At 40.5% G+C, this 288,358-nt stretch overlaps 11 protein-coding genes, 1 long non-coding RNA gene and 1 pseudogene across 20 annotated transcripts; 5 read left to right on the top strand and 8 right to left on the bottom strand.

The window, feature by feature from the left end:
• Positions 1 to 11,548: 11,548 nt before the first annotated feature.
• Positions 11,549 to 31,320, bottom strand: gpr139 (G protein-coupled receptor 139; the record flags this gene model as incomplete). Its single annotated transcript, XM_080904685.1, has 2 exons — positions 30,926 to 31,320; positions 11,549 to 12,561 (listed from the first exon to the last, which is right to left on the bottom strand). The coding sequence occupies exons 1-2, from the start codon at positions 31,068 to 31,070 to the stop codon at positions 11,549 to 11,551; spliced, it is 1,158 nt and encodes a 385-aa protein (XP_080760811.1). The 5' UTR covers positions 31,071 to 31,320.
• A 9,720-nt stretch (positions 31,321 to 41,040) lies between these two features.
• Positions 41,041 to 47,534, top strand: proza (protein Z, vitamin K-dependent plasma glycoprotein a). Its single transcript, XM_080904683.1, has 9 exons — positions 41,041 to 41,184; positions 42,350 to 42,484; positions 42,783 to 42,922; positions 43,042 to 43,066; positions 43,149 to 43,262; positions 43,356 to 43,487; positions 44,943 to 45,058; positions 45,169 to 45,286; positions 46,577 to 47,534. The coding sequence occupies exons 2-9, from the start codon at positions 42,406 to 42,408 to the stop codon at positions 47,107 to 47,109; spliced, it is 1,257 nt and encodes a 418-aa protein (XP_080760809.1). The 5' UTR covers positions 41,041 to 41,184; positions 42,350 to 42,405; the 3' UTR covers positions 47,110 to 47,534.
• A 13,380-nt stretch (positions 47,535 to 60,914) lies between these two features.
• gprc5ba (G protein-coupled receptor, class C, group 5, member Ba) lies at positions 60,915 to 78,111 on the top strand. The gene is made up of 4 exons (XM_080904957.1): positions 60,915 to 61,767; positions 70,231 to 71,250; positions 71,469 to 71,590; positions 74,676 to 78,111. The coding sequence occupies exons 2-4, from the start codon at positions 70,233 to 70,235 to the stop codon at positions 74,718 to 74,720; spliced, it is 1,185 nt and encodes a 394-aa protein (XP_080761083.1). The 5' UTR covers positions 60,915 to 61,767; positions 70,231 to 70,232; the 3' UTR covers positions 74,721 to 78,111.
• On the bottom strand, positions 76,996 to 96,180 carry iqck (IQ motif containing K). The gene is made up of 9 exons (XM_080904958.1): positions 96,076 to 96,180; positions 95,920 to 96,002; positions 95,461 to 95,605; positions 95,262 to 95,359; positions 94,742 to 94,794; positions 94,524 to 94,601; positions 93,813 to 93,897; positions 87,125 to 87,236; positions 76,996 to 81,602 (listed from the first exon to the last, which is right to left on the bottom strand). The coding sequence occupies exons 1-9, from the start codon at positions 96,083 to 96,085 to the stop codon at positions 81,325 to 81,327; spliced, it is 942 nt and encodes a 313-aa protein (XP_080761084.1). The 5' UTR covers positions 96,086 to 96,180; the 3' UTR covers positions 76,996 to 81,324.
• Positions 96,181 to 97,710: 1,530 nt separating this feature from the next.
• sun1b (Sad1 and UNC84 domain containing 1b) lies at positions 97,711 to 126,485 on the bottom strand. Of its 3 annotated transcripts, none has more exons than XM_080904498.1 (23): positions 123,092 to 123,360; positions 120,656 to 120,753; positions 109,850 to 110,056; positions 108,832 to 109,076; positions 107,421 to 107,693; positions 107,156 to 107,290; positions 106,592 to 106,720; positions 105,849 to 105,932; positions 105,059 to 105,169; positions 104,791 to 104,910; positions 104,595 to 104,688; positions 103,809 to 103,867; positions 103,138 to 103,328; positions 102,727 to 103,002; positions 102,538 to 102,630; positions 102,081 to 102,172; positions 101,833 to 101,977; positions 101,406 to 101,720; positions 101,174 to 101,258; positions 100,015 to 100,130; positions 99,742 to 99,909; positions 99,556 to 99,648; positions 97,711 to 99,446 (listed from the first exon to the last, which is right to left on the bottom strand). In XM_080904498.1, the coding sequence occupies exons 2-23, from the start codon at positions 120,730 to 120,732 to the stop codon at positions 99,330 to 99,332; spliced, it is 3,225 nt and encodes a 1,074-aa protein (XP_080760624.1). In that variant the 5' UTR covers positions 120,733 to 120,753; positions 123,092 to 123,360; the 3' UTR covers positions 97,711 to 99,329. The 3 variants fall into 3 exon arrangements, with proteins under 3 accessions (XP_080760624.1, XP_080760623.1, XP_080760625.1); XM_080904497.1 differs by lacking the exon at positions 123,092 to 123,360 and adding an exon at positions 121,157 to 121,314; XM_080904499.1 differs by lacking the exons at positions 120,656 to 120,753; positions 123,092 to 123,360 and adding an exon at positions 126,327 to 126,485.
• Positions 126,486 to 127,138: 653 nt separating this feature from the next.
• On the bottom strand, positions 127,139 to 134,898 carry LOC308412186. The gene is made up of 2 exons (XR_013974533.1): positions 134,217 to 134,898; positions 127,139 to 131,683 (listed from the first exon to the last, which is right to left on the bottom strand). It is a non-coding gene; the product is annotated as an uncharacterized lncRNA (long non-coding RNA).
• A 1,110-nt stretch (positions 134,899 to 136,008) lies between these two features.
• Positions 136,009 to 137,229, top strand: LOC308410850 (uncharacterized protein). Its single transcript, XM_080904500.1, has 5 exons — positions 136,009 to 136,281; positions 136,384 to 136,419; positions 136,581 to 136,730; positions 136,801 to 136,919; positions 137,015 to 137,229. The coding sequence occupies exons 1-5, from the start codon at positions 136,212 to 136,214 to the stop codon at positions 137,135 to 137,137; spliced, it is 498 nt and encodes a 165-aa protein (XP_080760626.1). The 5' UTR covers positions 136,009 to 136,211; the 3' UTR covers positions 137,138 to 137,229.
• A 2,142-nt stretch (positions 137,230 to 139,371) lies between these two features.
• Positions 139,372 to 150,316, top strand: ccp110 (centriolar coiled-coil protein 110). The gene is made up of 14 exons (XM_080904932.1): positions 139,372 to 139,651; positions 140,368 to 140,578; positions 141,191 to 141,319; positions 143,687 to 144,848; positions 145,014 to 145,135; positions 145,437 to 145,614; positions 147,207 to 147,316; positions 147,704 to 147,820; positions 147,956 to 148,057; positions 148,137 to 148,253; positions 148,596 to 148,669; positions 148,752 to 148,817; positions 148,937 to 148,996; positions 149,139 to 150,316. The coding sequence occupies exons 2-14, from the start codon at positions 140,414 to 140,416 to the stop codon at positions 149,212 to 149,214; spliced, it is 2,478 nt and encodes an 825-aa protein (XP_080761058.1). The 5' UTR covers positions 139,372 to 139,651; positions 140,368 to 140,413; the 3' UTR covers positions 149,215 to 150,316.
• Positions 150,317 to 155,265: 4,949 nt separating this feature from the next.
• Positions 155,266 to 177,365, bottom strand: LOC308411151 (nuclear GTPase SLIP-GC-like). 2 transcript variants are annotated; one of them, XM_080904918.1, is made up of 23 exons: positions 177,263 to 177,365; positions 176,261 to 176,291; positions 172,685 to 173,199; positions 171,924 to 172,118; positions 167,409 to 167,501; positions 166,242 to 166,266; positions 166,002 to 166,085; positions 164,873 to 164,960; positions 164,381 to 164,594; positions 164,057 to 164,284; positions 162,928 to 163,128; positions 162,678 to 162,850; positions 161,985 to 162,039; positions 161,809 to 161,896; positions 161,598 to 161,719; positions 159,535 to 159,711; positions 159,289 to 159,443; positions 159,053 to 159,170; positions 158,814 to 158,922; positions 157,280 to 157,410; positions 157,078 to 157,159; positions 156,908 to 156,990; positions 155,266 to 156,443 (listed from the first exon to the last, which is right to left on the bottom strand). In XM_080904918.1, the coding sequence occupies exons 3-22, from the start codon at positions 173,150 to 173,152 to the stop codon at positions 156,917 to 156,919; spliced, it is 2,880 nt and encodes a 959-aa protein (XP_080761044.1). In that variant the 5' UTR covers positions 173,153 to 173,199; positions 176,261 to 176,291; positions 177,263 to 177,365; the 3' UTR covers positions 155,266 to 156,443; positions 156,908 to 156,916. The 2 variants fall into 2 exon arrangements, with proteins under 2 accessions (XP_080761044.1, XP_080761045.1); XM_080904919.1 differs by lacking the exons at positions 155,266 to 156,443; positions 156,908 to 156,990; positions 157,078 to 157,159; positions 157,280 to 157,410; positions 167,409 to 167,501 and having other exon boundaries at positions 157,439 to 158,922.
• A 7,645-nt stretch (positions 177,366 to 185,010) lies between these two features.
• On the top strand, positions 185,011 to 193,157 carry LOC308411178 (histone H1-like). The gene has a single exon (XM_080904962.1). The coding sequence runs from the start codon at positions 188,004 to 188,006 to the stop codon at positions 188,382 to 188,384; it is 381 nt and encodes a 126-aa protein (XP_080761088.1). The 5' UTR covers positions 185,011 to 188,003; the 3' UTR covers positions 188,385 to 193,157.
• A 12,479-nt stretch (positions 193,158 to 205,636) lies between these two features.
• On the bottom strand, positions 205,637 to 229,598 carry LOC308411168 (nuclear GTPase SLIP-GC-like). 5 transcript variants are annotated; one of them, XM_080904947.1, is made up of 20 exons: positions 229,459 to 229,598; positions 229,299 to 229,343; positions 227,931 to 227,955; positions 227,629 to 227,715; positions 226,403 to 226,487; positions 222,714 to 222,933; positions 222,313 to 222,570; positions 220,413 to 220,619; positions 220,130 to 220,305; positions 219,334 to 219,418; positions 219,167 to 219,254; positions 218,903 to 219,024; positions 218,444 to 218,617; positions 218,203 to 218,351; positions 217,598 to 217,648; positions 214,759 to 214,858; positions 214,506 to 214,614; positions 208,266 to 208,396; positions 208,044 to 208,125; positions 205,637 to 207,914 (listed from the first exon to the last, which is right to left on the bottom strand). In XM_080904947.1, the coding sequence occupies exons 1-20, from the start codon at positions 229,459 to 229,461 to the stop codon at positions 207,850 to 207,852; spliced, it is 2,262 nt and encodes a 753-aa protein (XP_080761073.1). In that variant the 5' UTR covers positions 229,462 to 229,598; the 3' UTR covers positions 205,637 to 207,849. The 5 variants fall into 5 exon arrangements, 4 of the variants coding, with proteins under 4 accessions (XP_080761073.1, XP_080761074.1, XP_080761072.1 ...); XM_080904946.1 differs by having other exon boundaries at positions 205,640 to 207,914; positions 226,403 to 226,490; XM_080904949.1 differs by lacking the exons at positions 205,637 to 207,914; positions 208,044 to 208,125; positions 208,266 to 208,396 and adding an exon at positions 214,197 to 214,258 and having other exon boundaries at positions 226,403 to 226,490.
• A 13,117-nt stretch (positions 229,599 to 242,715) lies between these two features.
• LOC308411339 (nuclear GTPase SLIP-GC-like) lies at positions 242,716 to 286,437 on the bottom strand (annotated as a pseudogene). The gene is made up of 26 exons: positions 286,369 to 286,437; positions 286,059 to 286,253; positions 282,594 to 282,800; positions 282,331 to 282,497; positions 279,870 to 279,921; positions 278,234 to 278,321; positions 277,960 to 278,081; positions 273,416 to 273,524; positions 273,180 to 273,310; positions 256,100 to 256,153; positions 249,660 to 249,902; positions 249,410 to 249,497; positions 248,321 to 248,534; positions 247,972 to 248,220; positions 247,246 to 247,446; positions 246,996 to 247,168; positions 245,614 to 245,668; positions 245,437 to 245,524; positions 245,230 to 245,351; positions 243,965 to 244,141; positions 243,719 to 243,873; positions 243,502 to 243,609; positions 243,298 to 243,407; positions 243,102 to 243,243; positions 242,884 to 242,965; positions 242,716 to 242,780 (listed from the first exon to the last, which is right to left on the bottom strand). The product of its transcript is annotated as a nuclear GTPase SLIP-GC-like (transcript).
• On the bottom strand, positions 271,566 to 288,097 carry LOC308411171 (nuclear GTPase SLIP-GC-like). Its single transcript, XM_080904954.1, has 19 exons — positions 288,057 to 288,097; positions 287,908 to 287,937; positions 287,613 to 287,637; positions 287,411 to 287,482; positions 287,021 to 287,114; positions 286,369 to 286,585; positions 286,059 to 286,253; positions 282,594 to 282,800; positions 282,331 to 282,497; positions 278,401 to 278,470; positions 278,234 to 278,321; positions 277,960 to 278,081; positions 274,219 to 274,395; positions 273,977 to 274,128; positions 273,717 to 273,834; positions 273,416 to 273,524; positions 273,180 to 273,310; positions 272,601 to 272,682; positions 271,566 to 272,516 (listed from the first exon to the last, which is right to left on the bottom strand). The coding sequence occupies exons 5-19, from the start codon at positions 287,074 to 287,076 to the stop codon at positions 272,434 to 272,436; spliced, it is 1,974 nt and encodes a 657-aa protein (XP_080761080.1). The 5' UTR covers positions 287,077 to 287,114; positions 287,411 to 287,482; positions 287,613 to 287,637; positions 287,908 to 287,937; positions 288,057 to 288,097; the 3' UTR covers positions 271,566 to 272,433.
• Between the last annotated feature and the right edge of the window lie 261 nt (positions 288,098 to 288,358).

Below are 288,358 nucleotides of genomic sequence, written 5' to 3'. Positions count from 1 at the left end.
ATGCATCATGGGAATCCCCCGGCAGCCTAAGTCTATTGCAGCATAACTAAGGGAGGATTCAGGGTCACCTGGTCCAGCCCTAACTATATGCTTTAGCAAAAAGGAAAGTTTTAAGCCTAATCTTAAAAGTAGAGATAGTGTCTGTCTCCCGAATCCAAACTGGAAGCTGGTCCCACAGAAGAGGGGCCTGAAAACTGAAGGCTCTGCCTCCCATTCTACTTTTAAATACTCTAGGAACAACAAGTAGGCCTGCAGAGCGAGAGCGAAGTGCTCTAATAGGGTGATATGGTACTACAAGGTCATTAAGATAAGATGGGGCCTGATTATTTAAGGCACATTATTTATTTATGTGAGGAGCAGGATTTTGAATTCAATTCTGGATTTAACAGGAAGCCAATGAAGGGAAACCAAAATAGGAGAAATATGCTCTCTCTTTCTAGTCTCTGTCAGTACTCTTGCTGCAGCATTTTGGATTAGCTGAAGACTTTTCGGCGAGTTTTTAGGACATTCTGATAATAATGAATTACAGTAGTCCAGCCTGGAAGTAATGAATGCATGAACTAGTTTTTCAGCGTCACTCTGAGACAGGATATTTCTAATTTTAGAGATGTTGCGCAAATGGAAGAACGCGGTCTTACATATTTGTTTAATATGTGCGTTGAAGGACATGTCCTGGTCAAAAATGACTCCAAGGTTCCTCACAGTGTTACTGGAGGCCAAGGTAATGCCATCCAGAGTAAGAATCTGGTTAGATACCATTTTTCTAAGCTTTTCAGGGCCGAGTACAATAACCTCAGTTTTATCTGAATTAAGAAGCAGAAAGTTAGCGGCCATCCAGGTCTTTATGTCTTTAAGACATTCCTGCAGTTTAACTAATTGGTGTGTGTTATCTGGCTTCATGGACAGATAGAGCTGGGTGTCATCTTCATAGCAGTGAAAATGTATGCTATGTCTTCTAATGATGCTGCCTAAGGGAAGCATGTATAATGTAAACAGAATTGGTCCTAGCACTGAACCCTGTGGAACTCCATAATTAACCTCAGTGTGTGAAGAGGACTCTCCATTTACATGCACAAACTGGAGTCTATTAGATAGATATGATTCAAACCACTGCAGCACAGTACCTGTAATACCTACAGCATGTTCTAATCGCTCTAATAGGATATTATGGTCGACAGTACCGAATGCTGCACTGAGGTCTAGCAGGACAAGCACAGAGATGAGTCCACTGTCAGAGGCCATAAGAAGATCATTTGTAACCTTCACTAAAGCTGTTTCTGTGCTGTGATGAGCTCTGAAACCTGACTGAAACTCTTCAAATAAACCATTCCTCTGCAGATGATCTGTTAGCTGTTTGACAACTACTCTTTCAAGGATTTTTGATATGAAAGGAAGGTTGGAGATTGGCCTATAATTAGCTAAGACTGCTGGGTCTAGAGATTGGCTTTTTGAGTAAAGGTTTAACTACAGCCAGCTTGAAGGCCTGTGGTACATAGCCGATCATTAGAGATAGGTTGATCATATTTAAGATCGAAGAATTAATTAATGGCAGGACTTCTTTGAGCAGTTTTGTAGGAATGGGGTCTAAAAGACACGTTGATGGTTTGGAGGAAGTAATTATTGAAGTTAACTCAGAAAGATCAATTGGACAAAAAGAGTCTAACTTAACATCGATGGTACTAAGAGTAGCTGTAGATAATGTTACATCTGTGGGATGATTGCTGGTAATTTTTTCTCTAATGATAAAAATTTTATTTGTGAAGAAGTTCATGACGTCATTACTAGTTAACGTTAAAGGGATTGTTGGCTCAAAAGAGCTCTGACTTTTTGTCAGCCTGGCTACAGAGCTGAAGAGAAACCTGGGGTTGTTCTTATTTTCTTCAATCAGTGATGAATAGTAAGATGTTCTGGCTTTGCGGAGGGCTTTCTTATAAAGCAGCAAACTATTTCTCCAGGCTAAATGATGATCCTCTAAATTTGTGACACGCCATTTCCTCTCCAGATTACGAGTCATCTGCTTTAGGGTACGTGTTTAAAAATTATACCACGGAGTCAATGTGTGCACAAATACAAGCTTCAAATAAATAGGGACAAGATGTCGTTCATTTCTAATGATTGTTGCTTACAGCGTTCACAAAATGCGATTTGATGCACTGGACATGATTTTAATTCATTATCAAGGAAAATGAGAAAGAGCAAAAATAGCAACTTCATAATTATTTGTCATTCAATGGATATTAGCCTCATATTAATGTATTCTTTTTTAATATTATTGTTGTTGTTAATACCAAGGATACAACTGAATGCCCACGTGAGCACACGCAGCCACAATCGGCAGCATCCGACAGGCTCATCCATCTTTATTACTGCAGCAACAGCCTGCTCACACTTGCCATGTGAATACACAGACTCTGTGTTTTTTCCTCGTCCTTCCATGTTTCCCTCCTTATTTCCTCATTTTTGAAGCATAAGCTTCACATGGGTAAGAGTGGACAGCACATTTATCAAAAAGACAGACTTTATCTTAGTGTGCAGATGAAAAGCGCAGTCCCCTCAGATCGTAAAATTCAATCCCGTGTGGATTTATTGAGAGACCACTCGCAGGTTGTTTCCATGAAACAAACGCGCCGTTTCTTTTGTGCAGCTGCTTTTAATGTGACTGTTATGCAGGGAATGTGAAATGTGAGCATTATTTTTCTAATTGGCTTTTTGTGAGCTCTGTGAATTGATGATTGGTAGACTGTGAATATGAGCAAGTCAGAGATTGGTTTACTGCCTGTGGATCGAACCAGGGGGAGTTTGGAAGATGACACAATTGTGTTGCTTTGTCTTCAGTCAGAGGTGATTATGGTCTGATAAAATAACATCTTCTCCTGCTCCGTTTCTCACTTATACTGACGCTGACAGGAACAAAGTGTTGGATGACTCAGGGCAGCTGTCAGAAGACTTTAATTGGGCACGCACACACTCACACTCACTCACACAGCATCATCATCACTCCAGAGGGCATGACACTGACTCACAATCACTGTCTAGAGGTTTACACCCTTAGAATGTACTGATTTACATTATGAGGACTGGCTTTCCATTCCATCAATAACATATATCTGCACACGCACACACACACACACACACACACACACACAAATCCCTCCTCTCGCTGTATGAGCTTGTGAGCAACCCCCTGGACTGCTTCCGATGAGCTTCTGCTTTGTTAGTGCAGTGTAAGTAGCAACATGATAACATCTACCCAGCTCTGCAGTATTTTCTAAATGCTTTAAACCACACTGATTGTAGTTCCCATAATTTTAATGGTACACAGCTGGATTTGAAACTCTAGATTTATGCACCGTTGCACAAACCGGGAAGAAATGCTGTCCTGAATCAGTGTTACACGCTGGCTCTACCACCACAGTAAGTGATAAATGGGCTAAAATAAGCAGTGCAAAGTGTTTCATATGGAAATGGGAAAAATGTGAACCGCTGTTTTAAACGTCAGTAACTTCTGTTCATCTGTTGCAGCAGAAATCGAGACTCATCAGCCCAGACAACTTTTTTGTAGCCTCAGTTTCTTCAGCACCATGGACCTCATCTGCTTCAAGGTTTGACATGTTGTGTGACCACCTCTGCCATCAACAAGGCATTTTCACCTCTGCCTCCGGCCATTCTTTGTAAGCCCTAGAGATGGTTCTGTGGGAAAATCCCATTAGAGCAGCAATTTCTGGTACTCAGTGCAGCCCACCTGGTACCAACCAATTGAACAGCTGTACCTAATAAAGTAATAAGTAAGTAATAAACCAATGGGTGTACATTCTAGCAACTATTTAAAAAGAATAGCTCTACTTAAAAGGTACTTATTTTGCTTTCCTTATTTCCTCATATATTCTCTTACACTGGCCTCAGCAACCCAGTAGGCAACAAAATGGCCAAAATCTGAAATATTAACCTCAAAATTTGTATTACTAGTTGCTGTGCAGTAAGTCAGACTCTAGAGTGCTCTAAAGGCTTCAGACAGTTTTTATAGTCTGGATCTTTATGATGCCTATTAGTTTAAAACATTTCCCTAGTTTTGCATGTTCAGCTAGAACGACTAAAAAGTCTATTAGAAAGTCAGCGTTAGTCATATTAGAAATTTTGTTCTGATAAATCACTAAAAAGACTAAAAACACATATCCAGAAGAAGTATTTTATTAACACAGTTTCTTAACTGTATTTATTTTGAGTATCTTAATTTAGAGTTTTAATTTGAATAGTAATGATAGTAATGGATCCTTTTTGGGTTTCAGCTTAAAATTAGTAAAAAATAACATGATTATGTGATTACCTAAAAAAATAATAATGGGCATTTATCAATAAAAAAAACATCTGATCTTTCAAGACTTCTACAGTTTCTGCATTAGTGCAGTTAAGCCTTTTGTGTTTCTGTTATGGATGTACATCTGTGTAGTAACATCCTTGGTGTTAACTAATGTATGATTTTATTAGTAGACAAAAAAAAAGACACACTTCACCTTCAGCTCTGTGTCTCAACACTTAGACATACTGCTCTTTATTTATTTAATCAAAAATATGTGCCAATACTTTTCTGCATACTTTCTCACAGCACAGTAATACATAGTCCTTATACAGTCAATACATTCATTAAGAGGAGGAAAAAAGTGGATTTATGCAAGCCTATAATCACTCCAATACAATCAAAAAACACTGATTTGAAATACTGCCACGGAGGAGGGTAAAAGACTGCTCGAAAAAGTCATTGTGTAGAAAATCGCTATCAGAAAAATACCAACAAAAAATGCCAGAAGCGTCATGAGTACATTAATACATCATTAGAATAGTGTGCTGCATTTAATGACTGAGTATAAATACATATTCGATCTTATACATTACAAGTCCTATGGCACAAACACTTTTAAAGCTCCTTTCTGTCTAATATAAACTTTATTTACACACACATTTGTGCACACACAATTGTGCAAACACACACGCGCGCACACGCACACACACACACGCTGCAGAGCTGAGCAGGTAGAGAGAGACAGAGAGGAAATGGAGCAGAGAAAGATGCGTGAAAGAGAAAATACAATTTTCCCCTCTGATTGATTTATGTTTAGTTATCTTTTTAATATCTGGCTGCAGAAAATATAGATCCCGGGCACTTTCTTTTTTCTCCCCCTCATAATAGGGAATATTTCTTGGCACTGACCACCCTCACACACCAACACCTTCTCCCAGCAGCCTCACGTGGGGGAATATGGGACACCTGCATGTGACGCCCCCCCCCCCCCCCCCAACAAACACACACACACATCCATCCCTCCGTTTTGATTTCGCAGCATGTCTGCCTCTCTCCCTGGAGGCCGTGACAATGAGCTGCTGGTTGTCGCATAAAATGTCACATTAACATTGGCGAAACACTGAATGGGGTTAACACGCCAAATGAATGTCATGGCAACACTGATCTGGGTTGAGCTCCGTACACTGATGCTGAGGCAAATTTTTTGAAATTGCACTTTCCTAGTGATCGCATGTTGGCCATTAGGCAACGCTGATTAGAACCGAGGCACATATTTCATGGCGTTTACATTCGATCAAGTCTGACATCCTGCTGCTGAGCGTGGCTTTCAGTATCCACTGGTTTCGGCTCAAGGCCCCTAAATTTCCTGGTGAAAAAGATGGAGCGATACGCTGTGCACGAGGCATAAAAGGCTCCAAGGTAATCAGTTAACAATTAATGAGGACACCTGAGAAATTAACTTTGAGCAAGTCCTTTTGCAAGCAAAGAGGGATGAGTAGGAGGAGTAAAGGAGGTGAGGAGCAGATGGCTACTCGCTCATTTGTTTGTTTTTCTGTTTGTTTGCATTCAGGGGGAAAAAAATCAATTTGTGTGGGAAAAAAAGAAATTGGAAACGAGAATGGACGGGCAATGTACCGAGAAGGCGGGAGGGTTGGAAGTTGGGAAATTGGGTTTACTCTGGTAAAAGAAATCTTTGATGGCAAAAGAAATTGGAAAGACTTGTATTGTATAAGCCCATAGCTGGAATTTGTACAACTGCAGCACTTGAAAATGTTTTAGCACAAAAGAAATGGAGGTTTTGGACACAGTTTTATCTCTCTGTGAGGAGTTCAGCCAGTTCACTGGTGGAATGAGGATTTCTTAATAAATGAGTTGGACTAAACTCATTATCTCTCATTTCCTCATCACCTATAGACACTCCAGGGCCCTATGATAGTTCAGAAATTTGATTTGGTTTATCTGTGACATCATCAATTCTTGTGAAAACATACCCTCCCTTTCATGTAAAATGTAACCAAATGCATACCAAAGCCCAGTTTGGTGCCACCTGGGGTAAGTGGGCCCAGCAGATGTGCAAGTTAATATTCGTCAGCTATAAATGGGTGGATATGCTCATTTTAACATAATATGTACTGTTATATTGTGTTGGAAATGTGTAAGCTTATTTGACTATCAAAAAACAAACGTTACATTACTTCAAAGTCTATTTGCCAGAATGATGGTAAGTTTTATTTGATGGGAAAATATCTTCTTATGCCACTTTTATTGTCTCACCAAAGAAAGTTCAAGACTGATTTAATCATAAATGCACTATAAATGCATATTTTTTAAAATAATTTTCAGAATGGGCATAGGAAAATTATATAAAAAACATTTATATATTTTTTTAATGTTTACAAGTGCACTCCAACACCAGCTATAACACAACATTTAAAAACTATTTAATTCCCAACTCATTGCATAGTAATACTTGGCCATCATCACTTTTTTTTAGTATCATTTCCAACATGCATGGAACAGCTAAGGAATACCGTGTTGTATTAATGAAGATGGTAAATAGACTGGTTCACATGTGGCACTCTTATACTTCACAAGTAGAGTAGCTCTTCTTTTTTTCTATGTCTAAGTGCTTTTGTCTAACATTCACACTAAGATGAACACATCAGGGACGACTTGGAGTGCAAAGATACATTGGCATGCAGACTGGAGCATGGCTTGCCCCACTAAACTTCTTGATTAGTAAATGACCTGCTCTGAATCTTGAGTTACCCAGATGAAAGAGTCTGTGTTAAGATTTACAATGGGTGGTAGGTGGCATAATTTAGTTAGGTGGTCCATAAGGCCTCAGTGACACCTAGAGATCCTCTGGCAACCTTTGGCTGCTAGGGAAAAACATGCGTTCCCTGAATGGTTGGTAAGCGGTTGCTGGCCTTTGCAAGGTGAAATCGGTTATCAAAAGGATGATGCACCAAACACCTCTTTGTGATTCCTTTGGTCAATAGCAGGTTGCTGCAGCTGTCTGAAGTTTGCATGGAAGATGCAAACACTTGCTAACTACTAGCCGAACTTTAGTGAAACTTGGAAAAAATGCAACTCAAACTGAATTTCACCACTGCTGGGATAGCAGCAGTTAGCCAGCAGTTGGTGTCATCCATAGCTAGCTAACTACAGGCAACTGTAGGGTGACCAACTGTCCTCTTTTCCACGGACATGTACCCTTTTCATGTTCTGTCCGGGGCGTCCGGGGGGATTTTCGAGATGGATGAAAATGCCTGGGTTTTCCTATTGGCCTACAGAGGACGCATATGTGTGACGTCATCCCCGAGCTGCTGCTTTGTGAGTGATTGGTCTGGGCTTACAGATGGGACAGATGATGTTTAAAAGATGTCAAAGCGCAAATGCATCCTTTCAGACGAACTGCTAAAAAAGAAATTTCCCTCATCCCGGTACTGGTAATTTTTCTTATACAGATGAGGCATCATTACTGTAGCATTATTTAATTCCAGAGGTTTTTAAGTTATTTTTTTTGCACTTGTTGGCTTCTAAAAGCCATAACACAGAGAAGGCATCGTTTAAATATGTTAAATATGTTTCTTTAAGCAAACAGTATTATTAAAGTTCTTCATGACTGGGCCAAGTGTCCTCTTTTTTGGAAATCAAAATATGGTCACCCTAAGCAATTGAAACAATCTGTTAGCGACCAAAGCAATCTTATATACCTCTCTGTGACCAGTTTCACCTAGCGACTGCCAGCAACCACTGGTTAACTATGGAATACACATTTTTCCCTAGTAACTCACTGACTCATCCCTAGGGCTGTCTGACAGGGGTTTAGCTATTGATTTCACAGACTTTTTTCTGGCGACTAGTAGTTGCTGGGGGGAGGGGGTCACAGATTAGTCTCAAACTCTTCTTCTGCATCATTCAAAATACCAGCAGAGCAAATTTGCCTGCTGTCTCTCTGTGTCAGTTTCAGTCATTTAGGAGCCTATTGACGATCATAAGACATCCCAGCACGTATGCAAATCATGACACCTAGGAGTCTGGGCAAAACATTTGTATGTAATGAGTTGGGAATGAAAACAGGCTGTTTAAACATTTGCCTTATTTATGTCAATTATCAGGGTACAAAGAAGAAGGGAAAATGATCTGCAATACATATATATATATATATATATATATATATATATATATATATATATATATATATATATATATATATATATACACATATATAACATATATATATTAGGGGTGCAACGATACTCGTATCAATATTGAACCGTTCGATACAGTGCTTTCGGTTCGGTAAGCATATGTATTGAACAATACAAAATTTTTAATTTATTTTATCAACTTTTCTTCTGACGATGCTGTCTGTGTTGAGAGCTCACTGGATCTGCGTTCGACTACTCCGCCTAGGCTGCACTGTCAAGCGCAGATCCACTGAGCGCAGCGCAAGCTAGCAAGACAGAAGCTAAGCTCGTTGCAACATGGCAAATTGAACCTCCCCCATCCTCATTCAGATCTGGCCTTTGGAACTATTTTGGTCTTCATGTGACGTATGACCCTGAAGGTAAGCTCGTCATGGACAAAAGTAAAACAGTATGTCGGATGTGCCAAGCAATGCTCAATTACATTGGTGGGAACTAGTGCGTTAGCGCAGTTTGCTCGTTAACGTGTTGACGCCGTCCAGCCCCACGCAAGGGGCGATCCGCGGTAGCTCGTTAACGGAGATTTGCCGTGTTGTGGCGTTAATGTCAATGTCAGCTTGCGTGCTTGTTGTTTTTGTCTGCTTCCACTTGTCTTTGCACTAGGGTGATGTTGGTGTAAATGTGCAGTCATATTTGTTGTGTTCCCACTAGTGCTGTAAGCGTTAATCTGAAATGACATTAACGCCATAACGCGCCAAATCTCCGTTAATGAGTTACCGTGGATCGCCCCGTGCGTGGGGCTGGACGGCGTCAACACGTTAACGAGCAAACTGCGCTGACGCACTAGTTCCCACCAATGTAATTGAGCATTGCTTAGCACATCCGACATACTGTTTTACTTTTGTCCATGGCGCTTACCATCAGGGTCATGCTTCACATGAAAACCAAGATAGTTCCAAACGCCAGATCTGAATGAGGGCAGGGGAGGTTCAATTTCGGGTAGCGTTGAGGCAGCTGCCATGTTGCAACGAGCTTAGCTTCTGTCTTGCGCTGCGCTCAGTGGATCTGCACTCGACAGTGCAGCCTAGGCGGAGTAGTCGAACGCAGATTCACTGAGCGCTCAACACAGACAGCATCATCAGAAGAAAAGTTGATAAAATAAATAAAAAATTTTGTATTGTTCGATACATATGCATACCGAACCGAAAGCACTGTATCGAACGGTTCAATATCGATACGAGTATTGTTGCACTCCTAATATATATATATATATATATATATATATATATATATATATATATATATATATATATATATATATATATATATATATATACACTTAATCACTGTGTTTTAGGATTGTTAGTCAGTTTTTGCTCTCATGGCTTCTAAAGTGCAAGCAAAGAAACGACATGCAGGCAGTCATGCCCTCAAGTGTCTCAGACAGTGTCGAACAAGAGTTTGGAGGGCACGACTTTATCAGCTATGACAGACACACCTCACATTCATCAGATTTAAAGCCTTACAGAAAGAAAGACGTGAGGTGTGTCATCCCAGGTATTAACAGAAATCTGCCCTTTGGCACAGCTCCATTCTCACTAGATTGATGAACACTTCTAATGCCCCAAGGTGTCTGCAGAATGGATGTGCATTGATCTCAGTGCACTCTGTCTGTGGGCAATACAGTACAGGGTTTGTGTGTGTGTGTGTATATGTGTGTGTGTTCTCATTTATGGTTTGTTACCAGGCAATACTGAGACAGAGTTGATGTACGTGACTATATTTCTGTATAAAATGTTACAGAAGTGCCATTGCCCAGCAGCAGAAAGAGCAGAGCAGAGCTGTGTCACCTTGGGCTTGAGACCAAATTCACTGATGCATCATGGGAGCAAAAAAACAAAAAAACTTTGGACGGAGGGCAAAACCCCCCCAAACAAACAAATGGAGCAGCTTTTTCTGTCCTCTCTATCTTTCTCTCTTTCTCAGTCTCTTACAAAGATAAAGGGTTAAAGAGATGTTCAGCTACATTCATTATATTCTTCCGGTTAATGGCTAACAGTAAGTCACCAAGGACCATTAATAGTTAAAGAGGACTATCTACTTACAGCAGAAATTTCCTCATCCTAATACTGGAGAAGGGATTACTACATAAAATGACACCTTGGCACCACACCAACTCCAAGTCATATTTTTTTTAATCTTTTTTTTTGTTTTTTTTGCAAAGCTACAATAACAGTCATATCTACCATCACATAAATAGTTTACCAACAATAAGCAGAGTGCCTATTCAGCCTACAGCAGTCTGCAAGCTTGGACGTTGGATGACTCGATCTTCCACAGCGAGTGTCGACTTGGAGGTGACCTGCACTGCTAGGGTGAACTCAGCACACGCAAGGAAAAGTCTGGGAGGGCTGCTCGTTTTATGAAAGCCCTACTTAACATGCCGTGGAGACTCTTCTGCGTGTTAAACTGGAAATGACAGCGCTGTTTTACATTGCTTGAGAAAGAGCGTGAGGATCATGTGGCAGTGGGCACACTGTCAGTGGCTCTGCCTGAGTGAATCACCCCTTGAGGTGAGATGTTTAGTGCCCACACTCTTACTGAAACTTTGCCTTTTGGAAATGACTCCCAGCAGCAAAAGACACAGCTGTTCGAAGCTCTTCATCGGCAGCGTGCAGCACGGCCCGCAGTAACTTTGACGCCCCACAGAGGACTTGTTTTTATAGTTTTGTCAGTTTATATGTTACAAATGGTGGCTCATACTGAGTGCTAGATGGTCGTGATGTCTTTTTATCAGTCTACAGCCATCAGTTACTTACAGTAGATTTATTTTTTTGCATGAAGGAAACCATCAACACCTATTCAGTGCTGGTCGCTGCTTTGTGAATACTTTTTTGAACATCAGAAGCCTTGCTGGTTGTTTTTCCACCTTGCTTTGCTCAAAGGTAGTTGAACCATTTGCTCAATAGGTGTTTTGACATTTTCAAGCCTTAAAAGATACAGGCAAAGCTGGTCACCATCGAGACAAGCCTGAATACACCCGCTGCCCCACCCCTCCAGTGATTGAGGGTAGGGGAAGCAACTCGTGGCTAAGAGCTCAAGAGGAAATGCAGATGGGCTTCCCATTTTTGTCATACTGGTACACCAGCATCTTGATGCAGTGGGAGTTGGCTGGTGAGATCCAGGGACTGCTTGTGATGGAGAAGTTGTGGCTGGCGTAGAATGGCGGCGGCTGCTTCCGGCAGTGGACCAAGGCTCGCAGCACATTGGCCGCCATGCTCCGGAAACGCTTGCTGATGAAGCAGTAGAGGAAGAAGTTGATCCCGGTGTTGAGCAGTGCTAGCATGTTTGCCAGATCCGTGAGTACATGGAGCAGACGGCTGGCAGTTTGTGATGCCGGGGGAGACGAGTAGAAGTGGTAGAGGATCACGAGGGTGCGCGGTGCCCACAGAACAGCAAAAATGGAGGTGATGGCGAGGAGGATGGCGGTGGTCTTGCCGGTTGAATAACCACGCAGACGGAAACAGCTACGGCGTCTGCGCAGCTTACGCACAATGATGGCATTAAGGGAAAAGAAGACCGTGCAGGGTAGGAGGTACACGGTGGCACAGTGGGCCCACACAAGGACGTGCTGGGCCACCGTTCTTTTGTCGCCCTCTTCTCCTCCTCCTTCTCCTTCTCTTCCGCCCCCTCCTCGATCACTACTACCCAGTCCAGGAAGGCTGTGCCAAAACTCAGGCCACCAGTAGTAGGGAGCTGCAGAGACCAAGCATCCAACGTAGACGGCGAATATCACTCTGCGTGTGCGGGCTGGGTAGGAGACCGTGTGGTAGCGCAGAGGGTGACAAACAGCGATGTAACGATCAATGGTAAGAGGCACGGTGATCCAGATGGAGGTGTGGATGGAGGAAAACTCCAGCACCTGAACTGCGTTATTTAATGACGGAGGCAGCGGCGCTGCCAAAATAAAATCCTCCAATATAAAGTCAACAAAAACAATGAGGAACAGAACGAGGATGTCGGCGGCTGCCAGAGCCAGGAGATAATTGTAGGAGGACTTCTGACGACGCAGCACCAGCTGGGACAGGATTACCACAGTCAGGATGTTAGCTAGGAGGAGGTGGGAGGGGGATGCGGACAGGTGATTGAAAGAAGATAGAGGAAATAGGGAAATGATGAGGAAGGAAAAAGTATGATGAGATCGGGAAAAGGTATGGGCATGGATTAGGGCAGGGAGAAAACAGAGAAATTGAGTGTTAGTGAGCAGATAATTGAAAGCGCTAGCAATAAACAAGACAGCAACAGAGAGGGAGTTGATAGTGATATGTCGGTCGCGAATGAAATGGCTCTTAGAGCCAGATCTTTGACGTGAACAACGCGAGACCTGGCTCCTTATCGCGAGCCGTGGTTTTTTTTTTTCTTTCTCGCACCCTCTCTCGCACTTTTTTCCGCTTTGTGCTTTGCACTGGGAAGAGGGGGGAGGGGCGATAGTTACACTCGCAGTAGCACAGGAACAGAGCGGGAGGGAGAGACAGAGAAAGAGAGCCAGGGACAACATCACATTAGAATGGTATAGTAATCATCCACAACTATTTTCAGTTGCAGATGATAAAGGATTCAGAAAGTTTATTCATGCAGGTCCATATGACAGAGATTATGCATGTTCTTTTTGTTTTCATATTTTAATTTATTTAATTGTGTTGTGGTTTGCAGTGTTTTGTGTGGTTTCACTTTAAATTGGTTTAAAAGGAAAAAGCTGAAAATTTAAATAGTTAAAAGTTGAAATGTGAATAATTGGGTTTGTATTATATGATTTATTTATTACATTTTATGTGGAGTGAATAAATAAAAGTATATTTACGGTGACCCCTAGAGACAAAGCACGTACAAACTTCAAAACACGTAAAAACTCCAAAACACGTACAAAAGACAACAGAAGTGCTCCAGGATGCTAGGCGCAGTGTTGAGCTTTTGTTACCTAGTGGTTACCTAGTGAATATATATGAGTGCTTGTGTATAAATACACAAACAATACACATATGCTTTCAGTTGTGTAATTTAAGTGATCTAGGTAGCTCTGTTTTGGAAGTTCAGTTAAAGCTAGAAATGTGTTTTGGAGTTTGTACGTGCTTTGTCTCTAGGGGCCACCGCATATATTTACATATAAACATATATAAATAAAACCACTTTTCGGAGCCGAAAGAGCCGGCTCTTTTTAGTGAGCCGAGCCGAAAGAGTCGGTTCTCTAAAAAGAGCTGGAAATCCCATCACTAGGAGTTGATAGCAATAGAGATACTGCAGACAGGTAGGTGCTAACACAAGCTCAACACAAAAAGCAGACACCAAAATTAGGAGGCTAGAAAATTTAAACTGAGCAAAAAAGAAAGCACATCAACAGCACCACCTAAAAGCAGGTGTAAAAGCATGCCGAGTGAACTCTGTGCCCTGTGACATTTTCTTGCAGTTTCAGTCCACAGTATACAAAAATATTCAATTCTGTCATTATTCCCAGACAGTGTTTTCCATGTTCAAACAGCTCCTATTCTGTAAACCTTCTCTAGTTTATTGATCCCCTTCATCTACACCTGCTGTGTGATTCCAGCAGCACCTGCCTGTGCCTTTGGCCAAATTGTTATCTGCAATAAAGAGCGAACCCACAACAAAAACAGGAGGGCAGCGTGCAGCATCGCAGCCTTGGCAATTTGCTGAGTTCACTACTATGTGCCATCCTGCTGCCGGCAATTTCGGTCCTAAAACAAAGCACAAGGGCACCCCATCTCTCCATTTGCCTCTGTTTTCGATTTTTATTCCATGTGCCCAGCAAGCTCCATAATAACTTCTCATCCAGCCTGCCAAGTTTCTCTCCCAGCTGATTTATTACGCATTTGTTTTACAGGTAAATACCCAAGATGGAGTGCAAAAAGGCCTGAATGTGATTTAGCTCACGACTGCATTTAGTCTGACTGCTGTGCATCTGAGAGGCACCAGCACAGCTTTCTGGCTCTCACGTGGACCTGCACATCCCATTTCTCCAATCAGTGCAAATTGCACATTGCTCCCAAGATAGTCCCATCACGTCAGCAAGGTTTATAGGCCTCACTCAAACCCTTCCCAAACTTCGAGGGCACAGCACACAAAATGCATGCTTGGCTTACTCTGTAATATGAATGGAAGTAAAGACTGAGACAAAGACTAAAATCAGTGAAATGAATCATCAGCATTGCTGGTACATTTTAAAATTGAAAAATTTCATCACTGCGAGTGCGAGGAAGGAGGGTACTTAATTTGACAGTTCAGTACACATCGTTTAATTGATTAACTGCTCATTCCTGTTTGTCTAATAAAATCTAATTGGGGACCTATGCTTCCACTTATTTTTTGTTACTTCTGTGAGGTGGCCTCCATGTGCTGGTGTAGCGGGTGCAGTGCCTAGCCTCAAAGGTATTGATCAAAGCTGAATTCAAATGAGACCTTCTGGGATGCTACGTGTCTGTAGATCTGACATGGTCCCTGGGTCTTGGAGGAGTATTCTTGGATCCTTTTGTTTTGAGCATAATTCATACTCAGATTTTATCCTGTGTTACTTTTGAAAATTAGGCTTTCTGTGTTGTTTATATCTGTATTTTATGTCTTACTAACAAAAAACCTGCCCTACGGATGGTTTTTGCCAAGTCTGTGGAACTTTTTCACGTCATTTATATATGAAAAGACATGTTGTTCTTGAATGAATAATCTTTGCAAGCTATATCTTCACTGTATAAGAAAAAGCAATTACAATTACAGGCCCTATTAGCATTACTGTTTGATAAACATTTACAGATATGAATGAGAACACATGATACTTGACTAAAAATTGCTTAGCAAATTGTACAACATGCATGTAATGTAGATGTAATGGCACAGCTCATTTTGAGATCAGCTACTACACGTAATCATACGTCTATAATTAATCTCTTCATCCTGGTATTCTATGGCAAATGCCAATGGGGCTCCATGGCAGTGAGTACAGGGCCCTCAGCCCACTCATGTAGTCGGTTTCTGATTGCTTGGTTAGCCTACTGGTGTGGTGGGAGACATAGCAAACCTGGCAACGGAATTTATTGATGTGCCGTCCTGGTGGAGTTGGACTACCTGCATAAGCTCTGTAGGGACCAGGTATCGCCTCATGCAACCAGCAGTGACACTAACCCTAGCCAAATGCAAAACTATTGAAAGAACAGTCAGAAAAGATGACAAGGGAGAAAAAATGGGAGCAGCCTCCGCTTATTTGTGTTTTTTCATTCCTGTTGTTTCATTGTTGCCCCTCTACTGCACCCGTTGGTAATTTAATTAGCACCAACGCATCTGAAACGAATCCACTCTGCTAGTTGACTGACTAGGCAGATATTACAGAAGGTTAACAGAATTGATGCTATACTGTGATTTAAGTGTCCCTTAATTTTTTTGTGCAGTGTATTTCACCATCAACACAGCCTATTATGACACTGATCAATAGTGCCACAGATTAGATACAGGACTGGGAGGAGATCCCCCTAAGACCCAACCCAGCATCACCTCAGAGACATGCCCAGATGTTGTGCATATAGATAGATGGGTGGCTAATCCAACCCTCAAAGGGATGAGGATTATGACTTTCACTGTTACGCCTACACAATGTATGTCAGTAAAAAGTTTTAGCTTGAATACTTTGTTCATCACGATACAATGTGAGCTTTAGGTTTTCTCTTGCTTTTTCTTTTAGGCATCAAATAGTGTAATTTTTTGTGATCTGTAGACTTACTTCAACAAATCTGACTTAAACTCAATGCAAAACAAATTTGTGATATTCTTGAGGTCTTCTCAACCGGCTCAATGCATTTCTCTTGAAATATTTACTGTTTATTTCTACACATTTTTCAGTATTAGTTTGCTAACAGTTATCTTCTGCTTGCTTAATTGGTGCATTGCTACCTGTGGTTGTTGTTGTTTTTAAATACACCAGTGCCACCAACTACACACTAGAAGAATAGATTGCAAGCATCAGTAGGGCTGCTTATCAACTAAATGGGTTTCTAAGTGAAAAATGGACTTTCTCCTAAAAACTGTGCTGCATAATGCTCAGGATACCTTTAATGGACTCTGGCTATCAACTTTCATAACCAAGGTTATCTATCTTCCTGAAACGCTGATGCTGACATTTTGAAAATAAACGTTATTTTTCCCTGAAAGCGATGATCCGTGAATTCTGTTTGCTACCACTTTATTTGAAGGTGTGTCACCCTGAGCCATGGGATGAGTCTTTTTTGATGTTTATGGTCGATGTCAGTGAATGTTTTTAGGTCATTTATGTTATTTTAAACTAATACCAAAATGGTTTGAGACATCAATGTTATGATAACATGACATTACCAAAGATTAGGTTACTGTACAACCGGGGTTTCATGCCTTGTTCAACCTGCACCGCTGTAGCTGAGGTCAAAGAAAACATTCAAGGCACTTCAAGTAAAGTCTTACCTTCTGTTCTGATAATATTCAGTGAAGGCAGCCATTTATTTAATGCATTTGAACCTTTTTTTGTCCTCACAGGAACGTAAGTGCAGTGTGAAATTCAGAGACACGTTTTGAGTCACTTGTTTCCAGTTTATCCAGAGATTTCTATTTCATGCTCTATTAGTTCAATAACCTAACTAACGATAAAATACACACAACATTGCATGTGTGCTTTGCTGTTGCTGCATAACCCTCTTTAAGTCAAACCTGCCGGAGACACGTAAACATTACACTTTACACAACAGCTTCACAGACATCAAAGCACTCAGTGGCAGTCACAGTCCACACAGTGTGTCTGTGTGTGTGTATGTTCTGTGATCCTTGTGCCTCCCTCTGCAGTAAAAGATCTGGGATTGGATTAAATATGGCAGCTTGAAGTCTGGTACATCACACTTCACAGCCTCTGCCACTGTCAACTGATTAGAAATTACAAAGCCAGCTCTGGATAACGACTAAAGTTGTGCGGAGGATGTGCAGCAGACGACACAAACGCACATAGAAATGCATGTGCGGCTCCACAAATGTGCATAAAAAACACACAGATCGTTAGGGAAGCACCAATTCATTAACGATCTATCAATAACCACAAATGAGACGTCAAAGCTGCTCACAACACCCGACAACTTAACAAATATCAGTCACATCACAATTGCACAGCTCACTATCCTCTCCATAGCTGAGTTGCTTTCGTCTTAAATCTTGTCTGACTGTGTCATCGATTCTTTGAGTTTAAAGCTGCTTGTTGTTGTTTTTGATTTTAATTTTGGTAGATTACAGATTACACAACTCAAATCAAACAGTAAGAGATGTGGTACTTAATCGTTTGTGCTATGAGGTGTATATTAACCCCAAATGAGAGACAGTATAGCGATTTTGTGTCATGTGAAGGTGTTTTAATCTTTTCCCTTTGATTTGACAAAACTTTAATAACAAAAAAACCCTTGATTTTCTTTTTATTTGACTGTTGGCAGTTGATTTGGGTAACAGGGGTCAAGTTTGGTTGGTTGCTCCCAGTTACTGAGCACAGTGTCGTTGCTGTTTGCAGGACATTAAGTCAAAGTCAGCGCATTGATTTTTAGACCAAAAAAACATTTGGATCTTGGTAATCGGCTAACTGAGTTACTGTCTGAAGGAAAAATGTCATGTCCTTCTTCTGGCTTCTTAAACGTATGGCTTTGCTATATTTTTTTTGTCATTCATAGCATTTTGAATATATGTGGGTTGGGATTATTGATCAGATAAATTTTACTTTAGGTTAACAAGCCAACAATGCTCAGGGTCTAGGAGATGTCACTGGGGTCATACTGACATAAAAGTATACTTAGTGACACCATGATTTTATTTATATGTAGGCTAATTGCTTTTTGTTTTGCTTCCTTACTCAGTGTATCATTGTCTTTTGTACTTGTCTAGTCACATGACTCTTAAGTACTTTTACTTTATTATTACGGTCATCACATCATCTTTTTTCCAACTCAGAAATGGCTTTATTTGGATGAGAGGACATTAGTAATCTGCATCCATAACTGTATGAGGACTCAAAATTTCACTCACTGGGCTGTACTATACAGCAAGCTATACCTCAACTGACAACAGCTAACGGCTTAAGATGACCGCATTGGTAGCACTGTTAACCATCGCTGTGAGTCCATCGCCATTACAGTGGTTCTGAGGGCTTGCCAGACAGTATTTTCCTTAGTGATAAGCCTCATGACTCAGACAAAACCTCCATATCTGAGCTGATATAGGAATTGAAAACATGGGAATTGGAAGCAAAGAAATCATTGAGTTGTTTTCAAAGTTTTCACCAGAAATTAATTATTTTTCAAGCTATATAATCTGGTAATTTCTGAGCTTTTGCGCTAATACAGTATAATAATGGATTGGATTTATATAGCGCTTTTCAAGGCACCCAAAGCGCTTTACAATACCACTATTCATTCACTCTCACATTCATACACTGGTGGAGGCAGCTACAGTTGTAGCCACAGCTGCCCTGGGGCAGACTGACAGAAGGGAGGCTGCCATATCGCGCCATCGGCCCCTCTGGCCAACACCAGTAGGCAAGTAGGGTAAAGTGTCTTGCCCAGGGACACAACGACCAGGACAGAGAGCCCAGGGATCGAACCGGCGACCTTCCGGTTACAGATGCGATTCCCAACCCCCTGAGCCACGGTCGCCCAGGGGGCAGAAAAAATCCACTCCTGTCTTCAACCTACCACTACTGCAAGGTTACAAAAATTGAGAGTTGCATGACCCTGAAAAAACAACACTGAAGTCTGGCTTGTGCTCTTGTGCTGCCATTCGTGAAGGTGACAACAGTGTGAATAATGAACTCTTTAGTCACAGACCCTGAATTTCTACGAACATTATTGCTAAGGATTGTCTTATTGCATTGGAGTCACACTGGGTTAAATATGTACACTTGGGTTTTAAGGGGTATTTATTATTTTCTTCTTTTTTTTGGGTTGTATGGAAGCCCCAAACGCAATTTCATTGTTCTTGACAATGACAATAAATAAATAAATACTAAATACTAAATACTGTCACTCCAAACAGCCACACCTGTAGTAATGTATAATGTTAATCCTGCAATTTAACCAGACAGCAGCTGGTGAGTGTTTTTAATCAGTGTGTTCCATGCAAACTATGGGGAACATCAGGAATCTGCTACCGAGCAAAGCAATCACAAGGATGTTTTCATGAAGCAGTCAAGGAATGCACGATTTTTCCTTAGCGACTGGTGGTTGCCAGGGAGTCACTGACCAATCTGTAGACCTGTGTAACTGGGGCTTAAGCAATCCATTTCCTGGGTACTGTCATCAGTCACTGGGAAATGATTGGTCTTTTTTTCCCACTTGATGCTATCAGACCTAGGGGAAATGTGGACCAGCAGCAAGTGGCACACAGGCTAGAGAGCACTGCGTAGCCAATTATAAAAAACTGGATTAATAGAGAGGACACCAAAGTTAGCGTCTTGCTCATTTATTTCTGGGCTACCATTCATTCACTCAACCTATACACACAGTACAAGTCACATTAAACCAAGCATTCTTCAAATAGTTACAGAATGCAAACTTTAAAAAGCAAAAAACGCAATAATTCAAAATAATTTTACTTATTCAAATACTCATAACTTAAAAAAAACACAAAACCCGGCTGAAGGATAACTTACAGCATAACTCAAATAGCTCATTTAATGTTCACACAACATTCCCACAACATTCGCGCCATATACGCTATTACTCTTGAACGTATTGTTACCAGAGCGTAAATACAACATGGCGGCAGACGACTGCGAATGCCATGCTCATCAAATCACAGGCTTTCCCCTTAACTCATGTACTCCCTACTGTCTGGTTAACACTAGAACAAACTCTACAACACATTTTCTGAATTTGCAGATTGCTTCTATCACAACGCACACCTGTATGACTGGGGCCTTATCTACCTGACCATATACCGTCACCATGATTGTCATGCAATCAAATAAATGAATGAGATAGCATGATGTGGTTAGCGATCATGTGTCTGTAAAACCTCTATAGACACCAAAACAGTTTTTTTCTTTTACTGTGAAACCTTGGAGTCATTTTTGACCAGGACATGTCCTTCAACGCACATATTAAACAAATATGTAAGACTGCTTTCTTCCATTTGTGCAACATCTCTAAAATTAGAAATATCCTGTCTCAGAGTGACGCTGAAAAACTAGTTCATGCATTCATTACTTCCAGGCTGGACTACTGTAATTCATTATTATCAGAATGTCCTAAAAACTCGCTGAAAAGTCTTCAGCTAATCCAAAATGCTGCAGCAAGAGTCCTGACAGGGACTAGAAAGAGACAGCATATTTCTCCTGTTTTGGCTTCCCTTCATTGGCTTCCTGTTAAATCCAGAATTGAATTCAAAATCCTGCTCCTCACATACAAGGTCTTAAATAATCAGGCCCCATCTTATCTTAATGACCTTGTAGTACCATATCACCCTATTAGAGCACTTCGCTCTCCCACTGCAGGCCTACTTGTTGTTCCTAGAGTATTTAAAAGTAGAATGGGAGGGAGAGCCTTCAGTTTTCAGGCCCCTCTTCTGTGGAACCAGCTTCCAGTTTGGATTCGGGAGACAGACACTATCTCTACTTTCAAGATTAGGCTTAAAACTTTCCTTTTTGCTAAAGCATATAGTTAGGGCTGGACCAGGTGACCTTGAATCCTCCCTTAGTTATGCTGCAATAGACGTAGGCTGCCGGGGATTCCCATGATCAATCAATCAATCAAAGCTTTATTCGTCACATGCAGGTTGCCCTGCAGTGAAATGGGACCCCCCCCCCCCCGACCTTACACATATAGCACAAACATTACATGGGGATACAGGTCGGAGATTGGTAGAATCAGAGAAAAAAAACATTGAAATGTACACTACAGTGGGGAAAGTACAAGAGGAAAAAAAGAGACCCCTACTCATGCTGTGCTTCCATGGTAGGACAGCATGAGAACAGGAAACACAAAAAACTCCTCTGCACAAAGAGCACATAAATGTCCACAGCACAACATTATGAAGACATGACAAGCTACAGGGGTGGGTGGGGGGTGAGGAGTAATCCGAAGCGAACACAGCATTGATGCTGGTTGTACTGATGCATTGAGTTTTTCCTTTCCAGTCACCTTTCTCACTCACTATGTGTTAATAGACCTCTCTGCATTGAATCATATCTGTTATTAACCTCTGTCTCTCTTCCACAGCATGTCTTTTATCCTGTTTTCCTTCTCTCACCCCAACCGGTCGCAGGAGATGGCCCCGCCCCTCCCTGAGCCTGGTTCTGCCGGAGGTTTCTTCCTGTTAAAAGGGAGTTTTTCCTTCCCACTGTCGCCAAAGTGCTTGCTCATAGGGGGTCATATGATTGTTGGGTTTTTCTCTGTATCTACTGTACTATATAAAGCGCCTTGAGGCGACTTTTGTTGTGATTTGGCGCTATATAAATAAAATTGAATTGAAATTGAATTGAAATATAAATACTCTATTTTCACTTCGGTGAAGCTGGACATTTTGATTGGTGTTTATGGGGACTGGTTCGCTCTTAGAGCCTCAAGCGGTGATTTAAGGAACTGCAGTTTTTGGTACGTGCAGCTTTCTTCATTTTTCAACACTATAGCCTCTTTTCTACTACTCGACTTGACTTGATGGGTATTTTAGGGTATTATACAGGTATTTTGGTAAACATAGCTTCTATTCTACGTGTTTGGGGAACATGAACAGCATTTTGGATCACTGAAAACTAAGTTTTTGAAAGAATTCCAGCCATGGTAATAATTTACATGCGTTTATATGTGAACAGGGAAAACCGAGATTTTGTTCTGCAACGTCTAAAGTGTCACACTGTGTGCCATACTATTGTTTGCGGCTTTCGATTGGCCGATATTTCTTCACAGTTTGGGTTCTATGTTTCTGTTGACAGCACCAGAGATATTGTAAATAAATTTTAAAAATCCCTATTTGAAAAATATATGCTCCTTTCACATTATTTTTTTTTAAACTAATTTGGGATTTTCTTTTATTATTGTAGGGTCTCACAAAATAAAGCACCTTAAGGCAACTGTTGTGATTTGGCCCTATATAAATGGACAGTGTTGGGGGAGTAACAGAATATATGTATTTAAAAAACTAAATATGAGTAACTGTATCCATCACAGTTACTGTTTAAATAGGTGATAATTAGAATACAGTTACTTTGTTGAAATAAATGGATTACACGGCGGTCTTTTCCTGTTTCATATGTCTCTCTCTAATTTTGGTAATTCCACGCTGGTGGAAACCCAAACAAAACACACAATAAGAGGCTTTAATGTAAGCGTCCTGTTGGTGGCGTCAGTTACACAATAGACCTGAAGCCACCACAACAGAGCCAGCAGTGCACGGGCAGGAATGCATTTCTTACTTGGAAATTCTGACACCACTTCACATTTAAAGAAGAAAAGGATGGGCGAAATCTGACTGTGCAATGCAAACTCTGTTGCCGCAACTAAGCTGCTCTCAGCATCAAAAGACTCCACCTCCAACCTAAAGAAGCATCTGCTTGTAAGTTCTTTAAAAAAAAACAAAAAAAACTAACGTTAGCCTACTGCAACTAACTTGTTTTAGTTGTGGTAGCTACCTGGGTTATGTGCCACTTCAGTATCTCGATGTACTATTGCTGTGTGATTTATTACTATTACTGAAGGCTACTCGCCACCAACCTAACATTGTTAGCTGGTGCTAGCTGGGGTTAGTTCATAGACAGCAGACTGTTAGACTTGATGGATAGCATTAACAACGTGCTAGCTGCAGATAATCATGTGCACTTCTGAAAGCAGACAGAAAGAAAACATATTACTGATACAGAATTAGTTTTCTATACGAGATCACTGCAAAAAGTGCAGCCTTACCGAATGTCCACCCTACTCTTACTCATTTTATATTGAGATTTAAAAATCTAGTTGGTATTGGTATGGCGAGTAAGCTTCAGTCATAGTAATAAATCACACAGCAATTGTACATTCATGTAGTTGTAAAAAGCGTGACAATATATTAAGTAATCCAAAGTATTCAGAATACTTTGCTCACATTAAGTAACTTAACAGAATACGTTACAAGTATTCTGTACTCTGTAGTGGAATAGATTTTAAAAGTAACCTTCCCAACACTGTAAATAGATTTGAGTAGAATAGTGGGGTTAGTTTAAGTGTGAATATGAGTGTCATTGGTTGTCTGTCTGTGATAAGGAAAAGCAGAAGAGGATGGATGAATTAGTTTGTCTTATCACTGCATTTTTATGGGAAAAGTTTATTGCTAACTTTGTGCTGTCTTCCAGATGGAGATCCATTACAAATCAAACACATAATAGACGTCACCTTCAATCCATTGCCTCACGTTCTCTATTGTACCTCTGCCCATCCGTTTTCCTCTCTGTGTACATACTGCTGAACAGAGGGGGAGTGACATAAAATGGAAACAGTGAGGTGTTGACTGTCACAGGCTGGGTATTATTCTGTTTGGGCTCCCCAGCGAGGCAGGGCACTCTACAAACAAACAAAGGGGATCTGTTGAGAGCTTGACATTTCCATTTAGCCTGAGCCACCCTGCACTGGGTTGCCTATTCATTTCAATTGACTCCTGCTCTTTCCGTCGTCTCTGGAGCGGGGGTAGATCTGCTCGGCATTCAGGTGGTATGGGGTGGCACATGCGGGGCTCGTCTCAGCAGGAACAGGGGAAGCCGAGGTGCAGAGAGGTACACCGTGCGCGCACAGAAAGGCACATGCGACAGAAAAACATTCATCATCCTTTCCTTTTTTTTTCTTTGTGGGAGAAAAAAATAAGCATCTCCATCCAAGAGGAAATTAGAATAACCTGTTGGACGGATAATCGGCTGTTCTGTGTCTGTCTACTTTTGATTGTGTGTGTTTGCACGGGTGATTACTTTGGTGATCTGTGTGCCTTTATGCATGTCTCAGCTCCCCCCGCTGTGCCCCTAATATAACGAGGGACAGGGCCATTGACGTTATTTAGCGGGAAAAGGGAAGGCAGAGTGTGCTCCCTGAGGTGTGTAACGAGGCTGACTCATCCCACCACTAAAGGGACGTGTTCAGCCGGGCTGTCGACAAATGACACAGCACAGTTTAACCCCTCACAACAGCAAGTATAACATAGAGACAGAGAGACTGACACGTTCTTATACAACTGTCATCAAGTTTTCTCACGGGCCCCATGTAAAGCAGAAACAATATTGTAAAACGGAAATTATGATCTAAAAAAAGAGAAGCATTGCATCATTGCAATTAGGGAATTTTTCTCCCCTTTATAATCTTGGAGGAAATCGAGGTCAAGCTTTAATGGCTTTTCCGGAGGCTAATAAGAATAGGGTGAAGTGTGATCTGAGGAAGGTGGCAGGTGAGTGAGCAGGGACAGAGACAGACAGACAGAGAGGTATCGAGGACGGGCGGCAGGAGGAAAGGAAGCGAGGTGAGAGACGGAGAGTGGGTGAATATCAAAAGCTTGCTTCAAAGGTCACAGCACTTTGTTCCTGATGACCAGCATTTCCCTTTTGTCTATCTCTAAGTGTCAGACTGGACATGAAGGGTGGCGATTCCTTAATTTCTCCAAACCAAAAAACAGGGGTGCGTCCCCACTACAAAGCAGTGAAAAGCAAACAGGGAAGATAAAAAATGATGGTTTTCTTTTTTACAAAGCATTCATTTGCATTCAGTATGGGATTTAAATGCAGTGACAGTCAACCTGATTCCTGATGTGTGAGGTGAGTGCTAACAGAGGATTTCAGAAGAAGCCCAAAGGAGAAATAAATTCAATAACATAAAGCTAACAATGAGAAAAATCAGAGAAGGGGAGACGGAGATGTGTACGGAAACTGAATATTTAAGTTTAATGGGCATATTAAGAGAAAATAAGCCCTCTCCCTATGTGCTGCTAATGGTATTGATGTGACTGCAGTGCTTTGCTGCCTGTTCACCTTAACAGCCATTCATTTTACAGACAGGCCACAGTGAGTCAAGGTTTGGGCACGACTGTCCTCACATCAAGGCTAAGGCTGCCGCCGGTGATAAGGTGCAGGTATTGTGCACTGAATGAAAAAGACCTGCTATTAATTTTTTAAGGATTAGTCAACTAAATCAGCAATTGTAATGTTCACCTAAGGAAAATGTAGCACGTGTAATTGAGTGTGATGTGTGAAAAGAAAGAAAAGGAGCACATTTGATAATAGATGTGAGGAGGGAAGAAGGGGAAACAGATAGAAGATCAGGAATGTTAATCATTAAAAGTCATCTAATTAGCCATAGATTTATATGTTACTGCTGTCCAAAGAATCCAAACGACTTACACATACCGAGTTTGCTGTATTCTCTGCAGCCGTGACAGCATTTTGCTGCCTACTGGTCAAATAAAGTCAGTTCTGTCACAGCACATCTCTGATTTATTGCCTCAAGCAACACCTCCCTCCTCTCTAGCCTCCTCTGTTCTCCCGTGCCATCTCTGGCCCATCTCTCCCATAACAAGCTCTCACTCTCCCCCTATCTTTCTCTGCTTTCGTAAATCAGTACTTGAAATCTGCTCATGCTTCAGGATATACCCTCACATCCATTTCCTTTGCATGCCCCACCTATTTTAAAAAAACATCTTTAGAGTGATTGGATTTTTATCAACAAGTTACCAACCCACTACAGACGTCCCGCTGCTGGTGCATATTGACAGATCAATAGCTCAAACTGAAAATCGATGGGGGTCCGTCTCTTCATTATCCTAAACAGCGGCTGACACTGGCCCCTTACACTGCAACATGGAGGCAGGGGTTGTTAGTGCTGAACCTTCCCAACCTTTCCCCCCCTGCGTGGATGCAAGAGTGTGAGTGGGAGGAGACACCTGAACACAGTCACACTTGTGAGGAGCTTTGAGGAGCGGCGAGGTACCATGCAGAAATGTGAGCACACATATGTTTGTGCACAGGGAGTCAGGGAGGAATCCCATGGGAGCTTTACAGCAAGCGACTGAAAACAACACATGTGATTCTCTTTTCCCACAATGTTGAAAGTAAAGCATCAAAAAGAGCATCATTTTCTGGTCTCCCACTGAAACGGCTGAAGTGCTTTTTCTTTTTACTGAGATAACAGTCTCAGTCTTCCCAAGGTCAAAAATGTGCTACATTCTTTGACAGTGTGCAGACTTGGAGTTGAATTGCTCTACCAGAACATTTATTCAGCTACTGAACATCACAACCATTTTAAGATGCTTTACTCAAGCGTGCAAAGGAGACCTGCTGTGCTAATTTCCAACTCTATATTTTTAAGTGGCATGGTGCAAGTCGCAATTCAGAATAATCTTTACATGTCTTGTGCAGACACTTTGTTCTTATCCTGACTTTCTTCTAATTCCTTCTTACTGTAGGATTCATGCTTCAGCAGGAAATCTATGGCATAGCTCCATGGTGACTGCAAACCTCTCTGAAACCTTATGCTGTAACCTATGGCATAACCTTATGACCACCTCCTGTGCATTTACTTTTTCACTGCAGTTTTTTAAAATGTATCCGTTAGAGAATAACAATCACCATCTCCATATAAGGAATAATAATCTAATATAATGAGCATAAGGGCTCAAAAATGTCAGCACATACCTGGAGAGAGATTTCTGTCAAAACCCAAGACGAAAAAAAAAAAAGCCTCAGTAATTTATTTGCTTCTGTCGGCGATGACCACACAGTAATAAATACATAATGCACCAGAACAAACATAAATGCTGGCAACGATATAAGATAAGATAAGATAAGATAAGATAAGATAGAACTTTATTAATCCCTCGGGTGGGTTCCTCTGGGAAATTCAACTTCCAAAAAAAGCACAGCAACGACCAAAATTACAGTTACAGAACTGTTATATATATATATATATACACACACACACACACACACACACACACACATATATATAAATACAGAGACAAATATCGGCCACTTGTTAAAAGTTGGTGCTGGTATTGGATTGATACTTTGGTTTTGTTTTCTAATTTCAGTATTCAGCCCGATGAACTTAAATAAAAATATATTGTAAATGAAAATGGGGGGGGGGGGGGATATGATTTTTGCGTCATGTCTCTTACTTTTATAGCTTAAAGCACATTTAAATAACAGAAGTTGGCCTAGAGTGCTTTATAGACAGGCACGTTTATATTCTGACACTCCCAAAAAATAGATTCAAAATACATGAAAAGCTGTGTTTTGTTGTGTTAACTATACACTGTATAAAGTAAAGATCATAGTGATTTAGTGTTTTTTTTAAACGTGTGTTCAATTTGCAAACTGCAAATAATGATTCATCTCATAAGTCGGGACACACTGATCTGCCTGATCTGCTATTACGGATACTGATATCAGTAATGGTATCAGCAATACTGTCCCTGTTTTTACTTGGTATCTGCTCGATACCAAAACTTGCACAGCACTAAGACTTACATAGGTTACATCGTAGGCTCTGCACCGATTCGCCGGAGAAGTCTAAATCAGGCCTTATTGGCTACCAAAATATTTGAAAACCAAGAACACTTACTGTTACATAGATACGCAGATGCTGTGCTGTGTTGTAGACTGTCTTGTATGGAGTATAATGGGCCGATGTGTAGAATAGCTTTATCTCAACGGGGACAGTGTATCATGAGTTCACTGGATTGTGCGTTACTCCATTATTCAAGCCCAAACACTGTGCTTGTTTTGGTAAAATTATCTTTTATGACTAATTAAATGAAGTTTTAATTGTTAATTATTGGAGGCAATAGAGTTTAATTTAATCTCCTTAGCGGCTTTGTGCCCTGCTGCATTATCTCGGGGCGCAGACATTTCATTAACGCGTTTTGCGTGTTTAATTCAGATGCAGAAGTCTTCAGGCTACGCAAAATGGCTTCTGTTTGCAGAAAGGGCTGATGAATCACCAGGGGAAGTAGGATTTAAAATGTGTAGGTACAGGTCAGTAAACAGCTCCATAAACAACAAATTGTGTTTGAGATATGTTGGACTGTGTTGGCCCAGACATTAGGGGGACCCTCTCTCGAGGACCCGCTTGTCACACAGCATTGTTCATTAGCTGATGGCTTCCCACTCCACAATTTTTGTCTCACCGGCGAACGCTCTGAGACATGCTGTACTTCACCTCTATAATTCCATCATGTCAAAGGAAGAGCCAGAGAAACGATGCCTTCATTGTACTGCTTGCTATGCCACCACACGTCTGCTCTGTCTCAAGCAGTGTGCTGTAGTGAGTGGAGAACGAAAGAGAGCGGGTTAGCGATTAATTAAAAATGTGGCAATTCGTTTCAGCTCTGTCGTCTGTAGCACCCCGAGTCGGGGCTCAGAGGTGCTACTTCAGCCAGCTCGGCTGTTATTAATCTCTCCCTCTCTATTAGTGCTCTGATCTTTCTCTCCTAACTCCACTTTTCTTCTTCTTCTGGGTGTCCGCATCTTCCATTTTTTTGACTCGCTCCCAATTCATCTGCTTTTTGTTCTGCATTTCCAATTCATCATCTCACTATAGGTCACAGTAATCTTTCCCGGCCGCTCCACTTGCGTAATCCCTTTTCTTATCGCCTTCTTCCCGCCTTGCTGTGACCCCTGTCTGCCCGCCGCACTGCAGGTCAAAGTCTGTCTGCACGGATGCGATGCTGCCTCGCTAAAACCTCATTTCAGTTAACTAATGAATCACTGGCTGACGATCAAATTAACAGCCTCCTTTCCTTCCTATGTGTCTAACATGTGTGGTTCTGCGGGTCACGCTGCTACTACTCACACATGCTGCGCTCATGAAACATTCATGATTCAGCTTGAGTGGAACGAGCTGTGTCATAATGATTGAATAAGTCGAACCTGCTGCCGCAAAGTATCAGCCCGCTGCACTCAACTCAGCCATTAATTCAGACGACTATTGTAGGATTGCCTTACACTCTCAGGTTATTGTTACTCAGTGATTAAACAACCAGCTTCAATCCAATTTGTAAAGACGACTCAGCAGCAGAATCAAATACAATTTCGGCAGAAAACGACAGCTAAGTAAATTGCTTGCTCTGCCATCCAGGGGAAACAATTAAGCGAGGTTTGATCAGAAAGAACGACTTTTACTTTTACAAGACAGCAAATCTCTGGAGCGACTGCAGTCTTGGCACGCGAGAGCTTTTCACTTTGCAATGCAGATCTGTTTTGAACCAGCACAGCTTAGCTTGTTGATAACATCTCACTCCCTTTATCAAGGAAAGAGGTTCGGCGATAAAGAAGATGTGTTAATCGCGAGGATTAGCATGAATAAGGCATCAGAAGTCAGTGCTGCTGTTCACCAAAGTGAGTCCACGTCATGTCAGAACTCCCAATAAATCAGATCATAAAATTGAGGTTAATTAGTGTAACCTCCAAATTATGTTTTACACTCTTTAATCCCAGATTGAGTTCAGTTTTTGGGTAAAAGCAGACAGTCCACTGGGTCTTCACCTAATCTCTTATTAGGCTTCAGCACTTTTCCTCTTTCATCTGACCTCCAGGTTTTCTGTCTGTGTCTCAGGCTGTCTCTGTTACACACACACACACCTCACTTTGCCTCCCTGTGTGAGACTAGGTCAGTGCTCATAGATCACGCATTGGGATGGAGACAGTAAATGGGTCTGACAGTGTCTGTGAATGGACTAATCATTCAATGGTATAGACACGACAAGGCAGTGTCATTAATTCAGGTCATAGAGAAGAGACATGTAACACACACATACACACTCATCCCAGAGGTTAACCCATGAGTCCCACAATTTGTCATGCAAACATACATATGCCAGCTCCAGATTAATAAAAAAGATGTCATCTCTTAGTTTAATAATAATGATAATAATGGATTGGATTTATATAGCGCTTTTCAAGGCACCCAAAGCGCTTTACAATACCACTATTCATTCATTCTCGCATTCACACACTGGTGGAGGCAAGCTACGGTTGTAGCCACAGCTGCCCTGGGGCAGACTGACAGAAGCGAGGCTGCCATATCATAGTTTGAGATCAAATGTCTGGGAAATATTGGAAGAGAGTAATTTCACTTATCAGTATGTCGCTCCCTATTATCCCTGAATCTTTTCAAGTAAGAGGCAAAAGCATAAGAAACTCCAAATGGACACAAGCACAGACACATACATGCTTAGTGCATGTGCACCCACAAGTGTTGGCCACAAGGTCAGGCTGATGAATCAACAGTATGTGTGCATGAAGTGACACTCGGGAGCAGCTGTGCACGACACACTCACTTAGTCCTGCAGGTAAGTGCACAACAAATCAAGATGCAACACTGCACGCCACCAAAGCCAGACTGTCATCAAAAAACGTGAGCAAATTAACACAGAATAAGGCATGCAGGTGAAAGAATACACTCATGTGCACGTCTCTTACCTGGTAGGCCAAGACAGAGCAGGACACTATAATAGATGACGGGTAGTGGTCCGAGAGGGCATCCCTGGGCAGCTTCAGAGGGATTCTGCCCTGTGCTCCAGGTGCTCCCGTTTGGGGGAAAAACAGGGAAGTGGCTGTGCTCCATGGCCTCTTCCTGGTCCTCTTCCTCAGCTGAGCTCAGTGTCAAGAAGCGTGCTGGCCACGAGATCGAACCGCCTGGAAGCCGGTTTTGGGGAGAGGGTGCTCTGTCCTTGGGTGCCAATCAGCATGGGTGTGTGTACGTGTGCGTTTGGCAAGACCGCAAGGTTGAGTGAGTGAGTGAGAAGGAGGGAGGAATGGGAAGAGATGGAGGAGAGCGAGATAGGCAGCAGACGGGGGAGATGCGAGGGATGATATGTGTTAGTAGGTGACGGAAAAAGGAAGGTGGCGAGAGGAGCTGAGAGGGAGGCGTGAAGAGGTGAGTGTGAAGGTAGAAGTGGAGAGGGGAGGATGCTGCCTGAGTGTGTGAGCGAGGGGAATGAGAGCGAGTCGGGAGCGCAGCGGGGAGGAGGAGAGAGGGAGGGCAAAGAAGAGGGAAAGAGAAAGGGCAGAAAGAGAGGGAGGGAGAGACGGAGACTGAGAGTGGAGGCAGCAAGCGGGACGAGGATGAGGGGAGGATGCTTAAGGAGAGAAATAGGGGTTTGAGGGCAGAGAACATAAAGAGATCATAAAACTGATGGGGAGCCAGATGTGATAGACTAGAAAAGATAAATGGGGGGTTAAGTCAACTGTGGAAAAGGACATAGTGCATTTGCCCTTGTCATTGTGTTTGTTTTCTGTCAGTGTGTCTCTTCATTGCTTGGTGGCTTTCTGATTGCATATCGAGTTAGTGGACAGATCACAAGCTGGGTCCATTAGTCTTTAAAATGTCTTTACATCCACAAGCCAATTTGCACATCCTGGATGTCACACAGAGTATAATTACATATGACCAGACTTGTGTGTGCATGTAGGTGTGTGTGTGTGGTGGGAAATGGGGGTTGGGATTGGCTGCACAGTCTAATTCTAATGCAGTGTGAACAGTTTGAATCTCCAGCTAAAAGGTGCTAATGAACTCTAGGCTGACACTTAAAAACTCAAGTATTCCACCTTAAGACAGATTCCAATTTCTGGTTCATCAGTTGGTGTGACAGCAGGTCTGCAGCTGCCTGTTATTTTCATTTTCTATTAATCTGTCAGTTATTACAAATGATCCTCTGGTTGTTTGGTGTGTAAAATGATGTGTTTATTCCTCAGACTTCTCAGATATAGTAGACTGTTTTCTCCATCCCACTGATTGCGATGTAGCTGAAACTCTTTGCTACAATATTACAGATAAGTGTTGGACCATTTAATAAATTGCTCTTGAGTTTCAGAAAGAGAGCAGTAAAGAGTAATTTCATGTAAGCTGTTCTAGGCTTAAAAAAAAGAAAAGAAACCACTGTAACGACCTGTAACTATTTTTCAAATGTTGCCAAGCATGGCAGAATCACGAAAGAGGAGCCTTTGAAATGCTGAGATTAAAAAGACACGGGGATTGTTGTGCTCTGTTTTTGACACATCAAATTTGTCAGAGTTGAGAATTTCAGGAGGTTAAAAAGCTGGGTTGTTAGTTTACCCTCTGATCTGCCACGCTGAAAAGGCAGAAGTAATTTTCTAAGTTATTATCAATAGTTGTTGGAGTTTTTCTAATTGCACCAGTACAAAAAGATTTGTTTAAAATTTTTAAAGCGTCTCTCATTTCCATTCAGTCCGCATTCTGCCGTTCTGCAACCGTTATTGACTTACGTTTTATTCAGGTGGAAATTTTAAACAATAGCCTCGATCTTAGGAACGCTAAAGTTCTTCGTTTAATAAAAGAAAAGAAAAAAAGACTCACAATGACCCATAATCATTCTAATGGAACAGAAAGGAGAAAACAAACAGCTCTTTAGATTCAGTGAACAATATCAGCAAATATATATTTAATTTTTTCTTCTATCAACACTTGTTAACAGAAAGCCCAGTGACTAATTTTTTCACTTTAATTTTTAACATGTACTCTACTTAGGTACGAGTTTGAGGCCATTTACGGTACATTTCTATGATAGATTTATTTGCAGATCAAGATTTTCATACAAAATTCACTCATTAGTTGTGTCTTGCTAGTAGCAGCTTTGACCCTACTTTGCCTTTAGGACTGCTTTAAGTCTTCATAACATAGATTCAGCGAGGTGCTGGAATCATTCCTCAGCGATTTTAGCCCATGTTCACATGATAGGATCACACAGTTGCTACAGTTTTGTCAGGACCACATCCACCACATCCCAAAAGGTGCTTTGTTGGACTGAGATCCGGTGACTGTGGAGCTCATTTGAATATAGTGGACTCATTATTTTGTTCAAGAAATGTGAAATTTGAGATCATTGGGGCTTATTACATGGTATGCTCTGTTGGTGGGAGTAGCCATGAGAAGATGGGTGCAGCGACCGTGTGGCGACCGTGGCTCAGGGGGTTGGGAATCGCATCTGTAACCGGAAGGTCGCCGGTTCGATCCCTGGGCTCTCTGTCCTGGTCGTTGTGTCCCTGGGCAAGACACTTTACCCTACTTGCCTACTGGTGTTGGCCAGAGGGGCCGATGGCGCGATATGGCAGCCTCGCTTCTGTCAGTCTGCCCCAGGGCATCTGTGGCTACAACTGTAGCTTGCCTCCACCAGTGTATGAATGTGAGAGTGAATGAATAGTGGTATTGTAAAGTGCTTTGGGTGCCTTGAAAAGCGCTATATAAATCCAATCCATTATTAGTGTGGCCATAAAGGGAGGGACATGGTCAGCAGCAATACTCAGGTAGGCTGTGGGGTTTAAATGATTCCCAGTTGGTACTAAGAGGCCCAAAGTGCACCAAGAAAACATCCCCAACACCATTGCACCACCAGCAAAATGAACTGTTGATACACAGCAGGATGGGTCCATGATTTCATGTCGTTTCTGCCGCGTACAGCAGGAATGAAGACTCATCAGACCAGACTCATCAGACCAGGCAACATTTTCTAATCTTCAGTCGTCCAGTTTTGTTTAGCTGACAGGAGTGACACCCTTTGTGGTCATCTGCTGCTGTAGCTGATCAGCCACATCAGAGATGCTCTTCTGCACACCTTAGTTAGAATGAGTTTAGTTTGAGCCACTGTTGGGTTCATTGAACAGTATAATCATTCTCCTCTGACCTGTGACATAAACTAAGCATTTTTTACCCTGAGAACTGTGGCTCACCAGATATGTTCTCTTTCGCTGACTATTCTCTGTAAACCCTAGAGATGGCTGTGTGGGGAAAATCCCAGTAGATCAGCAGTTTCTGTCTGGCAACAACAAGCGTGCTACATTCAAAGTCATTTAAATCACCTTTTTCCACCTTTGTGATGCTCACTTTGAACTTCAGCAGAACATGATTGAGAGAATATGATTAGCTTTCCAGTGAAGCAGCCTAACACTTTATTCCAATATCACAACAAAGTTCTCCTCCAAAATGAGAATGTATTTGAATTAACACCTCTGTAAAGCAGCTTGAACAAAAACTAAACATTCTAACTTTTATTAGACTGGGTTGTGACTCCTTATGAATAAGGGAAGAGCTGAGAGAAGTCGCTCTTTTATTAGTTTTACCCAGATGTTCCTAATAAACTGCCAACTGAGTGCAAGCAGAAGATTTACAATTACACCCGAGGGTCTTTTTTCCCCTCAGATCTCACCACCCACTGCTATATCTATCATTTCTGTGTCATTTGCCACGTTATTTCTCAGTGCATGAACCATACAAAACGTGAGCTATGAGATGGTGTCAGTGTAGCGATTACATAGCATACAGATGCATACGTATTATGATTACACTACAGGCTTTTTTAGGCTTTCAAGAGAAGCTACACGTGCAGAAAGCAGGCATCAAAAAGGTTTTGGCATGATTACAGTGAAACATCATGTCCATTTAGGGAGCTGTCAGTTGTGCCTCTGCTCTTTCTGCCCATCTTCAGCTCAATCTGGGCCTACGCTGCCTCTTTCTCAGTTCTGAAGCCAGAGAGCCGCATCCTGCTCATCTCTGCTGTCTGAGCACCATACTTTAGATCATTTATAAAGTAGGACATGCGTCTGCGATAAGAAGGTGAGGGCAGATTAGATTACACAGTCTCACACAAAGAAAGAGAAGAAGAGAGAGATTTTTGTGGCAGAAAATGAACCACTTGTCGAAGGGAAGGAATCACAGCATCATCTTTATACCGGCTAGGAGCTTCATTTATGGCATTATGAGCATTTTCTACTATTAGATTATTCTGTTATTATATGTTACCTTATATATGTAATCAAAGTAGTTGAATTAGAATACTGCTGTAGATCACATTATACCCTTTAATATAGAGTGTGTGAGCTGTATGTAGTTTAGTTCTCATTATACTTTTGAGTTAACAGAACATATTCACATATTAGTTCATTAGATAAATGTGCATCACTCTGTATCCTTGATCTGCTGGGAATGTGTTACACTGTTTTCTTGACATGCTTAAGTGTTGAATCATGAAGAGAAGGTTGTAAGCAGGAGACTCTGTGTCTAAAGACAGGGGAGATAGATAGACCACATTCCACACCCCCACCTTACAGAAAGCAGAGAAACAACTGCCGAGGTCATAACTTAGGCGCTGTAACAGAGAAAAAATGTGATGTTTTGGCTTTTACGACTAGCTGGGGGCCACTAGAGACTATAAAAAGCTGAGCAACCCGTCACCATTTTGAGACATGTGTCTGACCCTCTGGTAGCATCTCTCCCGTCCGGACGTTGTAATGCTCTTATTGTTGAATTGTATGGAAATAAATGATTGTTGATTGAGCATTTATACACCGAGTATTGTCCCTCCTTCAGCCCAAAGATTCAAAGAATTGGGAGAATTCAACACTACCCAGATGGGCACTAGTGTAAAGGAAAGCAAGAATTGAGCGCTAAAGTGTCCAGTAATGGCTCACCCGTATTTGCTAAAAGCCACTTGAAAAGTGGAACAAAGGTGAGCGAGAGTAGAAGAGAAAAGAAAGGAATAATCATGTGCTTTTAATTATTTTCTGCAACACGTGAACAAATGAGCTGCAAGGGATGCAGGGAGGGGAGCTCCACGATTGAGTGTTAAATAAAATATAGCCAGATGACGTGAATTAATCACAGAGAGATGTGGGGGGAAACGGAAGATATCCTTCAAGAGTAGGTAGCATAGCTGTGAAAAACCCCCACAGGGTTAGAGCTGGCCTGCTTTCCAGTACTTAATACAACATCATCATTGGTCCTTGTCACGCAAACTCGATTACATGTAATCTTGTGGTGCTTTGATCCAGGCGGGATTGTGTTGTGCATGTGGGTTGTTGTTTGCAGTTAGATTTAATATAGGACATCAGATACTGTCCTGTGTACGTGTGAGGGTATTTTTTGATGTGTAATGCAGTGATATTTTTCAAAACCAAACCAGGACAGACGACGGCTGTTATACACGTTAGTTATGGAACGCGGTTGAACTTCAGCCCGACCCCATTATGCCCTGCGGTGACGCACGTGGATGAGTTCAGTGGTAGGATAGGTTTGTGCAGGTCGTTACAGGGCACGTGTGTTATTAACTCATTACATCATCATTACACGCAGTGTTTCAGGACCCCATGCTGCCAGGTCATCACCGAAACGAGCACCGGATGCACAAAAGAAAAAAAACAAACGCAGGTTGTTGCTAAAGAAATGGTTGGTGATTTGTGTTCAGTGCAAACGCCACAGAAATAAAAATACTAATTCAAGTGCTGTGCTGATGTTAACAGCTATCTTATTTGTTTTATTCTTTGCAACAAGCCTAAATTTTCAGAAAAGGTGCCAATGATCCGGCTCAGAGGCTTAAAGAGTGTCTACTGGTTTATAAATGGTGTGAGGCCAGGCCAGTTCAGGTGTGCCTTTTGGTTTTCTGTTAACAATACATGAAATACCAGATACTTAAATGTGCAACTGCAAAGAAAGTATCGTGCAGTATTATTGGCATTTGATTGCTTTTTCTGTGGAGCATCTGTCATCTGTTGTGAGAAGCTGGCTAATGTTAAGTACAGTGCCAAACAAGCTAAGAAAACATCCCTACAGAGACAGTTTTGTCCTACTTCAAAAGAGCACCAGCTCTGAACCAGAAGCTCTAAGACTGTGTGTCTCATAGTGATATGCTGACATACACTATATGGTGCATAAATGGTGAATAAGACCAATCATTCATCCATGGGAACAAGCTTCCATACCATTGCAAATATTTAAGGAAGAATATGTAATTTGTTGTGCTCATCTCAGGTTGCATTTACCTAATTTTAAGATCTAGATATTTTTCATTATGTCCTGATATGTAAACACTTAGAAATGACAGAGGGTGTACTTTCATTTTACCATGACTGTACATTATAGAGACAAAAGTATTGGGCCACGCCATTTAATATTGGAATTCAGGTGTTTTCAGTCCCGTTATGTGTGTAAAATCATGCACCTAGCCGTGCAGTCTGCCTTTATAAACGTGTGTGAAAGAAGGGGTCGGTCTAAGACCTCACTGAATTTGAAGGTGATACTGAAATGAGATGCTACCATTTCCTCAAGTCAGTTTGTTTAATTTCTTCCCTGCAGGTATTCCACCATCGGTGGTAAGTGGTATTATTGCAAAGTGGAAATGTTTAAGAGTCCCAGCAACTCCGCCACAAAGTGCCTGATCACATAAAGTTACAGAGCGGGGTCGTGCAGTTCGTATACGTCACCAGCCATCAACTGAGAGCTCCAAACCTCCTCTGACATTAACAAAATCTGAGCATGGGGAGCTACATGGCATTAGTTCCTATGGCTGAGCAGCTCCTGTAGCTGTAATGTGTAGGTGTCCCAATGCTTTTTTCTGAATATCACCCATCTACAGCTGTTTGTATAATACGTATGTATAAATGACATGAAAAATAATAATTTGCCATCTTGGGCTAAATGGAAATATTCAAGGCTACATGCAGACTTTGTGAGGCTAAACTTTAACTTATCCAGTGCTAAATCTGCATGCTATTGTACCCGATGCTTATTAGCAGGCACTGCTTAAAGTTAAAATCTGACATGTATGGTTGGACAGACTGAAAGAAAAGTCTGAGGATCGATAAATTCAGAAGCATCCTTTCTCTGGTCTAACGAACTGACGAGGGAGGAGAGCCAGGTTTTAGTGTTACTTTTTTAATATTGTAAACAACCATGCTTTGTAACCAGGTTTGAACAGCAGGTGTAAACATGTCTGGGGAAGCCTATTTAGAATAATATGTTAAGTCATTTGAGTCTGGATCAAAGTGGTGGAACAGCAGGCAAATCGACATGTTGCTAGCACAGCTTTAAAGCAAAGAAGGGAAGCCAGAAAGCGAGAGAGGGAGAGACTCCAGACAGGGAGTCCGGTGGACTTAACAACCAGGCTGTTAAATTCATCACAAAGTTGTCAAGTATCAGGTGACATTAATTATAGATGCCTTGTGCGATGAGCCGTTTGTTTAGTGTGCCTGTAAAATTGGGCCATAGATGTGAAGAGGAGTGGGTCAGCGAGGTTACACGTGAGCGCTGTGCCACCCTTTCTTTCCTGCTACCCTCCAATTTAGAGTCAGCACTCAAAAATAATAAGAGGAGTGGGAAAGAATTGGGAGCAAGAGCGAAAGAGAGTGGGAGGGTGAGAGACAACACAAGAGTGGGGATGCTGAATAAAACATAACAGAAGGAAAGAGATGGATGGATGACTGAGCAAGTTTTCCTCTACTCCTCTTTCTAAGCCAGCGCATACAGCACTGAGCACACCTGCATGCTCGCACGTAACACACCAGTAACACATCTGGTGTACGCTGCACATCCCATGTGCGCTCATACAGTGTGTATACTATGCATGCGTGTCTTTAGCAATTTCACCGGACACCGGACACCAGACACGCCAGGGAAATTATCAGAATCATTTGCACATCTAGCTGCAGCTCGGCACGCCCGAGCAGGCTCTGCGTTCGCTCTCGCCACCCCTGGGTGAGTCTCCCTGGTCTAAGTGGTCCAGCTTCTGCCCCTGCCCAGCACCAGGGACCAGCTGGTCTGACCAGGCTCTTATAATACTTCTGTTATTAGACTTGGGAAATGGAGACATTTAACACTGCTGCAGCTGAGACTAAAGCCCCACGGCCCTGTCTGTAAATTACACTGCTCTCACAAACAATTGCATTGAAATAAGGCCACTGAGGAAGGATTTTGGCTCTGTAAAATGTAGCCTTGATGACCTAGTTTCAGCAACTACCACCACTGCCTGTGTGCGTGAGTGTGTTTGATCATCTTCACCAACTATCGCTAATCACAAAGTTTACCATTAAATATGCAACAGCTCTAAACGCAGGCTCATAACTCTTCGTGAATTAAAGGAATGCCTTTCAAGTCATTCTGCCGTTGTAATTTGCTGCAGCGATGAAGCATAAAAGATTGGGTTTAATTGTGTGCTTTACCTAAAAAAATATTCTCAGCCTCTTTGAAATCGGCTCCTCAACAGTTTCTGTCTGATCCTCCTGATCAGACCCTTCTGTAGCGCCCCAATCTCGACCAGGGCTGTTTGATGTTGTCTGAGCTGATGTGTGTTTGTTTGCAGTTGGACTTCTCCTATTGATCACAGCAGATTGGACCCAGTTATGTTTGCTCAAGTGTGCAGACATTAGAGGACCTCCTCATTCTGATCACACCGCTGAGAGAAATATGGGCCGTAACAGCAGTAATGATGGGAAAACTCTCCCTTTTGTTTTTAGTCAGTATCAAAGGGATTCTGCAATAGCTCTCAGGTTTCCTTTATACTTTCCGTTTAGCATGGATATAAGCTGACAGCAGTTCAATCAAAGAAACATCACAGAACAAAGACTTACATATCTACAAATTCCTATAAATAATTCAGTAACACATATGTTTTAATTAGTTCTATGTATTAGAAATACTAAACTCCTCTAATCTATCACTTTGGTTTGAAGCAAGTGATTTACTTTTTTGCTTCACATCCTGCTGAGGAGTCAATCAGGAAAAGGCGTGCACAAGGCATCCTTTTCAGACGTCTGAAACACCTCAACTTGCTGCTTTCAATATGGAGGAGCAGCGGCTGTACCCCGAGTCCCTCTCGATCAGCTGACCTCCTCCTATCTCTAAGGGAGAACCCAGCCACCCTTCAAAGGAAACTCATCTTGGCCACATATATCCACAACCTCATTCTATCGGTCACTACCCAGAGCTCGTGTCTATAGAAGAGGGTCATAGGAATGTAGCTTGACTACAACAGATCTGCCCCAATCCACCTGTCAATCTTACCCCTCACACTCACTTATTAAATAATATTCCCAAAATATCAGCCAAGCACAAAAAAGAAAGAGCAAATCTGTCTTGTTATTTAGCTTCTGGTATCAGTCACTCAAAAACCAAACAAAAAAAGAAAAACATCCATTGTGTGGTTCTTTTGATTGACAGATGGCCCTGCTAGGCTTCAGCTCCACTACTTTGAGTCATTCAAAATGGACCTCATCAGAGTGTGTATGTGTGCTGCTGTTGGTGTCTTCTCAAGCATTTCTATTGGATCCTTTGATTACTATCATTGCCTGATGTCAGGTGGAGACTGTCTAAGACACAGACGCTCCACTTCACTTTTGCAGTTCTTTGTTGTCTTAACTTCACCACTCGACGTTGCTGTTTAGGTAGTCGAGGCCCAAAGATTATGTCACTCATAATATCTTGATGGCAGTGAAATGTGTCTGAAATAAAGCCTTTAAAGAAAAATTCTTGGTATTTCTTATATTCTGTTCAGTATCTCATTTATTAACAGGCTTTTAAGTTCATCGGCACTATTCACTCTCACTTTGTCTTTCTTCTCCTTTATTTTTTTTTTATTTTTTTTAACTTCAGGCCTGTATTGTCATCTTAGTCGCCTGTGCTTCTGGTGTAGTTTTTGATGGTTTTATTCTTCAACTTCATTGCTATCTATCCGCACACCCAGGCTCTGTCTTGTCTCACAGCACCCTCTGGTGGTTGTTTTCAGTCATCGGACTCGGTACAAGCTGTAAACAGTGAGGGAGTCAGGGAAGGAGTGGGCAGGCGTGGATGTAATCAGGACTCGTTATTTTGGATCGACAGGCCCGATCCGTCTGCGAGGCCGCTGCGTGTCTCAGAACAACCGAGGCGAAGGAGCTCCTCCATTCAGTCCGGGGCGGTAAGTACGGAGCAGCACTGCTGCTGTGGTTGTTGTTAATGTTCGTAGAATTTCTCCTTCAGGCCTGCTGAGACACCCCGCCATGAAAACAGTGACTCTGCTACAGTGTAGCATCATGTAGGTGCCCAGCATCCTGTTTACTAAAAGGCGTAGATGCTGCTTTATATCGGTATTTGTTGCAATACCAACCATGTACCTCTAGAAAGAAGCATAAAAAGCCAAGACTGTACTAATAGAGCCATTAACGTGCTACCGAAAGCATATTGTTGTTTATGTTGGGCAGAGGCAGATGTTTGTTTATAAGTGCATTTTATGGGTTGGGCCCACGTTTGTCTCCAGAGCTGCTTTTTCTTCGTGTCATAGATTCAACATGTTGACATGATAGCATCACGCATTTGCTGCACATTTGTCAAATGCACATACATGATGTCGCCTCTTCCACCACATCCCAAAGGTGCTCTATTGGATTGAGATTATTGTGGAGGCCATCAGAGTACAGTGAGTACGTACTCATTGTCATGTTCAAGAAACCAGTTTGAGGTGATCAGAGCTTCGTGACGTGGTTTGTTATCCTGCTGGAAGCAGCCATCAGTAGATGGGCACCCCGTGCCATCTACACCGTGGACATAAAGGGATGAGAAGCAACAATACTTAAGTAGACTGTGGTGTTTAAATGATGCTGGGTTTGTACTTGTGGGCCCAAGGTATGCCTATAAAATATTTCTAACACCATGGCACGACCAGCAGTAGCTGTAAGCTTTGATACAAAGCAGGAGGGATCCATGCTTTCATGTTGTTTCTGGCAAATTCTCACACAACCGTCTAAATGTCGCAGAAGAATCCAGACTCAACATCTCTAACCAGTTTCTCTAGCAGGTTGGTAGTGCTGTTGTATGCTCGCTTCAGAGAGCTCCCCAAATGAAGTGCTTAACTTTATAAAGAACCAGTGAGCCAGCTGCGGCCACTACTGCGCAATAACTGAGTGAACTACAGCTTCATAACACCCAGGCAGCGATTTTCATTCTTTCTAACTGACTGCGGCCTTCTAAAACATTAAACAGTGCCTACTTCTTTCTCTTCTGCATGTCCTTCTACTGCTTAATGTCTTTTCCCAGAAATCCTCATGCATCAAAAACTCTGCTTGTCTCTGTGTCTTTCTGTACAGCGGTCCCTGCATCACTGACACATTGCCTCAGAGCTGGGATACACTTCAGTGACACCATGCACTTCGTGACCACACCTGCTGCGGTGCTGTGTCTGCTGGCTGGGGCATCGGTGGCCATTCACGCCCCTGAGACAGGTAAGGAGGGCAGCATGGAGCCAGGGGACTCCACAGGGCTCAACAGCGGTCAGTTGTAATAAAAAGCAAAGATTTAAAGGTCAGGTTTGTGAGAGCAGACAGCAAATAACATGTCAGAGGGATTCAGTGCTAAGAAAGTCAGGTCAGTCGTTTTATGGAGCAGACGTCTTGGTGCTGGGTCAGTGAGATGCTGCTTATTTGGCTTATATTAAGTTAATGGTTAATGATCTGTTTAGTACTTCTAAGCTATATTGAGTCTTTGATGCTATGATATCTGAGACCTTATGTGTCCCCTCAGTTTTTTTGGACAAGGAGCAGGCAACCTCCTTAATCTCCCGTCAGAAGAGAAATACACCTTCCACTCTGGAGCAGGCTTGCATGGAGAAGGTGTGCAGCTATGAGGAGGCCAGAAAGTTCTTCCAAGACACATACCGCACGGTGAGCCCACTGTTAATCCCCTCCTCATTTCCTCAAACCTCCTTTGCGCCTCTGTTTGTAAAGAGAAAGCCACTGTGCAGCTCCAGATGTTTACTTGTGCCGTGTTATTTCTTCTCCAGGATATCTTCTGGTCAGTCTACGTTGGTAAGTGCATTATTAAAAGGATTGTCCATTACTGCCTATGCATTAGCACTGCATTACAGCTTATTAACTTCTCCGTGTTCAGATGGAGATCAGTGCGCAGAGAAGCCCTGCAAGAATGGAGCCATGTGTTCAGACAGCGTTGGAGGCTTTGATTGTGTCTGTAAGTCGGGTTTCACTGGAGCCCTCTGCGAGAAAGGTGAGAAGGAGACGGCAGGATTTCGCACGTGAACATCATTTTTGATTTGCTTTTCAAGTTCTGCAAGCTTTCCACTTTGTTTTCACAATGCAGACGAGACTCTGTGCACTCTGGAAAAGGACCAGGGCTGCTCTCAGTTCTGTAAACCAGGCTACATATCCTACGAATGCTCCTGCGCCCGTGGGTGGAAGCTCAACACAGACAAGAAACAGTGTGTGCCTCAAGGTACGTCTGTCATGTATTGAAATTACTTTTTTCTGCATGTTCTTTGTTCGAGTTTGAAAAAAAAAATCCGTGTTTTATGCCTGTGTCTATTATTTACTGAATAACATGGCAGATTACTAGTTGCCAGTGATTGTGGGTGGTGGAAAACCTTTGGCAGTACATCAAAACAATACATAAAGGTTATCCATCCATCTTCTGCCACTTATGTGGGTCTGCAATAAAAGCAGTCTAAGCATAAATGCACAGACCCACTCAGTGAGCCACCTCCTCCAGCTCTTCAAAGATCACTAAGGCCAGCTGAGATATATATAATAAATAATCTCTCCATCGTGTTCCTCTTTGTAGGAAATAACAGAAATACTTCACCTAGGAAGCACCACAGTAGATATACTAAGGACTCCTCGATGTGGAGTGGTAGTGGCTCCACTCTGTGGCCCTCCTGAATGACAGAGCTCCTCTTGCTGTCTCTAAGGGAGAACCCAGCCACCCTGCCGAGGAATCTCTTTTCCATTCTTTGCATCCAAAATCTCATTCTTTCTGTGACTACAAAGATTTTGTGGCCGTGTGTGAGGGCGAGAATGTAAATCAATCAACACTTAACTGTGACACTTGGCTCTCTCTTCAGATATACTCATTTTACTTTCACTGCTGAAACTGCACCAATGCATCTGTCAGTCTCCCCGCTCCACCCTTATGAACAAGACCCTGACATATTTGAACTCCCTCTCTCAGGTACCAGTTTTTCCCTGACCTGAAGTGGGAATCGTGGCCTCAGACTAGGAGGTGCTATCTGTCATTTTTGCTGCTTCACACTTGGCTGCTAACTGCCCCAGTGCGAGATGCATGTCACCTACTAATGAAGCCAGAAGAGAGGTGATGCTGAGGCCACCAAAGGGCAAGTGGTGGAGGCCACCCTCCACCACTTGGCTGTGTTTAGAAATTCTGTGACCATTTTTACACTGCATAAAAATGAGGTCACACCAGGGTACCGCAGTCGATTTAGCATCTCTGCTCAGTGAAAATATGCCAGCTTCACACAGCCTCCAACCAACCAGCATTGTTGCCTCAAAGCAAAATTGCTGTTATTAGGTACTATGGAGGACCCCTACACCTCCATAGTGCCTCATGAAGAGCTGAATTTATTACAGCACAAGGGTTTGAAGTGAAAATGGCGTTTAGAGCAGGAAAAAACAGTTTTCTCTTAGAGGGCATAGACAAGAGACCCATCTGCCCATGTTTGTTTACTTTTTCAGTCATTTTTCTAACATTGTATCGCTTACATGATGCTGTCAAAGATATAATCAAGACACCCATCCAGCCAGCTCAGATGAAAAGAGGATTTCTGATATTTCCCCACAGACTGCTTTTGACTACAAAAACTATTGCTAGATATGCCCGTCGTACTTCAAAAATAATGTAGTCAAAGAAATAATCATAATCATCTCCTTCTGTCAGTCGAGTACCCCTGCGGTAAGGCGGTCCGTCTACAACAGTTGCAAGGCAAATTGTCCAGAATCAGCACCAGCAACCCTGAAGGAATTGCCTGTTTGTCATCAGAATGTCCGTGGCAGGTAGGAGGACACTTGTTAACATAAAGACACAATGATTTCAGTGTGTGGGTGTGCGTTTCTCAAAGGTATGAAAAAGAGATGCAGGGTCTTAACTGTCGTGCTGTTTGCAGGCTGTTCTGGTGAGTTCAGAGTCTGCAGGTTTCTGTAGCGGAGTCATACTGAAGGAGAACTTTGTCCTGACTACAGCTCAGTGTGCCAAAAAATACTCATCCTTCCAGGTGGTTGTTGGTGAGTAAACAAAGATTATACAAACACTGCAAGTAGGTAGTGATTGATATGTATTGTACATTTTATAATACACAATTAGTTTTCCATTGCCCCCCAAAAATGTAATCTAAAATAATAATAAAAAATGTACATAATATGTATACAAAATGTTTAAGTATAGATTCAAAAGGGGGGTGTTTGCATTTGTAATGATTTCCATCCTGTATGAAGGAAATCCATAACATATCCTCCTGAGAACCAGCCAATTAGTTTATGTCCTCTGTAATGGACATTTGTTTTCTGTCTTTATATCTTCAGACTCATTTAAGCTATCCTACTAAATCCTGATGTGTTAAATAGAGGACATCTTGGGCTTTCCATTGATATCTAATGTGTTTGGGTGACCTCTTTCAGCTCCAAAGAGGAAGGACATCACAAAAAAATTAAATCCAACGATTAATTTTCCCCTCGGTTCTCAGGAGGATAAATAATAACAGTACCATAGATGTTACTGTGTGTGGAGGGACCTATCCAAGCTTTCCTTTCAGATTCAGAACAAATTTGTCTCTTTTTTGGTTTATGTTACATGTCCACCTGTGATGATATATTATAATTTTTTAATGGCATGAAAACACATACATGTCAGCACATTGTATAGAAGCCAGCATGTGCCTTAAAATATAAATATTTAAGTGAAAAGTCTTTTCAGTCAGCAGACGCAGCACAGTTTAGGTTTATAACTGAAGAAAGCACAAGACTTCTGGAAACAGACTAATAAGATAAAGGTGGAGATAACTGGCCAGAATGCACAGCATTGTGTTTGGTGAAAACCAAACACAGCATATCAGCACAAACACTCACAGTAAAAACTGTAAAAACTGTTTTATTATCAAAGACCGACATTTATTTAGCTCACATTGTCTGCTCAGAACAAATAGCATTTACCTAAATAAACACAAATCCACAAATTGAAAAATTCTACCATTTTATAATCGTTGTTAAATAAAATTACAGAATAAATCGATCAAAAAAAGAAGTTTCCAAAATTGTCATTTTATAAATCATGAATATTACATCAGCAAATTAGCGTTTATTTAAATATGGTTTCTTTTGCTGTTTTAAAATGTAATAAAATAATTATAATCTAATAATTATACTAATAATAATAATAATAATCAAGCTATTAATATAATTATTGCAACAGCTCTGCACTGAACTCGAGCACAGAAGTGCAGTAAATCTTGTGCTGCATGCCGGTTTTTCGATTTTTAGAACTTTTAACATCATCGCCCTTCCTTATCTCCTGCACAGGTAAAGACAGCAGCAGTAATACTGACCAACAGACGCTGTATGTTAAAGTGATTCATGTCCACCCGCGCTATGTGGAAGGTCGCCCTGAAAACGACCTGGCTGTGATTGAGCTCCGCGACCGCATCATCTTTAAAAGACACATGATTGCTGCCTGTCTGCCAGAACGAGACTTTGCTGAGAGCGTTTTGATGGCAGGTGACTACACAACGGTGGTCACTGGCTGGAAGGAACCACAGCAGGGGTCTGCTTTCCAGGGCTCGCTCACTCTTAACACCCTGGTGTACAACAAGCTTCCCATGTGTCTGGAAACTCACGGAAACTTGATGACCAACAAGATGGGCTGCACTGCACCTCGTGAGAACGCCGGCTGCACCATGAGCTCCGGCAGCCCCCTGCTCACCCTGTACAGGGACGTGTTCTTCCTCACTGGTGTGGTGAGTCAGCCAACAGGGGCCGACTGCAGCAAAGGATACATCTTCCAGAAGGTGTCGCGCCACCTCGGCTGGCTGCGGCAAAGAATAGGTTCACGTTAGGAGCGGTAGTCAGAGAGCACACTGAGGTTATTGATCATGGAATAGGATAATACAGGTTAATAAATAATAAAACAGGGAAACTGAATATTTTCCTCCTTCTAACTTAGTCTCTTCTTTATCCTTGTCCTTGTGTATTTAAAAAATTTTAATAACTAACATAACATATATGCTGTCATCTCCGTTCCTCTTTGGTGTGTCTCGTTTATCCACAAGGTGGCTCTCTGGTTACATAAAGACAGAAGCTTTCATTACATGTATCCTACAACTACAGCAGAAACGGTGAGAGATGTGTGAATTATTCAGCATGTGTTTTGTGATGTGGACGTACCGTTTTAATAACCTCTGAGCGCTGTACTCGTTGACATGCACCTTATAAGACTATTACTCATCACTGTTGTATGAATGTAATAAAGTGTAACACCACACCTACTGTCAGCGTTGTCATTGTGGTTATAAGAGGTTATAATTATTTCAGAACTTTACATATAAAGCTTGAGATGTGTCATAGTTTGTGGGAGATCATCAAACACAAGAACGTGGGCATTACTATTAATGTCAAATGAATATACACGACTGTGCAAAAGTCTTGGGCTGATCCCTGTTTCTTTATTATTCTTCAGCACAGTCTGAACTCTCTTAGGCTGTTTCTTCTAATTTCTTTAAAGAGTGTTCAGGAATAGGTCTCCAGGTTTCTTGAAGAACATTCAAAGCTCTTCTTTGGATGTTTGATTCCTTTTGTTCCTCTATCTGTCAAGAAGATAGCAGTAATGTTGAGGTCCAGGTTCTGTGGAAGCCAATCCATGACTGATAGTGTTTCAGTGTATGTTTTTTCCATCCAGTTATGCTTTTTACAGCATTGGCAGTGTATTTGGGGTCATTGTCATGTTTAAAAAGGAAATTGTTCCCAATCAGATACTTTCCAGATGGATGCATGATCGTACTTTTCTGTGTTCATACCGGTAATTCCATCAATTTTGACAAAATCTCCAACAAATGCAGTTCCAAACTATGACAAAGTCTCCGATGTTTTACAGATGGCTGTAGATACTCACTGTTCTATCTCTGTCCTGACTTTCTCTGTACAAATTGACCAAAAATGTCTAATTTGGATTAATCACACCATAAGACTTGTTGCCACTCATTTACAGTCCAGTTCTCCCCACTTCCCTTTCCTAAGTATCGCTGCTGGAGAGCCATCCTTGCATTGAGACCAACTGAAGGGTCAGATCCATCTCTCAGGTCCTGTTCATGCTTGGACAACTCCTAGGTCAGTGTTAAGAAACACTCCTCTGAAAATTATCAGGTACAACAAGTGTACTGAAAATCTGTAAAAAAGCAGCCAACGTCCAAAGAAAAACTTTGGAAGACCTTCAGAAAGCCTGGAGGATTGTTGCTCTGGCTCCTTGGGAGTAAAATATAAAGAAATGACGGGTGGCTCAAGACTTTTGCCCATTACTCTGTAATACATCAACAACAGCAAAGAATCTAAAATTACGAACTAATACTTAAAATATAATTCTGCCACACCAACCACATTTCCACCACGTTTCATATTGAAGCTCTGTGATGCTGTGCTTTGAACACATCTTTAAATCGGCATGCTAACACGGTAACAGCATGCTGTTTATCATGTAGAACCAAGACTGACATGTTAATTCAGCATATTAGCATAGTATTTGCTCATTAGCACTACCCACTCTGGCTGATGGGGGTATCATTAGTTTTGTGGCCATTTGGTTAGAAGCCAAAGTGTCATCAGGGTCATCGTCTTCATGGTCTGATGAAGAGCAGGTGTGCAAGTGGCTTCTTGCGGTATGCGAGCTTTCAGCCCAACACCTTTTTTGTTTTTTAAACATTAAAGTTGGCAATACAGAAACGCTCAAAATAACAACCACTGCAGCCTGAATTACTTTACTTTGATCAGTGATCAGCACACTATCTCAGAAAACTACTTGACTACATTTATGACGTCAGATCAAGACTTTTAGTTTCGTTATGACGGATGATTTACACATTCGCTCGACAACCAAAAGGTCTCTGGATCGAATCCAGCTGGAGATGCAAATCTCTGTTGGGGTTACATCATGAAGGGGATCTGGTGTAAAAACTCATGTTGACCTAGGAGACAAGAGGAGAGCTGAAAGTATCTCATTCTTATAAAGAGGAATCATTACCTGTCTGTGTTTGTAGCAGGGGAAAACAAGGCGCACATGTGGTCAGGTTGCTTGTCCATCACAGGCTGACAGACAACCACAGAGCTGTGTGTATGGTTGTCTGTCAGCCTGTGATGGACTAGCATTGCTGGCTGGTGGACCACAGCCCGTTCAGAATCAGCTTGCCTTTGGACTTTAGTTAGGAAGCCAAAGTCCCTGGAGAGAAACCAAGCATGGGAAGGGCACAAAAACATGCATGCTCTGCAAACAACATACAAACAACCAGATTAGCTATTTAATGCACTACTGTGCCATCCTCAGGGCAGAAGCTCCTCGGGAAGGGAGGAGTGAAGTGCAACATATTATACTGCTAAAACAGCTCCCAGTCCACACACAGAGTCACCATCTTCCACCATCCGCCATCTGCAAATAAATAAAAAATGCACAAGTCACATTAACTGTATGAAAAACAACCTGACAAGCAAAACCAAAATCAAAAGCTCAGAAAGTAGTGAGATTTCAAGACGTGATCTTCCCACAAAATAGCAGGATGTTTAGAAAATTAATTTCTCTAAAGTAAAATATTTAATGGGATCGTGAGGCAAAATTAAAAGTATGTTTGAGAACAAGTACAAAGTCTTGAAGCTGACAGACTTGAGGGAATCAGGGCAGTTATTTTATACGTAAACTAATTTACAGGCATGTTGGTTTGTGTTTAAATATGACGCTCTGTGGTGTGAGTTAAAGCGTTAAATTTGCAGTTTGCATAATTTACATACCACAGTAGCGGACTATTGACAATCTGACAATCTAAATGTCTAATATACCCCTTTCCCCCCACTTAGACAATATTAGCTTACCCTCGCTGTCACATACCCCTGTGTTGTCTGGCAACATTTTCCCACAGAGCCTCTCCCTCTACAGTCTTCTCACAGCCTCCCTGGTGAACAAGGCCAGGCCCATGTCACAGAGGCAGAGAAAAGGAGAGGCAGAAGAATGGCCAAGAGAGAGGGTAGGAGACGCCACATAACAACAAAAACCTGGCCTGCCACTTTTGATTGGAAGCTTGAAAAGGACAGCTCGGAAAGCTGGGGCCCACGTTGGCTGTTGCTATGGCACTCACCTAGGAGATGGCTCCTTGCTCCCAAAAATGGCAGCGCTCCTTTTGCTGGGCCGTCCAGCGGAGATTCATGTGAGCAGAGCTCCTTCCTTCCTGAGTCTGGTCCCGCTCTCTCGTTCTGACAGTTCCGTTTATGTGATCGAGCTCACAGAGCCGTTCAAAAACACACACCGAGCAAGGTGTAGGCTAAGGAGTGCAGCTCTCCTCTGAGCTGCAGAACTGTGAAATGTATCAGTTACATATCAAACAGTCACTGCATCTTACCCCGAGAATAAAACCTCAAATCTGAGCAAATGGGGAGACGAGGACGTGATGGGAATGCTGAGAGGGAGGAAGATGTTTGAGAAGTAAAGTGCTGAGGTGCAGAAATGGAGAAGGACGCAAAGATGAAGAGATTTGCTGTGTTGATACAGAAGAGATGACTGCTATTGTGCTGATGGATTGATGGACTTAAAGTATATTAGATATGAATGAAACATTAACAGGGTTGTTATTACTTAGGGAAGCTTTTACTCTACACAAATCAAATGTTACTTTTATTGGACAGGTTTGCTGTGCACTGTTATTCAGACTACACTGTGTCAGTGGTGTGTGTTTGCATCTGGCCAGGGTACTAAATCAGTAACACCCCCAAACCCAAAGAGCATTTGCATGCTGTGACCCCAAATCCTTGCTAGTGTGTGCAAGAACATGCATGTAAGTATGCATAACACATGGATGCCTTTCTTGGGGATGGGGGGTCGACATCAAATGACAGACTTTAGGAAGGATTATCTGTCTGTGTGGTGTCTGATCCACACATGGGGGGTTAGCATTATGTCTGCACACTGAAAGCAGATTGACTGTGTTAAAATCTGATGGGCTTTGCATGCAATCTGTAAAGGCATCCCTGTGATCTCGTCCAATAATCCCCCACCCCAAAATCCATGTCCCCAATCTTTTCTCACTTCAGGACTTCACACATATGGAGAACTCTCCAGTCAGATTGGGTGAAAAAAAGGAAAAGAAAAACAAAAGCTTTCCCCCTCCACCCAACCCCGCCCCTAACCTACCCCTATGCAAACTCATCCGCACGCCAAACACAGTAGCTTCTACTTCATTGGGTAATTGTGCAGAAGAGTGGAGGTAACGTGAGACCTCGAGAGGTTACAGCAAGGGCTGAAAGAAGTGTTTGAAAGAGAAAATATGAGACAGGCTGTAGACTTTTATATAACTCTGCAGCAGTCTCCCTGATATCAGCTCAGCTGTTTGTGTACAGCCACGCTAGTGCTTCTGTGAGGCTGTTTGTGCTAAATACATCAGCGTGTTCACAGTGACTATAATGAGGGTATAATGCTTACTATGTTTACCATCATGCTCGCATGCTAACATATGCTGAACAGAAGAAATGCTACAATTATATAGTTACTAGGGGTGCAACAATACTCGTATCGATATTGAACTGTTCGATACAGTGCTTTCGGTTCAGTACGCATATGTATCGAACAACACAAAATTTGTAATTTATTTTATCAACTTTCCTTCTGACGATGCTGTCTGTGTGGAGCGCTCAGTGAATCTGCGTTCGACTACTCCGCCTAGGCTGCACTGTCGAGCGCAGATCCACTGAGCGTTCAACACAGACAGCATCGTCAGAAGGAAGAGCGCAGGGCAAGCTAGCAAGACAGAAGTTAAGCTCTCCTTGCAACATGGCAAATTGAACCTCCCCCACCCTCATTCAGATCTGGCGTTTGGAATTATTTTGGTTTTCATGTGACATATGACCCTGAAGGTAAGCGCGTCATGGACTAAAGTAAAACAGTATGTTGGAAGTGCCACGCAATGCTCAATTACATGGGTGGGAACTAGTGTGTTAGCGCAGTTAGCTCATAAACGTGTTGGCTGTCTAGCCCCACGCAGGGGTAGCTCGTTAACGGAGATTTGCCGTGTTGTGGCGTTAACGTCATTTCAACGAGATTAACGCTGACAGCACTAGTGGGAACACAACCAATATGACTGCACATTTACGCCGACATCATCCTAGTGCAAAGACAAGAACAACAAGCATGCATACTACAAACTTTACCCGAGTCATTTAGACAGCCGTTAGCACATGATTCTCCTTATGGGAACCTGATATGTTTAATATTGTGGCGAGCTCAGACAAGGAGGAGACGGAGGTGTTGTTTGGTCTTGCTTCCCGTGAGCTAGCCAGGGAGCACAGCCGTTTATTGACATCTGCAGAAAAACACTGCCGCTAGCTAACTGCTCAGCGCAACCGCACAGCAACAACAACACACAGAACGCCCTCTGACCCCGGAAGGACACACCGTCGCAGCGAGAAGGCGTCACCCGTCACTATGGCAACATAAACAAAACATAACTGTACAAACAGAACCCCGAACAGCCCTGACCCGCTACATAGCCCCCACCTAAGGGGTCAGTCGTCCCCGACGACCCCATTACCCCACACAAAGTCCTGCAAATGTCCAGGTGCCTTCTTTTGGCGCACCGGCCGGTCACGACCGGCGGGGGAAAAGTCACTCGGGTCAGAACATGGGGTGCCACCATCATCCCACTTCTGACACCAATGTGGCGAGCTCAGACAACGAGGAGATGGAGGTGTCGTTTGGTCTTGCTTCCCGTAAGCTAGCCAGGGAGCACAGCCGTTTATTGACATCTGCAGAAGAACACTGCCGCTAGCTAACTGCTCAGCGCGGCAACCGCACAGCAACAACAACAACAACACACAGGGCGCCCTCTGACCCCGGAAGGACACACCGTCGCAGCGAGAGGGCGTCACCCGTCACTATGGCAACATAAACAAAACATAACTGTACAAACAGAACCCCGAACAGCCCTGGCCCGCTACAATATGCTGCTGAGAATATAGCCCAGAAGAAGCGTATAGTATAGCTTTTATTTTGGAAAGAGCCATTTCTCTGTAATAAACTCTCTTTTCCAAAGATGAGTGATTCCTCAATCAGATGCAGGTGTTACCGCGCCAGATCCGCGGCCCCGAACCGTAGTAAGGAAACCTCTGGCAGTTACTTGAAGGTTCCGTAACTGACTCGTAGCCGGCAACAGCTTACTATACAGGTCAACTCCGCAAGCAAAAAGATCGAAGGAGGCGTAGGAAACTGCTTCACCGAACTTTATTTCTTCTCTAAGGCACGAACACCGCGTACAGTGGGCTGAAACAGTTTACTCACAGCGAGCATCGCCGACACAACTCTGGCTGTCGAGGGAGTTATTATATTCCTTTTATTTATTTTCTTTTCGTCTCTTCTGTAGCTAACCGTTACTTTTTCCCCTTCTCCGCTCTCTCTCTTCACACACACACCAGGCAGTCCCGCTACACACATCCCGAATACATTTTCCATCAGGTTTCATCCTTAAAGGGCCATGCCTGTAACACAGGGCTTGCAAAATCGCTAGCCCGACGTCCCGGGGCTAGCGATTTTTCCAGTCGGGCTACCAAAATCTATCTCTGCCCTGCCCGTCGGGCTATTGTAGGAAGTAAAAATATATGTCAATGCTTTTGCATTCTTTCGGAAATGTAGCTGGGTAATTATGTCATTGCATCGGTGAGCCACTGTCAATATGTGACATATTGAAATCGCGTTTGAATTTGCGCTTGATTTTTGCTTTCACTTTGCAAATGTCCAGGTGCCTTCTTTTGGCGCACCGGCCGGTCACGACCGGCGGGGGAAAAGTCACTCGGGTCAGAACATGGGGTGCCACCATCATCCCACTTCTGACACCAATGTGGCGAGCTCAGACAACGAGGAGATGGAGGTGTCGTTTGGTCTTGCTTCCCGTGAGCTAGCCAGGGAGCACAGCCGTTTATTGACATCTGCAGAAGAACACTGCCGCTAGCTAACTGCTCAGCGTGGCAACAGCACAGCAACAACAACAACAACACACAGGGCGCCCTCTGACCCCGGAAGGACACACTGTCGCAGCGAGAGGGCGTCACTCGTCACTATGGCAACATAAACAAAACATAACTGTACAAACAGAACCCCGAACAGCCCTGACCCGCTACATAGCCCCCCACCTAAGGGGTCAGTCGTCCCCGACGACCCCATTGCCCCACACAAAGTCCTGCAAATGTCCAGGTGCCTTCTTTTGGCGCACCGGCCGGTCACGACCCGCGGGGGAAAAGTCACTCGGGTCAGAACATGGGGTGCCACCATCATCCCACTTCTGACACCAATGTGGCGAGTTCAGACAAGGAGGAGACGGAGGTGTCGTTTGGTCTTGCTTCCCGTGAGCTAGCCAGGGAGCACAGCCGTTTATTGACATCTGCAGAAGAACACTGCCGCTAGCTAACTGCTCAGCGCGGCAACAGCACAGCAACAACAACAACAACACACAGAACGCCCTCTGACCCCGGAAGGACACACCGTCGCAGCGAGAGGGCGTCACCCGTCACTATGGCAACATAAACAAAACATAACTGTACAAACAGAACCCCGAACAGCCCTGACCCGCTACAATATGCTGCTGAGAATATAGCCCAGAAGAAGCGTATAGTATAGCTTTTATGGGAAAGTGCCAAAAACTGAAATTCCTGCAATGGCCACACGAGGCTGGATCCAAAACTAAAGAATCATGTTAAAAATGGTCATATTTACAACAGAAATTAACATATCCAGGCACCCATCCATTTTTGTTAACTTCTTATCCAATCCATGTTAATCAGTTTAACTTCAGTGGCACACTAAATGATTTTGGTCACTAGAACTAATTATCCCAGTCACAACATTTGAATTATGGTTACATTTTAACATTTTGGAGCTGCTACAAGTTTATCTAGGCTTGTAGATATGCCTAGTTAAGGATGTGATTGCCTTGATTGACAAGTGGGTGTGATTTTATTTTGTTGACTATATTCGGTTGCACTAAAAACATTCAAGAGGTCTGCTGTTCAGCTTTTTCCAGTAAGTGTTTTATTTTTTTTATATTTTTTGTTCTTTTTTTCCCAGCTGTCTGAAGGCTTCAACATAGAGTAATGCCATAATGACAATATCCATCGTTTATATACAGTCTCTAGATAAACTGTAAACTACCATAAACTAAATAGAAACACTAAGAGTCAATTAACAAACTTTTCCGTTCTTATCATTTTGCTAACATTGTCAGATATGTGGGATAAACATGGAGCACAGCTGGGGAGGATGGCAGCATTGCAAGTTTTGTATTGTTTTCATTGTTTTCAGACTGCATGGGTCAACATGCCAAACAAGCACACTCATTTATAGAATACCTCATTCAGCAGCCATTTCCATTGTACCACATATCACACACATACATTACAATATGAATTATTTTTAACATATAAGAGGTAAAAATGTTCAATTCTGTAAACTACTCACAACATCAGACCACCATCCTTTAGTCCCTGTGTGCAGCAAATTCATTGACAGCACTGATCAAAGTCCTGGCAGTTTTCTCCTCCTGCTATATTCTCTCCTTCCTCTTTTGAGCACTACTTTATTTTTTTCTACTTTTTTACTACTCTGTGTTATTTCTGATAATAAAAGATCATCAACTTTAGGACACACCTACAAAAAACCAAACAAATTAAGACAAGATCTTAATGAATTTGACAGCACCGGCAACGTTTCTATATTTGCTTTTCTTTTGTCTACTCCCGTGGGCTTCCTGTAGTTGCAGGTCTTCTGAAACCAGACCCAGTCCTTGAAACAGGCTTTAAAAACAATATGTCACTTTCAGCATGTGGGCGCAGTGACTGTGGATGATAGAGGAGGAAAGGTAAATCCTGGAGCTGCCTTTATTCCCCTGACCTCACCCTGACCTTGCAAAGGTTAAACCATAAAGCCACTGAGAAACCCGAGGAGCTGAAAGAAAGATCTCCAAAGCTCACTGGGTGAAAACGAGCACACAAAAGTCCCTGTTGTGGTCTTCAGATAAGAAGAGGTGTGTGTGTGTCTTTGTTCAGAGTATCCTGATATACTGTATTGTTTTAAGATGACATGACTAGTTGACATATAGATGATCTTTGCCATTAATCCTCTTTCTTCGGGGCAAGGTTACCTCAGAAGGCCATGACCTCTCAGGTTTAAGGAGGGTTTATGTCAATGTGGTGGACAGATAGGTCTGGATTATGTGCAGAATGTACAACCTTTGGTGATGTAGTTTGCAATTTGCTTAAAGTTAAGGCTATGATGAGAGCAGTATTTAAAAAATAAATAAATAAAGGAGGGGCTGAGATATCTTAATATTTATTCCAAAGTATTGGTTGAATATGAGTGATGTAATCCAACTGTTAAAAACCTGTCTTTACAAGGTGCAAAAACCACCCTTCTACAGCAGGCATTCTGTTGAACGTACACATTACAGGAACACTTTTTAATCAGAGTATAGCATCAAGCCAGCTAATCTTCTGGGATATTGATCTGGTTAGTTAAGAAGCAGAGGGGGTTGTTAATCAGTTTCAGCTGCTTTGGGGTTAATGAAATTAGCAACAGGTGCACTAGAGGAGCAACAATGACACGACGCCCAAATCAAGAATGGTTTTACAGGTGGAGGCCACTGATATTTTCTCACTGCTCGTGCTTTCTGGCTGTTTCTTCACTAGTATTGCATTTGGAGGTTGTACAGATAGTCCAACTCTTCCACCATGCTGCATTGATTAAGTGCCATTGTCAGAAGGTTTGCTGTGTTTCCCGGCACAGTCTCGAGAGCGTGGAGCTAGGAAACATTGTGTTGCCTGTAACATCAGTTTTGTGGTTGGTCGGTGATGGTCTGGGAGGCTTATTCATGTCATGATGCACAGACTGCAACAGGCATACTGCAACAGGCATTTGAAGGATGAAGTCCTTGGACCCGGTGTGCAGTGGGTCCTGGGTTCCTCGTGGTGCATAATAACACCCGGTCTCATGCTGCAATAAAAGTTTGGCAAAACAGACTAGCCTGCCTCATCCAGCAAGGTTTTTTTTCCTACTAAGGTCCGATCTGTTTTCAGGGTGTTCCTTTAATGTTTTTGAGTATATTTTTTGTTAGAAGCATTCAAGGCCAACTCCAAGGATTGGGTGTAGTTATACAGATAAACCAGAGGAGCAAAACTGTAACAAAACGACACAATATAGATCAACTTCAACATTTCACCTTCTGTTTAGAAGTTATTGAATAAAACCTCATAGATATTTGTAAATATACACAATGTAAGAGTTCAGCCAAGGTTTTTTCCTCACCAGACACCCCGCCTAGCACACTTCACATCCTTTGTCCCTGTTTGATATTTTTCAGCCAGTTTAAAATAGGAAGTGAGGCTGGAAACAAAGTGTTCTTTAAAATTAGACTCTTCTCGCTAATTTTGGACACCTGCATCCTGCCATAGTTAATACATCCTGTGTGGTCATGGACTCTCATTCGGACGCTCGTCACTGGAAACAGATGCAACACATGTTCTGTATGTCAGCCACCCTGCTGTCACTGTGAGGCTTATTGTGTGCAACCCAGCGGGGCCTTGACAAGGCAAAGCAATCTCTGACCAGCATGCAGGCACTGTAACATACTGTATATGCGATATAATGAGCAAACCAATAGAAATTATGACCGACACAAGGAGGATTATAACTCAGAGTCAGAGCCAAAGTTAGTCTAACTGCCTGTCAGTAATGTTATATCAGAGCACGATTGAGACTCACACTGATCCAGAGTTGCCTTGTCACCCTCTATGAATACTTAAGCAGGAATTTTCCACTGGGTGCTTTCATCTGAGCCTCACTGTAGATGTAACTGCACCTATTCTGTTACAGTCTTTGCTTAATTTATTCAGCAAGTTGTAGATCGAGACTGCGTTTGAAAAAGAGCGACTATAAAGCCTGCACAACATAACGTCAAGACAAATTACTCAGACAAAGCACTCACTGTACAACATCAATCACAAACTCAAAGAGATTCAAGGACCTACATACATAACGCAAAAGAATTAACCTAAACTCTTATAATTAGGTGCTATGGTTATCACCTCAACTGAAAAAAAGATGATAAATAAGTAAATCAGCAACATATAAACCACAACAATTTGAGTTTATTACATATAACAAATATAATAAATAGACCAAAATCAGGAAATTTAGTTTTTGGTTTGAATTTGTTTGAAATGTTGTGTCACATTTGACCTCTGACCTCTCCTTCAAGGTCAACAGTTGGATCTGAAGGGGAAAGTGACAATAATGCTATATAGAGCTATTTAAAACTATGTTTCTTACTGCTATTGTTTGTATTGTGAATATATGAGTATACAGGGAACGATATATGGGGATTCTAAATATCACGTTACTTATGACCTCTGACCTCTTCTTCAAGGTCAAATTAGGTCAAACTTTCATAAAATGCATTTTATCTTTAAAATTTGTCAGGGATTCTAAATATTGTGTCATAGTGTGCATCCGTATCATGTGACATTTGACCTCTGACTTCACTTTTACATTTCATATCTGCCTTTCCTTCAAACTGACCCCAAAATGTGTTATATCTTTAAAAAAGTATTGTCAACAGAAACTACTACTTAGGACTTACTAATATTATATAAAAAGCTCAAGTTATTCATGTATTCATGTTCTTATTTATCTACTTATCATACAAATCAATTCCTATTATCTGTTACCCTTTCAGCTGCAACGCCCTAACGCAATCAGCTATCATCTAATGATAATCTTAGTGCACACAACAGGAGGTGCCTCCCTACGCTCCTTATAGCCTTCCTGTTGCTCCCAAAGACTCTCAGCAGTTCCCAGATTATCTTACAGTACTCTAATGAAACTATGTTTAATTTTAGAGTGACAGACAGGTTTATCCCTTGGACTTTTTAGCCTACCACAATTAACGAATTCCTTGGGATCTCCGGTTTTGGCTTGGCAACAAGTTGCCAGAAGATTAGTCACGTACATAATTAGTCCCTGTGAGAATAAATCTAAATAGCTGCCGTTTGTGTTGAATAAATAAAAGACTTCTAGCGTGTTAACTACTTAATTTCGGAGTTGATGATAAGTTGATTTCATTCCACATATTTCTGAGGCTGACACGACAGAGGTATCAGTCTTCTCAGCACTCTCTTTTGTGTTTATGAACTCTGCGGCTCAAAATGGTGGCCTAATTACCCATCCCAGCTCCACACTCAGGAATTACATGGTAATAAACCTCTTAATTGGACTATTACTCTAACCAGATAAGGTATTCACATCGGGATGTTCTTTAAAATCCATTTCTTGTGATTAACTAGGTGTGATTATATAACGATTTCCCTGCCTGTTCGCAGTTGTCCATAAAAACGATGAGAATAAAGATGAAATTGATGTTGTCTGCGGATAAGTGAGAGGGCCGTTAATCTTCTCAGTCCTTCTGTTTTGAGCTGTGACCCCCTTCCTCTTCCTCCACCCCCTCTTCCCATGCTGTCACTCTCCCAGCCTGCACCTGTCAGATTAGTCTCATATCCTCAGCTGCTACTCCATGTGATACGCCTCCTTACTGCCCAGAGCCTGCATGTCATTTTACTTTGCATGTATTTATGAGTCGGAGTGCATGTGAAAGGAAAAGCGGGGAAAAGGGGGAGAGAGACCAGATAGAGGCCAGTCCCATGGAAAATGTATAAAATGTGAGTGTTGCTGGTTGTTGCTTCCCAGTTTCTTCCTCGTGGTGCAGCAGGATTTGGCTTAGTACCATTAACATGCAGAAGCCAAAATTTAGATGAACACCGCCCCCCAAATTGCTGGATTACCTGCAATCTAATAAAACTAAACCTTTCTCTGTGAACGGATATTTTGCACCAGCTCCACACTGCAAGCATTACCGTCACCTGGTCAGACGTGTTAGGCTGCTTTTGGGGGTAGAATGTTTGTAAAATGGAAATCCTTCCCCATGACTCGCATCTTGCAACACTAATAAAACAGGGAATCCAAGACGAGGATGAGATGGTAGGAGCCAGTGGGGGTGTTCCACCAGTCCAAGCCTCCCTGGAAGATGGACTGGAGCAGCTGAGACAACAAGCATGTGATGTGAGCGAGAAATAATAATCACCACAATTTGTTACCGTCAAGATCCCCAAGATAACAAAAGGAATCCCGGAAAGTGGATCGTGTAACTGTAAAAATAAGAGTCACAAAAAAACGGTCCACGAGAACAGAAGTCGGAGAGATTTAAAAGTAGTTATTATATAGGGCTTTTCTACTCTACAAGGAGCACTCGGAGCACTTCGTAAAGCATGCCTCATTTTTACATTTCAATCTGCTTTGATGAATAAATTGAAGAGCAACTTAGGGTTCAAATATCTTTCCCTAGGATACTTTATGGCATGCAATCCCCCAACCTCCCAATTGGTAGATAACCCGGGATACCTAACGAGCTATAGCCATCAACCTAAATGCCATTTCATTCGTCATCCACGTTATTAAGCGTGTTTATTACTACTATTTATTACCTCTATTGGAATAGAGGACATTAGCTTGAGAACTTTATTCTGAAAGGCACAGTCGGAAACGCATTGGATAAGTTGACGTTGCATTGGTGTGTTTTCTGTGAGCTCGGAACAGTGCCGCACCAGCTGGATGTGACAGAGTTGCATGTAGAGGGTCCAATCTGTGCTCACAGGCTGAAACAGTGACAGAGATCTTAGGTGGAGTGGAGTGTGCGCGTGCACGCGCTCGAGTCTCGTCGTGCAGCGAGCTAATAAAGCGTGCACGTGTCAGTGATCAATTAATCTGTCACGGTTACAGTGAACGAGGACAGAGACGGCGGGGACTGTGGCGGCTGTGGAGAGCTGTCACTTTCTCTGTGCGCGTAGAAGGATTATCATTACGCACGTTATGCGGAGCGCAGCTTCGGTGATGCGCTGAGTCGGGAGAGGTGCAGCGGGGAGCAGCGAGAGTCAGCCCGGACATTCAGCGGCATAATCAGCGCAGTAACTGGAAGAGGGGGGATCCGTGTTGTTATGGGCATCGCAGGATTCCGACCGGCCGTCTGTTTTATTTATTCCGGTGAACACTCCGACGTTGGTGCCGAATCAAAGTCAAATATGCGCACTGCTGAACAAAGGATTTAAAGGGAAAACGATAAAGAATCTCTTAAATATTTCAACCCTTAAACCCGGTTTGTCTCATCCTCTCTCTTGTTTTTGGACTTCCATTCATGCACATTCTGCCGCTGAGGAAAACAGACACGGGCTGAATAACCGGGTACCTCTGGTGTGGAACCAGGAGCAGGAGGAATCCTCTGGTCTTATCTCATAAGGGTCCATGTGGATGGAGAGAGAATACGCAAACCCAGCGAGCGGAGCTCATTACGAAATGTGACATTTTTATTGTGTTTCCCATCAAACCTGACAACTGTGCACCCGTCTTCATCCTCGAACATCTTTAATTTACGTCGTTCAAGGTACGTGCTGCTCACCATGTCGCCTACAGATACTGATTTTTTAAGGGGAAAGGGGGGGCAGGGGGAGTTATCCTTGTGGAAATGTGTACGCACGACATTTACTGAGGGCTGTTTGGCCGAATACCCTACAGGGAATCACTGTTTATTTGAATGCACCTGCGTCTGTACTGTATTAAGGCCGATTTTTTTTAAAGGGGGGTTTATCAGCTGAGAAGGAAGTTGCATCACTGACAGCCGTAGAAAAAAAGGCGATGCACCAAATGCAGGTGTGGGGAGCAGAGGGCAAACATGGGTTGAGCATTTTTGCAGAAATGTATATTCATGCACGATGCTCAGCTCATACTGTCTCGAGCTTAAGGCAAATTAGGTAAAAACTAAAGAAAATGACTGAAGCAGTTCGACTGGTGAGACATTTGAGGTTTTTTTCTCACGAGGATAGAAACGCTGCTCTCTTTTAGTGGCAGCGACTCCATTTTCATCCCACAACACACTGGGATATTTTGGGAGTGTCAATCACTCCGCCGTGCTTTAGTTCGGAGGTTAGATGTCATTCTTTTATTTTTGGAATCACACACACATTCCCCCCACCCCCAGGATAACAATGGCCTTACTTCTGGTCCCTCAAACAAACACACTCTTCTGGAAGCCCCCGGGGATCCTCCCATGTGGTCGTATTGTTAAGAGAGAGGGGGATGCTGAAAAAAGGAAAAGAAGAAAAGGGCATTCTCTGAATTTGTGTTTGCATTAAGCTGCTTCTTTGGCCAGCTAAAACACAGGGGTGTCCCTTTTAGTAGACTTGAACCTCTCATGCTGGCCTTGCAGACAGGACACAGTGCCCTGGATGTCTAACTTGACAAGAAATCACACTTAAATGACCTCTTGAGCCCAATTAGAAAAAGGATCTTTGCATGGAAACTGATGCCAGTTTATGGATTACCCTCCTTATTGATCAGTAGATAGATGATACGCGAGCTCTGAGCGCAGGATTGTGTACCGAGTAAGCTCACTGGCCTGTTTTGGAGTGCTTTGTTTTCTATCATTAATCAATATTCAGCAGGCTGAAGCTGTTTATTGTCAGACTGTGAATTCATGAGTTACTTAGCATCCTCTTGGGGAAAAATAAAGCTACAGTTTGTCCTCTGGGAGGACGCCATATGTGCCGTGTTCAGATGATTGTAAACGTGTATGTGTGTTTGTGTGTGTAGCTTCATGTACACATGAAGCAGCTGACTGTATAAAATGGGGTATTTTTGTCACTTACATGGGAACTCCTTGCTTCTCCTTTTATATGTGTATTTGTGATCATGCACCTCCCACCCTTTCCAACATACACACACACACACACACCCACACACGCTCCAGGCAAGAGCCTCGCTCCAATTCTTCCTCCGCATATCCGGCTGTTCCTTCTTCCTCTTGCCTCTCTGATCACTATCACGCTCTCTAACCAAATCTGATCTCCCTGGGCCCCTGTGACCACCCCCACCCTCCAACCCCAGCCTCCTTCATCTCCACCCCGGGTCCCATCAAGTTATCTATAATGGATGCAGCTCATTCGTGTCACACGGAAGCAGAACACGTGACACCAGATGTCCGTGGCTCTAGTTTCAGGGTACACTTTGGGGTTTGGCATGCCTTCACATCTGACCCGTCACCTCACGCTTGTTGTTATTGTCGGAGGGAGAGAGACAAGATAGTCAAGGGAGGGGAGTGAGGGTTGAGAATAAACACTGGCGCTCTTAATTGCCAAGTCAATTAGCATATGGTCTCGCTGCGAGTCCAGTCACATGGTAATGAGGCCTAATTAGGGTGGCCAGGGATGTCTGAAGAGTCTTGGGAGAATACTTACACTGTCAGATTCTTCAGTATGGCACCCAAGAGCTTGGTGTGGCAAATGTATCACGTCTTTTCAGGCTCTTCTTTCAGGTTTTTTTTTATTCCTAAACCTGTTTATATATGTTGTCTTTGAGGGTTTTTTTTCCCTTAACTTTGCCTTTCCAACTTCTTCCCACTGTTTTAGCACCCACATGTACATCACAGTGCAATAACACATCACTTCCCTCATTTTTCTCTTTAAATTTCCATTGTTTTGTCTGTTGCTACCAGCTGGATTATGATCGAGCTCACAAATGTCACAAGACTGTTGACAAACGCAGTCAGATCAGATGATGGAATTCACTTTTGGCTATTTTATGTGAAGTAGGAGGTTGGATGCTTTCCAGCAAATCCATTCCCTCGCATTTGTTTATGATAAACCTTCATCAAAAAAATGGCGTCATGAATGGGTAACAGTTGACCGGCTACGACAAAAATCTTGTCGGAATACTGAAGAAAGCGTGCTGTACTTGCAGGATCAAAGCTGCTGTAGATGTCTCCAATCCATGCACAGGAAACTCTAGGATGTCTGCTGCTGTGTCGCTGGGATCTCAGGTCTGTTTATTTCAGCAGCCTTGCAGGAAGTACAAAACTTGGAAGTATAGAAATATATATTCGTGCATGAGACTCAGCATATAAATTGGCCACATATTGGCGGTTTTCATCATTGAATGTCTGTGACTCTGATTAAATGCACTGGTAGAGAGGTTGTCTCTGGTCATCTTGTCAAAGTGTTCTCAAGAGAGAAAGAAGACTCGTCGCTATAGGAAATAAAACCAAGTCCAGCCAAGCCAAGTTTAATTTAAAACCCTCTCAGATCCTCTAAAACTGGTTGATGAAAACTGGAAGGAAGAAGATGTTCGAGCCAGCCCTCTCACTCAGAACGTCTTCATCTGTAGACCATGTACAGTCTTAATATACTTTTACACTACAGCACTAGGTCCTTAGAAAGAATAGAATAAAACTAACTCTTATATTAACTGGTTATAATGTACTTCATTTAATAACTGAAAAAGTTACAGGAATAAACACCTGTTATTCAAATGGTCAGTATTTTAAGTAATTTATAGATTTTTGTCAATGCACTATCCTGACTTTATTTGTTTTTTTGGTTTTTTTTGCTTGTCAGCTAGTTATTATGTAGCAAAGATTTTTATATAAACAACATTATCATTATTTTTAAAAAAGGCCCTGAAAGGATCTAATTGCAACCTTCATAATATTCTATAAGGATGAATCAGTGGAGAGGGACAAACACGAGTTGCTCTTTCAGACCAGGCTTTCATTCCTGAAGCCACTGCAGGCCTGGGTTCATATTATATATATAACCCCAGCTAATAATGTAAACGTATGCAGTGTTATAAGAAAAGGTGGATAATGCTGGCGTCATTGAGCGGTGTCACCAGCAAGCAGATGGCAGGACAAGACGTGCAGTTGACCCGCTCACCTCAACAGCTGGATCCATGCGTTTCCAGATGTATACCTATGCATTTAAGCCCTCGTACAGACACAGATTCATCCCCATTCAGATTCAAATTCTCGGCATAAGACTCAAAAAATGACAATTACTGCGGGTTGTCAAATCGTAATAATCCTCCCAATTATCACAAGGGTAATTAGAAAGCATCTGCTCGTGAGCTACGTCTGATAATTGTTGGAGCTTGTAATTGTACAGGACAGCTTGTTTCTACCCCCCACCCCCCCAACCCCTATCCCCCTCCCACCCCCATCCCTGCCTATCCAGCCTGGGGCAGATCTGAATGACTGCAGTGCTGCACATTTGCACTCTCATGCTTGTATTCCTGTTGCGTTTTAACAGCAGCGCTGTAAGGAATTGCATGCTGCATTCTTTCCACAATCAGTGTTGTGTCACAATGTGTTGCCTTCTCACACACACACACACACACACACACACACACACACACACACACACACACACACACACACACACACACACACACACACACACACACACCCATAGTAAATGCCACCAAGCTGGATGTTGCGTGAACATAATGCCAGTATGTTTATGCGAAAGCAACACATGTAACACTGCTAGATGGGAAATGAAGGGGACTAAGATGGACCTCTGGTTGCCAGCAGGCTTCTTGGCACTGAGGAAGATGAAGCCTGAGAAACAGCAGCCATGCAGCAGAACTGGCAGGAGCTGGATCCTTCCCTCAGTTACATAAGATACACAGTGAAAATAAAAGGAAAGGAAAGCAGGGGGGATGAGGAGGTGGAGTAGGAAGGCGCGAGGGGGCACAAGCAGAAAAGGGGAAATGATGCCAAAATGGAAGCAAGACGGTGCATTAGGGATTAGACACTGGGTAGCAAAAGAGGGGGACTAGTCGAGGTGTACGAGGCGCATCTTTCACAGCACGTCTTTTTTTTTTTTCTTTTTTTTTTTACTATTTAATTTGTAAAAATGTGTATACACACACACACACACACACACACACACACACACACACACACACACACACACACGTAGGAAAATATTTAGTATACACATCCAGAAATGCATACACTATTATATATTGTACATATATTTATTAGTTTCAGGTTGGCCATTCTTGTATTTTGCTCGTTTGTGTTGTTGTCTTTGCACATCTCTGTTGCTTGTGGGGCTCGCACACAAGAATTTCACTCGCATGTGCTGTGCCAGTGTGCCTGCACATGTGATGTGACAATAAAAGTGATTTGATTTGATTTGATTTTGATTTGACGTCTTCAAATACAGCAAGTCGAGGCCGCTCTGGCTGCTCTGGAGGAGCGGTGGCATTGAAAATCCAACAGAATAGAGGATTTTTTTTTTAATGGAGGGGAGGGCAGAGATGGCTGCGTGATGAGTGACAGAGAGAGAAACACGTCTAGAGAGCGAGGGGAGGGCGAGACGGCGGCTACATCCTCTGTGCTGCACAAACCAAAAGGCCAGACAGTTTCGCTTCTAAAACCACTCGTGTAAAGCTGAAGTAAAAAAGAGGTGTCTGTAGGTGTGCGGCATATTCTGCGTAGCATTTTGCACATGCACGTCTCGCTGCTTGTGCATGTGTGCAGCCATTCTCTCTGCGCATCCTTCAGCTTTGCAGCTTACCGGTCTGCCAAGCCACTCAAAAAGCAGCCAGAGCAACCATCTGTGTGAGAGGGGGGTGACGAGATGGCGAGCGAGTCAAAAAGTCACGAGTGTGCAGGCCACAAGCTCCAGTCCCTCCGTGTCCTGTTGTGATGTGCACTTGTCTCGAGTGCAAAGCGTTAATGTCCCAGTAATTACAACGTGACAAAGGATGTGTGGAAGAAAGACAAAAAGAAGGAGGAGGAGCAGGCTGCTTGGCTTTTTGAGGATGAGCGAGTGAGGTTTTAATTCCTTGGCTGCTCTCCCTTGTTCTTGTAGTTTAGTGACGGAGCATAAAAAGCGGGATGATGTTAGGAGGAAACATGAGTGTTTTTGTGCGTTGAGGCGTGCATGATAATGTCAGGTGTTTTTGTATGCACAAAAAGATCCAGCTCTGGATTTTTATGTGTGTGTGTTTTGGTGAGTCATTCCTCTGTAAGCACTGATTGATGTTAATATAGACCAATAATAACCAGCGGCTAAGAGCTGCTGCAGCAAGGAAGGAAGGATGGGATGAGACAACAGGAAATAACAAGCAGGAAATGAGGGAGCAAAGAATTTTATTAATGAGGAGGCATGAAGAAGAATTTTGGAGAGTGTAAATCTCTGAAGGATACATGAAAGGGCTCGAAACACATGAATATGCACAACGCACATATATATATATGCACACATCTTTCACTGTTATGCCCTCAGGGGAGGGGGGGGGGGGGGGGGGGGGTGAGAAATAAATAATGCTATTTCGCAAACTTGTAAACAACTGCTCTCTTAAAAAATCCATCTTAAATGTATATGAGGAAAGAAACATCAAAAGCTTGTAAATAAATGGATGGTCCAACTATGCAGGCAGGGCGAGAAGGAAGGTCTGGAGAAGAATTATAAAGCAGTACATATTGTGTTTTTCAGTTTCTTATAGAAGATTAATAATCCTTTTTTTTTTTTTTTTTACATCTTTATGACCTTTTTTGTGGCAAAATAGGTTTGAACATGGGTGTTATTGGTCTTTTTTAAATGATGTGTAAGCAATCTTAGCTACAGTTTATAATATAATTCAAAGATGTAGAGAATCTGGAGAAATCTCTTTCTACAAAGGACAAGACAGAAAACTAAAACAGTGGTGACCTTTAGGGCCTCAGCCTGTACTTCATTAAACTTAAACTGCAGTACTAAAAATCACTGCATGGGCAGTAAATATATTTTCTATGTGATGTAAAACTGTACCATTAGAAAAAAAGACCTTGACTAGTGGGTGCTGGTACAACTCACCAAGCAAACCGCATGCCATAGGGCTACTGCTCTTTTTCTCTCTGTCTCAGCTTTAGAGACAGAGTGTCTGTCTGTCCCCCCACCCCCATCAAGACCTTGATTAACCACTGGCTCCTCACTGAAGAGAGACCACTTGGTTTGTTATCAGCACACAGTTCAAAAGTCAGCATCCTTGATGGTATGGAGGTACATTAGTGCACATGTCACGGGTGACCTGCACACCTAAGAAGACACTGTTAAGACTAAGTGACATATGACGTCCACCCATCCATGTCCAAACACATTCTGCGTGTGTTAGAACAACACGGCTGCATAGGAGAAAAAAGAGCGCAGGCAGTTAGCCTGACCCATCCTACAGTCCAGATCTGTAATGCACTGAATTAATTTGGAGCAACACAAGAACTGTTAAGTCTCAGATGATTTATTTGTATTAATACAGCATTTAAATTATTTCAAATCTGCTTGTTTTTATTGAGATTTTAGAGCACGTCCAATGTTGCGCTCTAAGCTGTGACAAACATGTGAGCAGTCAATTTGAGCTTATCTACACATCCAGCCATTATGAAGCAACTTAATCATTAGTTTAGAGTCAACCTGCTATATTTAAATCTACTGTTGAGTGTCCTTTTGTCAAAGGAGAGTTAGAATGAGCTCTTGTTAGAAGCTAAAAGTAAATGGCACCGGTAAAGTGGCAGACAGACATCTGAACAATGAGCTGAAAGTCAATATAGAGCAGCAGAGAGCTGCAGGACTCCATGGGAATATGAGCGATGGTTTTTATTTAATGCAATGTTGTTAAAAAATATTGATTGTAGCTGGTTTCCTCTTTACTGTCATACCTTACAGGAAAGTCAGAAATGTCACAAAGACAGTACAGCCCAAAGTGGGGCTACACTGCTACTTATTGACTAGACTTCCTCGTATTTTCCAAATGTCTTGAGTCTATTTCTCTCTTCTTCCAGTCTGCTCTATTTAATAACTGGTGTGTTTAAACCTAGTACTCTCCTCTATCGCCCCAACCATATGACTCATCCCAACTTACTTGATATAGAGAGACAGAGGACATGAAGCTGGAAATATCCAGTGTTCACTATGTGGTATGCAAACACTGTCTATTCGTGGACACAGCGAGACGTTCGTGGCGGACTCGCACTGTGACTAAAGTTCTCTGAAATAAACAATCCAACGTGCAGCTGTAAGCATGGAGAGGATAGAAAAGAGCAGTGTGCATGAGCCAGCCTGGAAAGAATGCCCGAAAGCTTAGTGACAGCAGCCTGGCAGGAAGATATGTTTGTGCGCGCGGTGTTGTGGCGCCTTTAAATACAGATCAACCTCCCATAAAACACACAGCTTTGTCAGGTGAAACGACAGCGCTGATCATCCCAGCAAAGCCCACAATGAAATGAAAGATTGTGTATTTTTATGTGTGTTTGTGTGGCTGACAACTGTGATGAATAAAGGAAAAGGGAGACTGAGACGGCATTGATTTTGCAGAGTGCTTATGTGGGTTTTTTTGTTTTTTGTTTTTCCCCTCACTGGGACACTTTTCTCAAAAGTACACAAATGTTTGTACTTGTGCTCGAGGTTCTGTTGCTGTTGTCTACAATAGATTGTCGCTAGGTGCCCTTAGATGCCTGATAGTGAGCCAAATTGAGTGTACAGTAGTTCCTTTCTCTGTTTCTCTTGTTTTTTTTCATAAAAATATGCATGATGCTGCAGCTCCCCTGTCTGCACTCCAAAGGCTAGTGTGCTGGATAAGACTAGACAAATCACACCCCAAAAACTCTGTTGTTGTGTAGGTAGGTTGTGTAGGGCTCTTTTGTATTTTTCATTGCATGGGAGGGTTGCTGTTTTTATTTGAAGCCATTTACCTCAGAAATGAACCCTTTAAAAAACTTCTAAAAAGGTTCAAAAAAGGTCTGGCTAAAGGCTATTATTGGTGAAACAGGACGTGTGTGTGTTAGAAAGGCTTCAGTCATTCACCCTGCACGAACTACTGTCTTTTGTTCCCTCTCTAAAACACAGCAGTGGCCGATTGTCTTTATTGTCACACAAAGGAATGATTGCTGTGGGAGTGACTGCTCAGCTCTACAGCTTTGCAAATGTTATTGACCAGAATGACTTACTGACTTTCTCTCCCCTACTTTTCTCCACTCTCCCTCATTGCCCCTTACCTCTGCATCATCTCGCTATCTGTCTTCTCTCAGAGATGGCGTTCCCACCAGTTCTCCTCCTGCTGCTGCTGACTGTTGCTCACTGTGCCAACAGCGAGCCAGAGCCGCTCCCTAGAGGCTGTGGCTGGGGCCTTGTGCGTCCGTACACCCTCCTCTGTGACCTGGACTCCATATGGGGGGTGGCCGTTGAATCTGTGGCTGCCGGTGGGGTGCTGGCTGCCATCTTGCTCGCCCTAGTCCTGCTGTGCCGTTTACGCCACATCAGTGAGGGCGAGAAGCGCAGCAGCGTGGGACCTATCCTCCTTCTGCTTCTCGGTATCCTTGGCTTGTTCGGCCTGAGCTTTGCTTACCTGATTGAGCGGGATGAGTCACTGTGTCTTCTTCGCAGGGCCCTATGGGGTCTCCTTTTTGCTGTTTGCTTCTCCTGCTTGCTGGTTCAGGGCGTCCGCCTGCGCAGGCTTGGCAGGGAGCGTCGCAGCCCTGGTGGCTGTGCCTTAACCGGCCTGGCACTGGGTTTGAGTGCCGTACAGGGCATCATTGCTGCAGAGTGGCTGCTTCTGACCGTGCTGAGGGAAGGAAAAGCTGCCTGTCAGTATCTTCCTCTGGACTTCGCACTGGCATGCAGCTACGTGCTAGCCCTCCTACTAGCTGCGCTGACCGCAGCCTCCCTGGCCCTGTGTGGCAAGACACGTCAGTGGCGCTGCAGTGCCATCTGGCTGCTGGTCACCTGCCTGATGTCACTGCTGCTGTGGGTGGCCTGGGTGGGCTTCTATCTGTATGGAAACAACTGGCTCGGCAGGTCTCCAGAGTGGGATGACCCAGCGCTGGCTATTGCTTTGGTTGCTCAGGGCTGGCTGCTGCTGATCTTCCATGCCATTCCCGAATCTCACGTCTGCCTGAGACCCCCACCCCAACCCACTGCCCCGGATTATTTCGACACATCCCAGAACTCAACGCGGATGAGGGAGACGAGCTTCGACGATGACACCCCTCTATCTCACAGGCAGTTTGTGGAGAACCAGGGCTATGGATATAATGACGAGAACACTGCAGGTACAGCACAATCTGATACTTTTGAGCAAACAGGCGTAATTTAGCTTTGTAGGAGGAATGTAGGCCAAAGTGACTAATGCAACTCTTGGACACATTTGTATGCTTGGCTAGTAATAACTGCAGGAGGACATTTCTGCAAGTGTTTCTTTGGTTCCTCCAGACAGTAAGCCGAGTGGTGAGTCAGGGTGAGTAATCTCTGTCCGTCTCTTCCACGCCAGGCTTGAGGAGCGGTGGCGGTGCCGGGCAGCACAGCAGCAACACCGGTGCCAGGCCAAGCGCTCCTTTCCGCAGCAACGTCTACCAGCCCACCGAGATGACCATGATCCTGAACGGGGGAGCGGTGAGTACATCCTCCCAGTCACAGGTACACGCCGCTTACACGCCGCTCTCTCATTCGACCACGCCGACAAGACTGCATGCACATTTGTGCGTTCTGGACCATACGTCATTGCACAAGAATGAGGGAGAGGTGTGAGAGTGTGTGCGTGCGTACTCAGTTTGTGTTTGGAAACTCTCAAGCGACTGTGTTTGTTCCACGTGCATGGACGGATTTGTCACAAATGGTCACTCATCTGACATTGATCTGTGTAAGGGTGATTGTGAGGAAGCTTCTGCTTCTTATTCTGCTGTCTGTGTAAAAATATAATACCAATTGTCCCCTTAATGATGCCACCGTCAGGTGACCCAGCAAGATTCATTGTGCAGGATGAATGGTCACCATGGCTGGTGCAGGTAAACTGCTTTCCAGCCACTGTGCTATGAATTAAGCAAACCCAACAACACCTAGCATATTACAGAAGTCTAAAAAGCTGAAACGACACTCTGCTGACAGAGATAATTTGTAGTCACTATTCCTAGAAATTGCAGCTGGGCGTGCTGATCGAGCTGACAAAGGGAACGGAGAGGCGTCTCCTTAAGCTGCTTTGCATAAAATATCACTAGTCTGCATGAACGGTGTTGTTGTGCACCCCCATTAAAGGCAGGCAGCGTTTATTTGTACAGCCGGCTCAGGGCGCTCTGAAGGAACCGATTTGCAGAAAGCATGAAATAAAGAACCTTTAACAGCAGTTTTAAAGGATACTAAAACAAATACGAGCACAAAGAATTAAATAGAAAACTGCAGGATTGTATTGCAAGGTTGATAATGGTCTAAGTACAGTTTGACATTTTAGGAGACTGGCACATTCCCCATCTTACAGCAAGTAAAACAGGAAAATCAATACCCCTCCATTCTTTACAGTAAATATCAATCATCTGCCAGGCTGAAAGTGGAAACATGGAAACATTTAGCCTTTTTTAATACATTAAATCAGTCTTTGTACTAAATTAATAAGCTCCTGCTTAAACCCACATATTTACACTTAACATAAGTGTAACTTTAGCTAAAGTGCAAGCTAAGTTGCATTGGCTAAATGTGAAGGTGGCCTGTGCTGGAGGTAAAGCTTTATTTCTAATTCTCTCTGTGTGATGAGTCATGTTCGCCCATTTGTCACTGCAGCACTATTTTTGTATAAAGCCTCACTTTCAGATCCACTCCACTTTCTGTTAAGTTACTCCAATGATAAAAACACAGCACTTTCCAAAACCCTTTATTCCTAAATAAGAGTTTTATTGTGAACCATCTGAAGGAGTAGGCAACCATATGTGACGACATCTGGCTGGTATTAATGGATGACAAACCGAAATGGATCAGAATCAACAAATTAAACACGACAAAAAGCAACAATATGATTGTACCGTTGGATTTTTTTTTTTTTTTTTTAATTGGAATGCACATTTTATGACAGGCACTTTGTTTTTTTCCCGGAGGCTGGTCATTATTGGAGACCAGGCTATTAACTGACCACAGTGCATTTGGGGAAATATAATAGCTGCTATAATTGGATTCGTGTGGCTTTAAAATTTAATAGCAATACAATAATATGAGCCATTATTTTCCATCAATAAAAACATTATACTTTTTGACGGATAAATATTGCATTTGTTCCCTTACGGCAGAGAGCAGTATCATTTACTGCAGTATCTTTGTTAACACTTTCCACAATGATGTCCCCTGTTTCCTTAATGACTAGTTCTGACACCTCAGGATAGATCACTAAAGATGTGGTTTCACAACCATTAGAACAGTTTCTGGGGGGGTTTAAGGGTAGCTGCACAAGCTAACTTCTTCTGATGCGCACCTACTCATTTTGTTCTACAAGCAGGCCTGAAAGATGTTCATAAAAGAGCTTCAAAGGTTACTCCTAGTAGGTTTTCAAAGGGTGAAGAGTTAAATAGCATTTTTATAGGGAATATTAATTATGCATTTACAAGAAAAAGAAATGCAGTTTTTAGCTTTTCTGGAGCCCTGAATACAGCCTGCAGGTTTTCCACTCAGGTTTCAGGGTACAGCTAGTCTCTGGCTACGTCCACACTAATGCGTTTTCGTTTGAAAATGCATAGTTTTCTCTCCGTTTTGGCCTCCCGTCCACACTGAGACGGCGTTTTCCCAAAGGAAAAACGCAGCGTTTTCCCCAAGGAAAAACGCAGCGTTTTCCCCAAGGAAAAACACAGTGTTTTCCCCAAGGAAAAACGCAGCGTTTTCAAAACCCTCTCAAAAATGCATACATTTCAAAATGGAGCTGTCCTGTTGCAGTGTGGACACTCAAAAACGATGAGCGGAGTGCATTATACAGCAGTTGTTTTGTTTGCTCTCAATTTTGACAGCCCTAAAACAGATTAATATCGGTCTGTACATGCTCCAAATAGCTTTTCTTCAAATTCTTTAATTCTCACTCGCTTGGCAACTTTGTACTTTTGTGTTACTCGCAGCAACAACTCCACCTCATTGTTAGTCCATTTAAAAAACTCGGTGCTTTTCCTCGACATTTTGCCGCGACGTTTCAACGAGCCCGAAAGTAAATAAACGGCAGACAGAAACGAGGCAGGCCGAATCTTCTTGCGTTTCATGCATGTGCAGTACTGGAACGTTAGAGTTTTCTGCCGTTTCAATGTGGACGCACAACTCTGTGAAAACGACTGAAAACGCTAGTGTGGACGCGGAGCGTTTTCAGACGAAAACGCCGTTTTCAAATCTATCCGGGCTAGTGTGGACGTAGTCTCTGTGTCACCTGAGAGGTCAATAACAGGGCAAAAAAGCCAAAGTAGCTTCAATTCTGTGAATGGCATAAGATATTTGCAATTTACCTGGATTGTGGCAGCTCGATAGCCTGAAGAGAGAATTCATATAGACTGGTTTTAGTGTGTAAATACATCTGCAATGGCAAAAACATAGCCATTTTGTTTTAAAACACAGAGAGGTGTCCACATAAAGTGTGAATGGAACGTATGCAGACCCTGTAACCATGTGAATTAACATGCATGTCTAAAAATGAGATGCTTTCTCGACTGCTGACGGTTAACAAACATAACTTTTTCACCTACAGGTGCCCTCTGCCCCTCCTACCTACACGGGGAGGCAGCTGTGGTGAGCGAGAGGTTTGGAAAGAGGCTGTGTGATTTAAAAAGGAAAAAAAAAGGACGAGATGAAGAGGGTGAGGAGGGAGAATGAGGGGGGTCCAGGACGAAGGGCCCACCTCCCTGTCTGGCTGGACTGGACTAAAAGCACGGATGCCTACATCGACCTTTCACTCTGTGTACAGACTTTAACACTGACTGTGTGCCAATCAACTACTGTTTGAGTGTGTGTGAGATTCAGAGAGAGCAGGATATGGAGGACAGAGCTGAAGGTTTTCTAGAAGAGTGGAAATATGAAAGAAAGTAGCAAAAAAAGAAAAGAAAAAGACTGATCTGAAAATGCCGACATGCAGTATTCCTTTTTAGGTATCATTATCTCCTGTGACACTACAACATTGTAGGCATCCCTGAAAACTGTGAAATAGATTGCTTTTTCCTGCTCACTCTCTCTTTCTGTCAGGCAGGATGTCTTTTCTGCAGCTCCACACAATGAAGGCGTTCGAGTGGAAACATTTGGCTCTGTCCTCCATCCCTCCACACCGTAGGTGTAGACAGAGCACATGGGCAAACTGTACAAGTTGAGCAGAGCCCTCCTAAAATAACCCTGCCTCTGTAGGTGTGAATGTACAGCATATAAGAGGAAAGTGTGTGTGTGTATGTGTGTGGTCCCTATAACACTCCAGCAAACCTTTCCTCTCCAGACTGTTACCCCCCACCCGACAACTCTCAACACCCCAGACCTGTCTCCTCCCTCTCTCTCACCTCTGTTAGGGTTAGGGTTGCGATCAGAACCATCTGTGAATAAAACACATAACTCTTCTCACCTTCCGCCATCCTCCCACCTGCATGGACACTTTGCAAACACAAACTCTGAAGCCTGAACTGTGACTGGAAAGGAAGTTTCCCCAATGACCACAGCTGCACCTGAACAGCGCTGCCCACAAACCGCTTTTAGATGTACGATAAAGCAGAGCGGATTATGATTGGACAAAGGGAACGTCAGTCATGACCGGGCGAGGGGGGGGGGAGAGGCGCCGCTTAATGAATCGAGGTCAGACAGCTGTACGCACCCACATCTCCAGAGCCACTGGCGTTTTGAAGCAGCCAGGAGAAACTGTCACTTTATATCAGCAAGAAACGGAGCGAGGAAATGAAATGGTCTCCCGTTCTCGGTTCCTGTATTTGTGTTTGTGTGTGCGTACGTGAGTGTTGTGATTTCACGAGTGTCGACAGGGGAGAAAAAAAAAAATCTAAGTCCAGGTACATTTCTGGTGCTAAATATTCCTCGACCCTCCAGTGAGGCACGGAACTACAAAAACAACACTTATATTGATACAGTAGTCAAGCTGTGAGTGACAAGACTATATTTAGAGCTGTGGCTGGTGTTTGGAGATATCCTAGAGCCTCAGAAAGATCAGATTAACAGTGCAAGGTAGAAAGAGGGGGATCAAATGGAAAAGGAGGAGGAGGAGGGTGGCGGTGAGTAGGAATGAGATAGCACGAGACGGCCCCAAAGGGAAGTCTGTGTGACAGTGAAATCTCTGAGACTTCCTTCACTCAGCCTCCAATCTGTATGAGAAAATGGCTCCCACGTCTGTACGTTTGTATCCATGTTCCTCTTCTCTATGTCGTTGTCTTCATTTCTGTTTTCTTTTTTTCTGGTGGAGCGTCTCTTCCTCCTCCTCCTCCTTCCTCTCCTCCTCCAGACTCTTTCTGTGGACAGCTATAGCTCAAGTCTCTGTGCCAAGAAGGACTCTTGTTTCACTGGAGTCTCTGTTTCACGCCCTTTCCCTTCATCATGGCACCAGCTCTCTCTTTCACCCGAGGAGCTGTGTACATAGTAGTGCTGTAAAGCTTTGCTTGCTTGTTTACCTTTTTTTCCCTTTTTTTTAAACTGTAGGCTGAGTTTAGATATCAGTGATTCATTGGAGAACTGACTGACCACTGCAAACTGATTTTATCTTCTTTTTTTAACTGGTTTGCTTTGTGTTTATACATTTGCCTGTTTGTTACATTATGCTTGTATTTTTTAAACTATAGCATTTTGGAAATGTTTCGCCAACACTAGATGTGCTTTTATTTTATTTTATTTCATTTTGAATTTTTTTGTTTGTTTGTTTGATTAAGGAAAAAATGTGAGTTGTCAATTATCAGGATTTATGTTGGTTGTACCTCCCACACTTTGCTGTTACGGGGATGCAAACGTGATTATGTTCAAATTTTCAAAAAGACAACAATGCCTATTGATAATTTTGCCACTTCATGCAGTAAATCATGACTTAGTCTGTGATATATTAGGGATAGCTATAAAAAAAAAAGAAAATGCAAAGCAGGCAGGGCTCAAGCCCACCAATAGTCAGTGCGCTGGCCCCTGATCTTACTAAGAAAAGACAAGGGGTCAATCCTTGACTACTGCTGTATGTTTATGTCTTACACACTGGCTATTCTAAAATAGGACTGCTACTTGCAGGCCAGCTTCATGCCCAAAGACAGCTTGTCCTGTTATACCAGGCTCTGTTTGGGCAGGCCTGGTCTGAAACAGGCTACAAGCCTCATATCCATGCAAGAAGAACTGTCCTCAGGGTTTTAGATGGTCAGCAGCAAAGAAACAAAGCTCCTGAGTATCAGCACTCAGAGCTGAGGGGGAGGGAGGTTTCAATTCTTGTGATGTTTTCACTCTATGTGGAGTACATAAAAAAAAAAAGAATAACATGATGTGACTTTGTAGACTTTGCACTCGTCAACTACCTATCTGTGCATGCTTATCACCATTTCTACATATATGACCTTTCTCAGACCTACTTTTGAATACTAACTATTTATGTAAAAGGTCATGTGGCAACAATCATACTTTCAGTGTATATCAGATGACACACTTAATGTCTGTGCGAGCTGGTTCTTGAGAAACAAAGGGAAATGGTCCAAAGCAGTATGATTCCCCAAAAGGAACAAAATGCCATCATCACTGGACCTAATAATAACTTCCTCTGTTAGTTTATAGAGTTGAGGGTAAAAAAAAAGTACAAAAAAAAGGAGAATCGTCCGACTGATATTGTCTGTGTTTAAAATCAAATAGACTGTGGTGAGATTTTGCACACAACTTCTATGTTAAGTTTGTCGTCCCTGGGTAGCCCATTTGAAAACCCTTACTCCCTGGGGTTGACATGTCCTTGCCTGTACTCTCCTGATTTGTCTTGCCTTCAGACTGCTCCAGTGGGGCAGCTGACAGGGGTAATATTGGTTTTCACAGCTATGACTGTGCAGTGACGCAGCATGCCTATGTATAGAACTTGATTCCCCTGGTTAGAAAAAGACAAAAAAAAAAAACCCAACAGTTAACTCTCTTGTTTCTGTAACCAATTCAGGACAAAAAAAGTTAAATAAAGGTGTCATATTTGTAGTTAACTTTTAATTGGATGTTGTGTTTTTTTCCTGATGACACATGGTAACAATAACAGCCAGGTATTATGGAAGAATAAAAAACTGCATGTGCTTTTCCCATTTTTGTCAAACCTTCGCAACGTTTCTGTCCATACAGATAAACCATTGAGTCATTGAATGTTTTTGCTTCTCATTCTGTAACCTAAAGCAGTTGGTTAGCCTAGCTTAGCTTAGCACAAACATGCGCAAAAAGGATGAAACCATTAGCCTGAACAAAAACGTATTCATGTGAAGTAATTTAATGAGATGCAACATGTTCAATTGTAAGCTTTAAGCATGTTTTTTGTTACCTTTGAACATGGACAGGCTAGCATAAAGAATTAGCATAGTCTTTATGCTAATTAAGCTAATAGGCATACAGATTCCATCTTTAACAGATAAACTACCCAATCAGACTCTTGACAAAAAATGTTCACTAATATCTGTAGCAAATTCTTGAATCACCCCTTGAATTCTTTACATTTTGCTTCCAGGAAGCTACTTTCTTGTAATATTTTAAAATTGTCTTGAGCAATAATTCTCCAAGTTCTTCTTTGGACACTGGTTGCTTTTTCACTCATTTAGTCCAGTCCTTGTACCTAACCATTTTCAGAGGAATTTTTTTGTTGTTGTTTGTTTTTGTTTGTTAAGCTACTTAACTCAACCTACAAGTAATTAAGCATTACAAAAGGCACCTAACTCAAAGGATGAACCAGAGGTTTGTCTATACATAACAGACAACTTCACAAAGAATTCTTTTACAATTTCTTTAGGCATCTTTAGGCACTTTGTTACTATTGCAAAAACACATAATTAGTTTAAATTTCTTTACTTGAATCTAGAAAAAAATTGCAAAGACAACACAGTTTGACTGGCATAAAATATTATTTCTCAACCAACAAGATGACTTACAAAGAGCTGTTAGCTGAACATTTGGCATATCCCAGTAGTTTGCAGTGTGTCCTCAAAAAAATGAGAAAACTGGAGTGGATAGGAAAAAATCCAGCAAATACCTCCCATGTGAGCAATGCATCTGACCCTTGATCCATCTACCATTCACCAAAGCCTCATCAGAAAAATAAAGTTCCATCAGATTTTGAGCTACAATGCAATGCTATGTGGAAAGCATCTGATTGGCAGCAGCTACATTTTTTAGCATGACAATGATCCCAAACACAATGCCAGTGCAGTAAAACCATACAAATAGAAAAGCATTGTGGAACACAGTCCGTCATGGATTAGCCTCTCCAGAACAACTTTGTTGAAGCAGTGTGGGGTCATCTTCACATCTTCAATGTGTTGAAGAATAAAGGGGGTTTTATAAAACACTGACTTTCATGCTCACCCCTATCCTGCACAGATTTCAATAAAATCATATAATCTACTTCCCATTTTCCCAGCAAAATATAAAGAAATGAGGGATGGCTCAAGTCTTTTGCACAGTATTGCATTTTCATAAATGCCTACTTTGTCCTTTGATGATAAAGATGGAAATATGAGTCTGTAGTTTAACTTTGGGCTACATGTTCTGGGTATTTGTCTGTCTGACATAGGCTTCTTTAATACATTCAGTGCATTCATAAGATCTTTTTGTTTTTACATTTTAAATGTGTAAACAAAGTTTTAACTAACACATCAGCCTGGAATCACAACCCAGAACCAGTTGTTATTTGTCTATGCTCTGACAGCTTGATGCCGACACTACCTTCTGCTGCTGTGTGATCGGGTTTCAGTTGGGTACAGTTCTGCCAGACTTCATGGAGCTGGCTCCTCTATCAGATGTCCCCAGAATTAAATGGGCCGTTTTATCTCCTCACCCAGTGGCAGCTGTCTTCCAGGCATCCACATACCTGCAAAGGGAGATACATGACCCTCCCCATGACTCACTCTGAGGTGGTATGCTTCACTTGGTCAAGAAGCAGTTCATCATGAAACAGAAGATCAACCATCAGTACCCTCTCAGGTACGCTGGGTTTGTGGCGAGATGGAAAAATGCCAGGAGTGCACTTTATTCTTTCACTTTAATTGACACCCATAGTCAAGAGAAAACAGCTATAACCCGGACAGTCTTACAGGAAGAAGAACTGTAGAGTCACTTGAGCAGCAGTCTTTTAATTTTTGCAAATCAAATTTCATGATTTCTGAGGCTGATTCAAGATAAATATTTGAATGCCAACAGCTAGTAAAAACAAACAGCTGAAGGTGGCAGACTCAATGGGGATGATGCAAAATGTGCGCCTATTCGACACATTAGGCAGAAGACCAAAACAGCAGTAGGAAAATACTCCTACTAAGTAAGAATAAACAAAAGTTAAATACACCTCATACATCTATTTTTATGGCGTTATTTCATGTTGTGCGTGTAATGAGTAGCCAAGCCATCCCATGTTTCTGTGGCAGAAATGTTAAGTGACTTACTGATTAACAGGGTTTTATTTTTTAATCTCCTCAGCTGTGTTATTATATAACTATACATATATATGCACATATTCTCATATGTATTGTTATACAGGGCAAATTTACTTTAACCCTTTAATGTAATAAAAATCTAAGCATAATATTAGAGATTATTGTTTTTTTGTCAGATAGTTGCCAAATACAAACCAGTGATCTAAGTGATGTTTTTCCAATTCTCTTTTATTCTCAGCTGTCTGACATGTCATTTCCTTTCCTGATAAACAGGATATAAAGCGGTGTGCCGTGTGCCGAGCCACCTTTGACTCTGGCCTCAATTTCTGGCTTGAATGGAAATGCTATGACCTCTTTTGTGGAGTGATGTCTATTGCTAAGGAAAGAGGAAAGGACAGATCAAGGAAATATGGTTATCTTCCACTGAGCTGTCATCCAGAGGTGCGGAGAGAGAAATTATGACGCCCGTTACAAGAGGTTTCACTCCTGACAGTATAATATGTGAACCGTGCTATATGGTGTTCATTGGCTGGGTGAGACTCGTGAAGGGAAGTGATCCATCAAAAAGGCAATGAAAGCAATAAACTAATTAGACACGGATCTCAGACCATAAATCCTGGCCTGGCCATATCAAATTGGTTACAGGCATCTTTTTTATTCTTTTCTTTTTTTTCCTTAAACAGGGCTTGTTTGACTGATCACTTTAGGTCAATTTGACATCAGCCTAACAGAGTTTAATAGTGTTTAAACAGCAGAAAAAAAGCTTTTACACAAGGCTAATGATTCCAGTTACCAAGTCCCACCAGGGTAGCTCAGGTTGTGAGTTCCTAGTAACGATGGAGACCCTGCGATTAGTTTGTTGGACACAGACAGGAAATTAGTCAGACATGTAGAGGCTACTTCTTCCTTGACGTGCAGGCTGGGTCTGAGCCACTCACCAGGCTGTGGGCTCATATGGGTGGTGGGTGTGTGGACCGCGGTGCTCTGGGGAGTGGGGGAAACCACCTGGATGGACACATTGTTTCCAGGCTGGGGGCTTTCTGGAAGATCTGTCATAGCCGAACCCACTGGAGACAAACAAGAGATGTTCGGATATGTTTTCCAGGCAAAAAAGATCCTTACAATCTTTTAGGAATTTGACAGATTAGCTCATTTAAATAACAGGTTAAAAAATCTTGAATGTGTTAGCCTTTAAAGAATTTAGCAGAATTATCTGTTCCTTGCATAAAGGTTTTAATGATATCAAGCGAGTTCTTTTCAAGTGCAGTTTTTTAAGCAGAATAACTTGAAAAATTATGAACAGAACACGACTGAGACAAGTGCTGACACTTTCTCACTTTCACAGCTACAACGCTACTCTGGTTGCCTCTGCTGCTGCTATTGTTGTTATCAGTCAGTAAAGAGTGACAGCTTTGACACTGTTAAAGTAAGCATATCTATGAAAAACAAAAGCCGGTATCACTTTATAACAAATAATGCTATGAAGCATTATTAACGTATTAGTAAGGTATGTGTAGTTGCTTAATTTATCATTTATATAGCATTACTACTCTTCAGTATGCCATTTATAAATATAGATATATCATTATGACTAAAATTAGGATAATTACTAGCAGTGATAGCTGTACACAGTGTAAGAGTAACAGATGGATAAACACATCTGTATTTATAAATGTCAAACTAAGGAGGACTAATGATATATAAATGATGAATTAAGCACTCGCTAATACCTTACTAATGCCTAATAGTATGACATTATTATCAAGTGCTACCCAAGAGGCTGTCATGGAGTGCAAATTACGGTATCGTTTGCCCCTCACTCCAACCGGTCATGGCAGATGGCCACCCCTCCCTGAGCCTGGTTCTTCCTGTTAAAAGGGAGTTTTTCCTTCCCACTGTCACCAAAGAGCCTGCACATAGAGGATCATATGATTGTTGGGGTTTTCTCTGTAGTATTATTGTAGGGTCTACCTTACAATATAAAGTGCTTTGAGGTGCTTTGAGGTGACACTGTGATTCGGTGCTGTATAAATAAAATGGAATTGAATTGAACTGTTTTATTTACAAGCTAATTATTGAAAAAGTGTGATGGAATTGCGGTTTTGGAAAAAAAATAACTTTTTTTTTTTTTTTAAGATTTCAAAATGCATCCGTACATATAGAGAATCCAAATATGCAGTGATGGAGCCCTTCAGTATTTTTTTTGTTTTATCATCTGAGAATCATTTCCCTGATTCAGATCCCATGACTTATCTTTTAAAAAGCTGTAGTTTGGCATGGCGGGTGAAGAAAACCAAACCAAACAAAACAAAACAAGGGAGAAGGCCAAAACAATTAACAGATTTCTGTTGCTACTTCATTTCATGTTGATCTATTCAAAACAATGTCACCAACCACGTGATGTCACAAGCTGTTTTAACAGGGCTTAAACTGACGGTAAACAAGCACCAGTCAAGGACAGTCGAGGTGATTCATGAACTGCTGAGAGCTGCACCTGTCTAGTGCGATGTGACCTTTTGACATATCAGTGTGTGCATGTTCTTTGCTCTTTGCCTCATTGTTTTTCTCTCCATCTCTGACTAATTCTGATTTCAGACTATGAAGCGGCAGAGGAGGTATTGTACGCCGGCTTTCTCGGGTCAAATGAGATGAGCACAGCTGTTGTGGGACTTAAAGAATGAGCGTACAGTTGGAAGGGGAGCTTCCCTAAATTATTTCTCGCTCTCTTTTTAACTCTGCAAGTGCACCAAACATGGGTCATTTATGTGTCACAGTGCAGGAAGGCGACTTCTATAACATCCAAAAAACAAAAACAGAAGAAGCCGGCAAACAAACTGCAACTTCTGTCACTTTCTGTCTTTTTTGTTCTCTCCTATTTTCATCCATTGTAGACTCAGTTGAAAAGGTTGGAAAATGGTTTCCATGCAGGCCGACAGTCTGGACAGACGCTCATGCACTCTCTTACGCATGCACACCCATCCCCAGGCCCCCAGCTAGAATGTCAGGTCAGCAGTAGCAGCAGCAGCGGCGGCGGTTAGCAGTGGCAGTGTGGCATGGCTGTCACACGCCCGTGGAAGAATGTTCGTCGGCCGCAGAGAGCGCCTTTGTTGTGTGGAATGCGTCTGTGGAAACAACCTGTGCTCATGATGCCACTGTTCTTTGTTTCTGAGCGACAAAAACTGAAACACTACCATGACTAGCGTTATTAGAGGGTGTGTGTGTTTATCATGACACACCGCCACACCCCCGTCAGATGGGCTGAAGCACGCCTCAGTGTATGAATGCTCCTGTATCTGGGTTAAATGCGAAGAGCAGAATAGATTAAATATAGATGTAATTGCTTCTTGAGGGTTTCTTTTTTTAAAACTATTTTCATATATTATTATCATATATTATTATTTTACAAAGCTTACATCTGGCGGTTATTTTTATCCTCCCATCTATAAAAAGTTCACCACAAAGTGCAGTAAATTATCAGGCAATTACACAGATTAGAGCACCAAACAGAGTAAAATGTAGAGATTGTAATTATTTATGGATTCATTCAAGAAGACAATTCCCAGTATTGCTCCAAACAGTGTGATGTTGACACACATCCATCCCTATTTATTTGTGGGTAGAAGATGAGTGTTGCCTCGTTGAATATATCAGTTCCCTAAGGGGGAGACAATACGACAACATTACTGTTGAGCTGTCTGCTGTAAGCACGGTGTAATCGGATTTCTTTCCTTCTGTGTCATTAGTCCTATTGTGCATGTAGGAGTTGCACCTTCTGTATCCTTATTATCGAAATGTTTGAAATCATTTACGTGGACCCGCTGGAAAAGTAGACAGCTGCAACAATGCAAAGTAGAGAGAAGCTTCTTTTAGTCATCTTTTGTTCTTTGCCATGTGTTTTGATTTTTCTGTCCACTTGCTAACTTGTTGTGATGCACCATGATGGTACAGCGTTCCAGTAGGCGCGTGGAAAAATAAATACAATGTCCCTAAAAAAAGACCAAGAATCTACCCCCGCTAGCTGCACAAAGACAGACAACTATTCGCACACATTCAATCTGGAAGTGCCAATTAACCTAACTGCACTAAGTGTGTATGTCTTTGAGTGTGGGAATAAGCTAGAGTACCCAGAGATAACCCACAAAGACACAGGCAGAACATGCAACTCTGCATGCAACACCCCAACCAGATTGCAGATTCAAACCAAGAACCTTTTTGCTGTGAGGCTAGAATTCTGATCATTGTGCCACCATTGCTGCTCTGCTGTTTGATGCATATTCAAAAAAATGTGACTTGATTTGCATTTTTAGTAACTTCTGGAATCAGCAGGGGCAGGATGCACCTAAAGGTGTTTTTAGCTATGCTCACATTCTGAAGAAGATGAAGCGAGGACAGCAAAAGCTACACATGGATGATGGTGCATTTAGTGGTCTGCCCCCAGTTGTTTGTAAGAAAGGTCTGGGTCTGCACTGCAGGCAGGCCGTGTTTCTTCTACTACAGTGCTGGCACAGTGCTGTTATAGAGGCAGTATGTGGTTTGGCATTGTTTTGCTGAAATATGCAATGGGAGAATGTGTTGCTCTAAAACCTGTATATACCGTTTAGTATTGATGGTGCCTTTCCAAATGTGCCAGCTGTCAATTCCATACACACTGATGGGACCCCCATGCCATCAGAGATGCAGGTTTTTGAACTTAGCACTGGTCTTAAGCCGGGTGGTCCCTCTCATCTTTAGTTCACGGGATGCGCCATGTTCCAAAATAAATGTCCAATTTCAGTTTGTCTGACCACAGAGCAGTTTTCCATTTTTTCTCAGTCCATTTTAAATGAGCTTTGGTCCAAAGATGACAGCAGCATTGTTGGGTCATGTTCATATGTGGCTTCCTTTTTTTGATGATGGAGCTTTAATGTTTCTTTCATGTCCATCAAAGAATCATGCCTGTTTTTAATGCCTGGGTGACCTGAAGATCACAGGCATCCAATGCTGGTTTTCAGCCTTGTCCCTTGTACACGGAGATTTCTCTTGATTGAAGTCTTTACAATTTTACATTTAGGAACATTATTCTAAAATTGGTCCACAATTTGTAGAAACAGTTTTTGGTAAACCTCTGCCCAACTTTACTTCTGAGAACCTCTGCCTCTCTAATATGTTCTTTTTAGACCCACTCCTGTTACTGACCTGCTGCCAATTAACCTAATTAGTTGCAAAATGTTCCTCCAGCTGTTTTTGTTTAGCACAGCTTCCTTTTCCAGTCTTTTTTCCCCAACATCGCCAATTTTTTAAGATGTGTTGCTGTCATGAAATTCAAAATGAGCTAAGATTTACTTAAAATGGTACATGTTATACCTCATAGGAATGTTAGTAGGTTACTCTGCAACCATCCTGACATTTCAGTCTATGTCCTGTCAAAAAAAATACAGCATTAAAATTTGAAATAAACACTCGACCATATCATCTATTTAAAATGACTTTTTGATAAAGGAGTTGTTGTTTGAGTCCACTGTATACTCAGTTTGTTTTGGTATCAAATTGGGTATCTGTATTGGTATTGTGGCATCCTCATTGGTGACTATATCAGTGAATTTAGCTCAGTATGCTAATTTGTACAAAGCACAAAGATGATAAGAATTTCATTATACTAGCCAAAGGTATCAAGGGTATGGTGATGTTAGAAGAAAAAAGTTGGAGGTTCTCCAAAGTTCTTTGGCTTCTTATGAAGCCCCCACAGAAAATCCTGTTTGTGTGCTTTTTTTTTTTCTCTATTCTTTATTAGTACAAATAAATTTCTTTTGCTGAACTTTGCAACAGTCGTGTTTTTTTCCCTGCAAGCCTACTTGGATTTAAGAAAGTGCATGTACAGTGTACCACTCTGTTCTTATGCAAGCTTCCAAAGACAACGTGTAGTCATCATCCTTTAACTCTAATGCTTGTCAGTCACAGTGGACATGGGTCTGCATTCTCAGCTGCTCTTCCCTGTCCTTCATATGTGCACAGTGCACACATAGACACACACACTCGCCACAGGCAAAGACGTACACATCACTTTACCCTCGTCTCAGACTTCATCCCCTTCCCCTCTACACTCTGTTACTCCGCTCTTTCCACACATGAATCCCCCCCCCCCATCATCTGCCGTCGCTGTCACACAAGCGTAGCCTGAGCCCTGAAGACATTTTCTTTCTCTTTTTCATTTGCAATCTTCTCTCTCAATTACTTACTTTCTCCCCATGTCTGCTTCTCTTTCTCCGTCACTGCCCTCATTCTCTCTGTGTGTCACCGCTCCCAGAATCCTCGTCTTTCAGCTTTAAAAATCAAAGCCCTGTTGGCGTGAATATCTCTGCAGCCGTTTATATGTGTGAAACTCTATTTGTGCACAGGCTGACACACCGCACTGTATGCGTATTTATTTTTGTAAATCTGAATATTGTATGGACTGATTTCTATGCAGTCTAGTACCTTTGTATGAATATCAGCAGCTTTTGTCAGGCACTGAAGAGAATTTGATAGTAGTAGATATAATGCTACTAGCAAGCCTGAGGGCTGGCATTCAGTGATATCATGTGAGTGTGTGTGTAAGCGTATGTGGGCTTACCTCGTCTCTCTTGTTTCGCCCAGAACTGCTTGACAGTTTTGCCAATGTCACGGGTCTCTCTCAGTTTTTTCTGCCACTGGCGCATCTCCTGAACATCTGGCTGTGCCCTGATCTATAACAATCACAGGACACGTGCAAAGGGCGCACATGCATAAATTCACATGAGCAAACATCATCAATAACTTAATTGAGCCACAAGCTAATCAGTGTTAGTAAGCTGTTAGGACTGTTTAAAGAAGGTTATTTAGAAAGTCTGTTACAGTATATGCTTTAGTTACTAACATTAAGAACATTTCCAGGGAGGGTTAAGTAAATAAATGTTCTTTTTAAATGATTATTTCATTTATTATTGGAAAAAAATATCCAAACCTACCTGAATTTTTGTGAAAAAGTCACTCCTTAAACTAGTTGTGCCACACTTGGCAGCAAGAACTACAGTCACACTTTTGCGATAACTGGCAAAGAGTCTTTTTCACTGTGGAGGAATTTTGGCCCACTTTTCTTTACGGAATTGTTTTAATTCAGCCAAATTGGAGGGTTTTTATGAACGGCCTGTTTAAAGTCATGCCAAAGCATCTCAATCAGATTCAACTCTGGACGTTGACTAGGCCACTCCGGACATTCTACTTCAGGATTTTCTGGTACAGAGCAGAATTCATGGCTCCATCAATTGTGCCAAAACCTGCTTATGTAAGCCATTTGGTCAGATCTCCATGCAAATATGTGGTCCAGTAATACTGATTGCACTGTGGTTGAAACACATACTGCAACTTACACATCTTGCCTACACCATGCTGCAAAAATAAATGAAAACAATAAGCCAAGCAAGTGATAAAATCCTATTTCCTATTTTAAATTTAATTAATTAATTAATTTTAATGCATTTTAAAATGTTAGGCCTTACTATGAGATTAATGAAGAGCTTCTAAGGATTCACAGGAACCCTGATTCAGCCTAATCCAGGCTGTATGAATTATGCTTCTGTTCTTGGATGAAACTACTGCAGCTGTTGTGTTTGGTTTTGTGTGTGTGTGTGTGTGTGTGTGTGTATGTGGGCTGCAGGACTTCCTGAAAGATTACTGAGCAAGTTTGATGTTGCAAATGTGAATAAAATATCTGTAAAGGGCTTCACCTCCTGTTCATATTTATCCCTCCTCCTTCTATTCTTCTCCCACTAACTAGTCCTCCTACTCCTCCTTTTTCTTTCCTCTATGCTCTTTGTACTCAACTATCTCTGACAGGCTTCTTTCTTCCCTGGGTGGTAGATCTCTCCTCAGATACTGTCTTTCATACTAACACATTACTCTCCCTTGATTCCCCAACACATCAGTATTTCTTCCCTCTCCATCCACCTCTCTTCACTCTGAATTCTCTCCCACCTCTCTTCTCACCAGTCTCCTTTCACTCTGCTCCATTCAACCCCAACTTTCTCCTAAGTGCCTGGTTATGTGGCAACAAAAGTGTTGCTATTGTACAAAAGTGGGTCTGTTATATAAGCCTGGTGATAGGTTTAGGAATGGGTAAAACTAGAGCGCTCCAATAGTTCATTCACGGGGTGTCACAGTGCTGCAGCAGCCTCTCTGCTGATGGGAGCAAACCATAGAAATGGAAATGAGGGGTGAGGGTCAGAGGGAGGAGGGGTGGTTAAGTCTGTTGTGTTTGCTCACCATCGCTTGTGTGCTTTATTTGTGTCTGTGTGCCATTTCTTCTCTGTCACTCTTCACTGATGTCCTCCATAAATCTTGTATTCTCCCTTTCTGCTTCTGATGCTGTCAGCTTCTCCGAAATGATGGAAATGGAGCAAAAATCAAAGTCAGTTCTTGGAAAGCTGACTTTATGAATACACTAGCTTTCTGCAGGATGCTGACAGCTTGTGTATGACAGCAGGAGACAAAGGGCTGAGTTGTATGTGTGTGTGTGTGTGTGTGTGCGCCTGAGTTTTCTGAAGCCTGTCTGTGTGCATCAGCACAGCTGATTTGCAGGGCTAAGTTATTTTGACCCTGGGCACGAAGCCTGGTTAAGAATGTTGACGTTTTACTTGTACTGCGTGTTAGAATATATGCATCTCAACTTCATCGTTTTTCACAGTTATTTATACTCATTTGAATTCTTAGTGAAACTTCGCTAACGCATTATCTTCTTGATATAATCATACGTGCTGATGCACTGCTCACGTGGCAGAGCCTGGTTTTGTGTGCATGTGACTCAGTCCTCTCATGCTGTATGTTTGCATGAAGGCTGGGATTAGAGTGATTAGAAAAATTACCGAGACACTGCAAGGGCCACTGTTATCACACACCACATTATCCACAATTGCATACAACATTATGGTGTGCACGCACACGTTGCAGTCTCGTAACTCAGCCTTTCAAGCTGCATTCCTTTCCAGTGTAAAGCTGACTGTGAGACTGAGCTCCTCACCCGGGGAAGTGGCTGCACGACCAAGTGCAGAAAGACACAGCCACAGTCTGCTTTATTTTCCCTTCACACTCCACCCATCCATCATCTTTGTGTTCACCACAGCTTCCTTCAAGGCTTAACCAGCCCAGTGACCTGTGGCCTGTATTCATGCCCCTGTAGACTGAGTCACAATAAGCAGTTGCACTGCCACCCTACTGTCCTAAAGGTAAAAAAATACTTACATTTAAATAAGAACTAAGACAAATGTAGGCACAGATAAATGCACAAGTGAAAATATGAGACATCAGCCCATTTACAGGAGGGTAAGCAAGGACCAAGCCTGAGACATATCTTCTGCATGAGTGTCACTGCACGTGGTACATCAAATTGACTTAACAGCGAACCACATTTAAAACCATTCATCTATTGCTGCCCTTGGACCATTGAACTGGAATCATAGACCTACTTCTACTGTTGACTATGCAGTACTCTGGGGAGGGGCAAGTGTGTGTGTGTGTGTGTGTTGTGTTGTGTTGTGTTGTGTTGTGTTGTGTGTGTGTGTGTGTGTGTGTGTGTGTGTGTGTGTGTGTGTGTGTGTGTGTGTGTGTGTGTGTGTGTGTGTGTGTGTGTGTACATATATGTGTGTGTTTCTTTCAACCAGCTCTATTCGTTTATGTCAGGAGGAATACAACTCAGCAAGTGCCCCATTTCTTAATATCTGAAGCTGCAGTACAAGAAGGAAGGAAAGGTCTATTAAAAGGCCTATGAGAAAGAAAGCCGATGAAACCCAAGATTTTTGCTATTCTGTTGAATTAATTCTACTTATGTGGTGCCAATTTACAACAACAGTCACCTCAAAGCACTTTGTATAAAAATGTCAAGACCCAAGAGAGAAATAGAGAGAAAACACTTTTGAAAAGTAGCACTCCATTTTCACAAGCAGAGACCTCAGGCAGAACCAGGCTCAGGAAGTGGCAGCCATCGACCACGACCAGCTGCCGGCTGGGGATAGAGGTGACAGATAGGAGAGGAAAAGTAGAGTAGGAAAAACGACACATTCTGGAAGCAGACAAAAATTAATGCATGAGGAATGTAAAAAAAGGGAGTATCAGTGAGAAAAAAGATGTATGAGCCTTTTAAAAAAGTTTTTAAGATGACATCATCAAACATTGTTGAAACATGCACAAGAAAGAACGTTTTTCACTGTTTGGTTGCAAAGTTGTATAAAGCCTACTATATGTCATATACGTGGTACAGTGTATACACTGCATAATGACACCAACGCTGTCTTGGACTGGACAAAGCTAGAAGTATTCTGGCTGGTTGCAGCTAGCTAACTAACTGCCTTACATCACCCTTCACTAGAAAACATCAAGTTTACTTTTTACATTTTAGCCATTCTAAGTGTCACAAAACCAGGTGCACATTGGGTAACAGGATAGGGCTGGCAATTAGTTAGCCAATGAATGCCGAATTTCACGGTCAGCTCTGGCCAATGCTTATCACATCTGGTTTCAAAACAACAAAATCATGACAATGAAAACACTTCGAAGTTTCAAAATAGGACAGGTGATGTCACGGTGGCTACATCCTTGTTTTATACTGTGTGTGGTTGTATCATACTTTTCATCTACCAAACTCTCCAGTGGAAATCAACTGATGGTATTTGTTTCAAGTTTTCACTACAGAAAAAGGACCCTCCCCCTCCCCCCAAAAAACTGACTTAGGTTTGATTTTTTTTTTTCCAGTCAGATAAAAGGTGCGCTGCAGCTGAGATAAGGCCAGCCACATAAATAAATCTGCAACTGGAGCCAGTGGAAATGGCAGTGATGATGATAAAGGGCAAAGCTACCAGACCACAACCCACTAATATTGACAGTCTAATTGCAATGGGAATTTATTACACTACAGCCACACTACTCTAGCTCAGCTGAATAATCCTGAGAAGTCTTAGTGATCAGAGGAGACTGTGTATGTGTCCATGCTTGCACATCAGTGTGCATTAGAGTAGCAGGCATGGATGAATGGATTATAGTTAGGTTAAGGTACACGGTGTAAAGAAGATTATATAATATGTTTAGACCTAGGAGCTCTTAACAGTTATACGTGAGTGAAACAAAAGACAAACGCACTGTCTGGGTCATGAGTTTGCATCTGTGTCTATGTGTGTTTGTGTGTGCGTCTGTGTGCGCTCCAGCACTGCTCTGCTTCAGCCCTCAGCGTTTTGATGAAAGAGATTAATAATGGAGGGATAAAATTCCACTCTGCAAAAATACTCTCATGCCCCTTCCTAGTCTTCAGTCTGTCTGTCTGTCTTTCTTACCAGAACACTCACGCACACACGCACACACACACACACCCTCTGCAGTCAGCGCTGCGTCAAGCTGGTTATATAACAGCCGAGGGTGTAAGTGTGAGGGGGGGAATGGGGTGCGTGTGGAGGCAGATGGGGGTGAAGTGAACAGAGTGCACTGATCTTATACTGACTATATATTACAGGAAAATCCCACAATCCTATTATGCTCTAATAAACTATCCTCAAGCACATAAAATCAGACAGAGAGGCAGATTTGAGTGAAACATTCCTTGGAATTCTTTACTTAGAAATTAGATTTGTGAGCTACGACATCTTGATTGCACGCTGGTGTAAGAATAATTCTGTAATAGCTATGTTTAATGATCCCAGTAGAAGTTTAACAAGGCACTGATGCTTTACAGTTCACTCAGTTTGTGCTGACGTGCTCGTCCCTCCTCTGCTGCCCACTCCGCTGTTAACTGCCGTTTTTCTCAAGTCAAGGTGAGAGCAGTCGAAACACACTACAGTGCCTGTCAGGACCAAACAAAAATTCTGCTCCACTCCATGTAGCCTAAATAAGTCATGATCCTAGAGGCGTCTTCCAAGAGGCCAACGCTCAGCTGCAGACCCTGATTGTGCTGCATCTCTCTCCCTTTTCCCACCCCCTAGAAGAACTGCATCTTCCTACTCTGACACCACTTTGCAACATCAGCTCGCCTCTTTCCTCCCGTTTGCCATCCATGCGAAAGTGTTCCAAACATAGACCAACCATCATCCTTCCTCATAATCCTCCCATTCCCTCACTCTGTCTCTACCCACTCTCTCTCTCTCTTTCCCTGAATCCCTTGGGGTGTTCAGCTGCAGTCCTATCAGTGGCCCTGCTGAACCTCTTATTTCAGGGTAAACATACAGCAAGGAGTGACAGACAGCTGGCTCACTGCTGCCACCACATGTGGGCAGAGATCAATTATATTTTGTTGTTCATGGAGAAAATAAAAAAGGCAAATAAGAGGGAGTGCTGCCCTCTGCTGGTGCCCCAGCAGTTCACGACACACATTCGATCCATCTTTTTTTATGCCCGCATCCACACTTTTATCTTCAGGCCCACATGTGCAAGAACATTTTCAAATCATTCAAATGTAATGCAATTGTCCACGTCGGTGCAGCTGGCATCTTTTCCTCTCAGTGGTTTGTGCAGCCACACTAAGGCTGAATCCTCCCACAAGCACTTCGGATAAGAAACGCACAAAAGAAGAGGTTCTGTCAAGACAAACAAAACATGACCCTTGCTTATCCTTACACCACAGGAGCTGGCGTTTATCTGTGTGTGTGTGCGTGCGTGCGTGTGTGTGAGGGAGAAAGAGTGACAGAGAGAGATGCTGCTGTTTGCCTCTGGAAGTGTCTGTGCATATCTATTTATATCACAGCACAGAGTGCTTCAGACCACAACACCCACACAGGAGGGATTTAAAGCCTGGCATCACTGATGACATAATCAAGCTGCTGAATGAAACTGCAGCCCCTGTGGAAGAGGGGGCTCTTTAAGGGGATGGGATTATACAACAAGACTGACAACAACAAGACTGTTGGCCGATGCACGCTTAGCGGGAGCCTATTGTAGCCTAACAGACACGCACACACACAGGGTCGCTGTGCTCTTGTGGGATGATTGCCGGACTCCTACACACTTTCTTCTTCAAAATGTTATCTTATGTCCACACTGTGAATTCTTTGATGAGTTTGTGAAGTTGGTCAAGGAGGCAAAGCTAAAGTTGTGTGTCAGTGAAATGTAAAATGCATCCAAGACTATGCAATGCAACCTCTTCATTCCATAAAACGTCCCTCAGTTCTTAAAGTTTAGGTTTCCTGTTTATTTTTTCACACTTTTTGGTGCTTTTCAGACCTGTCATTCTGCAAACCCCAGCCCTTTTTATAAATGTTGGGACAGAAAGCCTGTAAAAAGCACTCAGCTTCCAGTCATGTCCAACATACCTTGTATCCTCTCCAGAAAGCCTGGATGAGCAGAGCAGCCTCGCACTCAGTGAGCCGCAGAAACAGAGGAGTGGGCGGCCTGGGACTGGAGGATGGAAGGAAATGGAAAAGAAAGAGTGATGAGACAAGAAAGGAGAGCGTACATGGAGTTTGTGTGTGTGTGTGTCATAGCTTATAGTTGCTTTGTGCTATAAACCATAGATGTCAAACATATTTTACATCGTGGGCCCATTACATCCCACTTTGATTTTAAAGTGGGCCAAACCAGTGAAACGTGGTGTTGTAAGATTGGCCATGGGGGAGCTCTTTATCATGCTGCAAAACGTTGGAAGATAGAATTAAAAGTCCTAAATTTATGCTCACCTTCACATTTTCTAGAATTGCCCATTGGGCCAGATTGAAGTCTTTGGAGGGCTGATTCTGGCCCTCGGGCCTTATGTTGGACACCTCTGCTACAGACACTGGATTAAAAACTGTACACTGTATGTTTTTGTACAATAACTTCAGTACATGTTGTGAAAATTTCACGTTATTTTACAAATACTAAAGCTAAGAATATTCCCTTGAAATGTTTATTCTATTTTAGTCAGTTTTGCAACTCCTAGCATTTTTATTTTATTCTCGTTTACTAAAATGTTTTTTCACACCCAGTTTTAGTTTTGTCTTTGTTAGCTATAATAACCATGGTGTGCAAACTGAAGAGATACTCACTGCATCCCAAGCCAGTCCTTGACAAAGGGGATGTCATGAAAGCTCACTGGTTCCTGTCCACTCCTGCGAGGGTTATGGCTGAGGAAGGATGAAAAACGTGAAACGTGCAGTGTTTCACATACACAGCACTTTCAATGTGACATCAGAGAGAATCTATGTGGTGAGGTGAGGGTAGTACTACAGAGTGCAGAGTGAGGTGTGTGTAGGAGGACTCTTACTTGTAGAGCCACTCAGTCAGAAAGTCACATGGGTTAAACGCTGTTATTTTCCTCTGAAATAAAAAAGAGACTGCCCTACATTCAGCATCTCCCTTGACTATAAAGCAGCAAAATGTACAAGCGTTAAAACAACAAAGCTCCCATTTTGGTGTCTGTAAGCACTGAATTGTTTTTTAGATCCCTCTACTGGCTAATTATTCCTGTACAGCATTTAAATTGATCAGACTACCGCCCAATGTCAGGTTCATGGCACAGATGCACTAAACTAATTACTCTTAAATATTAAAATATTATTGTTGTTATCCGTGAACTTTCAAATTTACCATTTTCCTAAAGAAAAGCAGAAAAAAACCAATAAAATTAATTATTAGCTTTTGATTAAGATGTCAAATTATGGTTATTTACTTCCTGAACAGAAAAAAAAATATTTTAGTGGTTGATTTTTATCCTTGATTAATTTCTGATTTCTCAGAGGTCCAATTGTAGGATTACAATTGATTTTTATTAAAGACACTTAGACCTTAAAGCAGCCATTTTTCTGGGCTTCTCTTAGCAAAGCCTCCAGTCCAGGTACCAACACTGGAAACACTTTCTTCTCCAAGAAACGCGTGACAGGATCTGACACAAGCACAACATTTTAAAGACAGAATTATAATGATGGCAAATATGTATTAATACTTACAGTTTCACATTACAGGGAGAGCAGCTATGTATCTTACTTTCAGGGACTTGGGGAAAAGGTGTAGTTTCAGCAGTTGGGGGGCGATTCTGCCGTGAAGGATGAGGTCCTTCTAATGCAGAGTATCCAGGGAGAGCACAGCAAACATCGGGCTCAAAGTCTCTGAGAAGATCATCCATAAGTACCTAACCAAAGCAATCATTCAACTTTCATGAACAATTTAGACTTCAAAAATAGTTTAAAAAAATTTATTTATTTTATAGTTTTCTGTTATAAACCATATAAAAATGGAGGAGCTATTTTGCACTTCAAGCAATATTTATAAATCCCCATCAGTTAGGTTCACATTTTCACATGTATGTGTTAGGGTTTTGCGCATGACGGAGAATGCATTTGAATACCCAGCTGGCCCAGTTATCTCAAACGAGGCTGACACAGGATCCAGATTAAATCCCACAGATTTGTATTTGCACACATCACGTCGTCTGTGTGTACTTACGCTGTGCCGGGAGAGCTGGGTGCTCACAGAGCTGGCCTCTGTCCACGCAGGGCTGGGACCGCTGTGCTGTTCGGCCTCAAACTCTACAAAGACACAGTGAACACGTGAACCTTTGTTTTTCTGTTTCACCACAGGGACAAACAGATCAGGCCGTACCTTCACACATTTTCTGCAAAAATTATTTCTTAGTACAGATGATCTCTGCCATTATCTATGTTAACTCAAGCGGTTGCCATGGAGTCACCGGTAGGTGTGCTCACGTGACTTCCGGTGTAAACAAGTCCGACACAGCGAAAATATACTGAAACGATGCAATGCATAGAAAATAAACCGAGTCGGGGAGGGGGGTTGGCCCTAAAATGCTACTGCTGCTTTTGTGGTTCTCATATCTTTGTTTTAAACTTTCAGCTGTTGCAAAATTAGGAAAATGACTTCTAGTTTCCATGTAACCACTGGAGGGCAGCAGATAACTGCATACATGTATCGATCATATAACTCTTAGATTAATGATAGGAGTTAAGGAGAAATAATCCTATAAAGGCGTATTTACCTAACAATACTGCGAGACTCAGAAAGAAATAGTTCAGCAAAGACACACTGAATAATGGCAGTCACTAAAGAGTATGCCGTGTTTTTTTAGTTTGTTTCCTAACAATAATAAAGGAGTCAACGTGCGTAAAAAAAAAGAAGAAGACTGTTTTTGAATAATAAAGTACTATGCAAGTTTTGAGAGACCACTCATTTCTATAAATCTTGCTTCCAAGGAGACAGGCTTTCTTGTACAGGTTATCAGAAAGTCTTTCAAAGCTTTTCTTTAGACACTGGCTGCTTTTTCACTAAACACAGACCTATGATTCATTCACAACCCTAACTCCAGGGATGAACCAGAGCTGTGCCTACAGTTGATTCTAAAAAAATGCCAAAGATAACACAGCTTAGCATTTTTGCACCAGCAAGGTGACTCCCAAAGAGCAACTGGCCAAAACTTTCTATCTGTAAAATACAGATAGTATTTGGGGTCAGTTTCAGCCAATGATGTTGAAGATCTTGTCAAAACTGATGGAATTATGAATGCAGAAAAGTACAATCCGATTTTGATCTACAATGCAATACCATCTGGAAAAAACTTGGCAGCAGCTTCATTTTTCAGCATGACAATGATCCAGAACACACTGCCAATGCAGTACAAGCGTACTTGGATGGACAAAAAAACCCCAAAAAAAACAAAGACACACAATGAAACACTATCAGTCATGGATTGGCCTCCCCAGAGCCCAGAGGTCAACATTATTGAAGCAGTGTGGGATCATGTCAATAGATAACAGAACAAAAGGCAGCCAACATCCAAAGAAAAGCTTTGAATGTCCTTAAAGAAGCCTGGAGAATTATTCCTGAAGACTGATTAAACAAAATTACAAGAAACCTTGGCTCAGAGAGATCAGGTGGTCATACCAAATATTGACGTTCAAGCTCATTAGAACTGTGCAAACTCCGTTTTTGCCTCATACTCTATTTTTGCATTTCATGCATTTCTAATTTTCCTCTTAAAATATGAAGAGATGAGCAGTAAAGACTTTTGTACGTGATTATATATGCCTCAAAAGTATTAAGGTAAAACACATGCATATTATTTTTGGTTAACTCAGAATTACTCAGGCCTGTTGATCCTCAGATTTTTGCTTGTAGATGCTCCTGCTAAATGATGATGTAAAAGATCAAACAAACAACAACATATTCACTTAACCGTTTCCGCTGTGAATATAAACGAGGAAAAGTTAGAGCTCATCATAGTAATTTTTAGCCATGATGTATTTATTTCTTCAAAATTAAAGTCTTTATTGGAATATAATCCAAAGCAGTTAAGTCATCTCATGACTGAACAAAAATAGCCATTTATCTTTAAAAAAACAAAACAAACAAACAAACAAAAGAACTAAGATGGTTCCAAAATGCACTGAACAGCTTTTAACAAAATATACATTGCAGGAAGTCTTACCTTGCAGCCACTAATTGACTTGTTAATAAATAAGATTGTGAACAAAAGTCTTTTTTTTTTTCCTTTTTACACATAACAATTTAGACTTTCCTGTATTTTGAACCAAAATTGATGAGAGAACCCTTAATTTTAAAGAAATTGTGAAGACCCGTGCCACAAACATTTGTCTAACAAGTTCTTGCAGAGCACCCTCTAAAATGAACACCCCCAAAAATCAAATCAAAGAAGTAAAACACCACGAGTAACAGAAGAAATAATAGTAGTACAATTATAATGACAGGATGTTGGTTTTTTATAAAGCAACACTGATAAAAGGAGATATTATAAAGGATCAGCTATCAACAATAAAATATACAGATTACATTCCTTCAGGGTTTTCAGAATAGTGGGAGCTCATGTGAGGAGGACGATTAACTGAGCTAGAGGGAGACAGTGAACCTCTTCTTGATAGAAGCAGAACAGAAAAAGCGAAATTATTGACAGGAGTAGTTCAACATTGGTAATTTCATGGTGTAAAAACTACGAGTCTCTACATAATGAGACGTATAGTGAGTATCCTCCTAATACTTTAGTCACATAGAGCTCAGGTCAGTGGTTTTATAATGTTGCTGTGTAGTTAAAGGAAACTTGCATCAAAGCCGCCGCTTCAGAAAACATTCAGCGCTTATCCATAGGCAGCATGTTCAGTTCCAAAATAAAAGTCTTAGTTATGGCTATATGGAAGCATGAAGCCAAGATTAGAATGTAGTGGATATAACGCGTCGAGTGCAGACCTGCAGACTGCCCAAAACAGTTCTGTAGGAGTCACTGTGGAGACATGACAACAAATTGAAGTGACATGCCTGGATATCATCTCAGGCAAAGGTGCAGTGGTCTTCATCCTGAAAATAGTACTCTGATGTGAAACATTAAAAAATAAAAGTTAAACAGAGATAAGAAGAAAAATCAGACAGATACAGTGTGTGAAGAATTGGTGGAGATGAGTCTGTAACCCCGCCCCCCTCCTTATGTCAAGCATCCACCTTCTTGTCGAAGGTGTTGAGGAGGGACTGGTGGGTTTGTTGGCTCCCGCGAGCCTTGGTGCCCTCAGGGGTGGGGGCTGATTCAGTGCAAGAGGCCTTGAAAAGGGTAGCAGTGGGACTTAGCTTCTTCTGTGGTTCAAATTCTCCCAATCTTTAACAGTCTTCATCCAAACTTTCCTGTGATTCTTTCAAAATTACGCAAAAAACTACGTTCATGACTCGGTCTGAGCACAATGCTTTAAACAATCCACATCTTCTTTGCTTTTCATACAAAAACATCCACAAACTTCCTGCAGAGTCCCTTCAGTTTTACGGGTTTAAGTCAGTGAGAGCTATGTACAGATGGGGTGGTGCATCATATATAAGTGAGTATGGTTGTGGTGGTGGTTGGTTCAGTGAGGTCTAGGTTCTCCGTGGACTCTGAAGCGGTACAGGCAGGTGTATTCGGGGTGACCCCAGTTGGACAACACCCTCACTTCGATTATCTGGAACGTCTTGTCATTCTCCTCCTGAGGGGAAAAAAAGTGGAAGATTTCAGGAACTGCTGACAAACATTGAGGTGATTATTATTACTATTTTTACATTTCTAATCATGTTAAGAAGTGCCTCTAAAGTTACCATAACCGGGAAGATCTGCAGTGACTCCCCATCGTCCTGGTATGTGTAGTGTCCCAGCAGCTTTCCCTCTTCTTGGTACTCATCATCTAGACCCTGAACACAAACAAGCAGCCTGTGATCACCTGGGATGTTTGCTTTAGAGTAGAAGGTGTCTCATTACATGGTTTTCGTTGGTGTGTTTCTTACAAAGACGGTGAAGTTGCGTGGGGCGCTGGTGATGTTTCCAGTTGGGGAGAGGGTCTTGGGGATGTGCTCCACAGCAAAGGATGTGGGCAGGATCCTCAGGGACAGCCGGATCACCAGATAGCCCTGAGAGCCTTTAAACGCCCAGCAGTTTCCAGGATACACATCAGGCTAGTGGAGGAGTGAGAGAGACTGGCTTTTAGATCAGCAGATTCTATCTATTTACTGGTTATATTTGGTGCAACGCAACTTTATTCAGCTCATGGCGAGGCTCACCTGAATGACAACACGTGGAGACTGGGAGAAGTACCAGAGTGGCAGGCCAAACAGACTCATGAGGGCCGTCTTGGTTTCATAGGTCTCAGAGCAGCGGGTACTGAGGATGCTGCCACCTTAACACACACACACACACACAGACACACAATCAGAAATTATACTAAACCGGAAGTTTTCGTTCTCAAGTCCACAAAAAAAATCATTAATATTAAAATACACCATACACAGTGCTGTGAAAAACCTAAACCTTTCCAAACCTTGCTGTCAGTTCCTAACAGTTTTCAGACAGCGTGGAGCTTATTGCAATGAAAATTTTACTTTTAAAAAAATGTCTTGCTACTTTGCTTTAAGGCAAACTAGTGGTAGCGGTAACAATTATTTCAGACATGTCTGAGCTCATTTATGGAACTGATCCCAACCTAATATACTGGCATGTTGCAATCCTGGGTAAAAAAAACAAAACGAGATGCCAGTCATGCACATTAAGGAGGCAATGTGTGGCGAGACAACAGGATGAATTTATTGCAGCAATCACCAGCAAACTGTGATGCTCTCTGCAAACTAGTTGCCCGGGGGAACTCTCCAACCACTGATGTTACGTGAACTTTAAATCTTTGCACAGTGTGTGAGCCCTATAGTTAAAGTTGAGGACTGCGACTCAGTCTTGGCGATACCGCTTTTAACAGTTAGAACATCAACACAACACCAGGACTGCTTTTACTGATCGCCATTACTTCTATGCAACTAGAGCATTACAATTAAATATTGTGCATTTTTCTTCTATGAAAGTGTTACAATGTTTCAGTGCACACACACGCTGAAGTCACCGGCCCATATAGGTCAACACTCTGCTTAGTGGCACATTTCACAATGGAGATTTTGGCATTAATACCCTGGTGTCCTTGAGCTTGCTAATGCCTGCACTCGTATTGCATAAGAGACGTGTAGCAATTGAATTTAATGTGATTTATGCAGCATTCAGATTTTACAGTGTACTTTACCTTGCAACCTAAAGTTTTTATAAGAGTAGTCATGTACCAAACATCAGTTTGTTGATACATTACTGCACAGACGTGAGTTATGTAATAACCAGCCTGATAAGCCGCACTGGCTTAGCTACTGACTTGTGTAAAGGATGGAAAGATTTCCTCCTCCTTACCTCCAGACTCCAGGGCATAGTCCACCTGGCCTGTCCGATCCTGGGAGTAGAGCTTCAGAGCATTCTGCACAATCAGCTTCACTTGCTAATAAGAAGCAGAGATAAAAATGACATGTGAGCCTAAAAAAACAAAACAAAAAAAACATTGCAAAGTAACAGTCTTCAAGACTGAGCTCAACTAGGATTATGTAAATGCAACTGATGATGCTGATGGTAAGTGTGCACACATTACCTCTTCTGTCAGTCCCTCGGCAGCAGAAGCGTGCCGGACAGTTCCGGTTACTGTCTGAACAATGCTCTTGGCTTTGGACTCAGCCTCAACCACCGTCTGGGTCCTGCTGACCTCCAGCTGCTGGGATATGTTTCTCAGGATGCTAAGCTCCAGTGAGGCCAGAGAAGCCTGCAGGTCAGGCGTGCTCACGTAGCGCTGGGACAGCCAGTGGATCAGAGACTCGGGCACCTTGCCCTGCTCCTCTCCGGAAGCACCAACACCAAAGAACAGAGCCTGCAACTCCTTACGCAGCTGAGAGGACACCTGGGCTGATATCTGGGAGCGGGACGGGGACAATTTTAAAAACTCATACAAGAGGATTCACAGAACAAGCAGGCTAAGCTATTATTGTCTTACAAAGCCAAACAAAAGTCAATATTTGACTTACAGTGTCTTGCAGCGTGTCCAGCTGCTCACACCTGCCCTTGCATCCTGCAACGCCCTGCAGGTCCTGTCTGATTTTACTCAGCTCTACCTCAAGTCTCTGTACTTCTGTTAGCAGAGCGTCATGGTCCTCCTGCTTCACGCCCACACTGATCGGGAGACAGAAACTCAAAATGTAAACAGCACAAACAACAAAATAAAGGGAAAAAAGTGGACTGTAAGGTTTATTTATTCTCCTTTTTTTTCTTGTACCTCACAGGAGCCGTGTCTGCAGCTGAAGTGACAGCTTCTTTCTCTCTTTTCTTCTTCTCATGTTCATACTGCTGCTGCTTCTGCTGCACCTCCTGCCGCACACATATAAAACAGTTATGGAAGCAGTGAAGAAAATATAAAAACAGGAGGATTCGGTTAGCATATTTAAAAAACTGCAAGTGACAAGATACATACTGGATACTATTTTTTCAAGGAGGACATGTGATTTTGTCCTGTTGGCTTTCACAGTGAGAAAGTGCAAGTTTAAATATTTCACGTTGCACCACTGTTCCCTTTATACAGACTTAACACCAGGGCTGCATTCTTACCAGCTTGGCTGTCTAACCCATTTTTCCAACACTATACAAATATTATAGTATTTTAACTGTTTGGCACTTAGTGTTTAATGCTCTTTTATAAGTTCTCAGTGGCAAAGCAGCAAACCTGCAGTACATACCTCAGTCTTGGCAGACAGAGCTTTGAGCAGTAACTCTAAATCAGCCAGTCGTGCTGCCTGACTCTCTTGCTGTTGTTTTTGCAGCTCTGCACCCTGCAAAAAAATAAAATGAAAAAATGTAACTCTTGTAACTCTGTTCTTGAGCTTTCAGCACTAACTTGCGTTTTTGGCACTGTGTCATCCACCTACCTGCGCTCTCTGTGTGTTCTCCTGCTCCAGCTCTCCTCGCAGCACACCGATTCTCTGGTCCAGCAAGGAGGCCACCCACAGTCCTAGGCTGTCCCTGTCAGTCTGCGTATGGAGCTGCTCCCTCAGGGTGCTGTAGAGACCCAAAATGTTATCATGGCGCTGCTCCTGCTTCTGGTTACCCTGCTGGACTCGCTCCCAAAGCAGGGCTAGCTGACGCTCGACGCGTTCAAGACGCTCCATGTCCACACTGGAGACTGCCACAGGGGGAAGGACTGGCTGAGGAGGGAAATAAATCAATGAACATCAATCAGTGATTATAATCATGTTGTAGTGACATGTGTATATATATATATATATATATATATATATATATATATATATATATATATATTTATATTCATTCTCCCTTACCGATACTTGTGAGACTGGGGTGGCTGGGGTCTGCTCCATGGGAGCCTCTGGTGCAGGGCCAGGTACAGAAGCAGGAACTGGTACCAAGTTTGACAAGAAGGTGAAGGGTGACGCAGGACGCCACTCTGTTAGGTTTATGGCTGGCAGGTAGGCAAACAGGGCAGCAGTGGACGGACCCCACAACCACAAAGCTGCACACAAATCACAGATAACACTGTTAAATCTTATTCAACACACTGATATGAGCCTAAACCCTACAGAGTCAACATATCAACATTGTGGATACAAAATAGTCCAAATTGTGGGTCATGTGTATAATACAAGGCATGAGATATTTGAATATTCACATTTATAAGTGAAGCTGCAAGACTACAGTGTCTAAATATTTCCTTCCCTCATTTACAGAAGCAGCAGTAAGCAAGCCCATCGTGATGACAATGTAAGGGCTAAGCCATGTACACTAAGGAGTATTTCAGCAAGTACCGTTATGTGAGTAGAGTTTGTGTGAGCAGAGCTCAACCACAGCACAGCCCTGAAAAGGCTGACCTGAATCTGCTACTTGATTTGTCCCACACTCTGGGGATGCGTGCTGGTTATAACATCTACCGCCACACGATCACTTTTTCTATATGTGCTCGCTAAATAGGTTAGATATTTGATAAGGCACTCACCAAGGAGAAGCAAAAGGGGCAAAAGCAACAACAGGAGCTTCCAGAGTTTGGGAAGGCATCTGAAACACAGAACATACATACATCAGAGCAACGCACAACTGACAGGAGGACATGTGGCATGAATGCAAAATCCCCAGGTAATAACTCAATATGTTCTCACAGCTCAGGAAATGTGGCTTTATGAGAACTGCAAATGTCTTACTCAGTGCAGTCACTACTGCTTGAAGATTATGAGCTGTGGTCACTCGATGGGAGTGAAAATAACAACATAATAACCTAACTTGGCTTTAGAGAGTTCATAGAGTTTGTTAACAGAACTTCCAGCACTTTCAATTAGATATGCAACGTGTATCTGCACTGCTGAGGAAAGCCTAGGATAAAGCTGTCACATACTTAATTGCTAGTGGAGGTCAGACCTGATCGTACTCACTATAATGATTCTCAGTTGAGCCTGACAGCTCTTTGTTTGACCAAACTGTGTACACAGCAGTTACAGGGCATCATTAGCATTTATCTGGTGTCTTGTTTCTGGCTGCATGATGAAAGTCCAGTGTTCACTCTCTTTTAACACCGTGTTTGGCGTCTACTACCTCCTGATGAAAATAAGTTCACCTTTAGCAGCTAAAATGCAGAAATCCATCCCATTATATTATTGCACAGTTTTATCTTAGAAAAATCAAATGTAGATATTTTAGTATTTTGAAAGCTGTTCAACAGATTAAATGTTAAACTCTGTTCTATTCCTTGCGAGATTCTGAAAGACAGCTGAGGAAGGACGACTCTTACCGGGTTAGAAAGAAGACGTTGAGCAGAGACATGAGAGACACCAGCTGGTACCATCCTGTTGCAAGAAACCACAGAAGTCCTTTGCCTGCCTTCACTGTTGAGAAAGAAAAATACAAAACACACAGAATGAGAGGGCAAGAAAGAAGTAGAGAATGAACATTTCTAAAAAGATGAAATAAAAACAAGAGCTACTGACCTGGAGCCGCCAGGAGCATCCAGAACAGTGAGAGCACCCTTTGTGCTGCCGTCCCTACACCTGAACCTAAAGCTTTGCCTGCTCTCATCACACAGTAACCTGGCTGGAGGAGGCAGTGACCTGCAAAACAGGGTAAAAGAGGGAAATGTTTAATTCACTAAACTCAGCTAAAGCAATAAACTGATCGAGCTGCAACTGAATGATCAAAACATACATGTTCCTGTAAATGTATACGGTGTGATCAACAATAAGAGAAGTGCTGGTTAACCTGCATAAACTAGGACGCTCCACAGTGCCCCCGCCAGTCGGCGGGACCTAGACGACTGTTTGAGGAGGACGGTGTGTGTCTCAGAGACCTGCTTCCCTTTACAGTCATCACCTGTGTAAGCCCAAATGATGGACAGCAGGCACGCAGAATGAACAGAAAAAAAGCATGTGTGAATGAAATCATACAAAAAAAAAAAAAGAAACGCAGTCGGGCAAATTATCAAAGCAAAGCAAATTAAAATAAAGAAAATGAAAAACAAATTATATTATAATTTTTTAAAAAGCCATGAGCATGCATATTCTATATAACTCTGCAATGCATGAGATGCTGCACCATGCAAAGCTGCGTTTCCTGACATAAAGGTCGTCTCTAATTATTTAAGAATTTATTCAGACTCAGAAGAACAACTGAAAATGGTATTTGTCATATTTGTTTCTTTTATTCTTAATTTTAAAGACCATTGTGAAATCCAGCAGCTACTTCACCTATTACTAGTCTAAAACAAGATGCTTTTCAACCATTAATTTGCTTTATTTCTTGGACCATGGTCAGTCGTGTGACGTTTTTGTGTAAACTGATGGCTCGACATTAGTCTGAGGCACACATTTAAGACAAAGAAACATCTGCAGGTCACGTCGGTCAACGGGCTTCAGACCAGCTAAATCAGTTCACACAACCTTTGCTCGCTGATCTAGACACAGGTCACGCATATCATTAACTCTGTCAATCATGCTACGTGTGAGAAAATGAGCACATGCATGTGTGTGAGTGTGTGTGAGTGCCTGCTTACACAGGGAGCCATTGAGATTAAGATGTGACGCATCTTCAGTAACCAGATCCTTCACATTCATGCTTCCACAGTAGCTCGAGTGAGCTGCAATATACACACAGGGCATGTATTAGCAATATTATCAGTTGTGTGAGAAAGTTATGATGAAAAGGAAGGCGGAGTGTGAGGATGGCAAAATGCACGCCACTAATGTGACGATGAGGAGTCCTCGTGAAGGAAATGAAGAGCAGTAGATAGAAGAGTGAGGAGAAAACACATGTAGTGAAAAGGTCACAGTTGATAAAGTTCTGCAGCTGTGAAAAAAAACAGCTTAAATCAGCAGCAGAGTTGGAAATAAATTTTTTTTGCTAATTAAAACTTTTGATTGCACATTGATAAAGTGGCTGGAGTCAAAGAGCCTTGTTAGTTCTGCTTGACCAGCCACATACTCGACACTTGACAATCAGGCGATGGTTGTTTTGATTTTAATTTTGTGTTTAGTTTACTTCCTCCTTCAGAAACAGAAGCCAAAAGTGTGAAAGTGAAGGTTGAGACATAAACACATGAGGAAGAGATTCTTGAACGTCAAAAAAAATCTCCATTTGAGGCGCCTTTCTCCTTAAACAAACAAAACAGTAAGAGCTGAAGAAGGAAGGAAGTGATAAAAAAGAAATTATAACAGGAAAGTTTATTAACACAAGAGCAGGTGAAGATGTCAGGAGCTGCGACCTTTAACCTTTGCCCTTAGTAGTAACAGTGGGTACCTTGTCCTTCATATCCATTAGCCCCGTGGCCCATCATCCTGTGGAGAGTGGTCTGCTTTAATAGCCACAGTTGGGATAAACTTGAGGACGTCGCTTGTCTCACCGAGTCCGAAAACGATGTCAAGGCACCTGGTGACACACCGGTCCGCATTCTTAGTGTTAGTCAAAAATGCACACACTCAACAAAAAGCTACAGATAAATATTGGTGATAAGACGAGGAAGAAGTGACATTAATGATAGAGGAGTTTCCCCAAAGATGCACTTGGATAAAAACAAAACAGGAAGCTATGGAAAGAGTCCAGCAAGAGGAAAAGGTAATAAGGTTACACATGAAACACAAAGAGAGTGAGACAGAGTGATGGTGACAGGGCTGGTGAGGTAGAAATCACGAGGTTTCAAATTAGCTGCACACATCTCTAAAAGCTCCTGGAGTCAGTTCTCTCTCAAGATCACCAAGAGTCTCACTCTGAGCGGCTCAGGAAGTTGGGACAAACGATGAGAGAGGAAAATGTGGAAATGACGGGAAAAGAATGAAGAACAAAAGAATGTCTCTTTTTGTGTACCTTTTCCTGTTTGGCTCTTGGCCCTTGAACCCAGCCAGACCACACTGTTGAAGAGCACAGTGACTAAGGACACTATGGGGGCCAAGGCTTGTTTGCTGTAGCGTATACACGTGTTAGACATGGAAGCCAGGACACCTGTAGAGAAACACCACTACTGATTACATTCTCATCATTTCACAACTTAGTGAAAACATGCATTTAACCTCCCAGCTCAGTTATCCAAGAAATAAAAACAATGGCTGTATTTAAGTATGACATTTCTCACCCGTCTTGTTCCTTCGACTCCTGTCTCTGCTGTAAATACTGGTGAAAGGTGATGATGTTGACGAGAGGGCATCGGTGGAAGGTTCGGCAGCTTGAAATGTTGACGACGATGATGACGATAATAATGACGATGCGGACTGTGTGACAAAGGAGTCCGTCTTCTGAGAGTGTACAGAGCAGTCTCTGCAAATGTAGCCATTGGAGAGCGCGGCGTGGGACTTTGACGTACTGGCATCGCCGTTGACACTTGATAAACTGTGGCTGGGAGTCTGCCCTGCAGGAGGAGAGCGTGTTCACATGTTTATGAATCATTCATTAAAAAACACAAAGGAAACCATTAAACCACAAGCTACATATTCTTTTTCTGGTGTTAAAGTAGTTGACTGCACACAGCAACATTAAAAACCTACTGTAGCAGAATAAGGATTAAGATCTTTTACTCTCTCTTGCAAGATTGCATAAATCTGCAGTAAGTGTGCTGGAGTACACTGCTGTTAAGATACATTTTTTGGTCCTCTTAAAATAAAAACAGGTCTCTCCAGATTACAGGCTTTTGGGCCCCTCAGACTCAGTGATAGTCAACAGTGAATATCTGAAGCTTCCGCGAGCATTAATGATAATGTCTGAAAGTGATTTTACGTCAGATGTCTGAGTGGAAATGATCAGTCAGAGAGAAAGTTAGAAGCAACAGAATGTCTCCTGTTATTCTCTCGCACAGTAAGCGGCCTCCATCTGGATGCTTTAGCTCGCTGAACGATAGAAAGGAAGTTAGAAATGTGCCTCACTCTGTGAGAGACGTTTTTATAGAAAAATGAAATTTGAAACGATACCATCCACAGATCTGTGTGCAGCTGCTTTTGAGGGAGTTTCAGGGGATCTCAGGTGCCCACGTGGAGCATGTAAACATGTTCACATTCAAAAATAAAACTGATACTCAAATGTCTGAATTAAGTAAAAAAATTAATAAAACAAACAAACAAAAAACCCTGCAATTACCCAAACATAAATATTTGTTTTATATATTCTCATTTGTGTTGTAATAACATATCTTTTACTTGACTGAACATTTTGCTTTACCATTACTCCGCCTCATTTTCTCAACCAACTCAGCAGTTTCACTTCATCCTGTCGTATCTCCACTCCTGAGCAATTATTCTGGGTATGCAAGATTATCTAATATAGGGTCAACAAAGAGCAGTTACCCAAGATAAGCCTTAAATTCTTTTTGATAGAGTCTTTAGGAACTAAAAAAAAAAAAAACATCTGTCATTTTATTTTTTCAGAGAGGAAGTTCAGTTGTATATTCTGCCCTGTGGAATCAAATTAAAATGCTTAATTAAAGGAGATTTTTCAGAAGTATTCTCTTTCGCGATTGAGTCTTTATTGTTATGTAGCTATTTATTCCAACTTACCCCAGTGTCCATCCACATAAGTTGTTGTTGTGGTAGTGACAGTGCGTTGCCTCAGATGTGGCTGCTCCACGATGGCTGTGATCTGAGCAGCATCAGACGCTGTGCTGCTTTGCTGCAAGCTGCTGCTGCTGTTAATGGGGGTACTAGCAGCTGAGAAGGCGAGGGTTTTCCTTGGTGTGGCGGCCTGGCTCAGGGATAAAGACAGGGAGTTGGAACTGGACTGTTGCTTTCTGCTCCGCAGCGTCCTGTGTTAGCAGAGAGGGGAAACAGAGCTGTGAGTTTGGTAATTGCGTGGGAATAAAGAAAACCCGCAACTGAGCTGTGGTTTCTTTTTACAGACATGCAGTCAAAAAGTGCTGCAGAACAACTACTATAAATACCCAGCAATAATCACAAGAGACATACAATAGAAAATTAAAACACAGCAAACAGCAATACAAAACTGCATTAGAAAACAAATTAAATACAGATAATAAAAATTACATGATAAGAAAAGTCCACAGAATCAGCTTAATGTAGATGGAGTGGCAGACTATTCTGAAGCTAAGCCATGAGACACAAATCAGTCTGTGTTGGTATTCAGAATGACCAAACGTAAATAAACAACATAAATAAAGCCACGATCGCCACGCTCAAGAGTTGTGTGTTCGTCTTGTAATCGGAAGGTTGCCGGTTCGAGCCCCAGCTCGGACAGTCTCGGTCGTTGTGTCCTTGGACAAGACACTTCACCTACCGCCTACTGGTGTTGGCCAGAGGGGCAGATGGCACGATATGGCAGCCTCGCCTCTGTCAGTCTGCCCTCAGGGCAGCTGTGGCTACAACTGTAGCTGCCTTCACCAGTGTGTGAATGTGAGAGTGAATGAATAGTGGTATTGTAAAGTGCTTTGAGGGGTCCCGAAAAGCGCTATATAAATGCAATCCATTATTATCATTATTATTATTATTAAAATTCTTCTTTTACTCTTTGGTAAGTTAAATGTTAGAGTCAAAGAGGAAAAGTGCCCATTGCTGGTCTCACCGTGTCTCTCTCCTGGTGCTGGTGTAGCTGCTGCTGCTGCTGCTGCTGCTGTGGTGGTTCTGGGAGTAATCAGCCAGGTTCTCGTTTCCATAGTGACTGGCACTGGTCTGGAGACGCAGGCTCCGTCGTGACATCCTGGGCGACTCGTACACAGGAGCTATCTGGTGCTCTTTCTCAAACTCTAACGCTGCTGTTGAATAGCTGGAGCTGAGAGTGAGAGCGGACAGAGAAAAGCAGGAAGAACAGAAAGAGCGGGAATGTTAGAAAATTGGGAAGGAAAACAAAACTGTTCTGTGAAAGAAGGCACTGCATGACAGTTAATTACAAAGAGGGCGTTTCTTTTATCCACTGCATGGGAATCCTTTTGGAGACAAACAAGCCTCGAGAGTGCCTTTATGCTTCAAATCAATACTGAATGGGGATATCCTGCCTTTTTACTCATGTCTGTCCCTCAGTTAGTCAACTTAGAGACACTTTTTAAAAAAACAAAAAACAAACCCAGTCCTTTTTACAGAGCTGTGATGCTTTTGTTCCCTGCAACTGGCAGAGCTCCTGACAGGAAGTGACTCACTCACCACGGAGAGAGAAATATAAGAACAGGCACAGAGTGTCTCTGAAAGTAAAATTAGACAAACAAACCCAGTAAACATCCAAAGTATGCGAGAAGGCTAAACACGAGACTCTTACTCCCCTCCCTGTAAAACCAACTGAAAGTCAGAACACACTATGAATGTTGTTTGCCGTGCTTCGCTGTGACTCACGGGGCCACACCCACCTGGAAGAGTAGGCACTAAGCCAGGACAACATTCAAACAACGGCAGACTACACTGGAACACTATGGAACTTGCTAATGCCTCTGGGCTGGTGCGAAAAGAAAATACCTTAAAGTACAACTGTTCCATCTTTCTCTGTAATAGTAGAGGCACTAATGCTTTACAAGCACCACAAACATGACTGTAGGGTCTGAATGACTCATCAAGGAACTCGATTATAACAAAACCCTCAGTGCAAAGTTTTTGCTACATCTAAAGAAGCGCTGGTGTACTGGACTGGACTCATTTCAAGGCTTTAATAACAATATTTTTAAAATTTGCATTAACATAAAATATTTGTTTAGGCATTTAAGAAAATGTTTCCTTCTAAAAAAATCAAATTTTAATATGACACACATATGAAATGAAAGGTTTTTTTTGACAGAATGTACAGTATTCAAAAGGCGTCTCTTTTAAATATTTATTATTGCTGATTAATGAGACAAAAGCATTTTATTCCTCCTTTAATTGATGAAATAATCAATTAAATATTTGATTACAGCACGATCTGTAAAGTCTGTCCACAAGTGGGGAGGGTGGAGCTCTGGACTGAGCCTCTCAATGGAGGACGGGGAATAAACTTCCTGTTACACTTCAACAAGGAAACTCTGTAAATGTGTAAACACGAGTTTTATGGCCTGTCCATATCTCTTGCAGAGCACACGCGGCATATGATTTCAGAGGAGACTGACCAAGCCAGCAGTATGTGCATGCATTTGTGCACGTTTATATCTTATGCAGGTTGCTCTGTGTCCCTCCCTCGGTCTCTAAAACCCAGAGGATTACACACTCCCACTGAGAGCCAATTAAGTGCTTTTGTCCTCACTCTGCCTCTCGCCTGCTGATCCAACTGGCCCTTCTTTGAACACATGACCACCGGGGCAGTATCCTGCTGATCTGAAATTAACCTATCTTCTAATGCAAAGCATATACACAGGATTGGTAGCAAGGAGAGGTTTCTGTAAAACACCAAAAAGTAAAAAAAATGTTACAAATCTTTCAAAGCAAAATAGGTTTTAAAATGCTATAATGAGCACTGTCATTAGTGCACTAATTAGTAGGAGGCAAGAGTAAAATTTGAGTAAAATCCAAACTAGAATCAAAAGTTGGAAACATTTTTGTCTCAAATCATTGTCCACTTATGCCTACAGCACTGATATCCCTGAATAAGCATCTGTGCTGTGAAAATGACCAAACAACAGACCCAACAGAGCTTCAGTAGAGACTATAAGGACTCTGCTGGACACTGTCTAAACAAAGGCCTGAGAAAATAGTGCGTACCGTAACACAGGCAGGCTAAATATCAAAATAACAATCAGTTTTCCATCACACCTGCACCTCTTTTTATCTTATTCAAATTTTAAATTTAAATATTGGGAAACAGCTGCGTGGCAGTCGAGCATTTGCCTTTCCAAATCAACTGCGAGTCCCAAACTCTGACAATTCTCTTTTTTAAAGTGATCCAAAAATGACCGAAAGGAGTTAATCCAGTGATTCCGGTTCACAGCGAGAATGTCTGAATGCCACACTTCAACAGCTGCAACATGGAGTGGATAAAATGTAATAACTGTTGCTTCCAGGTTACATTCTTATCAAAACACAACTTCATTCCTATTTATACAAGAACTCACGCACACACAGAAGTGTGTTTTTCATACCAAAGCATAATGATTCAGGTTTGATTAGTAACGTTTCTGTGGGGTGTGGAAGCAAGTGTTACAGGGCAGATCAGGGTGTGTGCACGAGGAAACTGTCTGCATAGCCTACAGCCAGGTAGAAGCTTCCTAATAACCTTCTGTTCTACCTGGAAACCCCATGTGGGCATATTTTAACAGAACAAACACCATTTGGGTTTTTATAAAAACAAAGCTTTTACCTCCAAACAGAGCTGGTTACCACCCCCTCCTTTAGCAAATTTAAAAAAAGTTTAAAAACAAGCGATTCGTTTCATCGGGTATCCAAATTCATTAATGTGCCGCTCTCTCCCAGGCGGCTTCCACGGCCCACATCGGTGACAAAAATAGAGATGGACACAGCAAAGAAGACAAAGATGAAGAGCCATGCAGTACATTACAGAGAGAAGACACTTCCATCCTGACATTCAGCTTCCTGGAATCTCTCCTTACATAAGACTAAAGCTTTATCTTCCCACACTCAGTGGGCGCAGCCAAACTTTCTTACAGCGCACAACTGCACATCCAATCTGATCAGACTGGAATCTACATTTAACCAGCTTAAGTTTGCCTTGTTGTTACTTTGGACATTTGTTATGCAGTCGAGCCGTTTATATTTGTTATAGATTACTAAAGCTCAGCCTTCAATCAAGTAAAAATCACAAAATATATATTTTATGTCATGACATTCATTCATCCGGGTGTAAATGTAGCTGGGTGAGTCTGTTTACTATGCATGATCAGTGCAAGGAACTTACAGCTCATACAGGAAGCATTCGTCCATGGGACGAAAGACAGGTCTCCACTGATCCCACTTAATAAAATAATCAACTGAAACAGAAAACCAATTGTTTTTTTAGGGTTTTTCTTTTCTTTTATGACAGTGCAGAAATCGCAGAAGCTGCCAAAATAACTCAGGAAATTGTCACTTCTGGTTTCATCTTCATCTATCCAGTGATATATGATCCCGCCACACCAACAGAAAAAAAGTTACTCCTGTGACATCACCACAGGTGAGTCTACACCCCCAGTGCTAGAATTTGTTTCCCATCTCTAAATAGCCTCCCACATGAAGCCTGCTTTGCGTAGTGTATGCAAAAGTATGAAATCTCATCATACAAAATACAAAAGGAGACACTTTGTTGACACCAAGCAAATAAAATGAGCATATCCATTTAGTTATTATAAAAATAATAATTCCGAATACTGGAATGAATACATAAAGTCATTTTTGTGATCAAGCATCATGCATTCACATACAGCAAGTAAATGTCTGTAAGTAAATGTGGCCATCTTCACTACTAAAGAAGTTATGAGGGCTCAGAAATGCTGGCAGCAAATAAAAAATGACATAAATAAAACCCCAAAACGTATAAACCCATTAAAAGCCCCATGTCACTTGGCTCATGTGAACCCAGCCCAATTTTTACTCTTTAAGTGTGTGTGTGTGTGTGTGTGGGGGGGGGGGGGGAGATATGTGCATTCACATCATTTATGTTAATGAGAGTGTGGGGAGTGAGTTGGAGGGTGGGGTGGGCTGCTTTTAACTATGTAAGGCACTTTGTGCTACATTTTTTGTATGAAAAGTGCTTTATAAATAAAGATTGATTGATGTTCTCCAAGGGCCTTTAATCTGGAAAATATTGATACCATCAAAGTCAAATTTTGCATGGTTTCATTAAAAACACTAAAAACTTATTGCACAAAAAAGAAAAAAAAAAAAAAAGATCAGCTGGGAGGCACTAATTAGTTTTTTCCCTTCGTTTTTCATTAACCTTGTTTAAAGTCCAGCAATGAATGATTTAGCCCACCTTGTTTAAGGGACATATGTGAACAGATGTAAGCTAAGGGCTAAAAGTTGTATTATACTGTAACGTTTGTCTAGTTCCTTTATCACTTTTTAACTTCTTTATAGTTTTTTTGAGCCTTTATAGGAACGGTTAGCTTGTAAGACATTAAAACTAGGGCTGGGCCATATTATACCGTTCACGGTAATACCGGTATAATGTTAGGCAACGATAGGAAAATGAAATATCGCGATAGAATGGGAGTAAAACGCGCATGCGCAGTGCCTTTGTTTTCATACGCACATGGCCGATTGTTGAGTGAAACAGATGAACCAGAATTGGTTTGTAAAAATGGTGCAACTTCCGTGATGTGGAACTGGTTTGGTGTTTGTCCGTCAGATACACAACAAAGCACATTTTTTTGCAGAACATGCAAGCGGCCGTTGTCATTGTCATATTTGTCGGACTAAGATGCTCTTAAATCTGGGAGTAATCTGGGTCCTAAACTCCGTATTCTTCAGGTCAAACAACACTGCAGCATCACTTAGAGTTAAAACCTGTCTAAATTCTTTCATCTTTAATAAAACGATCAGCATTGCTGCTTTACCAGGTGTAACTATAAAGTTTAACTTCCAGGCATCCATGAAAACAAAAGTTATTACATTTAACGGAGTTAGAAGTTAGCAGGAAGCTAGCGGAAGTTAGCTCGCTAGTTTCGCTAGTTACCCAAGCATGATATTGCATGTTCTGACTGAGAGATTTCTGAAAAAAATCAAACGTACAGCTCTGCTATCACTTCCAACATAAATGAAGACAGGAAACTAAACAGCAGTGACGTTTGTAGGGTTACTGAAGTTGGGCTAGCTGGTATATAATGATGTGCTACGTGATCGCTAGCGATACAGCTATGTTAGCATAACATAAACAGTGAAGCTGGAGGACGAACACTAACACTTTTCCACTTATAAAAGTTAACGTGAAGGTTCTTCATGGTTAGAGACAAATGCAATCGCATGGCAGGATGCTGTAAACGGACCAAACTTCAGTCAGGAGAACAACTGAGATAATCCATCCACAATACGAGGTTAGTCATTAATATACTGCAACAACATGGGAATAGAACAGCTGCCAGAGAATTCAACATTAATGAATCAATGGTACAGAAGTGGAGGAAGCAAGAAGAATGAGTTTAATAAAGTTTGATTTATCTGACTGCTTTGTTTCGCTTAATGTGCCTTATAATCCCGTGCACCTTATGGTCCGAAAAATGCGTACTGCACACTGCAGTTTAATGTTGCAAAGCACCTATTTTTAACTTCAGTGGATATTATATATGGTTATGCTCAGGATATGTCAGCCCATTTCTACTGGAAATGCCTTTTGGTTAAACTTTCAGCAAGGAATTTGCATTTGCACTGTTACATTTTTATAAAGCTTTAATGTACATAAAAACCAGCTTCTTGTTTAAGTGAAAATAAATGGAAGGTTGTCTTTTTGCGCTAGTAATGTTGTGGAGTTGTATTTTGTCTCGCATCAATTATATCGTCGGTTATATCGTTACCGCAAATTTTCAAATATATATCGTGATAAATATTTTTGGCCATATCGCCCTGCTCTAATTAAAACTATAAAAATGTAACAGTTGTAGTTTTTTAAAAGTAAAAGAAAAATGTCATTTTTACCAATGGCATTCAGACCTCAAAGATATCTCAGTTTCATCTGCAGGAGAAAATGTGAACACAGCATAAAAGAGATCAAAGCAATTGTGATAAGTGCAGAAAAAAAAAAAAACAGTTAAACACAGCAGGAAGTCAGCTGAAGTCTGCTGCAATATGTCCAGTTAGTAAGAACCCTGCCCCATGATGGCTACCATTTGCACCCTCTGTCTAACACACACACACACACACACACACACACACACACACACACACACACACACACACACACACACACACACACACACACACACACACACACACACACACACACACAAATCTTCAACAGAGGTTATAAAAACCATTTGGGTTGTAAATCTCAGTGTGGAAACCACAGTTGTGGCTGCAATGCTTTGTCAAAAGCTTGCCAGGAGGTTTATACACCAACACACACGCACAATAATAAGAGGGGCATGCTGACCTGATTTAAACTTTCAGAAAAATGAAAAGTCCTAGTTAAAGTCGTCCAAACAAATATTTTGTTAGTTGCCCAGTGCACACCTGAATGTCTTAAGTACTGTCCTACCACGTAAAAGAACCATTTACATAGAACATCACTTTCGAAAGGAAAAAGGTGGATTCAGACATCAGATTTTCTAATTGAATTTGTCCAATTTCCATCCGCAATCTCATAAATCAAAATTTCTTTGGCTGGCACTTTAATCTAATCACAGCTAAACATTACATCTCTTGTAAACAACACAAAATGTGTTATATGGGAATGCTGCAAGCCCAAGAAAATTGAACCTACTGCAAGTTCTACTACTGAATGTTCATGGGTTATTAGATTGGTGCCAACAGCAAACTATTTTAGAGACTTGGGATGCAGTTATTTGGCTGACGCTCGTTTCTATTTCGTTTCCATTATTCAAATCTCCTCCCTGTGATATTACAGGATTGTGTTGATTGTGTTTAAATTGTATTCCTCTCAGTTTTTTCAGTTGGAAATTCAGTTGTGCGAGCCTTCGAAAGGCTGTGGGGAGAATATGAAATCAGAGCACAATTGTAGCCCCCTCTGTCTTCCTGTTTTGTTCAACTGAGCCCTTTAAGTGCCAAGGCCTATAGTTACCAGAATCCAGGATCTGAGAGTCTTCAAATTTCCATCCAAATATGTTTGGGTGGGTTGGATTTGGCACTGAGATTAGGATCATTTGAGCCCACCCACAGACAGTACCTCCCTCTGCCCTGCTGTGTGGTGTCCTTTTCCTATCCGTGCTATAACACCACAGTGTGCCAATTTATGTTGCTGTTGCTGCCACAGAGACCGTCCTAAACAAATCTCTGGCTGGAGAGAGACTCATCAGAAGCAGAAGCTAGATATTTACCACGTCCACAGACAGATGCTGTGATGCAAAAACACAATACAGGCCAGAAACAGAAGTGCTTCTTTTATGCAGAATCATATTCATCACGCACTTAAGATTTAAGGTTCAAATTTCTACTTTTATTCGTTTAAAGAAACAGAAATGTTTGGATAACACTCACAAGAAAAGAGGAAAGCTAACTCTTAAACTCTTAAAAATCCAGCTGCTGTCATTTACTTGGCACTTGTGCAGCAGTGCATGTAGTTAAAAAAAAAAACAAAAAAAACAGACCACATGTCAAAACAACTGCAGCAGCACGGTGAGCAACAACTGTCCAGCTTACTCTCAGTGCACTCAGCCCCACCCTATTCATGTTGTATTCCTGAACCTGGTCTTGCAGAGCATGACTAGCAGGCACAAATCTGATGAGAAAATGTGCTTTGTATGTTCTTGCAGATTTATGTTTGCATCAATTTGCTTAACCAAATTAATAATAATAAAAAAAATCTGTTTAAATCTGTATTTAAAAAAATGTTTCCATGGCTAGAAGGCTGAGTTTCTATCTGTTATTGTCACATTTATTTATTTATTTTTCATCGCTTATGTGTAGCTAATGTTTGCAGATAGCACTATATAGTATCAGAGTACTCAATCAAGCCTGCTGCTTACGGTTTACACACTTCAACCATCACTTGATGGAGAAAAAGCCCCCAAACAGAAGCCCCAGCCCTACTGACCTACTTCCACTTCTATAAAATATGGAGGGTCTCTAAGAGTCAACACTTACAAACACACCTGCTTTCAGTGCATTTTTCTGGAGGTGGTGCAACTAAATTCTCAGTCACAGCCTGTAAAGTGCAATTGTTCTTGTTTGCCATTTATCAAGTCAAAAGGCTGAAAAATGTGCAAAAAAAATCTATGATGTTAAACCTTCAAGCTTAGAATATGCAGTTATCTGAAAAGGCTTCAGAAATAACAAAGAGGACTGAGTCTACATCACTATTCCTGGGCTAGTCACATAAATATCACCCAACTCTAAACAATATTTCAAGAGAAGACATAACACAAAGTCTGTGGTGTTTTGTACTTCAGCCTTGTTCACACATGCAAAAGCTGTTTTTTTTTAAGCTTACCTTTACCTTTTTCCCTCTTCTCAACAGTTTTAGGACACTGAATATGGACCTTTTAAAAAGTCCTTCAGCTGTGGTTTTGGTTTGCTGTGTCACTCCTAACAGCATGCTCTAAGCTTCAATTGTATTTTTGCATTTTTATATGGATGGAGGGTTTTTCTGTTTGTTTTTTGAACAAATGTTTGTTTACATTTTTTAATATTGATGACAGCAGGAAAACCCTGGTTAAACTCTCCAGGAAGTTGATTCTGATCATCTAAAACAGTGTCAAAAAGAATGGAACCAATTTTCTGAGGTATCATAATCAGGATTACGGAGCATGAATCAAAGTATCCTGATTTAGAACATAAAAGAAAAGACTATTGAGAAGTCTCTTTTTACTGGACTGAGGCTCACTCTACATTGTAGCAGCTGTGTAGGCACTGGGGAATTCCCCAACTTAAACCTTGTCTGGTGATAAATTAGATTTGCACGAGCATTTCTCTCATTGGGAGCACATACAGTATTACTCAGACTGCTGGGTCCATGTTGTAACAGTCTCTTCCTGGTAAGAGGGAAGCCCCTTCCTCTAGCACTATCAACTGCTACAAAACTTGTCTCTGCTCTTTTGAGTTTTGACAACAGATGGGCCAACGGTTTCTGTCACCTGACCCTGTCCCTCTCTGTGCTATTCTCTTGCATTCACTGTAGACCATGCACACTCAAACACACACACACACACACACATTGAACACATGAGGGGCTATTTGCAAGCGCCAACATTTAGTGCCTCTGAGCTGCAGTAGACACAGGCTAATAAAAACAACAGATCAGTCAACTAGCTAGTCAAGCAGCATAAACTGTTAGCCTAATCCTGAGATCACGGGCACGGCTTTGACTGGGAGGTTCATTAATAGCTCCCCAGCTGACTGCATTCAAAGGAACATGATTAGCGTGTTTGAGCCCTTCAAGTCTACCTTGCAGACTTGGGTGAGGAGTCAAACAAGCTTTTGTACATTCTTCTTATTTGGCCTCAGTCTAGAGACTGTGACTCATGAGACTTATTACTAGGAAAGGATTTCACACAACTTGAAAACACACCCTGTGTGCCACAATCCCGACCTGAAATCTGAAGAATGTTAATATTTTGTCATTTTCATTATAATACAGCATCAGAGATTACTTGCTACTCTAAAAGCTTAACGTAAAAAACATCTAGTCAGCCAACTACCACTGTCCATAAATACCAATCCCACCTGCTGACACATCAAATACATAATGAAAACAACACAACTTAGTGTGACACACATTTACTGAAGCTGCTGTTGACTTTGTCTTGCTGGCTGGGAAAGAGCACATGGATCTGCTTAGTGCACTTCTCACCATGTGATTTGCATTTCTGCAAGAGAAGCTGTAAACCAAATGAGGGGTCTTTGTTCGAACTTGACTTTTTACAAGACTCTCTCATACTCTCATATTCAATTGAGAAGCTCCTAAAAGTCATGCAATCACTCTCCCATTGCCTAAAGCGAGGAAAGGCACAATGAAGTTACAATTTCTTGCTCTGCAAATGCTCCTCTGTTCTGAAAGCAATGAGTCGTAGATTCCTCCACATACCTTACTGATGTAATGTCAACCACGCCCAAGCCAGGATGACTGACAAGAAACAAGGTGTGGAAGAGGACCACGATGGGAGAGGCTGGTGTTACATGCATGCACACGTATGGACAGCATCCTCTCCGACAATAAATTCAAAACACCACGACTTCTTCTCTTTTCTTCTAAAAATCATTGAAAAGTTTTAAACTGCCACGCTGATTTTGCAATATAGCGAAAAGTGCGTACAGACAAGACAATATATTTCTGCGCAAGGCTTCTCAACTGCTCACCAAGCACGAAATGCACAACTGAACTGTGAGGCTGACTCATCAAAACCACAACCAGATGATATTTTTACAGCCACAGATTTACTAAAACCTCAAGTTCAAGCACAGAAATGTACTGAGGAGCAAATACACTTAACAATCTCATGCTGTTCTTATAAATGAAGGCATTTCTATTTTAAATGAAAAGCAAATCATGTGCATATTCTCAACTTTCAAACAGCTGAGGGACAGATGGATATTTTCAGTAAGGAAATAAAATCGGATAAAATGCAAGTCATAACCAAGTAGACAGAAAAATTATTACATGAGAATTAGAGTTTGACTTCAAGCATATTCTGTTCATGGACTAGAGCAAACAGAAGAGAGAGTATTTGGACAACTCTGATTAAAATGCACCAGTAGGATCTCAGCAGCCACAAATGACATGCAAGGTGTGAATGAAATGCTGTGGGCCTGAATGTTTGATGCTGCAGCAAGAGTACCGCAGCGAGTCTACGGCAGCGCAGCGCTGAAGTCTCACCTGAGAGAGTAAGTATAGCCGGTGTTCTCTGGAGCACACTGTGGTGGCGTGTATGTGTGCAGCTGGGAAAAATCCATGTTCAGACTTCTTTGTTTAGACTGCAAGAGTTAGGATTCAAGGCAAAGGACTATTTTAGCCAAGGACAACAAGAACAGACCAACTTCACAGACACACACAACAAAATGCAAAACGCTTTGTTCAGTTTGTCTCTGGCAGAAATGATGAGCTCGAGTTGCGCCACAGCTTAACTGCATTTCGAGTACAGATTCAGAACTGCATCTACATTTTATAAAATAACACAGCACTAGCAAATTTCCTGCCTCTTCCCAAATCAATTCAAGCTCCATTCACTGGGCTGTTCTCCAAGAAAACACAACCGCCAGTAAGTGCTGTGCTGCACAGCCATGTGCGGGCAAGACCCTAATGAGAGCTGCTGGACATTCCTTTTCCTCTGAAAAACAATACTACTGTGTTTCTGCCTGTGGTTGAGAGTTGGCCAACCTCTTCCTCCATGCTGGCTCACGCTGGTAGATGACAGAAGCTACGGACACCAGTGAAGCTGTAGCGAATGACTCGTCTCTTCTCCTCCGGACACAAAGAAAACAAGCAGCTGATCGAAAAGGCTGGTAGAGACAGGCCAAAGAATGACGATCCTCTTCCCCTTTGTAATAGGAGGACTCCTCACCAGCACAGCTACAGCTACAGTGAGCACTTGAGTAAGCTGAGTATTATGAAACCCAGTAAAACACAAAGGGGTGGGGCTGATTTATAAGGCAATGGGCGGGAAGTCTAAAGCCAAACGGCTGGTCTTCTTAGTGAAACCTGCATTGTGTGAACTGCTGAACAAATACTTCGTTCCACATGCTCACAGTTGAAAGTTTCTCAGGTTAACCAAGGTAAGATTAATGCATTCCAACACAGCAGTTCTGCAAATATTCCTACTTTGGTGAACAGTTTGAAGAGTTGTGTATTGTTGCGAGCATGTCAATATTAAAGTGGACCCAATGTGTCCGTAGCTTAGATTTGCATTATCATGCAGAATTCAAATACTGGGCTGTGATGAAAAGCTGCAGTCCATCCACGGCCTGAAACAAGCCATCTTAGCTCCATTTTTAAGCCTGCTTTCCGTCAATGGCCTCACACTTGCATACGAAAGGTATGACTGGCAAGTGGGTGGGACTGCTGAGTGTCCCTGATTGCTGTAGTAGGAATATGCACTCTAAATGATATCATACAGAGCCAAGGGTAGAAAAAGCTGCCTGCAACAGAGCATTTAAGCAAGCTGAAGAGTGAGATTTTGGCTCAAATGGATCACTTCCACGACCTCACCACATAAAGCTACATGCAGAGTATAAGGTGCCTCAGACAGCTTTAAATGAGATAACTGATGCAATAACAGTGTCCGATTGGAGGTTTCTGGCCACAACAGAGCAACTATTCTAGATGGCATTCTGTGCATGTGGCAGTCTGACTCAAACTTCTGTTCAACAACTCAAAGACAGAGCAGCAGAATAAAACAGATGGCCATTACTGAAAACCCAGCACCAAACTCTCAACACCATAATCTTAATCATGATTTCAAATCCACATCCAAGTCTCCAAGCCGAAAAGCGGGATAAAAGGAAACAAATTCCCAAAAGCCAAGGGGACTACTTAAATTCAGCCAGGATTAGTTTTGGGTTGTTGTTTTTTTTCTTTCTTTCCTTTTTTGCAACATGTCAGCACTGCGCTGAATCATGACGCAGGCGCTGAATGTGGACACTCCGAAATTAAATAATAATCTCCCCTACGGTGCATTAATCCACCAAGAGACAAGCTGAACAGTAACAAGAGAAACAAACACATGCAACACAGTGACACCTTTACACCTTTCCCACAGTACTATCGCACATCTCCCTTTTTATTTTTTTGCTGCCTCCTTTACGCAAACTGTGTGCGACGAACAGCGCAAACAGCTGAGTCCTGTGACTGCTCCAGCTACTGTCAAAACACAGTAATACACTAACACTGTTTACAGCACATGTGTACTCCTGTTCTAACTGTATTGCGCTCAGGCCCGATGACATATCAGCCCCGTTACATTCGTGCTAAATTTAGAAGCTGGATGTATTTAGACAGCGCCGTCACTGACTTACAGGCTTGTGCAACGACGCGCTAATCACACTGCTCATCGTGCAGGTCAACTTGAGATTTATCTGTAAAAACAACACGCATTTACTGATCACTACTAACCACTGAGAACGCGTCTAACGTTTGATACTGTCGCAGATGTAATAAAACGACCGTAGAAAATCAGGCCTAAAATTGCGCACACTGTCAAAACTGTTGGCAAAGGAGCGCAGCGAAGATCCGAATTTAAAAAAAATAATGCAAACACACTGTCACTAAAAACAGTTTCTACATTAATATGATTTTCAAAGCAGCTGGTCAACTTGCCCGCGTTGTTAGGCTCCATTTATGCTGTTATTCTTTAAGAGCGTAATCCAAATGAGTAAGATCCACACAGTACTATCAGGGAACATGCGCAAACTTCTGCCAGCATCCCGACGCGCGGAACCCCCAAAAGGCTTATTTATGACTGCGGATCCACAAATCCTTCAACGCTATTTTCTCACAGAAATACGCCAAAGTTTACAAGTGGCGAGAGACTGCTGTGCTAGTGCACAACAAGCAGATTTCCAAAATGGCTTCCCGGGCGTAACAAAGCCAGAAGGATCGCTGCTGAGCTGATCCTCCCACTCCCAGACCATCCATTGTCGGCCAGAGCGCACACTTTAAATCTATTGGAGGAAAAGCGGCGTTGCAACGGCATCTGCTGAGCCACTGCTCGGTGTTCCGTGCACTGACGGAGATCACGCTTTTGTTTCAACTAGAAATCCCTGCATGACACCTGCCGCTTAAAGGAAGCTCGATCCATTCATGACAGCGCTGCTGAGGCTCTCTTTATAATAATTTTGTAATATGAAATATTAAATAAGAAAAATAAGACTCGCTCATTTTCACTGACCTCCATATAAATTATTGTTTAACATTTTATTCCACCACTTGTATTTTTTGCTCCATGTGAAAGGTGAAAGAGTGGAGATGAGCAGGTGACAAGGGGGGGGGGGGGGGGGGGGGGGAATAGCCAATCCTGACGAGGCTGGTGAAGGAAGTGAGAAAATGCGGATCTTAACGATTATATTTAAAAGCACCAGACTTTTGAGAAGCCCCGTCTTTTTTTATGCACCATTAACAAACTTGTGAAGGGAAAGGGAAACGCTGGCACTTGCTGCTGTGCTGTTACTACAAACCCTCTAAAGCAGGATTACACCAAAGTTATTAAGGTGTTTTTGTGCATTCAGTCATGTTGAAACAGCACAATGACTAATGCCAACACAAAAAAGTGTTAGTCTGGAAATGATTAAGTGCATAAAGTCACTGCTTATAACAGCCTGCATGTCTGCACGGGTTTTCTATTCAGGATATTTCACCCTGACTAAAAGAAAGAGTCGGTATGGTTGCATATCTGGAGCTGAATTTATCTAATCTATCTATCATTTACACAAACCAATACTATCAAGTGAAGGTCCACTGGTAGCTTGCCTCATAGGCGTAATAAAGACAGTGTGGAAATGCATGACACTTGTAGATGTATGGAAGAAAATAAACTCGTTAAAATACTCATAACTAAACAAAATAACCCAACCACCAGCTTGTAAAGCAAATCCCACACTTTCTACATGCAAAAATCAAAGATCAGCCATTTTTATTACTTTATTGAGCCTCGTGAAGCTCAGTGCTTCACAAGTCTCATGCAGTAAAGAGTTAAAGTGAAAGGGTGTGGCTCATTTTAGGCACAAGAATAAGAGAAGTGAGAATATGGCAAGAAAACCTACAAACAAGTTGTAGGTTTTCAGAGACATAAGCTTCATCACTACCAATACAGTCACTCACACTGCCAAATCAAACAATCCACTTTACAATCAAATCCGGATCATGAGTAATTACACTGCTAAGAACCTTGTTACCGTTTAATGCAGCATGCGGCAAAGAGAGGAAATAAAACACAGCCCAATTCACAGCAAAATGGAAAGGTTACTGTAAGGGGGATTCCTACAAAGAGTCAGGTTTGCACGATATATACTGTAGGTTCTCAATTTGTATAAGACAAATATCCCCAACCCAACCCCCCTTCAAAAAAATGAACAGGTGCATATATATATATATATATATATATATATATATATATATATATATATATATATATATATATATATACATACATACATACATACATACATACATACATACATACATACATACACACACACACACACACACACACACACATACATACATACACACACACACACACCAACCATTATAATTATTATATAACCGTATATATATAATATATAACCCTATTCCTCTGTGGGGCAACCTGCATATGGCCAATAAAGCATTCATTCATTCATTCATTCATTCATAATGTTTGTTAAATAAGTTTTACTCTTCTCAGAGTTGTTCAGAGCCATACTGAGGATTTTGTGTTTCAACATGCCCTAGAATTATTATGTTCCTGTATGAAGCCACCGAAGTTTCCAATCATGTCCAACAGGAGTCTGGGTTAGATAAGAGAAACAGTAGACATAAAGCTAAATACTATACTGTGCAAAAAGAGGGGATTTTGCACCATAATCACTTTTACCTTTGATTTTTTAAAACTAAAACCTACCTGTATAATGCATGTTTTGGAAGCTAGTGGCACTTATCATTCAACATCATAGTCTTATCTCTGCAGACGATAAGCTGAAAGAGAAAGCTCCCACAGAGGCATATCAGACACCTAAAATCTCTATCCCATTCTGAACAGGCGTGCTTTAGAGAGGCACCATCTGCTGGACAGTCTGCTGCACAGCAACAGTGTATTCACCTTATGGGAGCTTTCGATACGATCTAATTGTAAGTTTTAGCGTCAAGGGCGACAAAAGGTGGGCTCAAGAACTAAGGAGCAAGCCCACTCACTTCCGGTTTCATCATTAAATATTAATGATTAGTTACTATGTCTCGTGCAAGTGCGTTTGAGATCAGGAAATAGAAAACAAAACTTGTAGAAAATGTGAGTGTGGAGGACCCATGAGCAAGTCAGAAGTGGTTGTCGTAAAATAAAAGGGGTTTGACAAAAAAAGAAAAAAAAAAAAGAAAACAAAGTCCGAGTGTGTGGCCACTTCCTACGAAAACGGAAGTGTACACTTGTCAAGTCTCTCGCTTCTTCACGTGGACCTTTTTGCTCTGCTAAAGGTTTGTGGAAGTGTTGGTTTAACTACGCCTGCGTGGAAAGCTCCTGATAATATGCAGTTGGTCTGTGTTCAGTTCACGGACCAACTGCCCATAATCACCATTGTGGAAAGAAAAGAAGTAGTTAGCCTCGCTTGTCCTGATGTGAGCCTCTATAATAGTCAGTCGTGCCCACAGGCGTCATTTACAGTGCATACATTATTTGTATTATTATTTTTCTTTTACGACTAAATATTTCCCACCAGTAAAATTCTCCACAACGCAAAACACCAGATGGATGCAACACGGAAGCAAGTTTAATACTAGAGATCATCTGTGTAGCTTCCCATGAGAGCTGAGAACAGCACGCCTAAAAGCAGCACACATCATTAGCAGGGCAGAGTGTACTCACATGCTGAGAGTGACTGCGGGTTACTGACGGTAAACTCGTGGATGGTCTATTCATGCAGCCGGCTTACAGCTTTCACAGTTGTACCTTCACATTCCCGAAAAGAGGACCCAGCTCTAACGTTCGCCTTTCCCGCACACGGTCACTTTTTCCGTTGCAGCACGCGCATCACCACCGTCACTCCATATATGGTAAAAATGACCATATACGGGAGCCAGCTCGACCGCCCATTCAATGGGCGGTTGAAAATAGCGTCACTTAGTGGCCACGTGCGTGGATAAGAAAGTTAAAGCTGTAACATTTGCCCTGTTTAGTTTAAAGGAATTCGCTTGTCAAGCAACTTACTGAGTAACTTATTAACAAAATCGGTGCTTAATACTAACTTTTTCAAGGTGAAGTGTTAGTGATACAATTGCTTATTTAATCTAAACTGTACAACAGATAACATAAAAAAGGGGACACATTTTGGTCCATTAATTTTTATATTTACTTTTAAATACTGATGAACATTAATCCACAATCTCTCTCTGTGGTCTTCCTCGTTTCTAGCTCCATAGTCAACATCCTTTGTCCTGAATATATCAGATATATCAGTATATATCATATCTGATATATGCTGATCAGATATATCACATATAGTATCTATCTATCTATCTATCTATCTATCTATCTATCTATCTATCTATCTATCTATCTATCTATCTATCTATCTATCTATCTATCTATCTATCTATCTATCTATCTATCTATCTATTGTTGAAATCTCCCAATTCTTTGAATCTTTGGGCTGAAGGAAGGACAATACTCGGTGTATAAATGCTCAATCAACAATCATTTATTTCCATACAATTCAACAATAAGAGCATTACAACGTCCGGACGGGAGAGATGCTACCAGAGGGTCAGGCACATGTCTCAAAATGGTGACGGGTTGCTCAGCTTTTTATAGTCTCTAGTGGCCCCCAGCTAGTCGTAAAAGCCAAAACATCACATTTTTTCTCTGTTACAGCGCCTAAGTTATGACCTCGGCAGTTGTTTCTCTGCTTTCTGTAAGGTGGGGGTGTGGAATGTGGTCTGTCTATCTCCCCTGTCTTTAGACACAGAGTCTCCTGCTTACAACCTTCTCTTCATGATTCAACAATTAAGCATGTCAAGAAAACAGTGTAACACATTCCCAGCAGATCAAGGATACAGAGTGATGCACATTTATCTAATGAACTAATATGTGAATATGTTCTGTTAACTCAAAAGTATAATGAGAACTAAACTACATACAGATCACACACTCTATTTTAAAGGGTATAATATGATCTACAGCAGTATTCTAATTCAACTACTTTGATTACATATATAAGGTAACATATAATAACAGAATAATATCACAATACCCTCTTTTGATCTCTCATTAAAGAGATCACTAATAACAAGCACTTCAGCGTTGCAAGGTCCAGGTTTTCTTGATCCTGAGGCCCTCTGTCCCCTTTTAACGGGTGGACCATATGGGGGATGACCTCTGTGTTCACGCAGTTCAGATGCAAGCAAAGTTAGATTTACAACCATAACAGCAGTTACAGATGACACTCCCATCACTCCCCATTTTCCCACAGCTTTATTTTGGTGCTCCAGTTTTCCACTCCCATTTTAATGCCCCCTTATACCTTTCAAATGTACTTAGACTAGAACCTCTGTCTAAGGAGCTTTTAACCTTTATTTTTATTGCTGCAGCTACCAGTGTCTTCCAGTTGGGTGATTCTCAGCTTCTTTCTTCGACCTCCGGGGTTAGACCACCCTTTAGTCATTGCACAGTTCTGGGGATTATTCTGCCCTGATTTCAAACAAAGATCTGTGTATTTTGGGTTCACCGGCGTGTCCCCCTTTTTGCCAAGAGCCTCTCGAACCTCGTTGGTCTGGTGTTCCTGGTTTTCGCCAACCCCTTCATGGTTATTGCTGTGTCTGTGGGATCCATCTTCTCCAGGAGCCCAAACGTCATGACACTTGACCCCAGTTGCTGTCTCGGCTGTCCCTACATCTGTCTCTGCTGTGAAGGGTCCTCACATCTCCGTGTCCCCGTCTGGTGTCTCTTCCTTTCTCTGCAAGAGACAGAAAACCAAAACACCTCTCTCCCTAGCCTTGATAATCTAATATTGTTATCCATTGTTCTTCTAATGATTCAAATTTGGTTTAAAATATTATGTTCAGGACTTATTCTAATCATAATCTATGTGTGTGTAAAAGAAATAAAAATTAGTGAACCCTTTCTAAGTCTAACACATTATACGCTTAAGTTTTACCATAGCTAATTTATTAAACACAAAAATAAACTCATAGAAATTTTCATATCACCATTGTTTGATGTTCAAACTCAACTCCCCCTTTTTGACACACTCCCATGTGTCAATTCATTGGAGCTAGACAATTAAAAGAGAAGGTTAGTGACATCATATCTCAGAAAGTATCAGAAATTCTTCTCTCGAGTACCGTTGCTCCAGCCTTGTCATCACTGAGGATCGTCAATCCCGGACATTTCCCTTCTCCATATTTAATAAAGTCTGTCATCCTTCCATGCCCTGGTAACTGGTCCATCCAGAGCTGTAACATTTTGAAATGTACATACAACAAGCCAAACCACACCTTGGTCACACCAACCCGTTTCTGCCCCGAAGATGTCCAATGCCATCCTAGTATGGACTGTCAAAAGTGGCTTTAACGCTGACTATCCTGACAATCCATTTTATAACGTTTCCTGGTCAGATTTGCCAATCTCTGCACCAGGGTCGTAATAGTTTTGCAATTTTCATCAGTTTTTATTTTTATTTAGCTTCGACTTCAGATTTTCAATTTTATATCAGTTTTAATTAGTTTTAACCAATTCTTTTTGTAATGGTACATTTTAATTTGAATTTATCCAAACTAAACACAATATTTTCTTTATTTACTTTGCTCTTGTTCTTTTGCAGTACCACATCCTATCAAATGTCCCTGTCGATTATATTCTACATTTAATAACTTACTATTTCAAGTGAGAACCTAAATCATGTGGACCAATGTTTATTATTGCATATCTCTATTCTGAATGTGGCCAGTCATTCATAGGTATTGTTCAATTTTGGCGATTTTCCTCTATAAAATTTAATTGACTTTTTACAGTGGCCTGCTGTGGTTAATAGTAACATATTCCAGTCATGAGTGGTATCAAAAGTCTTCTCCACTGTAGCATTTGGCATTCCCAATAATATAACATGATACCTTAATCAAAACACAGTTAATATAGCACAGTTTTCTTGATGCAAACATCAGTAACTCAAAATCAGCAACCACAGTGTTAAGTCTGCAGTTCATACTTATGTGAAGCTAGAGTCTCCTCCTCCAGTCTCTCTTATCCTCCTGCTCCTGAAAAAACAAAACAAAACAAAGCGAAGCATCCACCCTTCTCTTGTCGGCTGGGTGAATTGTTTATGCATTGTTTATTGGCATTTACTAATCCTAAAGTGGGTGCAGTCATTGTCTCAGTATCAAGTCAGTCAAAACTTTTAGTTGTCAGTCCATCACAGTCCATTCACATGCATACCTCCATACACATTCATACCAGATGTTGCTGATAATGGAGTCTCCCGCGCAACCTATTCGAGCCTCCATCACCAGCAAGATGACGTCATCATTTTAAAGGAAAACAATTCCTTGTTGTTTTTTGGGCCGGATTGACTCGGTGCAATCCTTTTAGATCAGTGTTCCCTATAAGTGAATTTCTCCCAAGCCAATTACAATCATGGAGAAGCACACTTTGCAACTGTTTACAGTAATAATATTTTATAGCACTTTAAATTTCAATCTTTCAGGCCTTGTTTAAAGAGCTGATTGTTAAATCATGAACTCACAAAATATCAACATATCACCACCGGTGGATCACACCTCTCAGATGTTTTTTCTCCAGTGCACTGTAACAAAAACGAAAACAGACATAACCAACAAAATACTACTAAAATAACACAAACTAGGGCCCGTTGCAGACATGTCCAAGCATAAAACTATCCCTCTCTCGCTTACGAGAAAGAACACAAGCCAAAGCTCACTGATAAAATCAAGCTAGCGCTAAACAAAACCAAACAATCAACCAGAAATTCACAGGAACATTTTGCTTCCTGCCGGGACAATATTGTGTGGGAATGAGAACCTCAGGTGCCGTAACACCTTTTGTTCCTCCTTGAATTAAAACTCAATCACAGAAAATGCCGTACTCCGACCTAAAACTTACACTATTAATTCATCATTTTCACTCTGTGCCACTGTTCCTCATCAGGGCTGTGTGAAGCACAGCAAAGAATTCAGTCAAGGCCTTGAGCCATAAACAGACATCACGCACAGACATTGTTTTCATAACCAAACTTTTTTAGACCTTATTCCTAAAATCTACATAAATGCCCTCTGGGTGACATATAACACATTCTAAGTATTTAATGGTAATCAATGGCTCCTCATAAAAATTATGCATTGGGATGTTTGTGTGCAGCATTTTGCATATCAGCATAAGCAAAGCATTCTTCATTGCATCAGCGTGTATGTGTGTGTGCGTGTGGATCACTCTTCATTGCACAAGCGTGTGCATGTGTATGTGTGTGCATCACTTCTCAGTGAATCAACATTCCCGTGTGTGTGTGTGTGTGTGTGTGTGTGTGTGTGTGTGTGTTTCTCTTCATTCTGAGTCAGTGCATGTAGATGTGTGTGTTTGTGTGGGTGTTTGTGTTCATCACTTTCCTGTTCTGGTGTTCTGGGTAAACCACGGCCTGAAGCATGCCCTGGGGTCCTGCCCCCCCCTCCTTTTTCAGTTTGTTTGCGACCATTGCTGCTGCTGCTGCTACTCAAAATTCAGTCCGTCCTGGTTCTGACCCCAATTGGGGCGGTCCTTTCTCCAGTGTCGATGTTCACCGCAGGTAAAACCTGCATCTTCTTCTGTGTTTTTGTCCATTCTGAGGTGCCTTCTGTCCTCAGTTACTCCTCTTGTCTCGGTCACGCCCTTTTTCGCCACCCGATCATCCGTGTTGGTCCATCACTGTCCTGCACAGTGTGAATGCAAAGTTATCAAGGTCAGCATTCTTTCGCTCGGCCTTACTTGTCATTCGGGCTTGGCGGGCATCTCGTCACAGCTCTGTCAGCTGACGCAGTCTGGGAATTTTCCCCCGTGTAGTGAAACGGGCCTTAGGTTTAGTGCTCTCCGTCTCGGCTGCATGAGATCACATTCCTGCAGGTCTGTTGACATTCTCAGGTCGTTGTTGTGGGTCCAGCTGTTGCAGCATTTGGTCAGTGTCACGTATGGGGGAGAGCAGGAGTCCAGTCAGCCTCGGCTTTCAGGGCCGGCAAAGCAGCCTGTAATTAAATATGTATAGAAAAAACAAAAACAAAACAAAACAAAAACAAACAAAAAACAAAAAACAAAAACAAACGAACAGGAAAATGATGTTGTGTTGGCTGTGTTATTCAGAGGGGAGACAATGGGGCCAGGCCCTGTGTCAGCCTTCTCTCCCCCTTTTTTTGTTTTTTGTCTCCCGATATAATCAACTCCTAACCCACCAAGTTGACAGGACAACACCGGTATATGTTAAAATTCTTAAGATCATGTTTAAAAGCCCAAAAAGGAACTTTCTTTCATTCAGTAATCACTTTTATTAATCAATCAACAGAAAACATGTCACAATTTGACTCTTTTTACCACTAAATTTGTTGCGTCTTGCCTGGTTGGTTAGACCAGTGTTCCTTTTTTTTTTTTTTCTTTTTTAGTTAAATTGTTGTCCTGCAACCCAGAGGGTTTCTTTGTCAGTAATGTATAGACTTCATCATTTAAGTATGTTAATTTTTCTTTAACCTTGCTGGAAAATCTTCACGTGTTCATGAGTGTAAGCTGTTTCTTCATTGCGTGTATGTGCATTTGTATAAAAGCAGGTTAATTTTATCTTTTCTCAAACTAGGCGTTACCTTAAAAGGAGCCTTTCTCTCAGATTTCTCTGCTTGTGTGTGTTTTTGTTTCACCTTTTTGTTGTGATGCTCCGGACGCCTTCCCAACCTCCACAAGTCCGTTGGCCCCAATTTTATGTGTTAAAACTTCTCTTAATTTCTCCTCTAATTCTCTCCTCGCTGCTGTCTTTTTCACAGCTGCTGATTCGTGCTGGGTGTGGTTCCCATTACCTATAATTTTGCTTCGGCCGCTGTGCTTGTGGGGGCAGTTGGTCCAGGTCCGCAGCTTCCTGTATTAACACACTAAGAGATTTATTTTAATTTCATTTTCATCACTTTTAAACCGATAAGCAGGCAACACGCCTACCTTGACAGCGTAAACTGTACGCCAGTCTCCCAACACATTCCTCTCTGTACTCCTCCATAATTCTCCACTGCACACCTCTTACTATCTCTCCTTTTTATTTTTATTACACCACAGAGTAATACACCCAATTATGCCCGTCCATCTCTATGTGGCTCCAAATTCCCTCTTTATTTTAATTTCACACTCGTCAGGGGACAGGCACACAACAATTTCAACCACTGAAACGAGGAATTCAACCTTTTTATTTCATTACTAATCTAGACTCAACGTTTGTTCGCAAAATGTGTCTTGTTCTAGTCCGGAAATAAATGTGAACCCGTGATTACACGGCCGTTCCAGTGTTATTTCCGTAGCTATGCGGGGGCCCTCACCTCCCCAAGTCACCACCTCAGCACCCGGACGACGCCGGTCCTGGCCACGCGTCCACGGACAGGAGGGTCGCTACTCCATAGGCAAATGTTCCACAGGTACACTAGGCATCAACCTTTGATCCTAAAATGTGTATTTGCTCTAATGTCCTCCTAATCAAACACATCAACCGTCACTGTCACTGTGTTCACGCTTCACACTCCACACAAAAAACACACTCAGAGCGCGCCTCACTCACACTCTCACTCAGTGCGCGCTTTACCCACAAGACAGCACCCAGAGCGCGCCTCGCAGCTTCACACACACTCTCTCACCCAGAGCGCGCTTTGACACTCACACACAACACTTTTCCTCAGCGGGAATTTTACACAGAAACCTCTGAGCTCAACTATTAGATCTTCTTAAAGCACACTGCACCATAGACCAAAATACCCCTTTCTCTGCGATTATGACCGCCACCACGGGGCAAAGTCGCATCATAAAAGTGATGCTTGCATCCCCGAAGTTATACCTGACATCATAAACCAGGTGTTGCTATTTACTTAAATTTTTACTTTGTATTATGGCCGCAGCCCTTTATACTCGACTGACGCCACAAACCACCGTCAAAACCTCTATCCAATGTACTAAAACTAGCACCAACCACTACTGCACTTCACGGCCGCACCACCGGAACACGCCGTATCATAAACCAAACCTACGGACGTGTTTCGCTCTCGCGTTGCCAGCGTCCAACTGCACCGTGAAGCCAGCATCTGCTTGTCCTTAAATCAACTTCTATTTCATAGCTGGCAAAAGCCAGGACGTCACTGACACCATAAACAAAATAAACAAACCTCGACTTCAATGTACTGAACTAATGGCCGCGTCTTCAGAATAAATTCTAATGTATTATTGCTACAGAAGCCAGTATTAGACAAAATTAAATGTGGAAGGTAAAGTGGCTGCAACTAGTCCAACGTAGTATGTTATTAGTATCTCGGTAGAAGCAGATTACTGCAACTAGACCAACGTAGTATGTTATTAGTATCTCGGTAGAAGCAGTTTATTTAACACACTGGAATTCAGCCTCAACTTATGTTGTTAGTATCTTGCGCCAAAAACCAGACACCGACAAATTTACTGTGAAAATACATGTGACTCAGCGAACAGATTAATTTGGAAAGCCCAATATGCACATTTGGTATTTATAATACAACAGGCTGTGCTTACCTTTTTATTTTTGGACCGGTCCTCTGTTCACCTCGCCTCACGATCTCACCAAAGGTCAAATCTACACCTCCTCAGCACACCAAAGATCCGGGTCACACGGCACCAAGTTGTTGAAAACACGCAGTTCTTTGAATCTTTGGGCTGAAGGAGGGACAATACTCGGTGTATAAATGCTCAATCAACAATCATTTATTTCCATACAATTCAACAATAAGAGCATTACAACGTCCGGACGGGAGAGATGCTACCAGAGGGTCAGACACATGTCTCAAAATGGTGACGGGTTGCTCAGCTTTTTATAGTCTCTAGTGGCCCCCAGCTAGTCGTAAAAGCCAAAACATCACATTTTTTCTCTGTTACAGCGCCTAAGTTATGACCTCGGCAGTTGTTTCTCTGCTTTCTGTAAGGTGGGGGTGTGGAATGTGGTCTATCTATCTCCCCTGTCTTTAGACACAGAGTCTCCTGCTTACAACCTTCTCTTCATGATTCAACAATTAAGCATGTCAAGAAAACAGTGTAACACATTCCCAGCAGATCAAGGATACAGAGTGATGCACATTTATCTAATGAACTAATATGTGAATATGTTCTGTTAACTCAAAAGTATAATGAGAACTAAACTACATACAGATCACACACTCTATTTTAAAGGGTATAATATGATCTACAGCAGTATTCTAATTCAACTTATTAACAAAATCGGTGCTTAATACTAACTTTTTCAAGGTGAAGTGTTAGTGATACAATTGCTTATTTAATCTAAACTGTACAACAGATAACATAAAAAAGGGGACACATTTTGGTCCATTAATTTTTATATTTACTTTTAAATACTGATGAACATTAATCCACAATCTCTCTCTGTGGTCTTCCTCGTTTCTAGCTCCATAGTCAACATCCTTTGTCCTGAATATATCAGATATATCAGTATATATCATATCTGATATATGCTGATCAGATATATCACATATAGTATCTATCTATCTATCTATCTATCTATCTATCTATCTATCTATCTATCTATCTATCTATCTATCTATCTATCTATCTATCTATCTATCTATCTATCTATCTATCTATCTATCTATCTATCTATCTATCTATCTATCTATCTATGTGTGTGTGTGTGTGTAGATAGATAGCTAGATAGATATAGATATATCAGTGTGCAGTAGCTTTTAATCAGACTGTGCAGTGCTCTATGCTCTGTCTTACTATTAACATTCAACCATTGTACTATGCAGTATTCCATCTTGCTGCATACACACACACACACACACACACACACACACACACACACACACACACACACACACACACACACACACACACACACACACATATATATTGTAAAGTGTACATTTGTCTCCACTGAGGTATAGTATTACTCATATAGGTTATTTTTTTTATTCCTGCTCTATTCATTTTGCTGCTGTAATAACAGGAATTTCCCAACCATGGGACAAATTCGCTTATCTTATCTTCATTTCTAATCCTGTCTCTGGGTGCAAAGACTTATAATTAGCATTGTCTATCAGTGTTGAAACAAATTTTTTAATAGAGTTTAATTTACTCTTTTTGTTGTAAAAAAAAAACAACCCATGAATGATGATGAAAACATGAATAGCAAATGATCAATGAACAAATGCACCCACCCCACACCTGTTATTAAAAGTACTGTACCTCTTAATTCATCTTTTGACATTTAATATTGCATGCATTTATCAAGCCTATGCTAAACTGTGTTCTTCACAGACCCCTATCCAGAGCAGAGTGAAGACTCCGGGCAATATTTTTAGAAAAGGAAAACCTGAAAAACAAGACACCTGTCACTTGTGGAATGGTGGTGATGTGATCCCATTGTCTCTAAGATCACGTGACAACATTTTATGAAAGGGAAGACAGCTGGGTGCAGTTGACTTCTTCTTGTCTGTTTCGTAGTGTGCAGATAGCTGCTACAGTGTTCACAGTTTACATGTTTGGTGTACAGTCACCATGAAAATTGCTATTTTTGTGCTGTTTGTGTGCCTTCTTCTTCCTGTGCAGCCTGAAGAGATAGATCACTGTAAGTAAACACTACAGTCACCTTGGTTTCCTCAGTCATCAGATAATATGTAGTTCGGTTTCTGCTGAAGAGTGCCTCTGTTAACTGTTCTATTATTAACAGACACCTACTGTGAGACTTGTTTAACAGTGGCACAAGGTATGTTGGACAATAAATCATTATGGCTAAGAGCTTTTTTATTAATGGTTTCTGATAACCCAGTAGCACAATCTAACAAATGGGATAGCCAGGAATACAAATAGAAAACAAAAGACAAAAGAAAAGGGGAAAGCAAGTCACAGTCTATAAATACCTTACAGAGCTTGAGAAATCCATCAAGGAAGCCCCAGTTAAGAGCAGAAACACAGTTGTTAAACGCCTCATCAGTGGGGCGTTGTGTGAGAAACCTCTGCCTCACAGTCACCATGTCTCTAAGGACAAACTGACATCAGCCTGCAGACACTTGTTAGGTAAGGTAACATCAGATATGTCAAGTAATTTATCTTGTATTCAAGAACTTATTCTGGATTTGCCATTCAGAGTCTCACCGTGGCCAGTTCTATGAAGCTCTGGTGAACAAAGAGCCGAAGAATCTGGATATAGCTCTGTGTTATGAGCACTCCAACTCATGTGTGGGGGTTAAACGCCAGACTTTTGAGGTAAGCTGTCAGTGAGCGAGTAGCCAGTTGTGAAACGTGAACTTCGTGTTTTTCAAGTACACAAATTTGCTCTTAACATTTTGCTTTTGTGGCAGGATTCTAAAGGCGCTTTTACTGAAAGTGACATTGATGCTTTACTTCGGGACAACAAGGAAAATGTTCGCATTGCTCAGCCGATACATTCAGGTTCCCCTGTGCACACAGGAGATGAACTCTGAGAATTTCAGCATCATTTACTGTTTACTACTGTAAATTCTGGACATCAGTAAAATAAATAAATCACTAAAAAAACATAAACCAATAATTTTGTCTTTAAATTATACCTTATGCTGTGTTGAGTTGTCACTTTTCTAAAGAATTTATTCAGCCTCAGATAAGGAGTGTATATTCATTAATGAACAAATTATATAAAATTGATAAAGGGGAAGTTTATATTTCAAGCCTTGGGAAGCCCTCACTTTTCTCTGACAGAAATAGGAACTTCCAAAGTGCATCTGAAGTGATTTAGCCTGTTTTCCTATGTCTTTATTAAGATAATACGAGGTCTGTTGCCTGCTGGAAAATGAATCTATTCTTTGCCATTTGCAGTCACCTGTTTACAATAGGAATTCTAAAACATTTTTAAGGTGCTCCCACTTGTCTTCATTCTTTTCTTCTTTATTATTCTTCGGGATGTTACTAACCATTAAAACAACAACAATTTCTAATGCACTTCTTTCAGAAAATTCATAGAAAAATGCAAAACTCCAAAAAATAAAAAATAAAAGTGGGACACAAAGGAAGACATAAGGATGTATTATTGCACTATAAGCAATTTCATCACAAGTGTGCAGATTCAATATCTTCTTCAGAAAAGTAGTTTGCCTTTTGGACACCAAAAATCCAGGCCAGGCAAATACAACCACAACAATTAAGACTCCACAGTTACAGAAATTCAAGGTATTAACAATAAGTAATAGTAAAAACAAACCACAGCTGTGTGCAAATCACACCCATATAATATCAGCTGTGTTACCTTGGGATGGTTGTAACTAAGGTGGCTCAGGTAAACTACTAACCGGAAGGTTGGTGGTTCGATCCCAGTCTGCTCCATGCCAAATATCCTTGGGCAAATACTAACATCATGGTGCTCTCTGATGCATCTATTGGAGGTGTGAATGTCTGATATGAAGCACTTAGGAACAGCATAGAAAAAAGTGCTTGTGTGAATGTACAAGTTGCTCAGATAGAGTAAAAAAGCGCTATAAGAACCAGTCCATTTCCAAGGTATAAAAGTCCTCTGGGCACACGATACATACAAAAGTGGTACCCTGTACTTCTGTCATGATGTTAGCAAGGTGTCTTCACGATGAAGAAGGTGTGACACATTGCTAAGGATACATCACCCCTTATTCACCACTCAGGACTCCCAAAGGTGAATCGTACTGTGTTGTAGCTGACCTCAAATCTTTCTGTCCATGTTTGTAATCCTACTCAGTTTGTTCTTGTTAACTACAGACAGTGAAAAATACCATGCAATAAAACAAGAAGTTAGAATGCTCTCTGCAAAAAAACAAACAAAAAAGAAAAAGAAAAAAAGAACCAGCGTATGTCTGTCTCAAACTCCTCTTGAAGTATAATCATTGTAATCTAGCTTTTGAATCCTGCCAGTTTTTCTTCAGTCACTGTCCCTAAGTACTTGTATTCTTTTACGTCCTCAGTACAGTCACCGCTAACTGCCATCTGTTGATCAAGGACTCAACTCATCTGATGATTTTGCTGTTTACCTTTTGCTATGACAACCTATGCACTGACCTTTGCAGTCTTACAGTTTTTAATGCATGTGTAACATCGATAAACATGTTTCATTTTATGTGGTTTGGAGGACAGTGTATTCTGTGTAATACACACAACAGAGCATCTTCTTTGCTCCCACCCCCTTTATATGTGCATAATTGGTTGTAAAATGTGAGAAATTTGTTGTACACATTACTAGAAGGCGCACCTGTTTTGTCACTTCATATTTAGTGGTTGTCTTGCAGAAGAGGACGATTAAAATAGGACTTAAATTACATAAATTCATTAATTCATAAAGTTTCAGACTACAAAACGCTGCACAATGTACAGTAAGGAGAGTGGTACATAAATTACATTATTTTCCCCCAAGATCATCCAGTTTTTTTTAATACTTGGCACATTAAATAATTCATCTAATCACTCATAACAATAAATAAATAAATTACATACATTATAAAATTTTAAACTGAGATTTGTTTAACACAGTAGAGAATAGCTGCAAGCAGATCATATTAATGATATTTATGTAGACTCATTTGCCAAGAACTCGTTATCCTCTTGAGCACTATTAACTCGAGGCTATGAGCAGATAACAACATAGTAAAACAAAGAGCGTGTGATAAAGTAGCCCTGCTAGGATATAGCCTAATTCTATTGCATTCACTGAGAAATGAAGGGGAAAAGAGGGCAGGTGGCATTGAGCTTATTGGAACGAGAGCCTTTGACTTGCTCGGGGGATCAGATTGGAACGTGGCCCGCGTGCTGTTGCTAGGAGGCGCTGTTGGAGCCCGGAAGAGTTGAGCATGGTGATGAAGACGATCGAACCGAGATTGAGGAGAGAGACGTGAGTCTCACCGATAAAGCCTCCAGTTTGTGTTTCCCTGCGACATCTGTCCGTGTCTGACAGTCCCTGCTGGAAGACAGGAGGGCGATATTAGTGTTTCTCCACTGAGTAGGTAAGAATAAGCGCCGGGTATCCGCTGTCATTCTGAAGAGGGTATCTGCACTAAGACGTCTTTTTTAGCTTCCAAAGACAGCAAAACTGGATAATGCTTAAATATTAACATAAAAGCTGCCGAAGTTAAGCTTTCTCTGTAATACCAGATACACAAAGAAAACGATCCCCACCTCTGCTCTGCCGGATGGAAGAACAAGCGTGGATTGGCTAGTGTAATTAGGCGTCTGAAGACCAGCAGCAGCATCATTAGGACCTGCTGGTTGAATTCAAACCTATCCAATAGATTAGATATGCTGCATAGAGCCAGTAACACTCACGCTTATTTCAAAGGCACATTGTTTTAATTGAATCCACACAGGAGCTGTCTGCTTACGCAAACGCCCTACCTGTCTGTGAGTAGTCTGCAGACTACTGTCATTTGCTGACAGACATTTCAGAAATAGAAACAGTATTGATCAGACACACGAGTCCCTTTTGCATTTCCACAAAACATGGAAATGGAAGACAGGCACCAGCAATGTATGACAGAAAGCAAAGGAATGGCAGGAATGTGATGAGTGTGATAAAATCACAGAGGACAGACAGACTGGCTATTGTTGTAGGTGATTTGTCACATTTACCCACATGGTTTCGGCTCGTCGGTCAAACCCCAGTGTAGTGCAGCCTCACACGGACCCTCCCTTTTAATCTCTCGCTCTCCATTTAATTTAACAGCTCGGCCACGAGGCTACATGGTGTGTGTGTCCTACTCAGAGTGTGGATGTGCGGGTGTCCAGAGATGGAAAGCTATGAGGAGTTCTGTCTGCGGAGTCTGGCATTATTGCAGGAGGAGGGGAAATTCAAGAAGACTACATGCGAGCCATCATGTTCCCTGAAGGCTCGCTCTGTCATCCACTTCTATGGAAGAGCTGCGCTTTCACCTCTGGTAAGGAAGAGATAGACAGGCTTGGAAGCCCATGCTAAATGGATTACACAAGATGTAGATGCATGTGAGAGTTCACAGTTTAAACTGAATGAAACATCTGTTTGTGAGCAAATCTGATGAATGAATATATGAACTGCTTTATGACAACAGAGCTTCTCACAGCAGACTTTTTGGCTTGCCATAAAACTGTAAAATGCATTCCATTTAGGTAAACTTACTCGTGCATCCATTTCATTTACTGCTAAGACAAGCCAAAGCCTCTGCTGTGGGAACAGCCTGTTAGGTCAGCAGCTGGCAAAGGGAAACAGTGCGAACGTGGAACATCAGGGCTGTTTGATGTTTGTTAGAAAAATCCATTCGCTTGTGATTGCTGACTAAATAAGTTTGCAGGAAGAGTCCAGCATCAGTCTCTCTTCCATCCAGAAGAAGATACACAAAATATACTGGAAGAAGGCTGAATTCTTCCAGTATATTTCTCATCTGTAATAACATTTTTAGGTACAAAGTGAAAAACTGTGCCTCTTTCAGCTGAATAAACATGCGTATTTTTGAAAATTAAATGCTGAAAAACAAACAACAAAAGCCGCAACCGAATGTATTTTCATTTTCCAGCTGAATGCAGAGCAGTGGAACGAGATGTGTGGCTACAGACAGAAGGCGGTCCAACTGGAAGTGGACAGACAGAACCAGCAGAGGAACAAGCTTTTGGCCAGGATTCAGGGCATACTGGATCAGGCTCAGGTCAGTTGCACACTATGGTCACAGGTCTGGGTGTCATCTGGTCGGGTGAGAGGCCTATTTAGGATAAGATCAAAACATGCTTTGTGAGTACAAACCCAATTCCACACTTTGTCAAATGTAAATGAAGTTCTACCATTTTAAGCAAAAAAGGAGATTATTTAGATTTTGATGGCAGTAACAAGTCTCAAAAACTGTGAGAGGGCCATGTTTACCACTCTGTAATGTTGTATTATACGCAGCATGCATATTGTCATATTTTCCGGAAACATAAAGTGCCATTCCATCTATACGCAGATGGCTGCCAGCTCTACTTACCTTTTAGTCATTCTGATAGTCTCCCAACTCGACCTCTGCTTGACTGCCTTACTGATGTCAAAGCATGGATGGCAAAAAACATTTTAAATTTTAATGATCTGAAGACAGAAGCAATTTTATTTGGCCCAAATCGTTCTTCTCATACTCCAGATGTTGATCTTGTAGCTTTGACTTCCCAACTAAAGAGTTCGATCACAAAACTCAGAGTTAAAATTGATTCTGCACTTACCTTTGATGACCATGTAAACGGGGTGGTAAAATCAGCATTTCATCACCTCAGACGTTTATCAAAGGTTAACCCCTTTCTTTCCCAGCGTGACTTGGAAGGTGTTATTCATGCCTTTATTACCTCACGTTTAGATTATTGTAATTCTCTTTTAATAGGGGTTGGGCAGGGCACTTTGTCACACCTGCAATTAGTGCAAAATGCTGCGGCACGATTTTTAACTGGCAGAAGAAAATTTGATCACATCACTCCGATTTTGGCCTCTTTACACTGGCTTCCAATTGAATTCAGGATCCGTTTTAAAGTCCATTTATTGGTTTTTAAATCTCTAAATGGTCTGGCACCTGTTTATTTGTCTGACTTGTTGAAGCCCCACGTCCCCACTCGTTCCCTTCGGTCAGCTGAGCAGTCGCTGCTTTCGGTCCCAAAGTCACGGCTGAAACTTAGAGGAGGCCGAGCGTTCTCTGTTGCTGCGCCGATGCTTTGGAATAACCTTCCTCTCCATATTAGACAGGCTACATCAGTGCCAGTTTTTAAGTCTTTATTAAAAACCTATTTTTATTCCCTGGCTTTTAACTCTGTGGGTAACTGATATTCTTTTTATTTTTTTTATTGCTATGTCTGGTTTTATTACTATGTGCATATTAGTATTGTACAGCACTTTGGTCTACCAGGTGTGTTTTTAAAGTGCTATATAAATAAATAAATGATGATGATGATGATGATGATTGTCTTGCTAAAATATGCAAGAAATATGCAAGACCTTCCCCCAAAATACATAGATAGGAGTGTGTGTTGCTGTAAGAACTGCATACACCATCAGAGATGCAGGCTTTTGAACTGAGTGCTGATAACAAGCCAGATGGTCTCTTGCCTCTTTAGTCCAGGTGTGGCGTCCATGTTTTCCAAGAAGAATTTCAATATGTCTGACCACAGAATTGTTTTCCACTTTGCCTCAGTCTATTTTAAATGATCGTATCCATATAAAGCTTCTTCTTTGCATACAAGAACTTCAACCTGCTTTTCTGGAAACCTTCCTCTAAACCTTTTAATGTTATTAGTTGTGGTCCCATGTCCCACCTTGTTTTTAGGTGTGGTGCTGCTATCAAATTCAAATTTAGCTAATATTTTTGATTAAATAGTAAATATATTTGATATGTTTTCCATGTTCTGTTGGCAATGACATATATGAAAATCATTGCATTCTGTTGTATTTATCTTTTACCATCATTCCAACTTTCATGGAATTGGGGTTGTATAATGTTATGTAGGCACTCTGAAAAAGTGCTGGACTCTCGTGCTAATATTATTATGCTGACATCGCGTCCTGCTTTTACTGAATGTAAATAGTTTTGGGGCTTTTGACCTATAGTATATATTAAATAGGTTTGTGTGCCAGTCCCATAATGGAGCACATAAAGTGAATTACAGTCTGTCCTGTTGTCTCTGGTGACATACTCAGAGTTGAATACAGGTTATCTGGCCTAACATTTTCCCCAGTGTGCCGTGCTATTTTTTACCTGATGACGTGTTTTCATAACAGCTCAAGATTCAAAGCAGTATTGTTCATTTACTCAGTGTCAGATTTGCTCTACTTTCGTAATTCCCAGTCTTTGAACAAATGTGATCTAAAGATTTTGTCTGTTATCGTTCACAATGGAACAACCAAAACTCAAGCATGTAATCACATTTTCATTAAAAAACTAACATCAACAAATAAGCTAATTATTTACAGACCATAATTATCACTTGATTTGCCTGTATGCTGAGCTTACATGCGTTTTAATGAAATTCTTTGGTGAAATACTGCTTTTTATGTTTCACAGGTGCTTAAAGTACCAGATGAAGAGGTTGACAAGTTGCCAGTTTCTAAATCTGCAACAGTCAACGGCTACACTCTGGTCACTGACTCACCTGGGCTCCCCAAAGATGCTGCATTTGGGGTTCAGACAAATAGTCATCGTGCTGCTCCATGCTCTGAGATTCCTGTGCTTAATGATTATAAGGCAGTGGAGGAAGTGAAGGTGGATGCCCAAGAGAAGAGTGAGGAGGAGGAAGAAGAGGATGAGGAAGAGGACATTAGTTTGGACAGCCTTCTTAAGAGATCAAGGGAGTATGTGAAGAAAGAGCAGAGTCAGCAGGGATCAAAAGCTGTCCGCGCAATGACCCAGTCTCCCCCACCTGAGACTGACTCTGTCAGTGAAGAGAAGAGCTGCAGCCCTGTGACGGACACAGGCATTCAGTTTGGATTCAGTCTGCACCACAGCCCTGTCGGCCCGCCTCAAATCCAGCATCAAGTGCTGCGTGACCCTAGTCCTCAAAAGTCCATCTGCCTCTCACCTAGTCTACCAGAACCATTTTCTTGTCTCCCCAATCCAGAGACCAGCATAAGTCCTCGTCCACAGAGACGCAAACCACGCCCAGTTTCCACAGGCAACATCCATTTTTCATTTCCCATCGGCCCAGCAGACCTTATCGCTCGAAGCCCAGGACGGTCAGAGGAAGCCATTGGTGTGGCAGACTGGGGAGATGCTTCAATGTCTCCATCTCACTGGAGCTCAGTGGGAATAGAGGGCGTCAGCCAGAGTGGCATTCGTCGATCCAGCCACTGTGGAACCAGTCCAGTGAAGGAGAACTGTAACCCTGTCAGTGCCTCGGTGCCCAGCTCAATGGGTGATCACCTGGCTGCAGGTTTTCGCCGGCGCTGCCACACTATGGACAGCCAGCTGCATACCTACCATTCTGGAGCGGAGCGCATAGACCGCAGCCAGGAACGCCTCCCTCGCTTCATGGCAGGAGTTACACTGTTTGCTCCCAGTCGGCGCACACCTTCAGCCCCTTTAAACCAGTCGTATGATGTAGAGAATCCTTCACTGCCTATGCTGAGGCCCTGTGTGACTCCTGCAGACGAATCTCCGGGGCCAAACAATGGCAGGAAAACACCGACTGTCCTCAGACATGCAGCTGAAGCACAGGCCCGCAAGACAGGTGAGTGCCTTTGATGTAAGCTATTTATTTTTTTTATGTTTACAACTGTGTAACTCCCACTGAGATTTCTGATTCCCACATTTATATATTTTATGTTAAGTGAGTAAAACTTTGACATGGTAAAAGACAACTGATTTATTTGTATGCATTTGTGCTTATTAACAGATGAGACCCAGTGGCGAGCGCAGGCTCTGGAGGACATGCAAAGACGTCTTGAGAAGGAGCATGCTTTGCAGATGTCTCTGCTCCTCGCTGAGCAGGAGAAAGAGCAACAGCGCCTCCACCTGGTCAGCACGTGGAATTTAACATGACCATTTTATATAGAAGTAGATCAGAAAAAAAGTGTTCTTTTTTTAAATGACCATGAAAAGCTACACCAAAACCTAATGTTTAACTACAATGCCAAACTTTATTTTCTTTATTTTCTTTTGCTTTCTTTGTGTGTGTGTGTGTGTGTGTGTGTGTGTGTGTGTGTGTGTGTGTGTGTGTGTGTGTGTGTGTGTACATCTGAGTTTTATATGCCTTTTTAAAAAGATTATGAGCAGAGCATTAGTGAAATACAAATAATGTTGTGTGCGGTGTGTTTAGGAGCTTGAGGAGACAGAGAGAAGGCTGAAGGAGCAGGGGTCTGTACGTCCTCTAAGTGCAGATGCTTGTGGCTGGAATCGTAGGTCTGTGAACGACTGCCATCCTATCATGAGCCCCTCGTGCCCGGGACTAAGTCCTGTCCACACACCATCAGAACGATCACCTGGACACAGTATAGGTATCGTTTTAATAAACTTCTGTGCTCAGGATTGTAAAAAGTGTTTACAAAAGACACATGAATGTCATGGTTCATTTTTACCCACCCCTTGCTGAAACAAAATGTTTAGATTATAATTGTTAAAAGTTATCTGCATTAAGCTAAGGTTAGCTCAAATTCAGTACATTGACATATTAGATGAAGTAAATTAGGAGAATATTTAAACTGATGAAGTGCATAGAGGCACTTGACATGTTAGAAAAACCTAATATGAGCCATTGTTGAGATATAGAGCACACCTATACAAACAACTAATATGCTGAACCCTGTATGCAACAGCTAAAATTATAAGATGGAGAAGCTGAATTAAATATGAAAGTCACTGTGCAAGTCTTTGCCACTGTGTGCAGCAAAGCACGCAACCACTGTGTGAGGTCACTTCTGAGCTGATGAGCAGGCTACACATGATCAGAGCAGGAGCTGGCTGAGAACGCATCAGAGGGAGGCAAACAGAGCTATGATAACTCGAGCATGTAGCTATCTGAGAGTTCAGTTTCTTCCTCACACCTCAGATGCGCAGCAGTTTTCTTGCATCTAGATTCATGTGTGTAGAGCGTTCATAGCATCAGCATCATGTTTTTGCTTATTTGTTTTGTTGGGTTGAAAAATAACTAAATAAACTTGTGATCATACTTATGGATCACCATGGAGCATACCATTGGCCATGTGAGTTATTTATGCAGAGGAAAAAAGTGAGTGTGAATGTGCCTGACGTCGCTCCAACTATGAGAGGTGATTCTGCAGGTCACCAGCTATCGTAGTGGGGAAAAAAAAGAAAAAAAGAAACAAAATTTACATTGTTGATGAAAAATAATAATAGGAAAACAGTTTTGTGTTTCTCAGCCAAGAACAACTACAATCTCATTTTCTGTTTTTAAGAAAGGAGAGTTTAAAAAACAGAGAGAGAGAGATGTGTGTTGTTTAGGCAGTAATGAGAATAATGAAAATGTCTTAGTTTTGTCACTTTTAGGTGAAAAGCAGACCTGGATCAATTTTCCACATGCAGCGGTCGGAAGAAAATTATAGGTTAACATCACTGGAAGTGATCAGGCCAAGTTTCTGGCTGAATTGTTTACAGCGTCATGTGTCCCTCAACCTAACAGTTACTATCATAGGCTACCAGAAAAAGGGTGGTGAAATGACCTTTTAAATGAACCAGAACTGTCCCTTAATTATATACAAGACAGTAAGAGACATAATGTTTTTATTAATATAAGGATGGTGTTTTCCTCACTAAACTGGAAGTGCATTTTGTTGTTAGAGCTTTTGTTTTTCATACAAACAGCATTTCACACATCAGCACAAATATAGCTTAGAGGTGATATCAACTTATGAAGTCAGGGAGTAGAGAAACAGATCAGATACACTGACTACTCGCTGAAGAACAACAGTGATTACTTTTTAATGTTTTCGGTCATTGTTATTGTCTGTTATTTGCTTTCTAAATTCTGTGTCCTATAATATCAGAAAAAAATAAAATGCTAGTGTTTGTTGATGAGATATGCTGCTCGTTTCAGCTGCGTCTTTAAAATATCTACTGTTTCTTTCTCCAGGTTTGCCCAGTCCTGTCCCTTCTAGTGCATCCTCTCCATGTCTTCAGCCTCCTCTTTATCTGTGGGGTTCCACGTGGGGGGCTAACAAACCTCGGGCCAGGCAAAGTCTGGTGTGTAAACACTGCAAAACAGGAATAGCATTGGCAGCCAAATCCAAACTTCAGCACACTGGCTGAGCTCATTACACCTTTAAGTACATGTAGTATATATACTGTAAAGTGTATATAATAAGTGTATATAAATCTGATTTATATTGTAAGTACCATTGTTTCTTTTACTCTGTTACATCCATAACGCTCTGAACTGTTGTAAGTCTTCAAAGCAAAGACCAAATAGAAGCTAAAAGTCTTCTTGGTATGCAGTCTTGCAGCAACCTTTTATTGTAATTGAGTCTATTTTTTGTCCATTAAATCAGAAAACGTGTATGTATGTGAAGACTGATATCATTTATCTTAATATCTCACATTTTCTCCATGTTCTTCATTACTTTCTCCCAGGTTCTGACAGCTGATCAGCAGAAAGCATTTTGCAGAATTGGTGCTATCACTCGCGGCTTCCTCACACGCAGACTGCTTAAAACGGAGAAAGTCAAACACCTCCGCCAAACCATCATGGTGAGTTCCATTTCATACCTTCATACACAATAAAAGAGTTACAGGAGTGTAAGGAAGTTTCATTTTAGATTATGACGTTAGTGACTGAGTGTGTCTAACTGTGCACTCTCTCTGTATTTATATGTGTGCCTTAAGGATACGCAGGAGTTCATCCGTTCATTTCAAACTGAAGCTCTACAGAAGAGAAGCGCCTACACAGCACAAGATCTCGCCCTGCAGGAGAGAGTTAGAGCCCAGGTATGACTGTGTACTAAACCTCTATAGCCAGCAGAGGGCCATCTTTATTCATGTTTCTCCTTGTTTGTTGTTCCCTCAGTTACGTGCAGCCCTGTATGACATCCATGACATCTTCTATGAAATGCCTTTGGAGGATCGCTTAGCATTACTGCAGCAGGACAGAGAGCTCCGTGTGGAGAGGAAGCTACGAGACATGGTAACATGAACACAGTCAAGTAAATAATCAAGTATCCAGATTTAATCAAGAGAAGGTGATCGTTATTGTCACTGAAAATATCCCTCTGTCCTTCTAGAGCCTATAAACTAAGCTTTAGTTTGTTCAAACACTGGAGAAAGTTTTATGAAGCCATGCATTCTGTGTCTGGAAAGGTTCATCCAGACACTCGTGGCTTATCTTGTTGTTATTAATGCATTGTTTGTAATATAGCACCTTCTCACAAAAGCAATTGTAAGAAATTGGTTTGTGACTGTCTTTGACTTTTTCAGTATTCTGAGTTGTTTTTTTTTAATAAACTATAAACTACATTCACTCCAACAGGAGAAAGCCAAGTGCCCCAAAGAGAGAGTGGCTCTTTCTGCTGCCACACAGAGGTCTCTGGACAGGAAAAAGAAGTAAGACAAGAAATGAAAACACGTGTTTTACGTTCATGCTGTTGAGATCCAGTGATCAGTGGTGTATCTGGTGCTTCTTTAGGGTTGGTGAATCTCCAGCACAGACTAGGAAGATGCAGCAGAAGCCAAAAAGCCCCACTACCAACAGGTGTGAGACACAGCTGTGGGATTTTATTACTTTTTAATTCATTTTGTGTTTCCCTCGATGTAATTTCTAGATTTTTGTCCCCAGACGTTGTTTAGATAAATTCATTATTCCTTTCCTAGAGTCTTGAAGCCAAGCCAAGGACAAAATGCCTCTGTCCCAGGACAGCTTAACCGTCAGGGGTGAGTCTGTACTGGTACAGATTGTAAAACACTTTTTATAAAACACCAATTGCCTGAATCGCATATTCATGAAAACAGCAGTCTTCAGACACACCCTGCTTTTGACGTATTTAAAGTCACCACAGTGACTTTTTTCTCTTAGGAGCTGGTACAGAAAGACCCCAGAGGAGAGGGTGAAGCGCACAGAGAACCTGAAGAAGCAACACTCGCTGGGCTAATTCATGACACAACATGCCCCGACCTGTGAACTTGAATATTTAGTATTTTAATACAAACCTTGTACCACTGAACTTTAGTCAGCGCTGCTAACCACATGATTGTCCTTCAGTTAGCTTTGGAAATTCACATGAATGTATTCACACACAAAAACAGCTGATTGTTATGATGAAGAAAAGAATAAGTAGCTGTAGTTAAATGTAAGCCACAAGAAACTCAATTGAAAACACGTAAAAACATTTCTGTGCCTGAGTACTCTGCCTTTGTTGTCTGTCATGTTTTAGCATGCATATATTTAATATCAAGTGCTTATAGCTGTAAGTTGCACACAGACAGTCACATAATGTAGTTGTTCTGAAAATACAATATTTTAATGTATATGATTTATTCCTTCAAGGGCTTTAATTACCAGTTCGTGCATTGTTTTGTTCTTTATGCTGAGTGTACTATAAAATGTATAGTACTCCAAGTCTGAGTCGTATCAGGGTGTTTTAGTATTTGGTTTAAATGCCTAATGAAACGGAAAAAAGATAAATATCTGTGTTTACACTCTGGCATGCTGTTACATTAATGTAGCTTCACACGACCACAGATGCACAGCCGGCATTCAGTGTGGACTTTGTTTCAGAAATGACTGAAGAAAAATAAATTTACAAGACCAAGAAACAATATAAGACATTTTAATGAAATAGTATTTCTGAAATATAGTGTGAACTGATGCGTTTACTGCAGCACCATGCTGACTTCATATTTGTGCACTTGTAGCATTCAGCATTGATGTTTTTCTCCCACATTGCTGTGTGTGTCTTTTAAAGGATGATTTATTTCATTTAAAATGTCAGATTGTCTTTTTTCTTCAATGTCCAGAATAAAATCTGAAATTATTTAAATTTTCATGGAATTTAATTCATGATACAGTTAAATTATAACCTAGCTAAACTAAGCTAACTATAACTTAGCCATAAGTTTTTGACATGAGCTTCTTTTCTGTTGTTTGCTTTACCGATGTTTCATGACCCAGTAAATACGTTCAGCATGGTTTCAAACAAGGATCCTACTTAGATATTTAATTCTGGCCCATGATAAGGTAATAAAGCCAAATATTAACAGTGGTCATGTTTATTTTTCATAAATCTCTAAAAATAATTTACTGTATTTACACATCCTTTTTTTGATGAAATTGACTATATTTTAATCTACTCTGAATACCACCACAAATCCAGAGTGAAGAAGGAGACCAAACAGATTTTTCTAGGCATATTTACAGCAATAAGACTTTAATTATAATAATTTTTATGTTGCAGGATACAAACATTCTTGAGCAAATCGATTTGTATTATATTCAACAGACTTGCACACATTCCAACATTAAACAGAATAAGTCTCATCATTCATTACACAATAAAATGAGGTAATATGAAGCTTTGTGATCCATTTTCTCTGTAATAGTAATCTGTGTCAGGATGCAGCTAAACCATATTCATCTAGTTGGCCTGGATTTTTAGCCTGCATGCAAAAAATGTTTTTATGTCACAATAACATGAATTTCATTTCGAAAAGAGGCACAACTGCTATATATTATAAATACATGGTGAATACAAAGTTAAAAAAGGCAAGCTTGTGGCTGTTTACAAATAATTGCATAATCTACAGTACGTGTCTCCTCTATATGCAAAAAATACGTAATAGTAATGAGTGATATAATCCTACATTGTGATATAATCCTACATTGTGATATAATCCTACATTGTGATATAATCCTACATTGCGCTGACTACATTATCTCCACACTGTCACACCAAAAGAAAACGTAAGCCACAGATCTCGCACACATTTGAACAAAATGGCTCCAAACTGCTTTAAAAAAGTTAAATATGCGTAATTTTTCTAAGATTGTGCAAGAAATTTTGTTTTTCATTTCATCTACTGTCGACAACATAAATAAAGGTTTTTAGTTTCCTGTAGTTAAAACAGCCATTTGCCATGACAGACAGCGACATAGCTGTGCTGGAACTAGAATACCTCTCATATGAGTTTGGTAAAGACACCAGCCGACCATCCACATATATGCATTTACACCTAACATCTTTCAAGAAGAAGGCTTTGAGTCAGTTTTCACTTCCACAAAGATATTCTGTGATGCACTGTCAGGAATCATCTAGCTGCCCTCTGCATCATCCATCCATCCGTCCGTCCGTCCATCTTTTTTCACTTATGCGGGGCCAGGTCGTGGGGTCAGCAGCCCAAGCAGAGAAGACCAGACCTCCCTCTCCCCAGCCACCTCCTCCAGCTTGTCTGTGGTAAGACCAAGGCGTACCCAGGCTAGCCAAGAGATACAATCTCTCCAGCGTGTCCTGGATCTGTCCCGGGGCCTCCTCCTGGTGGGACATGCTCAGAACACACCTCACCCAGACTTGCACACATCCTTGTAAGATGCCCGAACCACATCATCTGGCTCCTTTCGAGGTGAAGGAGCAGCGGCTCCACTCTGAGCCCCTCCTGGAAGGGAGAGGCCAGCCACCCTTCGGAGGAAGCTTATTTCCGCCTCTGGTATCCACAGTTTTGTTCTTCAGTCATAAGCCACAGCTTGTGACCATAGGTGAGGGTAGCGACATGGATCGACCGTTTGAGAGAAATTGAGAACTTCGCTTTTACACTTAGGAATAAAATTATTAAATAAAGTTGTCATGGTGATTGTTATGTACACATTGCAATTCTGCTCATTAATTAGTTGGCACTCTGTGTAATGAGGGCTGTTGGGAAATCAGTTTTACCCCAGTTCTTTTTATTCCTCGAGCATCCAGAGATGGCACCGGACTCAGTAGTCATTTTCACAAAATCTTTATTCATCTTTATTCATCTTCATTTAAGCATGCACTTCTAGAAGGGAAGACGAGGCCGGTGTCCCTCTCCAAAATCTTCACTCCTTTGTCTGTGAAACACAGTTTTATAGAAGCGACCCCATCATAAACCCCCCCCACGGTGGGCCGCAAACTCTGTGTCTGTGTGCACGAGCACATGAATGCCTACATGTGCGCGTTCCCTAGTGTCTATGTGAGTGCTCGTGTGTGACTGTGTGCACATGAGTGATTGTGCGTGACAGTTAAAACACTGTGGGTGTAGGTAACTCCCTAGAAGTCATAAAACCCCTCTCACTTCCAGACCACAGGTATCCAGTTACAATGTTGAGACCCCCCCATACATCCTCTGGGGAATTTCCACTCAGCATTAACTCTTCTCTGTTTTACTGTCACAGCTCAAGTGGGGGAGGGGTACAATCTACTCCTAAGTTCACGACACAATCAGCCTTTACTATATTGAGGGCAGTGTCAGTGTCTCTACAACAGTTCTACATTCTATGATAACACATTTCTAAACTCTAAATCAGCTAAATATTCTACAGGGTCAAAAGCATCAATTCAGTGCTAAGCTTGAATTGAATTATTGAGACTGACATAATGAGCTGTAGAGGGATTTGCAAACATGCAAAAATTCTGGGCCAAGCGAGTCTGAACAGAATGTCCGGACTTAGATAATAATAAGAATCAATAGGCAGCGAATTGCCAGCTAATATTAATACAGCAAGGCTAGAGAGCGAGGTGTTTTTCTTTCTCTATTTTGTTTCTAGGAAAAGGAGCAGATGCAGACAAGGTCAGATGTGGATAGAGTGGGGGAGAAGATCCACTCGGGAGACAGCAGAACCGGACACGTTGTTTCCCAGAAGAAGTAGTCATAATAACACTTGTTTTTGTTGTGGTATAAAATTGTAATACCTGCTTACAGGCTCATCATTTTTGTGAAGCAGACCTCTGGTTCACATTGAGGTCTAGCATGCTGAAACTTCAAGTGCTGAAATGAATTTAATCTTTTAAAAGACCGTTTCTCTTTCTTTAAGGAAGCAGAGGAGAAAGACTAACTCCAATACACTCAGCTCTCTCTTCACCAAGATGGATTGGTACAGCTTCTGCATCACTGCAGCCGCAGCACCAATCCGTCTGTCAGTCTCCCGCTCCCCTCTCCTATCACTCGCAAACAAGATACTTAAATTCCTCCACTTGGGCCAAGAACTTGTCCCTGATCTGGAGTGGGCACTCCACCCTTTTCCAGCTGAGGACCATGGCCTCAGATTTGGAGGTGCTGCTTCTTATTCCCACCACTTCACAGTCAGCTGCAAACTGTTCCAGTGTGAGCTGGAGGCCATCACTTGATGAAGCCAACAGAACCACATCATCTGCGAAAAGCAGAGATGAGGTGCTGAGACCATCCAAGTGAAAGTCTTCCATCACTTGGCTACGACTAGAAATTCTGTCCATAAAAATTCCGAACAGAATCGGTGACAAAGGGCAGCCCTCGTGGAGTCCCTCATCCACCGGAAACAAGTCTGACTTATTCCTGGCTATGTGCACCAAGCTCTTGCAACAGTTCTACAGTATAAAGATTGAATGGCCCGTAGCAATGGGCCAGACACCCCATACTCCCGAAGCACCTCCCACAGGACACTCTGAGGGACATAGTCGAATGCCTTCTCCAGGTCCACAAAACACATGTAGACTGGTTGGGCAAACTCCCATGGATCCTCCTCAAATATCATTAGTTGGATAATTCTGTTAATTTATGTTGATTTGAAGAAATGTTAAAAATAGGTTTCCAGCAACATTGTGTGATGAAATTGTGCAAAGAGTATCTCAGTTATCATAGTTTTTGAAGGAAAGATTTAAAAATTATTTGAAATGACAGTTGTTGTGTCATCTTTGGAGTTGCTTTACACAACAAGTAAACTGGAGTTTATTTTGTTGATGATGTAGTCATCATCTGCCTTAGATTGGCCTCTCGCCCAATGGTAGCTGCTATAGGTTTCTGAAACCCTTGATAAAGATAAGCGTCAGAGGATGGACATAGTTATCATTAACTGATTAGGCCTGTGGTAAAAAGGCTGCTTCTCTGATAGACGACAGAAGAACTCGTGATGAAGTGAAAAGCCTACTTACTCTAAAGTGAGAGGCCATTCCTGTCTGAAAGGTTTACAAGATAAATCTTAAGGGTCAAGAGATGATTAGTTTTTCTTAACTGGCTTGGCACATTTGTCCAAATATTTTTAGCTCCCTCAACTGTTCATCAATGCAGTAAAACACCATGTTTAACCACAAAAAGACTCCAACTTAAATAAGCAATGTTTTCATGTCAAATAATAAGTAATTGTCACAAAAACAAGAGGCTAATCTAAGACTATGTAAAACATCATAAATAAAATATAATAAGGACAAAAATAAAATACTGATATACAGAAAATGTCCTTAGTTTTAGATTGTAGAGTAATTTTTGTGTAGTGTTTAAAACTACAGTAGTGTGAAAACGTATTTGTCCCCGACCTGATTTTCTCTTTTTTTTCTTGTATGTTTGTCACATTTTAATGTTTCAAATCCTCAAACGGGGGATTTAGGAAGGAACGCTGGTTTGAATGGGGAGTCGAGGAGGGCATTTACGTGAAAAGGCAAAGATCATCTCTGAATCGAGGAGGGGGTATAAGGGTACATCTTTCGCCATCTAACAATGCTGTGATTGTAGACATTCCCAAAGTCTGTGATTGGTACTCAAGGCAACTAATCAATGGTCATGACAATTTGCATATTAATGATCAAGAAACTGACCTCGCAGTCCATTGTTTATTCAGTGGGCTAGTTTCAGTCCTTGTGCAATGTGCTGTTTATAAGGTTGGAGAAACCTGCAGTCAGCTGAGACTGAAGAAGTCACTTGGATAAGGATGTTTCTCCCTCTGACGCTACGTCCAGATGAACAGAATCAACCTTTTGGGACCTTCATTTAGAAACTCCATTTTGTCTTTACTAGTATTATTTTTGTTTGATTTTTAAATTTGTTTGCTGTTCTGAAACACTGAAGTATGACAAACACAAAAATAGGAAATCAGGAAAGGAGTAAACACTTTTTCACACCACTGTATGTTTGTCACGCAATGCAATCAATTTTTTGGTGATTTTAGGGTAAAAAGATCTGGGTTAAAAACAAATTTCCTATCTAATGATTACAATAAATATTTGCTTGCACGTAAGATTTATTGAACAGTATACAATATCAAATACATGCATTCTTTTAGAATCAGTACAGATGAAGCAAGAAAACTAAATGATATACTAGCTGCATCACAGTGTGCTGGATTAATTAACATTTAAATGCTCTATGCAACAATCTCAGTTTGGTTCATCTTTTTCTTCAACAACTGTATGGTCACTTAAAATTATGAGATATAAATATCTTTGTATCACCAGTGTAATAAAGGAAGCACCTTAGTACCTTTTTGTAATGACATTACTAAGGTTACAGGAAACATGACAGTAAATGCTAAACGTGAATGAACTGTTACAGGAAGAAATAAAGTATGGTGGGTGGAAGAAACACGAGAGAATTACTGAAGACAAAAATCAAAACAGGAATTTAACAATATGCACAGAAGTAATTAAAATTTTAAACATTTAACGTAACAAAAAATAACAAAGAAACAACCTGAACCTAAACTCAAACTGTAATATATTCACCAATAATTCCAAACCCAGAAAAAGCTAAATGGCAGGGAGATGACAGAAGTAGCTGATGATTTCCTGCAGCTTTACTTACACCCATTTCTCACTATTTGTCATGTACACATATTGTATAACTGCAACAAACAAGTATTTGTCATTAGAACTGTGATGTAAAATTGGTACCTTTTCAGTGCTGGATGAGGCTCAATGTTTAACTGATAAGCACTTACATTAAAATAAATGTTCCCATCCCAATGAACCAACAGTATACACGTCAACTTAAAACATTAAATTATGATATTTAAAACAAGCAAAAAAATCAAAATGCTTTTGGAAACCGTAATCTCAGACTCTTACAATTAAAATCATAAATCTCAGGTTTGAATGGAGAATGCATTACATGTCTTCACGCTCTGCTATAAGTGATTAAAAACTACAACAAATTTTTAAAAAGAAAGAAATCAAAACATGATTTAGACACTCGTGATTAACACCTTAATATTAGCAGTTTTAATTGATATCTATAATATTCAAGATGCTTTTTGTATAAAATTCATTAAAAAGTCAAAAGTACACATAAACACAACATTAAAAGAGAGCAAAACAAATATTACTGTGATAATATGTAAAGACCTCGTGTCTCTAATCAGTGTTTCCTCAGGGATGTCCTGTGGGTTATCAGGCCTCAGCTGTTTCTGTAGAGCAAATTAAAAATGGGTGCTGGATGGATCAGTTAAATTTAAATAAAAACCAGTGCTGTCACCGTTAATCTCGTTAACGTGAACCGATCCATGTTAACACGTCAAAACTGGCAAATCCCCGTTAACGAGTTAACGAAGATTAGTCCCTGTGAGGGGTTAGAAGTTCACGCTAATGCCGTCATCACGACTAACACGATTAATAATTAACTCATCTGGAGAACACTCTGACTCAAAATCCTCTGAATGTTTCTGTCAACGCATTTCAGGCAGTTTGTCCGAAGTTTGTCTATTCTGCACTACAGATGGGTTGAGTGCATTAAAAATGTTTATCGTGTTAACTTTGATGACGTGTATTAACATGATTAATGCTAACAGCACTAAAAACATTGTTCAAAATAATCAGAAAAATAGTTCATGATCACAGCCTTTTAAACAATTTGTGACATTTTAAGATTTACCCAGTGTGGTTACTTTTTTTCATCTTGATCACGATTAAGTTCATCACAGTGTTTCTTCACCATCTCAAGATCTTCCAAAACATCTAAAAACAAAGTATTTGTTTTTATTAAATATTTATTGTTAGTGTTTGTATTGTGAGGATTCCTAACACTTTATATATTCTGTTTACCTGGCAGTGAGCAGGCCTCAGTCTTGAGTGAGTGTTCAATGGAATCCTCCATGGTTTCCTCCAGTGTCCTCAGGACAGTTTCCTAATTTATCATCAAAACATTTGTTACTTTTTAAATAGGCAACTATTGAATCCAAGAATAACTGGACAAGAGATAAATTATTGGTTTGATATGTTTCAAGACTGCTTGGAAAAAAAAAACCTTCAAATCGTTCAACTGCTCCAACATGGCATTTTTTGCCTTTTCAAACATGTCCATCTTTGACTCCACATGTCTCTCAATAGTGTCCCTCATCCTCTTCTGGGTGCCTGGTCCTTCAAATGCTGCTGCTTCTACAAGGAGACAATCATTTTCATGCACAGTTGAATAGAAATACCGAATTTTTCTAACCATAAGACGCATCGGATCATAAGGCGCATTAAGCAAAACAAAACAGTAAGATAAGTCAAACTTTACTCAACTCATTCTTCTTGCTTCCTCCACTTCCGTATGTGAAATGTGAAAATGAAAATTACCTGAAGCGCCTCAATGCTATGCTTTATATTAACCAAAATGTCATATAACTGTATAGTGTAGTATTAAGTGGACACGGCCCTGATAATAAAGGCATTAGACTACGTGTCCTTCAGTGGTAGAATGTTGGAGACTCTCGCTCACAGTTGTCTGTAGAAGTAGATAACAGGGAATCATCTCTCAGTGGAAATGTACTAGAATACTGTGGTTTAGACTAGAGTGAGACAGACTGTAATAAAACTGTTAAGCACACACTGCCATTTGGAGATTCACTGCAGTGTCATGTAGGACGCATCTCCCTTCTGGAAGTAATAAAAGTGTAAAATGGTCTACTAAACAGTGTGTTGTCTTCCATTAGATGTGGATGTGTTGGTTTATTTCATTGGATATTTTTGAGTTTATATTAGTTTAGCTGCTGCTGTAATATATTCAGTCTCATGGCAATTTATTTGTTACTACAGACTGCTGGCAACACTGAGCATCTAGGTGGCAATAAAACGGCCGGCGGTGACAATCCAGCAAAGTGGAAGTGTCTTGTCCTCCTTCCTGTATCCTGACCGATACACCATCTTGTTAGCTGCTAAACCTAAAAGAACTAGCCCTCACCTAACACTTCTCAACATTCAGTAACCCTACAAAAGTCACTGCTGTTTAGTTTTCTCTCTTCATTTATGTCTGAAGTGATAGCAGAGCTATACGTTTTGATTTTTTGAGAAATCTCTCAGTCAGAACATGGTATATCATATTTAGGTGGAAACTAGTGAGCTAACGTCCTGCTAGCTTCTAACCCAGTTAAATTTAATAAATTTTGTTTTCATGGATGTCTGGATGTTAAACTTAATTGTTACATCTGGAAAAGCAGCGACAGTGACCATTTTATTAAAGATGAAAGAATTCAGACAGCTTTTAATTCTCAGTGATGCTGCACTGTTTGACTTTGGAACCTGAAGCGGCGTTTGGGCCCAGATTACTCTGTGAGGCTCCTGACTGCGGTAGCCGCAATGTTCAGACAATCCATCAAGCGGTGCGGCTTCGTAGCTTACCAAAGTCGTACTAAAACATTTTTTGACAGATTTTTGAATGCCGTGTACCACATGAAACGGTTGGAGGCCAGTAAGCACAACCAGAATTCATACATAAGGCGCACCGGATTTTTGAGAAATTAAAGGATTTTAAGTGTGCCTTATAGTGCAAAAAATAAGGTAATTCACCTCTTTCTTACCTTTGTAGCATCCTTTCATGTTACTCCTGATTGTCTCTGTCAGACTGTTGTAGATCAATTTCTTTTGTGTGAGGATGATTTTGTTGAGCTTTGTCTTCATTTTGTTTTCCTTAGAAACATGAAATACAGATTAACATTATTTAAAACAGCATTAAGGTAAAATAACACAAGTTCAGTGTTTGAATGACTTTCTAATAATAGCTAAGCTAACAGGTTCATGGATAGGGAAGTTCTTTTACCTCGGTCTGGAGAAATGTCAGTTGCAGTTCGACATTTTTGTACTTTTCAATCAGTGAATCAGTGTTGAGTGAAAATGCATCAATGGCCCCATTGAAATTTCCACATTTTAGGTCGTTTCTGAATGGGGCAAAGATGTGGTTTATAATAGCAGTATTAGCAAGTTTATGATATAGTGCAATTTGGATACATGTATTGTTGTACATATTGGTGCTGTTCAGAATTAGATTATTCTCACGGGAAGGTCTTTCTGAATTTTTCATCAATGCTTTCAGTCAAACAAGACGCTAATATCATGTTGAGGTCTTTTCGCTTCCCTTTTTTTGGTTTCTGGATGCCAACATTCTTAACTGCAGACTTTAGTGTCCCGTGAAAACCCTTGTTGTTTTTTTTCTGAAACAAAACAGAATTTTACATTTTTTTTTTAAACACATGGTCACAAAGTATCCTTAGGTCTTGTTCCAGTTGTAATTAAAACACATACACTGGGGTATAAGAAGGACCTCAGTTTTCTTTCACACAAATTTTGGGATCTTTCAACTCCGTCCCGTAGGTGTTGTTCAAAAGCTTTTGTAATGTCTTCAATTGCTTTTTTGACTCGATTAAGTTGGATGCTCAAGTTTCCCTCAAGGACTGCACACACATCGTTTTTTTGTTCAACCTGAAAAAAAAGAAAGATCATTATTTAAAGCAGTAAAACATCACATAATGGCTCTCGACTCACTTTTGAGGCGGTCTTGACAAACCCAAGTTTTTAACATGAATCTCATGCATAAGTTCAGTCAGATAGGTCTGTCATCATTTGTCTGCCTCTGTGTATTCGTTATGTCACTTCCATTTTCCCACACTATTGACCTCATTACTCTAGTCCAATCATTTTTTTGCCTTCTGCAGGCCAATCAGTCTCTGTTTTCTGTGCTTTTATATGCTCTCTGTCATTCTGCCTTACAGACTCTCATCCATGCAACTCGCCTCCTCCTCATCTTCACCTCACCCTTCACTCAGAGCTAGGGCTGGGTATCGTCACTCATTTCTAGAATCGATTCGATTCCGATTCACAAGGTCCCGAATCGATTCAATCCACAATTCGATTCAATTCGATTTGATTCAATTTGAATCGGGAAATTTTGCCTCAGACATAATTCAGATCATGCATCAGTACATTTCTATATTTTTGTATCTATAAAAAGAAATGTGACACTTGTGAGACATAATCAAAGGTGTGAGCGTCACAGCAGATGCCTTTGTGTCAAAGTAGTTGAGGATAAAACACAGAAAAACATGAAGGTGATTTTCCTGGCCCTGGATCTTATAAAAATATTCTGCAGTAGATCAAAAACGAAACAAAACCATTAATAACCATATGAACATTACGTGATGCTGCTGACATAAAGCAGAGATTTATTAGAGACACAGCTGAGCATTTTGCAATTTTGCATAATTTTAAAAAGTTTAAATTTGTTCAGTATTGAACGGCAGAAATGAGGCTTTCTTTCCAGAAGTTAGTAAAAGGAAAAAACAGCAGCCGACAGCGCTGTAAACAACGGTAGATTTGTGTGTAACAAGCAAGCGAATAATGCAGAAAAAAGATTTTTAGATGGGAAACTGATCTTGAAGTACAGACAGAGAGAGAGAGAGAGAGAGAGAGAGAGAGCTGTGCATGTAGTGTGATTTTATCGAGGTGGCAGCAAAACAATAAGAGGGAATTCATGACGATGTTTATGTGAAGTGTAGTTTGCTGCTTCTTTTGCTGCTGGTTCGGTCAATATTGTTTGGAGAGAGATAAAAGCTGCAGCTTCAGAATCAGGACAAAAAGGGTGTAAACACAAAGCGCGGACCCGCCGACGGATCAGAATCAGCGAGCTGTCGGCTTTCAGCCCCGACTGTGTCCGGGCCGTCGGGTGAGAAAGGCGACATCTCACTGATTCTGATCCGTCGGAGGCTCCGCGCTTTGTGTTTACGTCTTTGTGTAGAATCCGTGTTCCTGCTCTCATTTACTGTTTTAGCTGTTTGGTGGTTGTTGAAATTTTGTGAGGTTTAACCTGAGATTCTGGCATTTCGGGCAAAATAAATTTATATTAAAAAATCGATTCAGGATTTTAATGAATCGATATCACGTTATCCAAGCGAGAATCAATTTTAATCGATAAATCGATAATCAAAACCCACCCCTACTCAGAGCCCCATCCAAACTACCATCTTCACTACCCCAACAATCTAGACTCTCGGGGTCCTGTCCTAACTCCCATCATTTCTGTGCTCTCATTGGTTCACTGGAGTCTCATTGGTAAATAACTATTTAATTAAATTCTGTATCTCAATAAATAATATTCAGTTCTTCCAAATAATCTCTCCTCTTTCAATCACTAATAATAAATTACCACATATAGATTTATGATGTCCAGTATCCCACATTTTCAGTGAAGGTCAGCATGCCTTACAATATGTTAGTAAACTTTAGTGAACATTTTATGAACATTTTTATTTTATGCATTTTCTTATGACCTTTAAGAAGATTATGAATGAGGCTTTATTGCCTGATCTTACCACTTCTCTGCTTTTGGCTCCTTGAATCAAAGACAGAATCCCATGAGCTCCAGACACATAGTTTGAAGTCTCTGAACAAGCGTCATTTAGATTTTTCAAAATTTCCTTGAGTTTCAGTATTTCTGTTAGAAATTGAAAAAGAAATATAAATCTGAGCAATACATTTTCTGTTACACAAAAACATACCATCACTGGTAGTGACTTCACCTACCATTGACATCTGGATTTACATTCTCCCCTTTGAGGAACTCTTTGGAGCTCACTGTGAAGACTTGGAAACTATCCTCACTGAAGTGATTCTGAGAACATTTTTGTTAGTCAGTTTTTATTTTTGGACCGTTTAAGAAAATAATTGTTTTAGATTTTGCTGTCAGATTGTAAATTTACCGTAATCGTTTTCCGCTTTTTGAATGCATTCATCACTGCTTTCTTGACTTTGTTTCTTTTAGAAAGGAAATAAAAATTGGATGTAAAAGTAATTTATTGTTAGTATTGTAATGGAAAATTTCAATTATTCTTATTTAAGGTTCAAGCATTTGTGTGCATACTTAGTTGTGGCACTGTAATGAAAACTTCCACTGAGCAGTCTAAAACTAGATGAACTTATTTCAGCCTCAGTAGTTGAAAAAATAACTCCTTTTGCTGGTGGTCATAATGCCAAGAGCATGAAACAGGATACGCATTGTTCAGTTAGGTTTCAGAGCGAGCTGCGTCATGTGCTGTATGATCACTTTCGGACTTCCTCACTTTTTTGGGGAATAAATAAAGGTGAGAGCTGCACTTCTGTTTCAGAGACTGCATGACGGCGCCTGACTGCGTGTGCTCTCTCTCATGCGCATGATAATAACAAATGTTCATTACAGCCGAATGTGTCTGTGGACTTTGTTAATTAAATTTCTACAACAGCATTTATCTATTTAGAAACTTATTAAAACACATATACATAGATTTTTTTTAAATGTATAACTTTTAATAATGACTTTTAAACAACAAAGCAACAAAAAAGTGAAGTGTATGGTCACCATGTGTATCTGTGCCAAACTTTCTTTGTAATTTGATTTTTTTGTATATTTGACTTACATATCATCTGGTTTTTCATGATCTGACTTGGTGCAGATAAATTGAATTTGCTGACACTCGCCACCATTTCCCAGCAGGCTGCTGGCACCTTCCAGGATGTCCCAGGCTTCGCTTTCTGATGCTGCTCGAGTCATTTCAGTCACAATCCACACTGTAGAACAACTGGCAATAAACTGAAAAGGAAATGAATGCATGTAAATTATAAATAACTAATGCTTTGAAGAAACATGACATGACTTCTGTGAATTACCTCTTTCCACATTTGATCTCTGCTTCTGTTAGAGTCACCGTTTCCAGGAAGGTCCATGAGTGTGACATGATCAAGAAAATCATTGTCTGGCACTTTGACAGTCACACACTTCACAAGTGGCCAGTACCACCTCTTTACTTCTTCTGTCTCATTTGACTCACTTCTTGTATATCTCACAAATTCTTCAGACAACCCTTCAGCCTGCAAAAAACAACAACAAGATAAATATAAGCCAATTGAATGTATGTGCCCATAACAAAGATTTTAATGATTGCATGAAAAAGAAGATGGGAAATTAAAATAAGACATCCTATCTCAAAAATCTGAAATGAAAACCAGGAAAATAAATCCAAAGTAATTCGATTTTTTTATTTAAAAAAGAAAGAAAGAAAGAAAGAAAGAAAGAAAGAAAGAAAGAAAGAAAGAAAGAAAGAAAGAAAGAAAATAAACCTTTTTTATATTTTACTGTGGATCACAGTAAGTGGCCTGGTTCTTATATAGTGATTTCTTCTACTGCATGTAAACATTTGAAGCACTTTATAAAACTTGCCTCATTACCCCAAGCACTTTTTCTGGGTATGTTATTTCTAGCTAACATTTACACACATTCATTCTCTGATGGATGCATCGAAGATCAGCTTTACAAATGTGAAACTCTTCAACACCTCCACAAAGAAAACTGCAAGCTCCATGGTAACAGGATAATCAGACAGCAACAGGATAGTAAACCATAAAATTTTAACCACCACAATTTCACTTGTTTTTTTGTTTCTTGTTTGATGGATGTCAAACATTTTGGAAATGAGGCACATCGACATATCGCCGACATATATCTGCTCAGCAATAAACTGCAGCAACATCTGCTTCACCAGTGCTTTGTCTCTGTCTGCACTCTCCATTAGGGTGGCATTACATAGCATGGACTTCTCCCTGCTGCAAAGGTGCAGCATCAGGGTAGCTTAACGCTGCTTGGGTAACTATTGACTGCTCATTATGTGATGTTCATAAGCCACACACTGCTATGTATCTCACCCAAACTCTGGTCTAATATATGCTTTAAACTGCAAGTATTCCTTTGTTCTAGAAGAAGAACCAGATTTTATTTTGGTCTGTATTACTGCACACTTACTGAGTCACTTTCCAAAATTTTTATCTTGGACATTTGAAACTCTGGAATATCTCTGAAATATTTGTTGTCCATGAGGCTGTGAGTTGATTTTTCTTTCCACTCTTCTCCATACAGCGCTGATAACTTTCCATCAGGGTCAAGACAATCACCATTACCACCATCATCATCATCATCATCATCATCTTCTTCAAGAGCCAGTTTTAGGGACTGCACCTCATTTTCCCAATCCTACAAAAGATTATATCTTAATTTTAGTAAAGCAGTTTTTGTATCTACATTGTAACACATTACTTCAAAAATCACCATATTCATATTTCATTCTACCTTTTTTGTAATGAACTCGATGTGTGCCTCATACTTTGATCCATTGGTAGCCTCCACCTTTATCATTACTGAGGTACATGCACTGACACTTGCAGAAGGCAACAGGCCCTCCTTATTTATGATGGCATTGATTAAAGCGCTCTTTCCAGCCCCAGTTTTACCAAAGACACCAACCAGGTGTCTCCTTTCTGTCTCCAAATCTTTGATTTGATCCCTGTTGAACGAGTTTAAATATGGATTAACTGACCCATTCTCAGAAATATCAAACTGAAAATGTAGTAAAATCAGAAAAAAATAGTTTTTTAAAATGTGTTGAAAAAATTCAACTGACTACTGGAACAAACTACACAGCTCCATGTTGAGCTCTGACCGAGTTTAAATCTTTAGTATGTTTATTATACCAAATACCAGCAAAATGTTACAGACTGTCCCAACTTCCTGGGAAATGGTTGGAAGAACATCCAACAAAAATAGAAAATCTTTATTACTCACTTTAGGAAAGCGCTGAGCTTGTCACGGCCATGTAGTCTTTCACTGACACGTCTCATTATGTCTTTGACATCAGACAGTATTTTTGTTTCTGTCAGAGAAACAGAAAAAAACCCTAATAAGTAGGAACCTGGAACCAGTGTAATGCAAATATGGTCCACTGATGTGCAAATGTAACCCATGGTTATTTTATTGCCAATTGTATTCTATTTTTATTCTAATTTTAAGTGTTACTGTTTTGTTAAGTGTTGAGTTTTCCCATTTTCCCATGAATGCACCATAGCGCTGTGCGTGGTGACTTTCTTTCACTGCATCCGCCTGCATGGAGCTAGATGCGCAAAGCTGTGTGGAGATTCAGTCCTGCAACGTGTTGCGCTACAGAATTAATGTTTTCTTTGAAGAATATCCTGGCTGTTTTTTTTAAGTAGTAGAAATCTGCTGCAAGGACCGAGCGGTGCCATCTAAGGACTGGATGCCACTAGAGGTGCCTAGAAAGGACGTTCTCAATCTGAAGGCCACCTGTTTCCTTGGAGGGTGGTAGGATACAACGATTTGTAATTTTGTTTAAGAATTAACGTTTTTTAATGAGCTCTCAGGACACCTTATGTTGCTACTTTTTTCCTTTTTGGGTCAGATCTGATTCCACTTAACACAAAACCTGATGCACCAAAAAGCAAAACAGTGACTAAAGACAATTCAAATAACTTGAACGCTTACCACATACTGAATACAAAGTGCACTGAACTGAAATGGACAGCATGCCTGACACATTTATGGACACTTGAAGTGATATGTTGTACATTGTTGAAGATTACATGTTTGAAATTATTTAAAGGTTTGTTCATGTCTATGTTTTGGACCATTTAAATGTTGAATACACTCAAGTCACTTTTTTCCTTAAGTTGTTGTCAGTGTCTCATTCTGAGTGGAAGGTTTTTCCCTCTTTAAGTTGAGTTACCACTGCCAGTCTCCTTACGATCCTAACTGAACCCAACAAGAGGAGATTCTGAAATATTGTTTTTTCCTTGACCTTGGATGACAGATTACTGTGGATTTGACTGATTTTGACTACTCAGTTAAAAATGGTGACACAAAGCAGGAATAAGTGTGAGGATTTCATATATGTGTGTACCTGACTGTGATCCTGCTGCACAGTTGTCTTGTCGTTTAGGAGATGGTTGACATTCGTCGAACTCAAGTTCTGACTTTCTTTTTCCTTTTTGGATTTAAACAAAATAATACAATTTAAAAAGAAAATCTGAATATTGAAACTTCTGATTATGGTGTATTTTAGATGTTGCAAAAATAATACTGTGAAAATAAATAAATAAATTAGATGTATTAAAATGAGAGTGAGATACATTTTTCTCACCTTTTTCACTTATGGATGGCAAATCCTGTGGAAGCATATAAATATTCAACTTTCACATGAAGTTAAATTATTATAAATTGTACATGTATGCATAATTGAATTTATAGAAGAAATCATTGCTCCTGTACAGAAACAATTTGTTCTTTAACAAACTGTCAAAAACTTTCACATGCACTTTTTAAAATGTACACACTTATATGTACATATATTCTCAGCTAGCACAGTGATTAAAAAAAAAAGGAAAACTTTTGCATTCTTGCCTCTCAGTAAACATGATCCCATGAGTCAATGTTTCTGCCTAATTCAGCACCAGTGACACAGACCTAGAGACCAGTTGGTGACCACCCCATCCCTGGCAACCACCAGCTGTTAGGGTAAAATGTGTATTCCAACATCAGGCAACTACATCAGTTGTTTAGTGGTTTTTAATAATTATGGTGGATGGTGGATCAAACTGCTAAATCAGAATGAATTTTCATGACCTGTAAGTGTTTGGGGGATTTTCTTTTCTTTGGATTATTAATTAAAACCAAGGACAGAAAACATATAATGAGAAGTCTGTATCACATCTACTTGTAGTTTAAATATAGTAACTGCACAGTATCCCTTTTACAGTTAACACAAAGGGGTTATGATATATTCGGGATATTTGTTTCAATCACAATAAATGTTATTATGACACTTGAAAGCAGCAGCACTTAGATAGACGGCCAGGTTGCCTCTTTGATGATTCTAGGAGTAACAAAGAAACAGAAACCAGTATCCCAAAAAGTTAATTCTGTTCATCTGGACTGTTTTCAGTGGGAGAAACGTTTCATCGCTCATCCAAGTGACTTCTTCAGTCTCAGCTAACTGCAGGTTTCCCCAACCTTATAAACATTTGCACTTTATATAGTTGGGAAAACTTGGGATTTACTTACCTAGATGATTGAGCATGTATCAAGACAGAAACTAATATCAGTCTCATTATGCTCCTATTTATCAATATCAAAACAAACTTTGGCATCTATATTTTGGTTTGATCCGCCCACCACCAGGGCCATGCAGATCTGTTTAAAGGGGCGGGTGCTCAAAGTTAAAAACAGGCACATAGAACCAGGCTGAACAACAACACACATTCTTTAAGAATCTAATACAGAATCGCATCATACTATATCACTGTTTTACCTGATGGGGTACAATGTTGCTGTTGAGGAGTTTCTGCTGATCCTGCTCCTGATAGTGCAGGAGGAACGGGCTGTGTTGAGCTGCGACTGGAGACTGTAAAAAGTCCATAGGAGAGATGGTAGCTGATTAAACAAATGCTATGAGATAATAATAAAAAGATTGGTGAAAGTGCCATGTCAGCAACCATAAGGCAACAAAACTGTGAGAAACAAACTAGGCTCTGCCTATGAATCACTCTTTGCCTCTCTTCTTCCTCCCATCTCCTCATCTCATTTATCACTCTCCACTTGCTGTCCATCTGAGGCACAATTTACTATTGCAATAAACTATTATTTAATTATCCACACTTAAAAACTCATCCATCTATTCTATAATAAAACAATAAGAGAAAAATGTTATAGAACCAAAACATTGCAGGTGTGTTTATCATTGTTTTATGCTGGAATACCTCTGCAATGCAACAACTGGTACATGTGTTCTTGTGACCTGTGCTGTTTTTTTTTTTATTCCAGCCAGAGAGGGATCCACTGCATTTAGCCTCAAAAAGCTCCCTTTGTCACTGTTTCCTTACAGGGCATGTCTGGACAATGTCATATCATGAGTAAAAATGATAAAAAAAAATCTATATACATAAAATATGCACACATACATACAGGTACACAGGCACATACAGTGATATTTTATACCGTCTCCAGAATACTGCATATATCCTACTATGGCCACATGTTTGCATCATGGTCCTGATCAAGAATCCTTATTGTTTATTCCTAGCGCTCTAATAATAAAGTAATTAAAATAAAATAAAAAAAGTAATAAATATATAATAAAGTATTTATGATGATTCAGTTTGTTTGACTATCTACTCTGTGCAGGCAGAAAGCCTATTAAATGCTTAAACTGTAGAGATACAATAATGTTGCTGCTGTAAAATCAGCATTTTGTCATATTTGAAATATAAATCTAATATATTCCGTTTAATATCTTTTCTTTAAAACAGTGTTTTTCCATAATACTGTAATTATAATGAACCATAATTATGTGGACATGTATATTAGATAGTTTTTAGTGAAATATAAGCCCTCCAGAAAGGCAGGAAAACGCCCTGTAACTTACTTTAATACAAAACACGTTCCCTAAAACGGTGGACAGAGCTACAGACCCATGACAGCGTTACCCAGTTAGCTGGTGGCTAAAACCAGCACTGCTTGTGCAGTTAATAAAAGGACAGGTAATGTTTGTCCCGCTGTTACACACACAGCACGCTCATTTGTTTCAATTCGTCAGTTGTCACAAGACAGTTTACCAACGTGTATAAAATAAGCTAATACTGCTGTGTACTGTAGACTAAAGAGTACGCTGTACACCTACTTACTGGCTTTTGTTGCATCAGTCTCCTACAGCTCTGCACCGCTCAGACGGCAAAAAATGCTCGTGCTCTTTGCGAGTTCGTTCCCGGTTCGTAACCAGCGCGCTCTGCCATCAAGGGCGATCATTGGTTAATGGTAGTCATGTGACTGATGGAAACCACATCCTGTTACTTAGCAAAACTATGATTAATAGTTAAATATTATTGTTGAGGGGAACAGACAGGACTCCACACGCACACAAAAATAAACAAAAAACAGTAATAAAAATAAAAAATAAATAAAAATTATACTCAAGAAAAGGGCACTTGGGGAATCCATCAGGAAAGGGGCAGGTGCTCAAGCCCCCCCCCCCCCCCCCCCCTCGCACGTGCCTGCCCACCACTAATACACACATCTAACCTTCACCAACTCCTCCAACAATGAGTAGTCTGCGTGCAACCCCAATTCCCTATCGTACAATCAGTGGCGTGTCCAGCGGGGTGGCCTGGGGGGGCACAGCCCCCCCCCCCCCCCCCCCCCCCCCCAACCAGACTGGCCACCCCAGGTGCCACCCCAAAGGCAAAACAATAAAATTCAATCAAATATCAAATGTCCGATTATGTTTTCACGGTGAAGCTCAGATATCCGAGTGTAAGTGAATGCAGCATCGGCTTCTGTGCTATGCCTGTTAGCAAAGGTAGGAGAGCCAAGCACGAAAGACGGCACTGCAGGAAACAATTTTTCGGTGAAAGAAAATGAGGACAGAATAAATGTCCCGGTAAGTAATATTAAGTTTGTTGGGTTTAGTAAACTTCGGTGAAATTAGAATACCAAGGAAAAAATAACACTTAAAGAATTATTGCAGCCGTGGAATATTTCAGACAGTAGGCTACTGAGGGCAGCTAACATAAGAGTTATGAGTTATAAGATGTAATCTAAGTCGTAACATTGCTGTATGGAGCTGCAGATTTGGTTGCAGGTTAACATAGCTGGACTGGCCATCGGGCATACCGGGCATATGCCCGGTGACTTATTTTTTATTTTTGTAATGGCATGAACAATGAGAGGTGGTGGATTGGCCAGATGCAGGTCGATGTGTAAAAATAACTCAGTTGTTTGGTGGTGGCTATGGCGGAGCTTCCACAGAGGCCAGCAGGTGGATGAGGGAAGGGGAGGCAGGAGGAGAGCCCCGAGGCAGCCGCTGGTCTGAGTGTCAGGTGAACTGAACTTCAGGTAAGAAGTTATGACCTGCAGTCTATCTGGGTCAGATATAAACCAAGTTTAGGTGGAGTTTATTTTCGTTGTGCTGACTTTTTACCCTCAGTTGCAATAACTTGTACTGCGTTCTAGCCAGCTTGACGGAGTTTTTATACAGCTGGGTGGGTGCTATGATGTTACTGATAGTGAACTTTATTTTATTCATAAGATTAGTTAGTAGAGTTGCCAATGGCTCCTTAAAGCTTTAAAGCTTCCTTTAGCTAGAATGGAAAAAGACACAAAGCTGGATTTATTCTGTCTTTATGCTGCACAGCTGCCTCTTCTTCTCTCGTTCTCTCCCCTCCCTCTCCTGTTGCTACTTCAATCATGAAACTGATCAATGATCAGCTTTTCTCTCTTGTTTGTTTATTGCCCACTTTGCGCCAGAAAGAGGAAACCAGCAGATGTCGCGCTAAACAACAGCAGCACGTTTGATCAGCTGTTGTTAGAATTTATTTAATATTAATTTCTAGTATCAGCTGATGTTTGCTGGAGCCACAGCTGTAAAGCTGCTGGTCATGATGTCGGTTTGGATATGTGGTGAGAGGGAAACATGAAGATGAAACCAGGAGATGTCCTTACTGAATCATCAGAGCTGAACAGGTGATGGAGAAACAGGTTTACCTTTTAGGTGACATTAATGAGTTGAAGGGAAGTTATGAACTGTTTCTGAGAGACAAATAACCCCAGGATCCTTTTTTAGGTAGCTGACAGCTGGTAACTGTGCAGGGGCGGATCTAGCAAAGTGTTGCCAGGGGGGCATGTAGGGCATTAACAGGGAAAGGGGGGCACAAAGAAATACTTTTCTTTCTTATTCTCATTTAAAATATCTAGCTTTTATTAAATAATTATCTAAATTTTACAACCAAAGTTTTAATCTGACGTAAAATGTATAGAAATCATACATATATCAACAAGACAGTGTACATATGGAAAAGATATATATAAATCTTATAAAGTTTGTATCTGTCTTGTGTGAAACTTGTATGAAAAGCATACAAGAGTAAAAACAGATATAAGATCCCTTGAAAGATTATATAATGAATCTTGTATGTTTTGGATACTAAAACAATATATGAAAGTAATGAGAAAGTGGCCACTTTCATGAGTAAATCATGTAAGTTTTTACTATTTCTTTTCCATATGGGACTGTCACAACAGCATTTGTTTTCATTCAAAGTCTTTATGGCTTTAATACCTGGTGGGCCGGTCTCTAGTCAAAATGCCCAATTTTCTGTCCCAGTCCAGCCCTGCAGGTTAATACTGGCAGTGTCACCATGCCAGCTGATTGTATTTTATCATCAGCCAGTGTTGCTCTTTATCAATATTACCAAAGTTTACCATAAGGCAGCAGAGAAAGTATTTACTTGCTTTCAGGTTTTATTCAAATGTTAATCTTTTCAGTTGTTTCTCCACTTTTTTCCTGTTTCAAAATCAAACACCAGTTTGTGAGAAGATTATCTTCTTTTTTTAACAGGCAGATAAAGTTTTACATTGGAATTGGCTAATTTGTCAATTGTTTGTTACAAATGTTCGTATTTTAATATTCAAAAATGTTTTTGCCCAAAACATATGTGCACTACATGTCAGTAAAAACACTATGCAAATATTGCTGTCCTTGAATGCTGAGTAAACACTGACAAAGCACTGATTGTATCTCTTGTACTTTATCAACGCAGTATCTAAAAACTTTGCACCGTAGTGGTTAAAATCTCATTGTAATAAGAGTTAAAAGCACATTCGGTTATTAGGTTTATAGGGTTATTGAATTATGGTTAATGGTTGGTAGAATTTTTTTAAACATTATCTGCCAATTACATCTGCCACCCTTCTCCAAATCTGTGCCCCTACCTGGCCCCCCCAACAAAGATTTTCTAGACACGCCACTGCGTACAATCCCTTGGCACCTTACCAGAACGCTGTACAGCCCTCCTCGACCAAAGTTGGGTGTAGACATCCCAGTAACACTGTACACCTGCTGCACCTCCATGGCGTCCTCCTGGCATTCCTGTTGAAAATGTCCCAGGTCCCCACACTGCTCACGCACCTGTCCCTGTGTCTGTGCAGCCACCAATGAGCCAGGTACAGCGCCTGTCGCTGCCAGGACCTGGGGATAGAAAGCAGAGAGGAAATGGTTGTTGGAGCGTAGCCAGTGGTCCTCGATGGTCAGTGTCACTGGCACAGGCACGGAAAGTTTGCTCCTTGGGGCCAGTAGGGTACCAAAAAGTGATCATCTGCCAAAAAGGGGTTTCCAGCATTTGCCAAAAAATTTACTGCAGGAATTTAAGCTGTTATAAATTACTTGTTGACTTAAAATCTGTCAAAAAATATCGCTCATGACGAATATCAAGTAACTTAGAGAACATTTCTATCAAATCAGGGTAAAACGTAACTGACAATAACAATGTTTTTTTCAAGAGAGAGCTAGCCAAGAGGGCATCAGAAATAACAAATATAACATCACAGTTCTATAATCAAAAAGAACTGGATTGATGACAATATGGGTACAAATATGCATAAAGTCATAAAGATACTTGGAAGACAGATCATTTCTTTATTTTATATACAACCCCTTCATAAACCCTGTTGACTAAAGTGCATTTACTAACATAAGTAAAGATATTAGACTTAAAAAACCAAAACATCAAAAATCACTCTTTTGCAGATGCTCACCTCCCCTGGCTGCGATCTTCTGGGGTTTTCCGTCCGCGCCGCCAGGTGTTCTTCAGCCAGCCTCACTGCCGCCTCCAGATTGGGTGGCTTGCGACACTTGACCCAGTCCGCCATTTCCCTTGGGAGCCCCTCCACAAACTGCTCCAGAACGACAGCCTCCAGCAGCTGCACCTCCCCTTGTGTCGGGCCAGGATGCAGCCACCTCCCCGCGTCGTACAGGAGCTGCTGGGCAAAAGCCGAAGGCCCTTCTTGTGGTCCCATGCGGCAACCACGGAAGCGGCGACGATGGTCTTCTGGAGAGAGTTCCAGGTGGAGCGGATTCGCAGCGGCCCCAGACTGAGGCAAAAGGTTTAGTAGCATCTGCGTCTGCCGCTGGTGCAGTACTGCCTGCTGCTGCTGCAAGTCTGCCATGTCGGCCAACATGTGAGCCAGTGCCTGAGCTGGCTGTAGATTCTGTGGGTTTGACATGTCGTAGCGGCAAGCTGGGCACCACTGTATCACTCTGTTACTGATCTCTGTTATGACACACACAAGGAGACAGTTCTGCGTCACGTTTCACTAATAGTTTTTATTTAGTTCACAACTCGAAGCCACTCGTTTCACACCGTGGCAGGCATCAGCTCTTTCTCCCAGCCTCCCCTGCTGCTGTCACCTGAACTCGCTCTACCCCTCACCTGATGCTAAACCACAACCTGCCACAAAATGATATGTTGAAATTTAATGTAATTAGCGCACCATAAAAGTTCTAAAACAAAGTCACCTGTATGTATTAACGTAAGTGACACTTTTCAGATGAAAGATAAGAAATAACAAATTAATTTCACTCTGGGTCCAGCCAGGCATGGACTGGGACAAAAAATCCGCCCGGGCATTTTGACTAGAGACCGGCCCACCAGGTTATATAGGAAAAACCACAAAGCCTTTGAATGAAAACAAACACTGTTGTCACTGTGATGTACACTGTCTTGTTGGTATATATGTATCAATCTAATAAACTTAAACCTACACCATCCTCCCTATTCTGGTATTCAAAACAGTACTTAACGGAAATATTAAACAACCTAGGGTTGACAAATCCTACCCCCCCCCCCCCCCCCAAAAAAAACAAAAAACAAAAATAGGGAACCACCCCCCACCCTCCGCCTCGTGATGCTTAATTGACATAATCGTCTTTAATTTAATGCACATGTAAAAACAAATGCACAGAAATCAATTATTAACACATTACAATAATTAAATAATAATTTCTTCAACATAATTGTAGACTGCACAGATGATACCTTCAGAAAGGAAAAACTACCATAGCTTAGAGTATATATTAGACTTAATATTTACTAGATACAATAATGGATTTTTATACATTTTACATCAGATGAAAACTTTGTTTGTAAGATTCAGATAATTATTTATTAAAAACCAGACATTTTAAATGAGAATTTCCCTGTTAATGCCCTACCTGGCCCCCTGGCAAAACTTAGCTAGATCCGCCCCTGCACAGTTACCAGCTGTCAGCTACAAAGCATCCTGGTGTTATTTATCTCTCAGAAACAGTTCATAACTTCCCTTCAACTCATTCATGTCACCTAAAAGGTAAACCTGTTTCTCCATCACCTGTTCAGCTCTGATGATTCAGTAAGGACATTTCCTGGTTTCATCTTCATGTTTCCCTCTGACCACATATCCAAACCGACATCATGACCAGCAGCTTTACAGCTGTTGCTCCAGCAAACATCAGCTGATACTAGAAATTAATATTAAATAAATTCTAACAACAGCTGATCAAGCTTAAACGTGCTGCTATTGTTTAACTCGACATCCGCTGGTTTCCTCTTTCTGGCGCAAAGTGGGCAAGCACGAGAGACGGGACAGAAAAGACGATCAGCTGATCATTGATCGAGGGTGCATCCAACCTCCTCGGCTGTAATTGGTCCAGCCCAGAGTTTATCATGACACTTTGGCCAATCCATGAACTTTCATTGTTTATACCGTTACAGAACAAAACAAAACAAACAAACAAAAAAACCATCTGCCCATCAAAAAACGAAAAATCACCGCCTACTGGGCAAATGCCCGGTATGCCCAATGGCCAGTCCAGCTATGGTCAGAAACAAAGTAAAACCTGATCTGCCGATCAGGGAATGAGAAAAGCAGGAAGGGCTGACGAGAGTGGCTGGATGTTTGTCAAATGTAGAAACTGTCTTGGTTCATTGTTGTCTGTATGTCAAAGTTCAAATGAGTTAAAGGGGTCAAGTAAAGAAAGAAAAACAAAAAAAACTTTGCAAAAATGAATAATAATAAATTAAATAAAAATAACAAAGAAGAAAAAGTTACATCACTTACAACAGCAACAATGAGTTTGGTGACAAACAGAGGTGCTGTTTCAACTTATTCAGATTATTCTCATGTACTATTTCATCAGAAACACACATTGTTGACAAAGCAGAACAACAGGATCTGACTATCCTTCTTCCTTCTTCTTCTGACAATAAGAGAAGTAAAAAAACAACAACAACAAAATGCAGGGAGGCACACACTGGAACAGGGTGAAAAGAAAAATCTAGCAAAAAGTAAAAGTCCAAAAACAAAACTGAGACTCGGTTTTGCAAAAGGTGTAGTTGACTGTTTGGCAAAAGGCACGTGAAAGCAGATCTTTACAGAGTAAAGTGGGTGTGCAGGGAAAAGCAGAGCTCAGAAAACAAAAAAGGGCTGGGGGAGATGAAGAAGTGGTGTTGATGCATGACTATCCTTCTTCCAGAGCTGTTTAGATAGATAGGCATAGTCAAAAGATGCTTATATTTAATTCTGTGACGATTAAACACATAAAATATGTAATAAAATAGCCTTGTCCAGATAACAGAAAAATAACTGCTATGGAAAGTCACACGTAAAGCAAGGTCAGGAAGCCTGCTGGAGGCAAAAAGTGTCATGTTCTTAATGAAAGAGTACGACAATAAGACTCACTTTCAGTTTCTGATAAAAAGGAAATGAAACTGAACTAAAGATTAAATCCTGCCATCTTTCCATTTACAGGTTTTCATACACAAATCTCTCTAATGCAAAACTTCCCAAAACCTAAATGCATTCACCAAATTATTTCTGGTTTTCTTTATTACCAGTGTTGGGGAGTAACAGAATACATGTACCGACGTTACGTCTTTTAAATGTTATACCTCTGAAAACAGTCGTTTATTGCAATGAAAGTGAACATAAATATTTCACATTCTGTACTGCTCAATGTCACAGAGTGGAAGGAAAAGATAAATAATAAACCAAAATAATAAAGCGCTAACTATATATATATATCTGAGCACGTTCCCTCATAAAATGGATGATGATAGCCACCTTTCTAGCTCCTGTCGTTTGCTTAACGGCCATTATATAGTACAAAACTGAGGCTTAAAATTACTTTGTCTGTCTACTAAAAAAAACTATAATAAAATGCTTCAAATTTGTTAGGATAAATTGAAATATTTAACCAGACAGTGCTGCTTTACAGATTTGACATTTGTGACCAACTTTAATGCATATAAAATCAGAGACACTGATATTAAATTCAGATTAAAAGTTCAAACTCACCTTTTGTTGAAAGTAATGCTGGAAAAGGCTGCTGAGGGAGATGTGAAGTAAGCAGTGGGACACAAACAGGACACATTAATTATTATTATTTAAGTCATCCTTTGCTTTGCTCCTGCTAAATAGCTTTAATAAAATATCCTGCATTCAGAAAGTCTAAAGTAAAGAGCACAGAAAAAGTGGTTGTATGAATGGGCGTGAATGAGGCAAGTTGTCTAAACCCCAATTTAAGATGGGCAGCAACACCTCAACTGAACATAATGTCACTGGACACAGAATAAAAAATATTTCTGACAAAATACTTAAAGACTTTTGCACTTTAAGAACGGAAGGAGAGGAGAGTACTTTTTCTCAGACTTAAGCTGAGTTTGATAGAAAAGTTCTAACGGTCTTAAGTTCTCCGTTCTAAGACCTCCACCCATTTTGTGGATGAAAAAGTTATTTTTGATCTGATATGATTTTCTTGGCTGTGCGGACCAATCAGTTTCAGTTTATACTGTTTATTCTTGTGCTCTGTGTACAGCTGGGTTTGCTAGTTCGCAGACTTTATAGAGCGTATTAGATCGTGACAAGAGGAATGCAATGTACATTTTATCTCTTACACCCTAAACCTCCCCACCCCCAACTTCCTGGCACAACCCACGGCTCTGGAGAATGTACAAAATGTTTACATTGGACTGCAGAACAATGTTGCAGCACTTTTAGTAAAAGATTTTATGTTTCACAGTTAACATATCACATCAGTATCAATATCTGTACCCATCAGGGACACATTTCAATACTTCACCTTCAAATCTCTTCAGCCACTACTTAGGCCTAATTTTTTTGCACAAAATTATCCATATGCAAGAAACTAAAACTAAAAGATAAACTGTAATATTTAATTTTAAAAGTACTGCTTGAAAATGAGGCCTTTGTAATCAACTGCTCCTTAAATGCATTGGCTCTGATTCTATATTCAGATAAACTTTTATTCAATTCAGATTAAAAGTTTAAACTACTTACCTTTGGTTTAAAGTAATGCAGAAAAAGACAGTTGACAATAAGAGAAGTAAATAAAAAAAATGCAGGGAGGCACACACTGGAACAGGGTGAAAAGAAAAATCTAGCAAAAAGTAAAAGTCCAAAAACAAACTGGGACTCAGTTTTGCAAAAGGTGTAGTTGACTGTTTGGCAAAAGGCAAGTGAAAGTGGATCTCTACATATAACACAACGCTAAACCTAGACAGAGTAAAGTGGGTGTGCAGGGAAAAGCAGAGCTGAGAAAACAAAAAAGGGGGTGGGGGAGATGAAGAAGTGGTGTTGATGCATGACTATCCTTCTTCCAGAGCTGTTTAGATAGATAGGCATAGTCAAAAGATGCTTATATTTAACTCTGTGACGATTAAACACATAAAATATGTAATAAAATAGCCTTGTCCAGATAACAGAAAAATAACTGCTATGGAAAGTCACACGTAAAGCAAGGTCAGGAAGCCTGCTGGAGGCAAAAAGTGTCAAGTTCTTAATGAAAGAGTACGACAATAAGACTCACTTTCAGTTTCTGATAAAAAGGAAATGAAACTGAACTAAAGATTAAATCCTGCCATCTTTCCATTTACAGGTTTTCATACACAAATCTCTCTAATGCAAAACTTCCCAAAACCTAAATGCATTCACCAAATTGTTTCTGGTTTTCTTTATTACCAGTGTTGGGGAGTAACGGAATACATGTACCGGCGTTACGTCTTTTAAATGTTATACCTCTGAAAACAGTCGTTTATTGCAATGAAAGTCAACATAAATATTTCACATTCTGTACTGCTCAATGTCACAGAGTGGAAGGAAAAGATAAATAATAAACCAAAATAATAAAGCGCTAACTATATATATATATCTGAGCACGTTCCCTCATAAAATGGATGATGATAGCCACCTTTCTAGCTCCTGTCGTTTGCTTAACGGCCATTATATAGTACAAAACTGAGGCTTAAAATTACTTTGTCTGTCTACTAAAAAAAACTATAATAAAATGCTTCAAGTTTGTTAGGATAAATTGAAATATTTAACCAGACAGTGCTGCTTTACAGATTTGACATTTGTGACCAACTTTAATGCATATAAAATCAGAGACACTGATATTAAATTCAGATTAAAAATTCAAACTGCTCACCTTTTGTTGAAAGTAATGCTGGAAAAGGCTGCTGAGGGAGATGTGAAATAAGCAGTGGGACACAAACTGTCACGGACCCGGCTCTGGAGGACTCGGGGGTCCGTGAGCAGGATGGATTATTATTATTATTATTATTATTATTGTTATTATTATTAGTGTTGTTGTTGTTATTTGGGGATGTGTGTTTTTCTGCACTATGCTGTGTTCGGTGTTCCACTCATATGTAGAGGCAGGGTGTGTACATGTGTGGCTGGAGGATGGAGAACAGCCACATGCAGGCCTGATGGGTGTGGCCCTGCAGGAGGACTGGCCACACCTGAAGTTCCTGCCACACACCTGTTGGTGATCAGGGCTCGTCGGGGGAGCTACTTAGGAGAGTGTTGGAGCTCCCACCGGCACGGGATCATTAAGCTAAGACTCCAAGTGGAACGAGGGACTAGAAGGGCAGCATGCACAGGGTGTGCAGAAACACAACTGCCGGGAGCACGAGCACGGACGTCGGAGGGGAACACACACATGGGAGTCTAGGGAGCAAAGGAGATTTATTGTGCATCTGTTACCTTCACTGTAAATAAAGTGCACTGTTTGCATCGCAGAACTATGCGTTTTGGGTCCTCATTCCCCCATATCCGCACGGTCTGCCAGCCAGACCATGACACAAACAGGACACATTAATTATTATTATTTAAGTCATCCTTTGCTTTGCTCCTGCTAAATAGCTTTAATAAAATATCCTGCATTCAGAAAGTCTAAAGTAAAGAGCACAGAAAAAGTGGTTGTATGAATGGGCGTAAATGGGTGAATGGGGCAAGTTGTCTAAACCCCAATTTAAGATGGGCAGCAACACCTCAACTGAACATAATGTCACTGGAAAAAGAATAAAAAATTTTCTGACAAAATACTTAAAGACTTTTGCACTTTAAGAACGGAGGGAGAGGAGAGTACTTTTTCTCAGACTTAAGCTGAGTTTGATAGAAAAATATTTACAGTTTAAAAACCAAATATAAACAGTTCAGCTAATATGACACTTTTGGTTCAATCCTTTTTTCTTCCGTTCTAACACCTCCACCCATTTTGTGGATGAAAAAGTTATTTTTGATCTGATATGATTTTCTTGGCTGTGCGGACCAATCAGTTTCAGTTTATACTGTTTATTCTTGTGCTGTGTGCAGCTGGGTTTGCTAGTTCACAGACTTTATAGAGCGCATTAGATCATGACAAGAAGGAATGCAATGTACATTTTATCTCTTACACCCTAAACCTCCCCACCCCCAACTTCCTGGCACAACCCACGGCTCTGGAGAATGTACAAAATGTTTACATTGGACTGCAGAACAATGTTGCAGCACTTTTAGTAAAAGATTTTATGTTTCACAGTTAACATATCACATCAGTATCAATATCTGTACCCATCAGGGACACATTTCAATACTTCACCTTCAAATCTCTTCAGCCACTTACTTAGGCCCAGTTTTTTCACACAAAATTATCCATATGCAAGAAACTAAAACTAAAAGATAAACTGTAATATTTAATTTTAAAAGTACTGCTTGAAAATGAGGCCTTTGTAATCAACTGCTCCTTAAATGCAGTGGCTCTGATCCTATATTCAGATAAACTTTTATTCAATTCAGATTAAAAGTTGAAACTACTCACAACGCTAAACCTAGACAGACTAAAGTGTGTGTGCAGGGAAAAGCAGAGCTGAGAAAACAAAAAAGGGGGTGGGGGAGATGAAGAAGTGGTGTTGATGCATGTAGAAAGCGGTTTTGTTTGGTGACAAACAAATCGAATGGATTAAAGTTTACAGATTATTACAGATTAAAAACAAAAGACAAGAAATAAGAACACTGTCTTATATATGTATATAGCAAAAATAGTGATAAAATCGCACAATTATGTCCCGTTTTCTAAGCTTCATTCCGTACTAACAAACAGAGGCGTCATAAGGATGAGAAAAGTGATAACATGAGCGCTAGAAAAATAGTAAACCGTCAATTACTTTTAGTTTTAAGAAATATTATTAACCTATTAGAATAAAGGCATGTTTGTTTCATAAGGTACGTGTTGGGGGCGTTACAGGAGTCAATTTCGTTTTGTTCTGGCAGCAAATAATGAAATCAAGTCAGCGTCTAACACTGCCCCCCCTCCTTATTTCATGATTTGGTTCGGTCCAGTGCGCCAGAGCACTAACGGATCCGGTGTTTCATAAGAGTGAGAGAGAGAGAGAGAGAGAGAGAGAGAGAGAGAGAGCGCGATGGAAATAATAAGAAGATAGCAAAGTCCATATGAATGAAACTGCTCGACATTCCTGGTATTTGTAATGTGTTGTATTGTTTATTGTTTGGTTTTCCAAAACAAAAGGAAAACCAAACAATAATGATTATTTAAAAAAAGGGGAAAAAAGTGAAGGAAACGGCTTCCAGGGCCTAATCCGTGGATCGGCTTCCTCCGAGGCGTGGGCGTCTATCAGCAGAGATTGTACCTTCACCTATCAGCAGAGATTGTCCCTTAATCTGTAACACAGTCAAATATATTCTCAAGTAACATTCAAGCATGCCATTCAGCGTGTTAGTACGAGCTCGGGAGCAGCTTGGGAGAACAAGAAAACAGAGACTGCTTCAGGTTGTCTTCCCAAATCGACTCAACTTTATTCTCAAGTACAACAGTTTATATAGAGGGAAAAATTCATGAGTCAGCAGATTATCAGTTTAAACCAGTACAGACCAAGATAAGGGAGCGTCTTCCTGCCCTTGGGTGAAGAAGCACCCTTTGTATAGTTTATCAGTTCAGCTACAATTATGATTATCTCAGCGACATATTTTCAAGGGACGAAATAAAGAGTTCTTTCATTAGTGAATTCTGAAACAAACCATCTGGCCTTCAACAGGCGTCTCCTAAGAGATTTAGAAACTAATGTAGCTGAGGGAGTGATCTCTGTGGTATTTCAACCTTGTACCAGCCTGTGATTCTCACACATCAATTCTTGGGTCAAAGAGAAAAATAACTAAAACAAAGGGGCCTTATTGAATGACAGAGTTTTCCTGTATAATGTCACTATAAAACAATATCCAGTAAATGCTCCCATGGTACTAAAATACCTAACAAAAAGCATAGCATAAGCATAAGCTTTTTTAATCCCACCCTCTTTCCACTAGTTGGTATCGTGCAAAATTTAACAATAACCTGCATCACACCCAGTGAGCTTGATTTGAAGTGGGTTTAATAAACACATTGCAATGTGGAGAGAGCATCCCAGTGAAACACCAGGACCATCTCTGAATTGTGGCCACCGCCCTTACATCTTATATACAGACACACAGACAAAGAACATTCCACAAACTCGTACACGTTGGTATAGCCCCCCCTCTCACGGGGGGCTATACCTTCTCTCTCACGGAGAGAATTATGACCTTGTTTTCTGCTTGCCCATCACCTAAAGATTTACATCCCTGATAAGCAGAAGGAGTCTCACTATCTGTTTAATGTCTCCCATTACAACGGCCTCACTGTGTTAACTTTCCACATGCATGTAAACTAGTGACAGGAGTGCTCTTACTATAGTAAAGTGAGAAAGTGATATTACTATAACTGATGTACTATGATTAAATATGTGATTAATATATGAGAAAAGAAATTGCCACCACATTGGTTACTAGCAGTCAGCACTTTTTCTTCCTGTTGATCGATCATAAATTCTTCCTTACAATTTGTTACATGTATTTGCTTTTATAACCCCAGTAACGCATGTAAAATCTAAAAAATACAAAGCAATGATAGGAACAAAGCATGATGATAACAACAACAACAAACTTTATTTATAGAGCACATTTAAAAACCAGCGGTATACCAAAGTGCTTAACATAAGAGACAGAGAAGTAACACGAGTATTATAAGGCTTTAGCAAAGTATCAAATATACTCACAGGTCAATGCCACTAATACACAGGGGTAACGTACAGTTTTGTATAGACCTATTCCACTAACACAGAGTAAAATGGGTTTAAATGAAATTGTGGCTAAAAAGAACATGTGTAACAAAATAATGATAATATTTCTTTATAAAACATGACAAACCATCAAATCAGGCAACTCTGCCAACATGGTGTTTTTTTGCCTCTTCAAACATGTGCTTCTTTGAGTGCACATGGAATTCAATAGTCTCCCTCATGTTGTCCAGCACGCCTTATCCACTAAATACAGCAACATCTACATTAACACATAAAGCTCCAATCAGATTTCTCTTGGTGAATAATGATAAATGTGGCACACCCAAAATACATGGCCAGTTTTGTGTTAATCATTTAATGTAATTTATTTAATTTGTTTATTTGTGATTTTCTGTGACTATGAATATTCACAATGACTTTGGAAACATGACCAATTTATGCAGTATATTATTTTGTCACATGGACTGTACTGAAGGACAGAAAAATGGAGCAACACCTCAGGTGGAACTATTATGTCAAGGCAGGTGCACCCCAGTTGCTTTAAGGGGATGGACGTCCACCCACTATTCAGATAGATGTATTTGCAAGTTAGTACTTTGTAAAAATAATACTACCACTATGTATGTATGTATGTATGTATATATATATATATATATATATATATATATATATATATATATATATATATGTGTGTGTGTGTGTGTGTGTGTGTGTGTGTGTGTGTGTGTGTGTGTGTGTATGTATACATCTCACTTACACCCTGAGCTGTTTCCTGTTGTTTTCGTTATGAGGCCCATGATCATGAGTTTCACATCCTGAGCACATCCTGTACCAAATTTACCATATGCAGTTACAAGCAGAAAACTTCTTTTAATACCCTATGATTTGCACATTTATTAACTTCTGGATTACTATGTATGTATTATATTACTATGTACTATATAGCTATATCTATCTATCTATCTATCTATCTATCTATCTATCTATCTATCTATCTATCTATCTATCTATCTATCTATCTATATATATATATATATATATATATATATATATATATATATCAAATTCTGAATATATAGAATGATCTTCTGAATGTATGGAATGAAACTTGATGTCAAGGAGGCGCTTGCGCCATCTAGTGTTTTCCTTGTTTGTAACTGCGAGGAATGGCACTATGAGCCAGTCCGCACGGAGTCTTGTGGCTCAAATTCTAAGTAATGAGGATCTAATTAACAACCTGGCAAATGCATGTTCTGGACAACCTAATATTTGTACTAGCATGCCGCACTGTACTACTTATTAAGAAATTTATTCACTTTTTCATCGTGGAACATAGCTGGACTGGCCATCGGGCATAACGGGCATTGCATGCCGGGAACTCGTGGCGAAACAAACCAAGTACCGCATCAAATGCAAGCATTTGCAGCACCGCAAAACGTTCATTCTCCGGTTCGAATACCTTCTTGTTTTTTCTTTGCCGCACAAAAAAGGAATGTACAAAACAAAAGGAGAACAATGCCGGTCCGTACAAAGACAGACTCGACGAAAAGACAAAGAAAAGATACGAGGAAAAAATCAAAGGAGTGACAGGGTCAGACCCTTACGAGCACACCGAGTGGACAAAATACGTTAGCGTGCTGCCCAACTTTCACCACGCTCATATTTATAATTATACGGTTCTTGGAGTGAGTGCATACACTCATGAAGTTTAGTAACTTCAGGTCACTGCAACAAGCCCAGGTATAGTTTACCGACGGATGGGTACAGGACCTTGAAATGCACCGTGTAGAACGAAAGACCATCGTACGAACAAAGGTAAGTTTACCAGTCTCACAAATCGTCGTCATAAATACACATTCGTTAACCGTTTATTAATATAACCTTTGAGCTCAACGGTAATTAATTAGTAGTGGAAATAATCTCTGGTAGCATTACAGAAATGTAGCAGTGACAATAATATTGTATGTTGTAATCGCACTGGACAATTAGTGATACAAAACAACTGTTTTATCCTGTGAATAAAAGTATGTTTTTGTCAATGTACCATGGTAATAACAGAAGCGAAACACAATATTGTGTCAGGACAATTCACTATTTATGCACAATATGTCACGGTCTGCAGAGACAGGCCGTGCGGTGGTGTGTGTAATGGACCCAGGTGCGTATACAAGTGAGCAGACGGGAGTGAGCGTAACAGAAAGCGAGCCGTTTAATATGGCTGGTAGAAAAGGTACAAACAAAGGGCAAGGCAAACTGAAGCAAACATTAACACAAACCTAAACTGGGGAATCTAAACAAATAATAAGAAAAACCTAGACAAGAAACTTGGAAGCATGGCATGGGAAACATGGCGTGGACAACAGACCGGGCATGGAGATACGGAGGGTGGGAACACAGACGACGCGACACAGACTGTAAGAAACACAGAGACTAAATACACATGAGGGATGATCAGGGGAAGTGGCCACACATGGGAACGCAGCTGACACACATGAACTTAACGACAGGACAGGAGGAGTGAAACTGAATACACAGACAGTGAATGCAGGCCTTCAAAGTAAAACAGGAAACATGAGACATGAACCGGGGAGACGTAGTACAGGGGGAGGTGACATAACTGTTAGATTTGTATTGTTGATTGTCATTTATGCTTAGAAATATTTACTTATATATGCTTAGAGTTTTGTAATTAGTTGTAGATTGGTAGAGGTTTTGATCCTTGATAGTCTGCAAACTTTGTGTGTATTAGACAGCACTTTGGGAGCATGAGAGGTCATACCGTGTCTTATTATTTTATGGTAGGATTAACGTAGTTGCGTCTGTTCTAGTCTAAGTGCTCTTTGTTTAGATGAACTGCAGGACTTCCTCACCGTGTTATCTAGGATGAACCATCTAGGGTGAGGGGGAGGCTACCCTCTTCCTGACCAAGGATGTTTGACCCTTTGATCAGCAACACACACACACACACACACACACACACACACACACACACACACAGAGGCAAGGTACTCTTTGTTTGTATGTAGACGTCATATGTTAATGAACTTATGCATATTCATGTAACCTCAATAAAAGGACAGTGATACGGGAGAACGGACGAGACCAACTGGAGTCAAGCGGTTGTCCGGTTCTCTCCCGTGCACGAGTAACATGAAGAACTTTGCCTATTTGTGTCTTGCTTAGCAGTGTAATTATATTGTCTTAACGTTCCAGCGAATAGGTTTATGCTACAAACCTAACATTAATTGGTCCTTCGATGCCGGAGCCCTGGAATCGCATTCACCGAGGGGAGGAGAGGCACGCTGAAAGCCTGACGTCAGCCAGGAAGTTCCTGTGGATTCGCGGTCTGTCTTTTCTCCTCGATGAATGACGGTCGGCGGGATTCGGGCTGATATTACACTCTAAGCAACGCCAAGTAAGTTTAAAGAGGCCGACTCTATAACCGTGTCGTTGTGCAGTCTCCGCCACTGTGTGAGGCGTTGAGAAGAGGCCGACTCTATAACCGTGTCGTTGTGCAGTCTCCGCCACTGTGTGAGGCGTTGAGAAGAGGCCGACTCTATAACCGTGTCGTTGTGCAGTCTCCGCCACTGTGTGAGGCGTTGAGAAGTTCGCTACTTTGTGTAGCGATACCCGGGTTCCTTGCTACTTTGTGGAGCAAGAGGTTCCTCGCTACTTTGTGTGGCTAGAGGTGAGTTCTCCGCCGCTTTGTGGGGCGTTGAGAAGTTCCGCGGGGTCCAGATTGTGCTGGACGATAGGCCTATTTTGTGTTGTTTTTGTTGTCGTCGTCGTCGTTGTTGTTGTTGTTGTTGTGTGAGTGTGTGCGGAGCAGAACATGTGGTCTGTGACACCGACTGTTGTTGTTATCATGGGTTTCTAAGCAACCAAGAGTGAGTCGGAGGGAGACAGACGTTTGTGCTGGACTTTGCTCCTGGCAGCACAAAGTATTTATGTAAAAAAGAGAGGGAGCGACGGCTCCACAGCTGCGCGGGTTCACGCGAGCGCGGTCACGCGGGTTTCACGCGGACCTGAGCCGTGCGGTTAATCGCAGGCTTAAAAATGGAAGAGATTAAAATGTTAGAAGTTTTCAGAAAACACACCAGCCTTGAAGAGCGTGTGGAGAAGGCCATCCCACATCAGCAGCTATGCTCTGGTGGGTGGCTGTCCCCCCACCCCTTGCTGACACAAAACGTTAACTCTTCAGCCTGTGTGCCAGACCATAGACGTAATTGAGGTGGATAGTTGTTAAAAGTCATCTACATTACGCTTGTGGTTGCTTAAATTCAGTACGATGACATGTGAGGTGAAGTGATATAGATAAATATTTAAACTACTGAAGTGCATAGAGGCACTTGACCTGTGTGGAAGACTGTCGTCTTATTATGAACCATTGTTGAGATGTAGAGCACACCTGTGAAAACAACTAATATGCTGAACCCTGTATGAAACATCTAAAAGTACATGATGGAGAAGCTGAGTTGAATATGAAAGTGTAAGACTTTGCCACTGTGGGCAGAGCAACTACTGTGTGATGTTGCGTTGCAGTTTTTTTTTTTCTTCTGAGCTGATGAGCAGGCTACACATTATCAGATCGAGAGCTGTCTGAGAACTACTCTAAGAGAGGGAAACAGCGCTATGATAACTGTGATAACTGGAGTGTGCAACGTTTCCATGAGCAGTTTTCCTGCATCTTGACTTGTGTGTAGAGTGTTCATAACATCAGCATCATGTTTTTGATTATTTGTTTGTTGGGTTGAAAAATAGTTAAATAAACTGGTGATCATATTTACGGATCACCATGGCACATATCATCAGCCATGTGATTTATTTTTGCAGATGACAAAGTGAGTGTGAATGTGTCTGACATCACAGTGTTTTTGTGCGCTGTGCAAGAGTAATTGCCTTTGATTGTGAGTGACAGCGGTGATTTTGCAGGTCACCAGCTATTGTAAATAAAAAAAAAAAAAAGAGTGAATAAGAGGGAGAATTTATATTGTAGGAAAAAATAATCATAGGAAAAAGGTTTTGTGTTGATCAACCAAAAAAAACAACTATAATTTCATTTTCTGCTTTTAAGAAAGGACTGTTCACAAAAACACAGAGCGAGAGAGAGAGAGAGATATGTGTTGATTAAGCAGTGATGATAATAATGAAATGTCTTAGTTTGTCACTTTCAGGTGAAAAGCAGACCTGAATCAATTTTCCACATGCAGCGGTCGGAAGAAAGTTATAGTTTAACATCATTGGAAACATGCAGGCCAAGTTTCTGGCTGACTTATTTACAGTGCCATGTGTTTCTCAACCTCACAAGCGAGCTCACTCCTCCCTGAAGATAAGGAATGCAGCTCCATGATAAAGAGACAGCAGCAATGTGGATAAACAGCAGCAGAAGAAAGCAAACCCATCTTCCTGTCTGATTGGATGAATTCCACGGAGGGGCGAGCAAGATGGCGGTGGCAGCATGTTGAAATGCTCAAAAAGGACTGAGTGACTCGGGCAAGCCACATGCAGCTAGCATGCTGGCTAGCGACATGAAAGAAATGGACCCTTCGTGATGCGTTCAACGTGCCAGCGCTGTGGTGGGAAAGGCTCCATCATAAACACGCCCTGCGCCCTGCGCCGAGGTTCAGGCCAAGAAGAAGAAGACGATGACTTCCAAGCCCAAGAAGGTCGGCCTCAGCGTGGGCGAGCTGATTGTGAAAGCCGTGGCCGCTCTCAAGAAGGCTCTGGCTGCCGGAGGCTACGATGTGGACAAGAACAAGGCCCGTGTCAAGACCGCCATCAAGAGTCTGGTGGCGAAGGGCACTCTGGTGCAGACCAAGGGCACCGGGGCCTCCGGATCCTTCAAGATGAACAGGGTTACTGAGACCAAAGCTAAGACGCCCGCCGCGGCCAAAGCCAAGAAACCGGCAGCAGCTGCTAAGAAGTCGCCCAGGAAGGCAGCAGCAGCAGCACTTCAGCCACTAGCACGAAGTCAACCGCATCAGAGGACAATAGTGAGAGTGGCTGTGACTTCACTGTGCATGTGAAGAAAACGTTTGAGGAGAACTGAACAGTTGGAGTTTGACATTTGCCACCTGTGGAGTAAAATGGCAAGAAGAGACAGTGGGACACAGGACAAAGCTGAAGGAGAACTGCCGGCTGTTGGACTGTTGAAGTGGGAGAGGACAACAGAGTGAGAAGACTAGGTGAGAACACATAGGAATTATTTAATGTGGGAAATCAAAATTTGGGTTAGCAAACCTGGGGAAAAACAAAACTGACTGCTTAAGTTGGAAAATTGAGACGGAGTCTGAAACATTGCGAAAATAGAAACGTATACAAAATCACACACACACAAGCAGAACATGCATTAACCCTACTAACAATTCCAAACACAAAATGACTCATGAAGACTCATAGCACATTAGTTAAGAAATGATTAAATAATAGCAGAGAAATGTGTAGGAAAGGCAGCTTTAAGAACATGCTCTGCTGGAGATGCAGCTCCACAGACATGCATTAGACCTGCCTAATAACACAAACACATGTAATGAAAATTAGCTTGTTATCTTTCATCAGTGTTACAATAGTGTCAATTTAGCAGACACTTGTTATCAAATACTGAATTTATCCTAAAGAAAAAAATTGACTCTACAAGTTGCAGGACAACAGTTTAACTTTTGTGGGAAAAAAAGATCCTGGTTTGACCAACCAGTGATCAGACAATAAATTTAGTTGTTAAAATGGTAAATTGGGAGAAGCTTCCTGCTTGATTGAGGCAGCATAAGTAATTTACTGTATGGGGGAAATTGTCTTTTGTGATACTATTTTGAACATGCTTTTCTGTCGTCCTGTCAACTTAGTGGGTTAATAGTTGATATGCAAATTAGTGATCGGTTTTAGATTAATGAAAGGTGACTGAATTCTAGCACGAGTGAATGAGATGTGTTGGAGTTGTTGTGTGTTGAGTGGAGACTCTAAAACACTGAGTTTCCTGCTTTGATGTGCGAGTGAATCCTGTATTTAGATACACAACTCTGAATACGTCAGAACAGACTTCTTTTGTGAAGTGCATGACAGCATGTCACATGTTTTATGATGAAGGGAAAAGGAAAATTGAATAGAATAGATCTGTGGCTTAAATGAGTGAAGAGCACAGACCGGGTGATTAAACTCATAGCTAATAAGACATTAGGATTATGTTGTGTGTTGTGCAGCTGATGGTTGATTTGGAGTGAATCTAGCTGATGATTTTTCTTTTGTTGTGAAGTTGAGCCTGCCGATTAGTATGATGGTATGATGAACCATGCTAATGGTATGATTTACCTGAGATGAGGAGTTTGTGTCATGACTTAACAAGGCCTTTTTATTTTGATACTTTCACAGTGCACTGAAAGTTTTGTTTGATAATCTCTGTTATTTTTCATTTTTATCTTTTGAACAGGCACTGATTTTGTTTGTCTATTTTCTTTTCTTTAAGCAGATCTGCATGTCGGGAATTAAAAATGCTACACGTCGTCGAGAAAATTGTGCCAAGTGAGTTCTCCACATTTAAATGGACTCTGGAGAAAGCCACTTATTTGGGACAATTATTAAATGACAGTCCCAGTCCAAAAGGATTCAGCGATGTAATCCAAACTAAAGTTCTTCTTTTTCTTTTTGAAATGACGTCATTTTGCTGAGAGTGGAAACTAAATGCGACGATAGGTTCCACTATCAGCAAAGAAAGAAAGAATGAATGCATGAATGAGTGAGTGAAAGGAAAACAAACTGACTGACTGGTAAAAGCTGACAAAAGCTGACAAGACTTTACTGATGTAACACGACTGTGTGAAGTTGACCCCCGCCTGGCAGGGGTGCAGATGAGTCTGTGTGTGCTTCCCTTTACAGGAGCAGAAAGATGACAGCAACACTCGAGGTTGCATGATGATTTAACCTTTTAAATGCCATTTTCTGTGTCTGTGCATTTATCAGGTGTGTTATTCATAGGCTTGAGTTGCTCACAGAGATATCTGTGACAAAGTATGCATACGCCTGCGCAAGCGTTAATATTTGCATTTTCTTTTCTTACAGCATGCCAGTTCTTCATGTGAATTGATGATGCGATTTATACCAGGACGACTGGTTGATGTTTTTTCCTACTACAGGATTTCTGGGTTTATGTGTGAGGAAAACTGTGTTTACAGGTTATGAGTGGTGATGCTGTTGCATTGTGTTGATGGGAAAATGTGAAGGTTACTTTGATAATGTGAATAACATGTGTGAAATTTCCTGTGTTGAGAACTGGTGTTACTTCTTTCCACAGCTAGGGTTGACTTTATGGTGTTTTTATGGCACCTCTGGAACCTGTTGACCTGTGTCTGACCTCTGTCTGACTACAGTCAATGTGTATTGCTAATGTTAGTTTCTTTGAGAATGCTGTGGAAGATTCAGCTGAAACGGACAAGTGACATGAGTAAAACAAATAAGAGATACAGTGTTTCTGGGATAGTTTGATATGGGCTCATTAGCTGGCCACTTTTGAGCCCATAGTAATATATAAGTGGAGTGACTTTGCTTAAGAGCAGTCACCGATTACATTAATGTTGCCTGAGTACATGGGATGATCCATGTCTGAGGCGACTTATGAAAATAATTGTAGTTTACTGATTTGAGAAAACCTGCACATGACACTTGTCTTGCTGATGTTGAATGCTTCTTGTCCTTATGATACAATTGTTTACAGGTATGGAGTTTGATTTTACTTCCAGATTTTGTTTTCCAGGCCATGATGGTGTGTATGCAGGCTCCTGGGAGAGCCAGGTGTTAAGCAAACTTAATATGCAAGGCACACTAACATTTTCATTGCAGGATTATAGGTCCAGGGTGGTGCTGCTCCAGGGGAGGAGATGCCCTGATGTTGCCTGGGATATGATCTAGCTAATCTTTTTCTTTAAGACTGGAATCCAGGTTTGATGAGTTGACTCATGGGTGTGTCCATGCGTCAAGAGGAGGGGTCCAAGGATTAACATTAAACAATGTTTTTTATTATTGTTGCAGTGATTTGTGTGATTAGCCGTTTTATTTACAAATATTAAACCTATGCAAGTGGTGCACCCATGTTCAGATGAGGCTTTGATGGCCTATAAGTGAAGTTCACTGAACTAAAGAATGTGGTTTGATGATTGTTGACATACTCTCCAAATAGTTTGTCTTCCTAGCAAGGAAATACAGGTGCAGCAGTAATCTCCTGAGAAATCTTCAGAGGCCCAGTGAGAAGCGCATAGCTGACAGGACCAGGCAGTGGTTGAGGTCAAAGATCAAGCTGGTTGGGGCCCATCATGAAATCAGACCTTGGAGCCACAGCAAGGACCATGAAACTGCCTGCAAAATAGAGGAGAGGATCGTCCACAAGATGGGAGAGAGGCTTCAGGAGGATCAGAGATCATCTTCAGCACAGCAGACATCACACAGAGAGCTGTGCTACTAAGCTTCCAGGAAATCAAGAGGAGACTTCCCACAGCAAGATTTTAAATAAAATGAAAGATTCAATATTGACGCTGAGGAAGACGACTAAGGTGTACGACGTGCTCTGCCTTAAACCTTCAGCAGCGTTGGAACATGAAAACTCGTGGGATGAGGGGAGCGTGCCAAGCTCCATCGACAGCGCAGAAGGAGTTCGAGGATGACATCATGATTCTGTGAAAGCACAGGAACCAGAAGCTATGGTGGTGATGACAGCAGTTTCCTATGAACATCACCTAATGCTGTGCCACTATACTGTGCATACGATGACACTCTGAAGGCTGCTGGGATCATAACAGCAGTAAGACAAGAGAACCCTGCACCCTTTCCACAGAGGTGTTTCTCTGCAGAGCGTGGACAATGAAGGAGTCATAAATATCCCCCTCGCAGGATGAAGGCCTGAAGTGAGGTAATGGGAGGCCATAAAACTAGAGTGCTGAGAGGTCTGCAGCTCTGGAAATAGCTGAGAACCATGTTGACAAACAACAAAACTAACTGGTATGTTTGAATGTTTATTCTACATACATTTGGACTCTGGTCCTATGGACAACGATGGAAACAACTGGAAGAGACATTCATGACGCCCTGCAGAACTCAAACCACTCTGCAGAGAGACATGTGATGTGCACACCTGGAGGAAGCATTACCAAGCTGAGATGTTTTTGAAAATGTTACTTTTTTATTTTCACTATTAAATTAACAATTTCTTTGTTTGCTCGTAAGATGCAGTTTGCCATGAGATGAGCTCAATGAATGGGATAACTGCTAATACATTTGTTGAACTGTGTACCTTTTCAGTAATTTAGGGTGATTTGACATATGTTGAGTATAAAAATGTTTGCATTGAAACTGTCAGACATGAGGTATTCATACCTGGGAACTTTTCAGGCATAAAGGTCAAAAAGGGGGGAAATGTTAGATTTGTATTGTTGATTGTCATTTATGCTTAGAAATATTTACTTATATATGCTTAGAGTTTTGTAATTAGTTGTAGATTGGTAGAGGTTTTGATCCTTGATAGTCTGCAAACTTTGTGTGTATTAGACAGCACTTTGGGAGCATGAGAGGTCATACCGTGTCTTATTATTTTATGGTAGGATTAACGTAGTTGCGTCTGTTCTAGTCTAAGTGCTCTTTGTTTAGATGAACTGCAGGACTTCCTCACCGTGTTATCTAGGATGAACCATCTAGGGTGAGGGGGAGGCTACCCTCTTCCTGACCAAGGATGTTTGACCCTTTGATCAGCAACACACACACACACACACACACACACACACACACACACACACACACACACACACACACACACACACACACACAGAGGCAAGGTACTCTTTGTTTGTATGTAGACGTCATATGTTAATGAACTTATGCATATTCATGTAACCTCAATAAAAGGACAGTGATACGGGAGAACGGACGAGACCAACTGGAGTCAAGCGGTTGTCCGGTTCTCTCCCGTGCACGAGTAACATGAAGAACTTTGCCTATTTGTGTCTTGCTTAGCAGTGTAATTATATTGTCTTAACGTTCCAGCGAATAGGTTTATGCTACAAACCTAACAATAACTGACAGCATGAACTTGACAGTACAAGACACACAGACATAAACACACGAAGGGCAAGGGAGACGTAATGCAAGGGTAACATAATTACAAATGAGCTGGAATAACTAATTGAACCTAAACAATCAATAAACATCAAAATAGACTAAACATAACACACTGGGTCACACGACCCAGGACCATGACATAATAAACAAAGGAGCATAGCGCGACAATTTCTGTTCAGCGCCAGACTTGCTTGTAACCTATATCACCAATTATGTTAAGAAAAATGACGTATTAACTACTACAAAACTCTGACCTTTGTGGGAATGCTTGGAGCAGACTAACATGTGAGCTGGAGTGTTCTGAGGCGTTATATTTGGTATATCCAAGTCATTGGTGCACAACAGTTGTTTAATTGTAGAAACAAGCAATTTCTATAATATTTCACATCCCGTAAGCTTAATCTGCAAACATTGTGTAAAAGCAAAGCACATCATTCAGTTGTTACAATACACAGTTTTTGGCAGTATTTAGTTTAATGAAACTTTTTTAAAGCAACAAAAGGACTCCGTGAATTCAAGAACTTTTTTTTATGTGATTGTTAAATTTCTCCACCCACCCATCCCACTCCATCATCTATCCACCCATTCATCCATCCATTCTCTTGCACTTATCCAATTCAGGATTCCAAGAGCCTATCCTAGCTACCATGGGGCTAGAGGGTGTTTATTAATGCAAATTGGACATGTGTACAGCATGGTGTATTTTTTTTTAAATCAAATATACTTCATTGATCGGAGGAGTGTGAGTATATTACATGCAGAAATGTTTACTTTGCCTTTATCCTCTATTAGGTTTCCAGCACAGCTAAACAGGTCACATTCTTTCACCAAAGAAGTGATTCTCTTGCAGGACCATCTAACTGCACATGTGCCAAGGCGTAACAAAAAAACTTGGCTTTTTGAAAATGGAAATTTAAAATCTGCACTGGAGTTTAGCTGTGACTGTGACTAATTATTAATGCAGGCAATAAGGACTGCCTTTCAGCCAGTTGTTGTAGGATGCAGGCAAGCTTTAGATCCTTTTTCATAAAAATATATTTTTTTGTTACTTAGATTATTATACTATTAAAGGTCAACTTTGGGTATTTCCAAAAAGGATCTGGGAGCACTGGTCGGATGACTGGATTGATATCTTTTAGAAACCTTTTAATGTACTGTATTGTATTGTAGTCTGTTAGCCTTAACAAAAATTTTAAATACACTATGTTTTCTTCCTCCCCTAGGCTACAGATTTGCTGGCATGCCACACCAAACTTGTTGAGCCATCACTCACTTCTAAACAGACTTCGAATGGAGACCTTGTGAAAAAACTGTTTCATCAGAAGTCAATTTATGTCAGACCTGACAAGGTCATCTTATGTGAGGACAATGAATCAGTAAGTAATCCTGAGCATTTCAGAAAAAATGTATGAATGTTCATAAAATGAGAGTGAAAAAGGCAAAGATGGATTTTAAATTCCCTTAAACATTGTCACTTGTATTATGTTTTAATACATAATACATAAACATAATACAAATGTTTTAATTTACAGACATATTCTGATGGAGAAAGTAGTCATACAAGCAGGCAAGATTTCACAGAAACTTTAAATTCTGACAAATGTGGTAAATATTCCTATCTAAAAGTCACTCCAAATGAAATGGAAAAGAAGTTGGTTCAGTGTCTGTTACTTTGTCATCTTAGGCATTGTGTCTTTGGTTAAGTGTCAAGTCTTTGTGAAAATTATATTTAAATTTAGTTTAACATTTTGAGCGGAAAGAAATGTACCCCTAAATACATGAAAAGTAAAAGCTATATATGTGGTTAGATGTTATTCAAAAGTTAAACTCCTGTTCTTTGTATTCTTACAGCTGAAATTTCTAAAAAGTTACCTCAGCCATTCCCATTGTTAACACACAGTCCATGTCTGTTGATGATGAGTTCATCTGGTGCCTTTGTACTGTTGAATCTTCCATCTCTGCTGACACCCTCACAATGTCCACCAATCCTTCTGTCATTGCTACTGATGAGTATGAGCCTTACTCCAGTGGAACATCTGCCACTGTCAGTGACAACACACCTGGCTTATCAGTGGGTTCTTCTGCCAGTATTACTGGTGACACATGTCTCTTCCCTAGTAACACCTCCAGTGTGTCCAATGGACCTCCCCAGCCAAGTTTATCCAGCACATCCTAAAATTATGTTTTGTACATGTTTGTATCCTTTAATCTTTTGAGCTGTATTGTGCAAAAGTCATGAGCCACTCCTCCTTTCATTGTTTTTTGCTGGAAAAATAGGAAATAAGCGCAGTGATTTACTGAAGTCTATAAAATGATGTCTACAAACAGACATGGAAGCGCAGTATATTAGCGTAGAACAAAACTTGCAGAATTTTAATGAGCTTTTTTTTTTTGTCCCGTTTGGATCTTTAGCCATCAGAATTGCCAAGAAAGATGCCAAGCGGATTTACTTTACCAAGTGGATCATCATGGCCTTGCCATATTGGTCCATTTGATTGACCTTCATTATAATTATGCATTTATTTTATTTTATTTTCAGTTGTTACAGACAGGACAGACATGACTGGGGGATAGGACAGGGAGAAAGAATGAAAGAAAGAGAGGGAGAGAAAGAAAAATAGAGGGGAGAAGAGATGGTGAGAAAGGGGAGAAGAAAGAAAGAAAAACAAACAAAACACCTGGATCACCTGTATGGGAAAAAAAAAACAGAAGAGAAAACAAACAAAAAAGAGCAACATAATAAATACACCACCATCACAATAAACTAGCTAGCAGTAGATACTAAATATAAATGTTATTGTGCAGCACACAAGATAGACAGCGCACAATGTGCTTTGAGGCAGCAGCCAAGAAAGGTGTAGTTTGTGTCTGTGAACACCCGTGTGTACACCTGTGTGCTGTGATATTATTCTGTTATCATATGGTACCTTATATATGTAATCAAAGTAGTTGAATTATGATAACAGCTGTAGGACATATATTATCCTTTAGTTTAGATGGTGTGCTGTGTATGTAGTTTAGTCCTCATTATACTTTTGGGTTAAAAGAATATAATCATTTTTGTAGTTCATTAGATAAGTATGCATCACTCTGTATCCTTGATCTGCGGTGAATGTGTTACACTGTTTTCTTGACATGCTTTACTGTTGAATCATAAAAAGAAGGTTGTAAGCGGAGACTTTGTGTCTAGGGCAGAAGAGATAGACCACATTCCATGCCCCCCACCTTACAGAGAGCAGAGGAGTAAGGAGTCGAGGCCATAACTTAGGCGCCGTAAGAGAGAAAGAATGTGAATGTTTAGGCTTTTACGACTAGGTGGGGGCCACTAGGAGCTATAAGAGGCTGTGAAATCCATCACCATTTTGAGACCTGTTGCGAACCCTCAGCAAGCAGCTCTCCCGTCTAGACGTTTTAATGCTCTTAAGTGATGAATTGTATGAAAATAAATGATTGTTGACTGAGCATTTATACACTGAGTACTGTCCTTCCTTCAGCCCAAAGATTCAAAGAATTGGGAGATCTCAACAGTGCATACCTGTGTGGATCAGCACTAGGGGTGGGTTTTTATAATCGATTCATCGATTAAAATCGATTCTGGCTTGGATAACGTAAAATCGATTCATTAAAATCCTGAATCGATTTTTTAATATAAATTTATTTTGCCCGAAATGCCAGAATCTCAGGTGACATCTCACAAAATTTCAAGAACCACCAAACAGTTAAGACAGTAAATGAGAGCAGGTACAGGGATTCTGCACATAGACTTAAACACACAGCGCGACCCGCGGATCAGAATCAGTTAGATGTCGCCTTTCTCACAGTCGGGGCTGAAAGCCGACAGCTCGCTGATTCTGATCTGTCGGCGGGTCCGCGCTTTGTGTTCACGCCCTTTATGCGCTGATTCTAAAGCTGTTAGTTTGATGTCTCTCCAAACAATATTGACCGAACCAGCAGCAAAAGAAGATCCAAACACTTCACATAAACATCGTCATGAATTCACTCTTACTTTTACTGTTTTGCTTCCATCACGATGTGCAGCTCTCTCTCTCTCTCTCTCTCTCTCTCTCTCTCTCTCTGTACTTCAAGAACAGTTTCGCTTTCTTCATTATTCGCTTGCTTGTTACACAAGTCTACTGTTGCTTACAGCGCTGTCGGCCGCTGTTTTTTTCCCTTTTACATTCTTCCGAAAAGAAAACCTCATTTCTGCTGTTCAATACTGAACAAATTTAAACTTTTTAAAATTATTCAAAATGCAAAACGCTTAACCGTGTCTCTAATAAAACCGCTGTAATGTCAGAGGTAATGTTCATATGTTGATTAATGGTTTTCTTTCGTTTTTGATGTACTGCAGAATATTTTTATAAAATCCCAGGCCAGGAAAATCACCTTCATGTTTTTCTGTGTTTTATCCTCAGCTACTTTGACACAAAGGCATCTGCTGTGACGCTTACACCTGTGATAAAGTCTTGCGTGTGTCAGCTTCCTTTTTATTGATACAAAAATATGTAAATGTACTGATCTGAATTATATTTCTGACTGTCAAAATTTCCCAGATTTAAATCGAATCGAATCGAATTAAATCGAATCGTGGATCGAATCGATTCGGGACCTTGTGAATCAGAATTGAATCGATTCTAGAAATCAATGACGATACCCAGCCCTAATCAGCACGCTTGTATTCCAAAGGTTTCTCCATGTAACAATCTGCTAGGGAGTGTGGGGAGCCATAGCCCCGTCCACCAGGGCATGAAGCAAGTATGGAGGAGATCCAGGCCCCAGACATCCAGAGGCCCCAGAGTACGAGGACCCAAGGAGGACCACCAAAGGGGGCAACCGTGCCACCCTCCTGGGAAGACCTGAGTGGAGACCCAAATGAGAGGTCACCCAGCAGCCACGTTGCAGAGACCAGAGGGGGTTGCAGTGGCGTGCCCGCAGGCTCTGCCAGGCCACAGGCGCCAGGCCCCGCCAATCGGCCACCAGGAGTGAGCCGGTACATACATGAGCGCCCAGCCCCAGTCGACAAGAACCACCAACACACCAACGTCTGAGGGCATCAGCCACCGGCAGGGAGTGTGGTGAGGGGAGATAGGCCTCCGTACTTTGGAGGGCCTGAGATGTTCCCAGAGAGGTCGAGTCTAAGACACAACCTGACATATAGACACAGACGAACAGGCGCACACAGACACAAACGTGCATTCCCACCCCCATATACACAACCAAATACTCGGCACTCACCCAACGTGTAGACAGACACAAATAGACACTGCACAGACAGCCACACTCCCTAAACATACTCTATATCCCAGGTCCAGGTACCCCCGCCCCCAGAGGGGCAAGCCGCACCTAGACCCAGGAGATGTAACCCTTCTCTCTGGGGTGGAGGCAAGCGGACCGCCTCCTTATCTGCAGTAGCAGGAAGGCCCCACATCCCAGACCCCAATCTGATGGCCAGCACCTCCTCCCAACCCCCCAGCCCTGACGGTCAACAGAACCGGGGTGAGTGAAGACCCCAAATCCCCCTCCGCCCGCTGATATGTAGTGTTGCTGTGTGCTGTTCTAAAGTGCATTTAAAACACAGGAGGGCATGGTGCTTCCTGCCAGAGAGCAGCACGGCTCCTTCCGAAAAAGGAAGAGGGAGGCAGCTGAAGAGGGGGAGGGGAGAAAGGGAGGGGCAAGCGGCCCCTCCCTGGGGCCAGCTCCCCCGCTGACCCCAGTAGGCACCCCCACAGTCTGGAACCCACCAGGGCAAGGGGGCCCAGGCCCATCCGGACCGGGGCCCACAGCAGTAGCACCACCCAGCCCCACAGAGTCTGGGGCAGCCCACCCGACTCCATCGCAGAGAAAACTGCACCCACCCCATCATCCAATCATCTCCCAAACTACACAAGACAATAGACACCCAGGTTGAGTTCATTCTCTACCTCTCCTATATCTCTCCTCCACCTGCAGAGTGAGCCCCTGTAGAGAGGAGACCTCCTGCAAAGATATAACAGAATTTTAATGAGCTTAAAATTAAAAATGTCATATGAGCTACTTTAGTCTTCAACACAGATTGAACTCTCTTAACCAAGCTTTCTGGATGGTGATGTCTTCTTTTTATTGAATTTCTTTAAGCATGGTTCAGGAATAGTTCGCCAGGCTTTTTGTTCTGTTCTCTGTCAAGATGATCCCACACAACTTTAATAATGCTGAGGCCAATCTATGCATTGTGATAATGTAATTATGTCATCATCATTTATATGTAATTTAACTAAATAATTTACAAAACATTCTGGCTTTGCAGTAAATATCTTTGCCTGTTTGAGGAAGAATACCAGTCAGATGACCCCGAGCTCCAAGAAGCCATTTCAAGGTCTTTAGACTCAAGTGCATGTGAAAGGTCAGTACAAGAAAAGCTTTTACTTGTCATGTTGAAAGGTCAACATATTAACCGTTATTTGATGTTTGTTGCAGAAAAGGAGTCACTTACTGGCTAGTTTTGGATCAGTTTGAATAAGCAAACTACAAACTGCAATCTGTGATTTGAAGATTACCAAGGCCATCAGATTAATTATATTTTACTTGATATATGTTTTGTTTTTTTACTTTTTTGAATAGTGGTTGGTTGTCAGTGTTGGATCTTGGTTTTTTTTGTCTTGTTCTACTTGTATTTATGTAGTGTATTATATATATATATATATATATATATATATATATATATATATATATATATATATATAAATACTAGTGTATTTATGACAAGATAATTTTTGACAAGATTTGTATCTCTTGTTTGTTAAATTACAGTCGGTGGTACCTCATTAGTCTGTTGGTGGGTTATTGCCATTGAAACAAGTATATTTCTTTACCGGTTGTGTGTGTGTGTGTGTGTATGTATATATGTACCTATACATCTCACTTACACCCTGAGCTGTTTCCTGTTTTTCTCGTTATGATCTTGAGTTTCACATCCTGAGCACATCCTGTACCAACTTTACCATATGCAGTTACAAGCAAAAAACTTATTTTAATACCCTATGATTTGCACATTTATTAACTTCTGGATTACAATGACACTTACTGAAATACTGCTACACAATATATATATATATATATGTATATATATATATATATATATAACTTAACACCCAGCATGCCCCTGCGGGCGGTTTATCCTTCAAGCTCGGGTCCTCTACCAGAGGCCTGGGAGCTTGAGGGTCCTGTGCAGTATCTTAGCTGTTCCAGGACTGCGCTCTTCTGGACAGAGATCTCCGATGTTGTTCCCGGGATCTGCTGGAGCCACTCGCCTAGCTTGGGAGTCACCGCACCTAGTGCTCCGATTACCACGGGGACCACCGTTACCTTCACCCTCCACATCCTCTCGAGCTCTTCTCTGAGCCCTTGGTATTTCTCCAGCTTCTCGTGTTCCTTCTTCCTGATGTTGCTGTCATTCGGAACCGCTACATCGATCACTACGGCCGTCTTCTTCTGTTTGTCTACCACCACTATGTCCGGTTGGTTAGTCACCACCATTTTGTCCGTCTGTATCTGGAAGTCCCACAGGATCTTAGCTCGGTCATTCTCCACCACCCTTGGGGGCATCTCCCATTTTGACCTTGGGACTTCCAGGTTATACTCGGCACAGATGTTCCTGTACACTATGCCGCCCACTTGGTTATGGCGTTCCATGTATGCCTTGCCTGCTAGCATCTTGCACCCTGCTGTTATGTGCTGAATTGTCTCTGGGGCATCTTTACACAGCCTGCACCTGGGGTCTTGCCTGGTGTGATAGACCCCAGCCTCTATGGATCTTGTACTCAGAGCTTGTTCTTGTGCTGCCATGATTAGTGCCTCTGTGCTGTCTTTCAGTCCAGCTTTGTCCAGCCACTGGTAGGATTTCTGGATATCAGCCACCTCCTCTATCTGCCGGTGGTACATACCGTGCAGGGCCCTGTCCTTCCATGATGGTTCCTCGCCTCCCTCCTCTTTCTTGGGTTTCTGCTGCCTGAGGTATTCACTGAGCACTCGGTCAGTTGGGGCCATCTTCCCAATGCATTCTTGGATGTTCGTTGTCTCATCCTGGACTGTGGTGCTGACACTCACCAGTCCCCGGCCCCCTTCCTTCCGCTAAGCGTACAGCCTCAGGGTGCTGGACTTGGGGTGAAACCCTCCATGCATGGTAAGGAGCTTTCTTGTCTTTATGTCAGTGGCTTCTATCTCCTCCTTTGGCCAGCCTATTACCCCAGCAGGGTACCTGATCACGGGCAGGGCGTAGGTGTTGATGGCCCGGATCTTGCTGCCAGAAGCTCGTGGAGTGCAGTCAGCTTCTTCAGCCAGTAGGCGTGAACCATGTCGGGCCCTGGTGCTGTCCAACTCTTCATACTGGAGACCCTTTCTTGGATATCTGCCACTGTGATGGTTACTGGACCCTGTTCAGGGAGGTCGCTATGGTCTGCCCTCAGATCCACTAGCCACTGAGCATTGCCGTTATGGGTTGCGTCCTTCTCCCATATGCTCTTCCAGTATTGCTCCGTCTCCGTCTGGTGCTGTTCTCTTATTGTTCCCTTGCCACTGAGAGTACACCTTTGCTGGTTCTGTGGAGAACAGCTGGTTTATTCTCCCTTCTATCTCTCTGGTGTACCTCCTCAAGCGGCTGGCCAAGGCTGTGTCTTTGCTTGGCAGTTTCCAAGGCCTCAGGTATGGACAGTTTGCTGTATTTCTTATGCACCTTCTTTGCCGCACCTTTCTGCAACTCCGTTAGTTGGCTAACCTCCCTCCGTGCTACTTTGATCTTGCCCTCTAGCCTCCTTCTCCATGGAGGGTACTGCCCCTTGTGGCTGTTCAACTTGTAGCCAAGCATCTCACTGATCACTGTTGCCGTATTGTAGATCAGCTTGTTAGTGTCGGTAATTGTGGTTGTAGGTATCGTCCATAGTGCTGCATTAACATCATCTAGCAGACCTTCTGAGGGTACTTCACGTAATCTTGGTAACCGGCTACGGGGGATCCAGGTTTCAAGCTTGGCCATGATCCTATTTTTCAGGTCAATTCCTCTCGCACTCAACGATTCTTCTCCTATCGCACTTGGGGCTATGTACCCAATCTCGGGTAGGGGTGATGATATCTCCCCCCTGACCTGGCGTCCTGACTCCTCCTTGCCGTAGCATTTATGTTGTACCTCGTCAATCTCTAGCTGTCCCTTCTTTCGAATGTTGGAACACTGAGCTACTAGTTGTTTCGCCGTCATTGTGGATGTTGGGTATCAAAGAATCCATAGGTCCCTCATCCTATTCGTGTAGCCCCTTCCGCTAGGGTTACTTGCGTAGTAGCATTTCAACAACGCCCTGTTTTCGTCTCTTGCCCACCGATGCCTCCTTGTTCCAGTAGCCCACTTGTCATCAGGGTGCCCTGGTTCCTCAACACCTGACGCGGACCTTGTTGGTCCGGGCGACGTCCGAGCTGGCATGCCTTCATATTTATCTGTCTCGCTCATGTCTGCGGTAGGCTCGCTTAGCATAGGGGGTCTAGCCTTAGGACCCTTACTGGATACAGATGCCCCAGGCAGGAATCGAACTTGCGATCCTCTGCTCCAAAGGCGTGTAGTGTAACCACTACGCTATCCAGCTGCTATTTATAGATTCATAGATTACATTAGCTTAGATGAAACTTTATTTATCCCTCGGGTGGGTTCCTCCGGGAAATTCAGTTTCCAGTTGCACAGCACCGACAGAATGTGAGCAGAAATATACCATATATACACATATATAAATACAGAAAATACAAAAGGGATAAATAGAATAAACAGGAATAAGAATATACAAGGGAACGGCACATTTCAAGTATCGTGAGTCTATTACACCGTTGGTTATTAACAAAAACTATTGCACAGTGAAGAGGCACTACAGCTTACTTGTTCCCCCCTCCGTTGTCCCCGTTTCCCCTCCCTCTCCCCTCCAGCGAGGAGTTTAACAGTTTGATGGCGTGTGGGACAAAGGACTTTTTAAGTCTGTTGGTTCTTGTCTTTGGGAGAAGCAACCTGTCACTGAACAGACTCCTCTGGTTGTTTATGGCCATGTGCAGAGGATGTCCAGCATGGTCCATAATGTCCATATTGCACCTTAATTTGTTTTTATATAAGTGCGTGAAATGAGTCTTCAGTTGAATGTTTTTTAATAGGCAAAAAATACTTAAATAAGTAAATGGCGAGTCGAAGTTTTGTCTTTTTTTTCTATTTTTGCTGATCCAATCCGTGACTTAAAACCGTGATCCGATCCGAACCGTGAGATTTTTGATCCGTTGCACCACTACTCGACACCACCGAACAGAGGCAGCAATATAACATAGCTAACATTAACAGTGCAGTGAATCCTGCTTGTGCCGTGATATTCAGGACTGCAAACCGAGCAGCATCACTGACTTTCAGCTTGTTGTGTTTGTGGATATATGACTGACTTTAATTATCCACAAAATCATCACATTCTCTGTAGGATTAAGGTCAACTAATGGACGGTGTATATTTTAAAGCAATTATTTTTGTTGCTGAGAATTTTAATTGTAATTTTTGTATTATTGTTTCTCAACAGTACTTGTTTTAATTTGTTTACTGGTTTGCATGCACTTTTTATTTAAGATTTGTCACCGCTACTGCACATCACTACCCCTCAGTCTGTGAGTGAGACGATAGATAGCCGTGAGGAGGAGAGTGTGAGTGCATTGCAAAAACATATGTTACCCGTACACGAAGCAGCGTCTGGCTGCAGTTTTAAAAAAGAAGCAGATACTAGCTAAGAGGAAAAAACGGATAAGCCCATCCAAGCTGAGGCATTTGATTTTTCTGAATATCAACCTGCACTGAGGACGTGCTGTTTGGCTAATGAGCTTGATTCTGTTTCAGTTCTCTGAATTTGTTTGCAGTGTTTTGTTTTTGTGTTAAATTAAAATGAAAAGTTTGATTAAAATATTAAACAAAAGTAAGAATGCCTGCTTTTGTAACAAAACAAATACACAAAATTAGGCAATAATAAGGCTTCTCATAAAAACACTAAATGTAAAACACAAAGCTTTCACATTTGCCAAGTAAAGCTAAAATATGAGGCTGTGGATGATAATAAATTAGGAGCCATTTGGGAGCCAAAAGAGCCAGCTCTTTTTTGGGAGCTGTGACAAAAGAGCCAGCTCTCTGAAAAGAGCTGAACTTCCCACTAAGTGGCTCTACTATAGCCCCTCCCTGATGGCTGAATTCCTCATCCTATCTCTAAGCTTTTTCATTTAAAATAAATATGAATAAGGTTATCACAAATCAATAGGGAATATTTCACAGTACAAACACACAATCTCTCATATTAAACTGTTAAGGTGAGAAAATATCTCTGGGATGTTTAAAAGTTTAGGCTTTCTTTAGCTTGTTCCTAAAGCTCAGCCTTTCTCCGAATTATAATGAGTTAGCTAGCTTTAGTCTGATAAGTCAGCATCAAGACAGGTTCATCTGTGCTCTTGAATTAAACAAATAAGATTAAGTTGTATGCTTCAGTGGCACAATAAAAACCAATAGGATCTCCTTAGGTTAAGAAGGTGATCAGGTTAAGGTTTGGCTTATCCTTTCCTTTATCAAGGAGAATCCCAAAGATGTTTCCATGGAATCTCAAACCCCAGCTACTGATAAGTGACCAACAAGAAGGCCCCAGGACAAGAAATGAATAAGTTCCAGCATACCCATCAGTTTGTAATCCAGTCTTTTATCAAAACAAATCCACATAAATCCTAATTAAAACAAATTGTCCTTGTGGTATTATCTGATTATTTTAAATGTAAAACCAGTCCAGGACATTTTAAAGGCCATTTTCTCGAATTTTAACCGGCTTCAACCTACTGCAACTGTGTCCCGCATCCTCCTTTCTTCCCATTTTCTCTCTCTTGAATCTTCTTTTCTCTCCCCTTTAAATAGAAGAGCTGAAATCATCACCAATCAACTACTCCCTGTATTCATCTTCAAATAGCTGGCAGCTAGACTAGAGTGAAATGTCCACTCCCACATGGGTGTAGCCTATATCTCACACAAAAAACAAAAGCTTGCAATAATTAAAATAGAAAATAATGCATCCAATGTTTGTTGGGAGATTCTCTCTATTATTCCACCATGCCACTTTCCACTACATTACAACAAGGATGTTTTTGCATGAATATAAAACATGCCTTTTTCATGTTCATGGGATTAGAAAAAACGGTTCTTGTGACTACACATGCTTTTAAACTCAAGTTATATTTTATTATAACAGCAATACAAAAACGAAGCACATGCATACATTTAGAATTAGTATAGATTAGTAACAACAAAATTCAAAATGATATTGTAGCTTAAGTAAAAGTTGATAGTAGTTATTTGCTACCGTTTTATTAATCATATGATACTCAAAGTCTGTATTGCAGAAAAGATATATTTGTATTACAAATTGAAATTGTCATTCTTGTTCACAAGGTTAAATCCAAATACCTAAAAAAAAAAAGTACCCACCTAATGAAGCAAAACTAAACATAACATATTTAAACACAGTATAGGAAGTAAATGAAATAATTAAAATCATGAAGCTCTGGATCTTCTTTTGGTTTAGACCCTTAAAATTAAAACCACAACAGAAATACAATGCAAATATCCCTGGTTGACATGAACCAAGAATGTTTGCATCGTAATCCTTTTACCTTTTCATTTCTCTTTAATTTTCTATCTACCTCAAGTCCACAACTAATTAAAAAGCTACTACCACTACAAAAGCAAAAAAGCAATCAGATTTTAGATACAGTATTTCCATTTTGTTTTAGTTCTTTATGATTAAAACCTTGCCACTGCTGGTTTGAATTACTATCTAAATATGTCTTTATATGAAACTGTGTTGTTAAGCGATGGCATATGAACCCTGTTTCTGGGTCCAAACAAACACTGCGGCAATACTGAGAGTTAAAACTGTCTATATTCTTTCATCTTTACTAAAATTATCAGTGTGGCTGCTCTACTAAGTATGACAAAGCAGTTTAACATCCAGACATCCATGAAAACAGCATTTATGAAGTTTAACAGAGTTTGAAGATAACAGGAAGTTCGAAGTTAGCTCACTAGTTTCAACCTAAAGAAGTTATACCATATTCTGACTGAGGGATTTCTGAAAAATTAAAACGTAGAGCTCTGCTACCACTTCCGACATAAATCAAGACAGAAAACTAAACATTAGTGACCTTTATAGCGTTACTGAAGTTGGGATAGCTGGTATATGATGATGTGCTACGTCATAGGTGTCAAACTCTGGCCCGCGGGCCAAATTTGGCCCGCAGCCTAGTTACATTTGGCCCGTGAAGCCATACCAAATTATTATTAAAGCTGGCCTACTGGTATTATACAGCTAATATATATATTGTTTAGTATTAAGCTTTGCTTGTTCCATATTAAGTTTTTCAGCAAAACTTGTTTGAGTCCATAAGAAGAGATTCATTCTTAAATCTGGAGGAAGATTTTTTTTTACAATAAATATTAATGTTAGCCCGCGACCTTGTTCCAGTTTTGAATTTTGGCCCACTGTGTATTTGAGTTTGACACCCCTGTGCTACGTGGTGGCTAGCTACACAGCTATGGTTAGCATACTATAAAAACATTAGCACAGTGAAGCTGGAGGATGAACACTAACCTTCTTCCACTCGCTAAAAATTAACGCGAGGGTTCCCGATGGTTCGGGACAAATGCAATTGCATGGCAGGATGTTGTAAACCGACCAAACTTCAGTCAGGAGAACAGCTGAGATAATCCATCCACAATACGAGGTTAGTCATTAATGCACTGCTGCATGGGTTGGGCTGTAGTTATATCATAAGGTTTTAAAAAGTGCTGCCGATGAATAGGGCTAATAAAACCCAGAGACGGCAACAATGACCATCGACTTTTTTCAGGGGTTTGTTCAGATTAAATAGAACAAGATACAAAGCATGAAAACATGTTAAAACACAAGTGCCTTAATGAATTGGACCTGAAGCACAGTTTGTATCAGGAAACGGCTAATGACTTCAGATGTAAAGACTTGATTGAAAGTCAAAAGTAAGCATCAGCATAACATTCAAAGAGAGAACACAAAACAACTTGAAAAATGTGACTGAAGATATCACGGGTGACCTGAAATATCAGAAATAATTTTTTGAAATAATCAGAGAGATAAATGCTCAGCCATTGAGGACAAACAGTAAAATCCCCCTAAAATTTGCCTAAGAAGTGTTCATAAAAAATGTTCACACTAGTGTTGTTTTTGTGTTCTTCACAAAAAGTCAGCTTCACTAAAATGGAGCCGTATATACACCATGGATTTAGAGCAACTGCTGGGTGGATCAGTTCACATTATTTAGCACAAAAACATTTTATCAGTATTTACCCAGTTACATTTTTTAATGTTGACTGCTTAAAAGTTCATCATGATGTTTTGTCACTTTCTCTAGCTCTTCTGAAACATCTAAAAAAATAAATAGATAAAGGTTAAAACAAAATAAAGCATTATCATTCTGTATATATATTTATCGTTAACGATGTGGAGATACTTAATGCTCAGTAATAATTATTTACTTTAACATATTCTGTTTACCTGGGAGTGAGTTGTTGTCAGTCCTGAGAGAAAATTCAATGGATTCTGTCATGGCTTTCTCCAGCTCCTCCAGGATGGTGCTCTAATTGAACATCAAAAATTTATTGCTTTCAGCAGAGACTAACAGGTCAAAAACAGCCAGAAAGAAAATAAAACAAGACAAAAATAGAACAGGAAAAAATAGCAACGACTACATAACATACATTTTAAAATGTGACAAACCTTTAAAGCATCCACCTTCTCCAACATGGCATTTTTTGCTTCCTCATACATTTCCTTATTTGAGCGTACATGGCTCTTGATAATGGTCTTCATATTGTGTAATTGGCCATTTCCACCACATTTTGCTGCCTCTACAACGATATAAAATTGGGCCAGAATAACTATAGGAATCATCATGATTGTTTATTTATTTATTTGTTTATTGTAAATATTCATTGTCTTTTTTGCTAAATCTCGATGCTTCTACAATGAGAGAAAAAATCAAGTAAAATGTCTATACACAATCAAGGTGAATACATTAAGAAGAAATAATTATTTCATTCTCTGCTGAATGAATAAAAGAAATTAACAGTCTCTAATTGTCTAATTTTAGTGGAAAGACAGAATATCAATCACAAATCTAGAAAAAAAACCCACATTATATAAAACATCTAAATTGATTTGGATGCCATCGAGTGAAATGGGTATTTGATTCCCTAAAACCCAGCCAGATCTGGTGCATGTTGCATACAGATTATAATTAATCAATTGCAAATACTTTTGATCTTAACTCATTATGTATATTAAGCACCAAAGGTGGAGAGTAACGAATTACATTTACTTGCGTTACTGTAATTGAGTAGTTTTTTTGTGTATTTATACTTTTTAAAGTCATTTTTCAAGTCGGTAATTTTACTTTTACTTAAGTATATTTTTTTAAAAAGTATTGTACTTCGCTACATTTTCAATCACACCTGTTACTGAGTAAATTAAAAGAACAAAAAAAAACCCCCAACATTGCGCTTCGGAAATACTGCAGGGAATGATGGGTAATAGAACAAACTGGCGTTGGGTCACGATAAAGATGGAGTCTGACATCGGTGGTACGGATCCAGCGAAAAAAGAAACCCTGTCGAATTCTGCTGACCCTGAACTCGAAGAAACCGATGTGAACCCCTGGCCGTATTTAAGGGACCATTTCGGCTTCAAGTGCAAGAAAGGCAACAGCTTTATTATGCAGTGTAAGCTGTGTTTGCCCAGAGAGACTGAGTTAGCAGCTTTTAAAAATTCCACATCAAACCTGCGCAAGCATGTAGAGGTAAGTTAAATGAAACTTGTACATTTATTTTAGCAAAAAGGCTGTCCTCAAGTTAATCACATTAAGTTAAGACATAAGCTGTTATTGGGCACGTTGTTGTCCACGCAACTTAAATTTTTTTTACTGGATTGGTAAATTGCCAAAAGAAAATGTGTTTACTTACATTTTTCCTGTTTGTTAATAATAATAATTTATTTTTAAAAAATAGTTAAATTAGACAGAAGACAGAAGCGGCTACTTTCTTACTCAACCCACACATGTTCACACTGCAGGCAAAAGAATAACATGTGCTATGTGCAGAGGTGTTTTTTTCTGTTCTCAAACTGATCTCCCTGTTGGAGCTCAGTCTGGGGGGAGTTATTTTTTTCTCCTTATCTTTCCTCATGTTGTGCATTTTCCATTGTTATACCTCTCTGATCTGTCTTCCCCATGTGATGTTTGTGTAATGTATGTATGGTCAGAAGAGTAAGATTGCGCTGGCAAAGGTCAGCAGCCTTAACCCAATTTCCTTCGGGGTCAACCTTCAGGATCAATAAAGTTTTATTGAATTGAATTGAATTGCTCCTCAAAATTAACAGAGCAGGGCCAAGTTTAAAAAATTAAAACACATTTTTATAGCAGCGGCCGTACAGCTCAATTCAGTACTTGTTCTCTTATTTGACAGTTTAGAACACATTCTCATGTAAAAGAATTATATGGTTTTGACAGGTTGGTTGGTTTGGTGACCATTATCCATTTTGATGTATAGACTTGCAGTTTAACTGCCAGTGCACTTTAATTTGTAAAGTTTTTCTTTTAATTAAAAAACAACTACTTTGAGATTTATCCCATTGTCTTTTTTGCACTACTCAGAAGTAGGGATGGGTATCGAAAACCGGTTCTTGTTGAGAACCGGTTCCCACTGTTTCAATTCCTTGGAATTGTTTGCCATTTTTGCAAACGATTCCCTTATCGATTCCAGTCGCCCTGAATGATGTCACCACGTTGCGGAGCGTCATTTACCTGGCAGGAAACATGGCGGCTCAAACGCTAAAAAGTTTGGTTATACTTTACAAGAATGGATGACAACAGGGCAACTTGCAATACTTGCAAAGTAGATACTTCATTTAAGGGAGGAAACACTACAAATATGCAAAAGAATTTGCTCACAAAACACGTGATAACCTTAAATGAATGTCGTGTTTTTAATTCCGCTCCGGACTCGTGAATCTCAACCCAGCAGCAGCGGTAACGTTTGCACGTCCTCTCCCGTTAATGCGGCAGGTAAATAATCAACTAACAGTGCATATTATGTTAGCGCGATCTGCCTTATCTGCCATTACTGCGCGTTTAGGTGACCATGATGAGAGAGACAGAGTCTGGCTGGCGCTCGCTGGCAGTTCTCGCTGCAGTCTACCGGTAGCATCTCCTTTCAAGCCAGGATAGACTAATGTTACCAAGCAGTGACTAAGTTTGTGGTCAAAGGCTTGCACCCGTTTGCCACAGCAGATGCCCCCGATTTTCGGTAAGTGAATGTGTTTAATTGTAGGCAGGGACATTACTGGATATTCTTGTGTAATTGCTACAGAATAATTTATGTTATACTTTGTTATTGCTACAGAAGAATATTTATTTTATTATTTTACATTTACAATTTTTTTCCCCGGGGTCCCTGTGACACCACATTGAAGAGCCATAGGCTGGATCTCTTAAGATCTCACTGCTGGGTTTGTAAGGCCATGTTACGCCTACATTTCTATCTTGTTCAAAGAGAAGATATAAAACAAAGTTCTAAGCTAATCGACCTTAGTGTTCTCCTTTTTTAAAAAGAATCGATAAGAGAATCGATAAAGAATCGAATCGTTAAACAGAATCAATCGTGAAAATCTTATCAATACCCATCCCTACTCAGAAGAGGCTGTCCTCCTGCTGACAAAAAAGTAACTATGTAACTTTTACTCTGAGTACATTTTAAATGAGCTACTTTTTACTTCTACTTGAGTAAATTTTTAGACAGATAATTTTACTTGTACTTGAGTAAAATTTCAGCAAAGTAATAGTACTTTTACTTGAGTAAAATATTTTAGTACTCTTTCCACCTCTGTTAAGCACACCTGTCCACAGAATCAATTTTTTCTATTCCACTTTCTCCGTTACTATGGACAAGACCAAAGAGCGGTCAAAGGACATCTGGGACAAGATTGTAGGCCTGCACACAGCTGGAACGAGCTACAAGGAGGTCAGCGAGAAGCTCGGTGGGAAGGTGACTATCATGGTTCGGGTGAGAGGATGTGTTTTTTCACTAAGCTGTGGTCTCCACTATGGATGGACCGATCCGATATTACGTATCAGTATTGGCCCGATACGAACTTAAATTACTGGATTGAATATCGGACAGAGATAAAAAATTTAATCCGATCCATTAACAATCACAGAAACATCTCACAAAACTTGCGACATGGCGTAACCCAGCTCATGACCTTAGCACGTCGGAGCAGTATGCATCACATTACAGAGCACCTGTGGCGTGCGAGACCTGTCGGCGGTCTGGTGGAGCATTTGGAGCCTCGCTATGCGATTCCAAATCATGGCATTTCATCTCAGAGAAAACTATCCTGGAGAAGTAAAGCAAGTGTGTAAGTTTATCTCTGAATGTTTGTAAAGCCATGTTAAGCTTAACAGCCAATATCAAGAGCGACTGTCTTTTTTTTCTCTCCCCCTCCCCTCTCCTGCTGCTACTTCAATCATGAAACTGATCAATGATCAGCTGATTGGCAATTCTGTCGCAAGTCCTGTCTTTCTTGTTTGTATATCGCCCACTTTGCCCCAGAAAGAGGAAACCAGCGGATAAACAACAGCAGCATGTTTAAGCTTGATAAACTGTTGTTAGAATTTATTTAATACTACTTTCTACACCAGGATAATTTTCTACGTAGCTTATGGCTGGTAACTGTGCAGGGGCGGATATAGCAAAGTTTTGCCAGGGGGCCAGGTAGGGTATTAACAGGGAAAGGGGGGCACAAAGACATACTTTTCTTTCTTATTCTCTTTAATATGTCTAGCTTTTCATAAATAATTACATGAATCTTACAACCAAAGTTTTAATCTGATGTAAAATGTATATAAGTCCATTATAGTATATAGTAACGTAATAACTATTAAATCTAATGTACACCCTAGTAAGCTATAATACTTTTTCCCTTGGGAAGGTACCATCTGTGCAGTCTGCAATTCTGTTGAAGAAAGATGTTGAATCTATTTAATTATTGTAGAAAAATAATGCACATGCATTAAATTAAAATTGATTACGTTGATTAAACATCATGAGGTGGGGGGTGGTTCCTTATGTTTTCCCCTATGGGAGTTGGCAACCCTGTTAGTTGGGTTGGTTAATATTTCTGCTAAGTACTCTTTAGAATACCACAATAGGGAGGATGGTGTAGGTTTAAGTTTATTAGATTGATCAGTATCGCTGGACTATGAAATATTTTGCGTGTATTTTTCGCATACAGGTATAACAGAATAGCTTAAGTGTTTTGTTTTTTAAAACTTAAGTATGAACTTGCAGCAAGATATTTAAAAGTACAGTTTTATTGATTATAAAATACACTACATCGGATTCATATCGGTAGATATCCAAATTTATGATACTGGTATCGTGCCATCTCTAGTCTCCACCTCATCATCCTGCCTATTGTCCACACCTGATGGTGAATTAGTTGCCTTTACTTAAGACCAGCGCACTCAACAAGTCTTTGCCAGATCGGCTGCCAACCTGCATTAGTGTTGGGCTGGTAATGTTTCTGGAAAACTCATTGTCCCTCTGTTGCAGTGATTTAGATCAGCGGTCCCCAACCTTTTTAGCGCCACGGACCGGTTTATGCCCGACAATATTTTCACGGACCGGCCTTTAAGGTGTCGCGGATAAATACAACAAAATAAAACTAGTACCGGTACCGAAAAAAAGAAGATTTATTCATAACACACGTGAAAAGACCCAGGAAAACCGAGTAACCGATCAAAACGATAACAAAATAACGCTGAAAACCGATAAAAACCCTGAAAACCATACATTTCACACCTGAGCCTCAAGTCTTGCGGCCCGGTACCAAACGAGCCCTCTATAGCTCCCACTTCATGTTCACAACATCAAGCACCTGACTCCCACCATAGTTCGTGGTTCATGTCCAGAACTCTAAGTAAAAATGTTCTGATTGTTATTAAAGCTTTGTCATTAAGTCTAACTCAGTGCCTCTGTCTGTATCTGCATTTGGGACCACTTGGATCCTGGCTGCCCTGCTGAAGTTTTTCAGAAATGAAAGAAATATAAAACGGCCATTAACCACGCTCACTCTGAAGCTCCATGCAAAATCTTGCCTGGTGCACCAGCCCAAAACTGCAGAGGCACATGTTGATGGAAGCTTTGGGACCATAGTCACCAAGAACAGCATTAGTAACACACTAAGGTGTAATGGACTGAAGTCTTGCAGTGCTCACAAGGCCCTCCAGCTCTAGAAGACATATGCACAGGCCCATCTCAAATTTGCCAGTGAACATCTAAATGAATCAGAGAATACTTGGGAGAATATGCTGTGGTCAGATAAAACCAAAATAGAGCTCGTTGGCATTAAATTCAACCTATCATGTTTGGAGGAAGAGAAGCGTTGAGTATGACCCACAGTCAGGCATGGCAGTAGAAACATTGTACTTTGGGGCTGTTTTTCTGCTAAGGGTACAGTACAGCTTCACTACACTAAGAAGGCAATGAACAGATGGGATAATGTACAGAAAACTCTTGGACTAAAACCTGAAGCTTGGAGTTCCCAAGCTGCAGTCAAGAAATGTAGAGGATTTAAGGAGTTTCATTAAAGGTGAGTTGAGAAGATGTCTTACCGCTGTGCTTGCCAACAAAGGTTCCTTAATAAGTGATGTTTGGCTTGGGGATTAAACACATATTTCATTGAATGACATGCAAATCAATTTACAAATTTTATGTTATTTTATTTTTTCATGGATTTGTGGTTGATATTCTGTCTCTCTACATTATAATGAAACTGATATAAAATATAGGTAGTTCATTTTATTGTAATTAAAAAAAAACTTACAAGTAAAAAGTCAAATAATTACTTCCGAGAGTATATTATGAAATGTTTAAGTAGTGATACATTGACCTCCTTTCTTACCTTCATAGCATTCTTTCATCTTTGTCTCAATTGTCTCCAACAGACTGTTGTAGATCATTTTCTTTTCTATCCGGATGGTTTCGTTGAGTTTCTCCTTAATTTTTTCTTCCTTAAAAACATAAAAATGGATTAAAATGAGTTTAAAAAATCATTAAAATAAAAAAAACAAACAAAAAACAAATCAAGGCTATTTTGGGAGTATTTAGGTTCATCTGTTGACTATTCTGTTTAAAAGGAGAGTTTAGACTTTTACCTCCATCTTGAGAAAATCCAGTTGTAGTTTTAGATCTTTGCACTCAGTAGTCAGTAAATCGGTTCCAAGCGAAAATGCACTAATGGATCCATTGAATGGTCTGAAATATGTTAAATCACTTCAGAATGACAGTATTGAGATGTTTATTAAAAAAAAAGATGTAACTTATACAAATGTATACCCCCCGGTCTGGGGTGCTGGCCGGGCCTTGGGAGCTTGGGTCCTGGCTGTTGTGTCGCCGGAGCAGTGGGCGGGTGGGTGCAGAGGGGCTCAGCCCCAGTGCAGGGGACCTCTGGTGCATCGGCCCTACTAGGGGGCTCTCTAACTGGTGGGGAGGTTGTTATATCTTGCAGGTGGTCTCCTCACTACAGGAGCTCACTCTGCAGGTGGGGGGAGAGATATAGGAGAGGTGGAGAATGAACTCAACCTGGGTGTCTATTGTCTTGTGTAGTTTGGGAGTTGATTGGATGACGGGGTGGGTGCAGTTTTCTCTGGGGTGGAGTCGGGTGGGCTGCCCCGGACTCTGTGGGGCTGGGCGGTGCTGCAGCTGCGGGCCCTGGTCCGGATGGGCCTGGGCCCCCTTGCCCTGGTGGGTTCCAGAGTGTGGGGGTGCCTACTGGGGTCAGCGGGGGAGCTGGCCCCAGGGAGGGGCCACTTGCCCCTCCCTTTCTTCCCTCCCCATCCTCAGCTGCCTCCCTATTCCCGCTCTACCACACCCACCCACACACGCAGGGCTTGGGGTGCAGGTATCTCACCAGGGTGCAGGGGAGGCACTCCCCCTCTGTCCCCTTCTGACCGCCTGTGCCTCAATTTTATCCTGCAACCTAGACATCCACATTACTCACACTCTCACATAACACATACATATAGGGCCTTGGGGGTGGGCACGTTTTACAGCATCCAGAGGATGGTCGGTGTACTCCAACCCACCTCTGGCGCTGGTGCCCTACCCTCAATTTTAAATGCATTTAGACACTAAAGGTTTTCGGGAAGAGCCGTGCTGCTCTCTGAGAGGAAGCTAGTACCATGCTCTCCTGAGTTTTAAATGCACTTTAGAACAGCACACAGCAACACTACATATGAGCGGGCGTAGGGAGGTTTGAGGTCTTCACTCACCCCGGTTCTGTTAGCCATCAGGGCTGGGGGGCTGGGAGGAGGTGCTGGCTGTCAGACTGGGGTCTGGGATGCGGGGCCTCCCTACTACTGCAGATAAGGAGGTGGTCCGCTTGCCTCCACCCCAGAGAGAAGGGTTACATCTCCTGGGTCTAGGTGCGGCTTGCCCCTCTGAGGGCGGGGGTACCTGGACCTGGGATATAGAGTATGTTTGGGGAGTGCGACTGTCTGTGCAGTGTCTATTTGTGTCTGTCTACACGTTGGGTGAGTGCCGAGTATTTGGTTGTGCATATGGGGTGGGAATGCACGTCTGTGTCCGCGTGTGCCTGTTCGTCTGTGTCTATATGTCAGGTTGTGTCTTAGACTCAACCTCTCTGGGTACATCTCAGGCCCTCTAAAGTACGGAGGCCTATCTCCCCTCACCACACTCCCTGCCGGTGGCTGATGCCCTCAGACGTTGGTGTGTTGGTGGTCCTTGTCGTCTGGGGCTGGGCGCTCATGTATGTACCGGCTCACTCCTGGTGGCCAATTGGCGGGGCCAGGCGCCTGTGGCCCGTCTGGGCTCCTTCCGGGGGGTGGGATGCCCTCAGGCCTCTGGGCCTGAAGCTCGGTCCTCTCTGGCACAGCTGGCTGCCGGCAGAGCCCGCGGGCACGCCACTGCAACCCCCTCTGGCCTCTGCTTCGTAGCTGCTGGGTGACCTCTCCTTTGGGGCTCTACTCAGCTCTTCCCAGGAGGGTGGCACGGTTCCCCCCCCTTTGGTGGTCCTCCTCGGGTCCTTGTACGCTGGGGCCTCTGGATATCTGGGGCCTGGATCTCCTCCATACCTGCTTCATACCCTGGTGGACGGGGCTATGGCGCCTCACACTCCCTAGCAGATCGTTACATGGAGAAACCTTCGGAATACAAGCATGCTGATCCACACAGGTGTGCACACAGGTGTACACACGGGTGTTCACAGACGCGGACTACACCTTTCTTGGCTGCTGCCTCAAAGCACATTGTGCGCTGTCTATCTTGGTTGCTGCACAATATCGTTTATTATTTAGTATCTACTGTTATCTACTGCTAGCTAGTTTATTGTGATGGTGCTGTTTTTTTTATTATGTTGCTCTTTGTTGTTTGCTTTCTCTTCTGTTTTTTTTCTCCATACAGGTGATCCAGGTGTTTTGTTTGTTTTTTGTTTTTTTTCTCTCTTCCCCCCCTTCTCACCGTCTCTTCTCCCCTTTGGTTTTCTTTCTCTCCCTCTCTTTCTTTCATTCTTTCTCCCTGTCCTATCCCCCAGTCATGTCTGTCCCGTTTGTAGCAACTGAAAATAAAATAAATTCATACTTATAATAAAGGTCAATCAAATGGACCAATATGCCAAGGCCATGATGATCCACTTGGTAAAATAAATCCGCTTGGCATCTTTCTTGGCCTTAAGACAACAATTCTGATGGCTAAAGATCCAAACGGGACACAAAAAACAAAAAAAACAAATGTATATGTATATTTTTGTGTAATAGTACTAGTAAGTATTTTGTTTTTTCTCCATGCTTGAAAGATGGACAAGTTTTAAGCCCATATTAGGTCCTTCTTTTTTCTGTTTTTTGTATTGTACTTGTATGCTAAACACCAAAGAAATGGACAAAGACTTTGAGGTTAAACAAAACTAAATGCAAATAAGACTAGATAAATAAGAATAATTTAACTTAAAATGTGTGTTTGCGTGTAGTGTATATTTACTTGTATGTAACTGCAGGATTGATTCGTATAGTGTCAGACCAGGAGGCACACCTGATGGGAGAGAAAACAAGGGGAAAATTTTAAAAAAGTGCCAAAATAATCATATTGTTGTTACAGGCATTATTCTTTCCATCATCATCATCACAACTCCAAATAAATCAGGCAGGAAAAGTACTGTCACGCACAACAGTATAGTGAGGAGAGAACACATGTTGGATGGGTGGCAAGGTTAGTCATGGCACTTGAACAATATATAAATATGGATATGTATATATTTTTTTAATTTTCTTTGAATCAAGAATAAATGTACATCACGTAGGTATAAATTTTGTGCCCAGTTTTAAACCAAATTTTGAGTTGTTGTCTTAATTCTTATTGTCTGTAGATATTTTCCTTTGTTTAATTTTGGTTTCTTTATGAGTCTTGTCACGATCCCTGTAGGGAGCTTCCTCAAAAGGGTTGATCCCTTCAAAATTAGGATTAGGGGTAACAGTTTAATAAACCATATTATTATCTACCATTTATAGTACCATTGTTAACACTATGATCATCTTTTCCATTAATAAAAAGAAATTGAAGAAGGTATAAATATACAGGATTCTTACGGGAAGATCTTGCTGAATTTTTCATCAATGCTGTTAGTCAGGCATGAAGCTAATTCCACGTTGAAGTTTATTTCTTTCCTTGTTTTGTGGACGCCACCTCCCAAAACAACAGACTTTAATGTCTTGTGAAAACCACGGCCATCCTCTTTCTGAAACAAAACAGAAAACAAATTCCTGAACATAAGGCCATTTGAAAGGCAAAATAAGTAGTTTTAATGCAGTCTTTAAAATAAATACATACGTCCAATAACTTCGTCAATTTTTTTTCATCTTCTTTTTTGGAGTTTTCAACCCCCTTGCTAAGGCATTTTTCAAAGGTCTTGTAGACCTCTTCTATTTCTTTCTTGATTTGTTCATATTTGCATCCCAGGGTGTTTTTAAGTTTTGCACACACATCTGCACACATTTTATCACCCTGAAAATAAAAACATAATAGAAAAACAAAATTATAAATGCCAATACCTGATGGAAAATGCAGTTCTAGATTCAGTGTCAGTAAACTTATTTTAAGGTTTTTTTGTTTTGTTCTTTTAGAAAAAAGTAAATAAAAAATACAAAAGCTTTCAGTGAAAATTTTTATATATATATATATATATATATATATATATATATATATATATATATATATATATATCACTTATTAACCTTTGCTTTTGATAGGTAATACAAATAGAAGAATTTTATTACTTGAGTATCTTACTGCTTTTTTGTGTTTGGCATCTTGAATCAGAGACAGAATCGTAAAAGCTCCAGACACATAATTTTTTGTCTCTGAGTGAAGGTTGTTGAGCTCTTTCAGAAGTTTTTGAAGTTTGGGTATTTCTGTTGATAATAATTGAATAATTCATTTTAACATTAATTGTAATAAAAATAGCCATTATTTGAAATTAAACTAGACTACAACAGCAGCATTTGATATCTGCTTTATGTCTAGTACATGCTCATATCAGGGAACTTCACCTACCAGTTTCTTCTGGATCTAGATGCTCTTTTTGTAGGAACTCACAGGAGCTCACTGTGAACACTTCGAAACAGTCATCACTGAAGTGTTTCTGGAGAAAATTGAATACATTTTAAAGCTTTCTTGCTATTGTTTTTGGGTTAGATTTTCACTCTACCTATAAAACTCACCTTCTTATGTTTTATTTTTTGCTTTACTTGTTCCTTGGCTTGTGTGTTTCTCTTAACTATGAGTTTATGGACTTCACCTGGCAAACTATAAGAATACATGTGTGTTACCCAGCATTAAATCACTGAGAGAAATGCCAGCACATTCTTGTTGGTCATTGATATACTATTTTTCCTAAAACTTTATAGACCCTGTACAAAGGCTATCATGCCACTGTCTGCCTCCATGCCTCTTTCTTCACTTTTTTCTCTTTTACCGCTCATTGCTCTCCAGCTGTTCCTCACCCTTGTCTTTCTTTCTCTCACTGAGTGTAATGGGAAGCCCACTATGAGGTTTTGGTGGCATGACCCCAGTCAGCTCTTGGCTGGTACACCTGCCTCCAATCTATGTACTGTGGACTGTCTGTTGCAGTTAGTCAAACTCAAAAAATCTCTGTTTTCTATGTCCTGGGCTCCCCTCAGTTAGCCAGACAGTCTGTTGCATATCTCTGTCACTCTCTTTGAATCAAACTTTCCCTTTGTAATCCATTCTCTGAGATTTTTTTAAGGAAATGTTTCCCTGCACTGCCATTGCTAACTTAACTCTCTTCTTGCCAAGGAATTCTCCACCCACTGGTTCAATAAACGTGCTAAACTTGTACCTGCCTCTGAGTCTGCTCAGTATTAATATTCATGTTTTTGAGATTTGTCTCATCTTTAAGGAATTACCCTGCACCTAGATACAACATGCTTTACTATCTAATTTCTTTTCTTCTTCTTCTTTTTTTTTTTTAAATTCTTGACATCTTAATTTACTTACCGGCCATGTGAAATTCCAGTTACATCAGACTTGGAGCAAATAAAGCAAATACGCTGGCACTCGCCACCATTTCCAATGAACCTACTGACACGGCTCAAGATTTTCCAGGCTATCTCTTTACATGCTGCTCTTTTAATCTCAGTCACAATCCACACAACGCAACAATCACCAACAATCTGAAATGGAATAATAGTCATATTAACAATTAATCGTTAATCATCAATTCTTGACAAGATGTCATTTCTGGTTCAAGATAACAAAGCAGTAAAAGTGAATAAATGACCCTTTTCCACATTTCATCTCTGCTCTTGTTACAGTCACCACTTCCAGGAAGGTCCACAAGTGTGACATGCTGGAGAAGATCCTTGTTTGGCACCTTGACAGTCACACACTTCACTATTGGCCAATAGTACCTCTTTCCTTTTTTGCTCTGAGAAGGTAAAGGGCTATTCATTGTGTATGGGGTAAGTTTGCCAGATAAGTCCATAGCCTGCAATAAAAAAAGACATGAATGTATAGTGCCCCTTCAACATCACAATAACCAGGCTAACTGGTTAGAAATCCTGTAGAAATCCCAGAGAATGTCAGAGTGTTAGTATTTTTCAACAACAGGTCCTGAAACTATGTCAATAATCAAGTACTGCACTAATTGTAATGAAGATTTAGTTTCTGAAATTGAGTATGAGTTTCCAAATGCAGAGCACCACTGTAACTTAACCCAACACTTATCACCTTGAATTGTTTAAATATCCTGTCTAGGAAGTAAACCAGATTTTGCACAGCCAATGCTATCGTCAAGATAACGTCATAGTGATAATTTCCAATAATAAAACAGTCAAACAAAAATCTTCACTTAATAAACATTCCTTTTCTAATGCTGTTAGAGTCAAATTGTTGAATGTTGTCATTGTGTTTCTTAAATTTGTAAAGTCTTAGTTTAAACTGTGTGATCAACGACATTCCTTTGTCCCCCTCCCCAGCCTGTTAAGGGTTGGGGGGGGGGGGGGGGGGGGGGGGAGCTGTAGTGTTTTATCACAGATACATCCCATGTGAAGGTTCTGTTTGATGTTTGGTAAGCTTCCTGCCCTTTTATGGCTTCACCTGTGTTGTGTATGGTGAACCAATACAGGAATTGAGCCTTAAATTGGGTGTGGGGGAGATTACCCTCTTTATGACCAAGGATGTTGTTAAAAACAGTTGTGATCAGGAGGACACACACACACGTGCTTACACATACACACACACATAGTGCCTTATCTTTGTAACCAAGGGAGGTTTTACAGTGGGAGGTGCTTGTGTTGTGTTATGTTGTGTAAATTGTAATGGAAATAAAAAGGCTACGAGGAGGGCTGCTCTTTGAAGGACTTGGACCAAGAAGGACTGACCAAGCTTCCCTCGTTAGCGAGTAAAGGACTGGTTGAAGATGTATTGTGTTGTTTTCGTTCTTCATGAGGAATAAGTCTCTAAACTAGTGGGGCCTGTGGAAACACAGACTCAACAAATGCCAGTGTGGTATATCATGATTATTGTGGGAGGTTGACCAGTCTGATTACAGTAGAGATTTAAAAATAGGTTCTTATGTGCATATACACTTTTAGTATAATTTCTAAACCGTTTAATCCACAAGACTCTAGAAGTCAAAAGCAAAGTAAAATTAAGTGATGTTTAAAAGTGATTTTAAAAAAAGCTGTCAAAAAACACTGAACATTAATGGAGTAAAATAAATTAGATATATGAAAAGTCACAGAAAATAAAACAGAAAATGAAATTGCTAGTACTAGCCAAACAAAATCAAGTTAAAGCACAAGGTAAAATAATTACTTTAAGAACAGTAAATATATACATATTATCTAATAACTAACTTTGAGGGTTTGGGCAGATAGAAACTGGCTCTGTTGTTTTTTGTTTGTTTTTGGATTTTTTGTTTGCTGGTTTATTTTCTCTGTGTGCTCTCAGGGCAGAGGTGAGGTATACACCCAGTTGCATTGGATCCCCCTCAATAAGACAGCATACCTAAGAGGTAGTCCGTGGGGCAGTTCTTCACCTGATTATTAGCTTATTAGCCTCCTAACTGAGTTCTATGTTATAAATGATTTTTATCTGTGATTCCTCCAGTTATCTGACTATAGGGAGAGAGATAGATAGAGAGAGAAAGAGAGAGACAGAGAGAATTTTTGACTTACAGTTTTACATGTGAAAGTCTTCGTCCCAGACTTAAGAAGTTCATGAATGTCACTGAAACATTTTTTCTCCGTTAGGTCTTTAAATGAATTTTTTTTCCATTCTTCTCCGTACAGTGCTGACAGTTTGTTCTCAATGTAATCATTACTGTCATCATCATCATCATCATCATCATCATCATCATCATCATCATCAGCTGTTTCTTCATTGTTTTTATCTCCAGCTGACTGAAGCAAATACCACAACTCTTCGTTCCACTCCTAAAATACAACAACAATAATAATAACACTGGTTTTATTAAATAGAATTTATTGCAACTACAAACTGTCTTTTTGCAGTCGTAATGAGGCTCTTGGATTAGCATATTAATTAGCTCCAAGTAACAATAAACATATGACTTTACCTCTGTTTTAAGGAACTCAATGAGTGCCTGATACTTGTCGTCCACTGAGGCCTCCACCTTTATGATGACTGAGGTGCATGCACTGGTACATTCATCAGAAGAGGGCAAAAGATTTTCCTCATCAATGATTGCATTTATCAAAGAGGATTTTCCTGCCCCGGTTTCACCAAAAACACCGATTTGTACCCTCTTGTCTTTGTCCAATTCTGTTATTTTTTTCCTAAAGAACAAGAATAAACATGGGTTAATCAAATCAAATAAATACATCAAAAATGTAAATATCAATGTAATAACTAATTTTAAAATGTATATAGTAGAATAATAGCTATGCTTATAATGTGAAAACAATTGCAAAAACGTTCATGAGAAAAAAAACAATTTGTAATAGTATAGAAATATTTTGGTAACAGTATGAAAAACTGCTACAAGTAAAATTGCATTAGCTGTGCAGTATTTGGAATTTGGAGTAGTGCCTTAGTAGCCTGTTAACAATAAGGTAATTAAATTTATATGTTTAATTTTTTATTTGGATACTATAAGCACATTATAATGCTGAAATAATCATTAATAATTCATTTGTATTTGGTAATAATGGCAATAAAATAGTAATTAACTGTAATGATGTAAATCAGGGGTTTCAAACTCCAGGCCTCGAGGGCCGGTGTCCTGCAGGTTTTAGATCTCAACCTGGGTCAACACACCTGAATCACATGATTAGTTCAGGCCTCTGGAGACTTGTGTTGGACCAAGGGCAGGATCTCTAACCTGCAGGACACCAGCCCTCGAGGCCTGGAGTTCGACACCTGTGATGTAAATATTATGTGCTGTGGTTTGTCTGTAGTAGTTTCTTGCCCATAAAACAGGGCTTCAAATATGAAATGAAACTGTTTCTATGTAACAGTTTTTAAAATTAAAAAAAACATTGTCAGTTTTACTGATGATAGCTTCAGGTTTAACCATAGAGGCATTAGACTGAAATAAAATGTATCCACCAACTTGTGGTCTTTTTTGTTAGAACAGGACTTAAACACACACAAACAAACTTTATTTGTCACATAATTGTAGAGAGTACAACATGTAGTTAAATGCTCACGTCCGAACTGCGGACAGGCTGCGAATGTAGCCGCGCCATTCCGGGGCTTGGTTTTTTAGCATAGGGGGTCTAGCCAGGACCCTTACTGGATACCAGGTGGGAAACAAACTTGTGACTCCCACTTTAAAGGTGTGTTTTGTCTATTTGATTAATAAATAATTTTGATGGACAAACGTTCCTTGTTTAAACTTTTTCTTGTGACTTCTTCATGTTTTTTCTTGATGTTTTTTTTATCTATAGATAAAAGAATACACTATATATATTATACAACTGTCAGAATTAATAATTTAAGATTGTCATTTGTGCTAAGATATATACAACCATACTTTTATGTGTCTTAATATGGTTGTCATTATGTAAAAAGAGCTAGATCAGCTTTAGTTCCATTGCTTGTATGTGTGCTGATTAAAATACTAATGTAGCTTTGTGCAGACTGAGGATCAGTCTCAATGCTATAATTTTCCATTATAGCTTTAGAAACCAGAGTGTTCTCTTCTATTAAAGTGCAAGATTTCACACCTTTAAATGTTCATTTGAGATATGACCTGTTGCAAGTTCCTGTTTTTATAGTTTAGCGAGATGCTCACTTCTGCTGTTCCTGCATGACACACTCTGTAAGAGGGCAACTGGAGAGATTAATATCATGCTTTGTATGGTGTCAGGATGTCTCACACACACACACACACACACACACACACACACACACACACACACACACACACACACACACACACACTGTGATGGCTGCACTTACAGCCACACAGTGGTAATACCCACCATGTTAGTGTAGAGGCTTATAAGTAACATTGCATTCACATGTCTTTCTTTAAATATAGGAATTAATTTACAGGACAATAAATAACTGGTTTTGGTTTAGAGTTAATTCACATATCCACATAACACTGCATTCTAAAATAAGTGCGCACATTTTAGTTTACACTGTTATGTATGATTAATTTTTTGTTTTCTGAGTTACCTTAGTTGCAGCTGTTCCAGTCCCTTGATTAAGGAGCCAAGAGGTGGAAAAGGGGCGGAGCGAGCTTTAAAGGAAGACTACAAATTGGTTCACGCCATAACTCAGGACCATGGGGGGGAATTGGAGTTCATTATGTTTGGTTTAGTTAGGTTTTGTGTGTTTTACCCCTTCTCCTGTTTTTGTGGGCTGATCAGCCACTATTTAAGTTTCCCCTTTGTCTCGTTAAGTTAGGTCAGTTTGTTTGAGTTGTCAACTTTGAGTAGAGTTCTGTTATTTTGACCTCTTTTATGGGCCCAAGATTTTGATTCTTTTTGCATGATTTAACCAATTATGTTTTTTGGGTTAAATAAAAAATAATTTCTTTGGACTTTAACCTGTGCCTAAGTTTCTTTCACTGATCGGTCCATCACACACACACACACACACACACACACACATGCACGCACACAGGTGTATGCTTTGCTCACACACACATGCCTGCTTAAAACTGTCACATGGTTAATTGAATTGTGTTTAACCTCTGTTGTCAATAAAACAGTGAGCCGGACGGAGAGGAGTGTGAGTTGCTTGGACAGGTGAGTGGCAACACTGCCCTCCGTGAAGCTCCCCTTGCAAGTGAAATGGACACTAGTGTCTGTGTGGCTGCTTTCAGTAACAGCTTCTGTTTACCAGCAGGGTTGAGTTAAACCCAACACAACACAATTTTATATTAGGTTTGGAGAATGCTTTTGCTTTGAGATCCCTTTCCTTCACGTGAAATGTAATTAACAGTGGACAGGTACATTTATATATAATATACTATAACTTATATCTATATGTGTAGTATATTTCTTATGCAGGTGTCAGACCTGGGGTTAGAATTGCTTATAAACTGGTTTTTATTTATGAAAAAGTATATAACATTCTACTTGAATTAACTTATAGACATTCTTTGTTTAAATGCAAAAACATATTAATGTAAAATCACTGTTAATGTACAAATATCTTACATAAAATTATTCAGAACGTAATCATGTGAAATCCAGTTTTAACTCACTGGGTAAGTCACCTATTGCAATGTTCAACTGTTTCGATTTAATGAGAACTGGAAAAACTACAACAAACACACAAAAATAAACATTAGATTCACTACACTACAAAAATAATGAGATATACAGTAGTATGAGCTCAGCATTGTAAAAAAAAAAAAATAGTATCATAGTATATGTAAAAACATTCACTGTTAATTTATTATTGCGTTACAAATTAATGTCCCTATATTAAAATGTTTAATTTCAAATACTGCACACAATATTGTTAAATATTTCTACACTATTTCAGTTAGTTTTGCCTCATGGGTTTTGGGAAATGTTTTTCCACTTACTAGTCTTTGCTTTTATTAAGTTACATAAATTCAAATCTTTTATTTTATCACTATTCTATAAGGGAAAAGTCTAGATGCTGGTGTCATTGAATAAAACTTGATTACCACTAAAACATAAAGTGTTACAGCTATTCTATTGTTTTGTTTTTTTATTATTTTGTTTTGTTGCCAATTTCAGGGAAACTTTTGAACAAAGTAACAACAACCTCTTAGGGAATGATTCATCTAACATAGAATATACACAAGTTTATACTCACTTTAGGAAAGCACTTAGTTCATTTTGATCTTGTAGTCTTGCCGTGACCTTTTCCATAATGCCTTTAATATTAGGCAGTATCACTGCTTCTGTCAATGTAAAAGTAAAAGATTAGAAACCAGTGGAAGATGTGAGGTGCCATTGTTTAGAGCAGGGGTCTCAAACTCAAATGAGCCGTGGGCCACTTCTGGTACCGTCATCTCATTGGAGGGCCACTTTAGTGTCCAAGTAGTACAAAAAACCAAACACGAAAACACCCTCTAATATTTTCCTAAAATGTAGTGTTTTGTTTGTTTTATTTAATTCCAAATATTGTGTAACAAGACAAAATTGTAAACATGAATGAATTTTTTTTCTCACTCTTAACTATCTGAAGCCTTTCAGTTTAAGTTTCATTTGTCATATGCAAGTTAGCACAGGGTCAACATTGCAATGAAATGTATTTGACGAGCAGAAGACAGTCACTCAGCAGTATAGTACAGTATAGTAGAGTAGTTTCATTGAACTACCAAATAAACAGCTCTTTCTGGCCAGACACATGGAAGCACTTTTGCTACAATTTTGTTTGTATTTAACAAAATAAAAATGCAGGTATAAGCATACACATTAGTTTTCGACTGCAAGTGAAAATTGTTTTCTTTCCAAATAAACCTCTCACTGAACTAACACAGCTCTCAACATGTTTGCGCTCTCTTGTTACCTCGGCCAGGTCCGCGGCTCCGAACCTTGGTAAGGAGACCTCTGGCTTATACTTTGGGTTCCATGTCGGGCTCGTAGCTGGGAACTAGCTTTACTGTCTGGGTCAACTTTGCTAGCGAGAGACAGAAAGAGGCACTGAAAGGCTGCTCCAGCAGAACTTTATTGTTTCGGAGGAAAACACGAAAACAGTGTACAGTCGAGTCTTAATAGCTTACTGGGCTCATCAGGCACTCTTTTTGGGACTCATCAGACTCATCAGACTTTCCTTTTTCTCCCTCCCTCAAGCTCACACTGCGGGAGGGGCAGTCCCACACGTTCTCCCTGCAGCAAGGACTACACCGCCCATGAGGCTACAGTCTTAAAGCGCCAAGCATGTAACGCTCTGCCGTCGTGTTAAATCATTTTTCGTATAATAATTTAAAAAAAAACAATTTCTTCATATCAATATGCAAGTAGAGGTGACGTGGGCCGCAAATGGCCCGCGGGCCGTGAGTTTGAGACCCCTGGTTTAGAGAAAAACTAAAATACCTGAGTTTTTTCCTGGTGTAGACACACGCTGTTGTTTAGCTGCTGGCTGCTTGCTAGATTTGCCCTGAGGATTGGACTTCCTCTTTCCTATGTGGATTTAAAACAACAACGAGGACGACGATGACAACAAATAATAAATAAATATTAAAAATACAAAAAAAAAGAGAAGAATGCATTGAAACTTTCAGTAATGAAACGTGTTGTCAGCAGATTTATTTAGTCCAAACAAAAATATTACTGCCTTGAAAACTTGGATGAATTTTAGATCAACAAAACTAATTAACACTGTACATGTATCTCACCTTTATTAGATGTGGATGGGAAAACCTGAGGACAAACATAAACATTTGACTTTTAAACAGTATAGAAAAAACACATTAGTCTTTAAAAATTGTGAGGCGTTTAATAAATCCCTACCTCATGCTCTGAAATGTAAAATTTCAATCCAATCTGTGATGAAATTGTCAAAATTCTGATTTTCAATTTATAAAATCAGCTTTTTGCTTTTCAGTAAAAACTGTATTAAAATTTGTTAGACTTCAGTTACCCCTGTACAGGAGGTCTGGACCCACTCTCCATCTAACGGGTCAGAGTCTTTATATCACTATGGGTATTTTATTAGGTGAACTGAGACTGGTTTAAGACGGCAGTGAGGAGGACTCGCTTAACTTCTAACTGCTTTAATCCAGGCGCCCACCCTGCACATCCTCTGACTCTGGGTACCCACCAGCAACCCTTAGTGAGACCCAATTGACAGCCACATGTTGAAGGCAGCTCTCATCTAGATCTATGGCACTTGTTATTTGCTAAGTATATTTTAGAGACCCGGACAGACGGTCCCAAGGGTGTGTTATTTATTAATTGACTAGAATAACCCATAAGAACTCTAAACTGTTATCAAAGTATAACCTTTTAATCTTGGATGAGAACCATACAACGAATGTCCACAAATTTAACTGCAGATAGGAATTTTATTTAAGCAAGATTTTAGCAGGGTCAGCTCAATTACAACACTTAAAATCACTTCATACTTAACCATCCTACAATACTGTACTCTCTCTATCCTGTTGCTAAATATCTACGACTTTGTTTGCAGTGGGTTTTGGAAAGGAAGAAAGACCATCCTGGCCACGGATAAAATCATCTTCCTCCTGGGCTGGAAGGAATCCAACTTTAAGAAATTGTGCAACCCTGTACAGGGCTCCCTGACTTCCTCTTCTCGACTCCAGTTTAGGTCAGAAAACAATGAGCAGGGAATTTCCTGTTGTGTTCTTTTCTGACAGTTCCTCTTTTTACCACACCCAAACGGTCACGGTCTAATTTCCTCATTATGTAATCACTTAAACACTGAGATTAAAAATACAGACAAAATAATTTCTCAGGATGTATTTCTTTTTAACTCCAATTCATTTTCAATATTCAATACATTATTCTTATGACTCTGTGTCATTATTCTTATGACACAGAGTCATTATTCTTGGTTTTACCACCCATGGAGTTATACCAGGGAATCTCACACTCATCTGACAAATTAAATTGAACATGCCTTACCTTGTCCTGTTTCCTTTAAAAAACTCTTCAGGGCAAGACCATGTAAAATGTTCAGATTTTGAATGTGTAATCTATGTTACAGATAATATGAAATCAGAATAAAACTGCATTGAACTTACTTGAGTTGCAAAACTGTCCATTTCCTGACTTGTGTATTGTTCTTCCTAGCAAAATGGAGACAGTTTCAAATCCATAACTGTATAAAATGTATAAATTCTAGTAAATAATTTTTTCAAAATTATAGTTTTCAATAATACATAGTTTTTAGTGTGTGAATACCATGGTAACTTTGAAGTCAGCAGCAAGGTGCCAATCAGTAACACGTAGTAAAAACAAAAATAAGGCAAAGTCCAAATTCAAGCTGGAATGGATGAAGCCCAAAGGAGTTGTCACGGCCGATCAGGGGATTTGTATGTGTTGAGAATCAAGTGTTGAGAAAAGTAGGAAGGGCTGGTTTTATTGCAGGGCGGATGGGAGTGGCTCACAGGCTGCAAAAAGACAAAGAAAAAATGCCTTTGTGAGAAATAGAAACAGAATTTCTAATGAATGAAACTAATGAAACTATGTAATTTCTATTCTGCATATGTCCAAGTCAGCAGACTGTGTTAATTATAAGGCTGAAGAGTTTACAACTGAAAGGAAGCTTTGATAGCTGATGAAAAATTTCAAATGTTAAGCTAAGCTCAAAATACATATGTTATATTGTTTTATGTTTTAGCAGTTCCAAAGACTGGTAACCATTGTAACCTTCCTGAAAGTAAAGCTTACCTGAACTCAGGCTTAAATTTACTTTAAGACAATCATCTTTGTATGGACATGAGTAATAACATATGCAAAACTAAAGCCATGTTAGAATAAGTAAATCTGATGTATGTATTTAGCATTTGTATTTTAACCTTTTAGTCATTTCTTATGGATGCATGTTGTTGCTCTTGTCGACACTTGTAAGCTCTTGGTTTCCTTTTATTAGTAAATTACATCAGCATTTTGCACTCAGTTTCAACATACTGCAGTGGCACCAGAAAAAAAAAACTTGAGATAAAAAACAGAGGCAGTTTCTTCTGCCCTCGTGTGGTGTATCATGTAATTACAATGCAGGTATGCGCAACTGTAACATTATTTGTGCATAACTGAATTGTAACTACTTAAGTAAAGCTAATTCTGGGAAGGTAACTTTGTCATTGTTAGTATTTCCTGTTCTCCTACTATTCACCAGCAACCGCAACATTTAAAAGAGAACATAATAGCTCTCCCTAAGAATAAACTGGTGGAAAAACAAGTGCTTTCAATGAAAACGTTGGAAAGCATGAGACAACTTCACCTGCTATAGCCAGTGAATCATTATTGTCTTTTAAACAGCAGAAAGAGTTGCTGTTGATCAAGTTGAAGCACATTTAAACAGAAAATCTAATGTATGTTTTCAGGATTTTGATTTGTTTGTTTTTTTATAACCTTTTTATTATTTTGTATTTCCAATTTCCAACTAACAGAGTTGCTCTTAAGATATATTGATCTTTTTGCGTATTATTTTTGTTAAGTTGACAGTAAAGCTAAATCAGAGTGCCCTCTTCAAAAGCTGTGTTTACACTGACAGACTTGCTGGTTGGTCCAAAAAAAAAAAATAGGTATAATAAACTTTGTGAAGAATAAATGTAGCTCATGTGCTACAAAAAGAAAGAAAAACAAACAAACAGAAAAAAACAAAGAACAAAAAACCCCCCAAGTATAAGATCACAATTATGTCACACATAAAGCAAGGTCAGAAAGGTTGCAACAGGAATGCCTGGATGATGAACAGAAACCAAAACTATGATCATGTGCATGTTTTAATAAACAAAACCATCTAATGCAAATCTTCCAAAAAGGTATGGAAAGTTTCCATTTGCCAAATACATGTTTGTTTCAGAATCCTTATCACACACTGAGTAATTAGGTTCATATCTTAAAATCTCTTACAGGTATTATTGGTATATAAGTATCTTATAGGTATACATGTTTGAGTCTGTATGTTTTCTTCCTTTCACATAGCAAAATTGGTATGTCCCGGATCTGGCCCACACAATGTGCTTACACATGGCCCACATACCGCAAAGAATGACGGCCCTTTGGTGGCCCAGATTTGGCCCACACTGGTGGTCCTGTACTGGGCCACGTGTGGACTACCTCTGGCAAACCTGATCTGGGCCACCAAAGGGCCGTCATACTTCGTGGTATGTGGGCCATGTGTAAGTTGTGTGCAGCCCAGAACAGTTTCAGCTCTGGCCCCAGATGTCAGCCCTAATGTGTACCTTAATCAAACCATGTAATAACAAAATGTGCCAGACAGTGAATGGACTGACTTATATTTACCACTTTTCTAATTTCCCGGCTTACTTAAAGCACTCTATACATAATGCACCCAATTGCACACTTTCTCTAAATTGAGTGCTTCCTAATTACATTCATACTCTTGACATGCAAACTGGAGGAGCCAGGGATCGAACCACTGACCTTGCAATCAGTAGGTGACCTCAGAAAACTGTCAAACCTGCATTTGAAACGTTGGCTACCATAGCAGTATAGTATTGCAACATGGGATTTGGGTCTTCTAACTAAAATAGGAAAATAGGAACATAAATAGTGCCATCATTGCCAGACCTGGACCACACCTGGTTGACATACACTGTGCCATGACACTGGTCAGTCAGAAGTGCCAGCTTGATGCCAGATCCAGGCTAGACATGTTTTCTATGAGCATGGGCCACATAACCCAAACCAAAATCGAGCCAGATATTGGCTGTATCCCAATTCAGGGTCTGCAGCCTTAAAGTACGCAGCCTCAACGGTCCTCAAGGGCCGCGTACTCAAAGACCGCTAAGGCCGGAAGTGTGAGGCTTGTGAAATGGGACGGTCTAGCCTCCGTCGTGCTGCCCAGGTTGCCTAGCAACCATGATAGCTGGAAACGTGTGGTTGACAGAAAAGAGAACACATTTTGTTCGTTTGTTTGTTCCTACATGAGCTTTGTGTGATTTAATAAGTATCTGTGGCTGAGACCACAGGACTGTGAAACATGATTGTTGGGCTTCATAGCTGTACTGAACAAAGATTAGCTAGTAAATAACAATTAGTTAATGTTGTTCATGAGACTAAAGTCAGTGTAAATATGATATGGCCAATATTATAGTTATTATACTAATCATTAGTTATTACAGCAGTGAGTTTGAACTCTCAAATCAAATCACTTCTATTGTCACATCACATGTGCAGGTACACTGGTACAGCACATATGAGTGAACTCTGTGTCAAATACGGAGCTTCAGTAAAGATTCAAGTTGCAGCTATTCATATGTCCTATCACCTTAAATCTTCACTCAAAGACACTCAAGTATCTTTGACAGTGTATATATAGATGTATTATATATAAGAGACAAATGTTGTTCCTTCAGTATGTTGGCATTATTACGTTTGGCTCAATGCTTACATATATATGTGTAAAAAGCAAATGTATGAGCTGTGATAACTGTGAGAATGAAGAGTAGACTGATGTATTAAATATTCCTTTATTGGGTGAGAAAATCAGACCATGTCATAACTGTTTTAAGTCATACAGAATAGATATCAGAGCCTTAAACAGGCTGACTTCTGCTAAATGGGTCAAACTGGACAGAAAGTATACAAACACATAACATCCTTATAGAATATGATGTAACACTATAGATCAACTTACCTCAGAATATATAAAGCATATAAACAATTACAGCAAAATGATGCAACAAACACAGCAGTACTACTAATCCAAAATACTCAAAGCTTCACAGAACTGAAACAAACATTTATTTTTAGGTCCATTCTGCTGCAGATACATACTTTAGGTTTCTGAATATTAAACTTGTTGCTGCCTTTCATAGTGTGTAACTTGAAGGCCCTGAGTACTTTCTCCCACACTGAAAACACTGGAATGATAAAATTATTTGAACATTACCTAATAAGACTGATTCAGGACAGACAATTAGTTATTTTAAACTTTTCTAGCAGTCCTTCACAAACAGGGAACAGTCTGTTTATTCTCTCCATCTGTCAGCTGCTGCTGGCTCTTCCTCCTCCTCTTCCTCACACACTGCTGAGTTTGTCCTGGTGGATCATCAGGGGTGCAAAGCCTCACAGATGATGTGCAGCAGTGGGTCCCTCAGTCTGTCCTCACTCTGGACACTTGCAGTTGTCACACATGGAAATCAAATGTGTGATAAGCTGCAGGATTCAAACACAAGTGTAACTTATAAATACATGTTCATACTTTTATTCCACAATCAGAGAGAAAGAAACAGAGAGAGAGTGCAGGACAGACAGACGGGTGGCAGTCTCAGGTGTACACACTGCTACAAAACAGCACCAGAGAAGGAGGATTTAGTGTTTGTGTTATTACGAGTGCTAAACAAGAAGAGTTCCCAGATGGTACAGTGGACACATGTGTGACTCCTGTGATTAAAGAATCTTTCTTTCAGCTTAACGAGTGAACCGTCAGCTCGTTCAAACACACGTTAAAGTCCGTTTGGCTCGACACCACCGAACAGAGGCAGCAATATAACAGAGCTAACATTAACAGTGCAGTGGATCCTGCTTGTGCCGTGATATTCAGGACTGCAAACCGAGCAGCATCACTGACTTTCAGCTTGTTGTGTTTGTGGATATATGACTGACTTTAATTATCCACAAAATCATCACATTCTCTGTAAAATTAAGGTCGACTATTGTATTATTATATTTTAAAGGCTTTAAAAGCAAGTAAAAGCTGAACGTACAAACATCGCTAATGGCAAATAACTTTGCCGACATGTGGCCAACAGTAATGTTTTCATGTTCCTCATTATTAAACATTTGCACATAAATAAGTGACATAATATTCAGTACTTACTTTTCACAGTTTACTCTTCGGCCGCTCCGCTTCTGCCGTCTGCGGCAGAATTATCCACACCGACTGCCGCGCTATGAATTGTGGGATATATGGGACCACGAAGTCTACACTGCCACAGCCTTAAAATTCAGGGAAATGAAGGACGCATTTGAGGGCCGCATTTCGAGCAGCCTTTGAATTGGGACAGCCTTCGGCGCACCACTGTGACATAATTGGCCTTGAAATGCAGCCTTTAAGGCTGCAGACCCTGAATTGGGATACAGCCATTGTCACGGCTGCCGAGGCGAGCTGTGTGGTGTTGGAGGGAGAAAGGACCCAAAACGCAGGTAGTAGATGATAATGCCTGTGATGTTTATTTGCACAGTGGCGTAGTGGCAAAACAGGCAAAGAGGGATAACAAAACTAAAGAAACCTAAACTGGGAAAACTAAATAACCAACCTGAGATGACAGGGTGAGCGGCAGAGCGCCGCAGACAAGGAACAGGACACCGTGGAACACAGACGAACCAGCAACAAGCAGAAGAACACACAGGGCTTAATTACACACAGCAGTAATCAGGGGATGAGAGACAGGAGGGCAACACACCTGGGAGAAATCAGAGCCGACGGGACAGGGGAAACGTAAATAGAACACACTCACATGAGACGGGGACCTTCAGAATAAAACAGGAAACTCAGACACAGAGAACCAGACAAGGCACTGAACTAAACAGACAGATTCACAAACAGACAGTGTGACACCAAAGACAGACAGAACACAGAAGTGGGACCAGGTGAGGCACAGAACAAAACCTAACAAATGGCAAATCATAACAGAATACATACTCAGAATAAACAAAAGCATAAAGAAACACAAAACACTGAGTCAGTAGACTCAGGACCATAACAGATACAGTGGGGCAAAAAAGTATTTAGTTAGCCACCGATTGTGCAAGTTCCCCCACCTAAAATGATGACAGAGGTCAGTAATTTGCACCAGAGGTACACTTCAACTGTGAGAGACAGAATGTGAAAAAAAAATCCATGAATCCACATGGTAGGATTTGTAAAGAATTTATTCGTAAATCAGGGTGGCAAATAAGTATTTGGTCAATAACAAAAATACAACTCAATACTTTGTAACATAACCTTTGTTGGCAATAACAGAGGTCAAATGTTTACTATAGGTCTTTACCAGGTTTGCACACACAGTAGCTGGTATTTTGGCCCATTCCTCCATGCAGATCTTCTCGAGAGCAGTGATGTTTTGGGGCTGTCGCCGAGCAACACGGACTTTCAACTCCCGCCACAGATTTTCTATGGGGTTGAGGTCTGGAGACTGGCTAGGCCACTCCAGGACTTTCAAATGCTTCTTACGGAGCCACTCCTTTGTTGCCCGGGCGGTGTGTTTTGGATCATTGTCATGTTGGAAGACCCAGCCTCGTTTCATCTTCAAAGTTCTCACTGATGGAAGGAGGTTTTGGCTCAAAATCTCACGATACATGGCCCCATTCATTCTGTCCTTAACACGGATCAGTCGTCCTGTCCCCTTGGCAGAAAAACAGCCCCATAGCATGATGTTTCCACCCCCATGCTTCACAGTAGGTATGGTGTTCTTGGGATGCAACTCAGTATTCTTCGTCCTCCAAACACGACGAGTTGAGTTTATACCAAAAAGTTCTACTTTGGTTTCGTCTGACCACATGACATTCTCCCAATCCTCTGCTGTATCATCCATGTGCTCTCTGGCAAACTTCAGACGGGCCTGGACATGCACTGGCTTCAGCAGCGGAACACGTCTGGCACTGCGGGATTTGATTCCCTGCCGTTGTAGTGTGTTACTGATGGTGACCTTTGTTACTTTGGTCCCAGCTCTCTGCAGGTCATTCACCAGGTCCCCCCGTGTGGTTCTGGGATCTTTGCTCACCGTTCTCATGATCATTTTGACCCCACGGGATGAGATCTTGCGTGGAGCCCCAGATCGTGGGAGATTATCAGTGGTCTTGTATGTCTTCCATTTTCTGATGATTGCTCCCACAGTTGATTTTTTCACACCAAGCTGCTTGCCTATTGTAGATTCACTCTTCCCAGTCTGGTGCAGGTCTACAATACTTTTCCTGGTGTCCTTCAAAAGCTCTTTGGTCTTGGCCATGGCGGAGTTTGGAGTCTGACTGTTTGAGGCTGTGGACAGGTGTCTTTTATACAGATGATGAGTTCAAACAGGTGCCATTCATACAGGTAACGAGTGGGGGACAGAAAAGCGTCTTACAGAAGACCTTACAGGTCTGTGAGAGCCAGAGATTTTCCATGTTTGAGGTGACCAAATACTTATTTTCCACCCTAATTTATGAATAAATTTTTTACAAATCCTACCATGTGAATTCATGGATTCTTTTTTCACATTCTGTCTCTCACAGTTGAAGTGTACCTCTGGTGCAAATTACTGACCTCTGTCATCATTTTAAGTGGGGGAACTTGCACAATCGGTGGCTGACTAAATACTTTTTTGCCCCACTGTATGCCATGCCATCGCATAAACAGTGGCATCATTGCCAGACATGCCCCACACCTGGTTGACATACACTGTGCCATGACACTGGTCAGTCAGAAGTGCCAGCTTGATGCCAGATTTGGGCCAGACCTGTTTTCTATGGGCCTGGGCCACATATCCACACCACAATCTAGCCCAGGGGTGGGCAATCTCAGTCCACGAGATGTCTCTGCAGGTTTTAGATCCCACCTTGGGTCAACACACCTGAATCACATGATTAGTTCATGCATGTATGTGTGTTGCATAAAATTTTCACTATGTAATAAATGTCCCCTACAACCACTAAGAGGTCGCATGTACACATAAACATTGCAGTACCAGACTGTGGTCAGACAGTGACTCAGTTTGCTTTTGGATAACCAGGTTTCATATTTGCATAAGGAAATATGCAAATGTTGTGACATGCAAATATAAAGTACAAATGATTTGGGAACATGATGTCCTCCATCCCCTCTTTCCAACCACATTTATGCAAATGTTCTCTGCCACCACTGCACACACCCCAAATATTTTCACTGTGATCCTCTTTTCTTTGATTTTTTGCTCCCTGTTAGAATTTCTGGATGCAGTTAAAATGATATTGTGTGATGAAATTGTGCAAAAAGAAACTGACTTATCATAGTGTCTGAAGGAAAGATTTAAAAAACATTTGACATAACACATAATCACCACAGATAAATAGTAATTTTTGGTTCACCGAAGCAAACGTTTTTTCTATCCATTCATTAAAAGTGTCAATACTTGAACTGGGTGTCCGATATATACAACTTATTATAACATTTCTCTTTTTTTCATTCATAATCTCAATAGTCAAACATTCCAAAATTCCATCAATAGCCATAGACATAGTTGTTACAACATTATATTTTATAGAGTTATGAACATATATAGCAACCCCGCCGCCCGCCTTATTTAATCTATTCATGTATTTTAAATCATATCCATTCAAACAAAAATCTATTCCTTTATCGACATTGAACCAAGTTTCAGTGATGGCTATAACACTAAAGGGGCGAGAAAATTGTTGCAAATAGTCCTTAATGAAATCAAAATTAGAGTACATACTTCTGCTGTTAAAGTGAATTAATGAGAGCTTCCCGTCTAGGTTAATTTCTTTTTCATATTGTTCCTGAGTGAAATAATTACAATTTTTAACAAAAGAAGAGAGAAAGTTACTTTCAGAATCTATTTCTGGATCTATTATATTATGCTCCTTATATTCACAATCTAGATCAATTACTTTCTGTTGAAGAACTAATTTCAACGTGTCCATGTCATTTCCTGGTGTAATTGATACATTGGTGTCAGTTATACTTGTCCAGATCCTCCATGTTCCTCACTATCAGTACTTTTGCCTCTTCTGGTGTCCCGTTTAGCTTAATGAAAATCTTACAGTTTGTTACCCATGTATGTTGTATTTTACCGTTCTTCTTCAGTTGCCTTGCCTTCCTCGCGATGTCTGCGTTTTTTCGTGTCAGATGCTCATTAATGAAAACGTCCGTGCCTTTCAGTTTGCGTCCTTGTTTCAGCAGTGCGACCTTGTTCTTCCGATTGACAAATCTCATAATGATGGCCGGCAGTCTGTCACTCCTCCTGGGCAGTGAGTGACATGCTTCTATGTGCTCCAGGTCCATCTCTATCCCCTTGCTTTGGAGGAAGGACGCCACCTGTTGCTCTACCGAGCGGGTCTCCTCGTCGCTGGGCTCCCCGACGTTCCCGGCCACCGCGCGCGCGTACGAGCGCGGCTTGATTTTAATACCGCTGATGACCACGTCGTTCGTACGGGTGTACTGCTCCAGCTCATCCACCCGCCGCTCGAGATCCATGATCCGTCTGTCCTTCTCGGCATTTTGGAGGCGTAGCTGTTTTACCTCCTCCAGAAGCCCCAGAAGCAGCTCCTGCTGTGCCCTGACTGCGGCCACGTCTCCGCACAGCGCTCCGAGGGAGGTTTTAATGTCCTCAACCTCCTCTGGTGTTGGGCCTTTCTTGGGTGGCATACTGAAGCGAGAGCACGAGGCGGCCACCACGAGGGACCCGGAAGCGGAATTTCTGATGATGGCGCCTGGCTAGGCCTGCTGGCTGATGGTGGAGCCTGGCTGTGGCCTGCTGGCTGATGGTGGAGCCTGGCTGTGGCCTGCTGGCTGATGGTGGAGCCTGGCTGGGTCTGCTGGATGTGGCCTGCTGGCTGATGGTGGAGCCTGGCTGTGGCCTACTGGCTGATGGTGGAGCCTGGCTGTGGCCTGCTGGCTGATGGTGGAGCCTGGCTGTGGCCTGCTGAGCCTGGCTGTGGCCTGCTGGCTGATGGTGGAGCCTGGCTGGGTCTGCTGGCTGTGGCCTGCTGGCTGATGGTGGAGCCTGGCTGTGGCCTGCTGGCTGATGGTGGAGCCTGGCTGGGTCTGCTGGCACCCTCCAAGGAAACAGGTGGCCTTCAGATTGAGAACGTCCTTTCTAGGCACCTCCAGTGGCATCCAGTCCTTAGATGGCACCGCTCGGTCCTTGCAGCAGATCGTTGAGTCGATTGTGAGGTAGTGTAAAGATGAATGAATCGGCCGGGTTATTGCACGCTGTCAACTGTAAAATGTGTCGATAGCTGACAAGTACGCCAACCACAGGGACAGCAGCAGCCAGAGGAGCGGCTGGATGTGTCATTTGATCTTGGATTTGATCTTGGATGTAGTAAGCGAGGTACGAAGAACGGACCCCGTAGCACAATATAATTTATTGTGTTCTGTATACGTCACTACAATGTGATTTTGGAAATATATATACAGACAACAGGCTCTTCCGCGGCAATCTCTTGTCGTCAATAAGCAACATTTAGGGAGCTCTATAGTATTCAATGAGAGGACCCTGCACGTCAATTCTCGACGCGAGGGGGGTACCCTGCACGTCGATAAGTGAAGCAGAGGGAGCCTAACCATGCGTCACACATTTGACGAGTTGGGAGTGAGAACGTGTTGCAATTAAAGGAGTTGAACTGACTAACAAATCTCAGTCACCTAAACTAAGACGAAAGTTTAGACAACATGTGATTTTTCATTAAGATAACAATTGGTTGTGTTACAAGAACAAACTCTATTTCTTGACTTAACTTAAAAATTTAAGGCAGCCCTATTTTTAAGTTGAAACAACAAGTTATATTTTACAGTGTAGGAAGGCAGCAATCCAAATACAAAAAATTACTGTTGATATCCCAGAATAGGACAAGTTCAAATCATTTGCACACATAATGACTCGTTTGCACGCATGATAAATGGTGTTGGTGGTGCAAGACGTCATTGGTTTTGAGGAAAATTAGGCCACGTCTAGTCAAACTAGTGTGCAAATCACTTGTATGTACTCCAGGATATCTACAGCAGCTTTTTGCCTATCCAAATAAGAAACTTCTTTATTCTAAAAAAAACCAAACAAACAAAAAACAACCTTGGTGTGTGCCACAACTCTCTGGTATCTGCATTAATTTCAACACTTTCTGTAGCATTTCTAACTCTACACATCTAAATTCAAATCCCTTGGATGAGTGACAAAACGTTTCTCCCACTGAAAACGCTACATTCAGATGAACAGAATCCACCTTTTGGAATTTTCCTACCTGGATGACTCAGCATGCATCAAGACAACTCTGTTGTGACTTAATGTCACACTGAAGGGGTTTATTATTGTCATGTCCAGGAAATAAAGTGTTTCAATCACCTATATGGTCACAGGGGTATAAAACCAAGCGCCTAGACATTTAGACTTATCCTACAAACATTTATGAGACCAGATCACCTTTGTGATGAACTGACTTTGAGACCTATCCCCTCCATCACAGACGCACACTGCAGTACCAGTCTCTGTGGCCAGACAGTGGCTCAGAGTTTTTGTTTAGGATAACCAGGTGTGGCATTAACCCGACCCGACGACGTTCAAAACACTCGTTAACACCTTTTATTGCACACTTTTTTCACACTGTTGCCGTTCATCTTTCCAGCTGCCAGCCACACACCACCACCACCAATAATAATAATAATAATAATAATAATAATAATAATAATAATAATAATAGCAGAGAGAGCACAGACTTTAAGCCGGCGAGGCGTAATTGACGATGCCACTGCAGGTGCATCCATCACCCCTGCAGCAGCACCGCAGACCACGCCCTGTTATACCAGGTTTCATATTTGCATGGGCAAACAGCTGCTTTGATTCCCTGAAATATGAAGTACAAATGATTTGGGAACATGATGTCCTCCATCTCCTTTTTCCAGCCACATTAAAGCCAATGTCCTGTTCCACCCACTGCACACACCCAAAGCAAACAACCTCATGCAAACAGAACACACCATATTTAGTCAGAAGAAAAATTAAGCTTAAACCACTTGCTGAACACAGGCCATCTGATTGCCTGATATCATACCAATAATCTCAATCTAATATTCTCTATCAGTCAATATTTTCTTTGTAATCCTCCTTTTCTCTATTTTTTTGCTCCATGTTATCGTTTCTGTTGAGAGAATTCACCTTTTGGGACCTTCATTTAGAAACTCCATTTTGTGTTTACTTGTATTATTTTTTGTCTAATGTTGTTATTTGTTTGCTGTTCTGAAACACTGAAGGGTGACAAACACAAAAAAGTAAGAAATCGGGAAGGGGGAGCACTTTTTCACACCACGATATGTTGGTCCTGCAATGCAAATTTTTGGTGGCTTTAGGGTAAAAAAAAGTCTTATGTAAAAAATAAAAAAATTGCTTGCACTTTGGATTTATTGAACAGTATACAATATCAAATACATGCATTCTTTTAGAATCAGTACACATAAGGAAGCAAGAAAACTAAATATTATAAAAGCTGCATCACAATGTGGAGGAGTAAAAATCCAGATGTGTGACTCCAACAGGAAGCAAAATAAACAATCTGACCACTAGTGAGCTTTATTAATTGATAAATTGTCAAGAGAGCTTCTATAAATCCTTGTCGAGGAGGAGATATTATTATAGCAGTATAATAATCAAAACATATGTGTGGCTCTAACAGTTTGTTATGCCAAAATAAAAAAATATAAAAATGAAAAGAACACTTATAATTAACATTTAAATGCTCTATGCCACAAGCCTAGTTTTTATAACCTAGTTCTTCAACAACTGTCTGTCACTATAAATTACGAGATGTAAATATCTTTATTTCACAAAGGAGGGTTCAGTGTATCCTAATCCTGTATACTGAAGGAGGTAAAAAAAGGAAGCACTGAAGTACCTTTCCTGAGCATTTTTAAAAATCAGTCAGCTTTTATAACGACATTACTGAAATAAGATTACAGGAAACATGAAAGTAAATGCTAAACATGAATGAACTGTTTCAGGAAGAAAATACAGGAAAGCATTATCAGGGGAGGAAACCCGAGATAATTAATCAAGACAAAAATCAAAGCAGGAATTCAACAATATGCACAGAAATGCTTAAAATGTTAAACACCTAAAATAACAACAATAAAACAACCCTGAACCTAACCCCAAACTGTAATATATTGACAAATAATTCCAAAGCCAGAAAGAGCAAAATGGCAGGGAGATGACTGAAGTAGCTGCTGATTTCCTACAACTTTACTTACACCTAGTCTTTTGGTTTCTTTGTTAGAGTTCTGCTTTCTGCGTTCCTTAGTTGCTCTGTCTCCCCTGTCTGCTGTATCCCCTTGTCAAGTCTGCGTCTCTGTGTTATGTTTCCTGTTTTACTTTGAAGTCCGTGTCTCAGGTTAATGTATCAGGTTTTGCTTCCCCTGTCTCGTTAGCCCTGATTTGCCCCAGCTGTGTTTCCCTTCTGTCTCTAATCCCCTGATTTCTCCCTCTGTGTATTTAAGCCCTGTGTTTTCCTGTTTGCGATCTACTATGCTGTGTGTTCTGCTTGTTTATGCTTAGGTCATGTTTTCCAGTTTAGTTAGTTTTTTGTTCTTTTTTGCTATCCAGCAATAAAGTTGAGTTTAAGTTTGTCTCAGAGTGTCTGCACATTGGGTCCTTCTTGCCACCATTCCTGCCTGCACATCAGCCTTCACATAACATAATCAGCACAAAGAGTTCATGATCAAAGCCCTCAGAACAATTTGTGAGATTTCAATATTTACCCAGTATGGTTATTTTTTTAATCTTGACCACCATAAAGTTCATCATAATGTTTCTTCACCACCTCAAGATGTCCTGAAACATCTAAAAACAAAGCATTTGTATTTATTATACTTGTATTGTTACCATTTGTATTGAGAGGATTCCTAATGCTAACATAAATACTTTACTATATATTTTTGTTTACCTGGCAGTAAGCAGGCCTCAGTCTTGAGTGAGTGTTTAATGGATTTCTTCATGGTTTCCTCCAGTGTCATCAGGACAGTTTCCTAATTTATCATCAAAAACTTTGTTACTTTTTACAGAGGCAACTATTGAATCCAAAAATAACTGGACAAGAGACAAACTTTTGGTTTGATATGTGCTTCAAGACTGATTGGGCATTTTTGTACATACGTAACAAACCTTCAAATCGTTCAACTGCTTCAGCATGACATTTTTTGTCTTTTCAAACATGTACTTCTTTGACTCCACATGTCTCTCAATAGTGTCCCTCATGTTCTTCAGGGTGCCTTTTCCTGTAAATGCTGCTGCTTCTACAAGGACACAACAATTGTCATGCACAGTTGAATAGAAATACCTTAATTCATATCTTTCTTACCTTTTATAGCATTCTTTCATGTTATTCTTGATTGTCTCTGTCAAACTGTTGTAGATGAATTTCTTTTGTGTGAGGATGGTTTTGTTGAGCTTTGTCTTCACTTTTTTTTCCTTAGAAACATGAAATATGAATTAACATTATTGAAAAGATGATTTTCTAATAACAGATAAGCTAACAAGTTAATGATTAGGGAAGTTCTTTTACCTCTGTCTTCAGAAATGTCAGTTGCAGTTCGACATTTTTGTACTTTTCAATCAATGAATTGAAAACGCATCAATGGCCCCATTGAAATTTCCACATTTTAGGTTGTTTCTGAATGTGGCAAAAATAATGGCAGTGTTAGCAAGCTTATAATACAGTGCGATTTGTATACATGTATTGTTGTACATATTGGTGCTCTTCAGAATTAGATTATTCTCACGGGAAGGTCTTTCTGAATTCTTTATCAATGCTTTCAGTCAAACAAGACGCTAATATCATGTTGAGGTCTTTTTGTTTCCCTTTTTTTGGTTTCTGGACGCCATCATTCCTAACTGCAAACTTTAGCGTCATGTGAAAAGCTCCGCCACTCGTTTTCTGAAACAAAACAGAATTTCTATTTCATTTTTCAAACACATGGTTACAAAGTGTCCTGAGGTTTTGATCTAACTGTAATTAAAATACATACACTGGGGTATAAGAAGGACTTCAGGTTTTTTTCACATAAATTTAGAGATTTTTCAACCCCCTCACTTAGGCGTTGTTCATAAGCTTTTGTAATTTTTTCAATTGCTTTTCTAACATCATTAAGTTGGATGCTTAATTTTCCCTCAAGGAGGTCATACAGATCATTTTGTTGTTCAACCTGAAATAAAAGAAAGATCATTACTTAAAGCAGTAAAACAAAACATTGTTCTTTACTCATTTTAGAGAATTAGGTTTTGGATAAGTTCAGTCAGATAAGTCTGTCATCATTCGTCTGCCTCTGTCTATTCTTTATATCAGTTCTATTTTCCCACACTATTGACCTCATTACTCTAGTCCAATCATTTTTTTTTGCCTTCTGCAGGCCAATCAGCTTGTGTTCTCTGTGCTTTTATCTGCTCTTCTGTCATTCTGCCTTTCAGACTTATATTCATGCAACTCGCCTCCTGTCCATCTTCACCTCAACCTTAACTCAGAGCCCAATCCAAACTACCATCTTCACTACGCCAAGAAACTAGACTCTTGGGGTCCTGTCCTAACTCCCATCATTTCTGTGCCCTCATTGGTTGACTGGAGTCTAATTGGTAAATAAATATTTCATCAAATTCTGTTTCTCAATAAACACTATTCAGTTCTTCCAAATCATCTCTCCTTATTCAGTCACTATTCTTTTTTTAATTGAAAGTTTTGTAATTATGACAGTCACCCACATGAAGAAAACAAAAACAGCAAAAAAACAAAAAACAAACAAAAAACCCCCCAGAAAAAAAATATACCATTCTATATATTTCCTCCATTATTCCTATCCAATCTTTCTTTGTTGGGGGCTCTTTCTCCAGCCACCTCCTGGTAAGCGCTTTTTTGCTCCCAACAGGATGTTTATCAAATATTTGTCCTTTAAGGAGGCTGCTGATGGGATATCGCCCAAATACACAGTACAGAAATCCAAATTTAATTTGAGACCAGTCACCAAGTAAATTGATTCGACCACTTCACTCCAGTATGGTTGGATTATTGGGCATTTCCAAAATATATGAAAATGATCTGCCATGTTTTCCCCACAGTTTCTCCAGCAGTATTCAGTCACTATTAATAAATTATCACATAGATTTACAATGTCCAGCATCCCACATTTTCAGTGAATGTGAGGATACCTTACAATACATTAATACACATTAGTGGCTATGAACATTTTTATTTTATGACCTTTAAGAAGATTATGAATGAGGCTTTATTGCCTGATCTCACCACTTCTCTGCTTCTGGCTCCTTGAATCAAAGACAGAATCCCATGAGCTCCAGACACATAGTTTAATGTCTCTGAATGAGCGTCATTCAGATTTTTCAACATTTCCTTAAGTTTTGGTATTTCTGTAAAAAAAATTGAAAAGAAATATAAATCTGAGCAATAAATTTTCTGTCGCTGTATGTTCATTCATAAAGTGACTTAACCTACCATTGACATCTGGATTTACATTCTCCCCTTTGTGGAACTCTTTGGAGCTCACTGTGAAGACTTGGAAACAATCCTCACTGAAGTGATCCTGAGAACATTTTTGTTAGTCAGTTTTTACTTTTCAGGCAGTTTTAGAAGATATTTGTTTTAGATTTTGCTGTCAGATTAAAAATTTACCTTAATTAATTTCCACTTTTTGAATTCCTTCATCACTTCATTCTTGGCTTTGTTTCTTTTAGAAAGGAAATAAAAATTGGATGCAAAATTATTTTATTGTTACTGTAATGCAAAATTCAGATTATTCTCATTTAAGGTGTAAGCATTTATGTGCATAGTTGTGGCACCGTAATGGAAACTTCCACCGAACAGTCTAAAACTAGATGAACTTATTTCAGCCTCAGTAGTTGAAGAACACAACTCCCTTTGCAGGTGCTGATAATGCCAAGATCACCCAACAACATACCCATTGTTCAGTTAGGTTTCATAGCGAGCTGCGTGATGTGTGGTATGATCAGTTTGTAACTTCCTGCATTTTCTTGAGAATACATAAAGGAGCAAGAGCTCCACTTCTGTTTCAGGGACTGCATAACGGAGCCTTGTTGTGTGTACTCTCTCATGCATGATAATAAAGAGTGTTGATTGTAGCCAACTGTGTCTGCAGACTTTGTTAATTAAATATTCACCACAGTATTTATCTAATTAGAAACTTATTAAAACAGATATACATAAATTTTTAAATTTATAATTGTAAACATATTTTTAAGAATAATATTCATCATATATCATGATATTAGGAGTTATATCTGATAGAATGTAATATTAATAATGTCTAATAATGTTGTATTAGATAAAAAGAAGTAATTGTTGGGTCTGTGTTTCCACAAGCCCCGCTAGTTCTAGAGACTTATTCATCATGAAGAAAACAAGACAGTCAGCGATCGATCGATTTTCCTTGCAAGGGAGGCCTCGTCTGTGTCCACCACGAAAATGACCCCAAATCCAGCCTCCTCCCGCTGCCTTTTATTGAGAAACGGTTCACACAAAACACATCACAGCAAAGCAACGCCCACATGGTTCCAAGACAAGGCATTGTATGTATATGTGTGAATGTGTGAACTTCTGTATGTAAGTAAGAATGTGTGTGTCTGTGTGTGTGTGTGTGTGTGTGTGTGTGTGTGTGTGTGTGAGACCTCCTGCTGGGCAGGAAGCTTACATCAAAAAAAACCCTCACAAGGATGTGTCTATAATAAAAGACTACAGCCCCCCACCCAGAACCTTGAAAATCTGGGGAGGGGGACAGTGGAATTCCTTTTGTAGAGATGACAAGGATAAAAATGGCAACATTCAACAATTCACTCTAACAGTAATATTAGCATACCTCTAAAATGATACATAATAGTTCTTAAATTAATTTGTCATTTTTCTGAAAGAGTGGCCTACTACAATGGGAGAATTTAGCTTCTGTTGTAAAGGACATCCTCACTCTTAAAATAAAAAAAAAAGTGAAGTATATGGTCACCGTGTGCATTTGTGCCAAACTTTTGGCATATTTGACTTACATATCATCTGGTTTTTCATTATCTGACTTGGTGCAGATGAAATGAATTTGCTGACACTTGCCACCATTTCCCAGCAGGCTGCTGGCACCTTCCAGGATCTTCCAGGCTTTTTTTTCTGAGGCTGCTCGATTCACTTCAGTCACAATCCACACAGTTGAACAACTGGCAACAAACTAAAAAGGAAATAAAAGCATATAAATTATAAATAACTGATGCTTCGAAGAAAGATGACATGACTTCAGTGAATTACCTCTTTCCACAATTGATCTCTGCTTCTGTTAGAGTCACCATTTCCAGGAAGGTCCACGAGTGTGACGTGATGAAGAAAATCATTGTCTGGCACTTTGACAGTCACACACTTCACAAGCGGCCAGTACCACCTCTTTACTTCTTCTGTCTCATTTGACTCACTTCTTGTATATTTCACCAATTCTTCAGACAACCCTTCAGCCTGCAAAAAAATAACAGTATGAATACAAGACAATTTAATGTATGTGCTCATAACAAAAAATGTAAAAACTGCATGAAAAGAAGACAGGAAATCAAACTAAGAAATAATATCGCAATGCATGCTATCAACACATTTCTTGAAAAATGTATTGATAGCAATGTTGAATATTCTTACACACTAAAAAGAAAGAAAGAAAGAAAAACTACACACACAAAAAAAAGACATATTCCCAACATTTATCTTAGCAATAGACTGCTGCAACATCTCCTTCACCGGCGCTTTGTCTCTGTCTACACTTTCCAAATAGGGAGGTATTAGATAGCATGGACATCATCTTCCTACTGAAAAGATGCAGCTTTAATGCAGCTAACTGCTGCTTTAATGACTTCCTACTACTCTCTATATGATGTTCATAAGCCACACACTGATCTTCCTTGAATCTAATGTATGTTTTAAACTGCAAGTATTCCTATGTTCTAGAAGAAGAAGTGAATTTTATTTTGGTCTGTAGTACTGCACACTTACTGAGTCACTTTTCAAAATTTTTATTTCGGAATTTAGAAACTCTGGAATATCCACAAAATATCCTTTCTCCATGAGGCTGAGAGTGGATTTTTTTCCCCAACCTTCTCCATACAGCGCTGATAACTTTCCATTAGGGTCAAATAGATCATCATCATCATCATCATCATCATCATCGTTGTCATCATCGTCGTCATGGTCGTGGTTGTCTTCAAAAACCTGTCTTAGTGATCGCACCTCATCTTCCCAATCCTTCCAAAAAAACATCTTAATTTTAGTAAAGCAGTTTTTGCAGCTAGATTGTAACACATAAATTTTCTTTAAGAATCATCATATTCATATTTCATTCTACCTCTTTTGTAATGAACTCGATGTGTGCCTCATACTTTGATCCATTGGTAGCCTCCACCTTTATCATTACTGAGGTACATGACTTGACACTTCCAGAAGGCAACAGGCCCTCCTTATTTATGACGGCATTGATTAAAGTGCTCTTTCCAGCCCCAGTTTTACCAAAGACACCAACCAGGTGTCTCTTTTCTGTCTCCAAATCCTTGATTTTATCCCTGTTGAAAGAGTTTAAATATGGATTAACTCACCCATTCTTAGGAACATTAAACTTAAAATGTGGCAAAATCAGAAAGATTTCCAAAAGGTTGATTCTGTTCATCTGGACTTGGCGTTTTCAGTGGGAGAAACGTTTCATCACTAATCCAAGTGACTTCTTCAGTTTCAGCTGACTGCAGGTTTCCTCAGCCTTATAAACTAGCCCACTGAATGAACAATGGGCTGTGAGGTCACTTCCTTAATCATTAATATGCAAATTGTCATGACCATTTATCAACAACCACTGATCAACCAATGGGATCTACTTACCTGGATGGTTGAGATTTCTTTTTGAAAATTTGTTTAAAAAAAAAAACTATTACAATGCTTAGACTTGATATTTATAATTTCACGTCTCTGAAGACTACATGTGTGGAAAAACATGAAATATTAATCAGTATTCAAAAGCTACTGATCACCTCTGAAGTGTGAAATGATGGATTCTGGTACAATTCACCTTAACAATGGAATGAACTGAATCACAGCTCCATGTTGAGCTCTGACAGAGTTTAAATCTTTATACCAAATTACAGCAAAATGTTCCTCCAACTGTTTCTTTTTGCAAACACTTACTTTCTAGATTTTTTTTTAATTTGCCTTCCTAACCTTTCTGAGACATAGTGACATCAAACACAAAATTACCCAATTACTTCTTAAAATGGTGCATTTTCTCAGCTTAGGAATTTGATATGTTTTTGTGTCCTGTTGTCAATAAAATATTAGAGTACGAGATTTCATGAATATTGTTTTTATTTTCATTTTACAGACTGTCCTAACTTTTTTGGAACTGGTTGGAACAATGTCCAACAAAAAAAAGGAAACCTTTATTACTCACTTTAGGAAAAGTTTGAGCTTGTCACGGCCATGTAGTCCTTCACTGACATGTCTCATTATCTCTTTGACCTCAAACAGTATTTCTTTTTCTGTCAAAGTGAAAGTAAAAACTAATTAGTAGGAAACAGGAAGCAGTGTAATGCAAAATGTGGCCCACTGATATTCAAAAACAGTAAAGAGTGTGGATTTTACAAGTTCATACTATAGCTATTATATTAAAAAAAAAATGCATATTAGTACTTTTCAAATACCTGACTGTGATCCTGCTCCACAGTATTGTCGTTTAGGAGGTGGTTGCCATTGGCTGGACTCACCCTGAAAATGATCTGAGTTTCTCTTTCCTTATTGGATAAAAAAAAAATCTTTCAAGATTGAAAATTGTGATCACGGTGTATTTTAGATGCTGCAAAAATGATAAAAATAAATACATCAGATGTATTAATATGAGAATGAGACAAATATTTCTCACCTTTTTCACTTATGGATGGCAAATCCTGAGGATAAATGTAAATATTTGACTTTCGTATTTGAAATTAAATTACTACACATGTATGCATATCTGAACTTATACAGGAAGCCATCGCAACTGTACAGAAACAGTTTGTTCTTTAGCAAACTGCGATTAAAAAAATGGAAAACTTTCATATTCTTACCTGTTAATAAACATGATTGCATGAGTCAACTTTCCAGCCTCATTCAGTGCCAGTGACACAGACCTTGAGAACAGTTGGTGACCACCCCATCAATGGCAACCACCAGCTGTCAGGGCAGGGGTAGGCAACTCCAGGCCTTGAGAGCCGGTGTCCTGCAGGTTTTAGTTGTACTTGATCCAACACAGCTAATTTAAATGACTAAATTACACCCTTAACATTTCTTTTAGTTCTCCAGAGGCCTGGTAATGAAGTAATCATTTGATTCAAATGTGGTGACCCAGGGTGATATCTAAAACCTGCAGGACACCGGCTCTCGAGGTCTGGCGCTCCCCACCCCTGTGTTAAGGTAAAATGTGTATTAGGTATCAGGTAACTACATCAGTTGTTTAGTAGTGATGTTCGATTCGTGAACGAATCGTTCAGTACTTGAGAATCACTTTACTGACTCGTGAATCATGATTCACAAGCCCAACTGACTCACTGACTCATCCCTGTTGCTGTTAGCAAACTAATTCCATTAGTAGAAATATATCTAGCTTATAATTAAAATTGTGGGGGAAAAAAAAACAACAGCCAGTTTCTTAACAAAAGCATTTCTGCTCTGAACTGGAAGAAAAAACCTTGAGTAGAAACCTCACATCAAGAAAATAGCTCCTTGGTTCACTGTAGCATCGCTCAGCTAACATGCTAACAGCACATTTGAGTTACTCACCCCCTCCCTTGCTGTGCTGAATCGTAGAGTAAGCGAATCACTCAGGACTCACCCCCTCCCTCCTGGCTCACCAACATTAAGGTACATTAGCGCCCCCTGGTACACAGCTCAGTGGACCCTCGTGCTTCATAAGACACACTCACCCCTCGCTCTCGGTTATCAGCTGTTGAAACTCAGAGCGTGTTACCTTGGAAGAGTCGCTCCTTCACTGAAGACGAAGTCCGATAGTCTGACTGACGCAGTATAACATTCAGTCTACACTTTGTTTTTTTGAAAAGATCATAAGCAGACTTAAGGAAAAAATATATGAACTCAGTTCCACCACTATTAAAAAAATAAAAATGCTCAGACTCGCATTCTGCTGCTGCAATAATGTAAGTTAAATAATTAGAAATTCGCTATTTCACTAAATTATTTAGATAAGAAAATATATATGTGACGTGTTTGAGGAAAATACTACTAATAAAAAAACAGAAAATTCTAAAGGTGTTTGTGTTTTTTTCCACGTGTATGGGGCAAGGGGGCGGTACTACGGTGTTGTTTGCCGGCAGTGCGAGTTAATGATACGAGGAAAAATGGATAGTCGTCGAAGAAGCGATATTTGGATGCATTTTCAAATGAAAAGTGCAACACACGCACAATGCAACATTTGCAAGACAGTTTTGTCTTTTCGAGGGGGAAGTACATCAAATATGAGAAGACATCTCAGTAGCAAGCACCACACAGTTATGCTACAACAACAGCACAGTCAAAACCCAGCTACTAGCATTGGACAACCTAGCAGCTAACAGCAGGAGCAACAATCTTCAACAGCAGCATTATCAACAGCGGTCACATCACCTGTTTATTCCAGCAGCACATCAACAAGTACTCAGCAAGAAAATACAAGCACACACACAGCAGGGCAAGGACAACAATCAGCAAAAAGAATACAGAGGCAGTCTTACATGGGAGCATTTGTGTCAAGGCCCATGATGCCACTTCAGCAGAGCAAGGTTGACCAGGCTCTGGTTAAAATGATTGCCCAAGATTTTCAGTCCTTTTCAATCGTTGATGACAGAGGATTTAGGGAATTCACCAAGGCACTTGATCCTTCATATGTTCTTCCCATTAGAAGTACAGTATCCAGACAGCTGATGCCCGATTTGTTTCAGAAGATAAGAGCTGATGTTCAGGAAAAAATCAAGACAGCAACTGCTGTGTGCTTAACAACTGACTGCTGGACCTCCAGCACATCAACAAGTTACATGTCTGTTACATGCCACTATGTGGCCGAGTTTAAGCTGCAGTCAAACTTGTTGGACTGTTTTGAATTAAAAGACAACCATACATCTGAAAACCTGGCTAGAGAGCTGGAAAGGATTGCAACTGAATGGGCCATTATGGAAAAGATAGTTGCATGTGTAAGTGATAGTGCAGCCAATGTCAAGAAGGCTGTGGGTGACATTCTGCACTGGAACCATCTAAATTGTTTTGCACACATTTTGAATTTAATTGTCAGAAAGGGAATCCAGCAGTCTCAAATTCAAGAAATTATTAGAAAGGTAAAAGCAATAACTGAATATACACGCCGCAGCACAGTGGCTTCTGCTAAACTGAGAGAGACACAGCAGCAGATGGGAGAGCCCCAACTACGACTGAAGCAAGATGTGCCAACCAGGTGGAATTCCACTTATTACATGCTGAAGCGGATTGCAGAAGTGAAGGATCCCCTCATTTCCACCCTGGCCTTGGTAAATCCACAGCTGCAAACCCTGTCACTTGAAGAGTGGGAGATGGTCAAGAAAACCTGTGAGGTCCTGCAGCCTTTTGAGGAAGTGACTGTGGAACTGAGTGCCGAAAGGTATGTTAAAATAGTGTCATAATACATGTATATATTTCATGTTGTGTCATTACATTTGCCTAAACACATTTTTCAATTCTTTCCCAGATAATAGCATTTAAGATGTTTCTTACAACAGCTTATAATTAAATGTAAACTGTAAAATGGTTTTATATGACAATGTATGCTTAATGCACTGCACTGCAGGGGCTGTAACTACATTAAAACGCATGGAACTATAGTCTTTCCTTTATTTCTCCTCAACAGGTTTGTTACTGGATCAAAAGCCATTTTAATGGCAAGAGGGCTGCAGAGGATTACTGCACACAGACAGAGAAGTCCTTCCATCTATCAGCCAATCCGCAACATGGTAGACATCCTCATGGCAGAAATTGTCAAACGGCTGGGGGGGATCGAACAAGTGAGCCTGCTTGCAGATGCTACACTTTTGGATCCCAGGTTCAAGAAGCATGCATTTTTACATGATAGACATGCAGAAGATGCTGTAACAAGAGTTGTGGGAGCTGCATCAAGGTCCTTAAGACCACTGCCTGTTACGGGAGTGATGAGTAAGAGAACCCAGACGCGGATCGCTCGTTAAGATTGAACAGTGTCTTTATTTACAGTGAAGCAAATCCAAAGTAATCCATAGTGCTAAGTCCCTTCCGTGCTCCCCTCGTGTGTCCATACGACTTTCGTAAACAGTGACGTCTCTCCTCTCGTATCTCCGTCTCACTCGTAGCCTGGAAAAAAGGCAAACAGATGCGGTTAGCCTCCCTCCGCTATCAAATGTTTGTCTAACACTCGCTGAATTCGAGTCACTACCCGGCTTGGTGGAATACTCCAGCGCTGTCTGTCACTCAGCCACATCATTAAATAGTTCTGTCACAATGGTGGATGATTGGCAGCAGCTGGCGAGGAATCAGTTGCAGGTGGGACCACTCAGAGTGGCGGAACTTCCGGGTCGGACATCTCCCGTTGCTACGCAACCGCGTAACAACTACAACGGAGACAAAAACAGAGCGGGAGACAACACACACACACACACACACACACACACACACGTCGCCGGTCGGGGCACCGTCGAACCTGACACTGCCACTGGCAACACCCAGCACAGAGGAAGGAGAGGGTGTCCCACAGGCCAGTACTTCCACTGAGACAGTGCCTGTGATTTGGGCCGATTTTGAGGAGCGGGTTGCATCACTGAGGCCAGGAGTCCAAAACCCCTTCACAGAGGCAATGCTGGAGATTAAAGGATTCCTGTCAGAGCCACTCCTACCCCGAACATCTGACCCCCTGGAGTGGTGGAAGTCCCGTGCCACTGTCTTCAAAAAAAACCTGCGATATTATGAAGACGAGACTCTGCATAGTGGCAACTTCCGTTCCATCAGAGCGGATCTTTTCAAAGGCAGGACAAATAATTACAGACAGGAGGAACCGTCTCAGCCCTGGAAAAGTTCGGGAGCTTATTTTCCTCAATGCCAATCTGTAAGGGACAATTAATTTTGAACACAGTAATCTGTGAATTTTATTTATTTTTATTTATATTTTTTATTTTGATTTTGTTGATTCACATTTCATTTTCTATCTGTCAGAAATTTCATTGATATTCTATTGAAATAAAAATAAATGTTCCCTTTACAAATCTTTATTTTTTGCTCTATAAAAGAGTTGTTTTTCTTTTTCAATCACTCATCTTAGCAATAGGGTTTACATGAAAAGACAAACAAATTAAGTTTGCATGAAAATGTACATTTTTTTGCACTCTCCTAGCAACTGACTCAGTGACTGAAATGACTCAAAACACCCGATTCATTTTGGTGAGTGACTCATTCAAACTCGATTCACTAAAAGGAATCAAATTTACCATCACTATTGTTTAGTGGTTGGTGGTTGTAAGGATTTTAAGTCACAGACTGGTCTCTAGGCTTTTGTGACTGGGGCTTTACTTTGACTCAGGTCACTTTAGCGCAGTGGTTCCCAAACCTTTTTTGCTAGGCCCCCTTTGTTTTATTAGAAAAATGGTTGTGAATTAAAAATCAAGAATGTGGCATACTGTTTGTCCGTGATGTGAACCCATATGGAAAAGATATATATAAATCTTATAAAGTTTGTATCTGTCTTGTGTGAAACTTGTATGAAAAGCATTTAAGTGTGAAAACAGATATAAGATCCCTTGAAAAATTATATAATGAAACTTGTATGTTTTGGATACTTACTAAAACAATGTATGAAAGTAATGAGAAAGTGGCCACTTTCATGAGTAAATCATGTAAACCTTATATGATTTACTCATGAAAGTGGCCACTTTCATGAGTAATCACATATAAGTTTTTACTATTTCTTTTTCATATGGGAAGAGCCCAGCGCGTGCTCCCGACGCAGGGAAAACCAATTCTGCAGAGGAGACCTACCTTGGCACTTGTGCAGGCAAAGCCAAAGGGATGATATGCTTCACCATATTTTCTAGTCTTTGGCTTGAAAGGTTGGTTTGGAAACATATTTGGCGATGCTTCATCTCCTGCTTTGCATTTGTGTGGATGCCCCGTCAAAAACCTGTCCATTATGCGTTCTATTTTTTTTCCTTTTCATACCGTAGTGTCAAGTGCGCCAATTGGTTGAACGATGCACAGTGACTCCATCTGATGCAAGATGATGTTGTAGGTCTTTGGTGCTGGTCTGACAAATGGTGGACTATGACTGTTCTCACCATTTGTCGCTTCTGTCTATCTGAGATTTTTCTTGGTCTGCCACTTAATTTGAACTGAGCCTGTGGTCTTCCATTTTCTCAATATGTTCCTAACTGTGGAAACAGACAGCTTAAATCTCTGAGACAGCTTTCTGTATCCTTCCCCTAAACCATGATGGTGAACAGTCTTTGTTTTCAGGTCATTTAAAAGTTGTTTTGAGACCCCCATGTTGCTACTCTTCAGAGAAAATTAAAAGAGGGAAACTTACAATTGACCCCCTTAAATGCTCTTTCTCATTATTGGATTCACCTGTGTATGTAGGTCAGGGGTCACTGAGCTCACCAAGCCAATTTGACGTCCAATAATTAGTTCTAAAGGTTTTGGAATCAATAAAATGACAACAGCGCCCAAATTTATGTACCTGCCTGATTTTGTTTAAACAATTATTGCACACTTTCTGTAAATCCAATAAACTTCATTTCACTTCTCAAATATCACTGTGTGTGTCTCCTATATGATATATTTAACTGACATTTTTTATTGTAACAACCAACGATTTATACAGGAAAATAATGACTATTAACAAGGTTGCCAAAAGTTTTGCATCCCACTGTATGAATGAAGGAAAGCATGCTGGTTCATTATCTGAATTTCAGTAATTCCTACCTGATCGAAATCAGCTGTTTCTTTATAGTTTTGTTTGCAGAGTAGGTAAAGCTAAGTGCAAAGCTATGTAAAATGTTTACTTAAAAATGTAACTTGCAGTACAGATACTGAAGAGGAGTGTCATGAAACAGTTTTTTATACTTACTTGACCAGAAGTATTGACTGATTCCTTTTGTGGTTGAGTTGTATTTGGCTCTTCCTAACACAATAAAAATATTGCAAATCCAAATCAGCATAAAAATTAAAGAATTTTTCTGAATAATGCTATCAATGTGTGGGAAGGTGTGGTTTTTGCGGTGTTGTGGTGTGTGCAGGGAGGGGGGCACAATAGGATATTCATGAATGTCCCCACACTAGTGATGTGATTTGGTATCCATCTGATACCTTGTAAACACAGGCCCAGTATCAAAGATTCTGATACAGATACTGATGCTTTTTAATAATTAAGGTGGATGAATCATCAAATTGCTAAGTCTGAATGAATTTTCATGACCTGTTAGTGTTTTGGGAGGTTTTTTTTCTTTGGATTATTAATTAAAACCAGGCAAGGACAGAAATAATAAAATGATAAGGCTGTAGCACATCTAGTTGTAGCTTAAATATAGTAACTTTACAGTATCCCTTTTACAGTTAACACAAATGGATAATTGTACTCAAACAAATCTGAGTCGAAATCGGGATATTTGCTTCGATTACAGTAAATGTTGCTATGACACTTGAAAGCATCAGCATTTACACAGACAGCCAGGTTGCCTCTTTGATGAATTCGGGAGTAACAAAGAAACAGAAACTAGTATCCCAAAAAGTTGATTCTGTTCATCTGGACTGTTTTCAGTGGGAGGAATGTTTTGTCACTCATCCAAGTGACTTCTTCAGTCTCAGCTGACTGCAGGTTTCAGCTTCTGATCGTTACGGAGGCGAAGTTAATTGGATCCGCTCTCCCCACCAAGCAAATTCACCTGATCCAGGGAAAACAAATTCTGTCGGGGATAACTACCTTGGCACTGAATTTAAGCTGTTATAAATGACTTGTTGACTTAAAATTGGTCAAAAATAGGTCAATCATATCTTTTACAAAGAATATCAATTTAGAGATCTTTCCTATCACAAAGTAGTTGTGATGGGATTTCCGGCTCTTTTTAGAGAACCAGCTCTTTTGGCTCCCAACCGGCTCTTCAGGTTGTTTTGTTGCTTTAATTAATTTATTATTAACAACAATATAAAATTATGCACAAAAGGAATTACTAATGTAAAAAAACAAAAGTGGTTTTATTTATATATGTTTATATATAAATATACACGGTGGCCTCTAGAGACAAAGCATGTACAAACTCCAAAACACATTTCTAGCTTTAACTGAACTTCAAAAACAGAGCTACCTAGATCACTTAGATTACACAATTAAAAGCATACGTGTAATTTTTGTGTATTTATACACAAGCACTCATACATATTCAAATAATTTAAAAAAAATGTTCATTTACCTTTTACTACCACACACCAAATCCAGTTGTTGGTACTTGCTGGCTTGTGTAGCCACTAGGTAACAAAAGCTCAACACTGCACGTGTTTTGGAGTTTGTACGTGTTTTGGAGTTTGTACGTGTTTTGGAGTTTGTACGTGTTTTGGAGTTTGTACATGCTTCGGGGTTTGTATGTGCTTTGTCTCTAGCAGCCACCGTAAATATACTTTTATTCATTCACTCCACATAAAATGTAATAAATAAATCATATAATACAAAAACCAACTATTTACATTTCAACTTGGGCCTGCATGAATAAACTTTCTGAATCCTTTATCATCCGCAACTGAAAATAGTTGTGGATCATTACTATACTTTTCTAATGTGACATTGTTGTCCATGGCTCTCTTTCTCTGTCTCCCTCCTGCTCTGTTGCTGTGCTACTGAGAGTGTAACTACCACCCCTCCCCTCTCTTCCCAGCGCAAAGCACAAGGCTCGCGTGCGGAGTGAAGCGGAAAAAAAGTGCGAGAGAGAGAGGGTGAGAGAAAGAAAAAAAACCCATGGCTCCCAATCCGGTCGTCAAGTGATGACGTGACGAATCCTAATTCCGGGCCTAAAGTAGTCTGCGTTTAATATGGCTTTTGTGTTGTTAACATGTTTAATGTTATGTATTTTCTTCTATTTAATCTCAAAAAGCTCCTAAAACAGTCAGTGATCACTGTTGACCTCCCTCGGCTTTTATTACCGCTAATCATTTATTTAAGCTCAGTTTTTAAAACCTTGGGATGTAACTACAGCCCAGCTCATGCAGCAGTATATGAATGACTAACCTCGTATTGTGGATGGATTATCTCAGTTGTTCTCCTGACTGAACTTCTTTATTCTAAAGAAACCCCAAACAAACAAAAAAAAACCTTGGTATGTGCCACTTGATTTAACTCTCTGGTATCTGCATTAATTTCAACACTTTCTGTAGCATTTCTAACTCTACACATCTAAATTCAAATCACTTGGATGAGTGACAAAACGTTTCTCCCACTGAAAACGCTACATTCAGATGAACAGAATCCACCTAACTTCCTGCTAACTTCTAACTCCGTTAAATGTCATAAATTCCGTTTTCATGGATGCCTGGATGTAAACTCAATTGTTACACCTGGTAGAGCAGAACGCTGATCATTTTATTAAAGATGAAAGACTTTAGACAGTTTTTCAACTCTCAGTAATGCCATAGTGATCGTTTGATATATGGACCTGCAGTGGAGTTTAGGCCCAGACACAGCTAGTGACGTCAGACTTAACGACCGGATAAGGAGCCGGCTTGCATTGTTCACTTCCGTTCGCGACCGACACATCACTACAAAATAGGTGTTGCAATCAATTTTTGGCAAAGTAACTGGTATATAACCGGGATTTATCTGGGATTTTTTTCTTCAGAACAAAAACATTTTTTGTGTGCTCATCTGCTTTTAAAGTTAATGCGAAAATGGTCAGTTATGGAGGATGAAGTTAGCAGGCAAAAGGAGAAGTCCGACAATAAGCAGGATTACAAAGAATAATAAGATTCAGATTATACAGAAAAAAAAAAGACAGACGTGAATGAGTCTGATGACGAGTTGATGAGAGGGACTGGATGTTTGTTAAATGTAGAAACTGTCTCGGTTCATTGTTGTCTGTATGTCAATTAGTTAAAGGGGTTAAGTAGAAAAAGAAAGGAAAACAAAAAACTTTTTAAAATAAATAATAATATATTAAATAATAATAATAATAAATAAGAAAAAGTAAAATCACTTACAACAACTTCTGCTAGTATATGTATTTTGCACTATGTAAGAATGGTCCCCTCACATCACTGACACAGGTCACATGGTGACGTATTCTGGGTTTTTTTTCTACAGTCTCATTTATTTAGTGTCTTAGTATAATATTTACATTTTGAACACAACAATCAAACTCCAAACACTCCAGTTCATTTCTGAAGCACTGTGTTTTTACCCAGGTAATTCTATTAATAATTTTTTATTTTTTTTTTAGCAACTTGAGTTTAGATGTGTGGAGTTAGAAATGTTACAGAAAGTGTTGAAAGTAATGCACATACCAGAGAGTGATGCAAAGTGCACCCCGAGAAGTTTTTTTTTTTTAAAGTATAATAAACAGGTTTCTTATTTGCATAGGGAAAAAGCTGTAGATATCCTGGAGTAGGTACAAGTAATTTGCACGCTAGTTTGACTAGCCACACCCAATTCTTCTCAAAACAAATGACCTCTTGTACAACCATCACAGCCACCATTTATCTTGCATGCAAATGAATTATTATGTGTGCAAATGATTTGTACTTGTCCTATTCTGGGATATCAACAGCGGCTCTTTGTTCATGCAAATAAGAAACGTGTTTATCCCAAAAATACTAATAATTTCTTTCACTTTGCTGATATGTGTATTTCTTTTAGCAACATGTTAAAACGACCAAGGTTGTAAAAAAAAAGTGTTTTCATCTTAAACCTAAAATAAATACTGTGGAATATACTAGGCACAGGTACACGCACACACAGGTCTTTATCGCCAAGTTCCACATTTATTTACACTTTCACACACTGATACTATCGCACAGAATGACAGCTGTCCATCCCAGCTTATGTGTGTCTCTTTCTTCCTCTCCCGCTCCTCTCCGTCTCACTATAACACAGGGGAGGGAAACCATCATCAGTCCATAAACAACATCAGCTGTTCTTACCGGCCTCGCAGCGCCGCCCTGATGAGCCTTCCGCTCCACTCCTCCCCTGCAGCTGCGCCCGGGGCCACGCCTCCGCCACAAATACAAATACTTTTATTGAGGTTTCAAGGTTTTCATGGACCATGTGAAGGTAATTTTGGGAAAGTTATTCTTGTTGCAGAATGTGAATGCTACCTGACAAAAATAAATGTTGGAGAAATGGAGGTTGAATAATGGACAGCAGAATACTAACATCATAAAATCAAAGGAAAGCTCACCACTCGGATGATTTCCAAGTTTCCTGACATTTTAGTGACTGTGGAGGTCTGCTCATTTCTGATGGAGGCTTTAACATGTGAAGATGGGTGCCTATTTGTGAAATCTACATATTAGTCTTTCATGGAGTTCTCTGCATTACACCAAAGACACATACATCAACTAAAAATGAGTGCAAATATTCTGGTACAAATCCAAACACAATGTCAAACAAAGGAAGTCTGGAAAGCAAGGACACTCCTTTTATTCCATCCTTCACAACCTAAAACTTCTCCACCTGCATAAGATTTTTTTTATTTTATTTTTATTTAACTGTTATTTAACCAAGATCCCATTGAGATTAAAAACCTCTTTTTCAAGGGAGACCTTGCCAAGATGTAGGCAGCAGCAAATATCTAACAGTTACAAAAAATACACAATTAAACACAGGCAACAACAACACACACACACGCAAAAATAAACGTAATTCAATAAAATTCTATTAAAAACAATTAATCAATCTAATTGAAACAGTTGCATATTATGGACTTGAGCTCAAGGATTCTTAGTTTCGATTTAAAAGCACTTAATGAAATGAATTCTGTCATTTTTCAGTCATTCTGCAGCTCATTCCAAGCCAAGTTCAGTTCGGGCAAATGGAACAGAAAGCAACAAGTAACCTTGCGGATGAACAGAATAACGACCAGCATGTTTCCTAGGAAGGCAGCAATCCAAGTAAGAAACCTCTTTATTCTAAAGAAACCCCAAAGAAACAAAAAAAAAAACCTTGGTATGTGCCACTTGATTTAACTCTCTGGTATCTGCATTAATTTCAACACTTTCTGTAGCATTTCTAACTCTACACATCTAAATTCAAATCACTTGGATGAGTGACAAAATGTTTCTCCCACTGAAAACGCTACATTCAGATGAACAGAATCCACCTTTTGGAATTTTCTTACCTGGATGACTCAGCATGCATCGAAACAACTCTGTTGTGACTTAATGTCACACTGAAGGGGTTTATTATTGTCATGTCCAGGAAATAAAGTGTTTCAATCACCTATATGGTCACAGGGGTATAAAACCAAGCATTTATGAAACAAACAAACAACAAACATTTATAAAGCCTGATCACCTTTGTGATGAACTGACTTTGAGACTGTGAGCCTATCCCCTCCATCACTGAGAGAGGTCACATGTACAGATGCACGCTGCAGTACCAGACTCTGTGGCCAGACAGCGGCTCAGAGTTTTTCTTTAGGATAGCCAGGTGTGGTATTAATGACCGACCAGACCACGTTCAAAACAGTCGTTAACATCTTTTATTGCACACTTTTTTCACACTGTTGCCATTCAGCTTTCCAGCTGCCAGCCACACACCACCACCAACAATAATAATAATAGCATAGAGAGCACAGACTTTAAGCCGACGAGGCATAATTGACTATCCCACTGCAGGTGCATCGATCAACCTTGCAGCAGCACCGCAGACCAGGCCCTGGTACACCAGGTTTCATATTTGCATGGGCAAACAGCTTCTTTGATTCCCTGAAACATGAAGTACAAATGATTTGGGAACATGTCCTCCATCTCCTTTTCTAATGAGCTATAATAATTGATAAATCGCCAAGAGAGCTTATATAAATCCTCGCTGTGAAGGAGATATTATTACAGTAGTATAATAATCAAAACATATCTGTGGCTTTAACAGTTTATTGTGCCAAAAAAAATGAAAAAATGAAAGAACACTTATAATTAACATTTAAATGCTCTATGCCACAAGCCTAGTTTTGATAACCTTATTCTTCAACGTGGTCTAAGGAGCTTGGAAAGAAAAGCGTCTGGACTTCTTGAGTTGCTTGAAGACGTTTCACCTCTCATCCGAGAAGCTTCTTCATTTCAGTTGTTTTAGATTTTGCTGTCAGATTATAAATTTACCTTAAGTTGGTTTAGTGTCTGTTATTTACTCATCTTAGGCATTGTGTCTTTGGTTAAGTGTCAAGTCTTTGTGAAAATCATATTTAAATTTAGTTAAATATTTTAAGCAGAACGAAATGTACCCCTAAATACATGAAAAGTAAAAGCTGTGATCTTAAGGATGGTACCTCATCATTCTGTTGGTGGGTTAGACAAGTATATTTCTTTACTGGTTGTGTGTGTGTGTGTGTGTGTGTGTGTGTGTGTGTGTGTGTGTGTGTGTGTGTGTGTGTGTGTGTGTGTGTTTTAATCAGGTCAGTTGTCTCAGTGTTTGAGACAACTGACCTGATTGCCTTGTGTTATGTTCCCCATGCCACATCCTTGCGGTGAACAATGCTGCATCATACTTGATTACCTCCCCATATCAGATTACTTTGCTGAAATTTCACTCTTTTTCTCATGCTTCTCAAATAGCAGTTTATCTGTACTGCCGCACATGGGATTGTGCAGTCGTAATTGAAATTTCGTATCATGTGTGATATCACCCTTCATTTTCAAAATTATTGTAAGGAAGGAGCAAACACATCAGGAGTCTGAAAGTGTGATTGATCCCTCACATGGTCATAGATCCACTTTTTGGGGTTCTTTTTTAGATTTCCTGTGAAAGTCTGAAATGGTTCATATTTCCATTCCATTCCCTCCCCCCCACCCCCACCCTCTCTCTCTGTTTCATTCCCTGAATCTTTCTTTGTGTGTCAGTCTGTGTGCAGGCAGCAGCAGGACAGCTTCAGTGCAGACAGACGTTCCACGCTCCCTGCAGAATCATAGCCCATCAATCATGTTAACTAGTGGGATTTATTTTATTCAGCAGAAAAAAACAGTGAGGATCCCATTACAGAGACTGGCCTAAGGGCAGAATGTGTATGTGTGTGTATGTGTGTAAATGTCTGAGTTGGGGGGAGACCCTCTGGGGAAGACCCCTTTCTCTTCTAGTGCAACATCCAATCTCTCTCAGTGGCACAGTGTGAGAAATAACGATATGTAACGAAGATGTAATGAATCACAAAAGTCAGTTGTTTTGCTTTGTTTTTTTTTTTTTTAAAAAAAGTCACTGAGTTGTTGTCAAAATTGCAATCTACTGCAGCGGATTTCCAGTATGTCAGGTTCGATTCACCTAAAAAAGGAAACTTATATTCAAATCGCTGGTTCCTTGTTATCGAGAGAAGTTAGAGTGTTAGCAGCAACTTACATGTGCGCATTGGAGGCCTGCTCAGATGCGACCAGAGATTTACACTCCACTGCTCACTTTCAGAGTGTAAATAGGATTAGCAAATAATACCAGGTGTTCAAGTTACCACACCTGACAGCATATGACAGGTTTCGTTTTGCCTGAATCGCAGAGGCATGTATTACAGTCTGGCTGGGATGCACACACTGACTGTGGTTTTGCTTGAATTTGCTCTCTGTGCATGCTCACGGGTGATGGGCAACGTAGGTATAAGTATGCAGTAAAGGTGATGCTGATATAAGAATGAGCAGAATGTCAAAGATATGCCCATAAAAGTTTGTATTTTAAATGTCCTTTCTTCTTCTTTCAGTCTTCTGACACATCAAATTTGATGGAAAATAAACATGTTAATGTATATTCTGTGTGTGCATGTGTGTCTCCACATGTATGTTTTCATACATGCCTGAGTGCAAAGTGTGGCTAATTAAACGGCTTGTTGCCATTTTCATTTCCACGCCTAAGTGTTTTTGTATTTGTGCATGTGACCGAGCTTTTTGTATCTCCGTGGGTGATATAAGTTTAGGGCTGTTTGATTGTTTCACCACCTGTGCCCGACATGTCTGCAGATTGGTACCTCCCACCCTGACACTCACATCAAACACGGCTCAAGTTTCCTGAGCTGTCTTTTGTGTGGAGCGTGTTAAGCAATTTTTAAAGTGGCCCTTTCTGGTTTCTCCTCCAGGGCTGAGGGGGCACACTCCCTCTGGCTCGCTCTATCTCTAACTTTCTCTCAGTTTTGTTTTCCCTTTGTCAATTGCAGCTTCTCTCAATGTATCTACCCATCTTTTCTGTGTTTGTGAGGAATTAACACAGTGAAGAGAAAAAGAAGAATTTATTTTAGAAAGTTTTCTAATAAAAAAAAAGTTTCCTTGAATCTTCAGTGGCTACAATAAGATGCATTTGGATTTTAGCAGTTAGTTCTCTGCATTCCACAGATGGTTCAAATGCTCATATCTCACTTCTCATTAAGTATTTAGCTGGCATCCTATTTGCATAGCTGAGAACAGAGGGGAGAAACGTGTAGATGTGTATGAGGTGGCTAACGAAGTGGCCTGGAGATTGCATGGATGGATTCTTGCCAAGCAACGCCCCACCAGTCGTGACTGCCCCCAACCCCCTAGCTCATTGAGTGTGCCCACTCTAAAAGCTCACAAATTCTGCTCCCTTTGACAATGGTTAGGTCAGCCTAGATAAAGCACGTCCATTAGAGGCAATCGAGCTGGCAGGACAGAGTGACAGAGACAGACAGGAGGGCAAAACAGGAGGGGAAGGAGTAGGAAGGCTTTGACAAATACCAAAGGTGGCCATAACTCTGCTTGTCTTCCTGGGAAATTTTTGCACGCTTTTTTTTCCTTAGAGCTTGATAAGTGTCTCTGAATTAAATGGGTTTTAATTAGCAGTCATTAAGAAGTTCATTAGCAAATTGCCTGGCTGTTTGGCTGTTTCGATGGGGATGATGGCGCTGCTCTCCGGGGCTCGCTCTGTCTTTTTACCGTGGCAGTAGTGCGTTTGGGTTTAAAGGAGAGGAAGCAGACATTTAAAGAGAGAGTGTGGATTTAAAAAGGAGAGAAAGCACAAGAGAGGGAAAAATCTGATCTGGACACTTTGCACTTGTTTTTAATTTTTTCTGACCTTTCTTACCTCCTCTCATTCTGCACCTTTTTCTCTCTCACTTCTGCATCCTCCCCATTTTGCCCACATCTCTCTCTCACTGTCAGTGGTTACTTTGTGGTTATGTGGTGATGGAAGCTGATAGCTGGCAGTTGAAGGCTGTTCTCTAGGGCTTAAGAAGAATCCATCTGTGACTGTGTGGTTGCAGTTTAGTCAGATGGTGCAGACTGGCCTGCTGAGGTGGCGTTACAGAACGGTACTCGAGATGAAAGCACAGGACATGGACAACAAAAGCCATGATAGTAGCACAGTTATAGAAGCAGATAGTATTTGGTGGCTAGGCTGTTGTTCTTACACTGCTTGAGAAATTGTGTGGAAATGTAGCATGGTTAAGCAAGACAAGTGACTGTGTGTGTGTGTGTGTGTGTGTGTGTGTGTGTGTGTGTGTGTGTGAGGGTGTTTTATGGAGAGACACATGGAGATAAAAAAAAAGCTTCTTATTTGTTTCTTTACTTTATGGTTGTGGTTCACTCATGTCATAACTGCTGCTGTGTTTCTTTAATTCATTACTGTAAAATTGTATACAAAAGTACACACAATATTTAGTCTTATTTACTTATTATTAGTCCTATTTTTAGAGTTTTTTCAGTTTAAAATAATGATATAAAGAATATACAAATACACCAATTGTGCTCACCTTGATAAAAGCTTTGGTCACATTCTCACACAGATAACCAGACCTATCAGCATGCACCAATATCTTTTATGAGAATGATTAGAGTTTGGAAATGAGGAAATGCGCTGGCTTCCCTCACATGAAGACATGTACAAATTAACCTTCCTTTAATCTCTCTTTCTCACTGCTGAACATACATGAATGCAAAGACATACTGAGCAAGATAAGTATTGTGAAAGGAATATATTTGCTGTGATTTGAATTGCATATGTGAGTACTGTGAGAGATCAATAGCTCCAGTTTCCCCTCCAAATCACCTATCCCGCATCCTCCTCTTCTTTCTTTACCTCTTTAAATCAGGCTTTTCAGCTCTGTTTCGATCTTTACCTTTATTTACGCTATCGTTTCCTTATTTGTGCATTACTCTTTCCTTTTTAATCTCCCCAATCTTGCCTTGTTTTCTTTTCCTCCCCCTTTTCTATCCCTCATTTCTTACTGACATCATTCCTTGCCTGTGTTGTAATGCGTAATGTTCTAAAGTTGGCTCGGCCCATGGCAGACTGCTGCCGATACAGACTGATTAGCTATAAGTCTTGCCTCAGTGACCAGTTACCTTACAGAGATCAGACAGACAGAAAGACACACATGAGAGGAGGCTGAGCGAGTGTGTTTGTGTTATGCTGTGTGTGGGTACAGCCAACCTAGATCTGTCCGACTTACCGAGCCTTATTAATACAGCAATGACTGATACTCTCACTTTCAATCCATCGTGCACCCAGTTTAAATATTAAGCTATAACCAAAAGCCAGGCCGATGACCTGAGCTTTTCCTGTTCTCGAGCCTGTTTGAATGGGAAACACTTGTGCTCATAATCTTTTGACTAATCCCACAGGAATGTGTCAGTGTGTTTGCGTTTGTGTGTCTTTACTCTCTTTGCTCTTCTTTCACCTGCTAGCGCACAATCAGCTCTGTCAACATCATTAGCTGAGGCGGTTTTCACATCAAAGTTAACAACAAGCTAACATTTTGTACATCGAGAGAGTTTAACCAGACATTATTGGGACTATTGCTTAAAGATGTTTGATGTGTTGCTGGTTGTTTTATGAGATTTTGCGAGTTAAATTATTAATTCATCTATCAAAATGAGTAAGGGGTCCATAAATATTCCTGATCTCTGAAATATTCTCTAATTCATTAAAATGCTCAATTTGAAATGTGAAGTGTCTGACACATCTTTGGATAGTGGGAGGAAGGTGGAGTCTTCAGAGGGAAACCCCTGTGAAAATGGGAAGAGTGTCCAAACTTCACACAGAAATGGCCAGCACTCAAATTATGTGCAACTGGAGATTGACCTATATGGAAGATTTCCCTAAGTAGCTCTGCAAAATCACAAGAATGCACAAAACACCCAGCCCTTTTCATAAACCTTTAAACACTAGTGCAGATTATATTTGGCTCCTGCCTCTTAATTTTGGAACATAATTGATTTATTTTCTGTTGAGACAAGGGAGGCAGTGATGAGAACTATGAGCAGACAGCTTGACCTTGGCAGTCGGACTCCACAGCTTTGCTCTGTTGAGTGCAGAGAATGGTCTTAAGCTACTCCCACAAGTGGTGCGATTGTCGAACGGACAGACAAGGAATCCGAATTATTTTCTACTTTTATCAGACCTTCCATGTGTACTACACCACGTCCTTTAGCTATTTGCTCTTAACAATGCCTTCCTGCACATGACCATCTGAGAAGACGTTTCCTTTTTTTTTGCTTTTTTTATGCAAGGATGATTAGGCCATTATCACACTCTCTATTGATATACTTATCAATCCTCATGATACATGTTTTCTTGTTACTGCTAGTGCATACACATTGAAAATTATTACTATATCAGCAGCTTCAGGTGCAAGAGGGCACAACCGGATTCTATAACTATTTTGGAATAGCTTTTTCACTTCCTGTTAACTCGAGAACATTTAATCATATTTGATGGATTTTATCAGTGAGGAGATCAAACTGATCAAATCCTTGTTTTAACTTACAGTGTTTTTACTGCTGTGTATTCCCACTGTGACGACCCACTGCACCCTGCCTTCCTTTTGGCTCATGTGTGTCTTGTTTGCAGGCATTGAAGAGGCGGAGTTCCCATTTACAATCAGTGACACTGGCAACACCTGGGCCAGTGTGCCAGGACACTATACAAAAAGCCTTTAGGGCAAAGCCCTGCCCATCGTCTATCATGTCGGCCGGCCTTGTGGGATTTTGAACAGCTGTAGCTGCTTCTTGTTCTTCGATAAGCCAGGTCCGAGCCAGCTCCAATCAGCCAGAAAAGTTATCGTGGTTCCGAATTGGTAGATCCTCCATTGAGACTGTCAAATTCAAATTTTATTTGTCACATACACAGTCATACACAATACGATATGCAGTGAAATGCAACTGCTCGTGACCTAAAATAAAAGACTATGAATAGGATAGAAAATACATATGAAAATTAAAATGAAGGGTAAATTTAACTAGGAAAGAATAAAATAAAATATAAAAATTAAAGTTAAAAATAAAATAACTGTACAACAAAATACACAGTACACAAAATACACAATATAGAAAATATAAAAGAATATATGAAGAAATATAGAACATTAAGAGCAGCTGTACGAGTAATAAATGGTAATGAAAGAAATGTAATGTCCAGGGTTGTGCAATCCACATATTTAAGTGTCTTGTGCAGTGCAAATATGCTTAAAAGTGATTTATTTAAGTGAGTGATTTGATTTGATGACCACGCAGTGTAGTTGTGCAGTGGCCACTAGTGTAAACAAATGTCCAGAATGTCCAGTGTGTGTGTAAAAACCATATGTGTGGGTCAGTACTGTGTGGTGGTGTGATTGAGAGACTGTATCGCCTGCGGGAAGAAGCTCCTCCTCAGTCTCTCTGTGTTGGTCTTCAGGGAGCGGAATCGCTTTCCTGACCTCAACAGAGAGAACAGTCTGTTGTTGGGATGGCTGAGGTCCTTCACGATCTTCCTGGCCTTGGTCCAGCACCGCCTGCTGTAGATTGAGTGCAGGTCAGGGAGCTCGGAGCGGATGGTGCGCTCAGCTGATCGCACAACCCTCTGTAGAGCTCGTCTGTCCTGCATGGTGCTGTTCCCGAACCAGGTTAAGATGTTCCCCGTCAGGATGCTCTCTATGGTGCACGAGTAAAAGTTCTTGAGCACCTTGGAGGGCAGTCGGAAGTCTCCCAAGTGTCTGAGGTGGTAGAGACGCTGTCGGGCCTTTTTCACCACAGTGTTGATGGATCTGCCCCTTTGACCAAGGTCAGAGCCACATCACCAGGCTCCTGATTGGTTGTCGCGGCACGTTTTGACGTTGGAGTTCAGATTTTTCCAACTCAAGCGGTAGACGTGAAACACGCGTATGCACAAAATGCAACACAAAAACTGACGCGCGTGGTTTTATTCGCGAGCCAAACGCGCCAGACGCGTACACTGACGCCCGTTTCTCACGTTTTCGTGATGCAAATCTGCTTCCAAATTTTCGCGGGACACGAAATCGCGTGTCATCGCGCTTTTTCCATTGACTTTACATGTAAACCTGACGCTCTGGCCGCCTCTATCGCGTTCGGTGTGAACACACGGTTAGAGTGTGGAAAACCTCTAAACCTCAGGCTTAAAATGACCAACAGTCTCCTTTAAAAAGGACATAGTCACAGGCTCAAACCTGTCAAGGACAGCAAAGCAGGAAGCAGAGACTGAGGGGTCATGAGCACAAGGCAAGATTTGAGCCCTTGTGGAGGAGACCTTCTCAATAAAAAAAAATGTAAAACATTTTCACAGGCTTCAGACGAGGGCTTGATACAGTCGATATGTGGTGCACTAAGAACAGAGTTAATAGTTAAAACACATGGGTTGTGACAATTTGACAGAATAATGTCAGATAAGTGTTTCTTTTGGCATCTTTTACAGTTTTTTGATATTGAAGCCAACAGTCCTTTAGCATCTCGAATGACACTTGTAGTTGGTCCTTTTCCCACTTGTGTTCAGCTTGACGGTACTCACATCTGACAGCTTGGGTCATGTCGTTCAGCCAGGGCTCAGATTTAGCTTTAGGCAGTTTGGTTTTTAATGGAGCGACAGTGTCCAAAGCAGTCCAACAGGTGGAATAAAACCATGAGCTCAGTTCCTCAGTCTGGCTGCATAAAAACTCTGGGATTGTACAGTTCTGGTTAAAAACTGTTGAAAACCCAGGAGCAGCATGAGGTTTAACTGAGGTACAGGCAAGAGGAACTTCAAACATTACAGGACTGTGGTCAGAAAACACAGCATCACGAATCTCTACGTTAAAAACATAAAAACTATGAGTTAAAACAGGATCAAGTATGTGTCCACGTTCATGTGTGGGACCAGTCAAACATTGCACCAGATTAAAAGAATCAATTTAAAAAGCTCTTTGCCATGGGCATATCAGGACAACACACATGAATATTAAAATCCCCAACAATAAGAACACAATCATATTTTGGCATGTATTCAGCCAAGAAGTCATTCACAAAGTCCTTATTTTATTTTGGAGCAGCCCAGCTGAAACACAGACAGTTTAAAGCTGGTGAATGACGGGGTTGATAGCTGCTTACATTTAAAATGACTTTAAAAATCGTAGCTATTCCTCCTCCTTGGCCCAACATACGCAGGGAATTAAAGTAGCAGCAATTGTTATTGATCTATAAGGAAGAATATTATTTTTCTGTATTTGATTCTTTTAGTAATTTAAATTATTTTAAATTATTTCATTTAATTTGTATCTATATATTAGCTTAAATTGAAATGGATAAATGAACAACTGTTTAGTGGAAATAGTTTTGGTGATTTGCAGTATTATATTGTGAAACTGACTCTAAAATTTGATTCATATATTTTACAATTTCAAAACTTAAATTTTTATATTTTAACTTTCCAAGTCAAAGTTTTGTGAACAAAGGGCTATCTTATCACACTGCAGTTGCCCAGGAGATACACAGGAGAAGGAAGGGGGACTCCCAGCAGTTGACAATAGGCTGACAGTGGCAATTCTAAGTGGCCGTATGTGTATATAGTGTTTAGTTTTAGTTTAAAATGCATATCTCAGATTGTAATTTAGTGTTAGCTGAAGCTTGCAACCTGTAAGTAGTTTTTATCAAGCAGCTTAGTTTTAGGGCAAGTAAAGGACAAGAACAAGGTTTGAAAAACATTTTCATCTTACAAAAACACTTAAATCAAGGTTTATTGAACCGTATACAAAATTTAAATGTTTGCATGCATATACAAATTAGAAACAACAAAAAATAAAATTATAAACTAGTAGCTGAAGTAGAAGCTGATAGTAATGCTGGTGTATTATTATTCATGACACCCAAAGAAACCAATGTAATGCAGGAAAAAAATTCTGATTCTGAAATTGCAATAAAAAATATTGTGCTATATAAGGCTCAAAGATAAAACTGAAAAACATATCCATAAACTAATGGCTCTCATTTCAATGAACTAAGACTTAACACATGCAATTAAAACATTAGAATATACTATAAGATGCTAAAATGTGATGCAGAAATAAATCAATGTCTTCTTCTGATTATCCAAATCAGGCTTGCCAGGGATATAAGTTCTAGTTTAGTAAAAGCAATATTTATGTAATTAAACACAAAACAGGTTAACAACAACAACAATCTTTATTTATAGAGCACATTTAAAAACCAACGGCATGCCAAAGTGCTTAACATAAAACAAATTAACACAAGTATAATCAGAGTCATAAAAAAATAAAAGTGTAAAATTATGTTCACAGGAAAAAGCCACCAATAGAAAAATATAACTATAGCACATAACTATAGCACAATATAACTATGCCATCAAAACACAATGGCGATATGACATACACAGCGCAAATAAAAGCATGATAGGAAAATTAATAGAATAAATCACTGCAAACAAGGCCAGCATTTAACCGGTAGAAAAAGCAAGATTAAACAAATACGTTTTAAGCCGTGATTTAAAAGATTGAATAGAGTCAGACGCCCGGATGCCAATCGGAAGGTTGTTCCACAACTCTGGTGCAGCCAGAGCAAACGCTCGATCACCTCTAGACTTCAGCCGAGATCTAGGCTGCACCAACAGTAACTGTGAGGATGATCTTAAAGCCCTAGCAGGAACATATGAGCTTAGGAGTTCCTTAAGATAGCTCGGTGCTGTGTTATTAGTGATTTTAAAAGTAAACAGCAAAATTTTAAATTGGATACGGTATTTCACAGGCAACCAGTGCAAATCAGCTAGGACGGGAGTAATGTGGGCAAACTTCCTAGTTTTGGTTAGAATGCGTGCAGCAGCATTTTGGACTGTCTGTAATCTATGAAGGAGGGCAGAGTGGAGACCAAAATAGAGTGAATTGCAGTAATCCAGCCTCGAAGTTACAAAGGCATGGATGAGCTTTTCCAGGTCTTTATGCGGGATATACTGCCTGGCCTTAATTAATCAAAGCTGATTAATTTAAGTATTACAAAAATAATAATAACATTTTTATTTTTACCCAGCTACTGTTGTAACATTTCTTCATCTTGACCACCTTGAAGTTGATTATAATGTGTTGTCAAAGTCTCAAGATACTCTGAAACATCTAAAACAACAAAGTGATTTTATTAATAATACATACAGGATTCCTAGTACTCAACATGAAAGATTTACTTTATATTCTGTTTACCTGGGAGTGAGTAGGCAGCAGTCTTCAGTGAGAATTCAATGGCTTCCTTCATGATTTTCTCGAGCATGAACAGCATGACTTTCTAATTTAACATAAGAGCATTTATTAGTTTTCACAGAGCCAAATTATGAGTTAAAAAAAAAGACTTGAATTACTGGTTACATGTTTGTTTAAAGTGAGAATTATTAAAGTGCTGAAAGTAGCCTTTTTCAGTTTAAACTCTTCTATTGGAGTCCTAATTGTAACGCCCAGTACAAATTTAACAGCCACCTCACTAATGTTTTAAAAAAACAAAAAACAACAAATAGAAGAACTTGGTTTACATTCTCCTTAGACGGGGCAATAGTACTGATTCTGATATATATGTATTACAGAAATATAAAAGAAGCCTTTATGTGAACGAAGAACATTTTGCAAGATAACTTTAGACTATGTTTTTTCTAATTTTCTATTTTGAACAAGTTTGATTCTTTTTTCAGTTTATGCTATTTGTATATGTACAGCACTTTGGGAACCCTGGTTTAATTTAAAGTGCTTTATAAATAAAGGTGGTATGGTATGTTATATAATGTGACAAACCTTCAATGCATCCATCTTCATCAACATGGTCTTTTTTGCCTCCTCATACATTTTCTTATTTGAGTATACATGTCTCTCAATAGTCTTCCTCATGTTTTCCAGTGCTCCAGTTTTCTCAATTTTTTTTGCTTCTACAAGAAGACACAAGGTTTTGCAGCAAAAAAGAACCCAAAACTTTTTATGCATAATTGTGATGAATGCCTACATTCACAATAAATGCAAATGTGTCAACTTACCAATGTAACATTTTGTCATGTTTTCCTTAACTGTCTCTGTTAGACTGGTGTAGATTTTCTTCTTCTGCTTCAGGATGAATTTCTCCATTTGAGCCTTCATTTTGTCCTCCTTAGAAATAGGAAACATTGGTAAAAATGTATTAAAAAAAAACAAAAACAAGAGATCAGGGTAATAGAGATGATTCTATTTTTTTCTCCAAAAGTTAATTAGAGCAGAACATACTAATATTTACACATTCTATTTTTTTTGTGTAAATATTAATCTTGATGGTAATGGAGAATTTACAATTAGACAGTGTACCTGTGTCTGAAGAAATATCAGCTGTAGTTCGACATCATTGTATTTTTTAATCAGTGAATTGGTGCCAAGTGAAAACCTGCTTATGACTCCTTTGAATGATCCACATTTAATGTCATTTCTGAAAAATGTGTTTCAGAATAATAGTGTTGATGGCAGCATTGACAAGTGAATAATGTGTATAATGTATATGAGAGAGAGAAAGAGAGAGAGAAAAACACTTAATATGATAACACTTTATTATTTATTCTGTTTATTCTTACGGGAAGGTCTCTCTGAACTTTTTATCAATGCTGTCAGTCAGGCATGAAGCCAACATCATGTTGAGGTCTATTTGTTCCCCGGTTTTTTTTATTGTGTGGATGCCGTCCTTCTTAACTACAGCCTGTAGTGTGCTGAAAAAACTGGGCTCTTTCTAAAACAAATCAGGAAAACATTTTTAAACGCATGCTCATAAAGAGTGCAAAATCTACTGCTTTGATTTAATTATAATTAAGATACATACATCACGATCCAAAAAGGTCTTCAGTTTTTTTTCAGAGGTTATGAAATTTTTAATCCCTTCTGCGAGACACTGTTCAAAGTCCTTGGTTGCTTCTTCAACTGCTGTTTTCACTGTATTAAGTTGTTCCCTCATATTTTTCTCAAGGACTTTACATACATCATCTGCTTTTCCAACACCCTGAAATAAAAAACAAATATATATATATATATATATATATATATATATATATATATATATATATATATATATATATATATATATATATACACTGAACAAAAATATAAACGCAACACTTTTGTTTTTGCTCCCATTCCCCATGGGATGGACGTAGAGACCTAAAATTCATTCCAGATACACAATATAACCATCCCTCCCAAACAGTGGTCACAAATCAGTCCAAATGTGTGGTAGTGGGCACATCTGCTATATTGAGATAATCCATCCCACCTCACAGGTGTGCCACATCAGGATGCTGATCTGACATCATGAGTAGTGCACAGGTGTACCTCAGACTGCCCACAACAAAAGGCCACCCTGGAATGTGCAGTTTTGTCTCACAGCAAAATGCCACAGATGCCACAAGCAATGAGGGAGCGTGCAATTGGCATGCTGACAGCAGGAATGTCAACCAGATCTGTCGCCCGTGCATTGAATGTTCATTTCTCAACCATAAGCCGTCTCCACAGGCGTTTCAGAGAATATGGCAGCACATCCAACCGGCCTCACAACCGCAGACCTCGTGTAACCACACCAGTTTATACACCACACAACCATATATATATATATATGTATGTATGTATGTATGTATGTATGTATGTATGTATATATATATATATATATATATATATATATATATATATATATATATATGTATATATATATATATATATATATATATATATATATATATATATATATATATATATATATATATATATATATATATATATATGTATATATGGAGTCCTGGCCCCTAGCCCTGCCAGTGTAGCAGAAATGATGACGGATGATGATGCAGCAGCAGCCGTTCTTCTCTGCGTGAGTAGCTTAATGTTGTTCGCGTGTAATTTACATTGAGTAGGCTAACCACGTTATTACATTAATGCAGGTAAGGTGAACTAGCAAACATCATCATAGCTACATGCGGCTGTCTTCTTGTTTAATGGCAGATACTCCCTTCACCCTGGCCAAAAAGGCTAAAATGAGCAAAGAAAAAGTGGAAAACAGTTAAACATGAGAGGTTTTTGGACAAAGTTTGTGTTTTTTCCATTGTTTAAGCACTGCTTCCAGCCAAGAGTGATACCATATATGCCCTATAGCTGCAGAAAAGGCTAACATTGTTATCTTTTTACAAAAAAACAGCTGAACATGAGAGGTTTTTGGACCAATTTTGTGTTCTCCATTCTTTAAGCACCGGCACCGTTTCAAAAGTACCGGTTTGGCACCGGTATCGGATAAAACCTAAACGATACCCATCCCTAGTCCTGAATCAGTCTTATTAGGTAATATTCAAATAATTTTATCATTCCAGTGTTTTCAGTGTGGGAGAAAGTACTCAGGGCCGTTAAGTAACACACTATGAAAGGCAGCAACAAGTTTAATGTTGAGAAACCTAAAGGACCTAAAAATAAATGTTTGTTTCAGTTCTATGAAGCTTTGAGTATTTTGGATTAGTAGCACTGCTTTGTTTGTTGCATCATTTTACTGGAATTGTTTATATGCTTTATATATTCTGAGGTAAGTTGATCTATAGTGTTACATCATATTCTATAAGGATGTTATGTGTTTGTAGACTTTCTGCCCAGTTTGACCCATTTAGCAGAAGTCAGCCTGTTTAAGGCTCTGATATCTATTCTGTATGACTTAAAGCAGTTATGACATGGTCTGATTTTCTCACCCAATACAGGAATATTTAATATATCAGTCTACTCTTCATTCTATGATAATGGATTGGATTTATATAGCGCTTTTCAAGGCACCCAAAGCGCTTTACAATGCCACTATTCATTCACTCTCACATTCACACACTGGTGAAGGCAAGCTACAGTTGCAGCCACAGCTGCCCTGGGGCAGACTGACAGAAGCGAGGCTGCCATATTACGCCATCGGCCCCTCTTGCCAACACCAGTAGGCTGTAGGGTAGAGTGTCTTGCCCAAGGACACAACGACCAGGACAGAGAGCCCGGGGATCGAACCGGCGACCTTCCGGTTACAGATACGCTTCCCAACCCCCTGAGCCACGGTCGCTCAGGGGGTTAAACGAACAATATTTGTCTCTTATGTATAATACATCTGTATATACACTTTTGAGTGAAGGTTTAAGGTGATAGGAAATATAAACAACTGCAACTTGAATCTTTGACCCAGAGTTCAAGCTCACTGCTGTAATAATATTTATATATATATATATATATATATATATATATATATATATATATATATATATATATATATATATATATATATATCATAATAATCTGATAATACATATAATATTGGCCATATTATATTTACATTACCACAGTGAGATGATTTTAGTCTCATGAACAACTTTAGCTAATTGTTATTTACTAACTACACTTGAAATGACTGTTCAGTACAGAAATGAAGCCCAACAATCATGTTTTACAGTCCTGTGGTTTCAGCCTCAGATACTCAACTAATCACAGTGATGTCATGACAAAAATGAATGACCAACAAAACATTTTTTCTCCTTCATTTCTGTCAAACAATGCTGCATGTAACGTTTCTCGCGGTTAGTATCATGGTTGCTAGGCAACCTGAACAGCGTGACAAAGGCTAGACCGTCCCATTTCATAAGCCTCTCACTTCCGCACTTCTCGTACTTATAGTACGCACCGTACGTAGTACGCGTAGTGCGCGTACTTCAAGCGTGCGGTCTCTTAATTGGGACACAGCCCCTGTCTGCCATGTGCCCTAAACAGTGAAAACCGTTACTCATCTGTGAATAGAACACCTCTCCAACGTGCCAAACGCCATCAAATGTGAGTGTTTGCCCACTCAAGTCGGTTACAACGACAAACTGCAGTCAGGGCCAGACCCAGATGAGGACGACGAGCATGCAGATAAGCTTCCCTGAGACGGTTTCTGACAGTTTGTGCAGAAATTCTTTGGTTATGCAAACTGATTGTTGCTGCAGCTGCCTGGGTGGCTGGTCTCAGGCGACCCTGGAGGTGAACATGCTGGATGTTAAGGTCCTGGGCATGTGGGGTCACACATGGTCTGTGGTTGTGAGGCCGGTTGGATGTACGGCCAAATTCTCTGAAACGCCTTTTGAGACGGCTTATGATAGAGAAATGAACATTCATTTCATGGGCAACAGCTCTGGCAGACATTCCTGCAGTCAGCATGCCAGTTGCACACTCCCTCAAAGGTTGCGACATCTGTGGCATTTTGCTGCTTGATCAAACTGCACATTTCATGGTCGCCTTTTATTGTGGGCAGTCTAAGGCACACCTGTGCAATATTCATGCTGTCTAATCAGCCCCTTGATATGCCACACCTGTGAGGTGGGATGGATTATCTCGGCAAAGGAGAAGTGCTCACTAACACACGCAGACAGATTTGTGAACAATATTTGAGAATCATGGGTCTTTTGTGTATGTAGATAATTTTTCAGATGTTTGAGTTCAGCTCATGAAAAATTGGAGCAAAAACAAAAGTGTTGCGTTTATATTTTTGTTCAGTGTATATTTTCACACATACATAACTTGATTTTACCTCTTTTCTGCGCCTGGCTCCTTCAATCAAAGACAGAATCCCATAAGCTCCAGTCACATAGTTACATGTCTCAGAGTGACAATCATTGCAATTTTGCAAGAAGTCTTGAAGTTTGGCTATTTCTGTAAATAAAAGTAAATTGAATATTGAATTAGATACTTTGGTTTTAATCTTACAATCCATTTCTGATTTATGAGGAAAAATAAAACAACATATGCACCGAACAATATATTTTCTTTGAATCACAAAACATCTTGAGATTCTGACTGCCTACCATTGGCATCTTCTTTTACATCTTTTCTTTTTAGGAACTCTTCAGCACTCACTGTGAACACTTTGAAGCAGTCCTCACTGAAGTGGTCCTGAAAAATAAAAGAAAGAGTTTTAATCTTAAAGAAGCTTTGGCTCGCCAAACAATTTTTGGAATGTTATAAAACTCACACTCAGACTCTCATTCAGTTCCCGGAATTCACTCGTCACTTCTTTCTTGGCTTCCTTGTTTTTTATATCTCTTAAATGGGCAGGAAGGGAAATAGGATCAACATATAGCTTAATCACATAGCAACATATCAAGAAAACAGCTGAGAGGTTTTGTTTTTGAGGATTTGCACATGGAGGGCAACATACCATGAAAAACTTTGAAAACCTTTACCACTTTCAACATGATCAACATTATTAAAGGACTGACCATTTCAGGCCCTGCCCTCCTGCTTTCTTTTTATGTTCTGATGGATCTTGCTTTCTATCCTGTAGATTTCTGTTTTCCTCATAATCTAACATCATACAGTGTAACAGCAGTCTGGCGAGGAAGGAGCGGCTAGCAGGTCCAGCGAGCATGTGGTGTGGAGGTTAGCCGGATAACTCGAAGTCAGTCGGTTAAATCAAACAACAGACCTTTATTCAGTGTCAGCAACATTACACCTTACGAGCCAGGTCTCCACGGCTGTACTCGTCCGTGCATACATGAATGGAGATCGGTATCGTACAACAGTTCGGTTTTCTGAGAACAGAACACGAGCTGCATGTAATGGCTGCTGCTAAAAACACACACCCACTAGGAGACTCCCAGCTCATAAAAAGAGTTATTTTTTCTTATATTTCGTGAATCTGTGCAAAATGTAGCCCCAGTTTCCTGTTTATAGCTAACAAGAGTTGTCTCAAATGTGGTCTTCTTTTGTTTTGTTATGTTTAGCGGGAAAATCCCAGTCCATCAACAACGCCTGAAATAATGACACCAGCCCATCTGACATCAACAACAGCGTAGTGTTCAATCATCTTTCTTTCTTATTCTAATGTTCAGTTTGAACTTTGCTTTTCTCAATTTAATAAATTTTGTACCATTACCAGAAGTTCCATGACTTTATTTTTTGTGTCTTTAAAGAGTAGTGAATGGTTTTTATGCAGTCATGGGTTTTTTTTAAGCTATTTGGTCAAAGCTCACATACCTTATACTAAAAAACATGGTTCATTGATTGATTCATTATCATACAACTGTTAAATCTTAAGATAAAAAGTAATTACTGTAACAACTGTGTTGGGTTTAAAGAGCCTTTTAAAAAGTTGAAAATCCCTGCCCATGAAGTAACAACAAACACACATGTGACAGGGTGTGGCTCGAGGCTAAGATGCAGGGAAAGGGTGTAGCAGCCGATTGAGGGGGCAGGGAAGAGTGGATGTCACAGCTGGTTTGTATTAATTCCATCACGTGTCCTCTATTTGGAAGCATGCTGGGGCCCGGGCAAGAGAAGTTAAAGTGGACTGAGTAAGCTGTAAAGAGTGTGAGCACACCGAGAAGCTGAAAGGCCACACAACTGTTGCTGTACATAAAAGCACTGTGAATATGTAAGTTTTTTTTGTTTGTTTTAAAAAAAAGAAAAGCAGCTGGATAGTGCAGTGGTAAGTCTACTCACCTTTGGAGTGGGAATCGCAAGTTTGATTCCCACCTGGTATCCAGTAAGGGTCCTGGATAGACCCCCAATGCTAAAAAAAAACAAGCCATAGAATGGCGTGGCTACATCCGTAGCTTGGACACAAGCATTTCACTACATGTTGTACTCTCTATAATTGTGTATGTGATGGGAAGAACGGTGTTAATTTTTTCAGCAACAAGTAATCTAACTAATTACTATTTCTATCGGTACAACGCCGTTACCGTTACTAACAAGAAAATGCGCTTTACTATTTTTCAACAAACAGACGGTTGAAGCTGTCTTCAGCTTACCGCACCTTATATCATTTGCACGGAAGTAGCTGTCTGCGTAAGTAATCTGGGCGCTACAGTTTTAAGCAGTTGCGCGCGCTCCCGCGGACGGCAATCACTTTCTGGCAGACAATCACTTTTTGGCACCTAGAGCTAGGGGGCAAAACAATCTCGTGAGTGCTGCTGTTTGGCTGAGGAAGAATAAAGTAGTAGTGGTAAACCAATCACATGACCACTTCAAGATGCCAAAGTAACAAGGTGCTATATCACAGTTTTTAAATTGTGTTGATAGGCCATGTAAAACCAGAGTCATGATAAACAATATATACGCGGTGTTTTTTCCTGAATACTTTCGTCATGTTTACTGTCTAAGGACAGCGCTAGCAAGCACTCTCTGCTTATGACCAAAAAATAAAAAAATAAAACAAAATGAAAAACACCCATTTCGTGTTGGTGGAAAAATGTACAATGGCGACCAATTAAAAATGACATGGCAGCTGGTTGTTTAGGAAGAGAGTGAGTTTTAGGAGTGACGGCGAGAGAGAGAAAGAGAAAGAAAGAGAGCTGAAAAAAAGAGCAAGTTTTGAGATGTGAGAGATTTGTGACGTTTAGCGTGTTTGGAGTGTGTAGTTAGTGTGTTGTCTTGTGTAGTTAATGTGTAGTGTTGTGGATAGTTTTGTGTTGTGTGTTAGAACAATGAGGTGACTGCTGAATGTTACAGGTGCTGCAAAAAAGGCAACAAAGGCAGATTGCAGTGTTAATGGTGTCTCCAGGTAGAAAAAAGGGGGAGTGATACTACATCTCTTGTCAGACCTGCAGGCTTGTGATATTCTTCTTTATAGTGGACAGAAATTATTTTTGCAGTGGCCCAAATAATTTGTGTGGCATCTTATTTAATGCAGAACACCTGATTGTTATGTAAATAGTTTGAAATGGTTATTTAAAAAAAAAAAAAAGTTAAATGGCTGCAAATTTGCAGCTAACTTGTGTCATGGTCCTGGGTCGGTGACCCAGTGTTTTGAGTTTTGTGTCATTATTGAATTTTCATTTTGTCATAGTTTATCTTTTCTAGTCTTTCGGTTCCTGTGTTCCAGGGTCTGCTGTATTCCCTAGTCAAGTCTGCGTCTGTTATGTTTCCTGTTTTACTTTGGAAGTCTGTGTCCAATGTCAGTGTCTTTAGTTTCACTTCCCCTGTCCCGTCTTTAGGTTCATGTGTGTCAGCTGTGCTCCCATGTGTGACCACTTCCCTTGATCATCCCTTATGTGTATTTAGTCTCTGTGTTTCATTCAGTCTGTGTCGCGTCGTCTGTGTTCCACGCCCTATGTCATTTCTCGTTTAGTTTAGTTCATGTACTCCAGCCTCGAATAAAGGCTCGCCTTTTGTTTAAAGTTAATTTGGTCTGCTTATCTGTGTCCGCACCTGGGTCCTCCAAACACTCTCCACACGGTCAGCCACTGCGAACCACTACAACTTGTGCATGGGATTTTAAGATTTACAATTTATATTTGTATTTAAGTTATGAAATATGATTCATTTAACATGTTTGTGGTTGTTACAGCATAAAATATAACTTTTTCTACTCAGATTTTATGTTTTTTTTTGTCTGATTTTAGATCAGTTGTGTTAATAGAGTTGTCAAAATGCAAACATGACTGTAAATTCAGATATGTGAGGCTGTACTGAAAAGAATGACACCAAACAAGGCAAAGTAAATAGTTTTTAATGGTGATATGTAGAGGTCAAATTAAAAGTAGTCGAAAATGGTCAATTATACCCGGGACCCCAGAAGGTTAAAAATTTTTTTTAAAGTAATGCAATAGTTACTTTTCCCAGTAATTAATTACTTTTAGAAACTCAGCTACTAATTTGGTTACTTTTTGAAAAATAACTAGTAACTATAATTAATTACTTTTTCAAAGTAACTTGCCCAACACTGGTGACAAATAAAGGTTGTTTGTTTTGTTTGTTTGTTAAAAATACACCATTATTCGCTGTGAGTTGGGTACTGACTTCACAAAGAATTTTACCAGTACTGTGTTAGTGTTGAGAATATTATATGTTTTTAGTAAATATCTGAATGCAACTATTAAATATTTCTCCAACAAGATTGATCAGTATGTGATTTTAAATTTTTTTTAAATTATGCACTTTGACATCTTAATTCACTTACCGATTGTCTGAAAGATCAGACTTGGTGCAGATAAAGTGAATTTGCTCACACTGACCACCATTTCCAATGAGGCCATGTGCACTTTTTAGAATCTCCCAGGCCTCATTCTCTGATGCTGCCCGAGTAATTTCAGCCACAATCCACACAGTAGAACAATCTCCAACAATCTGAAAAAAATTATAGCACGTCAATTATAAATAATTAAAACAAAAGATGTTAAAACAACACCAGAAAAACAACAAGAAGTTGATGTGAAAAATTACTTGTCTCCACATTTCGTTCCTGCTCTTGTTGCGATCGCCATTTCCAGGAAGGTCCACAAGTGTGACATGCTGGAGAAACTTATTGTTTGGCACCCTGACAGTCACACACTTTACTAGTGGCCAGTACCACTGCTGTGCTTTATATCCATCTTCCCGCTTTGGAACATACTTTATATATTTAAGAAGTTCTTCAGATAGCTTTTGAGCCTGCAATAAACAAGATAAATAAGATTAATACATTTACAATTAAATCAGTAAATTTAAAAAAGAAACCCAAATTGTAGACTAAATTTTTATCTTGGGAAACATTTTAGATTTTTTTTAATGTTTAGATTTAAGGATGATCAAACTTAGGCACATATATGCACACAGTATCACAGACGCATTTGTTAATGCAGCTTCCCTAGTGTTTTATGTTTACAGCAAACAGACGCCCTGTTTGCAGACCTATAGTCTTGTGATATCCAATGCAAATTGTTAACTTATTTGCACGAGCAGTTGAAACTGTTCCTGTGGTAATGGCTCCTAGACTCTGGAGCTCTCACCCACTGAGACGTGTGATTTGCATTAAAAAGCAGCTAAAAATTCAACTTTTAAATTTTGGTTTTGTGTAGCTTTCTCTCTTTATGCTGCCAGCACTTTGGTTCTGAACGACATTGTGATGTTTATTTCAAAAGTTGTAAAAAGGCTTACTTTTTACTTAACATTACAAAAAGTTATTACTTAAGAAAAATTGACATTCTTCTGGGGAAAAGTATAGGATTGACATCAGTAGCTAGTATTGACCCCTTTAATCCTAAACTAGAGATGGTACGATACCACTTTTTTATGACCGATACCGATATCATAAATTTGGATATCTGCCGATACCGATATGAATCCGATATAGTGTTTTTTTAATCAATAAAACTGTTTTTTAATATCTTGTTGCATTTTGTATAAGTTCATACTCAAGTTTAAATAAACAACAACACTAAAGCTATTCTGTTATACCTGTATGTAAAAAATACACTGCACCCAAAATATTTCATAGTTCAGCAATAGTGATCAATCTAATAAACTTAAACCTACTCCATCCTTCCTATTCTGGTATTTTAAAGAGTACTTAGCAGAAAAATTAAGCAACCTAAATAATAGGGTTGCAAACTCCCAGCAAAAAAAAAAAAAATAGGGAACCACCCTCCACCTCATGATGCTTAATCGAAGTAATCAACTTTAATTTGATGCAGGGTGAAAAAAAATGCACAGAATTAAATTATTTTTCAAGAATAATTAAATAGATTCAACATCTTTCTTCAACAGAACTGCAGACTGCACAGATGGTACCTTCCCAAAGGAAAAAGTACTATAGCTTACTTAGTATATTAGACTTAACAGTTACTATATACAGTAATGAACTTCTATACATTTTTCATCAGATTAAAACTTTGGGTGTAAGATTCAGATAATTATTTATTAAAAGCTAGACATTTTAAATGAGAATAAGAAAAAAAAGTATGTCTTTGTGCCCCCTTTTCCCTGTTCATGCCCTATCGGCCCCCCCTGGCTAAACTTTGCTAGATCCGCCCCTGCACAGTTACCAGCGGTCAGCTACGTAGAAAAGGATCCTGGTGTAGAAAGTAATATTAAATAAATTCTAACAACAGCTTATCAAGGTTAAACGTGCTGCTGTTGTTCAGCCGCTGGTTTCCTTTTTCTGGCGCGAAGTGAGCCAAAAACAAAGAAGAGAAACGTGAGTTGCGACAGAAAAGCCGATCAGCTGATCATTGATCAGTTTCATGATTGAAGTAGCAACAGGAGAGGGAGGAAGAGAGAAGAGGCAGTCGCTCCATATATCGGTTGTTAAGCTTAACGTGGGAATGCTTTACAAACATTCAGAGATGAACTTACACACTTGCTTTACTTCTCTCGGGGATAACTTCCTTGGAGATAAAATGCTGGTTTGGTAGCGAGGCTACAATACACAAAGCTGCTCTATCACGTGACGCACACTGCTCCAACGTGCAACAATTATGAGGCAAGTTATGCCGTGTCGCAAGTTTTGTGAGGTGCTTTTTTGATATTTAATGGATCTCGGATTACATTTTTTATTTCTCTCCGATATCCGATCCAGTAATTTACGTCAGTATGGGACCGATACGTAATATCAGATCGGTCCATCTCTACCCTAAACCCAGCAACTTATGTCTTTTAAAATTATCCACCAATCTCTGACATTAACCTATTGAGAGATTTAACTACTCTGTTGTGCAAATATCTTTACAGCCATAAAATGCTTGATTATTTTCTCAGTTACTGTTACAGTTACTGTGTGATTCAAATTTCAGTAGGATTCAATATTCACTAATAATAATAATAATAATGGATTGCATTTATATATCGCTTTTCGAGACCGTCAAAGCACTTTACAATCCCACTATTCATTCACTCTCACATTCACACACTGGTGGAGGCAGCTACAGTTGTAGCCACAGCTTCTTCGGGGCAGACTGACAGAAGCAAGGCTGCCATATCGCAAACTAAATGCTGTGGCCCCAGAAACGGAAACACTAGGAAACGTGGAACACGGAATCAGGAACGATTGAATAGGGACATACGGAGAAATTTAAACCACATGGGACAAGGCGACAGTGGGCAGAGGAAAACACAGGGCTTAAATACACAAGGGAGTAACAAGGGATTGAGACACAACAGGAGAGCACAGCTGGGAGTATTCAAACATGACGAGACAAAGGGGAAGCATAACTCAAAACACTGAACACAGGACATGAGGCTATCAAAGTAAAACAGGAAACACAAGACAGGCATGGAGACGCAGACTTGACAAGGAGGTATGGCTGACAGGGAAGACAAGAGCAAACATAGAGCACAGAAACAAGAGTAACAAAACATGGAAAACAGGGAAAGAAAGGTAACAGAAACCTAAAGACTAAAACTAAGAATATATTTTAATGTGTCTGGGAAAGCTGACCAACACAGCTAATCTCCATCAACTAATCATGCATCTGGGGTGCCTTCAGCACACGGGGTAGAACCGGTTGTCCAGTAATCATAAGGTTGGTGGCTAGATCCCTCTAACTTGGGGCAACATACGCCAAGTTAGAGCTATATACAAATCAATCTCTCCTATTTAAGTAGGATGCTTGGACCTGACAAGGGAGCTCAGCTGCAGGAGGCAGCTGGAAAATGTAAATAAACATCCACGTGCTTTGGGTCCTTTTTCCACATCTAGTTTTCAAACCAGTCAAAAGCAGCACTGAAGTTTGATAAGGCAAGAACAGATTTGTTTTAATATTTTGGTCTGCACATTCTACTTTCCTTTTATATTGTTTTTTTCTTATTTTTTTAATAACAGAATAGGCTGTCTATAAATTATATCATATTATATCAATGCAAGCAAATTCCACTCATTGAAACAACAAACATGGAAAAAAAATGAAGTAATAGAATAGTATTTGAACTTACTGTGTCACAATGCAAAACTTTCCTCTTGGGCTCTAAAAATTCTGGAATATTTTTGAAATACTTTTTTTCCAAGAGGTTTTCAGGGGATTTGTCTTTCCATTCTTCTCCATACAGGGCTGACAGCTTTTTAACCATGTCCCGATAGTCATCACCTTTCTTAAGAGTCTTCAGTGACCATAATTCATCATGCCACTCCTAAAAGACAAAAATCATTGCATTTTAGTTTTATAAATGATAATGTAAAGCAAATACCTGCTGTATTTTTGTAAACGCATATACTGTAGCTTTAAATAAAATATTTAATTCTCACCTCCTTCGTAATGAACTCAATTTCTGCCTCATACTTTGGGCTGCAAGTGTTAGCCTCCACCTTTATCATGACTGTGGTGCATGCACTGATTATTCCAGTGGCCAAAAGATTCTTCTCATTAATGATGGCATTGATTAAAGAGCTCTTTCCAGCCCCAGTTCTTCCAAAGACACCAACAAGCTCTCTCTTGTCGGTTTCCAAATCATTAATTTTGTTCCTGTTGTACAAGTGGGTTAATTTATTCAACCATGAAATGTGTTGCAAAATGAGGAAGACACCTTTCTGTGCCCAGATTGTTAAATAATAATTTAAAAGTCATTATATTATTATATTATTATTATATTATACTTTTAAACGAACAGTAAGATGAGCTATGCACATATGTAATGTACATATGTACAGTATGTAAATGCTCACTGGAATTAGTTGGCTTGGTGGTTCATTCTTCTTGTGTGTTTAAAGTTTTACGATACAATATTTAACCTATTAATACTACAACAGTTTGGAATGAATGCTTTTGTTCTAATTATCTTTGTGTATATATATATATATAAAATCTGTATATGATTTTCTTTCACCGTGATTGTTACTAAACTAAAATGTTTTTTACCCAGATGTTTATGTAACAGAATAAGGGAACGTTGATACTCACTTTAGGAAAGTACTTAGCTTGTCTTGGCCATGGAGACTGTCACTGACATCTTTCATGATGCCTTTCACCTCAGATAATATTCTTGTTTCTGTCACTGTGAGAGTAAAGAAGTGTTTAGCAGGCACCAGTTTAATGCACAATGTTATACACTGATAATGAAAAACTGGACTATATCACTTATTAAAGGAGCAGTGCATGGCAGTAGGTTGATTACTTCATTTAAATATTATTTTATTGTATGCCAGACACGACACCAGCAAACCAATAAGAAAGTATTTTCTGTTTCTCTGGCAAAGTCAGACACATGCAATACAACAAAAGATTCACTGCATAGAAGTTTTACCATACAGTGCAGTGAAACTGTCATTCTTTGGAAACAAATGTAAAAACCTGAGTCACGTTGTCTTTTAGTTGGTGATTGCCATTTGTTGGATTGCCCCTGAAGATCTGATTTTCTTTTTCCTTATTAGATTAGAAAACACAAAAGGTTAGGTTTGTTGTCTCTGTCAGTGGAGGTATTTGGTCAAAATCAAAGTGTTTCTGTCTTAAAAGATGAATATTATAAGTAATTCATATGTGACATCTGTCTCACCTTTTGAACTTGTGGATGGTGGAACCTGGAAATTAAAATGGACATTTAGTCTTTTTTTTTTTAATGCAAAGAAATGAAAGCTCTTCACACAGGTATCATTTAACCGCATTTTTAAGAACATATGTCTGAACACATACTTCCGCAATCCACACAGTGAAATGCAAATTTACTTTCTGTCTCATCTGGGATTAGAAATATTAACCCTTAAAAGCTAAATACAGAAAATGGACAATGTACATCAGCTGTATATGCATGAAGAATAAAGGCGTGTCTTGAAATTTAACATAATTCTGACCTGAACCAATTTTGTTGTTTCTTCATTCTCCTGTTTACAATAAAGATTAAACACACAGGTGCAAGATCATGTAAAATTTTGAGCAAACAGTGAAAGTATGACTCCTGGTAAAAAATCATAGCCAATCAGAATTAAACTTCTTAACTTACCTGAGTGGAAAAATCAGGTGTTTCTTGCCTTATGTTTTGTTTACTCTAGCAAAAAGAAAATCCATAACTGTAAATGAGTGATACAATTCTAGAAAATGCTATTGTTGTCACAAAGATATAATCTCAAAAAGCTGATCGCAATTATTTATGAGGGCTAGAAGGATCACGTGAAATGAAGCATTTTGTGCTTTAATTAAATGTGCAGTTTATTATGGTTAGTAAATGTATTTGCAAATCCTTTTTTAAATTCTTTTATTTATTTAAACATTGCTAAACTCAAGTTTATAGAAAATTAAAAGGGT

This window comes from Rhamphochromis sp. 'chilingali', assembly GCF_963969265.1.
Source record: "Rhamphochromis sp. 'chilingali' genome assembly, chromosome: 15".
Classification (NCBI taxonomy): domain Eukaryota; kingdom Metazoa; phylum Chordata; class Actinopteri; order Cichliformes; family Cichlidae; genus Rhamphochromis; species Rhamphochromis sp. 'chilingali'.
The sequence above is the reverse complement of the archived record's forward strand: the minus strand, read 5'-3'. Positions and strand labels throughout refer to the sequence as shown.

Excerpts from the sequence above, each read along its gene's own strand:
- proza (XM_080904683.1), top strand. The coding sequence starts at position 42,406 with ATGCACTTCGTGACCACACCTGCTGCGGTGCTGTGTCTGCTGGCTGGG. Across the intron at positions 45,059-45,168 it reads CATCAGAATGTCCGTGGCAG|GCTGTTCTGGTGAGTTCAGA; the intron begins GTAGGAGGACAC and ends TGCTGTTTGCAG. Across the intron at positions 45,287-46,576 it reads ATCCTTCCAGGTGGTTGTTG|GTAAAGACAGCAGCAGTAAT; the intron begins GTGAGTAAACAA and ends TCTCCTGCACAG.
- gprc5ba (XM_080904957.1), top strand. The coding sequence starts at position 70,233 with ATGGCGTTCCCACCAGTTCTCCTCCTGCTGCTGCTGACTGTTGCTCAC. Across the intron at positions 71,251-71,468 it reads TAATGACGAGAACACTGCAG|GCTTGAGGAGCGGTGGCGGT; the intron begins GTACAGCACAAT and ends CTTCCACGCCAG. Across the intron at positions 71,591-74,675 it reads TGATCCTGAACGGGGGAGCG|GTGCCCTCTGCCCCTCCTAC; the intron begins GTGAGTACATCC and ends TTTCACCTACAG.
- iqck (XM_080904958.1), bottom strand. Across the intron at positions 95,606-95,919 it reads CCCAGCTCTCCCGGCACAGC|GTACTTATGGATGATCTTCT; the intron begins GTAAGTACACAC and ends TGCTTTGGTTAG. Across the intron at positions 87,237-93,812 it reads CTTTCTGGAGAGGATACAAG|ATCAGGGCACAGCCAGATGT; the intron begins GTATGTTGGACA and ends TGATTGTTATAG.
- sun1b (XM_080904497.1), bottom strand. Across the intron at positions 103,003-103,137 it reads CCCCAGTCTCACAAGTATCG|CCAGTCCTTCCCCCTGTGGC; the intron begins GTAAGGGAGAAT and ends TTCCCTCCTCAG. Across the intron at positions 101,978-102,080 it reads GCAGACACGGCTCCTGTGAG|TGTGGGCGTGAAGCAGGAGG; the intron begins GTACAAGAAAAA and ends TCTCCCGATCAG.
- LOC308410850 (XM_080904500.1), top strand. The coding sequence starts at position 136,212 with ATGAAAATTGCTATTTTTGTGCTGTTTGTGTGCCTTCTTCTTCCTGTG. Across the intron at positions 136,282-136,383 it reads GCCTGAAGAGATAGATCACT|ACACCTACTGTGAGACTTGT; the intron begins GTAAGTAAACAC and ends TATTATTAACAG. Across the intron at positions 136,420-136,580 it reads TTGTTTAACAGTGGCACAAG|AGCTTGAGAAATCCATCAAG; the intron begins GTATGTTGGACA and ends AATACCTTACAG.
- ccp110 (XM_080904932.1), top strand. The coding sequence starts at position 140,414 with ATGTGCGGGTGTCCAGAGATGGAAAGCTATGAGGAGTTCTGTCTGCGG. Across the intron at positions 145,136-145,436 it reads AGCAACAGCGCCTCCACCTG|GAGCTTGAGGAGACAGAGAG; the intron begins GTCAGCACGTGG and ends CGGTGTGTTTAG. Across the intron at positions 148,997-149,138 it reads GGACAGCTTAACCGTCAGGG|GAGCTGGTACAGAAAGACCC; the intron begins GTGAGTCTGTAC and ends TTTTTCTCTTAG.
- LOC308411151 (XM_080904918.1), bottom strand. The coding sequence starts at position 173,152 with ATGTCAAACCCACAGAATCTACAGCCAGCTCAGGCACTGGCTCACATG. Across the intron at positions 172,119-172,684 it reads GAAGATCGCAGCCAGGGGAG|GTCCTGGCAGCGACAGGCGC; the intron begins GTGAGCATCTGC and ends TTCTATCCCCAG. Across the intron at positions 164,961-166,001 it reads TGCAGCAGGATCACAGTCAG|AAACAAAAATACTGTCTGAT; the intron begins GTACACACATAT and ends TTTCTCTGACAG.
- LOC308411178 (XM_080904962.1), top strand. The coding sequence starts at position 188,004 with ATGACTTCCAAGCCCAAGAAGGTCGGCCTCAGCGTGGGCGAGCTGATT.
- LOC308411168 (XM_080904946.1), bottom strand. Across the intron at positions 218,352-218,443 it reads AATTGACGAAGTTATTGGAC|AAAGAGGATGGCCGTGGTTT; the intron begins GTATGTATTTAT and ends GTTTTGTTTCAG. Across the intron at positions 207,915-208,043 it reads TGACAACAACTCACTCCCAG|ATGTTTCAGAAGAGCTAGAG; the intron begins GTAAACAGAATA and ends TTATTTTTTTAG.
- LOC308411171 (XM_080904954.1), bottom strand. The coding sequence starts at position 287,076 with ATGAAAGATGTCAGTGACAGTCTCCATGGCCAAGACAAGCTAAGTACT. Across the intron at positions 274,396-277,959 it reads GAGCCAGGCGCAGAAAAGAG|GGTGTTGGAAAAGCAGATGA; the intron begins GTAAAATCAAGT and ends TTTTTATTTCAG. Across the intron at positions 273,835-273,976 it reads AAGTTCAGAGAGACCTTCCC|AAATGACATTAAATGTGGAT; the intron begins GTAAGAATAAAC and ends CACATTTTTCAG.